General features: G+C 36.0%; 7 protein-coding genes and 1 long non-coding RNA gene across 11 annotated transcripts; 5 read left to right on the forward strand and 3 right to left on the reverse strand.

Moving 5' to 3' along the window:
* The first annotated feature begins 551 nt into the window (after nucleotides 1-551).
* Nucleotides 552-26,033, forward strand: LOC121413380 (cytoplasmic tRNA 2-thiolation protein 1-like). Its single transcript, XM_041606173.1, has 11 exons — nucleotides 552-643; nucleotides 17,709-17,832; nucleotides 18,657-18,775; nucleotides 19,486-19,542; nucleotides 20,073-20,130; nucleotides 20,607-20,726; nucleotides 21,257-21,306; nucleotides 21,747-21,936; nucleotides 22,756-22,903; nucleotides 23,855-23,891; nucleotides 25,311-26,033. Exons 1-11 carry the CDS (start codon nucleotides 587-589, stop codon nucleotides 25,455-25,457), a joined length of 1,107 nt encoding a protein of 368 aa, XP_041462107.1. The 5' UTR covers nucleotides 552-586; the 3' UTR covers nucleotides 25,458-26,033.
* An 11,021-nt stretch (nucleotides 26,034-37,054) lies between these two features.
* Nucleotides 37,055-70,846, reverse strand: LOC121413381. 2 transcript variants are annotated; one of them, XM_041606175.1, is made up of 13 exons: nucleotides 70,713-70,846; nucleotides 60,764-60,815; nucleotides 50,731-51,029; nucleotides 49,903-50,062; nucleotides 48,801-48,966; nucleotides 47,226-47,389; nucleotides 45,778-45,854; nucleotides 44,586-44,686; nucleotides 44,098-44,208; nucleotides 41,902-42,019; nucleotides 39,749-39,895; nucleotides 38,320-38,406; nucleotides 37,055-37,266 (listed from the first exon to the last, which is right to left on the reverse strand). In XM_041606175.1, the coding sequence occupies exons 3-13, from the start codon at nucleotides 50,930-50,932 to the stop codon at nucleotides 37,124-37,126; spliced, it is 1,476 nt and encodes a 491-aa protein (XP_041462109.1). In that variant the 5' UTR covers nucleotides 50,933-51,029; nucleotides 60,764-60,815; nucleotides 70,713-70,846; the 3' UTR covers nucleotides 37,055-37,123. The 2 variants fall into 2 exon arrangements, with proteins under 2 accessions (XP_041462109.1, XP_041462108.1); XM_041606174.1 differs by lacking the exon at nucleotides 70,713-70,846 and adding an exon at nucleotides 70,591-70,705.
* Nucleotides 51,520-53,827, forward strand: LOC121413382. Its single transcript, XR_005969738.1, has 2 exons — nucleotides 51,520-53,036; nucleotides 53,649-53,827. It is a non-coding gene; the product is annotated as an uncharacterized LOC121413382 (long non-coding RNA).
* A 3,963-nt stretch (nucleotides 70,847-74,809) lies between the features above and the next one.
* LOC121413383 lies at nucleotides 74,810-78,828 on the forward strand. Its single transcript, XM_041606176.1, has 2 exons — nucleotides 74,810-74,913; nucleotides 75,949-78,828. The coding sequence occupies exon 2, from the start codon at nucleotides 75,981-75,983 to the stop codon at nucleotides 77,613-77,615; it is 1,635 nt and encodes a 544-aa protein (XP_041462110.1). The 5' UTR covers nucleotides 74,810-74,913; nucleotides 75,949-75,980; the 3' UTR covers nucleotides 77,616-78,828.
* A 3,208-nt stretch (nucleotides 78,829-82,036) lies between these two features.
* LOC121412482 lies at nucleotides 82,037-83,654 on the forward strand. The gene has a single exon (XM_041605294.1). The coding sequence runs from the start codon at nucleotides 82,059-82,061 to the stop codon at nucleotides 83,652-83,654; it is 1,596 nt and encodes a 531-aa protein (XP_041461228.1). The 5' UTR covers nucleotides 82,037-82,058.
* Nucleotides 83,655-91,747: 8,093 nt separating this feature from the next.
* Nucleotides 91,748-100,896, reverse strand: LOC121413384 (gastrula zinc finger protein XlCGF58.1-like). 3 transcript variants are annotated; one of them, XM_041606178.1, is made up of 5 exons: nucleotides 100,775-100,896; nucleotides 98,412-98,537; nucleotides 97,114-97,206; nucleotides 96,426-96,560; nucleotides 91,748-95,357 (listed from the first exon to the last, which is right to left on the reverse strand). In XM_041606178.1, exons 1-5 carry the CDS (start codon nucleotides 100,794-100,796, stop codon nucleotides 93,268-93,270), a joined length of 2,466 nt encoding a protein of 821 aa, XP_041462112.1. In that variant the 5' UTR covers nucleotides 100,797-100,896; the 3' UTR covers nucleotides 91,748-93,267. The 3 variants fall into 3 exon arrangements, with proteins under 3 accessions (XP_041462112.1, XP_041462113.1, XP_041462114.1); XM_041606179.1 differs by lacking the exon at nucleotides 96,426-96,560; XM_041606180.1 differs by lacking the exons at nucleotides 96,426-96,560; nucleotides 97,114-97,206; nucleotides 98,412-98,537; nucleotides 100,775-100,896 and adding an exon at nucleotides 96,350-96,408.
* A 12,981-nt stretch (nucleotides 100,897-113,877) lies between these two features.
* On the forward strand, nucleotides 113,878-131,926 carry LOC121413385 (charged multivesicular body protein 1b-1-like). Its single transcript, XM_041606181.1, has 5 exons — nucleotides 113,878-114,076; nucleotides 120,822-120,928; nucleotides 127,495-127,710; nucleotides 129,230-129,381; nucleotides 131,749-131,926. Exons 1-5 carry the CDS (start codon nucleotides 114,061-114,063, stop codon nucleotides 131,861-131,863), a joined length of 606 nt encoding a protein of 201 aa, XP_041462115.1. The 5' UTR covers nucleotides 113,878-114,060; the 3' UTR covers nucleotides 131,864-131,926.
* A 7,551-nt stretch (nucleotides 131,927-139,477) lies between these two features.
* Nucleotides 139,478-199,578, reverse strand: LOC121413386 (prickle planar cell polarity protein 3-B-like). The gene is made up of 10 exons (XM_041606182.1): nucleotides 199,453-199,578; nucleotides 192,923-193,008; nucleotides 181,503-181,683; nucleotides 180,241-180,477; nucleotides 179,502-179,720; nucleotides 154,671-154,871; nucleotides 153,826-154,012; nucleotides 145,327-145,496; nucleotides 143,899-144,085; nucleotides 139,478-143,276 (listed from the first exon to the last, which is right to left on the reverse strand). The coding sequence occupies exons 1-10, from the start codon at nucleotides 199,561-199,563 to the stop codon at nucleotides 143,128-143,130; spliced, it is 1,728 nt and encodes a 575-aa protein (XP_041462116.1). The 5' UTR covers nucleotides 199,564-199,578; the 3' UTR covers nucleotides 139,478-143,127.
* Between the last annotated feature and the right edge of the window lie 88,780 nt (nucleotides 199,579-288,358).

The raw sequence follows: 288,358 nt of genomic DNA on the forward strand, positions 1-288,358 counted from the left end.
TAAAATTCTTTTTCTTCCGTCTCCTTCTTTTCTTCTTCTTCTTCGTTATATTCTTGTATATATCATCTATATATCTTCTTTATTGGTAATAGTAAATTCTTATTTTTTTTTCATTTTTAATATGTAAATAGTATAATTGTACCCGTTATCTTAATTCTGTATATTGAGGACCCCACTGGAAATAAGCTTTCGAGCTTTCGTGGTTCATCCCCTCAAATCTTTGTCTCACGCAACTATCACAGCCTATCCCCTTATACATTGTACACAATGTCTGTGATCTCACTCAGATTCACAGAAAATCTCACGCATTATAGCTAGTCTTTGAACTTGGCATCTCTGCTGTGCAAGCACGTTGTTTTTATGCTACTGTTACCTGTATATATGTTATGGTGACTTGCCAAATAAAATCAATCAATCAATAAATAAAAAAAATGGCGTGTGGGTGCCTATCATAGAGATGTATACTAATTATTAAGTATATATCTCTATGGCCGGTGCCTATGCGTTCTCAACTAAAATTTGCGTAAGCTTCTTGATGAAAGACTATCAATATATCGTGAAACATCGTGTCTCGAGTCGGTCAAACATGCCTGTCGCGTGCCGTAAATGTGGGGGTCCTGCCATACTAAAGAGGCCGAAAACTGTAAGTTTCATGAGTTTTGTTCTTATTTTGTAATTTGGTTCATATTTTTAAGTACGATGCATGCTGTTCAATGGTTGATTCTTGTCATTTCTCAAAGTAGTTACTCCCGACCGGCCCACTCGGGATCTCATTGTGATTGTTGCCGCGTGCGAAGTTTATTCACATAACACCGAATGCGCATATCACGACCTCGTGTTGCACTGATTGGAATTGCCCATGGGCCAAATCGCCGGATATAACACATAAATTGTGCAAGATGGATTCGCATCGAGTTCTCCAGTCTCTCTCCGCCACGGCCACGGGCAGGCTGCCGATCGAGTGGCCAGGCCCATGGCCCATGCCATCACCACACCCAAAGGTTCATTACATGTCGCCGCGCAAAGAAAAATCCACTCATTCAATTAACAAGGTTCGATATAACCTTGTTCTTATCTTAGTTTCAAAAACTTTCATCTCCATCATGTCCATGTGTGGCAAGGTTGACAAAACTTTGGCTTATTTTCCCCTTTTTTTAGTTTTTCTCTTGGACAAACGCTTAATTTTTTTACACCGTCCGTTTCCATTACAGGAATACTGCTTTTCATTACATAACTTGGCTCTTAAGTAAATTTGATTCTTTAAATTATTTTTTTCTTTATTAAAAATAGATCTCGTGCTTGAAAAATGAAAATTTTCTTGCTATATTACTTAGTTCCACCAATAGAGGGCATACACGGAGGCAGCGTAGCTCAGTCGGTTAGAGCACATGTTTCGGATAAGATAGTAGATCTCAACGTGAGGGGTTTGAGTCCCGCTCATGACGAAACGCGTCTAACAAAAAAATCTGATGCTATAGCGTTGTGTGTTATCGTGCCTCACCACTGTATTCAGTGCAGGTGTGAATGCAGTTGGAAAACACTCCGTCCATCGGAAAGGACGCAAATGTTGGTCCCATGTATAGGAGAGTCATAACCTATGCACGTTAAAACCAATACACTATTCGTCAAAGAGTAGGGTGTTCTTGGTGTATTGCACCTGCCGGTCCCGGTAAGTCAAGTCAATCTTGACGTTCATATGCCATAATAATCAATATAAATAATGATTGTGGGCATTAACGGAAAGACAAGACACAAAAATATGCCCAAAATTCAAGTTTTTGAGTGCTCTGGTCAATACAAAAATTATTCTAAGTTACCAATGAAAATTGAATTGCAACTGTATAGTAATTACTAATTTTGGCCACAAAAATGATCTTATTTTAATGATTTTTTTAAAGTGTGTGCTCTATACAGCATTGGCATACCATATAGTCCTACCTGTAGATTCCCCACAGGCAGGATGGTTGCAGTGAACCGGTGGAAAAATCAAGCCATAGAAGCCGTGTGTTGTGGACACCAGAAGTGGGATCCCAGCACGCGACCCACTAGTTAGAAAATGCACTGTTGGGCCTGTTGCATTAAAGGGTCTTTTGTAGAACCATTCTATGTAAGAACGAGATATACATATAGCTCAACTGTTTCACAAAGCCGATTTGGGCGATATGAAGGATGGTCCTTGGAAAGACACCTCCAGACATGTCCTATGTAGGCATGATCTTTGCACACCGCCCTACACTGTCGGCATTAAGAGAAAATGCGTTACGGCAAGCCACACTGACATATCACCTTTAAACATTTTGGGGGGTCATTTGATTGCACTCTGATGCATTTATCTGGGATGGCGCCAGGTATTTTTATATTGGGACTGTCATCAATTTCACGGGTAATCTATTAATAGGCCCATATTTTTGTTAAAAATATGTTTTTTATTTTCTCACATTTTCTCCCTCTTCCCCACCCTTTTCCAGTTGTTTTTTCTACCAAACTTGAAATGGGCAGCAATCTCTCTGCCCCCTCATGCGTTATCATTAGATAAACAACATGAAAACAAATTTTTCAAAAAGAAATTTTGTATACCGGTAGTAAAGAAAACATTTTTATAATGTTCAGCAAAAAAAAAACAAAGAAAAAAACGTGATATCGATACAAAACTAAGATGTTACTTAACATGCTAAATCATTTATCTATTTTTATTTCATTTTCATAATCAGTATTTTTTTGCTGAGATTACTTTCAATCAATGAAAATTGTTGGATTTCTGCTAACTTAATTGAGATGATGAATGAAGCAATACACAATCTGCGGTAACAAAATAGCTAATTAGAATATACATTAGGTCTATATAGCTTACGAATCCATCACAGTCATAACAAATGAAGATAAGTTGTAGAAAAGGTTGAAGAGTCCATACGAAAAGGCGCGTTTTAAATAGCTGGGTAAGAATCAGAATATTGAACGAATACAATGTCGAATTTACTTATTTACATGTACATCAATTTTTATGTTGGACAAGGGCCTCTTTCATTGAAATATCAATGAAAGGTGTCTCTGAAAGGGCACTGTGTTCTAGTCTTCTAGATAAAGGGAAATAATGAAGATTTCGATTTTATGGATCTTTGATTTTTTTTCTTTTTTTTGCCTCATTAAGTAAGTTCCATACATCAATTCTACAATCAGTAATACATAAAAAATTATTTAATCTCCATTTATTGAAATATATGATTTTATGAAAAGTCATCGTTTTTAAATAAAAGGTTCAGGTGATGATGAAGACTAAATATTTTCTGATAATATCAATATCAAATGATGTCGCGGACTTGGAAGACAAGATGCATGTAGCCATCGTGAAACGGAAAGCGCTGATTTGTCGCCAATCTTCCTATCTCGGAAGAATGGTCCTAGGACGTTCCTACGTACATGTATCACTCTTCTCGTCATGCAACAGGCCCCTGGGCTCCACCCACGAAGCGGGCCGGAGCTCCCTGGTTTACCTTGAATTGAGACTCTGAGTAACGTTAGAGGGCTACATACAGGACTCGGGGGAATATTTTTTGGGGGGGGCTTCATTTTTAATTCTTAGCTCATCCGGCCCGTGGCGTGTCGTCCGTCATCCGTCCACAATTTCGAAATACTACTACATGTACTTTGCCATTTCAAGTCCGATTTCAATTCTGTTTGCTTTATATGATAGCACTAGGTGGGGCATTCAAATATTCTACACAGAATTTTGAAATTCATTAAATATGCTAATTTATGCGCATTTTTCAAACTTCACAAAAAATGCTACTTCTTTATTTGTTGACCGATTTTGATTTTTTTGCTTCCATCTGGTAGAGCTTCATGAGGTTCACCAAAATTTTACACAGAATTTTGAAATTTTGACTTGAACAATTTTTATGCTAATTTAATATGCAAAATTAATTTATGCATATTTTTAAAAATTCACATAAAATGCTTCTTCTTTATTTGTTGACCGATTTTGAATTTTTTGCTTCCATCTGGTATAGCTTCATGAGTTTCACCAATCTTCTACACAGAATTTTGAAATTTTGACCAGAACAATTTTTGTCTCACCTGCATAGCAAAGTGAGACTATAGGCGCCGCTTTTCCGACGGCGGCGGCGGCGGCGGCGTCAACATCAAATCTTAACCTGAGGTTAAGTTTTTGAAATGACATAATAACTTAGAAAGTATATGGACCTAGTTCATGAAACTTGGCCATAAGGTTAATCAAGTATTAATGAACATCCTATTAGAGTTTCATGTCACATGACCAAGGTCAAAGGTCATTTAGGGTCAATGAACTTAGACCATGTTGGAGGAATCAACATCAAAATCTTAACCTGAGGTTAAGTTTTTGAAATGTCATCATAACTTAGAAAATATATGGACCTAGTTCATGAAACTTGGACATAAGGTTAATCAAGTATCACTGAACATCCTGCATGAGTTTCATGTCACATGACCAAGGTCAAAGGTCATTTAGGGTCAATGAACTTTGGCCAAATGGGGGGTATCTGTTGAATTCCCATCATAACTTTGAATATTTATGGATCTGATTCATGAAACTTGGACATAATAGTAATCAAGCATCACTGAACATTTTGTGCAAGTTTCAGGTCTCATGATTAAGGTCAAAGGTCATTTAAGGTCAATGAACTTTGGCCGAATCAGGGGTATCTGTTGAATTACCATCATAACTTTGAAAGTTTATTGGTCTAGTTCGTTAAACTTGGACATTAGAGTAATCAAGTATCACTGAACATCCTGTGCGCATTTCAGGTCACATGACCAAAGTCAAAGGTCAATGAACTTTGGCCGAATTGGGTGTATCTGTTGAATTACCATCATAACTTAAAAATTTTATGGATCTGATTCATGAAACTTGTACATAAGAGTAATCAAGTATCACTGAACATCCTGTGCGAGTTTCAGGTCACATGATCAAGGTCAACGGTCATTTAAGGTCAATGAACTTTGGCCATGTTGGGGTTTTTTGTTGAATAACCATCATATCTCTGTAAGTTTATTGGTCTAGTTCATAAAAAGTGGACATAAGAGTAACCATGTATCACTGAACATCTTGTGCGAGTTAAATAGAGTAGTTTTCAAAGTCAGCACTGCTGCTATATTGAACCGCGTGATGCAGGTGAGACGGCCAGAGGCATTCCACTTGTTTATGCTAATTTATGCAAAATTAATTTATGCATACATAGTATATTTAAAAATTCACATAAAATGCTTCTTCTTCTTTATTTCTTGACCGATTTTGAATTTTTTGCTTCCATCTGGTAGAGCTTCATGAGGTTCACCAATCTTCTACACAGAATTTTGAAATTTTGACCAGTATTTTGAGGAATACCTGTTCACTTTATGTATCATTACCAGGCCTGTGAAATCTCCGCCATTTAGCGGAAATCCGCTATTTTCATTTTTAAGACCGATTTCAATTTCCCCTTTTTTCCTGTGTTCCATTTCCATTTTTTCTTAGTCAAAATTCCGCTATTTTATCCAAAACGGCTGGAAAACAAGTCTGGGTAAATCGATGCGAGCAGAATGTGTGTGTGTTTTGAATATACACGTTACGGGGCCTTGTATTTTGCCTTCGCAAAGTTTCGAATGAAACTGCTGCAGATCACACCGTTGCCGTTGTTGGCATACAAGCGCAAAGCAGCGGCTCAAATCGCGATATTTTGCGACTGGTAAATACGTCTGTAAGGATGATGACGTCATCCAAGATGGCAACTTACATTGAAAAACGAAAGGATCGAAGATGACGATGTTTCGATCATTATTTCAAAGGAATTAGCGGTAACTGCGGTCTAAGGTACGATATTTCTGAATTTTAAACATTTTTTCGTAAATATGGATGTGATTTCTTTTTCATAATGTGACATTTTACGTACAAAAAAACGATCGGAAAATCGGGTTTCCACTGTTAGATCTAACGTTACTGCTAAAATACGTTGTCTGTACGTACGGGCCTCCGAGCCAATGCAGTTCAGCGGAACAACCAAAATACAGAGACTGAAGCTTTTGGTCTAGAATCTAGAACACGCCGTGAATCGTGATGGGCAAATGCAGTGGCATGGCGATTGTACATGTAAATAGTAAGGTAAATTTTCAGATTTTTCCGCTATTTTTTTAAACCCCACTCACAGGCCTGCATTACTTTAATAAAATTGTTTAATGTTGTATGATTTTTTAAGTTATTTTTTAGCTACATGTAGATCAGTCCTCGCCCTCTTTAATTTCTCTTTAAATCTCAATTTTAATGGGATTTGGAGAAACAATGCATCAGAATGAATATTAACTTCAATAACCTTTAAAGGGATTTGCAGCCTATCTCGAAGATGAATTAAACTTGGGTGCACATTATGCATCTAATTACATTTATACTATACCTAGGCTTACATTTTGTACCTATGATCACTGTCACAGTGGAATTAGAATTGCATTTAATTGTGCGTATTCTAAAATGATACAGATTAAGAGAGAGGTAAAATAGAGTATTAAAAAGAACATGCTTTTTGTGCCATTGGTGGTGAATTGTGGTGAATGATAGTGTAAGATGATTTTTAGATAAAAATCATTTATTAACAAATTAACATTTAACAAATACTAAAATTCAATACGTGATTATGAATAATTATTATAATAATACTAATTGTTTATAATCACGTATTAAATTTTAGTATTTGTTAAATGATAATTTTTATCTATAAATTGTTCTTCAAAATGGCATTTTGTAACATCGCGAATGGTAGCTACATGTACATCATAACGAAGCGGTTCAAGGGTCAGACCTACATGTATCGTATTTGATTTGTTGACAAACGGATTGAGGGATCTACACGAGATTGGTCTGGTAAGAAACTTTCAATTTTTCACCTTTACATTAACCAATTTTTGAAACCTTCATACGCATTAGGCGTAGGAAGGTGTAAAAATAAATTAAAAAAACACCATTTACGTGATTTTTATCTTTAAAGATGGATTTCCTCGGGAAATCCATCTTTGTTTTGGTCAGTCTTTTATGCATCTATGTAGTCTATGGGAAGAGTGTCAAGACTCCATGATGAAGAAGTATTTGTCAAAATATTTTAAAAGACATCATCATGGAGTCCTCAAGACTAGGTTCATTACATGCCGCTGCGCACATGAAAAATCAATCCATAGAAGTCATGTGAACACCAGAAGTGGGGTCGCAGCACGCTCAACCCACTAGTTAGACATCCACTGCCAAACGCGGTTCATGACTGTGAGTGAGCCTCGTCATAGATCCTCAGGAGATTTTGTTCAATTAATTTCTTCAGTATTTTCTGGTTTAGTCAAGATTACAATTCTCAAGTTTGAGAGCAGGAGAAGAACCTGTTTTGACAGGGTATTTCATCTATTCTGTATACGCGTAGTTAATTTAGCACCACCGGTGAGTTGACTTATGAGCTTTTGTATGTTTTGGAAGTAACAAATTATAATGTACACTGTATGTGAAATAAACAATACGGACTTCTGATGAAGGATACTTAATTATAGTAAATGTATGATTCTTTAAGACCTATTTATAAAGTATTTGAGTAAAGCCTTTAATAAAATTGTTTGATTTTTATCCTTATTGTTGTTCAAGAATAAGCATTTCAAGAGATTGTATATTTATAGGGAGTCATTGTACACAGAGCTTTGAGGACTTTGTGATGATATTTTTTTAATATTTTGACATATATACCAAAGCTGCCAACGAATATGTTTTAACGTTATTAGTATGTCTTGTCAGAATCAAAAGTGACAAAATATTAATTAAAGGTCAAGTCCACCTCAGAAAAAAATGTTGATTTGAATCAATAGAGAAAAATCAGACAAGCACAATGCTCAAAATTTCATCAAAATCGGATGTAAAATAAGAAAGTTATGACATTTCAAAGTTTCGCTTATTTTTAACAAAATAGTTATGAACGAGCCAGTTACATCCAAATGAGAGAGTTGATGATGTAACTCACTATTTCTTTTGTTTTTGTCTCACCTGCATAGCAGAGTGAGACTATAGGCGCCGCTTTTCCGACAGCGGCGGCGGCGGCGTCAACATCAAATCTTAACCTGAGGTTAAGTTTTTGAAATGACATCATAACTTAAAAAAAGTATATGGACCTATTTCATAAAACTTGGCCATAAGGTTAATCAAGTATTACTGAACATCCTATTAGAGTTTCATGTCACATGATCAAGGTCAAAGGTCATTTAGGGTCAATGAACTTAGACCATGTTGGGGGAATCAACATCAAAATCTTAACCTGAGGTTAAGTTTTGAAATGTCATCATAACTTAGAAAATACATGTATATGGACCTAGTTCATTAAACTTGGACATAAGGTCAATCATGTATCACCAAACATCCTGCGTGAGTTTCATGTCACATGACAAAGGTCATTTAGGGTCAATGAACTTTGGCCGATTTGGGGGTATCTGTTAAATTACAATCAAAACTTTAAAAGTTTTTGGATCTGATTCATGAAACTTGGACATAATAGTAATCAAGTATCACTGAACATCCTGTGCAAGTTTCAGGTCACATGATCAAGGTCAAAGGTCATTTAGGGTCAATGAACTTAGGCCGAATTGGGGGTATTTGTTGAATTACCATCATAACTTTGAAAGTATGTTGGTCTAGTTCATAAATCTTGGACATAAGAGTAATCAAGTATCAATGAACATCCTGTGCGCATTTTAGGTCACATGACCAAGGTCAAAGGTCATGTGAGGTCAATGAACGTTGGCCACATTGGGGATATTTGTTGAATTACCATCCTATCTCTGTAAGTGTATTGGTCTACATGTAGTTCATAAAACGTGGAAATAAGAGTAACCAAGTGTCACTGAACATCTTGTGCGAGTTATAGTAGTTTTCAAAGTCAGCAATGCTGCTATGTTGAATCGCGTGATGCAGGTGAGACGGCCAGAGGCATTCCACTTGTTTATTGTTTGAATCATACAATATTTCAATTTTTACGAATTTGATGATTAGGACCTCCTTGCCTGAAGCACAAAATGTTAAAATAATGGAATTCCACGTTTTCAGGGAGGAATGAAACTTCATTTCACATGAGAATGAGGAGAAAATCAAAATATTTCATATAATAAAATACAAAAGAAATACATGTAGTGAGTGAGTAATGTCATCACTTCCCTCATTTGCATACCAACCGAGATGTGCATATAACTGTTTTGTGAAATGAAGCGAAACTTCAAAATGTCATAACTTTTTTATTTTACATCTGATTTTTATGAAATTTTCAGTGTTATGCTTGTTGAATTTTTTTCTTTTTATTCAAATCAAGTTTTTTTGGGGGTGGACTTGTCCTTTAATATTGCAAAATATGTTTTTGTTATATTTGATTGGCATGCTTTGTATGTGGAATTTATCATTTTTTTACAAAAAATATGTTTTTTCCTTCAAAATATGATTTTAATTATGGATCAGTACATGTTTTTTGGTCAAGAGAGGTAGGCAGGTCTGATATGCTTATTCATCATGAAGCCTTGAAATCCTTGCCATAGGCATATATACGAGACTTGTCAACAAAGATGGATTTCCCTAGGAAGTCCATAATTGAAGATAGAAATCATGTACGATATTTGTTTGATTTTATTTATCTACTTATATGCCTAATGCGTATGAAGGTGCAAACAAAACACTAGTAAAAATGTGAAAAATGAGAGGTTTCTTAACAGACCGATCTCGTTTTAGATCCCTTGATCCATTCGTAAACACAGCACATACAATAGGCTTGACCCTTGAACTGCTTCGTTATGACATACATGTAGCTCTTCGATATTAAGCAATGTTACAAAATTCCGTTTTGAAGAACAATTAAAGATAGAAATTTTTTTATTTAACAAATACATTTAAAATTTAAAACTTGATTATAAATAATAATCAAGTTTCAAATTTTATTATTTGTATCTATAAATCTATAAATATGGCATTTTAAACCAGGCTTCAAATTAATGGTAATGAAATATGATATAAACATTTCTTTCCATGGTCATGTAATGTATGTAAAGTGATATTATGATTGTGAGAAGAGTTTCTGCAATGATGTTAGAGAATTAATCGTGACATTTTTTTATGCAAGTGCAGAGCACTATATCCCGATGGTCAACATTCAGAATGGTTCAAACAAAAGAATCCTTTAATTTTAACATAACCTCGAACTGTTCATGAGGAGATTTATACATCATTTGGGGGGGGGGGGGAGAAAATGTGTGTTGAATGGGCTGTTGAATTTGAGACATCATGACTTTTTAATGTCAAATATATATCAGCTGATTTTTAATGAAATTGTCAGTGTGTACATTGAAATACATGTCTTGTTAAATATATCTTAGTCTTTATATCAAAATATTACTGGATATTGAGGATGATTTGGGCTTTATTGTTTATTTATTGTGTTCACTAATGGATGTCATATCAGCAACCATGCTATCAATACAACTACATCCCCACCAGTGCTCTCTAAATTTGTACTCCTTCAGGCTAAACATCTGTGTCAGAACTTCACTATTAAAATGCAATAGAACTATGCTTTAGTTCCAAAAAGTACACAATAGGTGGTTTCAGACCGCCTCGAAGTTCGCCAGTTCCAGGTATTCTCTGATCGGGAAATTTACCCCGATCAGAAAATACCAGGTATTTTGGTAATGTGAAAGCAAACTACGCGTAATATCCCCGAAAGAAAATACCCGCTAAATAGTAGGTACTTGGCGAAATTACGAGAACTTTCGTGGGGATTTTTCCAAGGTCGCAGGTATTTTGGCGATGTGAAAGCAAATTACGGGAACTTTTATCCCAGCGTGTCGTTGGGCGCGGCGGCGTGGGTGGCTGCTGGGCTAGGGATTTTGAATCTCCCGCCTTGCCTGCTTATCAGACCACACTGCGCACGCTCGTAACTTCGGGAACTTATCCCGGAGGATGTGTTTCGGGGCGGTGTGAATGCAGGAATAATTAACGGGTATTTTTTAGCCTTAAAAAGTTCTCGTAATTTAACGGGGATTCTTGTGATTGAGGCGGTTTGAAATCACCTAATGATTTCATTTCTTGAACAATAGGGATTAGACAGAAGCACTCGTAGCCTTTCAGAAGCTCAAGAAAGTGTAGCAAGCACCAGCAAAGTAGCCCTCCACCCTTAAGACGGTCCAACATTTGCAAACACGGCCGTAGCGCATCCCCCTTTCCTCCCCCATCAGTAAACACCGACACACGCCCCCTGAAAGGCCTGACATGGCGCTCTAATACCATAACAGCTGGTGGATGTGTACACCCGCAGAATGGCTACTGGCCCTTGAGCAAATAATTAGGGGCAAATTCGGGAGGACTTAAATCACAATTCGTTTGTTGTTAGCTATGAGATGACAGATGATGGAAGGTTACACCTCCCTCTATCATTTCAGTATTTGATGACCATGTTCATACTCTTATATACACTGCAAAAACTGGTGTTCATTTAACACCAGCCCGGAATCTACATGTACATGTACATCTGTCCACACCAGAGAAGTACTGAAATCACACCAGTTTGGAATCAAACCGATGCTGTTTTAAAGGAAACCAAAACCCAAGAAGAGAAGCAATCTTATTGGAAAGAGTAAAATGAGAGGAACAAGTAAAAAAAAAGTTTCATCAAAATCGGTTATGAAATAAGCAAGTTATGGGCGATTAAAAAGTCTTGTTGTACTTAATATGTGGATCCTCAAATTGGCAAACGTGCTTCAAAATGGCTGATTTTGTGGACAACTCTCCATTTGTTTTGTACACATATTTTCAGATTTTCCCCTTTATTTTTACATATTTCACATTATCTCCTCCTGACCTTGACATATATGGTGTGGATTATATTTTCCTATGACATATGTAGTGCTCAGAAGGAGGCAAGATGCAATTTGAAAGATAAGGAGGAAAATCTGAAAATTTGTGTACAAAACAAATGGAGAGTTGTCCACAAAATCAGTCATTTTGAAGCACTTTTGCCAATTTGAGGATGCCCATAGAAAGTCCAAATAGAGTTTTCAAACTCCCATAACTTGCTTATTTTATAACCGATTTTGATGAAACTTGTTTTAAATTGTTCCTCTCATTTTACTCTTTCCAATAAGATTACTTCTCTTCTTACATGTAGGTTTTGGTTTCCTTTAATACGAATTGGTGTTGTATATAAAACACATATCTGGTGTTAGACCAAAACCAAACTGGTGTTGTTTAACACATCACTGGTGTGGACACTGGACAGATATAGATTCCGGGTTGGTGTTAAATCAACACCAGAGTTTTTGCAGTGTACAATCCCATATAATTCCTGTATACTATAGTGAGGAAACTAGAAATAAAGTACTGCAAGGTGTTTTTGTTTGAGATTGCTTGTTACGTTTTCCACTTTCATTGATTGTGCATATTCTTGGTAATATCAGATCTAGATTAAATCCACTTTTTTTCTCACTAAATCATTCAAATTGGTCTACAATGTACTGTACATGTATATACTGTATTTTGACAATTTTTCATGGGACTCCAATCCCCAAATAGCATAATACATGTATGTACAAGTAGGCTTACAATGGAAGAGACTGGCAAAATATGTAATGTGTTTACACCGTACATGTATGTACTAGTAGTTTGTGCAGTGAGAATACATTACTGTTGAAAAAGAAAGTATCTTGAATACTGTGGAAATATTTTATCAATTTATCTGTTTTTTTCTTTTAATTTTATATTTGCAGACCTTAAGTTGAAATGGTAATTGTGAGTGAGAGTTTTTATTCCTTTATCATTTTATGTTTTCGTCATATGAAATACATGTACCTCTTGCCAATTTGTTTAATGTTTCCCGTTAATTTGTTGATTATTTCTGATTTTATTATAGTTGAATACTACAATGGCATACACACTTTTCATTTCCTAGACAAACAATTCACTTGATTAAAGTTAATAATTCTTTCTAGAATTCCACTACACAATTAGTTTCAATACAATACTTTATCCGTTATATTTATTTTGTAATTATCTATGTTTACTGTTTGAATATTCTCTTGTAATGCATCGCAATTCGGCCTTAGCCGCGATGATGTCTTGATTTTATTAATAAACCGTTTATCTGTCTATCTATCTAGAGTTAGAGAGTCAGAGAATGAGTGGGGAAGAAAACCTATTTGTGAGGGAGAGAATTGGGTTGAAGGGGGAGGAGAGAGGTGTAAAGAGGAAAAGAAACGGCAGAACATTTTGAAAGATGAAGATGATGTGTGCCTTCACGGAAAGAATTAAAAGCATTCATTGATATTACATATCGGGGCCCTGTTGCTTAAAAATTACTATTGTGTTAACTTTGGCATGCATTGATAACTTGCATGGAATCCTTGATTCTAATTGGCTGTTGATAGCGTTACCATGGTAGTTACCATTGGACAGCAAAGTTACCATAAACGTTAATGTAACAGGGCCCGGAGGGATGCATGAAGGAAAGGAAAGAAGACAACGAGTGAAGTGATGGAGAGAGAGAGAAAGAGGTGGGCTTGGTGAAGAAGGGGGGGGGGGGTGTTCAAGCAGATGGGATGGGGAGATCTCAATTTTCTCCCAACTTGAGATGAAGCGATGTTGACTCACCCCACACACACGCTCCAATGGGCATATCTTGACGTGTGTCAACATATGTGCATGATTTGTTTATGGTTATGGTCTATACAAATGTAACAGCAGGACATCATCTCTCTTGATTGATTCTCTTTTGAGATTATAAAGACAAAATATTGGAGTTGGCCCCTTGATGTGCTACCTTGCCCTGTCAGTCATCAAGCAAAGTCTCCACAACTTTTCATACTGATGAAGGGTGAGGGGTTACATGTAGGCCTTTGATATGATTTGAATTTCTGGGAGTATATTACCAAGGAGCTTCTTGATATTACTGATGTGTCATTCTTCTCTTCATTCTATAATCTTTTCTTGTTTTTTTTTCTTGCAGATATCTCTTTGCCCTCCATTTCTACTACATAGAAATGTATGTTCTTCACATCTCATTTCTTCTACCCATACATGTACATCACTATTGTCTGTGTATAGCATCCAATTTCTCTTCTATTTCTGAATAGATCTCTCCTTATTTTCTATTTCTGACAAGAAAGTTTCTTTCCTTGCTGATTTCCTTTGCTCATAAAAAAGGAAAACAAAATCTTAAAGAATTTCATTCTCTTAGGCCCAACTTGACATGTACATGTAAATGTACGTCCACTATTAAGAGTACAGTAGACTGATGCTTTTGGTCTACCTTTATACATGTAGATGGACAATCAAATCAACCTGTGCAACCAGCCTCAACAAAATAAAAGTCAGATTTGAAACTATACAGTTTAGGTCTGTAATCATGAATGTGCATTTACATGTACATGTAGCGCCTTGGAATAATGAGCAATACACATGTACACACTGCCTGTAGAAAAACTCCTTTTCTCTTATATACATGTAGTGATAGGGTGGAATATGCTCACTATCAAATTCAAAATCATGCAATGCCAGTGTGATATTGTCAAGACATAAGGCGGTTTCAAACCGCCTCGATCACAAGAATCCCCGTTAAATTACGGGAACTGTTTTCGGCTAAAAAATACCCGTTAATTATTCCTGCATTCACACCGCCCCGAAACACATCCTTCGGGATAAGTTCCCGAAGTTACGAGCATGCGCATTATGGTCTGATAAGCAGGCAAGGCGCGAAATTCAAAATCACTAGCCCAGCAGCCACCCACGCCGCCGCGCCCAACGACACGCTGGGCTAAAAGTTCCCGTAATTTGCTTTCACATCGCCAAAATACCTGCGACCTTGGAAAAATCCCCACGAAAGTTCTCGTAATTTCGCCAAGTACATGTACCTACTATTTAGCGGGTATTTTCTTTCGGGGAAATTACGCGTAGTTTGCTTTCACATTACCAAAATACCTGGTATTTTCTGATCGGGGTAAATTTCCCGATCAGAGAATACCTGGAACTGGCGAACTTCGAGGCGGTCTGAGACCACCTATATTGAACTTCCAGTATTCACTGAGACTGCCCTCAAGATAAAGTGAGTGGATGCAGTGCAGTTCTTAACGAGAATCAAATCTAGACGAGAAAAGCTAGGCCCTAATGGTCGCCAACGGCAGTTATAGAACTCCTCTCCTGTTACATGTCTGTCTAACTGCTATTGTATGAGTATCGAATATTGCCACCAGATTTCTGGCAGGCGACCATGCTGGTAGATGGTTCTGAATGGACCCCTGTTCACATGTTAAAGATAATCTTAGAAAGAAAACAGTGACTGAACTGGGAAGGGTTGTAGTGCCAATTTGATCATGGGGGGGGGGGTATTTTTGTGAAAACTATTCTGTTAATGACAACTTTATAAAGGTTTTTCCTGTCAGCATTTCAAGACATGATAAAGTATGAAGCAAATCCAAATTGTGAATATTTACACAAGTGTAATAAGAAAAATATCTGTAATGTTATATGCAATACAACAGTTCTGATCGGCTAAACTGCAGTACTTTACACATTCCAAAGGCTTTTTAACACAAATTTCACCAATGATCACACATTTCAATTTGTATATTTTAGTGAACAAAATAATGAAATCAATCGTAAAATTAAAGCCAAACTCTACTATGAAAGCCTTGTGCCATCTTTTGAAAGGACACACCTATGATTTCAAGTTTTATTACACCAGGGATGGAGAAAAGTTGAATTTAAAGAAAAAGAAAATCATTTGTTGTACTTTCTACATTGTAAAAGTATTAATATGGGAAGGGTTGATATTCTAGGGGTTTTGGAGGCCATTAATGGATATGAATAGACCACCAGATTGGAAGCCGGTTGTGCCACAGGTCCGGGGGTGGGTGTCCATATGGATAGGGTGATGTTGACGCCCGTCAGGGGGGAAACACGGGTGGAGGAAGGAAAGCGTGTCTCTCCCTAAATTAAAAACTATTTTCATTGTCATGGATGATCAGAGGCCCAGCTAATTTTAAGTTTGGTTTCCGGCTTTTGAGGGTAAAAATTGATCGTTGCTGTTCTCGGCTAGTTTTGGTGAAAAATTTCCATTGTATTGAGCCCAATGGTACTTTACTATGGCTGTCTCTATAAAGCTTTACTATAGAAGTCTATAAAGCGCTCTAGAGTATATGCAGCATAATTACCCTGGCTTTAGCAGTGCAGCTGTTACGCACTAAAATCTAATCTAAAAAGATTAGAATCGTTTATAGAATATCTTAAAATTGCTTCATTCATTTTTGGGGATGGAAACACAGCTTTCAAGTGCTAGGTGCTCTAAGGAACTGGATGATATATTGACTGCATATATCAGACGAATATACCCGTAAGGCTCCTACTATACAGGCTTCAAATTATTGACAAGTGTAGATCAAATTTTACAGGCTAAAGAGGTTCCAATCAGTCTTCTACAAAAGGAACGGAAGAGAGGGGAAAGAGAAACAAATATGGCACCCAGCAATTGAATGAAAATACCAAATTAGTCAATTTGCTATCCTTCCATTTTGAATGCCGGGAGCCACGATTCCTTTAGCCTATTGTTGGGGGTGAATGGAGTAGGAATGTTGACATACGGTGTGGTAGTTTGGGGAATTGAGTTAGAAGTGGGTTCAGAGTAAACAGTTTGCTGGGTTGCCCCTGGTTGGCTGATCGATGCTTATTTCATATTTTGGAACACATTTCTCCTAATCATTCATTTAATTTTCATTATGTTTTTTTTGTGTGTATTTTGGGAGGGGCAGACATTTCCTGTGGACCTCTTTTTTCCCTCTTTTTTTATCCTTGAGCAAATCTTCTTTTTTTGTTTAGAGTTATTATGGGCAATTGAAAATGTTATTTACAGTAACACTGTATGTTTGATATACATACATGTATGTTTGATAGGAGTTAAATTTCCTTTCATTTGGCTGTCAGTAGCATGATTTTTTACATATACGGTACTTTTTATATGTATGATCATCATCCTGTGCATCTAGATACAAAAATATTTCTCTTAACACATAAAGATACATAATTTCTTATCAAAAGTTTAAAATTTATCCCATTTTGCTCTTCAAATGGGCAGCAATCATTAATTTTCTTTTTATTTTCATTAAAAAAGAAATTGATATGGATGTGACACGGGTCACAATTAATGATGAGATACACTTACTGAAAAATGGCAAGTTTGCATTTTAAACAATGATTTTGTTATTTTCATTGCGTTGCCATTGCCAATTTTAAGTGTGTAATGATTAGCTGAAGTTCAACAGCTTTTATTCAGGAATAGCATTATTTTTCTCTTGAGCTTTATCCATATTCCATTTGTAAAATTTTGCAAGCATTCAGGATTACCGGTAATGAGAAACTTCAAAAGTGTTTGCTTTAATAGGACACACTGAGCCTGTGCGTTAGGTTATGTTTTTCATAGGGAGAAGAGTCCCACCAAGGAATAAACAATTTCCAATCCAGATGCCCGCTTTCCAATTTTGCAGAAGTTTTTTTTTTAATTTTAATCTTTGGGGCCCTACATGCTGTCATTGCATGTGATAACATTTCAAGAGTAAACCATGAACACTTTCAATTTCATAAAGCATCACGACATCCTTCACGAATCAATCAGCATATCAAATTTCGTGATCAATGTTTTTCTTTGCTTTTCTTTTTCCAGGGAGATGCTTTGTGCAAGGATTGTTTTTACGCTGCCTTTGAGAGTGAGATCCATCACACCATTACAACAGGGAAGCTATTCACCAGAGGGGAAAGAGTAGCTGTCGGAGCATCGGGAGGCAAAGGTAGTAACTATTAATGGATCATTCTTTTTTCACTATTCAGTCTGGCTTTTTTGCCATTTTCTTTTTTTTTTAAATTCCATTTTTCACTAAAGATCAAATACCTGACTGGTTGATAATGCGCTTTGTATCACAAGTTTTCTCAGACTGCATCTTTATCTCAAAAGGTTTAAGCAGAGCTGCCAAGTAGTACGGATTTTCATAAGAATACTACTGATGGTTTCATGCAAAATACTGATTTCTAAAGTTTCTGTTTTATGTGTTATGGTATTTCATTGAAAATACTGATGTCATCATCAAAATACTGATTTTCAGCTTTAAAAATACTGAAATGTTCTTTTTCAGGTTTGTCAGCTCTGTTTAAGCATGTCTGATGCCATTATTATATATTTGTGTTTTCATGGTATCATATATCTTTTATCACTGTTAAAAATACCCATGATAAATGCAGGAAATGGTTCTGTTTGGTTTCTTTAAATAGTTCATTGGTTTCTAGGCTTTTTGTGACATTCTATCAATACACAATTATCCCATAAACCTAGACAATGTTCTTCTATTGATGTGTTTCAGAAAATGCTTAAATCTCATTTGTTTTAACATGTTTAATATATTGCAAGTAACGTTTCATTTTGTGTAGTTTTGTTTTGAAATTTCACCGATTGCATTTGTTTTGTCATATGTACAGCACTTCGTAACTTTTGAAAAAGCGCTTTGATCAGACGTAATTATTATTATTATGTACATAATTTATTTTTACTGTAATTTCAAGTATGCTCACAAAGTAAAGTAGATATTAATCATTCATTGTATTTTTTATTTGTGATCAGATTCCACAGTATTAGCTTACGTGTTGAAGCTACTCAATGAAAGATATGACTACGGTCTTGATCTGGTTCTACTCTCTGTTGATGAAGGAATTACAGGATACAGAGATGACTCACTGGAGGTAATAAAATCTTACCCATTCTGGTAAATGAAAGAGTCCAAAGTTACATTATGCTATGTTGTGGTTGGCATAAACCACATCCTGAATGGGGAGGGTTGAAAGAATTGTTCAGCTACGATGAATTCAATGGTTTCTCTCTTACCCATGGTTTAATGAAAGTGTTCAAAGTTGTGCTTTGTAGTAGCTGGCCTGTACTGCTTCATGAATCTTTATTTTATTGATATATTCTGGAATTTCATATTATCTATTAGGGTTAAAATAACTGCTTTACCTGAGAGCCATGTATGTATATAGCAGGGGTGTGAGAGTTCAGATTTATATCTGATTTCAGATTTTTTTTGTTTTGATGTTCAACTTAATTTCAGCTTGTATTTGGCTTTCCTCTGTACAAAAAGTATGGGAGCTTTTTCTATTTCAGACTTTTTCAATACTCTTCAGCTTTTTCAGATCTTTTTATTTGTGATCACTCACACCCCTGGTTTATAGATCTAACTTAGAAATAAATTGATTAGTTTACATTAACAATATTTTATTCACCAAACTCCTTTGTTTTTGTCATTTGAAACGGTTTATTTTCTGATAATAATAATTGTTATAATGATAATGATACAGTATTTACAGTTTTTAAGCGCTTTACAATTATATTTATCAATTTCATAATTGATTTCTAACAATTTTGTTCCTTCCTTCATCATTCATTATTTCTTCAGACTGTGAAAAGGAACCAACAACAGTATGATTTACCCTTGAAGATTGTCTCGTATGAGGTAAGAGGATGGGGATATCAACAAAATATAAGGTCTGGTGTCTCTACTTTCTGTCTCCCATCCCACAAGGTATCATGTTTTATCTACTGATAATCTTCAATCAGATCAATAGTTGAAGTTATATTTCTTTTTAATTTTTTAAAGCCTAATTAGGTTGGGCTTTATGAGCTACATGCTGTTCGGGAGAGGATGGTGGTGGGGGGGGGCAAGATCTCATCCTTCTTGGATATCTTGGCCACTCACTGATCATGCTATCACATTGAATATATGTATGCACATCACCGGCGATGTCATCTACCTAATTCTATAATTAGATATTACAAATGAATCATTAGGTATGGATTACGCCTAGTTATGTACAAGTACATGTCACACTTTTATTACTAAACAACGCGAAAACTATTTTTTATGAATACTCAGTGTTGTCTTTTGGATGATTTACATTAACAATCATGTGCAGTTTTTAATTTATTATTTGTCATATTTCCACTGTAGTCCCATCCCACTGATCTGTTATATCTCTATTACAGGAGTTATATGGCTGGACAATGGATGCGATTGTAAAGCAGATTGGTTTAAAAAATAATTGTGAGTTTTTCTGAATAATTTATTTTTGCGAACTATTATTAGTTTGACCATTGTTGCCTCTTAGAAAGTTACCAACAGTAGAAGAAAAAATTCTTTTTCAAATATTTCTATCATTTTTTTTCAGTTCCATATTTAATAAATAATTTGTCTCTTATGAAAATGTCAGTATAATAATATTCACTATGTAAAGGATGTCAAATATGTTTTAAAATATTCTGGGTTTCTTTTTTTATTATTATTTAAAGTTTGGCAGGTGTGTATCTTGTAAGATTAATAAGTTTTCCTGAATTGTTTCTATTTATGTCTGTGGTCTATATTATGGTTGTTCCACTTTATATGTTTGTCATTTTGCCTCCAACGAAGATTCTGCTAGGATCGAAAGCTTAGGCCCCTTTTGACTCTCTAATTTACTCCATTGGCTCTTTTTTTAGATAAGCAGTTTTCAGCAGCTTCTTTTTGCCATTGTTTCTATTTAGGTACATTCTGTGGTGTGTTCAGACGGCAGGCGTTAGACCGAGGCGCAATGCTTGTAAATGCAGACAAGATCGTCACAGGACACAATGCTGATGATATTGCTGAAACAGTTCTCATGAACAGTAAGTTAATTCATGTCGAGAAACACCACTTTGGACAGCTGAACGCCTTTCATAAACAGTGTTATAGCTACAGTGGACAGCAGTGGTCATGCCCAACTGGCACAGAAGATTTCTAACCACCGCTCATGAAAAACACTGCTTCCATCCACCTCTAGTTTCAAATGAAATGTGTTTCAAAATTTTACTCCTTGCAAATAGGAATTGCACTTCATTTCTATCTTTAATTTTGTTTTATTTGCATAATTTACATTACACATTCTTATATTTGATAAATATTAGTTTAATTTCAAAGATTTGCCAATTTTAGATTGTTATTACATTGATGTAATAATTAACACTCTATAATGGGACTAGCTAGAACTCCGTTCAGAGATTATGATAAAATTGCTTGTAAGCTCAACACAATTTATTGCATCCAACCGAGCCCTTATATTTATGGGGGAATGAGTATGAAGGTATGAAGCATGATATAAGAAGCTGTTATCATTGGAGCAAAATTCACCATGATCATCTAATTATTTTTTTTTCAGTACTGAGAGGTGATATTGCAAGGCTTAGGAGATGTACAGATATAATAACAGTAAGTATGATGCAATATAGTCCTTTGCAATAATCTTTCCTCCACGAGTTCATGAATTGGTTCCTTGGGGTCAATTTCTGGGATATTGTAATATATTATTTATCAATATGTCTTAATGAGCCAGACTGAATCTGGCTGCAGTAAGAAATACGAAAGAGGAACAGCACACATGGTCAGAAGGATTTTTTTAAAAAGAAAATGCAAATGTTTTGTTAGAATTGTAGTTTTGAATAGATTTTGCTTAAACCTGAAAATAAGGGCAAATATTTGTAAGCTGCTCATGGCAAAGTGTGGGTGAGATTGCCAAGTATTGGCAAGTTTGAGGAAAACAATAGATATACATGTCTGAGATGTTATGTGTAATCGGTGCTTTAAATTTGTTACTTTGCGCCAAATCTCCTGGATTCCTGAGGAATCTTTTTTTTTCAATCCCCATACAGGGTGGAGAAGGAGCATTGCCACGGTGTAAACCATTCAAATACACCTATGAGAAAGAGATTGTGATGTATGCATACTTCAAGAAGCTGGATTATTTCTCTACGGAGTGTATCTACTCTCCCAATGCTTACCGAGGCTATGCTAGGGCGTACCTGAAAGACCTGGAGAAGATCAGGTCCACATCCATCATTGGTGAGTTCTCTTGTCTGATCTGGGTAAAATGGTGCCTAGAACAAGAGCTGGAATCATGCCACTTCCTTGACTGATTGATTTTAAGTTGTTCATCAAATTAATCATTGTGGTTTTTGTTATTTTAGAAAATAATTAACCATTGTTAAAATATCTATTTTATTGTTCGAAAATAAAATCTGAGGCTGGAAGAGCGTCCGATTTCCCGGTTGTGAATTGGACACTCTACCAACTGAGCCAACACATTGATTTGTTTGCACCCTATTGATATTTATGTACGATGCACATGAACCCCCCCCCCCCTCCACGGTCAAATGCAATTTTGTATTTATCCTGACAGGCAGAGATAGTATTTTTCTACTCCCTACTTGGGATGTCAATGTGAGGTATATCATGTTTCTTATTTCTTAATTGCTATCCATGGACTTTTCACTGATCCCAATTTGCTATTTACATTATCCTGGTACAGAGAAGATGCTCATATTGGAACTTCAATTACTATTCCTTTCAATGATAAATTCATTTTGTTCTAGACTCTCTCATTAAAAAAAAATGCAAGACTGATGATGTTTCAAATTTTGCATTCCATAGTCATTGAAACATTTCCTCATTCTTGGAACAAAATTGTGAAATGTATCTTATATTATTTCTATAAATGTAATACATGAGAAATGTTTGTAATAAAATTTTCATCAACCTTGATTGTTATATTTCATCTGATCACGGGTTCATGTCATTAAGTATACTATCAACAATATCAGGAAGTCCATTCTCAACCATGTTCAAAATGACAACATTTAATTCTCTTTGTGATACATCTAGATATCATTCATTCTGGAGAGAGTCTATCCATCAAAAAGGATGTTAAAATGCCTACTCAAGGAACCTGCTCAAGATGTGCTTACATCTCCAGCCAACCGGTTTGTAAGGCTTGTACACTCTTAGAAGGACTCAATAAAGGCCTGCCAAAGTAAGTACTTCTGGAAATAATAAGGATATTCATCTCATGTTGATCAATCACACTAGAGTTCTACTTATGGTTTATGTTATTACATAATATTACAAATAATGGATATTTATGAGTGCAGTGGATCATATCATTTTTCACTGAATGAAGTATTATGTAGATAGCACAAATGAAAAATATATTATTTGTTTTATATGACTCCTAAAAAAGATCATTGTCATTTGACAAACATGAATTTGAATGCAAAATTGCACGCAGCTGAGCAAGGGTGGTCTGTTGGTTTCTGCATACATACATGTTACAGGAATACATGTTGAGGTTTTACTTGTAGTGTCATTGGTCTGGGAGATTGTGCAGTGGAAAAATTACATAGATCCAAAATTGCATGAGGAATGGATAAAAAATTGCAGGAATGATGACATCATTGTGAAGGGACTGAATGACTTAACCCTATCTAGGCTGGGGGAGGGGGCTTGAACTTGAAAGCCTTAACTTGAAATCACAAAATTGTGATTTGATATCACAATTTTTTCATGTAGACTTGCTTAGAACACCACAAAGAGTTTTAGGCAAAAATTAGAAAATTTGGAGCTTTATTTATGGAGTTAGAGGAAAAAGTATGATTTTGCATACGAATTATGCATAAATTAGCATAATTTCTTAATAACAATTTGCATGAAATAAATTACTATACAATTTTGTAGATTATGTCCCAGACAATCTGCGTGCCAATTTTCGGCGCGATCGCGCGGTCAACGGCCGAGATCTCAAGGGGGGCCTGGGAGGCCCCCGGCCACATGTACTCCCAAAATACCCCGGCCTAGATAGGGTTAATACACAAGTTCTCTCGCCATTCAGGTTTGTAAATTTATATATTTGATACAAGATAAAAGTCACTATATTGCAAAAGCTATCTCTCTTTCTTTCTGCGTATCTTTTCATCTCTCTCTTTAGGCTTGGAATCGGTAAACCACACAAGGCGAGACAGAGAGTAAGTTTGAATTGATTTATATGCAACACATGTATTTTCCTGTAATTAATTTGTATCGAATAATAATAATAAAATACAGTTCTTGTATAGCGCATATCACAATTATGAATAATACCTCTATGCTCTTCCATAGGACTTGGATATTATTACCCCAGCTGTAGCTTGGCAGCTGCAAATACTTAGATTACAGCGCACATGCATTTCAAGGACTAAATTCCTGCCAGGTACCCATTCACCTCACCTGGGTTGAGTGCAGCACAGTGTGGATAAATTTCTTGCCAAAGGAAATTACGCCATGGCAGAGATTTGAACCCACGACCCTCGTTTGCTGCTTGATTTTATATTCTTTTGTTATTTGGTGAACCTGGGCCTTGCCAAATTATTATACACATCCTTTCTTAGCAAGCCTATGGATGGTGACACATTTGCTTCTTCAATGATTGCTCTGGGCTTTATTTTATCTGAGATGTAGGGTTAGAGCTAGGGTTGCAATAGCATTTTATGTTAGCTTAAAGATAAATTACAGTTGTGGTAACGATCTCCAAGTGACTTTTTACAAAATCCAATGTAATGACCATCCCAGTGTCTGTTTATATGAATAAAAAATATGTGCCGAAGGATTCTGGAAGAAATTGTGTAATTGCTGAGAAATAAACAAAATAAGGGCGGATTAACGCACTTCCGTCGGGTCTTTATTCCAGCAATTTAATATACACTGTCCCACGTGTGCCTATCTGTGTTTGCGAACTTCAATGTGATTGTTTTTCAGCTTAGATTTTATGATTTCACAAAGTTCAGTTTATGTAACTACCAGATTTAGATCAACGATGATATACTTAACCTTGGTTTACAGACTTTCTCATGAAATTGGTGTTTTACTGCAACTACTGTAATTTAGCGTTAAGGATTTGGTTTAGGATAGGGTATGCTGCTTAATCTGGGGTTGAAGCTAGTCATTTAATTAGTGTATTGAATTTATAGCAGGGCAATTGTTTTGCTGGAGTAAATATGATGGAACCCCATGGCCCGTATTCTGAAGTCGGGTTTAACTTAAACTCAGGTTTAAAGTTGTGGTTTAAGTATGGATAGTCAATCGTTACATAAATCACTAACAGTAGAGATACATGTACATGTATCATGTTTCAGCTCATTTGGCTCTTAAATCATTCATAATTGTCTAGGAAGTATAAGTATGTGATTGTCTTCATCATTGATGAATCAGGATAGAGCACAGTAAACATAAGAACCATAGAATTTAATAAAATTTTTGACACTTTTTGGCTTCCCATAGTTTTAGCACAAAGTTAGACCATGGTCTAAGTTAAACCCGACTTCAGAATACTGGCCTATGGAAACGTAAGTTCTAATCTATGTACCAATCTCTCACTCTGAATGATTTCTTGTTCTTTTTATAAATAGTTGGATGCTGTTGATCACAAGGCATCAGGAGGCTCATCAAAGCCCTCTTCATCCCACCTACCAATGTCTTCATCTTTATCGGTAGCAACATCATCGTCGTCATTATCATCAAATACTGCTGAAGTGAAGCAGGTTGTCGACTTCTGACAGGCTCAGGTTCTAATCATCATAATAGAAATATATATTTTTTTAATGTATCGGGACTGAGTGGCTGCATACGTGGGTTGAGACCAAATACGAATCATTTGTGGTGCCTTTAAGAGAATTGTATCCTCCTGTTTCCAGTGAGGGCTCTTTATTGAATTAAGGTAAACTGGGCTTTTATTTAAACAATGAAATAGATAATAATGTTGCTAGTACTTAGCAGGAATATTTCTTTTACATGCTTGTAAAGATTTCTCTAGCTATGATTTCTCCCACTATCTGAAGAAAAGTTAAATAAAAGTTGATATAAAAATGAATGCCTTATTTTTCTGGTAAGAAAAATTGTAAATGTATAATATCCTCTTTGACAACAATCGTACAAAACTGTATATTCTATTTTTTTTAATTTGCAACCCGCCATTTGTTGAGCTGAATGGTATTCTGAGGCTCAATGTTGATTACGCCGCTACCAAAGAAGTAGGGGCTCTGGTCTCGCTTTGCTGGAGGCAAGACAAAAACACAAGCAGTACAGAGTGAACTTGAAACAACTTTTGTTACATGCATTTCACATGTGGGGGGGGGGAAAAAGAGAATAGTTGGGGGGGAAAAAAGAAATTGAAAAAAAGAATAAAGAAGAATACAATCTGTAGCATCCGTTTTTATGGAATCTCACAAAATAATAAATAGAAAAAGTTGAGAATTTATTCTCCATTAAAACCTTCTGTTGCAAGATGTGTCATTGAAATTTTGTTTGATAGCAAAAGAAGAATTGTAAAGCATCACACTCTCAGGGATAAGTGCTAACTTTTATTTTTTTAAATCAAATCTCTTGAAATAATGAAGAGAAAAAAAGTTGTAAAGTTTATTCTCCATCAATCCCAACCGTTGTAGTAAGTGGTGTTTTATTTTGTATGATGACAAAAGAAAAAAGTGTGTCCCATCAGATGGGTGCTATTTATTCTTCATTATGCCTCAAAATTAATTTCTTCTTGGCCTTAAGAACCAGCTGAGGGTAAGATGAGTTTAAATTTATCCTCTGGGTATTGTGCAGACCATTCCTTCATTAGAATTTCAAAGTTTTCTCGGTCCAACTTAGAGTACCTACAGACAAAAGGAATGTCGTACTGCAAGATCCATGGACGAGGATTTTTCACCAGATCTCCCGTTGTGGGGGTTTATACATGTATATTAGTGGTGTAGATGTTTTAGTAGGTAAAATTTTTCAGATGTATGTACGCTTTATGGTCAAGTATTGTAGTTCTTACGAACACTATCTTTTTATCAATTCACATTGTAGTGTTGGTGCCATGAACTGCCATCCCTTCAAAGCAAACAAAGCTCGCAACATCTTTTTCATTAAGTTTCTTGCAATTTTTTTTTACGTACACTTTGTTGTGACTTGTTGAGTTTGGGTATTGAGGGTAATTCATTTTTCGTTTCCACACGTCATAAAACAAATTGAGTGTGACATCCCCTCTATTCAATCGAACTGTCTTTAAGAGGTGAACGAAAGGTTCACTATTATAGGTTGAAAAACTTGCGTATTTTAATCCAAAATTTTATCCTATCCCTACCTGGAATCTTGCAAACTCCCGTGGAGCTTTGTCATTAATCATTGGATTAATTCTCTTATGAAATTTGAGCTGGTGTCCTCTGGGCTTCAATTCTGGAAGGTTTTCAGAATATTTAAGTGTCTCGTCGAACATTTTACAGTGAAGGCACGGCCGATAGTAGTTTGGATCTTCATTGCTGTGAAGAATAAAACTGTTGGCTGTAAGTTTGTCTCTTAAGAAGGAACATACTCCGTAGCCATGGTCCTTGACAGTTATAACTCTTGTCAAAGAGGTATACGAGCCACATCAATTCCGGCAGTAACTGCAGAATATGATTACACCCGGTGGGAAACGTCCTAACTGCTACTTCTAGGACTTCACCTCTTAAAAGGCAATCTGCATGCATTTGAATTCAGCTTGTACATCTTTGTCCCCAATATGCTTGTCAGCATAAACAAGGCCTTGAGATTCAACTTCTTTTGGATTTGCCCCTGCGGCCTTCCGAAATTGAGAAATCTCTTTAAGCGTGGCAATTTGAGTGTGCCGTAGCTTCTGACAGTCTTCTTGGGGTAGAGTGTAATTCACTCCCGAAAGGGATATAGGAGCCGTAAGGCACTCTCTAACCCCTGACGACCATTCTCTTTTACTATGGGATCTCTTGACCGGACAGTCAAACCCTCAATTGAAGAGGAATCATTCTAGGTTGAAGGACGTATCGGTATTTTAATCCGAAATTTTCTCCTAACCCCACCTGGAATCTTGCATTATCCTGTGGAGCTTTGCCATTAATCTTTGGATTGATTCTCGTATGAAATTTGGGCTGGTAATTAGTGCCCCCTGTGGGCGATAATTCATGAAAAAGGTATTCAGAACAGCTCGGCATGTCCTTGAACATTTAACAGTTAAAACACGGCCGATAGTAGTTTGGATCTTCATTGCTGTGAAGAGTAAAATTGATGGCTGTGAGTTTGTCTCTAAAGTAGAAAAATGTTCCATAACCAATTCTTGAAATGTATATTGTCCAAGAGGCAAGCCTTCCTTCTGCAGTTAAGTATGGAGAAAGAAAAATAGGGGTATAGATATTGTTACCAATACAACGGCATTCCCCTTAGTCACACTTACCAAATGCCGGATCATCAATAATCCTCATCAGACTTGGTCCACATTAAAGCACACATTTCCTAGGTGTTTAGTAGCATATGTACGATTATGTACATTTTGTATACATGTTAAGATCCATTCCATTGCCTGTCTCTTAGTCTGCAGATACGTACTTGTCACAGATGTCGATTTATGTCGATGTGACTCACCTATCTTTGTTCTCCATGATTCCTCATCCCTTGTTTGTACTCTTCCGCCTTCCTCCTAACCCGCTCAGTTGTCTCGTTCATTCTCGTAGAAGTGCATAATGCATAATTGAAAACAATATTAATTGCTACATCTTGTGAGTAAAAAGATGATTTGATAGCCTCACTTATGTGGTTTGTATTGGCGCTTGAAATAACAAAGCCTATTGAAATTGAAGTCTTATTTCAAATGACCAGAACTTTGCAATTCGACCAAAAAAGATCAGTATGGGATCCAGTTGACTGAGTGCTACTAGATAAGGACACAAGTAATAATATTGAGACCAGTAAACAAACTCCAGTAGACTAATATCAATTAAGACCACTTCAATTTCGAGTTAGTAATTCACGATCAGTTTGACAAAAGGAATTTCAACATGTAACTTTTTAAATGGACTGGTCTAGCTTAGTTCATCCAGTCTAAGTTCATATGGACTGATATTCGCGCAGTATTGAACCAGTAAAACAAGTAACCAATGTTGCAATTTCCAGATCGAGTTACCAGTTGAAATTCTACTGGTCAGACTGGTCCAGTTTAAACTGGTTCTTTGTGATTTATTACTTTCTCCAATATTTTGTGATGGAGGGCAAAGCACGTGCTCTTTCCAAATCCTGTCGGAAGAATTACCATGCTGTCTTTTCCAATTTGGGCCTCTTCCAGTGCCCTTTTTTGGGGCACCTTTAGTTTTATTCTGAATTCTTCTTCAATTTCCTCCATATTTGCAACGCGATCTACGTCTCTGACATCGATGTGGACTCAATATTGACCTAGATTCTAACTTATTACATCTCTAATTTAAGTTGAAATCTCTAAGTTGAAATTCTAAGTTGAAATTCTACTGGTCAGACTGGTCCAGTTTAAACTGGTTCTTCTTTGTGATTTATTACTTTCTCCAATATTTTGTGATGGAGGGCAAAGCACGTGCTCTTTCCAAATCCTGTCGGAAGAATTACCATGCTGTCTTTTCCAATTTGGGCCTCTTCCAGTGCCCTTTTTTGGGGCACCTTTAGTTTTATTCTGAATTCTTCTTCAATTTCCTCCATATTTGCAACGCGATCTACGTCTCTGACGTCGATGTCGACTCAATATTGACCTAGATTCTAACTTATTACATCTCTAATTTTAAAAAAAATGTATTTTGTAAACGCAGTCATGTTTGTCCATATATAGATTGAGATAAATATAATTTTGATGAAATTAATTCTTCTTTAAATAATGTATTTTTTTTCTATGTTAAATGCAAGCAAGAATGATATCCATTACTGAAATACCTAAATCGCGATTTATTTGAAAAGCAAGTTCGTTATTCGCCCGAAGTTTTCTTATCTCTTCTTGTAATGCATATTCATTAAACCTTAACAGTGACGACATCTTATAAATATTCATGTCGCGCATGCGCATACATGTTTTTTCATTTACTTCAAGATGGCGATTTGTGCAAAATCTGAAAATTGATCCTGTATTGTACGATTCCATCGAATTTTCGTAATGTTAAGGAGAACGTATCTTGAATCCAACTTGGTTCAGAGTCAAGATAAATGTTCATGAAAACCCAAAACAATAGTTACCAAAGCAATAGTTACCAAAGCTTTGTCATCTTGCTGGTTGCTGCCACCGGCGTGGACCGTCATCCCCTTGACTCTGGAGAATTTGATGCTCCGGTTCTGGCTGAAAGCCCTCCTCCCATTCACAATGAGAAACAGCTGATCGTTCTCACGAATAAGCCACCACGTCATGTTGACTGTGGTAGATCTTTCCACTATCGTGCCTTCGTGTGCGGTTTGCTGGGTTAGGGAATGGAGAAAACAGATACCTACAATCTTGTGATATTTCCTGTTTGCATAGGAGGCCTCTTTGCACATTCTACACGTCTCTTCTTTACTGGTATGAAGTCGTCTCTTCAAAAAGATAATGAAAAACGGCTCATTTATTGTCCAACATGATCCTCATCCACTTTGCTATTAATTCAGAATGCCATTTCTCAAGTATGAGAGAGTTGTTGTCAGTATTTTTGGTGTATTGTTTTGGAGGAAGGTGGGGGGGGGGGGGTATGTGCTACATTCACATTAAGTAGCGATTGGTTCGACATCACAGATCTTGGTCACGTGGCCAATAAAGGGATTTCCATAGTGACCTTGACATTCAAATGCCCATAAATTTGTAGTGATCAAATTTCACTCTTATTTTTTTTCTGCTTTCATACAAGCAAGTTCACCTTGAGAGTTTCATTCTCCTGTAAGAGAACCTTCATTTACATTTAAATGCATATGAAAACTGAATTCAATAGGAAAACACATTTAGTGATCCACCAACTTTTTTTTAGATTACTTCAGGTGACGGTAACCATTCTTCCTCTTCCTCATGTATTCTCTTTCTCTCGCGCTTGTAATATAGAATGAAACTGACGAGCCAACTCTGTCCTTCATTCTCTTTGAAGAGAACCTTTTTTAAACTCATGATGAAAACAGATTTATTTAGGAATGTTACAAAAAACCATTTGATCTTCTAGGCATTAGGTCCGTAACTAATTGGTCAAGTAGGCATTTGGTCCACAGCCATTTTGGTCTACCAGAAATGTAACAAAAACATATGATCTACTAGGCATTTATAACTAATTGACTTTGTTCTGAAAGCAATTGGTTGGATGCACAGGGTGTCTTAGCGATTGGAAAATTTAAAACCTAACCCCCCCCAACAAAAAATAAATAAATATTAAGTAGAACATTTGTTTGTGAGGTGGTATGACAGTGACCAGCTGCATAATCTCCTTCTTGTCCTCAGAGATGCCACAGGCTGATGCCATTCTTGGAACTGAATCCACTGTGTTTTCCCCATATGTGATCAACTTAGTGATCTCTTTGCTGGCAGATTTTCAAAGAAAATTTACCTCCTCGAACTCTTCCTGATCTTCATGTGAAGATTTTTTGTAGAGACTGTCATTTCCTATCAGGAATTCTTCCACCCTCTCTTCTCTCAATCGGACCATCGTATTTTTCTGAGACTTGGCATCAAAGTGGTACATGTCGGTGTGGTCCAGTACTATGCACTCAATTCCCTTGATCTCGTCCTGGTAGTCATGGAAATCATTTATAGCGGTCTTTGAGTTCAATTTCATTGCAATATTGCCATGAATGCTGTCTGCTGCCATAAATGTATGCCCAGGTTCGAGGTACTTGATCATTCACAATTCTGGTCATTGCTGAGAAGAGAGTCCAGTTTTTATTTTGGGCCATACAGTTGTCAGCATAGATCTTGATCTCTTCCTTGTCTTTATTCGCTCGTACAAAGTGCAGGTAAGCACTAGCGATATGAACGACATCCTGCCGGCTTCACCTTCATGCCAGAGAACACATAGGGAAAGTGGGGTAATCCCACCTTTCTTTTTTTACCACATAAGTTCATTACTAAGCATGTATATGCTGACCTATGGGTATCATTGTAAAGAGTATTCATCATGGTAGTTAGTAACACTGTATTAGTAACTTCAAGGTCAAGGATATGGAATTATAAACAAAAAGAGAAAATGGCGGCGTCCGGGATTACCCCGAGATCAGGGGGTAATGCCGGACATATATAAAAGACTCGATCTGTACGTGTATCAATATACAGTTGTATTTAATATTAGAAAAGTGCTTTTTTGGAAGGTGAAGCAAATGTTTCATTAAACAAGACAATCTTGCTGGCGAAATAGTGCTCCTTGGTGGGAAGTTTTGGCATAGATATTGCCTTCTGCATGTCAGCGGTAACAACCAAGACGTTGTTTGTTTGATCCATGAGGGCTGTGTCTCTGTGAATGGCATCCCGTGCCTTTGCAGCTCGCACCTTGTGGGGGGCATAATTTCTGCATTCTTCACAGTTACAGTCTTTGCAATTGTGTTCTTCATCATTAATACATGTTTGTTTGTGTGTAGTAGGCATACCTGACATAGGTCCATTTCAGGCTGGTTGAAGGATATGTTCTGCTCTTTGAATATTCTAAAGTATGTGGAATAGGAACATTCCTTTCCTGGTTGAGACGAAAAATGCTGATGAATATATTTGACAGAAAGTCCAGCCGGGAGATGCCTGCTGAAAGGGGCATGCTCCCTCTCATAGTGAGATACTTGTGGCCTAAAAGCATTGATGTGCTTGATAATGTCTGCCTTGAATTCATCTGTACTAGTTTGAAGGTACATGTACATGCTTCTTCCTTTGATCTCCAGTAGTTCCCACTGCTGCATTGCCTGAAGGCACAGAGAATTTTTTTGTTTAGAGCAAAGTATACTACTTTTGGAGAAAAGTAACCCAAAGTACTCAGAAAATACTTTTGGCAAACTTGGATAGCCCCAAACTTCAAGCTGCAGGCTAGGTTGGGCACAGGACTTTGATATACCTTTCTTCCTAATTAAATTACACATCGATCCCCCACCTTTCGATCTGGCAATAGGATGTATGCGCACATAGACCCTTTTGCCTGATTAAATGAACACATCTCCATAATTTACCGGTAATCTGGCAAAAGGGTCTATGTGCAGATAAACCCCTTTGCCAGATTACTAACACTTTTTATAGTGCAGATAGACCCTTCTGCCAGATAAGATACCAGTAAAATGATGGAATGATTGAATACAGTATGTAATTGTAAAAATCAAGCGTACTATTAATCGCTAACTTTTTTGTGATGGGAGCCATGTCGGGGTGGGAAACAATTTATTGTATTTTAATTCCCAGGCAACATGGCCTTGTAAAGTGTTATTGTTTAAATACCTTATTGAAATAGTAATAATAGGCCAGTGAAAGATGTTACTTAGGAAAGAAATAGTTTATATTTTTTCAAACAGACAGAAGAAAGCAAAAAACGCATAATTAATGTTTTTAAAGAAGCAATGTACTGCATAGATTTTATTATGTATAAATTGGAATAGGAAAGGCAAGCAGTAGAAAAACAGTGAAAAAGAAAAAATATTCTATTTCAGATCTGTACAAATGCAGGTATGCAGCCACTCACTCTTATGAACAAACATTTGGTTTACAAGTACATTTTTGTTATGCTATATAATGTACATTTGAATATGCTATTTATTGAATACAGTGTACTGTGCACAATGAAGAAATTAAATACAGATGAATTTACATTATGTGTTCTGTTTTTGGTATTTTGTGAGCTTACAATATTTTAGTACATGGACTTGTTGTTCTGAAGGGGAAATTTACCCTGAATAAAAGTTTGTGCTAAAAAAAAAGAAAAATAATTTAAAATAAAGAAATCAAAATTTGAATCAGGAAACTTGGCAGCCCTGTATTAACAAATACACATGGTGTTGATTTAACACCAGCCCTGAATCTATGTATGTCCACACCAGAGAAGTGCTAACACCAGATAGGTGTTTATACAACACCAATTAGTATTAAAACAGCATGGGTTTGATTCCAAACTGGTGTTGTTTCAATACTTCTCTGGTGTGGACATATATAGATTCCGGGCTGGTGTTAAATAAACACCGGAGTTTTTGCAGTGTACATATTAGGGCATTTTAGCAATCACTTCACGGATGCTTTCTATAACACATAGAATCTTTTGTCAAAAGCCCTTCATATACAAAGCAGCATTTGTTAGAAATCAGTGGATCATAGCAGCAGTGACGTCCTAGATTCTGGACATACAACATATTTGCAATAAGCCAGTTCGTAGTTCCACTCTGCGCATGATCAGAGGAAGGTCATTTGTACTTAAGTGACATGGTGGTTTAAAATTTAATGAGATACGCACCAACTTCGATGTCTTGATTATTCATATATTCTTTTGAATTGTGTTTTTCATTCACATCCACATAAAAAACATGCGTCCACGAATGACTGGTATATTTCAGTTTGCCAAGTACATTGTACAACATCCTCTAATATGCATTCAAAGTAGAAATGCAACAAATACCTTCATAGAGTGTTCATTGATGTGCTATTCTTGTCACCTGGTCTGTTCAATTTCTTCATCCCACTATGTAAGGCATCCTTACATAATATCTTGCTTTGAAATCTGCCTATCTCAATGAAAGAAATGAAAGATCATTTGACCAAAATTGTCCATGAAATAACTACGAACTGGTCTATTTCTTGTCCAGTCCAAATCTCAAGATGATGTGCTGTCCCAGTCCAACTTTCGACAAGGACCTCAAATCTGTCCTTTGTGATTTGATGGCACTTTCAATAGATTCTGGATGTTGCTGAAAGTGTGTGTGAAGTGGCTGCTATAAATACGCTATTGTTTCTTTAGCACGTAAAACTGGAGAGAACTTGCATTTTGTACTGAATACTTTGATCTACAAGGTGACTTCAAGATGAAGTTTAGATGAATCACACAATACTAATGAGATTGCTCAAAATGAGAATAAAATACAGTTGGAATGAATTAACACGACTCTTGACAAATAATAAATACATCTGACATAAATAGAATATTAAAAAAGGAAATAAATATTCAAAAAAGAAATTAAATAAGTTGCGTAGGTACTGTACATGTATATTCATTTGCTATGTTTGCAACTCTTAAGTGATACAAAGATTTGAGATGGATTTCATTTCCACACTGAAATTTTGAAGAAAAATTAGCTTAATTAAACATTCGCTGATGTGGTTTACGATACACCATGTGGAGTGTTATAGAAACAGTGGATAGAAGAGAAGAAATGGATAGGCGAGAAAGTGGAGATTTGAGAGTAGAGTATTCTTCCTTGAATGTAGTCCTGAAAAGGACTAAACCAGAAGAGAATGATGAGTTGAGAACAGCTTGAGTAGTAGAGCTGATGAGATGCTGGCTTGAGTCGGCGAGTAGAGATGATGAGTAGTAGAGAGACTCGACATTTCGGACAGGTTGACTGTCTGTCTTCAGGGGTCTTCTTCTATCCACTGTTTCTATAACACTCCACACGGTGTACCTTAAACCACATCAGCAATTGTACATGCCACCATGCAAACCTTCAAACAACATCTTAATTAAACATGTTTGAGATGATCAATGAGTTCAAAATTGAGTAGTTTGCAAGAAGGTAAAAAAAAATTGATTCCATCTACTCATAATAATATTGAGAATAAACTATTTTTTTCATACCCTTGTTCAATATTTGAATAACACAATTTATAATATTCTGAAAAATGCAATTAAACCGTCCTTCATTTCCTTTCTGGAAGTAAAATATATGCCAACATAGAAATTAAGAAATTCCCAAGTAAGACAGGTTCGCAATACGTGTACCTTGTAATGTATAAAAATGAACATCTCAAAGGGTTCTCCAAAGTCTCCTCAAACCTGTTCTTTACTGTGATTTTGTGAACACTGATCGGTGTATCTTTGTCATCTAGGCTCATAATGTACATATCTACCGTAGAAAAATAATTTATTAAAATCTTATTCATACCTATATCTCGCAGTGTTCCATTATCACCCAAATAAAATGTGAGATAATTCACAACACACATACATGTATTCAGTTTGTTTTATGTAAGCTCTCATGCTAAAATACCCCGATAAATGGTAATTTTCAGACACTACAGGCAATTCTATGCCACAAAAAATAAAAATTCTTATCATCCCCCAAAAGCCCATTATACTACCTAGTATGGTTGAAGGCACCAAAACCACACCCTTTAATTCTTTCTCATTTCTTATTAAAATGCATGAAAAAAATGACTCTGCCCTAATTCATGAATCTTATTTTTGTTTTGATAATGTGAGTTTGTGACGTATAAAAAGCATCCATGTACATGTGCTTATCTGAAGACATTCTTCAAGGACATCAATCATTCAGCATGTCCACTTCTCATTCTTGAGTCAAAAACTCAAAAAGAAAACAAATCCCCAATCTGAATATAGAGTTAATAAATTATACTATTGAGACATTCTATATTCAGTCATGGTAATTTCTCTTTGGTTTTGCATCCCCCCCCCCAAAAAAAAATATATATTTGTATATATATATATATATATATATATATACATATATATATATACATATATATATATATGTATATATGTATATATATATGGAGGGAGGGAGGAAAGACAGTACTAGAAATTTATTAAAAACTATGAAAATAGATTGATACATTCTCTACCTCATATAGATAATGATAATCAAGATATTATTACCAGAGAAGAGAAATTACTTGAAAATATGAGTTATTACATAAATATGTTTATTACACAGGTAAAGAATATCAGTTTATGAATACACACTCATATTTTATACATTTCATTGAAATCATATATTTGAACTATATTTCAGAATCAATGTAAAGGAAGCAACATATATATATATGAAATAAGTTTTGTAGTTTGATCATGGGATAATTTTGTTATTTAATTAGAGATTTGTCTTAAGATCTTACAATGAAGACAACGGAAATTACTAACACTGTAAGACTTTCATAGCACACCATTCTTTTCCATTTTTAAAATATTTCATATCAAAATGTATTAAATAAAACTTGACCTTTTGCATGAGGAAAAAATTAGAAAAACTAATAGAAAATGTACAAAAATATGACTTTGTCACAACTTGAGCATACACTATGCAAGCACATGTACAATTTACACAATGTAAAATATATGTGTATATGGGAACCTGGCAGGATCAATTCTTTGAATGTACCAAGAGTCGTCGAAAAAAACTGGTAGCTCAAGCTAGGGTTATAATTGCAGCACTTTGTATCCTCAGGCAGAGAGTGCTATATAAATCCAGTTATTTTCATTAAATATATTTCGCTGATTGAAATTATAAAAAGAGAAGTTAATAATCATAAAACAGGCCTGGGTATGTTGACCTGTATGTCGGGATACGAGTTGCATAAGCTGAGTAGTCTGCTGCCCTCTATGGTAAGAACTAGCGTATCTCCTTGTGCAGTGAGTTTGATCTCTTTGAGTTGTGCTTCAGGAAGATCTATCAAGACAAAATATGGAAGGAATACATTAAACATGAAAAAGCAAGTACATAGGACAGAGGAATTCAGATAAGATTATGTCAGAGCAAAGGTGACAAGATGATTTTGAAGATGATTGTGATGGTGATGATGAAGGTGATAATGATAAAATGATGATGGTGAAGATGGTGATGGTGATGATGGTGATGATGATGGTGATGATGATGGTGATGATAAATGATGATGGTGATGATGATGGTGATGATGATGATGGTGATGATGATGATGGTGATGATGATGGTGATGATGATGGTGATGATGGTGATGATGATGGTGGTGATGATGATGGTGATGATGATGATGATAATGACAATGATGATGCTGGCTGATGGTGATATGATGATGGTGATGATAGTGATGATGATGATAATGATAGTGATGATTGATGATGATGATAAAATGATGATGATAATGAAGATGATGATGATGATGATGGTGATGGTGATGATGATGATGCTGGCCGATGGTGATGATGATGATGTTGATGATGATGGTGGTGGTGATAACACTAATACATATTTGATATTGCTGAAAGTTGTGGTCACTGTAACGATGTAAATGCAAATCAGCTTGTGTGTCTGTTTATATTCTGTCTTACAAAAAAGATTGTGAAAAATATTCAATACCCCTTCAATTTTCTAATATCATTTTTCTTTATCTTTTTTTGTATGTATTGGGGAAAAGGTGCCGTGGCACATCGGATATGTGTTGGGACTTTGAACCACAAGGTCCAGGGTTCAAAACCCACTGCAGCACCTCCATCCTTTGGCAAGGCATTTATCTGTTTTACCACACAGGTGTAGTAAATGGGTATCCGATCAGAAGAAATTCCTTGAATGCTTTCATGCCCGAAAAGAGTAGCCGAGCTAAAGCCAGGCAAATAATATGCAGCACTTAAACTTTGTATTTAATGCTATGTTACATATCACCATAATTTAAGCACACAGTGGCAGGGCTATACACAGACAAGCCATGTGGTGTATTGCACAAATAAACAGGTGGGATGTACTTACAAATAATACTCTTTTCCTCAAAGGTGAAATTGTCCACACCAGGAATAAACATTTCTCCTTTTAGTGGCATCAGGAACACATCATTCTCTGCAAAAGACAAGACCGTCAAAATGATTTTTCACTTTAGATAACCTTCAAGTGAGAGGCCAAATAATTTACCAATTCAAAAGAAAACATAATATCAGTGAAACATGGTATCAGTGAAACAAAGCTTAGCAGTGTTTTTTTTTCATAGGCCCGTATTCTGAAGTCAGGTTTAACTTAGACCGTAAACTAACTCTGCTAAAATTATGGGAAGCCGAAAGTGTCAACATTTTTATCATGTTGTATGTTTCTTGTATTTACTGTACTCTTTCCCGATTCATTGATGGTGAAGACAATCATCTATTTATACTTCCTAGACAATTATGAATGATTTGAGAGCCAAATAAGCTGAAATATGTTATCTCTACTGTTAGTGATTTATGTAACAATTGGCTATCCATCCTTAAACCACAACTTTAAACCTGAGTTTAAGTTAAACCCGACTTCAGAGAACCGGCCATTGTGTTTAGACATGGTGAGACATATCATCCAAATAAATCAATCCTAATAAAAGTACAAAACATGGTGATTGATCTGCATGTATAGGCATTGCTATCAAATACCAACTTTATGTACAGCTGATCAATTTAAGCCCCGCCCATTATGCAACCATAGAGTTATATACACATATGCATACAACGTACATTGTGTATCAAGGCCAAGGCCGGGTGGGATTAAAATCTTCGGACCTCTTTCAGGATGGTGTTTAAATGTGAACTCATTTTAAAAAGCGTATCAGGTATCTAAAAATAATTGTTATCTTGTCACTTTGTAATTACTTGAGCATTCAAGTTATCCGAAGTGTCTAATCGAGATCTGCCGAAAATTCGAACAGTGTAAATTTTGCTAATCGATTAGCAACCGGCAGTGAGCCATTCGTTCAATCGATGTTTACTCCCAGGCCTACCGCCCATCGATTCGTAAAGTTTTGGTACTATTTACGGCTCGGGGTAGTATCCCCTGCTTGTGGTGTCAGATGTCATGGATCACCTGTTCAGATTATTATTATGATGCACAACGCATGTAGAGCGTTGTGGCCCAGTGGATTAGTCTTCAGACTTTGAAACAGAGGGTCGTGAGTTCGAATCCCAGCCATGGCGTAATTTCCTTCAGCAAGAAACTGATCCACAATGTGCTGCACTCGACCCAGGTGAGGTAAATGGGTACCGGTAGGAAGTAATTCCTCAAGAAGCTGTGTGCGCTGTGAATGCCTAGCTTAGCCGGGTAATATAGGAGCACCTTGAGCACCTAACAAGGTGGATATGTGCGCAATATAAATACCCTATATTATTATTATTATTATTATCATTATTAATATTATGACGCATATAAATCTAATTAATACCGGAGATGAAATTTGAAGCAGTGGTTCCCTGTATAGATTTGTATGCTGATGATCCTTGGATGGCATTCTTCTGATTCTGTTTGTTTATCTGCTCAGCTTTCTTGGCTTGGAGAGCCTTCTTCATCTTGGCTGGGTTCCCAGAACCATCTGAAAAAAGATTTCAGTAAAATAAGGAAATTTGTTTGACAAATGTCTGTCTTATCTGCACATAGTTCAATTTTCATATGTATGGTTTTTTTTGTATTTTTGTTGTATGGTCTCCAAGGATAACAGTATACCAATTACTGATGGAGCCATCCTACTAAAAGAAGACTGATAACTAAATAAAACAATAAATAAATAAGTAAATATTAAAGTAAAGTAAGGCAAGTAAGGCAAGTAAGAGAATCAGTAAGTAAAAAAAAGGCAAGTAAGTAAAGTAAGTAAGGCAAGTAAGTAAATCAGTAAGTAAAGTAAGGCAAGTAAGTAAATCAGTAAGTAAGTAAAGTAGGGCAAGTAAGTAAAGTAAGGCAAGTAAGTAAATCAGTAAGAAAGTAAAGTAAGGCAAGTAAGTAAATCAGTAAGTAAAGTAAGGCAAGTAAGTAAAGTAAGGTAAGTAAATCAGCAAGTAAGTAAATCAGTAAATCAATGAATAAATCTCCCTACATGAATGAGATAAGAATCAATCTATCCTACAATGCATCATTATTCATTATGTGAATCTTTACTTGTATGTCTACGATTTTGAAATGGTTTTATTTTCATCTAGGTTGATCCCTGGCTCCTTTTTCATAAAGACAATTTCTCTTAAAGATCCAGACCGGACCCAAAATTGAAAATGACAAATTATATACCAATCGAAAGCTTATAAGCTACTAAATACAGCAAGGTATGCTTTATGCATTTTCACCGCTTCCCAGCTGAGTATTTTGCTTAAGAATATTCCAATTATCGGGCTTCGAACCCTGTTCAGAAAATAGGCTTTATTGTGCTTTTCACCTGCCTCGAGACCGTGACGTCACGTTGTGTAAGAAGCCTCATGATTCCATAGGTTTGTACACAGAAAAACTGGGTGATTTTTTTGCTTTCCAGGTAACGCATTTCATTCTCTTCACTTCTATCACAGAGGGATATCACATACATTTTTCCCACAAGCTTGAATTTATGAAATCTACAGTTTTGAACTAGTTTTTGCCATATTTTATTTCCTGCTTATTTGGCGCAGATTTTAATTCTATCTACATTTAGATTATGTATAACGACTTTTCCTGACATAGCAATTTAGGCCCAATAAGAGCCAAACAAAGAAATCACAAAAAGGTAGTGAATAGTTGTAAGTTTACATCAATTTCAACAGTGAATAATTTTGAGTGCCATTTTCATCCGAAAACGGAAAAAAAATGGATTCATAACATGGAAATGGAAGAAAATACCCAATGCTTTTGTACACAAACCTATGGAATCACAACCCTCCAGACACAACGTGCTCAATCGAAGCGTAATGTGGAGGAGCAGTTTCTTTGATTTTTATCTAATATTTTTTAACTATTGGAAGGAGATATATGTAATATTTTTGGTATATTTGTATTGTATGAATCATTACCTTTATTTTGATATATGATTGTTTGTACACCGGTCAGGGTCTTTAAACAAGTATACTATCTACCAATCAAATTGAATGATTTCAGTAGCTTTCAACTGATGATGATGATTATGACAAAGGTGATGATGATGATATGATGATGGTGGTGATGATCATGATGATGGTGATGACAATGATGATAATGACGATGGGTGCCCTATGTAATTTCATCATTAAGTGGAGCGTTGTGGCCCACTGGATTAGTCTTCTGACTTTGAAACAGAGGGTTGTGGGTTCGTATCCTAGCCATGGCATAATTTCCTTCAGCAAGAAATTTATCCACATTGTGCTGCACTCAACCCAGGTGAGGTGAATGGGTACCTGGCAGGATTAATTCCTTGAATGCATGAGCCCTGAAAGGCAGCTCGAGCTAAAGCCGGGGTAATAACATTGTGCCGCGGAATAGAATACTTCTAGATACATGGCACTATATAAATGCCTATTATTATTATTATCATTATTATTATTATTATTAAAGTACACAAGTAGAGCATCAAATTCTCATACCCCTGGGTGGGGTGAGGCAACTTACTGATGATAACAGCTTTATCATCATATGCTTCAGCGCTGAAAAACATGGCCAGATTATAGACAAAAACCAGTGAAGCCCTTGAAAACATCTCTGATCTTGATAAGGTATTGATGAGCACCTACAAAGAGTTGAGATGAAGAAAATAAGCATGATTAAATTCATTTCACTTAATTCTTCCACAAATAAGTATTTCTCTAAAAAAATGAAAAAAAAGGCAAAACTGGCAAAAGAAATGAATGCAATAAATCTATTAAAATGAAGTAAAAGATATAGATTCAGAGGAAATATTCCATAATTCATTTAAAGGAGCATTTAAATTTCCATTTGCATGCACCATACATCACAGAGACTTGTTGATCAGATTTACATTCATCGGATGCATCCTAATGTAGTACAAAATCATTAACATGATTGTGTGAGTTGAATACCATTAGCATTGGCACTAGTTTAAGATTGAGTTTTTACAGACGTCTTATCAATCAGATATATGATTATTTACCATCCGCAAGACGTGACCATGAGGAAGTGTCACAAAGATTTAAGTGTGAGTGTGTGACTTACAAGTCCCATTGAAATTCCCAGTGGTATATGGTATAAATCATGCTAAGAACACACATGCTATTGCATATTAATCAATAAGATCGTGTGTTACACATCAAGTGCACATTTGAGTATGACTCTAAAGGGGTGTTGCAAGAAAATATTTGCAATCAATTGCAAATATTCTTTAGCAATTTTACAATGCATAGAATAATAAAGCAGTAGCAAATGAGATTACACTCCTTGTTTTAAGAAGCAGATAAGCAATCAATCACAAGTTTACAATTATAAGAGATATGATCAATACAGGCACCAAAAATGGACTTGCAACTGATCGCAAATTTCTTGCAATGCCCCATTATTCAACAATTACTCTTTGTGAAACACCTCCAATGGTTTAAACCATCGATTCATAACTTCCCCAAACATGCATGCCACAATATCCACTTAAAGAACACTTTGGCCCGAATTCACAAAGGTGGTTTTGAAAACCACCGGTTGAATCTATGGTTTATGCAGATTTCCTGTATTAATTACGCTTAATTTGGCACGTATCGGGCGCGTGTATAAAATATTCCAATGCTAATGCGCGTTTTTGTCATAGTACGCGAAATTGACGCCTGTTACCATGGTAAGATACGCTACTTCATTCATGAGTCCACTGTTTGAAGAGTGGACTCATGAATAAAATAGCATGGATAACCACGGCAACCGGCGTCAATTTGGCGCACTTTGACAAAAGCATGAATCAGCATTGGACATGTTTTATACACGCGCCCGATACGTGCTAAATTAAGCGTAATTTATACAGGGAATCTGCATAAACCATGGACTCAACGGTGCGTTTTCAAAACCACCTTTGTGAATTCCGGCCAATAAGTTACAATTTCCGAGAAACCAACTGTTGGAAATAAGGATTAGGGATGATTTGAAACTAACAACAGACTATGTGCAAAGAGCACTTGACTCTGCTGGCCGGTGATGCTACATGTAGATGCAATCTGAGACTTATTTTGGCAGATTAGAATGATGATAGTAAGGATGGGACTCTGGTCTTTTTCAGGAGCCTTCCGATGGAATAAGCCAGTTCGTAGTTCCTTTCTGCGCATGATCAAAATATTCTACGCATGATCAGAGGAAGGTCATTTTTACTAAAATGACATGGTGGTTTAAAATCTAATGAGATAAGCACCAACTTTGATGTCTTAATTATTCATATATTCTTTTGAATAGTGGTATTCATTTTCATGTACATCCAAAAAAAACAAAAATGCGTCCACTCACGACTGGTATTTCACAGTTTGCCAAGTACATTGTGCAACTTACTATGATATGCATTCAAAGTAGGAATGCAACAATTACCTTTATAAAGTTTTCATTGGTGTGCTATTCTAGTCACCTGGTCTATTCAATTTCCTCATCCTGCTATGTAAGGCAAGCTTACGTAATATCTTACTTTGAAATCTGCCTATCATAATGAAAAGAAATGAAAGGTCATTTGACCAAAATTGTCCAGAAGCAACTACGAACTGGTCTATCAAGACAGTTGGCATCTCTGCAATTTACCCCTAGATGTGAAGCTTTCTACTAGCTCTATGACTTTAATGGGATAGAGCTGTACATTGATAGAAATGAGGAGTGTATAAACATACTTACAGGTAGGAGTATTTCAGCTTTCATTCTGTCAGATAACCGATTGTGTTGGTTTGTTCTTGTTTCCCAAACCTTGGCTCGCTTCTCAAAGTCATGTCCTGCTTCGACCTTGAACTTTATACAAAGACAACAATAAAATCACATTTATGACCAATCACCCTGATACCAAGGGTCATGGAAGAAATCGAGGCAATTGCTGAGAAATCAGCAAAACAAGACATTGGGTCTTTTTCTAACCAATAACAATACACTGTCCCACATAAGCTCTGTATTGGCACTCTTCAGTGTGACTGTTATTCAGCTAAGATTTCATGATTTCACAAAACATTTTGAAACTACATTTTCATTAAAATATTTATTTTGGGGGTTATACAATAGCAAGCTTCCTTTCACATTGCTGATGAAATTCAAACATGGCTCATTTACATACACTACATGTATAATGAGTAATCATAAAACGATAATTGTCAAAACTACAGTTAAAAACTCACTTTATTGGTGATATTTTGAATGGTAGATTTCTTAATCCTGATGGCTTGGCAAGGGCCTACAGCACGGACAGAGCATGTGTTGTCAATATTGGCGAAGAGACCTACGGGTGATGGACAACAGAACGAGAGAAAAAGCGAGAAAGGGTTAATACGTGCAGCAAAATTGTTTAAAAATGTAGATTGTACTTGGACATATATTTCAGTTGAAGGATCAAATAGATGCCTGCAGAAATTGGGAAAAATAAACTTGACAAAGAGATAGAGGTATCAGCTCATCAATATATTTGGATGAATCGACTACAGTAATGCGATCCAATCAAAAGCAAAGCAATAATCCATGTCATTAAAACAGCAACACTTAAACCAGGGTTGTCATCCAGGCCTTTTTTTATGACCAGTTCAAGGGGATGAAAACTAGCAAGATTTCAGGGCTTAAAGATAAATTCCAGTTCTGGTGACGATCTCAAAATGACTTTTTACAGAATCTAATATAATGACCACCCAAGTGTCTGTTTGTATGAATAAAAAATATGTGCCAAAGGATTCTGGAAGAAATTGTGTAATTGCTGAGAAATAAGCAAAATAAGCATGGATTCGGTCACTTCCGTCGGGTCTTTATTCCAGCAATAATAATACACTGTCCCATGTGTTGGCGATCTTCAGTGTGATCGTATTTCAGCTTAGATTTTATGATTTCACATAGTTCAGATTATGTAACTGTACCAGATCTAGATCCAAGATGATATAGTCATACTTAACCTTGGTTTTACAGACTTTCTCACGAAATTAGTGTTTTACTGCAACTACTATCATTTAGCTTTAAATAAAAAAATGTAATTTTCATAAATCATATTCTTTGTCAGAAGGAAAAGAAGTACCAGTTGAAATACAGCATGGAGAGTTGGTGTTGAATATCAACCGGTGTGGTAGTACAACACTGACTGCTATATATACATAATTTCAATTACATTCACATAATTTCAACTTTAACTCATGTCTGATCAACAGAAAGAGTTATGTGATCAATTTGTAAAGAAACAAATTCAGAATTATCATATTTATGCATATGCATGATTGACACTTGTTCATGATGAAATAGAAATTGTTAAGTTTGTTGTTATAAAGAGAAAGGGAAACAATGGGACGGCTGAACTTCAAATTAAAGTGAATTAGGACAATTGTTTATGGTTACCTTCTTCTCCAATCCAAAATGGCCACCTTTCAACATCAATGACTGTGATGGATTCTTTTTCTCTTCTGACCTCCACTCTGTCAAATAAATTATCCAAATCAAATTCTTATACAGTGTGTCCCAGAAAAAAAACCTAGACAATTGTTGATGATCTATCATAATTTGATTATCTATCATAACATCACTAATGAAATAGACTGACCAACTTTTGTAAAATTACATTGTAAGAGTCTGCTTTTCCATCTGGTATAACTCAATGAGACAATGATAGGTTCTTGTATCATTTACTTGTGATTAGAGAATGAGAAATCCTCAATAATTCAGTTTCGTATTTTTGTTGGGACACACTGTATGATATAAGACTCAATTAGGCATCAATATTAAACTCTGGAGTTGAATAGGTATCAATAGTCTTCCAATTCCTGAAGGGGATTATAACTGTTACTGTGAAGTAATTCAAGCAAGAAATTCTACAGAGTGTCCCAGAAGAAAGGAATCTACTACGGTATACCCAGTTGTTTTATTCACAGACATATGGATAACTACATTTCAATTACATCTACCTACATAAATGCCTATTATTATTATTATACAAGTTAATGAGCAAGAAGAGTTTGAAATCTTTATGCGTAAGCAACGTTGCACAGAAAAATTGATTAATGATACCACAACAGTATTTATTCCATGATAAGATCATCAGCAATTCTTTTTTTATTCTTTGTTAAATATTTTTCACTCATCTCTACATAAGAGTATATTCAGATTCACACATTAGTTTCTTCTAATGATATTCATGGTTTTTAATCTGCCATGCCTAAATGATTTTGTGGTCTAAAATCATAGAAGGGAATCTACAATTACAGTAAGTGCCAAATTCAAACACAAAACACATCTGACACGATGGTTGAAAATTATAGGAACCTAAAGGCTATCGCACACTTTACGACTGGTCCGTGATCCGATTTTGGAGCAAATCGCACTTTGCTCATTTTCTGAAAATGTTAATGAAAATTAACTTGAGGTTCAAAATAAGAATACTAATATGAAATTTTTGATGCTTGCAAGCCTTTAATATACAGTAAAAGTCAAATTGATATCATATCATAGCCCATCGTACCATTGCTATGACGCCATTTCGACTAGACATTAAATTCACTTTTATTTAAATAAGGATGATAGCATAGTCACAGATTTAAACATAGGTATTTGTACGATGATTTAGAACATTACACAGTAAGAAATTTCAAGTAAGTCTCAATATTAGCATCAAAGTCTACTATGTTTTATTCCAAAGTCGGTTTGCAGACCAATCGCAAAGTGTGCGGCGGACTTCAGAAACCTTGGAGCATCCATCATAGGCCCAGAGAATGCACTCCAAATATAATCCAAATATGACTGAAATTTACTATTTTTTTCAAATTTACTTTTCAAATAAGATTGTGACTTACTTTCCTCTTGTGACGATGACAATCTCTTCTGATTTATCTTCCTCCATGACCATCATTGTCATATCTGGGATGAGTAAGACTGGATACGGAATACCAATATCATCCTTGCATTGTTTGACTAGTGATGAACATGCATCGCCCTTCCATTTGCTAAACAGTGGTATCTGAATGAAGGAAAAATAAGTCAATAACATATTCAATTCAATTTATTTTTCATTCTTCAACATAATTCAAATAATTACAAGATAGATTAATTCAATTTGAATAACAGCATGAAGAAAATTCAACATTGAATAAATGATATACATATTCAATGAGTGATTCAAATATAAATTATTACATGCATGTCAAACTTAAATCAATATAAGCAATATAATTAAATCAATATAATCATATAATCATGAGAAGAATGGAGGGGTCCACTGAAAAGCAAAGCTTGTAAAATGTGGACCCCTCAAAAAGTTAGGATAGAAAGAATACTGGAATATACGCAAAGGAATACATGAAGATATTAACGAAAGGGGCAAAAAAAAAATCTTATAAACAGAATTGAAAAATTCAGAGACAAAAGACAATAACCCGACATAACACAGGTACATGAGGGTGGACAATGAATGCCTAGAATATAGATAGAAGTATAGAGATAGGGAGAGGGATGCAAAGCTAAAAACATATATCATCAGCATTCATCTAAATGTCATATTAGTCAGTTTTGCTGGGGAAATCGATTTGAGATTTTAGCAGAAAATGAATGTACAAGACCTACTTTATACATAGTTTAATTTCTAGGCAGTTATATATTGTAGTTTTTGAGATATGTGGAGATTTTCAAGGCAATGCCGCACAAATTTTTGATAAAATGCACAAATCCATTTGGAGACATGTACTGTACAAAAACAAACAAGAACAGCATATTTTCACTTAATATGCACATACACGGTTACAAACTGTAGCTGCAATACATTGACATTGCACATGAAAAAGAGAAACAACGGTTTGCCGATTGCGCGTATTGAAAAATGCAATCAGCATTACTGCTTCCCTATTCCCCGACACATCATTTCATGCAAGACTTGCGCATAAGTTCCGGGCAATCAATCGCAAAAAGTTTTGGGCATGTTCCAAACTTTTCAGTGGGCTTATCAGACTTGCATGGACTCCTACAGGCAACTGCCTGCCAGATACGGATGAGACCATGTAAAAGCAGGTAACCTACAGGCAACCAGCGGTTAGCATAAGTAGTCACCCATGAGTTACATGCAAGGCTTGCATAGTACGAAGAGACAGGGCCTTTTACCCTTTGCTTGCTGATGTTGCAATTTTTGCACATTCATACAATTAAATTCAACAATCGTAATAATTAGCTTTCTCCCCTACCTTCAAATTAGATAAGCTAATAAAAGGCAACAGTTCTAGGATAACATATATGAAATAATAATCAGTATCAATGGTGCAATATGCATATCTTGAATTAAAGAAACTAACGTGGAAACAATTGTCATTATTATCCAAAAAAAAATCAATTCAGCATGCAAAGAGTTAATAAGGTTTGATGAAGGGATATTGAATTGTTACCCTTTCCAGCGTGGTTAGACAGATCCTGTTCATGAGTTGTGCCTGGTCTAGCTTTCCGCTGGTATCAAAGTAACGTTGTCTGACGTAGTAGTCCATCAGGTCTGTTGATACCACCTCACCGGTTGCCTTCCGAAGGTTCTCTTCTTTCAGTAAGAGGAACTGAGCTCTGATAACAAGGAGGGGAAACATACTGTAGTAGCTATCATGAGTGATGTCTTAAAGGTTGACAATTAGAAGGATGTGTCATTTTAGCAACAGAAATATCACATACTTCTAAAAACCATAAAATCTGAACTCAACTCAACCTTTTATTGCCTGTATAAAAGCATATGACATTTTACCACATCTCATTACCCTTTGGAACTTGATTTCTTTCAACCCCTTTCAAAATATGAGAAATAACAACAAGACACAATATTTTAAAAAAGATCATAAGAAACTAGAAAAGATATTAAAAATAGTCACTAGGTCAATGATATTTTGTGCATTGTATCATATCGCGCTGCCTTGCTCGTTTTTAATAATCTCTAGGACAAGGAAACTTCCTGGGAGGTGTTAGCTAGGCAAGTTATAACTCTGAATTTTTCCACTCTTAATGATTGAAAATGTAATACACTGTAGATAATCAAATTATGAAATACAATATACAGTGTATTATACAAAACTTTCTTGGAATACAGGTAAAGCCAGCCACATGTTCTTTCAGACCTGTCAACCTCTGGGAATAAAAAACTGTATTCTGTGATAAAAAAATGTATTTTTCCCCAAGAAAATGCTTGGCGCACTCGCTCACTACGGCGCTCCAGCTGCATGCAAGCTAAAATGCGCACGGCTCTTGCATAAACATTGAAACATGTGTTTATCTCACCCTGGTTTTAACAAAATGATTGAAAAAAACAAGTTACCTGAAATTATATTGATCTAATAACCATATTTGTGTACATTTTTTTCAAAAAAACATATTTTTGGAAGAAAAACGTACTGCTGCATTTTGTTGCAAAAACGTACTGGTTGGCAGGTCTGTTCTGTTGTCAGCAATTATGTCGACTTTCATCATTCCCTTCAAACCTCCATCTCCCATAATAGTGGTTTTACTACTTACTGAGCTGATGATTGAGCAGTCGCAGTGACAGGAACATAGAAGAGGGTTGATATCTCTCCAAAGAACTCACCAGGAGAGAGAATGGCTACAGGTTCATTGCTTACTGATAGGACTTTTACTTGACCTTTGACCAGGATGTAGATGCCCTTGGCTCGACCACCTGAAAAAATTACAAGAAATAATGTAAAATAGTGAGTGAGGACATTTTGTACTTTATCACATGTACATGACTTGTTGCATAATTGGGATCTTTTTAGTTTAAAAGGGAGCATAGTAAAACAAGGTGCCGGCATTAAAAAAAAGTTGAAAAAGTTCAATATGCAGTTAATAGTGAAGCGATTATCATGGGTATGAGGGATCTAGACATGTTCTGATTGGTCTACAGTACTGTCTTTCAAACTCTCTCTCTCTACTATAAGGTGTGGTGATTCTGTGTCTACTGTTTTCATTATCAAAATCTAACTTAAACTTTGTCTGATCTGTTTGATAAGAAATAAGTAGTTTATCCAAGTGACCGACAGTTTATCAAAGGAGACCAACTGGTTATTATACGAAATGGTGAGTGGACGAAATGGCAATTAGACAATGTGGATATTGGACGAACTCAAGGTAGACCAAATGAAAGTATAAAACAAGTTGGTGATTTTACGAATTGGCATTGGACCAAATGAAAATGAACCCCAAAGACCTACCAAGCCTAAATTCTACTCCGTCTGTTTACCTTTAGTCAAGATATTGATAGGATCATGGTACCCACATACTTTCTCCACTCCCTGGGGAATAGTTTGTCAAGACCTACCAGGCCTATTTTTCACACCGTCTGTTTACCTTTTGTCAAGATATTGATAGGGTCATGGTACTCTAATCTCTCCACCATTCTAGCAGCAGCAGCTACCATCTCAGCATTGATGGTTCCTGGAGGGAACGGGAGGCTGTAAAGACATCTCTGTAGGAAGCGTCTCTCATCCTTGTTCAGGTTCAGTCCTGCTTGATCACCCTGGGTCTTGTTCTTGCTGGTACCTCCCCCCATCGCTGCTGCCGCTGGGACTGTCTGTAAGGTATTGGCTCTGGCTGGTTTGGGTGGGGGTGTTGTGTCCTCAAGATAGACAGGCTTTTACTCTGTTAGGCTGTAATTGAGGTAATGGTAATGGTTTATTATTGAAAATTCATTCACAGCCAAAGGCTGAATTGCAGAATATTTTACAAAACAAGTACAAGAATATATGATAATCAAATGCATTATGATAATCAAATGCATAATGACACAATGCTTAAGAAATTAAAATATTTAAGGGTAGTGGGGGGATGGACTCGTACAAACTGCCTCCGGGTATCACACACTTTGTAAAATACTTTGTGAACAGATACGTACATGTAGTAGCTTGTATGGCTGTATAAAGATATTAAAGGCATACACTGCACATCTTCATGTACATGGGGGTGGTCGATTATTGCTAGCCGGAATACCAACAGTTGTAGATACCTACATGTAACAATAAACTATTAAAAAAACCTGTATAAACTGTAAAACAGTTACAATTTCTTTAGCTATTAAAGCTGGTCACGTTGAGCAGGTGTGAATTTATAGGGAAGGAGTGAGAGCCAAGTTAGTCACATAAGGGTCATTCCATGGGGTTGGGGCAAAAATTGTGACATCAGGGTCAAAAAATAGAAATGTAATAAATGAAATGTTTTATTTCTTATATGTTTCATGGGACAATCCTTCAGCTAAATCCACTTACAGGCATTTCATACCACCCTGCATATTGGAGTAAACTGAGAAATAAGATTTGACAAAATACCACCGTTACATGGACATCATTTATCATCCTTACTAAGACTATGCTCTCCCACTGTCAAAATAAAGGGGTTGATCTCCATTACTCTTGATAAATATTTTGCTAACAACATTGTTAGTCACTTTATTCCACACTTTTCAACATGGCATATATATTTTGAAAGATTTAGCATCAATAAATGGAACTTGATGCTCTGTGTGTATACCAGTGCCATGTTCTGTGTCGTTCTTTTTTCTCACCAGTCTAGAAAATTGAATTTATGATGGCATATAGAACTAAATAGTTGAGAGAAGTCATGCCTCAACAGAATGGAATATTCTCTTTGGAAAAACTAAACTACTCTTTCTGGCATAACCTTCTATTTTTAGTGTTACCACCGTTACATGGACATCATGTCTCAGTAACAGAGGTATACTTAGAAGCAATGTTAAGTTAATGTCCATTAATGGCCATTACACACCAAATTCCACTTCATGCCTTAGAATATTTGCACAAGATCAATTGATTACACTAAAGAAAAACATTTTGCATGTCAAATTCTTTGCAAATAAAAGCAAATTAAATTAGAGTTTAAACAAGGAAAAATGTACAAAATTATTGACAAATTATATTTAAAATCATACTACGATAATCCTCAAGTTTCCACTTCCGTCTACCTCTGGAAACATTTACGTTTCTGCCTAAAGGGAAAAAACAAAACAGTGCTATCTTATGATCTCCAATTCTTTTTACTTTAAAATAACTCCTTCAAGATATTACTTTCAAATGTACATACCACCGTTACATGGACATCATGTCTCAGTAACAGAGGTATACTTTGAAGCATTGCTAAGTTAAGGTCCATTAATGGCCATTAAACACCAAATTCCACTTCATGCCTTAGAATATTTGCACAAGATCAATTGATTATACTAAAAAACATTTTTCATGTCAAATTCTTTGCAAATAAAAGCAATTTAAATTAGAGTTTAAACAAGGAAAAATGTACAAAATTATTGATAAATTTATATTTAAAATAATACTAAGGTAATCCTCAAGGTTCCACTTCCGTCTATCTCTGGAAACAAATGTTTCTGTCTAAAGGGGAAAAAAAAAGAGTGCTAGCTTATGATCTCCAAATCTTTATTACTTTAAAATATCTCCTTCACGATATTACTTTCAAATGTACATACCTCCGTTACATGGACATCATGTCCTTGTAATGATCATATTGAATAGTATTACATGTACTTGCCATTCTTTTAGTATCAACACACTAATGCGAGTTAACTCATCTTACTCAAGTGTAGAAATACAACATCTACAGGCAAGCTTCTAAAATGCATCAATGAACAGGTAAAATGTTTTTTTTTTATTCATACATGTACACGATTATAATTTTGATACCTTTGATACAATACTCGGGTGAAAAAGATGTAGGGAAAAGGTACTAGTTTAGTTCTTCTAAGCTACATGTATGGTTTTTCAAGACAAAACAACACAAAGTTGGCATGCAATTCATGGACAATGCATTAATACTTACACATATAACTTGTTCAATTTGTTTACTCTAACTTATTTTACCTCAGTTACATGTACATGGTAATGTAGTTCTAAGTGACATTAATTAAAATATAATCATGTCATCACTGGAATAAATGCATTGGATAAAACAGTAAGTTCCAGCATGCCAAAAGGACAATTGTAAAGTACTTAGTGGACAAATTGAATAAAAAAAAACTTACATCTGTTGTTTGAACATAGAGTCGTGAACAAGAAAGTAAAATGTACTATTTCTACTAAGCTATTCTAATAAATGTTCAAGAATAACACTGCAAACTACAATCTTTTCCTTTGGTTAAAAACTCTATGGTAAACTTCTTACTGGCAAATGCAAAAAAAAAGTATTACACTGTACACTAAACCTGACAATAAGAAATAACATGCAATATTTCTCTCTGCATTCAGGTTACAAGTTTATGAACTTCAAGATGATCGGTGACCCAATGACAACTGTGTGGAAGAGGACTCTGTCAATGTCACAAAATAGATAGAGGTAGAATTGTGCCTCGCCATCAGGCCAGGAGTACAGGTCACCAGATTGACACTTCATGTACTGAAGATATACATTTTTACCTTCAACAGAGGCTACCTCTAGTTATTTGAGAAAAATAGTATTTGGAAGTTTGACTGTTTTTTTACACTAAATTATTACATTTTAATCAACAAAACTTGCTGGATTGTTTCCACGATATTTTATATTATTATATGAAATCATTTACTCATGTACATGTCTTGACATTTTCTCATTAAAGTAAGGGGGTGGATTACTAGGGCAATGACAAGGAATCTGATCTGTTCTTGCAAAATACACCCTCACTTTGTATTTTTTTCATAGCAATTAGAATTCATCATTTCCTACATGTAGTTCATAAATTAAATATAAAGTTATGTTTTATACAAGGTTTTTGTATTTGCTTTCTTGTGTTCTACTTTGTTTTCACAATACAATTACTTGCCCATTACCGGTACCTTTTCATAAATTATCTTTACTTTAATTTCGTTTCTCAATGGATGAATTTAATCTAATTTTATTCTGCATTATAATCTAGGGTGGTTATCTCGACAATTCCATTTAGTTTTGTATGACCATCCTATTTAATTTTCAACTATGAAGTTTAATTGTTCAAGCAATTACATGATATATTTGTTTTATTGGAATTAAATGAATTAATGGAATTCAAATGTGCAATTTACCTTCTGATACAGCAAATAAACTCTTGTGAAACAAACTCGATTGTGTCACTTTTTCTTTTCTTCGCTTGTACATGTTTTTAAAATGTCGTTATATTGCAATAAAAAAAAATCACATTGAAAACAATCACAAAGGCTCTTGCTTTCTGATAAAACAAATACCCACCCCCTCTCCTAACAATTGAATAAATATAAATTAAAATAAGATTGAAAAAATCCTTAACTGAATATATAGAAATAAAAAAATACAATTGAAAAAACGGAGAAAGAAATGAGGGAAAAAGAATGAGTGCTGAAAAGTATACCAACATTCAACAAGATGAAAAGTTTGGGGAAGGTTAAGCCTATAGCTAAGAATTACTAGTAATTGAATTATTCCCATGCTTCATCATACACAAAGCCCATCTACTATGTGTAGGGGGGGGGGTAGTAACAGAAAAATTATTTTGCCCCTCCCCCCTCCTTTCGGGCTGGGATCAGCTGACAAGCAAAAAAAAAAAAAAATTTTTTTTTTTTGGGGGGGTCTGCCTCCCCCGTGGCGCCGCCACTGGTTCGAAATTCTCATTTTTTTTTGCAAATTCAAATTTGATCATCAGGTCTTTGATACCCATATTACCTAGAATCAGTAGGAGCCAATTTAAACAAGGAGAAATTTTGTACCAAATTTGAGATGTCACCGTCATGATCATCAGTGAAAGAGCTGTTTCTGAGTATCCATTGGCCTATTGAATCAACATATTTTTGTGTAAAAAAATCAACTAAATTACGATTGAATCATGTCAGCTACCATTCAAAACATGTTTGCACGGAATCACATTAATAAAAGCATTATTTTCTTTGGAACCATTCAGCAAATCTGGAACAAACACGGCAATGTCTCAATCACATATTTCACTTACACGAGAAGCTACATGTGGGACCGAAGTGAAAGATGATGGAAAATTAGCGAGATTTTTCAAACTTAAAAACACTTTCTGCATGGTAATACAGTTCCACATTTTAAAGATAAGGTTTAACTAGTTTCAAAATACGAGTATCGGGATAAATCTCCGTACTTACGTCGCTTTGAAAGGGAAAACATCGTGGATATCCAATCCACCGTTACAAAGACATTGCAGGAATATTCCCAATTGCAATGCTTCAAAACGCCCGCTATCATAGCTGTTCATGTGCATGTGGATTTCGGCTAACAACCTCTGATCTCTCCCCTAACTGGATATGCGGGGAGGGTCCTTTGTTTGAAGCCCGCGATTTCTATTGTCCGCCATACCAGTTCCCCCAAAAGGAACGCGATCGCTCCATTAGCATGTGCATTGTGAGCGATATGCTAGCTGTCTGCACACTGAAGCACTCATTGCTTTTTATACAAAACTTCATATATTTAAGGTGCCAGAATTCGCAATTTTCTTGAAACCATGGTACTTTCCCAGTATACAATTCGGAAACATAATTTTGAAGGGGTTGGTGTTTTTCTCACCTACGCCGGAAGAATGGATGAAATCCTTGACTTGTCTAGGGGTATTTTGGAGGTTTTCTAAATAACCATCTTAGGATCGATATGGCGAGGACTTTCTAGGTTATGAAGGCTTATAACACTGGGCTTGAACAAGTCCACCCAACAAAAAATTGATTTGAATAAAAAGAAAAAAATTCAACAAGCATAACCCTGAAAATTTCATCAAAATCGGATGTAATATGAAAGTTATGGCATTTTAAAGTTTCGCTTCATTTCACAAAACAGTTATATGCACATCTCGGTTGGTATTCCATTATTTTAACATTTTGTGCTTCCGGCAAGGAGGTCCAAAACGCCAAAACGTCAAATTCGTAAAAATTGAAATATTGTATAATTCAAACTATAAAACACAAAAGAAATAGTGAGTAAAATCATTGACTCTCTCATTTGGATGTAACTGGCTCGTTCATATCATTTTTTTTAAAATAGGCGAAACTTTGAAATGTCATAACTTTTTATTTTACATCCGATTTTAATGAAATTTTCAGCATTGTGCTTGTCTGATTTTTCTCTATTGATTAAAATCAACATTTTCTGAGGTGGACTTGACCTTCTCTCTCTCTCTCTTTCTTTCTGTCACATCGATCGACCCTCTTCAATTATCCTCTACCCAGTTTGTTTACATGTAGCTGTAGGCAGCGGAAGCGGGGGGGGGGGGGTCCTGGTCCCCTAAATTTTAGGTGGGGGACAGATCGACCCCCAAAAATTTATGTTGACAACTTTTTTTTTGTTCTTTTTGCTTGTCAATTTTTTTCCTGCATACCCCCTAAATTCAGATGGACCCCCTAAAATCGTTGTGGTCCGCCCTGAAATTCTGGTTGATAACCCTTTTTGATACTTGTCAGATTATTTCTTTTGTTTTGCATCCCTTCCTAAATTTTGGGTTGATAACTTTTTTTGCTTGTCAGATTATTTTCATTGCGTCACCCCCTAAATTTCTGGTTGATAACCCCCCCCCCTTTTTTTTTTGCTCCACCGAGACATTTTTTCTTGGCATTCGGCATCTCAAAATAAGTTCTGTGAAATTTCTAAAGTCTATAAATCCGTCTCTGTATAGCTTAATGTCTTTTTTACGTACTTAAAAAAAGAGTTCTTGGAAAAAATAATTTGATCTATTGTTGACAGAGAAATATCACAAATTCACATGCCACAAGTTACATAAGCCCCCTAAAGTCCTAGTCCTATACCATACATGTACCTATAGCTTGTAAATTTTATTGTCCTTTCACAAATAAAAGATAAATAATTTTCAGAATACCTTGTAGATCCAGTCCTTGTCCCAAAAATCAGTCTATTTCGGTCAGGATCTATGCTTTGCAAAAAAATATTTTTGTTTAACTCCTCCGAAACGGCAGATTTTCAGTCTTAACTAAGTTTCACAACATGCTGGTCAGTATTTTCGTGTCTCATGATTGATAAACTCATAAAACTTGGTGAAATTTGTGAATATTAATAAACTGAATATTTATTTGAATCATGGTTTGAATTCATCACGCTTCCAGAGAAATCACAACAATCGATAACCCCCCCCCCCCCCCCGGAGTTTTAAAGTTTTGGAAACTTGCTCTGGTAATTTAGAATTACCACACATGTATTTGAGCACATGGGACTACATAAAGTCTACAACTATGCAGTTCACCAGCTTGTCTTATCTGTGAAAAGTAATCCCATTTTCTCTGTTTCCACGGTCGTCACAATAAGTGCAATTATACGTGGCACAGGACGACCTCTTAAACTTTGTATCAGGTATAAATTCACATTGAAAAATGCTGTTATAAGAGTTGATTTGGTAAGTAAAATTAAGAATTGACACTATTGCCGTGTACCAGACTCTACTCCGATTTTGGCTTTTTTGGGGGAACTCGGCGTGCGGAGGTACCAACTTCCGGTGCTTCAACACGGAATAGGCCAATCAGCGTTATTGTTCCCATCCAGGTAGGGGAGAGATCAGTGCTAACAACCCGTCCGTCTGATACATCGACGGTCTCTTCTCCGGTGTCTCCTTCTTACATACGCGATGAAATGTGATCCACCGTTACAAATTTGGCCCGGACATCGCCCAAAACATCGGCGACTCTCGATTAATTTAGATGACATTACCATAGGTTTTCAAAGCTAATCTTTTGATTAACAGTTGCTTACTGCCTGCCCTTTATTTCTGACACATAATTTTGGAAAAAATGATTTCTGATTTTTAGATATTAACCACATTACCGCCGTTACAGAAAAAATAAACGAGGACATCGCATGTAACGGTGGTATGCCGATTTGTAGGAATGATTTATGATATGAGGTCTCTTTTCATTTGCTATCCCATTACTGTTTTGTTATTAAACAAATGTTGCTTTATCAATCATGGCCATTTGAATTTGACTAAGTCTATCTTTTGATTAGATATCTTCAACTGAAAATGACCATTTTGGATGTCACACTTGGTACCCCAAAAAAGAGTCTGGACATCATCATTTAAAGTCTCACCATCAATAATACTTGCAGTTCAACATTTTTATTTCTGCATCAAGTAATTGCTTACATAACTGCCTTCCAACAAAACCACATTGCAACATCAAAACACCAAACACATTTTCAGGATAAAGCTAACAGTTCATAAGGAACACAAAAAAGTGCTGTTGCCCCAACCCCGTGGAATGACCCATAAAGAACTGTTCGGGAAAAGCTATGCAAAAATAACACTATGAATATATCAGGAACAATTTAGTGGCAGCTCCAATGCAGAGCGAGCGCACACTTCACAACAAATCAATTTTGCTCAAGATTGATGCTGAGAGTCTTTTGCAAAATAATGCATGCAGAGTTTAATGACTTTGCTAGCTTGAAATAAGTCCGTACCCATTTGATACAAGTTTTCAGAAAATTTGTGCTGGATAGCGCATCCAATTTTAACCCAAGAGCCAGGTGGAAAAGTTATATTTAGTTCTGTTGATAAGGGAACAATTAAGAATTTAGATGGGGAAAGTGTAATTAGCTTCTTAAAAAAATTGCTCCGTTATCTATCTGAAATGTAAGACTTATGTTGACTCTAGTAAAATATTATGGTATTTTGACTATTGATATTTGACCATAGGGCAATAATAATAATAATAATAATAGAAAAGCTTTTGTATAGCGCATTACATGTACACCTTACAAAGGTCTCAATGCGCTTTAGAAAAAAGAAAGATGAGGGGTAAACTGCTGGTAATGCTTTGTTAGTATTCTTTTCAGTTAAATAAATATGTTTTCAATGTAGTTTTAAATTGCCCAATAGTGTCCACTTGCCTTGAATTTTGTGGGGTGCTATTCCAGAGTTCCGGCGCAGCATGCGCAAACCCCCGTTCACCATGAAACTTTGTCTTAAAAATCGGTACGTTATATAAATCCTTATGAAGTGATCTAAGATTTCGAACAGGTTCATATTTTACAAGTAACTCTGACAGATAAGATGGAGCCATTTGTCGAAAACACTGAAAAGAGAGTAGTAAGATCTTGAACTTAATAAGGGCATGCTCTGTTGCTAAATACATGTACACTTATCCACAGAAGTATGTACTTGAATGTTGCAATTTGATATTATCAGTTGTGAACTTATCATAACAGAAACGTGAATGCCTTGTAAATTATACAGGTATGTAATCATTGAAGTCTGAACAAGAAATAAATGGCCAAACACCTCATCACTACAAAGTTGTTTTCCTTTAATGGCATTTATTTCAAAAGCAGAATAAAAAATCCAAAGTTGTAGCCATCTTGTTATACTTGACATGTATCATTCTGCTATGCTAAATGCATGTAATAGTGGAGTGCAGCTTGGTGGAGTGAATTCAAGGGAGATGAATTATGTCTGTACAAGCATGTACAACCTAAGAAATTTTAGTCTTGCTTCCCTAGCATTCCACAACACTTGTACTGTTTTCATAACACCAAATTATGTTAACCTCTACACTGACCCTCACTCAGAATCCAACTGACTTGAAAATACACTCAAAACCCTCAGCCAAACAAAGACTACACTGAAAGCCCCAAGCAGTCACTTTCATTGTTATAATAACAGTTAAGTCATTCACACCTGCCCAATTAAAAAAAATACATAAACTCACCCCACGGTCAATTTTGCACAAATTTGCAGTTTCAGACAAACATCCATAGCTAATAATGGAACCAGTTAATAATGTTCTCCCATTTACAAGCCAGCAACAAAACTCTCCTCTGATTACTATACTACAGAAGTCAAAAGTATATAAATATTTATGCATCAGAACAAAATTATCCTAATGAACCTGCTTTATATATTTGTTTGTATTTTATCATATTAATGATTATTATGATTATTACTATGTTATTATTATTGCTAATAACAGTTTTTCTTCAGTACCAGTACTAAAATGTTGGGTTTTTTCCTCTTCTCACTGCAAAAATAAAAACAACATCTCCATAAAATATCTCTTGGTTTGAAAACTATCCTACATGTATAAAGTCAGCAAGTAATTTTATTTCATGCAAATTATGATCTGGCTGAAAACCTCCATGAACAAAAAATACAATTTGAAAGAAGCAGGTGTGAAAGCACTAGTGTAGCAGAAAATGTGCAAAAAATACAATGCTGCTGTGATTTTGAGCTAACAAGGTCTAAAGGATAAAGGAGTGGAAAAGGCAATTTGGTATCCACAATCACTACTTTGGATTTAAAACCCTTTCAGACAGAGTCACTCAACTGAAGCCTATAATGAGAGTTTGAACAATACTGCACAATATACAAACTATAAGTGTACAGCACATATAGGATTTAATACCAGCAAGTTCCAATTATATTTACCTCACTCATGCAGAATATATCTTCATCTTGAGAGGGAAAACTGCATCCAGCTCTGAAATGAATAAAACACAGAATGTTCAAGATAAAATGAGGAAATGAAATCAGACAGAAACTTTGGGCAATTTCATAACAACAGTAAGGTGTGATGCATCAATAGCTGCCCAGAAAACCAAACAAAATCAAGTCTAACTTCCTCCAGTTAAAGGGGTACTTTGGGCTGAAATATTCTAAATAAAATCACTGAGCAAAGTGCTGAGCATTTAAAATCTGATAACTAATGAACTAAAAATGAATTGAATTTTAATTTTGACAGTAATTTTGTGAAACAAGGAGTTTCACGAACCATGAATCTCGCCTGATTTACAATCAACAAAACATGCAAAATGAGCTTTGACTACAAGATGGCGTTTGATGTAATATACCGGTAAATATTTATAGGTATAAATGTGAAAATACCTCACAATCAATGGTTCAAAGTTTCAAAAAAATTCACATAAGAATGAGAAAAAAAGTACAAGTTCAAAATAACATGATCTTTTTTTCAACTGAAAACCTGTGAAAACTGAAAAACAAAAAGTAAGATTAAAATAAATGGATTGGATAGCAAAATGAGAGCATGCATACAATTTATGCATAGTGATTTATGAGGATTAAATTGTGCATGTACATGTAGGAGAAATGAGAGCAAGTTTAAAAAAAATTAAAAAAATTATGCACATGCCCTCAAATCATTTGACTTTTTGGTCTCTAGATGAAATTTGCCTCATCTTCCTCACCCTAAAATGGTGGATATGCACACAAGCTTCAGTATGACATCCTTACCCAAAATCTGGCAACTTTTATTGTGCATACAAAAACAACAAAAGGAAAAAAAACATAGAAAAGCAATACAGGTCTGTTCGTCTACATTACCCAAAATCTAATACACTGTAGATTACTTATCCATACTGTACACTGTTATTTTATTTTGTTATTGAACTTGTTTTGTGATATGTGTATGAGATGGTTATACTTAATAAAAACATTAAAAAAAACTAGAATTTAATTCGTCATGCGGACGAATTAGGTGGTCTGTCATGATTTTTCATTCAGAGTCGGCTAATGTATAAAATGAATCATTTAGATATGATTGATAATCTTGATTCTAGACATCCTAAGAATAAATTTTGACCATTGCTCAATGTGATTATTAATGTTTCCCATAGACTTTACACGTAAGCAATTTTGAGAATTACAATTCCAATATTGCAAGTGAAAAACGGGCATGATCCCGGCATCTGATCAAAAAGTGGAGGGCACATTACCGAAAGCCCAGAATCTCAGCTATAACATATTAAAAGCTCCGGCAAAACTGACAAGAAGAAATGGAGATATGGCTCACGAAATAGAGGAATGTCGAATCTAGTTTTGAGAAAAAGTCATGTCCCATAGAGATTACACACAAAATACATGTGATATGAAAAAAACAATTATAATCTGTTTTATCTTGCTAAATTTTAACTTTCATACCTTTTAATTATCATAAAGGATCATGTAAGAGGTGGCAAAAAGAAAAAAAAAGTGAAAAAAAATTCATCTTGTTCACCCCAGGAGTCGAACCTCCGCCCTCGAGAAAGCAAGTCAAATGCGTTATCCATTGAGCCACGATATTCCCCATAGAGATTACACGTAAGCAATTTTGAGAATTACAATTCCAATTTTGCAAGTGAAATACGGGCATGATCCCGGCATCTGATCAAAAAATGAAGGCCACACTTCCGATAGCCCAGAATCTCAGCTACAACATGTTAAAAGCTCAAGGAAAGCTGACAAGAAAAAATGGAGGTATGGCTCACGAAATAGAGGAATGTCGAATCTAGTTTTGGGAAAAAGTCATGTCCCATAGAGATTACACGCAAAATGAGGAAAAATGACATGCCTCTTTTCATCGCTGTTTTACGCAATGATGCGTTTCTCAAAACGAATATTCATGTTAACTGAGGAGAAAGAGTACATTATAAACTACATCATATTGAAATCTGGGCGAAAAATGATCTATATTCGAGAAGTTACAGCCAAATTTGCATAAATTTGATGACGTCATTTTTGAAAAAAATGAAATTTTTAGTTTGGGCGCCTATTTGATGACGTCACGATATAATTTAGGGACAATGGTGACATGAAATCAAATCTACAACTCATACTCTATCGATATATGAAAAAAAAATTGGGGGTCAATGGACTTTTTAAAGAGCTACAGTGAATTTACAATAGGCATGTTTTTGCCCATATATGGCCTATAGTGAGAGCTCGCGCGCACACGTGCTGCAAACTTTAATGGGTGTTAATTTCTATATTAATGGTTGTAGAAGGTTGATCAAGGTATCAAATTGCTCAGAATTTTATTAGCAATGCAATGATATTAAAAGAAACGGTTTTCTGCGTTGTGTTAAGGTGTAACTCGCGGAAACGCGCGCGCATACGTGCGCGCGCGCAAATTTTTGAAATGCTTAAAATGACCTGAAACGTACCCAAAAAATTTTATAGGTCATTTGGACGATTTTTTTACCTTTGACGCGCGCGTACGCGCGCGTCATGACCTCTACATGACCTTTGATGACATTGACAGTTGACCTTTGACATGAAGTTAATGTCATGTAAATATTGTAAATTTTTGATAATTGATAATGAAGATATGATCAAATGAAGAATTTTACAAAATGGCGCGTAGATGACGTCATCATGACCATATGACCTTGAAAAGCTTATTTTGCCGTCTCTATGATAGATTCTATATATGACGAAAAAATCAGCAAAATTGATTCAGCCAATTTCGAGAAAAGTTGGCGACAAACATAGGTGCCAAGAATAAAGAAAGAAATAAAGAAATAAAGAAAGAAAATTCTGACGAAAACAATAGGTGATCTGTCGTAGACAGACCACCTAACTAGAATTTAATTCGTCATGCGGACGAATTAGGTGGTCTGTCATGATTTGTCATTCAGTGCCGTCTGATGTATGAAATAAATCATTTAGATATCATTGATAATCTTGATCGTAGACATCCTAAGAATAAGTTTTGACCATTACTAAATGTGATTATTGATGTGGTGATGACAATCGTCAGACATACATCTTCAAACAGATACATACAAGATAGATGATTATACCTCACGGATCAACACGGCAATGCCGGCATGATCCGGGGAGGTCCGGGATAGTTTTGCCCCAGATGACTGTGAACACGGCATCAACACGGCAGCTTCACACGGATCTACACGGATCATGCCGGCAGAGCACGTCGTCAACACGGACCAATACGTCAGCAACACGGACCTACACGTCAGCTACACGGACCACCACGTCAGCAACACGGACCTACACGTCAGCAATACGGACGAACACGTCAAATGCGTTATCCATTGAGCTAGCATATTCCCCATAGAAATTACACGTAAGCAAATTTGAGAATTACAAATCCAATTTTGCAAGCGATAAACGGGCATGATCTCGGCATCAAATCGAAAAATGAAGGCACAGGTGTGAAAGCTAAGAATCTCAGCTACAGCATACTAAAAGCTCAGGGAACACTGACAAGAAACAATGGAGATATGGCTCACGAAATAGAGGAATGTCGAATCTAGTTTTGAGAAAAGGTCATGTCCCATAGAGATTACACGCAAAACACATGTGATATGAAAAAAACAATTATAATCTGTTTTATCTTGCTAAATTTTAACTTTTATACCTTTTAATTATCATAAAGGATCATGTAAGAAGCGGCAAAAAGAAAAAAAAAGTGAAAAAAAAAATCGTCTTGTTCACCCCCGGACTCGAACCCGCGCCCTTTAGAAAGCAGTCAAAGCCACGATATTCCCCATAGAGAATACACGTAAGCAATTTTGAGAATTACAAGTCCAATTTTGCAAGCGAAATACAGGCATGATCCTGGCATCTGATCAAAAAATGGTGGGCACACTTGCGAAAGCTTAGAATCTCAGCTACAACATACTAAAAGCTTAAAGAAAACTGACAAGAAAAAATGGAGATATGGCTCACGAAATAGAGGAATGTCGAATCTAGTTTTGAGAAAAGGTCATGTCCCATAGAGATTACACGCAAAATACATGTGATATGAAAAAAAGTAATTATAATCTGTTTTATCTTGCTAAATTTAAACTTTTATACCTTTAAATTATCATAAAGGATCATGTAAGAAGTGGCAAAAAGAAAAAAAAAGTGAAAAAAAATTCATCTTGTCCACCCCAGGACTCGAACCCGCGCCCTTTAAGAAGCAGTCAAAGCCACGATATTCCCCATAGAGAATACACGTAAGCAATTTTGAGAATTACAAGTCCAATTTTGCAAGTGAAATACGGGCATGATCTCGGCATCTGATCAAAAAATGAAGGGCACACTGGCGAAAGCTTAGAATCTCAGCTACAACATACTAAAAGCTTAAAGAAAACTGACAAGAAAAAATGGAGATATGGCTCACGAAATAGAGGAATGTCGAATCTGGTTTTGAGAAAAAGTCATGTCCCATAGAGATTACACGCAAAATGAGGAAAAATGACATGCCTCTTTTCATCGCTGTTTTACGCAATAATGCGTTTCTCAAAACGAATATTCATGTTGACTGAGGAAAAAGAGTACATTCTAAACCACAACATATCGAAATCTGGGCGAAAAACGATCTATATTCGAGAAGTTACAACCAAATTTGCATAAATTTGATGACGTCATTTTTGAAAAAATGAAATTTTTAGTTTAGGCTCTATTTTGATGACGTCATGATATAATTTAGGGACAATGGTGACATGAAATCAAATCTACAACTCATACTCTATCGATATATGAAAAAAAAATTGGGGGTCAATGGACTATTTAAAGAGCTACAGTGAATTTGCAATAGGCATGTTTTTGCCCATATATGGCCTATAGTGAGAGCTCGCGCGCACACGTGCTGCAAACTTTAACGGGTGTTAATTTCGTTATTAATGGTCGTAGAAGGTTGATCAAGGTATCAAATTGTTAAGAATTTTATTATCAATGCAATGATGTAAAAAAAACGGTGTTTCTGAGTTGCGTTAAGGTGTTACGCGCGGAAACGCGCACGCATGTGTGCGCGCGCGCAAATTTTTGAAATGCTTAGAATGACCTAAAACGTACTCTTGTTCGGTCAAAAAGTGATTTTGAGGATTTTTAAATTTTGACGCGCGCGTACGCGCGCGTCATGACCTCCAGGTGACCTTTGATGACATGACCTGATGACCCTTGACCTGAAATTGATGTGATGTAAATTTGATTGATTTTTGATAATTGATAATGGAGATGTGATTGATAATGTGATTTTACAAAATGGCGCCTAGATGACGTCATCATGACGTGATGACCTTGAAAAGCTTATTTTGACGTGTCCATGACAGGTCCTATAGATGACATGAAATTCACTGAAATTGATCAAGTCTATTTTGAGATAACTTGGCGACAAGAAAAATCCGTAAAAATAAATAAATAAAAATAATAATAAGAAAATTCTGACGAAATTAAAAGGTGATCTGTCATAAATGACAGACCACCTAAAAAAATTGATTGTGCATAAGCAATGTACATTGTAGATGTATATATGCCAGTCCTGAAAATGTTTAGTATTCTTTAGATTGCCCCCCCCAAAAAAAAAAAAATTGAAAGATGAAGGTTCGATGTCACTTTCCAAACACAGAATGAGAATCGTAGATTATATATTGTTATCACAGCTAGTTCTTAAAAGGGAAAAGATTATACTTTATTTCACTGGACAAATAAATTCATGCTCCTGTATTGCTCTTTCTTGTCCTTTAAAGGTCAAGTCCACCTCAGAAAAATGTTGATTTAAATAAAGAGAGAAAAATCAGACAAGCACAATGCTGAAAATTTCATCAAAATCGGATGTAAAATAAGAAAGTTATGACATTTCAAAGTTTCGCTTATTTTTAACAAAATAGTTATATGAACGAGCCAGTTACATCCAAATGATAGAGTCGATGACATCACTCACTCACTATTTCTTTTATTTTTCATTGTTTGAATTATAAAATATTTCAATTTTTACGAATTTGATGATTAGGACCTCACTGCCTGAAGCACAAAATGCTGAAATAATGGAATGCCACGTGTTCAGGGAGGAATGAAACTTCATTTCACATGACAATGACGAGAAAATAAAAATATTTCATATAATAAAATACAAAAGAAATAGTGAGTGATGTCATCAACTCTCTCATTTGGATGTAACTGGCTCATTCATATAACTATTTTGTAGAAAATAAGCGAAACTTTAAAATGCCATATATGTAACTTTCTTATTACATCCGATTTTGATGAAATTTTCAGTGTTATGCTTGTTGAATTTTTCTCTTTTTATTCAAATCAAATTTTTGTTGGGGTGGACTTGTCCTTTAACATCATAAGTCATGTTTATTGTGTGGGTTAAGTCTGTCATCACCCCACATGTTATATCAGCACAAGCTTGCAACAAATCAATATTTTTTCAACCTACTCTGGATTTTAGTTTGACTGAAAACAAAAGCCTACTGGAATTGTACTAAATGTATATGCCTTATAAGGCACTACATGTTTAGGTAGCGTAAGAAATCCAAATAATTTCCTTGACATGATCCACACCAGAGCAGGTTTCACTTTCGGAAAACACAGCTAATTCTTAGTTTTCTCTTTAATAACTCTGTGCATTTTGTATGCAATGTTGAAGATGAATGGAAATTTAATAAACCAAAAATTATTTTATTCTCTGAACTCAATTTATTCTTTGAACTCAATACACTATTATAACTGCGGGCCTACCAGTACCATCTATGAAATAATTACAAATATCAAATTTAATATGGTCTACTCTCAGTGCTAATATCACAGGAAGCCAAAAATGTCAACATTGTGGTTAAATCCTGTATATCTCAGGTTTGGTGTGTTGTTTTCCATTAAAAGTGAATAAAAGTAAAGATAATTATTTCAGTAGAAAATAAGGTGGTAAATTGAACCTGTCCTGTCAGAGATTGGTGTCACAATTGGCTGTCCAGAGTGAAACCACAACTTTTATAGACCAGGGGCCCGTCTTACAAAGTTGCGATTAATCCGATCAATCGCAACTATGGAAAGCCAGCAAAGTCAACATATGAAATGCATGTTTGTTCAAAAAAAAATTCTAGATATGAATGCATAAATATCCATAAAGTCATAGACAATTTTGTGTGTTTTCCTTTGTTTACAAAGGACATTTTGCAAATATCCTGTAGAAAAAATTATGACACTGATGGATTTTCATAGAATTACGTCTGATTGGATCAATCGTAACTCTAAAGACAGGGCTCAGTTCTTATAACAAACCTCAGTGCAGAATATGGCCCATGAAGAGCTGAGTTGAAATCATTGACTGTAGAAGGGATGTTCGGTACAGAATGATTGGATTCATTCATTTTAGAGTTTATTTGATTTTACTGTATTTTTACACTAACTACACATGTACATGTACTGTGTACAAAAAAAGAAAACTATCAGAAATAATGTTGTCAACATGCTGATTCTTTTATTTCATAAAAAGAGACAGCAGTTAAACCTATTGCCTCAAAGAAGACTCAGAGTTTAGTCTTTAATGCTTGTACTTTTCTAAAGATGTGTCTCATCTGATCCACTGTGATAGCAAAAATTGAAGAAAAAAATCCATACACATTCTATGTGAATAACTTATTTCAGAAGACCTTTTAATATGAAACTCTGAAATATCCAAATGACTTAAAAAAAACTTGCAAAAGATCTCACAATTATGTCTATTCATATACAAATTATTTGTGGCTATCTCTTTCAGGATATTGCTTTTACGCCGGTGGTACTTTGCCCGAATGGGAAATAAAAAAATTCTTAGAGAACTTGTACAGATATTCAACATAATACAAAGTTCATGAATGGTGACCAATTGAATTGAGTACACAAGGGAAGTTTGCACAAATTCCCAACGAATTGTTAAATAAGACAGTCAATATTGATTTTGCAGATTACAGAGAACAGAACTGGGGATGAAATGTACTTTTTTTATACTATTTTGAATCTAGACAACTGGTGTAACTGCCGCCAGTACCAACATTATTATTAAGAATGGATAATGATGAACTTCAAATGAAGAAGACATTTTGGGGAAAGTTCAAGGGACATATCCCCTCAGATGTCAAGAATGTGATTTACAGATAATTAAAAAAAAACAATTGTGATGATATCATAGCTAAAAGCAAAACTCAAATTATGCAAATTCAAGCAAGCATCTGTCTTCATTTACATTATCTAAAATAGCACCTTATCTGACTTGCGACAAAAAACTCATCTACATGTAAAATCATCTGAATTTATTTTTGATCTAGACCCGAGTTCCTCTGTGCATAGACCCTAGATGGTCTGGTTCAATTTGCAATTGGTATTACAGAGCCAGCTCACTGAATATGTAAATCATGTGATTTATCAAGTGATTGGTTTACTTAAACCTGGTAAGGGAAACCAGTTCAGTCCCATCCATTCATTTCAACGTGATGCAAACTCTTCTGACAAACAAGTTCTGGTGATCTCTTGATCTAGATAACATGATAGAATTGGTTTGGAATAGATCTAGTATTTAGCGTTTATGTCTATACCCATGAGTGCACCATACAACTAAGGCTTACCTTCACTTCAGAATCCAATGTCATAAATCGCTCGTGTGTGATGCCTCGTTCTAACATTACACCAGTTAGTATCCATGCTCTCTCTCTCATAATCGATGACACTGGATTGTAAAGTTACTCAGACTACAATTACAAGACTGCAGTTACAAGTACTAGAGTCTAGTCTACACTACTCTAGATCGATCTTAAAGATGCCAGTTGTAGACTTTGTAGCAATGATTTCAAAATGAGTTCGTACAGAATCCAATGAAATGACCACCAAAGTGTATGTTGCTTGTATATATAAAAAATATGTGCCAAAGCCCAAAGGATTCTGGAAGAAGTTGTGTAATTGCTGAGAAATTAGCAAATAAGCATTGGATTTGGGTCAAGAGTCTTGCCGACATTCAAAGCAATAATTAATACACTGTCTGTAGCTGTCCCACATGTGTGTATCTTATGTGTCGGTGATCTTCAGTGTGAACATTTTTCAGTGTAGATTTCAAGATTTCTCAAAGTTCAGTTTATGTAACAGTAACTGTACCAGATCTAGATCCACAATGATATACCGGTAGCAATACTAAAACTTAACCTTGGTTAGTTGGTTTTAGTACTGACTTTCTCGTGAAACCAGTGTTTACTGCAGAGATGCCAAGTTCAAAGACCAGCTATGCGTGAGATTTTCTGTGAATCTGAGTAAGATCACCGACATTGTGTACAATGTATATGGGGATAGGCTCTGATCATTGCGTGAGACAGAGATTTGAGGGGATGAACGAGTCAAGAGTCCAAAATGCTTGAGTCTCACGCATAATGCGTGAGACTTGGTAGCTCTGTTACTGCAACATGATTTATCTTTAATCTTTAATTTATTTTGAAGACAATATCACCAATATCATTACAATATCTATCTATTCTGCTACATTTATCATGATAAAATTTTGCCAACGATGCAACCTGAAATCCTACCCAATTAAAATCCAAGAATCAGTCACTGAACCGAGTGCAGAGTTCTACCACTATCGCATCGTCGCTCTCCCGTGAACTACCGGGGGCGAATCGCTCTGCCATGTCATCTCCGCAAATTACCACATTAGAATCTCAAGACAAACTGTTAATATTATAACCAAAAACAAGGAATTTTAAGATTGTCAAGAAACTTACCAAATAAAAAATTTATAGTAATCATACTAGAATTGGTACAATATCGTGGTTTCCTCTCTATGATAATGCGGGAGATAAAATCAATCGGAGAATTCCAGTAATATATTGAAAGATGTACGTACCGGTACGGCATGAGCGAATCTTGAGTTGGCTATGACGAGTGGCCAGTTTCCGAACCGGTCGCTAGCGATAGCAGCGCAGCTCTAGCCCTGCGCCACTGTATCGGCACTGTATCTTTGACCCCAGTCTTAATTGCACTCGCTGGTGGTGGCGCAAGGACCACGCCCTTCAGGCTTGTTATCATTCCTTTACTCTATTTTACGGTGACCTCCCCATTCTCCAAAATGCGGATGTTTTGTATTCGTCATCAAATTTGTCCATTGATCGATTAAATTGAAGGCACAGCCTATATATATAATCGTTCGTGGACGGGGGGTGGGGGGGAGGGGCAAAACCGACAAGGGATCATTGGCATTTGGCTGAGGCCTTTCCCGGGGCCTTTCAAATGGCTTTTAGTAAAGGCATTGGGTGCACTGCGTGAAAAAGCAGTGCATAGCTGTCTTTTAAAACCCGAAGAGGGTTAATGATTATATATAATTGTAAAGGTTTAAGCCCGGGGGGGCCACTTCCATTCACGAGTGGATACCATGCGCGACCATGGGGTCTCGAAAAGCACCCTAAACACGTAATTTTCATATTCTGAAAATGCACCCCTTAACAAGATTGGCGTGTGAAACCCTACCCTTAACAAGTATTGGAAACAAAACGATACTCTTGGCAAATATTCTCTGAAATGATCCCCTAAACAAGTACAGGAATGTTTTATTGTTACGGGTCCTTTGGTTGTCGGCTATTTTACCTTATTTGGTTTAGTACGACCCCACCTTCTACACCTCGCGCAAATAGGACTCTAAACACGTAATGTTTGGGCAAAAAGGACATCCTTTATAAAACATTCTAATTTTGTTTTATCATCCCCGCAAATTCGACCCTAAACACGTAATTTTCCTAGCGAAATAGATACCCTTTTTTCATAATTTTTGTGTTTTTGACACCCTTTTCACGTTACGTACGTAACGTGCCCTATCGTGAAAAGGACATCCTTTTTACGTGTTTTTTGGTCGCGCATGGTATCCACTCGTCAATGTAAGTGGCCCCCCGGGGTTTAAGTAGGCTCCCTATTTGATTTTTTTTCTATCGAGCTTTGAAGTTCACCCAATTAAAATTAGGTCTCGAGAAATATGCAATAAAAAGAATTTGATATTATTAGCCCATGCATGCGAGATCACAACGTTGAGTTTATAACCTCTATCAAAACCCAGTAGGCCTAAATTTCATCAAATTTTACATTATAGATAATAATATGAACATTTGCAATGCGCCGGTATCCAACATTAAAATATGCTCATGGCGCAATAAAGAAAAAGGCCTATTTCATAGGCCTACTTAACAAAAATATATTTCAAAAGTTTGAAATAACAAATTTAAGAAGTACAGTGCTGCACTAGGCTTTATACCTCGGTCACATTTGTTCTCTACGGCGGCCGTACGGCGAGTCGAAAGCAGCCGTTTTAACATTTTTTTTGTATATAGGTGGTTTGAATAAAAATGAATAATTACGGCTGTTTTCAACTCGCCGTACTTCCGCCGTAGGGCAAATGTGACCGAGGTATTATTCATCAAAACCCATATCTTTTCACCAAAGACAGCATGGTTGTAGAGAAAGGTATACTTAAGACTAGCATTAAACACTATTATATGAGCAAAATGTGATTTAAAGAAAAAAGAAACAGCCAAAAGACTATGTATCAACGTGAGGATCAAAAAATCCACACCATACTATCCCATTTATTCAAACTCGAGGCCCGGGGGGGGGGGCACTTCCATTCACGAGTGGATACCATGCGCGACCATGGGGTCTCGAAAAGCACCCTAAACACGTAATTTCCATATTCTGTAAATGCACCCCTTAACAAGTATTGGCGTGTGAAACCCTATCCTTAACAAGTATAGGAAAAAAATCGATACTCTTGGCAAATATTCCTGAAATGAACCCCTAAACAATTACAGGAATGTTTTATTGTTACGCAGGGGCCGCTGAACGGTTTTCAAAGTGGGGAGGCTGAGCCAAAAGTGGGGGGGGGGGCTGACCATGCTAAAAATCACAATCGTATGGTAATTTTTGCGTTTTTGTACACGGTTTTGGAAAAAAAGTGGGGGGGGCTGAAGCCCCCCAGCCCCCCCCCCCGGTTCCGCGGCCCCTGCTACGGGTCCTTCGGTCGTCGGCCTTACCTTATTTGGTTTAGTACGACCCCATGCACCTTCTACATGTACACCTTGCGCAAATCGGACTCTAAACACGAAGTATTGGAGCAAAAAGGACATCCTTTATAAAACATTTTAATTTTGTTTTATCATCCCCGTAAATTCGACCCTTAACACGTAATTTTCCTAGCGAAATAGATACCCTTTTTTCATAATTTTCGTGTTTTGACACCCTTATCACGTTACGTACGTAACGTGCCCTATCGTGAAAAAGACATCCTTTTTACGTGTTTTTTTTGGTCGCGCATGGTATCCACTCGTCAATGTAAGTGCCCCCCCCCCGGGACTAGAGGTCATATTCGTCATTAATATGTATCACTGCCGGCAAAGTAAAGCAGGACCTATTCTGAAGATGTACAGGCGTTTCATGTAATTAATATATTATTTACTTATTTGATTTTCAATAGCTTCAATTTGGTACCAAATAGCCCTATCTTATTCTTATTCCGTAAAAAAGGGAAGAGTCATAATTAAGAGGAATGTTAAAAAGTGGGCGTGGCATATGATGCCAATTTAAAAAATGCTTTAAAAAATGCTAAGGTGGCATCTGTCAGATTCTGAAATACACACCATCAACTACAATTTTCAGAGGGAGCACAATACGTTATGTTTGCTTCAAAAACATGATATATGTTGTATTACCTTATTGTGCCCCATTTGACCTTTATTAACTGATCTGGTGGAGGAGCCGTGGTGTAGTGGTTCTGACTCTCGCCTTGTAAACAGAGGGTGGTGTGTTCGAATCCCACCGCGGTCTGGCGTCCTTTGGTAAGGCGTTAATCCACACTTTGCCACTCTCGACCCAGGTGCTAAATGGGTACCCGGTATGATGTGAAAGTCATTGTAGCTTGTCCAGTACTGTGTGCGCCTCACAGGCGACTGACTGGAACCCAGGGAGTGGAGGATGTGCACACATTGTGTGCGGGAATGACTGATTGAATCCGATGACCGGGGTAATAATATATCTGTAAAGCGCTTAGACACGTCGTTCCGATGTATTAAGGGCTATATAAAAGCGGATTATTATTATTATTATTATCTAGATGAGTCTTGCATGGTGCCATGCGCGATCCATATATTATTTGCATTCGAATTTTCATCGACTTTAATTTGATATCAAACATGGTATGTTGATTCTGTAAAAGAGACAAATCATATTTAAAAGGATTGTGAAAAATTGTGCATGGCATAAGCCACCTATGACGACTTATAGGGTGCCCAGATGGAACCTTCCGAATTATTAAAGGAAAGACCCTACCACTCTGAGCAAAAAAATTATATATAACCAACATAACGTTGTGGTTCTACTGTTTAGTGACAGAACCACTACAAGGGGTGCCGAATACTTATCATTGGGGTTCCCCTGATAGGCCAATTATAGTAATAATTTTGAACTTTCTTTTTTTTTAAAGTTATTTACAGAAGACGCAGTTTCGAATCCCGTCTCCCTTGAATAACTTCCTTTTCTCATCACAATACACAGGCTTGGAAAAAAACTACCGCTCTTAATTATTGCACGGAGAATAACATAAACCAATAACGTACGCAGGATTTTTAGGGGGGGGGGTTCAAGCTAAATGAAATGTTGATAACCCCCCCCCCCGCAAAATTAGGGTTTTCACCACCAGTTTAGGTCGTTTCCTACCCAAAACAAATTGACGAGCAAAAAAATGGTCTTCATCACAATTTTTTTTTTGTGGGGATTCCCCCCAAAATAGGGGGATAAATTATTAGGGGGGTTGGGCTATCAAAAAAATTAAGGGAGGTTTGAACCCTTTAACCACCCCCCCCCTGCGTACGCTACTGACATAAACACTGCCAACTTGTGGTGTAGGCCTACCCTGGACTAAGCTTCCGACACACATCGCTAATGAGTCATCAACTAAAATTAACATTTTTCTAGAACAACCTCACTGTTCTGTGCATACCCCATGACATATTGAAGCGTGATATATGTGATAAAGCTTTTCTGAATTGTTAGCCTTTGCCATATTGGTGGTAAGTAGTCTTCTATTATTTTCCTAAACGATAGGCTATACTGGGTCAATATATCAGTGATCAACAGTTTACCTTATGTTGATAAGTTTACCTTATAAATGTTGATCAACAGTTTACCGAGTGTATGAAGTCTAAGATTTCATTTGATACTGTTGGTGTAGTCTAAGATTTCATTTAACACTACCTTGTATTTTTTGTTGAAAAGTGACTTCCGCTAACTTTTATCGACCTGGAGTACGTTTCATGAAACGACTTTTGGGACGTTTTATCATACAAATCCTATTTTACCGACAATAACCATAGTAATAGTGCTTTTCTGCCAATCAAAATCAGGAAAATTTGTCACGTCTGACAAGATGTCGGACAAAAGTGTTGATGAAAATCTCCCCAGGGGGTTGACACTTGACGGTTGTATCTTTTCTGTTGCCCCAACCTTCTAAGTATGAATAAGGAATGCTTTCTTTTGCAATTATTGGTCAAAATCATATTGTACAGAATCAACTGACATGATACTCTTTATTATGTGTTTTTTTCGGGGGGGGGGACTATGTGCTAATAGTAAGTGCGATAGGTCTTGCTGCCATATCAATGTCTAAATGGTGACGGGTTTGTCAGCAAAGCAAGTTCAACCAGAATTTAAGTCATGCTCATCATGGAAGGATATCTGCTTCATTGAATTCCTATGAGACCCCACACATGACGTATATCCATTTTTGGGGGGTGGGGTTGGCCAGACGAATACATTTTACGACAAGAACCCTTATGCTGGTATGCACTCCATTGAAGCCAAAGTCACCGGAGATTACAATCATCCGGTGTTTGTTTATACACCTGACTATATTTAAAGATCCTTGAAATTGACTTTCTAAATTTGGTGAATTATTGGCTTCCCTTTCATTTGCGCTCTCCTTTTTTTGTACGAGTTATCTTGGCAGTCTCCTTTATGCTGAATATTTGTAGCCAGTTATTCTGGTAGGTTACTCAGTGGAAGCCATTACGGTCTAACGTTTCATTCACTTCATTTCATCTCTACAGATCCGATTGTAGACCTGGTCACAACCAACAGAATGGCATCAGGCTTTTCTGCTTCATCGGATGATACACGGTGTGAGGGTTGCTTCACTGAGGACACAGCTCATGTTTCCTACCGAGTCCTAGTGAGACAGAAACTCTGCGATGGATGTGCCATAGATAAAGAAAGTTCTATTGCAGCAGAATGGTTCTGTCAGAAACACGTCATGGACAAGGCGAAGATCTTCTGCTTGACTCACGATGCCCCTATCTGTGAGGCGTGTGCGATCACTACACACAGCAAATCAACATGCACCCTTGGTGACGTTGATGACACTCTGAAGGAACGAAAAGAGGACCTGGCTCGGTTGATCGAGATGAGTAAAGAGAACGAAGAAACGTTTAACAATCAGGTGAATTCGGTCGAGGAGGAGGTTGAGGGTCTGGAACAGCATTTTGCAATGGAGGAGGAGAAACTGCGACTAGCCTATGAGAGAGAAGAAAAGAAACTCAAAGACGCATTCGGAGATCGTCAGCGGAAGCTGAAGGACGTATCCGCTAGACTTCGTGAAATGACTGGGTATATAAAAGGCCAACCTGATAAGAAATGCAAAGAACTTGTAGAGATGCGGGCACGGGCCGAGGAATTGCTAACAAGCAAGAGCGATTTGATGAAAGAGTTCCGGGACGTCAGTTCATCTCTGACATGTTTAACAGCCCAGGCTAACACCGAAATTGACATGAAAGTTGTGATGAAAAAGGTCACTGGGGTGGCCCAGAAAGTGTCCTTTGCAAAAAGCGACAACCAACAAATCGGAACCATTGATGTTCCAGTCGAAACCTGGGTCCAGAACGATGAATACAATCCTGAAATCGGAAAGATCTCCTACATGATGGGCGCTATCGCTGGCACTGAAATAGTCATCAAAGACACTGAAAAACACGCTATCTATGTCCTTAATATCGAGACCAAAATCAAGAAGAAAGTGATTAAAGGCAACAGTCCATACGATTTGTGGCGATGTGTGCCACTGAGAGACACTGCTCGTAGAATCGTTTGTGGGTCTAACGAAGGTGAGGTGGTCATTTGTGATCGTTCTTGGAAACCGCTCATCGTCATTACCGTAGATGAAGAAGAAAAGAAGAGTGTAGGCGGTGAGAAGTGTTCTGTATGCGTTGCTGTAAACAAAGATGGTCTGATCCTCGCCAACGCAGTCGGATCTGGAACGATCGGGATCTATAGCCCCGAAGATGGTAAAGCGGTTGGATCCATTGACATTGGGACTCCGATATACGACATTTGTGCTCTCTCATCGGGACACATCGTCGTCCTCAACGAGTGTATCGAAGGCATTGATACCTCAGTCTTGGACGACTCTGGTAAGATCCTTGCTTCAAAGCACTGTCACGGAGAAGGAATCAAGAGTCTAGTTGTAGACCGCGGACATGACCTGATCTACCTGCTCTCTTGGGACAGACACCATTTAGATTACAAGGTCTCAGTCTTGTCAACTTCTGCTGAGTTTGTTGCAGAACGAGTAGCTGTGTGTGAGCCATCGTTTTACAGTCCAAGTTGTGCCATTCCTAGACCTGATAGAATGGTCATCTACACCGATGGGAAGGTACTCTCCTTCCGTAAGACAAACAGGGGACTCCATCAACTTCTTGCTGAGATTAAACTTAAAGAATAAATATGAGCACCAGTGTTATGTGTTAATTAATATTTCGTTCTTTTTAATGCAATCATGTATGAATAGTGGATATAAAGCGGACATTAACAAAAAGACGTTAACATGCTTTAATGTTGAATGTGAAGTCTATCCTTGAATATTTTTCGATTAGTTTGATTGTAGGGAAGAGGTTTATCGTGGCGATGGATGAAGTTGAAGAGTATAATAAGTAGTCATACGTTGTTCAACCGTCGTTCTACGCTTGAACATCGTGAGACAATAATCAACTGATTAAACTTCATCTTCAATTCGATTATAATTATGTTCAAGAATACACTTTAACAAACTGTACCCAGTAGATATGTGGATGAAATTTATACGTACCATATTTTAGACTTTGTGAGACGCTGTCTCATGATATACGCCATCTTCAAATAGATATTTCTCCTGTGATTAGATTTTTAAGCATTATTTAGAAGCAACTTGGAACTTATATAGTTTTATATTCATTTTCTGGTTAATTTTTCCCACTCAGATAGTGTACTTCTTAAATTACACAATTCATTTATCTTCAAGTTTACATTGTGATTTGTACACAATGTTAATTCCATCGTTTTGTATCTTGATTATTGTGAGGTAAATAGGTTTTTTTGTCGAAGATCTATAAAGTACTTTAGAGATGTTGTGATAGAGTTGGATAGTTTCACTTCTGAATGAATATGTAACAATACATATAAACAAATACATTTGTATTATCTTTTGTATAAAACTATCACAGACTATTATTGGTGAATCCACTTTTACTAATGACGTCATCATTTTTATTATCATCATCATCATCATTATACAATTTAATACTATCAGCGTACGTATTGCAATTACTTTTTTAACGAGTATTAAATGTCAGACTAATCTTAGTTTTCATCCATCCCTTTCCTCCAAACATTCGATTGCCCCTAACTCCCCCCTCTCTCTCTCTGTCTTCTCTCCTTTCTTCTCCTTCCCTCTCTTTCTCCCTCTCTATCTGTCCCTCTCTCTTTATCGTCTTCTCTATCACTGATTTATCAATTCTTTTCTCAAACAGTAACGGGCCTATATATGTTTTAATAGGTTCATTCACTTGCGAATATTTTTTATTCTTACTTTTTTTGTAATGAAAAATGAAAAATATAGTTTATCATTATAAACGCTTTGTAAAACAGATCCAAATTCTCTCTCAATTCCGTTTCTACATGTACATGTATATCATTCATATTCCGTATGTTGTATTATGCATTCAATTGTAGATATGTTCTTCCATAAAACTCATTTTGCACAATATTGGAATAGCGACTCATACACCATCTTACCTATGACATCATGTAGATTTCTCGACAATATAGCTCGTACACTGTTAAAAAAACCCTGATTTTACAGAAAAAAGAAGATTTTGCAGAAAGCAGTAACAGAATCATTCTGTAAGTTCATAAAACAGAGATTTTCTGCAATTTAACAAAACAGGTCTGTTTAAAAAGGGAAAAAGAATGATTTATTTAAGGAAATTTATAAGATTCCATACACCAAATACCAATTTCCTGTAAGATTACGCAATATGGTAGATTACAGGTGTTCTCGAGACTCTACTGCTGGAACTTCTTTTATTTTAAGGATAAATTTTCTAGCAGTGTATGTTTTATAATCACAACCACATCCCGAAACCAGATGCTATTTCAGTAAGAATATGTTAACCGGTAACTACATTCGTATAATCATGGGAACTTATTTCTATCGTATGATATAAACATCGATATTCGTGATCACAGGATAGGATGTGGTCCAAACAATGTACCTATTGTCATGACTACCATATAACATAATTATACTGCTAAATTAAAGTCGACACTTCTTGAAAAATAAATTGATTTCATGACGGGGTATTCTGTTTTCACGAGTGTGTATCATCAAAGTCTAGATGATGTTTTACATAGCTGTTCGTAAATTACGACATATGATGCCATATTTTAGTGCAAGACAGAACCACTAACGTGGATGAAGCGTATTATTGCAAACAACTTTATGAAACTGTCCCAGGCTTAATAACTTTATACATTCATTATACTACGCACGCCCCTCCCCCCTCCCCCGAAGCTTATATATTGAAACAAAATTCACTTTTTGTGTTAGTGAGCATGCAGTACGTACACGACAGCACGAAGGATTAAGAGTTATCCTTTAACCATAATTGCATGATGATTACTAAGGTCATGAAGATAATTAGAAACAATGCATCTTCCGCTGTAAGAGGAACAGGGACTTCTTGATCCAGGTAAACCATCTACGCATGCGTAATCTGACATCACCTTCTAAATAAAACTTCGAAAGTTCAAAACAAATGCCAGCTCATTTTTCTCATCGCACTGTGTTGGTAAATATGGTCATGATTCCTGCGATTCTGGTGTCAAATTCTAAATAAACCTCGAAAGTTCAATATTTAAAAAAAAAATTGCATGAAACATGCAACAGCAACCAACATGCAATAGCAACCATTTTGGATAAAATCCTGCAGATTGGAAGATTTGCACCAAAAAGCTCGTGAAAGGAAGATAAAATAGGCGCAATATGTCCCGAATTGCAAAGCAATGTTTCATCCTTTGTGCCCTTCTTTACAGAGGCGCACTATAAGTAAAGGAATGCACCCCTATGAATTTTCATCTAGTAGGAAATGAGGAGAAATACAGGAAACAAGAGGGGGAAAAGAGAGAATAGAAGAATGAAGAGCAGTAACACGCTGGTCATGTAACTTAATAGCACTACTGGTAATCAGTTGAAAAAGTAAGTCGCCTTGTCTACCTCCCTATACCCTGTCGCCGACTCCGGCCTTCTTTGAAATTATTTGATTTAAATTAATCTTTTATTACACAGGCTTATAAGCACAACTTTCATCCTGCTTGGTAGGTCGACTAGGATATGTCTCAAAATAGAGGATTACGATGACCCGTGGATAATTGTGATTTTTTTTACCATTGTCTACCGTCCATTAATTTAATGGTGTTTTTCATTCAGTAAATTCTCTAACTGCTTAGTGCATTTTCATTTCACAATCGGTATTAGGTGGGGTTTGACTTTGGATGGGGCATCCGCAAAACTACGAAATTAAATAACACATAATAACAAAGAAGAATATCGCCACCTACGGGTGATAAAAGAATGAAATATTTTACAAAGATTGCACCCCAAATTTTTTTCCATGTATTTTTCAATACTTATATATCAGCAGATAGAGCATACGTCATTAGCTGACATAGTCACCAAAGGCAACAGAGTTACCAGGTAACATACTACCTAAGTGTGCCAAGAGGTGAGTTTTGTTATTGAGCGTTTAACCTGGAGATAAATATAAATTGATTGATTTATCAATAGATGGATCCTTCACTTTCTAGAGAGTAACTTTATGATAAATAAAATAAGCATCATTTTTTCTTAAGTAATGTACATGCTAAGTACCAGTCAGATATCTCATAAACAGAAAAGAAAGAAAGAAATGATGATGGAGATGGTGGTGAAGATAGTGATGATTAAGGTGATCAAGGTGGAAGTAAAGATAAACATGACGATGATGGTGTTGACGGTGATGTTGATTGTAATAATGATGATGATGGTGGTGGAGATGATGATGGTGATGATAATATGCTACTGCTGAGTGCTGATTATGTTGATGATTATGATTGCAATATTACTCTCTAAAAAAAGGAACAGCTAATTAAGCTCTTAAGGAGCGTGTATAGGGCGGCACTTCGCAGTGCTGATTTTCCTCGTTCAAATTTGAACTAGACAAATCAGCACTCCGAAGTGCACACACGCTCCTTAAGAGCTAAATTAGCTCTTTATGTTTTTTGACAAGTGTACTTATGATAGTAGCAATGGTGATGGGAATATATTATTGTGGTGCTAATAGTAATGATTTAAAGACAACAGAGGGGGTGGGGGCTCTGTCCCCCAAAGGAGTTAGGAAAAGGACAAGGAAAAGGGACATTTATGATACTATTTGTTGATTATGTCGAAATCTATCACATAATTATATTTTCATTTACAAAGGCCCAGTTTCGTTCCCAACTTTTTAGAAATAATCTCTATCCCACAAATGCTTTGTTGAGCCCCTCATACTTCAAAAGTTTAGGTACATTTTGCCATGCACTGCTGATGTTTTATGTTGATTATATTGACAGTATCAACATGATCAAGGGTTTTGAATGGTACGAAAGATGAAATAGAATCCATATTCTGCTTATTTGAAGAAGCTAAAAGGTTCTTTAAAAAGAGGTATGAGGTTCCACTCAGCTCATTTTTATTCTATGAGTGTAGATAATCATGTCAGTGATAATTATAACCAAGAGGAAATTTTTTAAAGAACTTTAAAAAATATTCTATAAAATTCTTTTTTACAGCAACCTTTGAGAAACAAGCCTTGTGATCTTTTAAAATATTATGGCATCTGGATTTTCAACGGACAGTAGAAATAAATGTGAAGGTTGTCAGTCCTACGGCAAAGCCCATGTCAGCTACAGAATGGAAGTCAGGCAACAGCTATGTGACGAATGCGCAAAGTTACAGGGTCATCTGATCAAGGAAGATGACGAGAGACACTGGTGTTGTGCCAAGCATCCACAGGAAATCGCTAAGGTGTTCTGCATAACCCATGATGTCTTTGTCTGCGAGCCATGTTCCTCGACAGAACATGAGAAGGGGTGTACTTTGCAGAACACTGTCGATACGATGGAGGTCCGGAAAGAAGAGCTGAACTTCCTGGTAGAAGAAGGACGGAAGCGGGAAGGTGAGATGCTGAAAAGAAGCAGAATCATCAAAGACCACGTCACAAAAATAAAGGCACATTATGCCCAGGAGGAGAGGCGGCTTAAGAAGGCATATGGTGATGAGATAAAGAAAGTTACGGATAGATTTGGAGTGCTTATGAGGGAACTGAGAGAAGGATCCATAATCGTTCGGGAGAAAGTGGACAAGCAGATTGAGGGTGCAGAGAAGGTTTGCAAAGATATGTCTGAAATACACACAAAGGCGGAAGAACTGATGAATAGTGATGAACTTTCTGCAATTGAGTTCACCAACTTTACCCAACAATGTTGCAGTATGTTCGAGGGGGATATTGATATCAGTGTATCCGACCATGCTTTGAAAATTGCTGAGATGGTGAAATTCGAGAGAGAAGAAGGTGGGAAAATAGGACAAATAAAGATGCCTGTAGAGAGGTGGGAACTGGAGCGGACATTCCGTGCGGGACAGAAGGGTATTTCATGTATGATTGGATCAAGCAGCAACGATGACGTGGTCATCAAGAATAACTACGATTCTTCTATTCGATTGCTAAACTTTCAAGATGGCAGAGGTAAGAAAGTCATTGAAAGTAAGAACTCTCATGATTTGTGGAAGTGCAGCTTTCTTGAGGATGGTCGAATCGTAGGAGGCTCTTGCGATGGAGACGTCGTTATCTTCGACCAGACATGGAAGCATATCAAGACAATCAGTGTTGTTCTCTCACCAAGTGCTCGGGTATCAGTATCTGTTGATGAAGACAGGAATGTACTCGCCTCTGCCCTTGGACAGTCTATGATTTACATCATCGACCCAGATAAAGGAGAGGTCGTGGGGTCACTAAACATCAGCAACAAAGCGATCTACGAGGTTCAAGCGATAGGAAACAAGATTGCCATTCGTACAAGGTGTTCCAAAGGACAAGACGTCTGTGTTCTTGGTTCTGATGGTGTGGTCCTTTCCACCATCCACCTCCACACTAAGGACATGAGAAGTATGGTTGTAGACAGTTCAGGGGACGCCCTCTACGTCATGTATCAGGCTTCTCCTCTTACATGCGCCATTGATGTAATGCCATTCGGTCGAGCTGCTGGAGCAAGGAAGATAATTGACTGTTCGTCGACTCCACTTAGTCCAAGTTTTGTTCTTGCAAGCCCGTCTCAGATTGTGCTACACAATGACGGAAAGGTTCTCATTTACAAGAAAACGGATCACGGTTTGAGTGAACTCTTAAATGATTTTACATCAAGCTAAAATACTTTTAAATCCCCTTTTGAAGAAGAAGTTGCGAACTTAATGCTTCATTCCAGAGATCCTATAAGGTTTACTTTGGTATACATGGTATTAATAAAAGTCTCTAGCCGTCTCTACATTTATGTGTGTATGCTTATATTATCAAATCATATTACCATCCAATAGCATAATAGACATAGTTATAATCTTCTTAAGGATTATCTTCCTGCTCTCGGTGCTCTTTAGGAAATTTTAAAGCAAATATATAGCAATTACTAGTATATTATGTATGCGTAATATTATTATCATTTTTAACACGTGCTCACGTTGGTAGGCCTATCAATAATGCATGAAGCATTTTCATTTTGTCGATGCAAGAGAAAAGAGCAGTGTATATAAAATGCATTGGTAAAGGGCTGTGCCGGGAATCGAACCCCGGACTTTCATGGTGTAGTCGGGCGCCTTACCCAACTCGGCCACAGCAACTCGCCAGAAGAGATCGATATTGCCCGTTATTTTTTACTTAACAGTTTACATTTGCAAATTATCCTGTTACGGAGGTTAAGCAATATTAACAAAAACAAAACTTGAACAGAAACTACCCTTTTAGCTTGGCAATGCATCCTACGAATTCCACATAATAAGAGATAAATTTGGCATGTTTATTAAGTTATCAGATATCGATTATCGATGTGTAGAATTAAAACAATGATATCAAGCATCTCAAGTTATTATCATTATTATATTATTACAATTACACAATTACTAATGAGTTTATCAATTTATCTTCAAAATAAAATGAATAAAAGAGGAGTAGGCCACTGCCGAGTGATCGAATTGATGACGCATGCTTGAATGTACGCAATTTCTCGATGTTTGGGCAAGTTTACAATTGAGATGAGAAATATTCCCATTTCGGCTTTCCATATTTTGAGTCAATTGAATGCCAACTTTCGTCATTCTCTACAGTGCGTTTAAAAAAAGTTTACACTTTGAAAAAGCCCCGGGAATTCAAAAATATACAACATGTGGGTATTTTTTTCACATATAATTATTGGTTTGGGTCTCATCTATCCAATGGAAGTAAAAATTTTGACAGAATGTTACACTTGAGTGAGCACTGTCCATTTTTGTAAAGCTCGCAGAAATCTGTTTGCGCAGAAATGCTCGTTTTCATGCTGTGTCAAGGGGAAAGGTCGAAATCATACTTACCCTCCGAAACATTTCCCTTGCACCTTTAGTCTATTGAAATAAAACGGATACATTCAAGCATTTTGTAACAATTTTGCTACCCAAATTGAAATTTCAACACTTAGTAAGCACAACCTTTACCTTTTTGTACCAGCTGGATCTGAGGACATAACTGAATCTGAACAAAAGTCTATATCAGACATCTCCAGCATTTTTTCAGTTTTTATCATTTAAATTGTGTTTACACTTCATTTTTCATTTAATACTTATTTCTCCACACTTTTTCCAAGCTTGACAATTATTAACAAAATGAAAATCAATCCTAAGCCATTTCATGTAAATCACAGTTCATTGTAAAGCAAATATCGTCACGATGGCCTCGGTGTGTTGGGAGTGGGGTGGGGCGCAATGCACTCTTCGAAGTGTTTTGGGCAAGGAAACGAGTTTAAAAAGGTAAAATATACCTTCAAATCAATTTTACTAGCTACACTTCAAGTGTTCTTCGTGATTAAGGTCTATTTTTATTCGCATAACTATTTCCAAGTTCTGCGCAAATCATTTTTCACTAACTTTTCAAACGCAAGTGGTGCTCACTCAAGCGGAAATATTTTTCGACAGTTATATCGTCATTTCTTTAAATGGATCTGTACCAATATAAAAATGTGGAAAAATCTTGTAGATACTACAAATGTGTAATTTTACAGGATTTTTTCTAAGTGTAAACTTTTTTTTTGATACGCACTGTATTTGGGACGTCTTCATGCTTAAAAGCCGGGGTCCTTGGATTTTTTTTCCTGACAAAGGAGATTACTGCAGCTCATCGGTTCAAAAATTTGTGTAGCGTGTATGTTAGTTCTGATATTCACTGATTATTATTAACCACAATATACCTACCATGTAAGGAAAAAATACTGAAATTGTATATCGGTATGTTTAGTTTCTTTAGCTATTTTGTTTGGTAGAGTAAACCTCTGTTAAGGATAATGATATCTATGTTTCATTATTCACTCATAGAAATGAACTAGATATGCGTAGATATGACCAATTACATATTCGAGGTTCATTTCTAACGTACTATGATTATATCAATTGTGATACCGTTGATTTTCTGTTAAAAACCTTTTGTGTATTATGAAAATAAGCTGCAGGCCTTTATGTGTATTTGAGCATTTATCTTTAGCGATATAAGATTCTTTTAGGTGTGATATCTTGCTTATCTATATTTAAAAAAATATGTCAATGTGGGTTAAGAACATGTATTTCGTAAACGAAATAACGATGTATTTTGTCATTGACGTTTATTCAATAAATTTATTTTTTTAATCTATTCCTTTCTGTTAATTTCTTTCTTTCTTTCAGTTTATATAAAGCGCGTAGAGACATATTATTATTACAGTTAAAGGCACTCAAAAGAAAACCTTAGTATAATCTTAATTATTCATAAAATTTATTAATAATCAGAGCAAATTGTGCATCATTACATGTGGCATATATGTACACGATACTTGTAGATTATATGTAGCCTATAGTGCGTCCCCCAAAATGACCCTCTGATATACGGCTAAATTACTTCCAAAAAAAAAATTATTCTCAATGAAATGTATGAAATTAGAAAGCTCATCTCTTATTCTAACTTCTATAAAAGTTTCATTGGTCTCGCTTCAGTGGTTTTGAATACACAGTCTATTATTTAACAGTGGTGCTTTTCAGCCCATTCAAAGTTTGCATGCATGCAGCACTGCTGTGTGTTCTGCATTTTGTAGCAAATCAACCCTTTTTGACCATTCTGACCAAGGAATTCCCTGATCTAACCAGGCTCATCAAATCACAACCTTGAACATGTTCAGAAGGGCAAAGTTCATTTCATGTTTGATAACGGGAGAGTGCACAATGGTTGAGACAACGGGTCATGTCTGTTTCATGCCTATATACTGCATTTTTTGTTTTCATTATATTTTTAGTTAATAAGCTACTAAGGTCAAGTTAATTCCATGCAACTTTTTTTAAAGAAAAGAAAGTCAAAATTTTCTCTGCTAAAGTTCCTTTCCACAAAGGGTGATTTACTTGTGGATTCTGCTTTATTTTTCAGCTTATTTTACTCATTCATCATTCACATTTTCTTTCAGGTTGCTACACTGATTCCTCGTATCAATCATCAAACACACTTTTCTTTGTGTTTCCTGTCCTTCTGAACATGCCCAAGTTTATGATTTGATGAGCCTGGATATAATTAGAGAATGTCCCTACTCAGGTCCTGGATGTAAAAATGCGGGTTAACATGCCATAGACAATGCAGAAATGCATCAATGCTGCAAACTTGGAATGGGCTCAAATGCACAACTGTTACATAACTGAGGGTGTATTCAAAACCACTGAAGCACGACCAATGAAATTTTCATAGAAGTTAGATCATGAAATGAACTTTCTAATCATTCGTTTGAGAATACTACCACATTTTAGAATTAATTCAGCCCTATGTCAAAGGGAAATTTTTTGGGGACGCGCTGTATAATATTGTAAAAACATTAGTACGTAATGCATATAGACATTTTTTTTCTATCATATAGACATGATAGAGTAGACACGATACCTTACATATAAATCTGTTTTGATTGTTGTCATAGAGCCAAGTAGGGAAAGTGAAAAATGTTGTCCTAAAGATCAGAGTGGGTTCCGACAGACTTGCCAGAAACTTCCTCGGTATTTCCTCATATCAAGTATCATACATTACGAACAATGTAATCTCTCATAATATTACATGTTACACCTTTTCCTTCCCTTTATACCAGCTACCATTCTACTGCAGCATATAAACAGGATGAACCACAATCATAGTTTAACCAAGGGTTGAAGAGTTAGTATCCGGAGGAGGGGTGGGCGTGTAATAGGTGGTGGACCGACCTGATGTGGTTACGGATTTTTTTTTTTCAAAAACACAAGTATGTGAGGTATGGCTTTGTGACTGTACTTTTCATATCTTCGTACATTTCATGTTCATGCTCCACACATGGCCTCTTATTCATACCAAACAGACATGGTTCTTCATCGTCATAAACAAATACGTCAGATGTCAAGATACTACAATCCCCAATGCATTGAAACACCTTACCATATTCACAAACCCTATATCCACACAAATCTCTTACCCCCATGCACATCACCGCCACCCACACACACATGGGGCCTGTTGCATAAAACTTTTTACCTAAGAAAACTCTGGTAAAAACTGAAAACTAAGGTTAGTCTGATTTCTGCCAATGACTTTAACACAGGGCAAAAACTCCGGTAAAAACAACCTGAGTTTTCTCAGGTAAAAGGTTTTATGCAACGGGCCAATGGTGTGCCCTAACACGCCTTCACCAACCTATGTCTATACACTCCACAACCCCAAACACTTCACCCATCTTCCCTCACCTTAGCACAGCAACAAACTTCTCCATCTTCCAAACAGACCACCCTTAAATACCTATATGTAGCTCTAAAATTTCAATGTATTTCAAATGCAAGATAATACAAAATTAAATCAACCCCCTCCCCTCACACACACACACAAACACGCTTACTTAAATCCCCTCCAACTTTTTTTTTTTAAAAAAACCTTTAAACCATTCAAAAACTCTACTCACCCTCCCATATCCCAAACCACAGATACACTTCACCCACCCTTCCACACGTACACTTCACACATTCTCCCACACATAAACTCCACCCTCCCACATAATAACCCACACATAAACTTCACCCACCTTCCCACACAGTAACCCCCACACATACACTTAACCCACCCTCCACACATACACTTCACACATTCTTCCACACATAAACTTCACCCACCTTCCCACACAGTAACCCCCACACATACACTTAACCCACCCTCCACACATACACTTCACCCACACTTCCACACAAAACCCACCGTGCCCCACAGACACTTCTTCCATACTCCCACACTTTAACTCACACATACACTTGGGCCGCGAATGATTTTTTTTCAAATAAACCATTTTTATTCTATTCTGTTCTAACCCACACATACACTTCACCCACCCTCCACACAAACACTTCACCCACACTCCCACACATCAACCCACCGTGCCCCACAGACACTTCTTCACCCGTCCTCCCACACTTAAACTCACAAATACACTTCACCCACCCTCCACACATTATCCCCCACATAAACTTCGCCCACCCTCACCACACATTAACCCCCACACATACACTTCACCCTCACTCCCACACATCAACCCACCGTGCCCTGCACAGACACTTCATCCATCCTCCCACACTCTAACCGACACATACACTTTACCCACCCTTCCTCACATACACTTCACACATTCTCCCACACATAAACTCCACCAACCCTCCCACATGATAACCCACACATAAACTTCACCCACCTTCCCACACAGTAACCCCCACACATACAGTTAACCCACCCTCCACACAAACACTGCACCTACACTCCCACACATAAACCCACCGTGCCCCACAAAGACACTTCTTCCATCCTCCCACACATTAACCCACACATACACTTCACCCACCCTTCCACACGTACACTTCACACATTCTCCCACACATATACAATCCATCCACCCTCCCACATAATAACCCACACATAAACTTTACCCACTTCCCACACAGAAAACCCCACACATACACTTAACCCACCCTCCACACATACACTTCACCCACACATCAACCCACCGTGCCCCACAGGCACTTCATCCATCCTCCCACACTATAACTCACATATACATTTTACACACCCTCCAAACATTATCCCCCACATAAACTTCACCCACCTCACACACATTAACCCCCACACATACACTTAACCCACCCTTCCACACATACACTTCACACACCATCCACACATTATCCCCCACATAAACTTAACCCACCCTCCAACACTCTAACCCACACATACACTTCACACACCCTCCACACATTAACCCACACATAAACTTCACACATCAACCCACCGTGCCCCACACAGACACTTCATTCACCCTCCCACACACACACACACTTCACCCACCCTCCCAAACAGTAACCCCCACACATACACTTAACCCACCCTCCACACACACACTTCACCCATCCTCCCACACATACACTCCACCCACCCTCCCACACAAAAAATATCACTAACCTTGTACTGAATCACCCAAATACATCTTCCAGCCCAATTCTGGTCTTAAAATTTAGATAACAATAATATAACATTCGAATTGAAATGTCACTCATCAAATAAAGCAAACCCAAATGCGGCATTACCGTATCTATTCACATGGCTCACAAAACGCATCGATGGTTGATAAACAGAAGGCTTCGATGACAAAAAACATTGATTTTGAGAGTGATATTCAATCAACGATGACCAAGAAGGTTGTATGCAGAATGATGGCTTCCTGTCAGTAAATAAACTTAAAGGTCAAGTCCACCCCAGAAAAATGTTGATTGAATAGGTAGAAAAATATCAAGCAAGCATAACACTGAAAATTTTATCAAAATCAGATGTAAAATAAGAAAGACATGACATTTAAAGTTTCGCTTATTTTTCACAAAACAGTGAAATAGCATATAAGTAAGTCGATGATGCCCCTCACTCACTATTTCTTTTGTTTTTTATTGTTTGAATTGTACAATATTTCGTTGTTGTTTTTACAGATTTGACAATAAGGACCAACTTCACAGAACCATATAGTATTAAACAATGCTAATTCCATAACATCAGGGAGGAGTTAACTTTTTTCACTTGACAATGAGAAAATTTGAATATCATATTTCATATAATAAAATTCAAAAGAAATAGAGTGGATGACGCCATCAGTCTCCCCATTCGCATCCCAATCAGGATGTGCATATAACTGTTTTGTAAAATTAAGCGAAAATTTCAAATGACATTCTTACTTTATATCCGATTTTGATGAAATTTTCAGTGTTATGTTTGTTGGATTTTTCCCTTTTTATTCAAATGATTTTTTGTTGGGGGTGGACTTGTCCTTTAATGATGTTCCTCTTAGAAATGATAATTTGATTTTAAAGGCTATGGTAAAGTTTAAACCTACTAGTTGTTAGGAAATTCACATCCCCTCCCAAAATAAATATTTCAGTCCTTCTAATACATGCAGCACAGAAACACAACACACTGAGGGAATGCAACAAATTGAAAAGGAATTCAAGGTTCTAGATCTTGCTGTGGATCAACTAAGTAATTTATTTAAAAAGAGAAAACCAATGGTAGTTAAATACAAATTTATAAAAGAAAAATTAAAAGGTTTTTTTTCATAATGTAACAATAAATAACTGAAGTGGGATAATTTGCACATCAATGATGTGGAGCTCATCTGGCATCTCGCAACTATATTTAACACAATTTTAATATCAGCCCAGTTGACACTGTAATGAATTATATTGGTGACATAAATTGAGGAAACAGAATTGATATTGATGAAGAAATGACATAGAACAAGTATTTTTGTGATTTATGAATAAATTTGGTATAAATAAGCATGATTTTCTGGCCAAATTTTTCTCAATTCTGTGTAGAACCTTGGCTCATGTAGCTCTCAGGTGGAACCAAATAAAGTAAAAATCAGTCAACAAATAAGTATTTCAGTGAAATTTGAAATCTATGCATAAATTAGCATATTTAATTAGTTTCAAAGTCTGTGCTAAAATTTCATATCCCCACAAAGAGCTTTCAAATAAAGGGAACAAAATTATATTCATCAACAAATGAAGGAGAAAAAGTATTTTTTGGGGGGATTTTTAATTATCAATACATTTTGCATAAATAATTTTCTAGTCAAAATTTCAAAATTCTGTGTGAAAATTTGGGGAACCTAGTGTAGCTCTACCACATGGATGAAAAAAAGTCAACAAATAAAGAAGCATTTTTGTGATAATTAACAGTTTTGCATAGACTAGCATAAATAATTTTCTACTCAAAATTTCAAAACCTGTGCAGAAGTTAGGTTAACCTCATGAAGCTCTACCAGATAAAAGAGAAAAAAAAAAAATCGGTCAACAAATAAAGAAGCAACTTACGTGAATTTTTAAAATACGCACAAATTAATTAGCATAAAAATTGTTTCTAGACAAACTTTCAAAATTCTGTGCAGAAGTTTGGTGAACACATGAGGCTCTACCAAATGGGTGCAAAAAAAAGCATTTTTTTTTTAAATGTGCATAAATTAGCATGTTTAATGAGTTTCAAAATTCAGTATAGAAGTTTTGAATCCTCTGCCTAATGCTAAAAAAGCAAACAGAATTAAAATCAGACTTGAAATGATAAAGAATAAGCAGTTTTAAATTCAGTGAACATATAAAGAAGATGTGATTTATGAATTTTGCATAATTAGCATAACTAATTTTCTACTCAAAAGCTCAAAATTCTGTGTACAAATTTGGTGGACCTCATGAAGATCTACCAGATGGAAGATAAAAAAGATAAAAATCAGTCAACAAATATAGAAGAAGAATCATTTTATGTCAATTTTTTAAAATAAGCATAAATTAGCATCAAATTGTTCTAGAAAAATGTCAAAATTCAGTGTAAAAGTTTGGTGAACCTCATGAAGCTCTACCAGATGGTAGTAAAAATAAATCCAAATCGGCCAAGAAATAAACAAGAGGAAGCATTTCTTGTGAATATTGAAAGTTGAGCATAAATTGGCAAATTCAATGACTTTCAAACTTCTGTTTAAAAGTTTTGAATCCCCACCTAGTGATATCATACAAAGCAAACAGAATTAAAATCGGACTTGAAATGGCGAAGTAGTAGCATTTTGAAATTGTGGATGGACGAAAGACGACATGCCATGGCATAAGCTCATCTTGCTCTTAGGGCTGGATAAGCTAAAAATGATCTGGCAATAGTCAGAGAAGTAGGAGTGCAATTTTATGTATTGAAAAATAATCTAGAATAACTTTTGTGAGGATATAATGAAATAGTTACAGGACCAGACTTTCAATTTATTCTTTTAAATTTATTCATAAATTTCTTAAAAATATCTACCAATACCAATCACATTTGCACCTGTGCAAGGGCTATTGATATAGTCGATAGTAGCCTTACAATAGCATATTTTCAAAATCAGGAACATGGTCACATTTGGTCTTAGGAAAAAAACTGAAGTCACAAAAAATATGTTATTCTATTTTCTGCAATTTTCAAAATTATGGATATGTAGGTAACACAGGATTGGTGGTATGATAGTAGATAGGATAGATTTTGTACTTGTGCAATTGAGGAATACTGCAACAAAAACAAAAATGCATATCAGGGTAGTACGCCAATGAAATAAAATGGAATTAACATCTTTTTTTAATATAAATATTGATTGGAATAATGGACTATGTATTTTTTTTCATGAATAATTCCCCTCTCAATATTCCACATTACCAAGTTCTACTATTGATCAGTCTATCAGTGTTTAGTGTGCCGTCGCAGGTGTTTAGCAAGGCTTGATTTAAATGAAAATCTCTGATCACATTTTGAGCAAGGATAAGGTTTCTCCCCGGAGTGCACAACCATGTGCTGAGTAAGGTAGTCCTTGGTATAAAATCTCTTACCACAATCAGGACATAAGAAACCCTTTTGACCAGTGTGCCTTTGGAAATGCCTCACAAGATAAGACTTAATCGGAAATTGTTTATCACACTTGGAGCACTTATAAGGCTTTTCTTTGGAGTGTAGTTGAATATGCCTTTTGTAATTACCTGCATCGGCAAACACTTTCTTACATTCTTCACACTGAAACGGTTTTTCTCCTGTGTGAACAAGCATGTGTTCTTCCAAGGAAAGTTTGCAAGAAAATCTTGCATTGCACAAAGAACAACAATAGGGCTTTTCACCTTTATGAGTCATTATGTGACTTTTCAGCTGACTGTTTGCTCTAAATCTCTTGCCACAGAATGAACATAAGTAAGGCTTTAAACCAGAGTGTGACATCATATGATACTCAAGGCCATGTTTTGAAGCAAAATGTTTACTACACTTTTGACATGAATATTGTTTTTCATTTGAGTGCGTTTTCATGTGACGCATCAGTTGATACTGTGTCGCAAATTTTTTGTCACACAATGTACAAGGATAATGTTTTTCACCTGAATGCACATGCATATGAACATTGAGATTCCTTGAATTGGGAAAACTTTTCTTACACACATTACACACATAAGGTTTTTCACCCGAGTGCGTTTTCACGTGACGCGTCAGTTGATACTGTGTTGCAAATTTTTTGTCACACAAGGTACAAAGATAAGGTTTTTCATCTGAATGCATATGCATATGAACATTGAGATTCCTTGAATTGGCAAAACCTTTCTTACACAAACTACACACATAAGGTTTTTTACCCGAGTGTGTTTGTAAATGTCTATTTAGTCGAGCTTTGGTTGGAAATTTTTTGTCACACAATGTACAAGGATAAGGTTTCTCCCCAGAGTGCACAAACATGTGCTGAGTAAGGTAGTCATTGGTATAAAATCTCTTACCACATTCAGGACATAAGAAACCCTTTTGACCAGTGTGCCTTTGGAAATGCTTTATAAGAGAAGACTTCATGTCAAATTGTTTATCACACTTGGAGCACTTATAGGGCTTTTCTTCGGCATGTAGACGAATATGCCTTTTGTAATTGTCAGCAACGGCAAACACTTTCTTACACTCTTCACACTGAAATGGTTTTTCTCCTGTGTGAACAAGCATGTGTTCTTCCAAGGAAAGTTTGCAAGAAAATCTTGCATTGCACAAAGAACAACAATAGGGCTTTTCACCTTTATGAGTCATTATGTGACTTTTCAGCTGACTGTTTGCTCTAAATCTCTTGCCACAGAATGAACATAAGTAAGGCTTTAAACCAGAGTGTGACATCATATGATACTCAAGGCCATGTTTTGAAGCAAAGTGTTTACTACACTTTTGACATGAATATTGTTTTTCATTCGAGTGCGTTTTCATGTGACGCATCAGTTGATACTGTGTTGCAAATTTTTTGTCACACAATGTACAAGGATAAGATTTTTCACCTGAATGCGTATGCATATGAACATCAAGATTCCTTGAATTGGGAAAACCTTTCTTACACACACTACACACATAAGGTTTTTCACCAGAGTGTGTTTGTATATGTCTATTTAGTTGAGTTTTTGTTGGAAATTTTTTGTCACACAATGTACAAGGATAAGGTTTTTCACCTGAATGCGTATGCATATGAACATCAAGTTTCCTTGAATTGGGAAAACCTTTCTTACACACATTACACACATAAGGTTTTACATTATATGTTTCATCACAAGAAATTGACTTCTCAAAATCTGTAACCGTTTCTGCATCAATTCCCATGGGTCCTTTCTTACTTTGAATGCTTTCCAGGACATTGTCACCCTTGGATTCATATCTACTTTTCCCAAGGGTGTAAGTGGTTATCTTGTTTTCCATATCTGTGAGAGGACTGGAACCCTGGGCCATATCATCCAAACTTTGAGGCATGTTACTGGAACTGCAGCTAAAATCTACATATGGACACACAAAAAATACAAAAAACAAATTGTATTCAAAACTTATCAAGTATCCTACTAGAAAATAATACATAAATGAATGTATATTTCATACAAACAATAAAATAATTTGCAAAATTTTCACATACTTTCAGATTTCGAAAAGTAATTTCAAACATGACTTTTTCAGCCAGAAATGTTTTGCACCTTTATTAGAATACCTGAAGAATAGAACATTACAGTAATCCGGATTCTAAAAAAGAAAATCACCATGTCTAAAAATTTCAGTATTTGCTCTTTAATAGGATTCTAGTCTCAATATTACAGATATTGGTCAAGAAATATGATTGACCTTTAACTAAATGGGATCTGACAGATAGCCTGTTAAAATTCTTCATCTCATAAAATCATTTAAAGTTAAGCATTATTTCATATACACAAATCTATTAATTTCATTACCATTTTCTGAGATTGAGGTTCCTATTTAATTTTTTTCTTAAGACTTGTGATTTTCTTTTTGAAATTCAGATGCCCACCGTCCTGACAAAATGACTTTTGGGGTATCCTTTCTTCACATTGCTTTTACTCTCTCATGCATGAAAAAGAAAATTTATATTTTATTGTTCGAATCAGACATGAAATGAAATACTCTGAAAATTTGCTTTGCCCAATCAATCATAGGCCCGGCAGCCACCGTGCCGCGCCAGATCAACGAGGCTCTATCCCTTCAATTGTTGAACGCCAAAAAGGGTAGCAGTATTTCCAATCTTCTAATGTCTTTTGGTCTGAAGTGTTCAGGGTTTGAACTCCCAACCTCCCAGTGGTGGGACGGACACTCTACCAACTAAGCCAACACACTGGTTAACGAATGAGGAATCTCCTGTGTCATACCAGCTGGAAGAGAAGACTCTATACATTACAATGACAGGTAATTGTCTATTGTATTTGTGATTTAATTTATGATAAATTTTCAATAATTGTGATATTAATTTTTTTATGGGACTTACTCCATATCGCATGGAAGAGGAAGGAGATGAATGTTTATTCAATATCTAACTTGTGTGCTACAGAAATGCTCCTTACCTTGATCTGTTGATAGTGTTGTAGTATGGCAGGGAGGCGTTTCTTCCGAGTCTTTTTCGATGAAGTTGGACAAGGTATTGAAAATACTCCCCAGTAGAAGCTCACTACATGCATCTCTGCTCACTTCACATTGTTCTAAGGAATTGGAAACAAGGGAGAACTATACTTGGATGTCTGATACTATTAATTCAAGATCAGTATCATTTAAACTACACATAACTTTGCCAAAGCAAAATCTTTGGGAAAAAAATGAATGACTTTAATTCAAATGGAAGGAGTATAAAAAAATCTGTTGACACATAACTTCACAGCTCATCGATAATGGGTTAAACCAACTTGACACCCCCCCCCCCCCACCCGTGTAGCAAAAAGCTAGATTCGCCACTGATGATGGCTTTGTGCATAAGCATGTCTCACCCCTGCAAATCAATCCATGTGTCGTAAAAGTTTGCAAAACACTCTGTTGATCTGAGAGGATGCCATGTTGGTCCCGTATGTGTATAGGAAATTCCAATCTATTCATCCTAAAACTAATGTGCTATTCTTCAGAGAGTCAAGTGTTCACCCAATGTATTGCACCAGCCAATTCCCTAATGCTACTGTACTGAAGTGCAAGAACTCTCAAAATTCAGAGGCAGTGTGGCTTGAAGAATTTGTGCTTTGTAAGACATTTTGTTGTTTTATCTACCTTCATCTGTTTCTTCTTGCTTGATGAAGAATATTTGTGGTCCATTCTTGCTTGACAGTGACAGTTTTTCCAAGATGCTCTTAGAACTTTGATCTAGAAAAACAAAATAAACAAAATACCAAAGTCAATCAATGCATTTTACTTTTCTTCTGACTGAGGTGCAAAAGAGCAGGGGTTTTATATTCCAGTGAACCAGGTTCAATTCCCAATCGGTGTGCTAGTGCCCTTTGGTAAGGCAGCAATCCTCATTACCAGGTGGCTTGGAGAGGACTGTAAGCCCTCGATCCTCTGCATATTTTGTTTACATTCTTCTTTCTGTAATCCATACGCAGTACTATCATTCATTTCTTATCTCTCTCATTTATCCTCTCTCCTCCCAGTTCCTCTTGGTCTTGATTTGTCGCATAACTTTTGTATATCTTGAATGTTTTATGATTTATTTTCATGATTTCTCCTGTTGGCAATCTTGTTATTTATTATTACCTTTATATTTTAATTTTTTTTCCTAATCTGTCATAATTTGAGGGGCTCACAATATATACAAGGTTTGCTTTTGAGAGGCATCCTCCATTTTAGCAAATGAATAAATTTTATATACCATATGATCCTTTTTCACATATTTTGTATGTAATTTTCTTATGTCTCTTTTAAGTCGATTTAATGATCTGGCATATTGTTTGTGGCACTTGCTTCTTATGATTGTATTTACTTTGTTTATATTTTGCAGAAAAAGAAATAAATGAAATATGGCATACTGATCAATTTCAAAATGTCACATTAGCAAAAAACAAACAAACAGATCCAAATTATCAAAACTTTGTAATTTCACAGATTATATTGCCACTTTGAAGGCAGAATTTGTTATTTACATGTAATACCCAGGAGCAATTGTAGCCAACAGCATCCTTATTTTATAATGGAAGACGTGAACAATGCCTTGCAGCATTTTCACTGGCAGACAGAAGTATTTTGTCCTTGTGAATAGATAGTATTTGGTACTTCATACTTTATAAAAGCATAGCCAAATTTTAATCCATATTGAAGATTATGAGATTACCAACCTATAATCTGAATGAACCAAACATTTGCCCCTATGCTTTTTGCTCATCCCCAATTCCTCCTAATAAGTCATCCTTAGAAAAAAAAAGTGTTCGTGTGGAGCCCTGGATTAGGATAAGGAATAGGGTGAGGATTAATAGATTACAGGTAGATTTAATACTAGGTGGGCTTCATGCACGTACTCTCTTAAGTAGGAGAAATTGTCATATGTAATCAATTGTCATGCAACAATGATTTACCTTGATGTGCTGATGAGGCATCAGGTTGGAGAGAAGAATAATCCTCCAGCTGTATTAGTTTAGTGGAGGCTTCTGTCAAGCTTTGCTTGTCTGGTGGATGCTGCATGAGCTTAGAGTAACTTTGGTCTGGAAGAAAGTAGAAGGAAACCTTTATATTACAAGTGACCCATGACACCAGGAATATACATCTGGGGGCCCTTTATTTTGAGAAAAGAGGGTTACCCTCACGATATCAAGGTGACATAAAAGACTAAAAATTTCAATTTCTAATCTAATAATTTAAAACTTGATTATAAATAATTACTATTTTAATATTATTTTTAATATTTGTAATCAAGTTTCAAATTTAATCATTTTGTTAAATAAAAATTTTTATCTATAAATTGTTCTTCAAAATGGCATTTTGTAACATTGCTTATCGAAGCTACGTCAAAACAAAGCGGGTTAAGGGTCAAGCCTACATATGTGCGGTGTTTACGGAATGGATCGAGGGATCTACAGGAGATCTGTCTGATAAGAAACTTCTCATTTTTCACATTTTTAGCAACTATTTTTTGCACCTTCATGCGCATTAATCATATTAAGGTGTATAGATAAATGAAATAAAACAAATTTATGTGATTTCTATCTTCAACAATGGATTTCCTAAGGAAATCAATCCTTGTTGACAAGGCCTGCTTTAATGTCTATGGCAAGGGTTTCAAAACTTCGTAATGAAGAAGTATATGTCAAAATATTAAAAAATATCATCATGAAGTCCTCAAAGTTATAGGTACCCCATGTCTGCCAACCCATTCACTTTGCACACAATTCTGGGATTTTCGAAAGGCTGCATTTGAGGCTGTCACATGAAATGCCAAAATTTCATCATTTTTCCAGCATTATCCTGGTTGAAGTCACCACTCCATTTACTGTCGTTTATTTCGTCAGCGGCAGTGACTTCTTTCAACTCCCATTGGCATTGACTTTTTAACCCGGGGGGGGGGGGGCACTCAGTATATAGTGCATAGTGGGTATGTGCCACGGAGGGGGACCCTCATTTTTACACTCAAATTTCCGTTCCAAGGCATAGCATTTTTGCCTTATTGAGAAAAAGAACAAAGAAAGCCGCTCCAAGGCATAGCTTTTTCTTCTTATCGAGAAAAAAGAAATCCGCTCCAAAGCTTCGCATTTTTTTTCGTTACGCAGTTCCGATCGCATTGGTCTGCTACAATGAGCTGCAATTTGGGTGAAAAGCGGCTACAATGAGCTGCAATTTTGGTGAAAAGCGGCCGCAGAGCTCATCCTGACTGACGAAGGCCGCGCTAGCTGCATCATGCACGTATGACCATTCCATAGGCATAGGGATGTGTACGCACTCACACGCTGGCGATCCGTTCCAAGTTTTTGTCTCGCCCGGGACACACCCTCACCATTTTTTGGGTCGAATGCCTCCCCCCCTGGGCTTTGTATATACACAACTAGACCAAAAGCTTCGGTCTCTGTTATGTTGGTTGTTCAGCTGAACTCCGTTGGCTTCACTCACCAAATACAGAGACCGAAGTTCTAGCTCGATCTGTACAGGGGACTCAATGGCCCTATGTTTATGTACTTAAGATCGGACAAAACGGGAAGTGAATTTGCGTGACAGCCGAGGTACATCACTGTTTTTGTTCCTTTTAACTTGATTTTTCTCCGTTTTTTTTGGCAATTAATGCCAAGAGGAATATTAATTTGAATTTTTTTTTCATTTTTTTATTCATTAAAGACAAAAATTGAAGCTAAGAAGAGCCCCGACGGGGGGATTTTGCATTGCAAGTCCCCTAATGGTGGCTGCACGATAGCGAGCCGTCTGTGTACGAGGAGAAATTTAATAAAAAATGTTTAAAAACTCCTCGAAACAGACGGCTGCCAGCTTTCTAATAGTACACAACGAGCCCACAGGCCACACACACCGACACACACAAGAAGAGAGGACTTATTTCAGGATAAGGCCATTTTTCCAGCGTTTCGAGTTGGATTTTTTTAATGAAAATCTTTCTATGACTATGAGACTATTCATTGCATGTGCATGATGTGTAAAGTCTGTGTTCGTTGCATATCTTCTTACTTTAATCGCGCACATACGCAAGAGCGAAGGGGAACTTACCATACGCCACTATAAGCAAATGGGACTTGGCCTACCGCCATTATAGCTGACCCGTATGCTGCCTCTACTTTCGACCGGAACTCCGGCATAGGCCCTGGCAAGATACGCTGTGATTTTTAAGTTCAGCTAGGCCTACACCTAACACGCCATGCAAGACCATCAATTTAATTTTAACTCAAGAAATAGACATTAAAACCAACTTCAGTTCATTGAGTAGTCATGCAAACTTACTCACCTGCAATATCCCTTGAATTCATGGCTTCCTGTCATTCCTGAAGGACCACTTTCCCGAAAAAAAACTTTCGACGCTCGCTAAGACAGTCTAAGACAACATGCAGTGCTAGTGAGAAGCCGCAGCTAGGGGCCGATTGCACGAAAGGGTCTTTGCAAGGACCGTCGACGCTTTCGTGTCGCCCATCTTTTATGATGCGCAATGTGAAAAGCATATTAAATAAATCATCTGCAAACATATTTCATTCGTCCGTTAAATTAAGCAAAATATTTGTTTATAAAATGATGTGATTTATCATGAAATTGTATAAAATTTGATTTAAAAGCAAACTAACGAATCTTATTCTTTATCATAAATTTCAGAAACACCCCGCCCATAGCGTATCATAAAAGATGGGCGACACGAAAGACGGTCCTTGGAAAGACCCTTTCGTGCAATCGGCCCCTGATCTCCAAAAAATCAAGTACATGTAGTTCTTACAATCTCCCGCATATTGCAATATTCTTATGAGAAACTAAATCATCATTATGTTCTACCCATAGAGATGTATACTAATTATATCTATGGTTCTACCCTATCATGTGAACATAAAATCAGGTATAACTTCAGTTAAAGAAATCTACCTGTCTTCAATTTTTGAATAAAAAGGGTGATTTTTCTTTACCACTAATTTATCGTGTAATTTATTCATGTTTTATGTGAATTTCAAATTTTGCAAAATAGGTAAGATTTACAAGAAAACCATCTTGTGCAATATTCTTCTGTGAAACTAAATTTTCATGATACCCTAGCTACCATTTGAACTATTAACGTTTAATACCTATCTTCACATTTTTAAAAAATATTCTTTTCCAAAAATTTCTTTGTGGATCTAAACCCCTTTTGCAACCAAAGTTAAATGGGTCTAACCCCTTTGGGAAAAAAAGTGAATATTCTTTGCCATTTTTGTTCACTCTTTAAAAAGTCAATGGGAAGTCTACAACGTACTGTCTATAATATACATCGAAACAAAAATAAATTTGATGAAAAATGGATCTAACTCCTTTTGCAACTGAACTTTTCATTGAATCAACGAACGTGAACGTAGAGGGTGTCAACACTTTGTTTGCAGTCAATCACCCAACAAAAAATGGGTGATGGGGGGGGGGCGGGGGGGGCGGTCGCCCCCCCCCCCAAAAAAAAAGTCCCCAAAAAAAAGAAAAAAAGAAAAAGAGAAGAGAAAAGGAAAGAGAAGAAAGGTAGCTTTTTTTTTCCTTTTTATTTATTTTTTGTCTAAAAAAGAGAAACTCCTTCATTCTCGCTCTTATTTTTACATGAATTTTGCTTCCGCGCTGCGCGCGGTTAAATGACAATATTGAAGTTCTCCATTGTTTCCCCCACCCTTTCTCTAACCCTATTTTCCACCTCAGCTATATGTGTTTCTTGCCAGTTAAAGTTCAAATGTATATAGGGCATGGATTTAAAGTAAGGTTTAGGCCGAAGTATATGAAGTTATCCTTTTTTTTATTGGTCACGCAACTTCTGGTCGGGTCAGCACCGGGCGGGTAAAATCTTTATATCACTTTCTGCCGTCACCTCCATAAAGTCAACTTCTCCTGCTTTTCAGCTCATTACTAAACAACCATAATTTTGGGGCAAACAGGTTCCTAATTTAAAAAGAGAAAGGTATAAAATCAAATTCTTTTAAATTTCATGTCATTTCCCTGCAAATTCATCTCCTGTCCTGTTTTTCGCCCTCAGTTTTAAATTTTGAATGACACTTACGTTTCTTTGATTCAAAATGAAGCGCTTCAGGATAAGTCAAAGAAATTAGGCATCTTTTTTATATAATTTCAATAAATCACAGAAGTTTCAACTTTTTGTGCACTATTTTCCTTGTAATGAAGTTCAATAATCGTAGAAAATCAATTGAAATAGAGCCGACGGGGTACAAGATACCTGCATTTGATGAAACGTCCACCCTTTGAAATTTCAGAGTTTCATTGTTCTGCGCGGGAAGGAATATCTTCCTCCCGACAAATACATTTCTTCTCTTCTGTTTTGCGAGTTAAAGATATGCGCTGTCGCTAAATTGCTCGTAATCAATTCTGATCTTTCCAAGAGAAGTATTCAATATATCTTTGAGAATACCCTTTTCTCGGGACCCTTTCCATGGAAAAAATGATAAAACGCTTTAGCTTCCGCGCTTCGCGCGGGGTTATTAGTATTTAAATTTCCTCCATTGTATTCCTTTTTCGTGCGTTCACAATCACTTTGAAAACAAGGTTCAAAATCGTCAACTTAATTTGAGCTTATATAGGTACTAGAGACAAGAGATGGCTCCTTTTCATTTTAATTTATGAATCACCAAAAACTTCGCGCCTTGCGCGGGAGGGGGAAACTCCCCCTCCCTGCACCCACCCCCTAGGGAGCGCTCTTCGCGTGCTCTGTAAGTGTTGGCACGCTTTGCGTGCATTTACCGCCCCCTCCAAAATGAAATCCCGGCCACGCGGTTGGGGGGGGGGGTGATTTCAAGTACATTTGCGGTGGAATGTGACATTTTACCGTCTAACTCCAGACCATTCTGGAATCTTGCTTATACCTTTAATAATGGGGAAAAAGAAGCGGAGAGAGGTCCTTCATCCTGGAAATTCAATAAAAGTATATCATTAAGGCGGATCCCCTATTGGCGGAGCAAAAAAAAGGAAAAAAGGGAAAAGAAAGGGGGGAAAGAGGGAAAAGAGAGGAGAAAAAAGAAAAAGGCGGAAGACGAGTGTACGAAATTAGATGAGGGCGAGACTTGGAAAATAAAAAACTAAAAAGAGAAAAAACAATCTTTCATGTCACTATATAAATTTTCGCTCGCGCTTCGCGCTCTCATTGCCTGTTAGGTGACTTACATATCTTGCTCAATACGGAGCTTAAAATATCAAGTTTGGGAACAACTTCAAAACATATTTCAGCTCGGAAATCGAACTTTCATTATTTTGTTTGATTTACAAATTTATTTTTAAAAAGTGCTGAGTAAAAATGTCACCTTTAAGGTATGAATACTCACATTTTCTACTCGCTATGCACGCTCGCAAAATTTTATTTGTCAGGTACTGGTACCTATTATTTTCGTGTATTCCATAAAGTTCTCCAAACATCCCCTTGATTCAGGGCTGATTGTCAAAATGTATCAGCTAGCACTGCACGCTCACATTTTGATGAGTGAGCTATGCATATCTTAATAATGATTCTAGGACATCTACCCCCCGGACATCTACCCCCCGGACATCTACCCCCCGGACATCCACCCCCGGACATCCACCCCCCGGACATCTACCCCCCGGACACCTCCCCCCGGACACCTCCCCCTGGACATCTACCCCCCGGACATCTACCCCCGGACATCCACCCCCCGGACATCTACCCCCCGGACATCTACCCCCTGGACATCCACCCCCGGACATCCACCCCCTTAGGACAAGTACCCCCTAGGACAAGTACCCTCTAGGACATCTACCCCCGGACATCTACCCCCTCATCTTTAAATTGATTTTGAATTGATAAGATAAACATTTTTTCTCGTCTGTGAGCGATCATAACGAACGAGCAATTTGACAAAAAAAATGACAGGGGGTAGATGTCCGGGGGGTGGATGTCTGGGGGGTAGATGTCTGGGGGGTAGCTGTCCTAGAGGGTACTTGTCCTAAGGGGGTGGATGTCCGGGGGGTAGATGTCCGGGGGGTGGATGTCCGGGGGGTGGATGTCCGGGGGTAGATATCCGGGGGGTAGATGTCCGGGGGGTAGATGTCCGGGGGTAGATGTCCGGGGTGGATGTCCGGGGGGTGGATGTCCTAGAGGGTACTTGTCCTAGGAGGTACTTGTCCTAAGGGGGTGGATGTCCGAAGGGGGTGGATGTCCGGGGGGTAGATGTCCAGGGGGTAGATGTCCGGATACGCTTAATAATAATTCATGACAGATTATAAAAAAATTTCGGCTCGCGATTTGCGCTCTTATTAATTGTTAAAAATATAACTAATGCATCCTATGTACACTTGCTTCCCTCAAATTAATTGTTGCAAGCTTCAGTTCATATGTTTCTTTTTTTATATTCTTAACTGACCTGGATTGAGGTGAAGGGGTGTGGGAAGAAGGCCTGTGGGCCATGGTAATTTAGTTTAACTTTTCCAAACCCAGGCAGCCACTTCATCTCTATTCCAGCTCCTTTGTACTATGTCACATGTCCTATTGTTTGTGTGATTTGTATTGTTCTATAAAGTATTTTTAATTGCCGAATAAAATAATAATAATAATAATTACCAAGTTCTTGAATTGTCCAGTTTTTCAGGCCATAATATTAACAGATTTCGGGCTAAGCTAGGCTTAATTAATGAGACATTGATTTAATAAGGACATTGTCCCTTCTTTTCAGAATGGAATATCGACAAGTTTCATTTCAAGCTTATAGGAAGAGAAATAGGAAGATAGTCTTCATTTTATATCATGCATGACATAATGTCCCAGTCCTATGTCAAATCAGAAAGTAATCATAATGAAAAATATCAGGGCCCTGTTGCATAAAACTTTTGCCAGACTTTTTTTTGCCGAAGTTTCCAGATTTTTGCCGTAAAAAAACTCCGGCAAAGGTTTTATGCAACGGGGCCCAGGTCTTTATTAAGTGCGATTTACATCCACCTCACAATTTTCCTACAAAGTGCTTAAAATATAGAGCTTAAATTGATACCCTTTTCAGATTCCGGAATATCAAAGATTGCAAGCTCGCCGCACTTCGCACTCGCTTTATTGATTTTCACGATGAAACATGTATTTAAAATGCCCATATTCTATAGGTCTAAATCTGAAACACGCACACGCATGTTTATTCAGATACGTAGCTTTTTATCTATTTAAAACATCCAGTTTAAGATTAGAATATCAAAAAAAAAATCTGCTCTTGCTTTGCGCTCGCATTACTAATGTAGGAAGATCCCAAATTATACTCATCCTTTTCATGATTTATGAAAAGAGTGTCACATTTTTAAACCAAACTTTCGCGCTCCCATCAATATTGTTTAGTTATATACCAATCATAACAAAAAGTGTTAAGAATTTTCAATCTTTAGGTAGAAATGTCAAAAATTTTCAGCTCGCGCTTCGTTCTCGCATTATTATTTTGATTGTTGAAATAGTAACGTCGTCATGGCCAACTGCAAGCAGTTCAACAGGTACCTTTTTGATCAGTTTAAAAGTATATTGCAAATTCCATATAGTTGCATTCACATCTTGTTCAGGATCACCAATATTGACCAGAATGTTCAAATTTTAGGACAAAATTCATAAATAAAAAAAAATAGCTCGCACTATTTCAATGATAAGGACTATGAGATTACCATATATTTGTGTTGAATTACGAGAATAAAGCTGAGAAGTGACTACTCGGACTACAAGCAGCCGATCGGGGAAAATATGGTTGAAAAAATTCCATCTCCAGCCTCCCCCCCCCCTATTGGCTAGGCTGGATCCGTCCCTGGTATGATTAAGAAAATGTTTCTGCTACTAGTATATGGAAAATTAGTTGAAAAAAGCAATTTAATTACTTATTGCTTTTATTGGGGTTTTATCAAATTAAAGATTAGAGAGTATACTCAAAATATTCTAAAGAAAAGAAAAAGAAAGAAATAAGAAAAAGCTGACTTTAGAGTCAGAACAGCAAAGTGCTGTGCGCAATAACACCGATGTTTTGTGGAAAATTTTGGACAAAAAGAGGACTCCTTAATAAGACGTTATTTGACGTTGGCCTTGATGGTCTCTGTAACGTGCCGCCTGGAGTGAAAAGGGGGAAAAGAATCCTGCATTACAAACTCGTGCTATCAAATAAACGTAATCTGCAGAAAATCAGCACTCGTACGGTGCAATCACTATACGTACAAGCACTGTATTATTCGCACATCAGTTTTACAGTGTTATGCATTTTGTTCATGAATCAATAATAAATTAACATGTTCACGTAATAACAAAGATATGAACACGTTTTAAATGTGACGATCGCAGATCGAGATAATATAGGCCCAGAATACCGGACAAAGACTGACAATTAAATTACACATAAAGCATTTTAACTTTGAATAAAATTAATATGTTTAAGAAAAAGTATAGCTTTTATTATATATTTTCTGATAAATATTCATTACAAATTGTTTTGAGAAATTTCTGGAGTGAAATTTCAGTTATATCACATTATTCTAATAATGAAAAGGATTCAAAGGAAGATTAAGTTACTGTATAATTTATAAAGGCAACCAGTATTAAAAAAATGGAGTTAGGTGATTTCTAAAACATAGGCCTATATCAATAATACTTTCTTGAAATCATGTGCATGAAAACGAACTTACATGTATCTCTGCTATCGATCGGTATGCAGAATGGCGGTCACAGCATCCAATTTTGGTGATTTTATGGCCTGAAAATCACCTCGGGATTTTGTTTATTTATTTTATTTCATTTCCAGGTACACATACTCATAACAATAGTCAAATTCATTACATTGAAAACAATCATCATACAACATCCAATATAAAATATCAAATAAAGAAAAAAACACTAAAAAAAGGAAAGAACACCGGTTAATGCCTGGGGATTATAAAAAGAAATGAAGTTTCTGTTAAAAGACTCTCATTGGCTGGTGCTAAAAAGAACACTAACATTAAAATACAGTTCAACAAATAAAAATGACAGTTGAAGACATAATTTGCTAGTGTTTCGGAATTACGAACATTCGGAATTGCGAACCTAATTCGGAATTACGAAGTGTAACCGTTAAAATCACTCACAATTTCCCGGTTCCCCAAATTGTAAGAGTTGATGAACCACCCATTTGTTTTGGTTGCATAAATTAGGCGGTATACCATGGCCTATTCAATTCAACTGTTCCCAAGTAGACATGATTATATCATGTAAAAAATATTAATTACCCGTATACTCACTTCATGGGCTGTCTTCATTATCTTGATATATTCGAAGTTGCTCAATTCGAAAATGAAACAATAAGGAATAATTGAAATATAAAACATGAAAACAGGTTATTGTATTTCAGAAAATGGTACGGTAAAAGAATAGTGAAAGTACGCCATTTAACCGAAAATGGATCATGGAAAAACTCTGAAAGTATTATTACAGACCGACCATCGATGAATTCTCTTTGTACCTTATTTCAATGTGCTAAATATGCTGGGGGCATAGGGAAAAGTGCCCTTTTTTTAAAGGGCACTTAAGACAATAAACAACCTAGGCCCAGGTTAATACTGAACTAACAAAGGTTTGTAAACACTGGCGTAAATCCGTGTTGATGGGTGGGGGGGGATGACTGAAATATTTTGACATTTTTTGCAATCATGTATTTAGATATGCAAGGAATTGTCATTGATATGTCAACAGTGGTGTACCGTGGGTCACGGCATTATGGGGGCACCAGAAAATTTTTTAATCACTGAGTGAGCGCGCGAAGGGCGCTCATTTGACAGTTATATTTACCTATTTGAGAAATTTTAAGGACAATTTCATTAAACGGATATGTATCTCACTGATCAAACAATGCGAGCGCGAAGCGCGAGCTGAATTTTTTTATATTCACACCTAAAAATGGACATTATAATCAAATCTGTGTAATCACGATAGGTAACTGTCTTGCTAAATAAAGCGAGCGCGAAGCGCGAGCTGAAATTTTCGCATATTTCGACCCCAAACACCGAGATTATAAGGAATATATTTCAGGAATCCATTAAGAGTATGCATATCTCACCATAGTCATCTAATGCGAGTGCCAAGCGCTTGCTGATTTTATTAGAATTACATCTGAACACATGAAACACTTTTTGTAGTCATTACAATCATAATTATCATACGCATCTCACTAATCAAATATTGCGAGCGCGAAGCGCGAGCTGAAAATTTTTGATATTCAGATCAGAAGAAGGGACATTTTAAGGACTGATTTTAGGAATTCATGAAGAGCAGACATATCTCACCAATCCACTAATGCGAACGTAATCACGGACAGGAAATGTTTCATATATACGAAGACCTAAACATGGGGCAATCACTTTAGTCATAAAAAGAAGCATATGTCTGTCACTACATATAACAATGATAACTCAAGTGCTAGAAAATATATTTGGTTTGTATTGACTTGAAAACGGGATGTTTTAGTACTTCAGGATTATATATCTCGTTAAATAGACAATGCGAGCACTAGGAACAATGAAGACGTAGGCCCTGGGCAAATTATGTTTCATAAAGTTATGATAAAAATGTTTCTTATGTAATGTAACATAATTATAATATAATATAGTAATGAATAATATTTTCTTCTTTCCCACTACGTTTCTCTTCCTTTCTCCCTCTTTTCTCCTTTTCCCCTTTTTTGGGGTCAGCCGATGGAGAGGGGGGGGGGGGGGTATGTGCCCCCCGTAGTTACGACAATGTATGTCAACATGGCAAATACCCCTCCAATATTATTATTTTTCTTACCCCATGATGGTTCAATGGTTTTATTAGAGATTACATTAAGAGATTACATTGACCATCTTAATCCCTTCCCAAAAACCCCAACATTGATGAATTGGAAGAAACGATGGTTTCTCTTCAATGTTATAATAAGGACATAAGTATTTCATTTGGAAATGGTGAACTGGCTCTTTATTTGCATTTTATGATTCAATAATATTGTTTTATTTGTTAAGCGGTATTTTAGGAAGAATTTTTACCAATAAAGCAACTATCTCTTGTGATTTTTTTTCATTTCTTTCGTAAAAAGTGGGAGGGGATGTTTGTACAGGTCATCCCCCCTCCTCGAAAAATGGGGGGATATATCCCCCCATCCCCCCGGGATTTACGCCAGTGACCCTAAACAAGTATTTCGTTCTAAAATTGCACCCTTTAATAAGTAGGCTATTAACGTGTGAAACCGCGTACCCTTGAGTATTGGAAACAAAAACGTCGGCTTTATAGGTTGACAAAAAGTCTTCTTTTCTTACTTATGAAGGGAAATTCAAAGTTAAAAGAAGTTTAAAATGAAAAAAAAAGTAACCCAAGCTTGACAAATTTTTTGGCGACGGTTTCCCCCCCCCCCCCCGTGGAAAATCCTAGGTACGCCACTGAATTTACCACAATTATGTTTTGTTTTAAAATGGTCACTTTCTTGTCTCAACCCTTACGCCATGCAGTGCGCGTATTCCTTTGTATTTACACTCAGTACCGACAGACACGGATCAAAGAAGAAAAAAGGCTGCAGGCTCAGTTTGATGCCACAGGGACCCGGGGGGGGGGCACTTCCATTCACAAGTGGATACCATGCGCGACCATGGGGTCTCGAAAAGCACCCTAAACACGTAATTTCCATATTCTGAAAATGCACCCCTTAACAAGTATTGGCGTGTGAAACCCTACCCTTAACAAGTATTGGAAACCCGGGGGGGGGGGGCACTTCCATTCACGAGTGGATACCATGCGCGACCAAGGGGTCTCGAAAAGCACCCTAAACACGTAATTTCCATATTCTGAAAATGCACCCCTTAACAAGTATTGGCGTGTGAAACCCTACCCTTAACAAGTATTGGAAACCCGGGGGGGGGGGGCACTTCCATTCACGAGTGGATACCATGCGCGACCAAGGGGTCTCGAAAAGCACCCTAAACACGTAATTTCCATATTCTGAATATGAACCCCTTAACAAGTATTGGCGTGTGAAACCCTACCCTTAACAAGTATTGGAAAAAAAAAACGATACTCTTGGCAAATATTCCCTGAAATGAACCCCTAAACAAGTACAGGAATGTTTTATTGTTACGGTTCCTTCGGTCGTCGGCTTTACCTTATTTGGTTTACGACCCCACTTCTACACCTCGCGCAAATCGGAATCTAAACACGAAGTGTTGGGGCAAAAATGACACCCTTTATAAAACATTTTAATTTTGTTTTATCATCCCCGCAAATTAGACCCTAAACACGTAATTTTCCTAGCGAAATAGATACCCTTTTTTCATTATTTTTGTGTTTTTGGCACCCTTATCACGTTACGTACGTAACGTGCCCTATCGTGAAAAAGACATCATTTTTACGTGTTTTTTTGGTCGCACATGGTATCCACTCGTCAATGTAAGTGGCCCCTCCGGGATTGGAAACAAAACGATACTCTTGGCAAATATTCCCTGAAATGAACCCCTAAACAAGTACAGGAATGTTTTATTGTTACGGGTCCTTCGCTTTACCTTATTTGGTTTAGTACGACCCCACCTTCTACACCTCGCGCAAATCGGACTCTAAACACGAAGTGTTGGGGCAAAAAGGACATCCTTTAAAAACATTTGAATTTTGTTTTATCATCCCCGCAAATTCGACCCTAAACACGTAATTTTCCTAGCGAAATAGATACCCCTTTTCCATTATTTTTGTGTTTTTGACACCCTTATCACGTTACGTACGTAACGTGTGCCCTATCGTGAAAAAGACATCCTTTTTACGTGTTTTTTTGGTAGCGCATGGTATCCACTCGTCAATGTAAGTGGCCCCTCCGGGCACAGGGACCGGGATAAAATGTGTCAGACATAGGTTTCATTTAATATTTCTTGCAGATTGTAGCCAAAAGATCACTACCCTATCTGGTTTGATACAACAGTATACTTTTGTAATGATATATTACTTTCCTTGTCTCTGGTCGGGTATTATGCCAATTTTTAAGTATTACAATATTATTTGAAATTACTAGACTGGCCGCAAGCGGCCACATCTGTCACATAACACCACTAACTGATAAATTTCCTCAAACTCATTTTTTTTTGTAATGTGGAAGTGTGTGCCAAATTTATAAAATGATGACGTAACCCAGGACCAAAATCCAGTTAAAACCAATTAGAGCAAAACCAATTGAAACCAGTTGGCCAACTGGTTTCAATAGGGAAATTGGAACAACTGGTTCCAATTGAAAACCAGTTGCCAATTGGTTCCAGTTAAAACCAATTGGGCAACTGGAACCAGTTGGCAATTGGTTTCCAATTGGTTCCAGTTGTTCCAATTTCCCTATATGAAACCAGTTGAATCCAATTGGAGGTAACTGGTTTCAATTGGTTCCAGTTGAAACCAATTGGAGGCAACTGGTTTCAACTGGAACCAGTTGAAACCAATTGATTTCCAACTGGATCCAATTGGAACTTCCAGTTGGAATGAACTTAATTAGTTACAAATTAATTAACACTTGCACTAACTATTGCTCATGTCAACACAGAAGCAGTGTTATGCCTGTATATACCAATGTAAAGGGCATTGATAAAATGCAGACTTTCATATGTACATATTTATATGGAAGATCTTCAAATATATGTATTTTTATTTGATGCAATTTGGTAACAGTTAGTGGTGTACTAATTATCTTTTAATCTATTCTAATTATAATCTATAACATTTATGAACATGGTTTTCACTGCTAAGTATTCCAAACACTTATCTTAAAAAAGTGTGGTACTTCAAATTAACAAAATTCAACAGATATATTGTAAATTATGATGAATCTCATAAAAACATTAATTTGTGCACACTGGCAGAAAATATGCAAATTAACTGGTTTCAATTGGATCCAGTTGGGTAACTGGAAAATTTCCAATTGGAAACCAATTGGAAATCATTTCCAGTTACCCAACTGGATCCAGTTAGGATTTCCAGTTACCAAACTGGTTCCAGTTTTATTTACAGTTACCCAACTGGTTCCAATTAGAATTCATTTCCAGTTACCCATCTTTCCAGTTAGAAGTCATCTCCAGTTACCCGATTGGTTCCATTTAGGATTTCCAGTTACCCAACTGGTTCCAGTTAGAAATCATTTCCAGTTGGAAGTCATTTCCAGTTACCCAACTGGTTCCAGTTAGGTGAAGTTCCAGTTGCCCAACTGGTTCCAGTTAGGATTTCCAGTTACCCAACTGGTTCCAGTTAGAAATTCCAGTTGCCCAACTGGTTCCAGTTAGGATTTCCAGTTGCCCAACTGGTTCCAGTTAGGATTTCCAGTTGCCCAACTGGTTCCAGTTAGGATTTCCAGTTACCCAACTGGTTCTAATTAGGATTTCCAGTTGCCCAACTGGTTCCAGTTAGGATTTCCAGTTGCCCAACTGGTTCCAGTTAGGATTTCCAGTTACCCAACTGGTTCCAGTTAGGATTTCCAGTTGCCCAACTGGTTCCAGTTAGGATTTCCAGTTTCCCAACTGGTTCCAGTTAGGATTTCCAGTTACCCAACTGGTTCCAGTAAGGATTTCCAGTTGCCCAACTGGTTTCAACTGGAAATTGTTAAATTCCAGTTAAAACCAATTGAAACCAGTTGAAACCAATTGAAACCAATTGAAACCAGTTGGAAATCCAACTGGTTTCAATTGGATTTTGGTCCTGGGAAACTTGTCAAATTCCTAGAGTTATTTTGCCCCTTCGTGACATGATACGGCTTTGAAATACATTTCGTCATGTGCTTCATGTAATCCAAATTATTTTGTGATAAAATGAAATTTGAAATATTCTCAATGGCAATGATCAATTTTCGGCACAAATCACGTTTCATTTTAACCTTGAAACTGGCTACACATGGCCTTCAAAGGCAGTGGCAGTGGCGTAACTACGCCGGGGAGGCATGCATGCATGCAGGCATGTGCCCCCTGCAATCCACCTTGCAAAAAAAAAAACAACGGGGGGGGGGGTGGGATAAAAAAAAGAAAGAGGAACGTAGGGAGGGGGGGAGAAGAAATTTTTTTATCAAATCTCATTTTAACAGATGAGTTGTGGGGAAAAATAAACAAAGTTGGTAGTTGTGTTTGGCAGTCATATTTATTTTTAGCAATTTGTTCACTGGTTATAAACTATTACCAAGCTGTTGTTATTTATTGTAAATGTCTGAATAAATAGTCAAACATTGTTTTTTCACCTACATATATTTTTGTATGTCTGAATAATCTACGTCTATATTTAGCTTCACTGTTTATGAGTGTATAGATTTTAAAAAAAATGAAATTCGAAGAGTAAAGCTGGAGTGAGGTTTCTTATCTATCACTTTTTTTTATTTGAACGAATAGAACAAGCCTACACTAGGAAGTGAAAAAGTCGTAAACATCGATCTAGAGCGAGAGCCAGCCAACGAGGAATCATTTTCATGTGATCTTACTACATTATAGTCTTCGTTGATTTTTCACTTCTTGACTGAGACTTTGGACAAAAGTTATACCTTTCATTTCATCAGGTCAAGGAGATCAGACGTTTACTGTATTCTTGCCTTCAAGTTCCACGAGATCGCAAAGATGAGCAATTTAGAAAGTATCCTTTTCAGATCCTGTCTACCGTCGAGTTCACGAAAAAAAGGCAAACTCAGCTCAGCTCCATACGATAATCGGTGTGTGCAATTTAGTATACGTGCAGACGAATGTAGGTTTTCACGTTTAGATGCAAGATGTTTGCCTACCTTGACTGAGGCTTGAGCTTTATTCGAGTAAATGTCAATGGAATCGCAAGGGAGCTGCATTATTACAATAAGTATTGCGAGAGAAGAGTGAAGGATGGATGGTCTGTGGTATTTAAACAGAGCTACCAAGTCTCACGCATTGTGCGTGAGACTCACGCAGTATGGCAGTGTATCCTATTGCCGGACACCTTTATTTCAGTGCTTTAAAAATGACAACTAGAGGAAATACAATGAAGAAAAATTATACCTTGCTATTCCAAATATTCTGAAAATTATGAATATGAAGAAAATATTTTATATTTTCCAACCGTTTTCTTTGCACCGCACTTGCCGCATACCCCTCCGCGAAAAACAATTATTTTCGTGCGTGACAAATTACATCATAATTCCGGACGGGCGCCGGACGGGTAAAAATATTCTTGATTATAAGATGTAAGAAAGAGTTGGTGTGATTTTTTTCATGATATATCATCTCATGAGTAAATTCTAAGTTTTGTTTGCTTTCTTATATCGATTTTGAGCAGATCTTTGTAATAAATTGGTGTTTGCTAACGAATTAAATTTTTGAAAAAAAAAAATTGATCGCGTGTTCGATATGGCACTTTCCAGTAGTAATGCTCGTTCATATCGTGACCCTCAGTCAAGTTCTATCGATGCACAGACGATCGTTGACGGCTCTCTATCTACCTCGCGCACGGACGGCCGGAGTACATACCTTGCATTGAGAACTAGCCGTCGACGACCTGATCGATGGAGCGGACGAGATTGAAATTCGGCGAATCAGGCCCGAAATTAGGTCCCTATTGCCATCAGAAAATAGATCAATTGAATCATTTGTTAATGCAAAACCATGTTATATGATATTTTAAGCATTTTCTGTCATTTTAGAGAAAATAAGGTAAAAGTTGGATTTTTTCTCCTTGTTTTTTGCAAACTTGTTCTTTGAATTGATCTGTAACATTGAACTGCGGAAGTCTTACGGTACGAAATTGATTTCGTACGCAGTAATATGCGCGTCCGGAAATATGATAGTGTCCGGTGATACAATACATGACTATACGCATTCAGGGTCTGTCTCACGATCTCACGCATGGCACCCATTTTTCTCACGCATCGGGACCCGACAGAAAAAAAAGAGAGAAAAAGTAGCATTATTCGCCAGATTATACGACTGGCCGACCGCCTTCGCGTCTAGCCCAGCATGCGAGACGAATCAAAAGTGCAGTCAGCGCACAGCTAGTACGTGATACGATGAATAGCGTGCGTGCATCGCATGGTTTTGAAGCCCATATCTCATGCGCGCGCGCGTTACGCGCGCACCTTTTCGCAACGTACGAGTGTAAGTACTGGCTGCGCTCGCACAGAGACGTCGAGTCATGAAAATCTCACGCATTACATTTTTTTTAACTTGGCATCTCTGTTTAAATATAAATGTTGACAGCTGTTCCATGTTTTGACTAGTCTTCGGCTTGTTGGCAGAAATTCAGATTCAGAAACAGGTGAGGAATATTCACAATTGCAAGGCCCCGGCCCAGGCCAGGCAGCAGGGCAGGGCCCACTCACACATATTGCGAGGTTAGTATACTATACTAACCTTGCACCACTTGTTCACTGCAACCATCCTGCCTGTGGGGAATCTACAGGTAGGACTATTGTATGCCAATGGCAATGCTGTACATAGCACACACTTTGAAAAATCATTAAAATATCACTTTTGTGACCAAAAATGACTGATTTCCATACAGTTTCAATTTATTTTTCATTAGTAATTTGGGAATAATTTTTGTATTCACCAGAACGCTCAAAAAACTTGAATTTTGGGCATATTTTTGTGTACGCCCTCTATTGGTGGAAAGTAATATGGCAAGAAAATTTTCATTTTTTAAAGTAGAAATATATTGAAAATCGTAAAACTGGAGAATCATATATCACAATAAAGGAGAAAATAAGGAGAACACGATGGTGTACATCATTTATCATGGAGACGGATGAAACTCAGTTAATTGATAGTTTAAAGTTCTCTCTCTGAATGCTTCAAACACGCAGAATTACGTCCGCGAAATTGGGGATTTTTTTTATGACGTCACTGTCTGTACGAGAGGCGTGATTGGCTCTCCCACGTGAAGCTCCACTTGCATGCAAAACCTGTTGCAAGGGTACATTTTCTCCACATTGTCACTGAATACTTCGATCCCGAAATGATCGAAAGAAAACCCAGAATTTTATCTAGATTTGGATTTTCAAATTGATGATTTTGAGATGAAGAGAATGATGATGAAGTGAAACAACACAGTGACGTAGTTGGAGGTAAATTGGGGGAATTACGCCGATGATGATGATGATGAAAATTCAACTTGCAACACAATCACAAGTAAAGTCATGTACATACCGATTCGCTACCAATTCATGCTGCTGGAAGTGCTAGCTACACCGCGCGGGCCAAATTGAATTCATGCTGAACATGAATAACCACATCCAGATCGACAGTCTATCATAAGAAGGAAAATGATATAACTGTACTTACAAACAAGTGAATAATCCGAACCTGAAGGCAAATCAACTCAACGAATAGTACCAGACGATATGGCATATGCACTGACGATAAACTTCATGTGGCTGGATAGACTATCACTCGTTCTGTTAGATGTAACTTTTATCTCATTAATTTGACAAAATTACGAAACTCGGGGAATTATTATTCTATATAAAAATATAGTAACATCTCTTATCATTTTTTGAATTATGATAAAACCTGTTTTGAAGGAAAACGTTGAGGTAAATTAAAATTAGATGTAAAAGATCATCCCATCATGCGTAGCATTATGTGATCGTAAACAAACCATCACAACAACACATGCCGTATTGTTTGCTCGCCTTGGCTGAGACTGAGAGAATAGATCTATGCACGTGTTGCACAGCTCTCAATCAGCAAGGAAGGAATACGTGCATGTTTGCGATGGTTTGTTTGCAATGACATACAAGCTACGCATGTTGGGGGGGGGATTTAAAAGTAATTTTAGTTTATCTCAACATTTTCCTTCAAAAGAGGTTTTATCGTAATACAAAAAATAATAAGAGATGTTACTATATTTTTATATATATAAATAATTCCCCGAGTTTCGTAATTTTGTCAAATTAATGAGTTACAAATTACATCTAACAGAACGAGTGACAATCTATCCCAGCCACATGAAGTTTATCGTCGGTGCATATCGTCTGCTGCTATTCGTTGAGTTGATTTGCTTTCAGGTTAATTCGGATTATTCACTTGTTTGTAAGTACAGTTATATCATTATTTTCCTTCTTATGATAGACTCTCTCTGGATGTGGTTATTCATTTTCATGGATTTAATTTGGCCCGCGCGGTGTACGTATATATAGCTACCACTTGTAGCAGCAGCTGCATGAGTTGGTAGCGAATCGGCATGTACATGACTTTACTTGTGATCGTCAGGCAAGTTGAATTTTCATCATAATCATCGGCATTGTTCCCCCATTATTTACCTCCAACTACCTCACTGTGTTGTTCATTTCATCATCATTCTCTTCATCTTTAAAATCATCAATTTGAAAATCCAAATCTAGATAAAATTCTGGGTTTTCTTTCATTTCGTGATAGAAGTATTCAGTGACAGTGTGGAGAAAACGTACCCACGCAACAGGTTTTGCATGCAAGTGGAGCTTCACGTGGGAGAGCCAATCACGCCTCTCGTACAGACAGTGACGTCATCAAATTCCAGTCAATTCAGAGACCGATGCGAGGCATATTTCGGAGGGGCATTTTAGCGTTTTTTAATCGGCGATTTTCACCTTTTTGTATTATTTTCGGTATTTTTGAATGACCCACTGATGATCCCCACATCATTACCTTTCCATTGATATATAATAAGCCCACATTCATAATCAATATATTTCTCCTTTAATCTCTATATTTCATGAAGAAAAAAATAATTTAAAGAATTAAATTTACATACATGTAAGAGCCAAGTTATATGATGAATACCTGTAAATGAAAACTGACAGTGTAAGAAAATCCAAAATTTGTCCCATATAAAAAGAGAAATTAAGCCAAACACTGCCACCATTATTTTGCCACACATAGAGATATAACTGAGAACAAGGTTATATAATAACCTTGTTCATTGAATGAGTGCCTTGCACTACGACTACGAACGTGCTTATGCAACAGATTTTAGAGTTGTCGGATAACTTCGCTTCATGACGCGAATAATGTTAGCCGAAACTCATTCCGCTACTCACCAGGGTCTTTTCTGGTCAAAAGCGTTCCATTTTCAATTTTACAAATATGTTCTATGTATAAAGCATATAAAAAAGAGACAAATTGCTAACCTTAGCCTGGAAAATTGCTTCGCATGTCTCTTCCACAAAAATAAAAGGTCATTAATGGCGCTAATATAATTCACAACCTTAATTCAGCTTGTCATAATTTTTAAACCTAGATTCTTGATTCATTGTATGCGCAATTCCAATGATTGTTTGATAAAATATAGACACCAATAAATGCAATAACTTAAAAAACGTACCTTTCATATTACTTTTGCTGATGATGACAATACTTTTTTGAAAACATTCAAAGCAATGACAAATTAAACAAAGAATATAGAAAATTCTATGTACCTTAAATGAAGCGCCGCAAGTGCTACCGTTCGTTTGTCAATTAACGTTCCACCAAGTAAAAAGATTGGACACTTTGCCGACTTCGTGTAACGCTCTGCATCAATTTACGTGTAAAATAGTTTTAGTGCCTAGTCTTTCCCTTGTGTCTTTAATATGAAGATAAAATCGCGCACCCTCTTTAGCTCATTAGACGAAAAATTTGGGAAATCGTACATTTTGTAAGCTCGCTCCGTAGTTTGTCAACAAGAAAAAAAATAAACGCTTAAATGAGGTTATTTGAGGGTTATTCATCGTAGGGGGAATTGACTTCACATCGTTCGGTAAGTTTCGTAGGACTTGATTCTATAAATCCTGTTATGAAATTTGCGGGAGTTTGTTGCAATTTTGCATTTCTCTTGTTTTGGACATATTATTCTACCTCTACGAGTTAAATGTCTAACCTACACTTATACTGAGTCATGCATGTCCGAATTTCAGTGGCATTGCTGCAGAGGTCGTTTTGAAATCTGCCGTTAGAAAACGTGCATTAAATAATGATGAGAAAAAATAGATGAAAAGCAAACAGTCTCTGTTCGTCTTGAATGATCGTAATTTCTTATACTCACCGTACTCTCATCTCTAATGAAATGCATGAGATAAAGAAGGGAGATTGTGAACAAGCAGTGTGTACATTGCGATTTATAATGACATGTATACTATACGGGGCACGACACTGGCACTGGACTGGTCCGACAGTCCCAGACCAGTAAAAATTGCTGTCGTGCCAGTAACTTTTCAGAAATAACAAGGTTTACTGGTCCAACATGACTAGTAAAAAATATATCAAGCTGATACAAATATTTTCTTGTCTTTTGTAAATTATAAAAATGACTCGCATGAATTACATGCATGTTTTGTGTGTGTAGGCTACTGTTTGTATACCTGTTGTTTTTTTGTTGGGGGCAATAAAAACAATAAATGACAGCAAAATAAACTTTTTTTATGGTGTTATGGTCTTTTTTATGGTTTTCTTTATTTTGGGGGGCCAGTAAATCTAGGTTTGGACCAGTAAAAAAATTTAAAAATTGGGTATCTACTGGTCCGACATGAACAGGTTGGACCAGTAGAAAAAAAGGGTTAGTGTGGAGCCCTGACTATACAGACATATTTTCATGTAGGCATGCAAATGCTACTCATTTTTAATTTCATTTGTAGTTTTCACTGTTATGTAGGTCAATAGTATAAGTATCATAGTGTTCCCACCTGAAGATTTACTTTAAAAAGTGGAAGTCAGATTAAAGGGGAAGTTCACCCTGAGAAAAAGTTTATTGTAAAAATAGCAGAAAAAATAATAAAAAATATTGCCGAAGGTTTGAGATAAATTCATCAAATAATTAAAAAGTTATTAGAATATCAATTATTTGATTTGTGACATCATATGCGAGCAGCATTCCTACATAGCAAATGGTAAAAAATCGATGAGATGTCATTTTTTCAGAAAATTGAGAATGGTTTTCACTGTACCTTTTGTATATCAATAGACAAATCATTTCACACCCGATCATGAATAGAAAACAAAATTAATTTATCAGGAACCATAAAAAAATTGAAATTCATGCATTTTATATTACATAACACATGGGGCAGCTGCTCGTTTATGACTTCACAAATCCAAAACTTTGAACTCTAATAAATTTTTTACTCTTAAACAGATATTCCTCAAACCTTCACCAATATTTTTTACTATTTTTTCTGCTATTTTTACAACAAAGTTTTCTTCAGGGTGAACTTCCCCTTTAAAAGTTCGATGTGATGGCCTGGAAACCTTCACAATCATATCAGGAGGAGAGACTCTCGGGTCACATTTATTCAGCTCTTTTAGCCTTCCAAGCACAGGTGTTGCCAAACAATGATAATCAATGAGATTTTAGAGTACATGTGATGCAGATATGAATGGTTTTCTTAACCAGAACTTGTTTTCAGAACAACTCTTCAATTTGAGGTTTGCAGCCAAGCAGTTGGAGAGATCATCTAAGAAATGTGAGAAAGAAGAGAAAGCCGAGAAAGCCGAGAAGCTGAAATTAAAAAAGGTAAGTTGTAATTTGTAAATTAAGCAGGAGGTGTGCATGTAGACAGGAGTCGAAACAAGGGGGGGGGGCCACTTACTTTGACGAGTGGATACCATGCGCGACCCCAAAAACATGTACATGTAAAAAGGATGTCATTTTCAAGATAGGGCATGTTACGTATGTAATGTGATAAGGGTGTCAAAAACACAAAAATAATGAAAAAAGGGTATCTATTGCGGGGATGATAAATCAAAATTAAAATGTTTTATAAAGGATGTCCATTTTGCCCTTACACTACGTGTTTAGAGTCCGATTTGCACGAGGTGTGGAAGGTGGGGTGCATTTTCAGAATATGGAACATACGTGTTTAGGGTGCTCTTCGAGACCCCATGGTCGCGCATGGTATCCACTCGTCAATGGAAGTGGGCCCCCCCCCCCCCCGGGGTAGAAACAATGCCATGACAAGGTGATCGTCAAATTTGTGGAAAAATTACAATATGGGGCATTTTTCTCTTCCGTCTATGCCTGTATTAATCATGTACATCCAGAGGAAAATGCGTAATATGTTCAGAAGTACTAAGACAGATTATTGAATTAAATCAATGATACATCAATGCCTGCAATTTCTTTTCCTTTGGTCCACTTTCCAATAGCCATTGCAAGATGGCTAGATATAAAGGTTTACTTGACTTTGCAGTGCATCATGGGGCATTATGCTGAAACTATGGCCCGAGTTCAAAGGTGGTGGTTTGAATCTGTGTTTTCACACCATGATTTGTACAGACTTGCACTTTATTGTGCTCATTTCAGCACACCTGTATTCTGAGAGCGTCAAGTAATGAGTGCACATACCGTCGCACGCACCACGGACCGTCCTCTCTGCGCACTTCGATGCGAAAGTTAAGCGCACTGTATCTATTCCACGAACCGTCCTCTCTGTTACGTTGCCCACTGTGGCGTAAATAATTAACTTCAAGAAAATATAAAGATACGGGATGAAACTTTGGAACCTGAACTTTTTAACGAAAACACTGGTAAATAATTTGCTCTCCTTGTACATATAGGTGCACTTATTGCTGGTTTAAAAAAAACTTTTCTGTAAATGCGTTTTCTGCAAAAGTAACTTTCGCATCGAAGTGCGCAGAGGGGACGGTTCGTGGTGTGTGCGACGATAGTTCATGAAACAGACATAAGGGTTAATATCAAGTATGTTTTGCACATGTCTTACATGTAGGTCATATGATTATGGTCATGTTGGGTCAAAGGACAGTACTTCATTATCATATGAGTGTTTTTCTTTTGTGAATAATTATGCAATAGCTGATTTAATAAAAGTCAGCACTGTTGCTATATTGAATCGCGTAATGCAGGCGACACTGCCAGAGGCGTTCCACTTGTTTTGTCATAGTTGATACTGGATATGCTAGTGCATTTGGGCAGTTCCACGGTTACGGAGTGACATTCAGAAACAACTTTTTTGCATTTAAACAAAGATATCAACCATATTTGAATAGTTATTTGGAAAGAAATGGTATCTGACAGTAGTTACTGAAACCCACTTTTCAAAATGATAAAATTCATTATTTTGATCCACTGAATTAATGAGATATGAATATTCATAAATCATGGTTACGGAGTGACGCAAAATGGACATGCATATTTGAGGAGAAAACATATTGCTCAAACTCTGAATTTTGAATTGCTATCATACTTTTGATTTATTGATTGGATTCTATGTTGTTCTAGCTTTAATATGCTGCATTACATTAAAAAATTGGTGTATTATTTCATTACTTACAACTTAAAATGTAAACCCATACCCGATGACATGAGAAATATCCACTAACTGGCAACATAAAATGAACTTATATTTTAAAACTTTTGTTTGATATGATGTAAAATGATGACCTTCAGATTATCCAAAAGAAAATTTTACATAACAAGCAATAGATTTCTGTTAAATTGAAATTAAGTAAAAAAAACAATATATGTAGTCCCATGTATAGAATTTCTTGTATAGTTCGGATTCTCCTATAAGGAGATGCATAAGGGAAAAAAATGTGACTAATTATGTTCCCCTTTTGTATTTATGAAATTCCATGAGTATTGATAGAAAAATTTGATCCAGATTTGAAATACACTGTAGAGCCAATATAATTGTTAGGAAAATTGAATTGAATTGAATTGAAAAGGTTTTATTCAAAATCATTGCACGTTGCAGCCAAAAGGCTGAATTGTGTACAATTTACAGGTATATACATGTATAAATAGGTGATTTAAAAACATCAAAACTTGAAATGATTAAGAGAATATAATGCAACTTAACAAAATAACAACTAGAAGACTGAAAGGTGGTGGTGGAAGAATGCTCATTGACAAACATCGCCACTCAAATTCAAACAATAAAAACATAGATTTAAGCAAGTAACAAAAGAACTAAAGACAGGAGGGTGTCTGGGGACGAGCGAGCAGTCAAGTTCAATGCACAGCTCCAGCCAGGGAATGCCAATCCCTCAACAACACCATTCAACCTGGGCAATGGAATTGGTTATTCAAATCCATCGCTCAGGCGGAACTTAGGGTCAGCTAACCTCACTGGAGCTATGCATTAATAGGGCCGACAAACAATCTCTTACAAAAAGAAAAAAAAAAAAAAACATTCACATTCACATTCACAACACACTCCTCATTCATCCAACAACCATAAGCACGTTAAATCAAACAACTGCACCCACCAACCCAGCAGTCACCCCTGACACCTTGCACTCATTAAGCATACAAATAAAAAAAAAAAAAGAAGAACCAAGGGGGGGGGGGTGAGCGGTCGCCCGTCCCAGGAAACCGTCCTGCTCAATCCTGAGAACGATTACTTAAAATTTGAAGAATGACGCAGTTTGTAAAATAACACATCTTCCACCACATGAGAAATCTTAATAAAAATGAGTAAAATATTGGCATAAAAAACATTGTTTCCCTTTAGTTGTTACAATGTGAAATACATGCATTAAAATCATGACTAATAAAAACCTGTAAACCTATTCAATTGTGTTTGAGTTTAAAAAGTTCTAAAAATTGTAAAATTTCCATCTGAAGCTTGTGAGCTAATAATAACAACAAATTAGTATTAGGCGAGATATATTAGCAAAACACAACTTGCACAGTAGATGTTTGTAGACCTATGTATATCAACCGGGTAACTAGCTATATCAAGGAACACAAACTTATTTCAAGTTAGCGTTTAATAAATTTATAAAGTAAGGTAATGGGCTGTTTTGGAAACGTTTGGTTTTACAATGAAACTGACGATATTTAAGTCTTTTCCTCAATGAGTAATCAACATCGTTGTTCATAGGTAGCCAATGGTTACAAAGTGGGCTGTTGGCAAGGGATACAGCAAAGTTCATACACAATTGTTTTCGTCTTTCAGATAAAGATTGTAAAGAACACACTTCTAAAGCATCGGTATAATTAGTGTATTTTTCACCGAGCATAATTTTGCATGCTCTTGACTGAATACGTTCTAAACAGGAAACTTGGTTTTGTGTTAGGTTTCCGTTAAAAACTGGTACTCCATAATCCAAAATTGGCCTAATGTAACCCTTATATACTGTTATTAAATCGCAAAGTGGTAATTTATACGTTTTGAGACAACGAAGCATATAGAGCTTTTTATTACTACGACATAAAAGGTCTGATATATGACTTTCCCATTTCAAGTCAGACTGAACAATTATACCTAGTATTTTAGCTTTTTGCACTGTTCTCAAGCATTCATTTCCAATAAAAATACGATTTTGATCAACAATATTTCTAGAGAAAATTATATGCATGCACTGACATTTAGATGGATTAAGTGTCATATTATTGCTAACGGACCACTGGTCGAATTCACAGAGCACGTTTGGTAATTTGGATGGTTGAAATTGTTTGCGACTTTCAACTAGTGTGAGGTCATCAACATATTTAAAATATGGAACTTGAGATTTTATACATGCATCATTTATCATTATTAGAAAGAGAATAGGCCCAAGTTTTGTACCTTGAGCTACACCTGCATGTGATGCTGACCAATCTGAAAACTGACCAAGGTATTTGACTCGTTGTTGTCGATTTTCGAGGAAGTCCAAAATCCAAGAAATAAGACATGGTCTAACTTCGAGGTTAAGTAATTTTTTTGCAAGGATATTGTGATCAATTCTGTCGAAAGCTTTTGAGAAGTCTGTAAATATGAGAGTTGATATAGATTGGGATTTTTCAGCATTTTCATACAATTGGTGAAGCAATCGAACTAGGTAATGATTTGTTGATAGGCCTTTTCGGTTTCCAAATTGGTTAACATCAATGTGATCGGATATATCTTCTATTAACCATTTACATATGAACGATTCTGCTATTTTTGCAAAATAGCTAGTTAATGCTATTGGTCTTAAGTTCTGCACTGTTACTGGTAAACATTTAGGAATGGGTATAATCTCGGAGCGTTTCCACTGACATGGTACAACAGACTGGTAAAAGGAATTGTTCAAGATATCAGTTAGTGGCGAACACAATTCCAAAGCAAACTCACGAATGATTCTGACTGGTAAGTCTTCACTAATACCAGATTTTTGTTGGTTCAAAGTTTTCAATTGTTTATATACTTCATAAGGTTGTACAATAGGGCAGGTTTTCTGGGATGGTAAGTAAACAGGTAATTCATTTCTATTTAAACTTTGTAGATCACTTGCCACGTTCAAGAAATGCTGATTAATATAATTAGCAACGTTTTTATCATGATTAGAATCCCTTGGGTCTATATTCGGAATATGGATTGGGCTATGTTTTTTGTGAGTATTTGTTAGAATCCGAATCTGTTTGTACCATGCTGCTGGATTACTAGTTTTTAAATTTCTAACTCTGGTATTATAATATGCAACTTTCCTTAGTCTGATTAAGCGTATGACTTTGTTTCTTAAGTAACGCCACAGACTTTGGGAGTTGTTACTGAAAGCTTGCTGTCTTTGATGTATAACATCTTTGACTTCCGCATTGATCCAAGGCTTATCTCTACAATGCATTCGAATCTCTTTTGTCGGAATGTGAATATCTAAGTGAGTCATCATAGTATCCAATAACATTTGACACTTCAAAGATGGATCATCTTCTCTATACATTTCTTCCCAAGTAAACTTAGTTAACCAAGTACCAAAAGCTCTTTTGCCACTGTCAGGAATCGGGCGAACAATTCTTTTCTTAACTCGATTAATACGATGAGACTTTTGTTTGGGTATCCAAAGGATACAATTATGATCGCTCATGCCAACAGGGGCTAATATTTTGGTTTCTTGGTACAATTGGTCTATAGTAGTTACAATCATATCAAGAATATTGCCCTCTCGGGTTGGTTGAGTAACAATTTGTTTAAATTTGTCATTTTCAAGTAAGAAATTAATATCTAAATCATTGAAATCACCTACTACTGAGATCCCAGATTCTGGATAACGAACTTTTGCTTGGAATTGCCCATTTATTACATATACATATTACTTAGTGAGATGCACAGGGATGTACAATACTGTATATTGTATTCACCAATTGATTCAAATATCTCCTCTGCACATGACCTCTTAACCATGAATCTATGTCATTGCTTAATGCTCTGTAGTGAAACCCGGGGGGGGGGGGGGGGGGGGGGGGCCACTTCCATTCACGAGTGGATACCATGCGCGACCATGGGGTCTCGAAAAGCACCCTAAACACGTAATTTCCATATTCTGAAAATGCACCCCTTAACAAGTATTGGCGTGTGAAACCCTACCCTTAACAAGTATTGGAAACAAAACGATACTCTTGGCAAATATTTCCTGAAATGAACCCCTAAACAAGTAAAGGAATTTTTTTATTGTTACGGGTCCTGTGGTTGTCGGTTTTACCTTATTTGGTTTAGTACGACCCCACCTTCTACACCTCGCGCAAATAGGACTCTAAACACGTAGTGTTGGGGCAAAAAGGACATCCTTTATAAAACATTTTAATTTTGTTTTATCATCCCCGCAAATTCGACCCTAAATACGTAATTTTACTAGCGAAATAGATACCCTTTTTTCATTATTTTTGTGTTTTTGACACCCTTATCACGTTACGTACGTAACGTGCCGTATCGTGAAAAGGACATCCTTTTTACGTGTTTTTTTGGTCGCGAATGGTATCCACTCGTCAATGTAAGTGGCCCCCCCGGGAGTGAAACAGTCCTTTGGTAAACTTTATTCATTACGTAACAGTTACTTTTATAAACAAAAGCCTTTGTACGTGTAACAATATTATGAACCTTGTCAAAAGTCTGTGCCATGTTTTTAGCAGGAATAAGGGAGCTGTGAATCTCCCATGTCTGTGATTAAATGTGAGAATTAGTAATTACATGTACACACCACTTGCAGGTTCCCTGCGGGAATGATGTACATGTACATGTAGTGCTGACTTTTGACAAGGTATCCAAGCCTTTTGGAAGTGTGCATGCAATCTCTTCATAAGATACTCAAGGAAAACATGCAGTATTTGAATTATTTCTAAAATCAGATTAAACAAACTTGATTTTTAATCGTTGATAGGCTATACAGAAGGGCAATGTTGACGGCGCCAGGATACACGCTGAGAACGCAATCAGACAAAAGAATCAGGCCTTGAACTTTCTTAGGATGTCTTCAAGAGTTGATGCAGTATCTCAGAGGGTCCAGTCAGCCGTTACTATGAAAAAGGTCACTTCATCAATGTCGGGGGTGGTCAAGTCTATGGATTCTGCATTGAAGTCAATGAATCTTGAAAAGGTAATAAATTATGAGTCCCTCCAGCCCAATCAGGTAATTTTACTCATACCAAAACTGACTCAGATTAAAGTGATTGGTTAACATTAGTTTGACTTTTAAAAAATCTGAGCTAGAAGGTCACACTTGTTACCTGTGTCTGTGATATGTTACAAAAATGAAGCCCAGAAAAAATTGCGTTCGAAAATAATTATTTAGTGCTTCAAAAATTGAAATATAAAGTGACCGAAAACACCATCTTAATTTCATTCTATACACCTATGTGTACTATTTAGGCATCTATAAGACATCTATTTAAAAAATCAGGGTTTGTAGTTTCAGCTTTTCATTCTCAATAATGGTTGTTTTCAGGGTTTATTAGTTCTAATACATGCACTTGTACACATGTTTCATATTGGTTTGAGAATTTTTTATATCGGCTGCTCACAAAGTTAAACAATACCTTTAAGTTCTATTTTGTAGAATCAACAATGATTGGCCCATTTTATCTCCCACTTGCTTGAATTTGATTTTGACGTGGAAGAAAAAAAAACATCTTAGTTCATGGTTCTCCTTTACATCTGACTTGCTGAATATACATGTATGACCTCTAAATCTTATTTTGTTAAAGTGTACCTGAATTTTGTCTATTAAGCTTTATAAGTGGATTGCGTATATCCAAGGTTCAGCCTGAGGGATTTTGAAGGGTAAACTAAAGACATGAGTTTAAAACTGTTGCAGTTACTCTGTACTGTAGATAATTAACCTTACCATTTTACAATGATAGTATGTTTGTTATATATCTCTAGATTCAATTGTATTATACCCTTGTACTCTGTGAACTAAACATATGGCTTATCAGAATTGACCCCTTTTTTCCAGCTTCCTAAATGGCATAGTTTCACAAAAGTTTAACTGTTTGTTTGTGAGGATTTCTTCTAACAAGCCATGTATGTGCTTCTTTAAAAATCCTCTCACCAGTTATTAACATTACTGTGACAATGGGTATCATTTGAAAAGCTTTTTATGAAGTGGAAATAACAAAATGAAAATCATTAATCGGGTTATGTTTCATACTCAATAGTTATTGAGGGTGTATTCTGTAGCTACTACTTGTTAAGGGTAGGGTTTCACGCTACTTGTTAAGAAATGCATTTTCAGATCATTCAAATATATGTTTGAAGTGCTTTTTCAAAGCCCGTGGTTCCCGGGGTCATGTTTATTACTTTCCTGTCTGTATCGCGTACTTCGCACACAATAAGTCACATGTTAGTGAAGTTGGTAATTAGTAGTTTATTTCTATTTTTGTCATTATGGAACAGGATGGCAAGATTCAGCTCAGACACGTTGCAATTACCCTTATCCCTCAACTTTGCATGATTATCCATCCTCATCATCCATCCTCCACCCAAGCCTCATACTCTCCTCCCCCAGTCTTGGTTTTTCTATGTCCTCCTTGAATTTAAAGCTCCCTGTACATGCGTGACTCTTGAAAACTCTAAACTTTTTCATTGACGTAGAATTTCTTGTCTGTGTGTTGTAGGTCAGTGCGTTGATGGAGAAGTTTGAAAAGCAGTTTGAAGACCTGGACGTGCAGACACAAGTTATGGATGAATCTATGGCTGGTAGTACAACTCTCAATACCCCCCAGGCTGATGTAGATAGTCTTATGGCACAGGTAGCAGATGAACACGGGTGAGTAGTGTATAATAGAACAGATATTACCTACCTAGAGTTGCACGCTTCGGGCAAAATATAATCCGGAGGGGCAAATATAGCTTCGGAGGGGAGTTGAAATGTTATTTATTAAAATGATAGACCAGGCAATATCTGTTATATTACATAGTCCATGTGGATTCACCAACCTGGCTCCAACCTGAAATTATTGCTACAGCTCTGATCCATCTACATGTACGTCATAATATAATATTTTTTAAAAATACATCGCGTTCTTAATGCGCGTTCTGAATGCAATCGACGTGTTAACACTAGCGCGTACATCAAATAGACTACCTGATTACGCAACTTGTAAGCATGTGAGTGATGTCACCTTAGTGAATATAATTGACAATACAACGCAGTTATATTCACTGAGGTGAACGTCAAAACCCAGAATATAACAAATTTGATCCTTGCAGCTATGGTCATGTGATGGCGTTTTGACCTATCACTGATTAGAATCTACATAACCTATGTAATATTAATCCTTATTGTACAGACCTCCTCTTATCCCTCTTTAGGCTCCCCCCCAAAAATGAAGCAGAGTTGGTGAGATATAAAAAATAAATCTACCAGTGAACTTGCCCAAGTGGAATCTATTGGAACTAAAGGAATCTTTTCAGTTTGGATGCAATGCAATAGAAGATGCAAATAACACGTTTTGCCTATTCTGATCCGAAAAAAAATGTGTTGACATGGTTGATAATATTCAACTTATAGAAGGTCAACTATATTGCAGAGTCTACAGTATTTTGTCTTTTGTATGTGGTGGGGACTTATCATAGAGCCAATTGTGCAGAAAATGATTTTAAATTGAGAATGATGGTCAGTCATACACAAGTGTCCTCTTGTCATGAGATGGGTAATGTTATACCCTCCCATTTTTATTAAAACAGAAATAGAAATCAAGAAATAGGGATGACAATTATAATTTTTTTGGGTCAAATTTGGATGAAAATAACAGGTTAATATTAGGGTTGGTCAAGGTATGACAAATCAACCTATAATCCTCAATTTAATAAGGATGTAGTATCCTGATATGAATTAGAAGAATATTGTTCATAAGAATTTTTATTACTGATTTTCATTAAACAAGGTGAAGAATACACAATGTCTTTACTGTTGCCCAGAGGCATGCTAGCCCTCATAGAAAAAAATCATTGAGAATATAGGGGAAGGCGGGGTAAGTTGTGACAGTTTTTGCTTTTTGCATGTTAGAATTGATATGATTAATAATCTTGTCGAAATAAGTACCTTGCCTTGAAATTTAATTCTTCTGAAATATTTTCCACCTATATATAACTTTCTATCCCCACACTGAAAGTCATCGTGACCTTTGAAAAAAACGATGTCAAATGGCTCAACTTGCCCCATATATGGGGTAAGTTTGAGCCACCTTCTGGGGTAAGTTGAGCCACAAAAAAACTATGTACAAAATGTATGGGGGAGAACCAGCATGTCAATTTTTTGTTTAAAGTCTTTTCACTTGCTAATTCTCTATAAATACTAACATCCTGTAAAAGGAAAAGAGCAGTCATGTAAACTTGCTCCTTTCAGCCTGCATTTCAATCGATTTTTATGTCTTGTTTGTTTTTTAAGATACATTACCATATGAATTACCATGGCTCAACTTGCCCCATGCTGTGTGGCTCAACTTACCCCAGTCCGAACTTAGTGCGATAATTTCATATCCACACATTTATTATGCATCCATCATATAAAAGACTATGACAAGAATGAAGATCCATACCTGGACTAATAATGTTGTTATCATGTCTTTATTATATTTAAAGACGTGTGTGTTTATAAAGCACTTATCTATTTCACACCCTTTTTTACTTTTTTGGCTGAAATTCATATTTTTCCCTCTAAAAAACTACTTTTTGTTTCAAAGTTGGAAACAATGTGGTGGGGTAAGGGGTGATGCTATGGGTCATCAATACATGACACCACCACAATGTCTGACTCATTCATTATTGGCCTGGGGCTGGTGGCTCAACTTGCCCCTATGCTCAACTTACCCCGCCTTCCCCTACTGTCCAATTCCATTGGCAAATAGAATGATTATTATTATTATTTGTTTGGCATCACCTTTGCCTGAGAGTCGAAAAGCGAACTGAATTACTATGAAGAAAATAAAGTAAGTCTAAAGAAGTTAACCGTGTGCAATTAAATCCAGTTATTGAGACTTGATAGGAAAATCTGTCCAAATTTCAAATAAAACAATAAAGTCACTCTGTCTGTGATGACCCAGTTAACAATCTTCTTGATTTCTCTTTTTCTTCACCATCTATCCTGCCTCTGTTTTTCCTCTCTCTTCCATATCTTTTCTTCATGTATTAGATTGGAGTTAAACATGGAACTTCCCTCTGGTCAGACAGCAAGTATTGGTCAGTCAACAGCGGCCTCAGAACAAGATGAATTGTCAGCAAGGTTAGCGGAGCTCAGGAAAGTGTGATGATCGTACAGGAAATTCTACTCCATTCCTGTGAAATGTAATTATTTTGAGAATCATTCTAGACGTGACCATCTTTTTCTAGAAAGAATTATGGGGATTTGGTAATAGGCAGAGTAAGTGAAGCCCGCTGCACACTTAATGTTACAGCTGTCACTTATTGTTTGAGGATCAAAATGCAATTTGCAGTACAGCTAATTTTGGATGTTTAAAAAATTATCTGTAATGTGAGGTTCTAAAATAACATATTATAAACTGAAACATAGCTTTTTTTGAGCTGCAATCCTTTTGTATGCGTAATGACCATCTTAACTTCAAATATATGTATGTCCAATCAAATGAAGTATTGTGTTTCGATTTAAAGGTCAAGTCCACCTCAGAAAAATGTTGATTTGAATCAATAGAGAAAAATCAGAAAAGCACAATGCTGAAAATTTCATCAAAATTGGATGTAAAATAAGAAAGTTATGACATTTCAAAGTTTCGCTTATTTTCAACAAAATAGTTATATGAACGAGCCAGTTACATCCAAATGAGAGAGTCGATGATGTCATTCACTCACTATTTCTTTTGTTTTTTATTGTTTAGATTATACAATATTTCAATTTTTACGAATTTGACGATTAAGACCTCCTTGCCTGAAGCACAAAATGTTAAAATAATGGAATTCCATATGTTCAGGGAGGAATGAAACTTCATTTCACATGACAATGATGAGAAAATATAAATATTTCATATAATAAATTACAAAAGAAATAGTGAGTGAGTGGATGTCATCAACTCTCTCATTTGGATGTAACTGGCTCGTTCATATAAATATTTTGTTGAAAATAAGTGAAACTTTAAAATGCCATAACTTTCTTATTTTACATCCGATTTTGATGAAATTTTCAGTGTTATGCCTGTTGAATTTTTCTCTTTATTCAAATCAAGTTTTTGTTGGGGTGGACTTGTCCTTTAACTATAAATCATAGCTGATCACAGGTGGCTACTCAGACTATCAAAGTAGAAATTAACTTGATTTAACTTGATAATCGCTCATATTATTCATGGATTTTAACTTGATAACTTGGAATGTTATATATTTTTTTATGTTCATATTTAGTAAGTTGTAAGAATTAAATCAGATTGCAGAAAGATGGTTTAATGTACGATGGGCTTTAGGGTTATATACATGTAACTGAGAGCAGTGTCATGTATAATAATCATCATCCATGATCTCTTTGCTTGTATTAAAAAAGATACATGATTTAATTGGCTATTTACCATTTGACTACCACAGAGTATTGTATGAATCATTAGTTATTTCTGTGATTGTTTGCTCTCGGCCAATTGGATTCAATGATTTTAATAGCTTTTAACAAAATGATGATCTCCCTCTCAATAGAAATTATGTGTACGAACTGAATATGGAGAAGACCTGGGGAGCGTTTCATTAAAGTTGTCAGCACTGACAAGTTGGCTTTCTCTGATAGTGTTACCATAGTAACAGTCAGAGGCAAGTGTCTCACAGCCAATTAAAACCAAGGATTTTACTGAAATTGTCAGCACCGACAATATAGTCAGTGCTGACAACTTTCATGAAACACCCCCCGTTTGAAGTTGGCTAAGAATGTCTCAGTGTGATATGCACAGGAACTTTAAGACAATTTGTTCTCTTAATAGTTACCACCCACTAAATACACGTGACCAGCCACCCCAAAAATAAACCAACAATGAGTCTCCAGGGAAGGTTCTCTGTAAATAGCCAAAATAATCATTTGGTCTTAAAAAAGCAAAGAGTTAGCCTACCTGAAAGAGTAATTCCTCTTCTATATTATGTCAAAATTTCAAGTTGTAAAGTTGAATAGAAACAAAGACAGAAGGGTTTCTTTGACACATTTTTTTTGGACTGCCTGGAAGTTTCACTGAAATTGCAGTGTATACATCTCATGCTCGTTTTTTCCTTAAGTGAATTTCATCTACATTTAATCAAATACTTGTATGGATTATTGTAAATCAATTCTGACAAGTAATATATATCATGTTAAAGCTTAGAATGTGCCTTTTCAAACTCAATGTTAATCTCAAAATTCATTTTTGGGTGACTTATTGTTGGTTTTCGGATGGCAGGACACATATAGCCTTTAGCCTCTTTTGAAGAAATGAATATGATATCCCTTCCTGGAAATCACAAAATGCACCATAGACAAAAGACTGCTCCTGAAGAGTATAGAATGAACATTTCCTCCGAATTTCAGGTAGGCTCTAACCATAGTTGCTTGAGTTTTTTTTATATATTTTTTTTAACTTTCATTTAGATGAATGAACATATATATTGTTTATATAAATACAACATATTTTTGCGAGTTGTCTTTTCTAGAATGCTTGTAAATGTTTGTTTCATATTAACTCAGCTTTTTTGGAAATTTTTTTAAAAAAATGTGAAGTTGCAAGTATAGAGTGCTAAAATGCAATGTCGTCTTTTTTAATTTTGTGTTTCAGTATTCTCAGGAGCATATTTTGGTATACAATGGTAAAAACGCGAACATGCCAATTTTAACATGAATAGCTTCATAGTGGTCGAGGGTATTGATATTCAACTAGCTTTATTCTCAGACCCCCAATGATCTGACCCCAACAGAATTTGAGCGGGTGGGTGGGGGGATACGTTATGTTTTCATTGTGTTCCAATGAGACATGGTTCCAAATACACAGAAGTGTAGAAAAATAGATTAAAAAAAAGTTAATATAAATTATGTTCTTTTGTGACATCATTGCTTAGTACTCTAGACAGTTTCTCATTCTAAGGAAACTATAGCAACTAGATATGGTTACCAACAAATATACTAGTTCTCCTGTTAATTGGTTTTTTTCTTTAGTATATATAGTATATATTTTTCAAGATATATTTATATTTAGATTTAAATATAACTGAATAATATGGTATTCTTCAGATACAATGTGGATACTTTCATTAGATTAGATCTGGAATGCTGAAAAGGCAAATCCACATTGATATTTGCATGAATTTTCATTTGAAAATAACGCCCCCCCCAAAAAAAAAAAAAATTATAATGACATTAATGTCGGAAAACCAGTGTGTAGATGTTTATTATTATATAAGCAACGATTTAAGAGGTATTTCAGTGTTCTTGTTTCCTTATGTGTATGTATAGATATATTTATGTCTGTGATATAAAGATTATAATTTTGAAAGCTTATCAGTCTCTAGACAGCTGAAATACATCAGTTTAGAGGAGTTTCTAAACATTTGTTTTTACTTTTAAGAGAAGGTGTAGTGAAGCCAGATGTGTTCTTATGGGACAGTCAACAAAACAGAGACAAGAGCTTTACATGTAGGTTTAAAGGACAAATCCACCCCAACAAAAACTTGATTTGAATAAAAAGAGAAAAATTCAACAAGCATAACACTGAAAATTTCATCAAAATCGGATGTAAAATAAGAAAGTTATGACATTTTAAAATTTCGCTTCATTTCACAAAACAAGTTATATGAACAAGCCAGTTACATCCAAATGAGAGAGTCGATGATGTCACTATTTCTTTTGTTTTTTATTGTTTGAAATATGAAATATTTTGATTTTCTCGTCATTGTCATGTGAATTGAAGTTTGATTCCTCCCTGAACATGTGGAATTCCATTATCTTAACATTTTGTGCTTCAGGCAAAGAGGTCCTTATCATCAAATTCGTAAAAATTGAAATATTGTATAATTCAAACAATAAAAAAAAAATAGTGAGTGAGTGACATCATCGACTCTCTCATTTTGATGTAACTGGCTCGTTCATATAACTATTTGTTAAATAGCGAAACTTTGAAAAGTCATAACTTTCTTATTTTACATCTGATTTTGATGAAATCTTCAGCATTGTGTTTGATTTTTCTCCATTAATTCAAATCAACATTTTTCTGAAGTGGACTTGACCTTTAAGTAATCTTGTGAATATTTTCAAGTGTATCAAGGCTGTTTCAGTTGTTGTTAAAATATTAATTGTGCAGCACATTGTTTTTGTGATAAATGTGATAATTCTAAATTCTACAAGTGATTAGATTTATATACTTTGCAGATGCTTAACATATATTCCTATAACCCTTTGAGTATGAATGTGTTGAATCTTAACCATTGGAGTCTGGCTGGTTTTGCTGAAACATTCATTTTTCTTATATCCCTGCATGCAAGTATGCAGGCCCAGTCTTAAATGGGTTATGTATTTTTCTTATTAGCAGGTTTCTAGCAATAGATGTACTGTATATGTTTTTTTTTAATATTATATATTTGTGTTTGTTAACTCCTTTGTAACTTTTGATGAAAAAAAATGTCTCTGCAGGGGAACAAAGCCTTATATCTCAACAAAAGAAGGTCAAAAGGGAAAAATATGAAACATGCCTGCCATGTTTAATTTATCCAATGAGAGAGTTTGCTTTCCTGGGGAATCCTAGTGGAATCATTTATGCAGATACAGACAAGCTAAGAGACAATAAAGTCTTCATGACCTGTTGGGTGTTTCATAAAGCTGTTCGTAAAATTACATACGACTGGAACATGTTCTTGGGTCAAATCAATGCTATATGGATATTGCATAGCTCAAGAAAGGATCACCAGTCTCGCGTAAAGTCATTCATATCTTACAAACAGCTTTATGAAACACCCACCTGGTGGGTGTTTCATAAAGAGAAGTTTCATAAAGCTGTTCGTAAGTTAAAGGATAACAAAACCCAAGAAGATAAGTAATCTTATTGGAAAGAGTAAAATGAGAGGAACAATTCAAAAAAAGTTTCATCAAAATCGGTTATGAAATAAGCAAGTTATGGGAGTTTGAAAACTCTTGTTGTACTTTCTATGGGCATCCTCAAATTGGCAAACGTGCATCAAAATGGCTGATTTTGTGGACAACTCTCAATTTGTTTTATACTCAAATTTTCAGATTTTCCTCATTATCTTACAAATTGCATCTTGCCTCTTTCTGAGCACAACATATGTCATGGGAAAATATAATCCACACCATATATGTCATGGTCAGGAGATAATGTGAAATATGTTAATTAAAGGGGAAAATCTGAAAATATGTGTACAAAACAAATGGAGAGTTGTCCACAAAATCAGCCATTTTGAAGCACATTTGCCAATTTGGGGATCCACATAGTAAGTACAACAAGACTTTTTAATCGTCCATAACATTTCATAACCGATTTTTATGAAACTTTTTTTAAATTGTTCCTCTCATTTTACTCTTTCCAATAAGATTGCTTCTCTTCTTGGGTTTTGGTTTCCTTTAAGAGCGACTTTAAAAAACGACTGGTGATCCTCTCTTGTGGAAAATGGTATATCCATTGGCGATTGATAAGCCCGTAAGAAAGGGACACCAGTCGTTCTTGACTTACGAACAGCTTGCCGCCCCCCGGTGGCTTTCATAGACAGATTTCCATAATACAGTGAAACTTGTATATAATACTACCAAGGGGAGATAAGAGATGTGGACTATTTTGTATGTGGTTTTTATGTGCAGGTTCCATGAATATTATGTTTAAATACGAAATACAGTAATTATCGAAAGACAAATTGTGATTATTATTGAAAATCGGCCCCTATTTAAGCCGGCTTGACTGTATAAGGCTTGGTTTAAACTGGACTGTGTGGGTGTTTCATAAAGCTGTTTGTTAAGATCAACTGGTGAACATTTCTTACGCGTTAATTAATCATCAATGAACATATCAATACTACAGGAAAGGATCACCAGTTGCTCTTAAAGTCACTCTTAACTTACAAACAGCTTTATGAAACGGCCCCAGTAAACATAACTTTATTATCTAATCATCAAAAAATTGATATACGAGATACGAGGCCTTGCCAGTCCAGCCATAGTATGCTTGTATGTTATTGAAGTAATATTGATTATAGTTTGTAAATAGTGATGAAATAAATATTTACATGTAAAACATCAGAATAATCTTGTCTTATGTTAGAATGGCGAGTCTACCTTGTAATAAGTTTGATTGACCCATAATATGAACCCCCGTTTAATTTAATTCATTTAAAGCTGTGTTGAATTATGTGTAGTTAAAGGGGAATGAAACCTTTGGAACAAATAGGCTTGTGTAGAAACAGAAAAATCAAAGAATAAGAATAAAGAAAGTTTGAGAAAAATCTGACAAATAGTGAGAAAGTTATGAGCATTTGAATATTGCAATCACTAATGCAATGGAGATCCTCATATTGGCAATGCGACAAGGATGTGTGATGTCACTGATGAACAACTTTCCCTTTGGTGGACAATAAAATACCCTCAAAATGTCTCTTTTTGCTTGTTCTTATGATGATACAAACTCTTTATCCATGATGTATTCTTAAAAAATATGTATTACATGCCCTCATGTAGACAGAACACATGATTTATGGATAGATGTGATAAAAGAGGCAATTCTAGTGAAATATATACTACAGTAATGGGGAGAGTTGTTCACAAGTGACATCACACATCTTTGTCGCATTGCCAATTTGCTATCTCCATAGCATTAGTGATCACAATATTCAAATGCTCATAACTTTCTCATTATTTGTCCGATTTTTCTCAAACTTTCGTTGATCTGTTTCTTTGATTTTTCTGTTTTCACACAAGCTATCTTGTTCCAATGGTTTTATTCTCCTTTAAGTATAACACAATCTAAGACTGTAGAGCTGCAAGCAGCACATTTGGCACACTCTGAGGAACAAAAAATCCACTTATTCAAGAGTGAAGATATAACAGTGTAAATTAAGGAAATATGCAAATGTGGACAAGTCTTTACGTATCTGGTCTCCCATAGTTTTAGCAGTCTTAAACTTTAATTGGTTTTTGGATTACAGGTTACTGGAATTAAATGGAAACATCTGAACAGGGACTTCATCATCGCACCATGATATCATTTCTATCACCACTATCATCATTACCAGCACCTTCATCATCATTACCATCATCTTCACCATCTTCACCATCGTCATCACCATCATCATCACCATCATCATCATTACCATCATCACTATCATCATCACAGAGCTGCCAAGTAGTATGGATTTTCAGTATTTAGTACTGAAAAATGAGAAGAATACTCATGGTTTCATGCAAAATACTGATTTCTACAATTTCAGTTTTATGTGTTGTCCTACGGTATTTCTTTGAAAATACTGATTTCCTTGCCAAAATACTGATTTTCAGCCTCGAAAATACTGAAATGTTCTTTTTCAGGTTGGCAGCTCTGTCATCATCACCAGCACCTTCATCATCATCATCATCACCATCATCATTATCATCATCACCATCATCATTATCATCATCACCATCATTATCATCATCACCATCATCATTATCATCATCACCATCATCATTATACTTTCAATGTATATTGTACTTCTTCTGGGGATATCAAGATTACTTAGCCTTCACACAAAATAACTTTATTTTCTGTTTGGAAAAGGATTCCAAATTAATTAATTGGCCATTTTTAAAATGATATCTGTCATAGATGTAGCTTTCAGCAGATGACCTCCAATAGAATTCACATGCCAGCATATATCACTCACACAGACATGAAAGTAAAACTAGAACGATACACAATAACCATGACAACACCTATTGATTAGATTAAAACTGTCTGGAAGAGAATTTTAATGCACACTATACATATCTAGGAAGAATAAAACTCATAGTTTACCTAAACAATACCAGTCATTTTAATTTATCAGAAACTAACCCATCAATGTATGTATCTTATTTACGAGCCCAACATTGATTTAGAGAAGGAAAATGATATCGATAATAAATAATTCAACAAGAGTTTTTTCATTGATATATCATCTGAACTTACAAGATACATGAAACTGCTCATTCATGCAATATTGCTAAGTTTACACTACTAACTTGTTTCATACTTTCATACTATCTAGCAAATAATGAGATTCATTTGTATGCGAGTTATTTGAAAGAAAATATCAATTTGTTAATTATAAACTGAAATGTTGATCTCTTAGAAAGTTTTAAATGACAGAAAGGATCACAGAGATTCTATTATTTTATCAGGTAATTTTCATGAGATGTTGTAATTTTCTACTCCATTTAAAGCTGCAGGAGTACATCAGTTGGAAAGTATATGACCATTATTATACAAATACAAAGGTAATTTAGAAGAAGGGAACATCTTATTTTACAAGAAATGATTGGTCATATCCACAATAGCTAATGAAAGACTACTAAATTAATACCACACTACATAATTGTATTGGAAAATTGAATCAGAATAAACTTGAAATAATTTATTAAAATGAGAAAAAAAGTAAATCTACTTTTGATTGTCAAGCCTTACTCTCTTGAATAGTCTGATGTTTAATACATGATTTCATTTCCATCACAATGAAGGTTGTATATAAATTTTCATTTATAATCATAAGACTTGAATATTGCTATGAAGTTATGCAATGAAGACCAGATATGTAGAAAAGACAAAATTTATTTTACCTTCTCAAAATTAAGTCAAATTGTATACATTTACACCAAGTATGATTTCACAATGAGAAAAACTTTTTTTTCAGAGTATTTCAGAAGGAAGATTATAACTGCAACATTGAGAAAATGACTAAAAGTTGACAGTGTCAATTGGCTGTATGCCTTTTTGAAAGAAATGACTATTATCTCTCCTGACTTAATCTACTTTCAATAAGATCCTTTAACAGTATTCAGAATCTTAAGTTAAACCATCATTGACATTCCTAATAAAAAATACAATGACAAGCATATCATTCTTACCAGATATTCACTCTCCTATTATCACAATTTTCTTTTCCCAGACTTTTGACATACATGTATTTCTGATAAAACTCGCTGATTATTGTACCTTTGCCTATATTACAAGCAACAATCAATCTACATTCTCCACTCATATCGTCTTCCAGAATATTGATATTATTGCTTCATTATACACTATCAGGAATCAGAAATGATCATATCTATCGCTATAAGCAAATTCTGTTATTGTAACATTTGATACAATGATGTTGCTTTACTGTAATAAATACTGTAACATCATAAAACCCACTTCTGATAACACAAGTACTTCAGTCATACCAACAAAACTGACTCCAGACCGATCAAAGTAATTACATTATTTTAAATGGCATACCATCGAGCGGTTTGGAGTCAGAATTATTGGTGAGACTGCAGCGAGACTTGGTTCAGTGATATTCCTTGCTGCACAATTTTATTCTTCAGAAATAAAATATAAGAATAAAACGTAAAATTATAGTTTTATTTTTAATGAAGAAAAAAAAACTCTTGAAAATAAGCAAGTGGACAAATAAAATTCCTTTTGCACAATTTACTGTGAAGTGTTGATTTGTATATAGCTACATAAATTGTAAGAGATCACCCAAAATCAGATGACTTGTTCTTTACCAGTGGTGTGAGTGACATTACTTGTCTAATAAACTAAACATATCTTATTTACAATTTCATTGATGGAAAGAAAAAATGTATGATTTTATCTAAAAGTATATAAAAATCTAATTGAAATATCAAAGAGTTGAAGATTAAGATATTTCTCTGTACATGAAGAAGTTCATTTTATCAGTTTTAAATTAGATAAAAAGATGACAAGTTTATTACAATGCCTGTTATGTAATTGTTTGATAGTGTCAGGCAAGAAGTTATGAAAGAAAAGCTTGCTGTAATGTCAGGCAAAACTTGGCTTATTCTTTGCCACTACATGCAAGTCTTATGCATTCATTATAATGCTGCTATGCAGAGTGTCAGTATAATAACCGACAACATTAAAATGAAATATAATATACAAAGTCTAGTTATCTACAATATTGTTTTTTGCACTTCACGATCAAAACAAAAAAAAGGTTTAATTCATAAAAACATAAACATACTACAAATTAAATTGCAACATTTAGTAAGCAATAGTAATAATAAATTAATCAAAATGTACATTTCCTTCATTCAACATACACTATCAACAAAAATCACTGCATATTTTTAGCCAGATATATCAGAATACATGATTTGTTCTCTGCATACCCCTTTGCATTTTTTATTCAAAAAGAGAAATCACTTCACTGGGTGCATTATCAAAAATTTATTGTACCCCTACATTAAGCAGATATTATGCAATGAATTAACAGTAATAAATACTATATTTAAAAGTATTTTCCTTCAAATCATATGCATACTTTATTCTATTTTTTCATGATTTATTATTTTTTTATAAATACAACAATCTAGTAAATAGTACTTGTGTTATTGACATAAAAAAGTCCAACAAGACAGTACTGCCAAGGCATGTTTTCATTTTTTCTTTGCTCTATTACAGACACAGTCACATAAGTTCAATTGATTAAATAATAAATAAATAGATTTAAAGATGAATTATTTCAATTTTGTCCAAGATAAAGAGACTGTCAGTAATAACTACAATATTAAGTTTGATAGTACTATAGATAGAGTCAATATTTCAATATATATATTTTTGTCAGGTATGCTAGTTTATCATTCCTACCTAAAAACAAGATGTGTATCATAAATCATAAGCATGCAAACATCAGCTCAATTGAAAAGAAATTTCAAATCCAATAATTGCATCAGCCACCGCCTACCTTATCTCCATGCATTACTTTTCATATCCATCTCTCGTATTTTGTTGACATAATTGAATTATTAAAAAGGAATCAACCAAATTTTCATCACTTTAGAGGTAAAGCCACTCAGTATGAATTTCATTCATTTAATTTTCAAACCATACAAAAACTTTTGTTGGGGCAGAATGCATGTATTGCTTCTTGTTGTATTTTTTCAGTGTCTGGTGATGTTTGACAAAAACATCTGAAAATTCTACAGATCAATAAAGCAGTTATGTATATATTCACTGCTCATTCAAACTGAGTATTCTTCAAATGTATATTAAGCATGTACATGCATTGTTAGAGTAAATTGGATAGCTGGTTTAAAACCAATTCATGTTTCAACACTTTGGGTGGAAATTTTTTTTATCACAAACTTCAATGATTACAACAGAATTCAATCCACTGCCAGTCATTAAATTCTTGTCTGATATATGGTCCAAACAAAAGACGATGAAAATCGTGGCAGAAATGATAAACTAGCAATTAATATTCTGATTGACTTGCTACGTAATAAGGGTGGGGCCTAGAGGTTGGGTGTGGGTGGGAGGGATTGTACGGCAAGGGGTAGGGGAGGGGGGTAAGGTGGGCAGGGTTTTTAAGAAGTAGTACTTCTTTAGCCTTGTGCACAGTTAGGGCAAATAATATCTTCGCCTTCCGTCACAAAGCACTCGTTCACCAGTGAGACTTGACAACGTTTGCAGTTGAAGCATTTGTTGTGCCAATTTCTCTGCTCAAAACAGACGTATTTAGTTCCGCCTTGACCTGGGGGGAAAAAAAGAAATGAAACGAAAAATCAATATTACATTTGCTTGTGTGTAGAATGCCTCGATCAAGCTGGTATAATGAAGAAAAACATAAAGAGCATGATTTTTTTTTAAATATTTGCTCGTCTTTATCCCCTTCTGTCAATGTGTTAATGTATATCTGTCTGGATCTCCCTCTTTCAATCCACCTGACTAAGATGAAAAAGTATCATTATTAGTGATATTAACATTCCAGGGGGGGGGGTGGTAAAAAAACCCAGACATGTTACTACGTAGTGTCAATACTTGGCTCACACTTCTAATTAAGTAGCCTTTGAACCCTTTGAGTAATAACTGTCACAATTAAAACTAACTAAATATTGGGTTCATCCAATATCCAACAATCAATGGGTATCTCTGATTCTTCAGTGAAACCAAGCCAAGGTACTAGGGGTGTGAGTGGTCACAAATAAAAAGATCTGAAAAAAGCTGAGGAGTGGTGAAAAAGTCTGCAATAGAACGAGCTCCCATTCTTTTTGTACGGAGGAAAGCCAAAAAAGCTAAAATTAAGCTGAAAATCAAAACAAAAAAATCTGAAATCCGACAAAAATCTTAACTCTCCCACCCCTGTAGGTACTTACCAACAATGGGTTGCTTGCACTCCGAACACTTCCTGGCGTACCTCTCTCCGAAGCAATCAGCGCAGAGTCTCTTATCATCTCTGACAGTGAAGCGAGTATTGTACAGAGACTTGCCACACTCGGCGCAACCAAAGCATTCTCTGTGCCAAGGCTCATTCTTGTACTGAAGTCCACCGGTAGAGATGATCTATGAGAAGAAAAATACAAAATGGGATGATAATACCAAGATCAGACCTTGGATACACTGCTAATAATTAGGTGTTCCATACATGAAACACCAAGCTAATATATATGTTGAATTCTTGTTTTTGTTACAGTGAAACCCTTGGTCCTCACTTCAAAATCTTAAACAATTTGAGATGGGTCAATAATCTGTTCCAAATTCGTGTTGATTTGAAAGAAGAAGAATACACCCTTCCTGTTCAACTACTAGATGATGGGGAATTTATTTGCTCTTTAGTAAGGCATTGCCCCTCAATTAAAGATCCCTCTGTAGATCTGTCAGTCTGCTGGTTCATTATCTCTATTATGCTTTCTGAGAACTTGGGAAAAATCAATAACACTAATAATTTAAAACAAAAGAATCAGATACTAAAGTTCATGACAATGCCCCTATTCTCTATGATGAACAGCAAGGCAATTAATGCACAAGATAACGCTTCAAGCTCTGTTCTCTAACATTTGTATTAATCACATTCAAATTATATTTCTGTTGAGAAGTTTAAAAATCTAATCAACACCCTTCTTTCTAATTCTTGATTCTCTTTGCCCCAGTCTACAGAGTGAATTTGGCATTTTTAAAGTCACGCCATAGCTATTTGTATACCAGTAGCAGAATGTAGTTGAGGGCAAGGAAGACAGGTGGAGTCAATCGAATATATTCACTTAATGTATTCATGTATCCACTTAATAGCTCCTGGTATATACCTGTCTGCATGCTTGAGTACCCACCCTAGATTGTATTGTTCCATTGTGGTGGCACCGGGGGAGGGGGGTCACTCGACCCAAAAAGTGGTGGGGGTGTGCCGCAGGCGAGACAAAAAACGGGGGCCTTGGAGCGGGCTTATTGTAAAAATGAGGGCCCTCGGAACGGGCTTCGGAACTACAAATGTTTGTGAAAATGGGGGTCCTTGGAACGGATTGCCAGCGTGTGAGTGCGTATACTTCCGGGGGTGGCACTTTGTTTCATACAGTAGGTCAGTGGTTGGTGTAGGATTGTTGGTGCTCAAGCATGCAGACAGGGTATATTTAATTTTATTGATGTATGTACTACATTTATGTATTATTTTGATGTATTTATAGTTTGTGAATGATTATTATCATTTTTTTTTAAATGCATTTTTTGTTAAGAGTCTGAGGAAATTTTTTTGTGTTTTTATACATGAAAATAAAATGAAGTGAATAAAGCTAAAGATCACCCTCACGTACCTTGCCACATCCAGCGCACTTGGTACCGAAGGTCTCCTCGTAGCATGAACTGCAGTAGATGTTATCTTCCTTGGGTACGAAGCTCCCTCCTCCGATATGTTTATCACAAACCTTGCATCGGAAACACTTGTCATGCCATTCCTTGCCCTGGAAACCAAGCCGTTTCATTCCTAGCAAAAAACAATAAAATTGGATGGTATTTAGCGAAAAAGTATATGGCTTCCATTGAATATTAGATTTGAAATTTCAATGAAAAATGCGAGAAATCCAAAGAGATGCGCTCTCATCTGGTAAATTGCCAATTTGTCTACTGCCAACTTGTCCACTCATCACATGGTCTACCTTCATTTAGTCTAATGCATTCCATCCATCAACATTTCTTCTAGCAACCAGTTAGTCCAATAACCATTTGGTCCAATCATCACTTTATTTAGTCTATGACTATTTCGTATCATAACCAGTTAGTCTAATACAAATTTTATTTTCATCGTTTCACCCAAATAACATTTAGTCCGGCCAAGTAGACCAAATGGTACATGGACTAAATGGCCAAATCGGACCAACTGGTTATTAGACAAAAATGGTGAGTGGACGAAATGGCATTTAGACCATGTGGATAGTGGACAAACTGATGGTAGACCAAATGATAGTAGACAAGTTGGTAATTAGACGAATTGGCATTAGACCAATTGGAAATAAACCCTCTCATTCTATCAGGTGACGTTAATAGGTCTCTCAAATTATCATGGTTTGGACTACAAATAGAACTGAAATACAAGAAAATCCAGAAGCTGATCTGAGATATGGAGATGTGATATCAATACAGACGATGCGATGATGAAATGAACAGTCAAATAAAGAATAATACTCTCCTTTTCTCTTTGTCGGCATAAAACATGACTGTTTTTACATGTATTTCATCCATAAGTGCTTCAAAATCAATGAACAAGTCAGAGATTGATGCGAATCACTTGCATGTGTGGGTAACTCATGTTACTCATATTCCTATTAATGAATTTCATGGGAGCAAGGGGCCTGCATCAGAAGAACAAGCAGTTTTCAGGGGTGTGGCACACGGAGTTGGGTGTGACATAGAGTCACCCTTGAATGTCTTGTTACACGGTGAATAGAAGCCATCATCGTATTGATCAAGTCATGCTAAAAGGACACGCACTCGCTACAGCGTACTAATCAATAAGACTCTAAGTCATACTTTTTAAAAGCGGGCTCAGCAGTCAGTCAAAATAAGTTTCCATGGTAATTACTGAGCAGCAAATTTACCTTTGTCATTAGTCTACATGAAACAGACCCCTTGATTTCTCACATGATTCTCAACTATAGATTTAAATCTCTTGCTATGAAAATACATTTGAAAATACTAAATGGAAAATGAAATAGTGAAATGTAGATATAGTATCTCTTCAATTATCAAAACCAATGCAATCACAAACAGACATCTATCAAGTAACAACTTACTACTCCTCTATAATGAGAAACATATCTAGACATCTTGCAAAATTTAATTCACCTGTCTTTAAAAAAAACTTCACTAAAAATTTCAAATATTCACATGTACATTTTCTTCACTAATGTATCTGTCCTTCTTGTTTATTACATTGGCAGACTTTATAGTAGGCCAACATTTTGTCTATTGATCTGTGTGCAAAGAAAATTTCAAGTAGGACTTCAAAGTTAGGATAAATAAACAGACAGAAGGACGAATGGACTGACGGATTGAATGATAGATAAGTAGATCGATAGAGAGAGAGAGAGAGATGGGCATACCAAAAAGTGTGTTGCATCGGGTGAGTGTACCGCGAGTCCAACTCAACTATCTGTGCATGCACTTATCATCCGCAGCCTCTACCATATAACCATGTACATTAATCACAAAACACCCATAATTATCAGCTTTTAAAACACTCATATCTTCTTCAGTTTAACTTTATAAGAAACTCTGCTGTACAAGAACTGTTTGTTTCTAGTTTTCTGGCCAATTTTGTTTGAAAATAACCTGTTTATCGATGTTAACACAAGCCAAAACACCCTCCCTATACACACGTTTCTACAAATTTATTAATGTACAAAGATAAGACGTTTTTTGTGATTGGTTCGGAGTGTTTCTGAAAGCAAAAACCACTTAAAACGTTTCTTGAAAGAATACAAGTTCTAGTTTGGACCTTTCTATCCCGGCTTTTCATTGGCTCCACAGAATGATTCTGGCCAATATCCTCAATGTAGTTTATTATACATCTGGCTAAGAGCAGCCGAGAAAGAGAACCTCTCCTTGATGCCAATTTGAATTTCATGCAAATGTTTCAAAATAATGAACAATTAATTGCAAAAAGAAATTGTTCAATATCTTCATACATATGCTATATACAGTACTTTTGATATGTTTTTCATGACCGTTTTACTACTTAAATGAAAAATTCTGAAATAATATTATTAATCAGTACATGATTTATTCCTTGAAATTTAGAAAAATACCAATCTACATGTAGATTGTCCCAGCGCACACCTCGCGAGCATCGCACATGATGACCTTCAAGTACATGGATGCAACAAAGCAGGCGAAACCTATTGACATTAGATAAATAGATTAGATAGATAAATAGATAGATATAGAGGGAGAAAAAAACTGGAGAGAAAAATAGAGATAAAGAGAAGGGGCGGGAGAGGATTGAAAAGCAAAACAAAAAACAAAAAATAAATCAGGACAATGGGTTCTGTTATGATAAGATATTCTTTTCTGGGGAGGAGGGAGGGAAGGGGGTGTGTTTAATATTCAAAGGAAAAGTAAACATATAATTTGTATATAACAATTAATCCATAGGGAATGTAATACAACTTAGTCATTGTATGAGGGTAAGTGTGCATGTGCATGGTGCTGCGGCAAGCAAACCTATGAGTGAAAAAGATAATGAAACAGGAAAAATAAAAAATCCTTGATGTATTCAATAATTTTTAATTCACTACTCATTAAAATATATCCCATAAGCAAAATACAGCGCCAATTATCCCCATAATCCAAGGAAAAGCACCACCATCATCATTATCGTCATCATCATCATCAGTATTTCATTACGGTGGTTACTTTCAGTGTGAACTTTCTACCATGGGATATTGATACAATATTACACCTGTCCATCAGGCACTAATTTTACCACTGATAACGGAAGTGATATGACAATAGTTTTAATATTTAAGCCATGAAAACTCACTAGAGTTGGAATCCCTTCAACTCTGGTCAGCCACCCCACCTCCCCTCCCCTTAAAATAATTCACCACTAAAAAGTTTTGGGTAACAACTGAATCAATCTATTTAAGATAAAGAATGAACATAAATATCATAATTTGATTTATTTCCTAGTTGAAATACCCCTAAAAGAAAGTTGATGTCTAATCAGCAAAACCAGGCCAAAGTTACATTCATGTCAATTTTTTCTACACGTATGTCCTTTGAGAAAATGTGAAATGGTCAAATCGGATTTGACATTATTCAAGAGATGTTTGTAACCCAAAAGTGAGGTTTATCAGAGATAAAATAGGAAAAAACCTTAATGTTGTACTACTAACAATCCTTGATTAGAATCTGAATTAAAAAGGTCAAACATCATTAGTGTACGAATATAAGAAAAAAAGACCCAATACCATTCTAAACTTAACATTTTTCACTTTAATATTTATGATTTTAGTTAGGGGACATAAAAATGGTAGATCATAATTCAAGAAGCCAGGAAGAATGGTATGAAATATCCAATAAATGATTAATTGTTCTGCATGAGATATAATCATGGTTTTGATTGATAACAAGTGTACAGCACAAAACTTAGAATGAATTTTTATGAACAACTTTTCATACTTTCACAAAATCATGAACTTTTCAAGAATGGCAAAGTACTCTGAGTGACGAACTTGACCAAAATCTGAAAATGGAGTATTCAAAGATTGGAATGACAATGTATGGAATTTATCAAGACAAACATCTCTTCATGTTTAAACAATGGGAGAGAAAAAAGAGATAAATTGTAATGTGTAAGTTTTAACACACTAAACACAAAACAAAAATGAGGTATCAACATGCCTACAAAACCACCCAGAAATTGTTTTATAGTCAATAAAATAGGTTGGAGGGGAATTATAATTGAACTAGACATGCTAATATTATATTTTATGTTATTATTACTCTCTGATAATTTGGATAGGAAGATAGGAGGGTATATATAAAACATCCCCTAAACATTAATTTGTAAAGAACTGGATAGTTTACTTCTTTAATTGCATCTGATTTACTTCACATATTGCCCAGCAAGATGATGTAAATTTTCTTCCTTGACTAAAGCTGATTTGGCAATTGTGTTTAGCAGCAGTTAGATATCTTTAAGTCATTTTGAAATATGAAATATTGGATGAATTTATTTTAAAAAGATGTATACTCATGCATTAAGAAATACTTTCTTAACCTGCTTTGATGAAAAGTGTGATTACATCATTTGACAATCATTAAGAACTGATTGTCACATATATTTCACATATTGGTGATGATAGTTTATCAAAATAATTAAATACATGCTCCAATGTTTATCTCTACTTTGCAAAAGGGTCTGGAAATTGAATTTATAAACTTTTCTTTAAATTCTATTACAAAATTTAAAATGAAAAAAAAAAAACATAACGAAGGGGATTAAAACACACGCAAAAGTTAGTGCTTTCCTATGAGTTTCGCAAGGCGCAATGCAAAAATAGTGAAAAATCATGTTACCTTCGCCAGCCTGACCTAAACGAACAAAAATGACAGGTAATCTAGTCACACAGACATGTAACAATGACATTTTCTAGTGAGTGCATAAACAATAACAATGTGACAAAGTGAATGTGCATGACTATAAAAAGCAATGGTTATATGTTCTTGCATTTTTGACATAATAATAATATGCAACATTTATATAGCGCATAAAACAATGCTTCTAACTGCTGCATACTATTATGCTTTTAGCATGGTTATCCTGATCAGATGCATAAGCATTCAAGGAATTTCTTCCTACTGGGTAACCATTTACTACACCTGGGTAGAGAGTGGCAAATGTATATAACTGCCTTGCCAAAGGATGCGAGTGCTGCAATGGGATTTGAACCCTGGACCAGAGGCTTATCTACCAAGCCACAATCACTTCTATTATTATCATTATTGCATAAAGATCTCTAAATAAAGATCATTATACAATGTATCAGTGAATTAATCGTGTCAGAATTTCGTCCTACTGGGTAAATCATTCTTAGCTGGTAGTCAGTACATTAAAAAAACCTTGCTATTGCTTCAGTCACAACAATGGAAAAGACTCCAAACCGACCAATGATATGTCATTGAGAATAATGTAATAACTTTGATCAGACTGGAGTCAGTTTCACAGATGTGACTGGGGCTAATCAGTGAGGGTAAATGTTGATGATACTTTCTGATATAAATTAATACATTATCAGATTACATGATGTCATTAATTGTAATAATTCATCCATGAATATTAATAGATCACTCTGCTATGTAACATTGTAATTAAAAAAAAAATTGAGCAGTAAGCTAAAATATTGCAAGCTGGAAAATCAATTGCAGAGGGAAAAAAGGTTAAATATCTGTTAATCAAAGAACATATATACTAAATGTGCTTACTGTGTTAAGAATAAACAAGTAATTATTTCATTTGCTATAATGATCTTGTGAAATGGTATTATCAAAGCAACACGTCCATTAAATATTATAGCCAGTTAAGTGTATAGTTTAAGAAATGCAGAAGTAATGAGGCATCCGGAGAGAAAAAATTGTTGGAAATATATACATATAATTTTTTTATACCGAGGTTTTTTTACCTAACTGCTAAGAAAGCACAAATGTCTGTGAGCAAGCAACCAGGGGACCAACGGCTTAAGGTCCTCTCTGAGGGACTTGGGCACTAGCGCACCACGGGGGAATCGAACCCGGGTCACCGGAATCCAAAACCCCTGCTCTACCAACTGAGCTATCGCTTCTTTTTTTAAATTACAGATTGATTGACAATATAAAAGGTGATAGAAATCGTGCAAATCAAAATCTTCTTGAGGCAAGCTTCTCACAACTGTATCTCCCTAATGATACCTAAATAATCCCTAGGTACTGCCTAGGTGCCAAATTTTTTCACTGCAAGGGAAAATTACAACTGGTCAATCAAGGAATTTATATTGTTGGAATTCTATCATTATAAACCCTCTCACTTCACAGCAGACATGTTGAGATATACTTTGTCTGTTAACAATCTTCTGTGAAGCACCAGACAAGGTGGAAGATGCCTTCGTACCTCGCGCTTCACTACCTTTGAATTTTGGCTGTCACCTGAGAGGATAATATAACCAATTTAATATGGAGGATATACCCCGCTATGATCTCAACAACTCCCCCTAACAGTCATATGCCCACATGTCATCCCTACCCGTCAGTGTGTGCGTGGGATGGAGGGAGTCGTCTGGCTTCGCGTGATTCAAGGAATTCCTTGCATTCTCACCAAGTTTCTTTAGTCTTTCCCTCATCTGGTAAGAATGTTGTTGAACCCTAAACACATACTGACATACCATCTGTGATGATATTACCTTCTATTACTATCACGATACATCATCCACATTTCAACTGATTTGTTTGTATATTGACTCCCAAGAATGCTAGACTTAAAAAAAGATTTCTGTATTGTATTGACAGAAAAATATTTCCTATCTTTGAATATGAAAGAAAGAGGCATGTCTGATAGCAATTCAAATTGAATAAATTTGAAGATAAAATTATAAGCCCTAATTCCATATTTAACTCAAGGAGAATACTAGCATGTGAATTACTTTATCTATCAGGAGCATTAGTTTGTCACTTTAAATCCGATCACATACTCTGTCTTGTCTTGAACAAATGATCAAGTATTATCATTTGGGGGGGGGGTGTTATGGGGATGCATATTTTTTCATCATTAGAATTCAGTCCTTCAACTCAATGGGATTGGGAAAATTTGAAACATTTATTGCTGTTATGGCAGCTAAGATGTTAAATTACAAACATTATCCCACAGGAATCCTAAAAAAATATTTCAAAGATGTTATTCCATGGTACAAGATCTACATATTTAGGTAGAGAATGACAAATTATTAGTCGAGGATTGGTATAGGAAATGGTAGAGGATTGGTAGAGGACTGGTAGAGGATTGGTAGAGGGTTGGTAGGGGATTGGTAGAGGATTGGTAGGGGATTGGTAGAGGGTTGGTAGAGGGATTGGTAGGGGATTGGTAGGGGGTTGGTAGGGGATTGGTAGGGGATTGGTAGAGGATTGGTAGAGGGATGGTAGGGGATTGGTAGAGGGATGGTAGGGGATTGGTAGGGGATTGGTAGGGGATTGGTAGAGGGTTGGTAGAGGATTGGTAGAGGATTGGTAGAGGATTGGTAGGGGATTGGTAGGGGATTGGTAGGGGATTGGTAGAGGATTGGTAGAGGGTTGGTAGAGGGTTGGTAGAGGATTGGTAGAGGATTGGTAGAGGGTTGGTAGAGGATTGGTAGGGGATTGGTAGGGGATTGGTAGAGGGTTGGTAGAGGATTGGTAGAGGATTGGTAGGGGATTGGTAGGGGATTGGTAGAGGATTGGTAGAGGATTGGTAGGGATTGGTAGAGGGTTGGTAGAGGGTTGGTAGAGGGTTGGTAGAGGGTTGGTAGGGATTGGTAGGGGATTGGTAGAGGATTGGTAGAGGGTTGGTAGAGGATTGGTAGAGGATTGGTAGAGGGTTGGTAGAGGGTTGGTAGAGGATTGGTAGAGGATTGGTAGAGGATTGGTAGAGGATTGGTAGAGGATTGGTAGAGGGTTGGTAGAGGATTGGTAGAGGATTGGTAGAGGGTTGGTAGAGGATTGGTAGAGGGTTGGTTGAGAGTTTGGAGAGGGTTGGTAGGGGATTGGTCGGGGATTGGTAGAGGGTTGGTAGGGGATTGGTAGAGGGTTGGTTGAGGGTTGGGAGAGGGTTGGTAGGGGATTGGTAGGGGATTGGTAGAGGGTTGGAAGGGGATTGGTAGAGGGTAAGTTGAGGGTTGGGAGAGGGTAGGTAGGGGATTGGTAGAGGGTTGGTAGGGGATTGGAAGAGGTCTGGTAGAGGGTTGGTAGAAGATTGGTAGGGAATTGGTGGAGTAGGGGATTGGTAGGAGATTGGTGGAGGTTTTTGGTAGAGGGTTGGTAGAGGATTGGTGGGGAGATGATAGGTAATATGTACGGGGTTGGGATTGAAATATAGATGGGTGCATTGGTAGATTAAAGATTAGTCAATGACATTTATTCTGACACAAGTTTAGGAAAGAATTAGTCAGTTAATAGGCCCTTATTATTACACTGGTCTTGTTTACAGCAACATTATTATGTAGACTGCATTCATCAATGTCAGTAGATGATCCTTTGGTAATCTATAAAATATAAACAATATCCCAGAACCTTCTTGGATTAGAACATACCAGGCTTTATTAATTCTCCACATGCTTGACAGTTCTTTGCCAAGTTCTTCTCATAACATTGGAGGCAGCAGAGTTGTCCATCCCAGTTACCAAAGGCCTTGTCTGCAAGAGATGCCTTACACATAGAACATGTGTAGCGGGCTTCAAAGCATGTCTCGTGATAGTGCTTCGACTTGAAAATGAGATCCTATGGTAAAAAATATAATTAACAAAAGCCATCATAACTATTAAATGAATATACGATTAATAACATAAACAATTGGGGATATAATCATTAGATGGACTTCATCAACTTTACATTCTCATCTTATCCAATTAAAAACATGTCTTTTTTATCTCAATAATGACTGATTTCAAAATTCCTATTCCTGAATGGATGTGGCTGAGGACATTCCTAGTCTAATCAGAATTTCTTCCTTTTGATCTTATAATACCCCTTTTACAAACCCATCCTCCAATTATCCGCCTAAGAGTAATGCGGATAATTCAATAAAAATTGCATTCACAAACTCCGAAAATAATCCGCACTATATTTTACGAGCGCCCAACCTGAAAAAGGCGGATAATTGTCATGGCAACTGCACACAACCCCTCCGATGGGGTTGTGTTGGAAAAGGGTGACCTTGTGACCGCACCATGGCAATTATCCGCATTACTTTGGAAATGCGTTCAAAAAGGCAAAATCTGGTCCTGATGCCGCTATTATGCGGATAATTGCAGCATCAAAATAATGCGGATAACTCTGGTCCCGCTCCAAGTTTACGACCAAATTATGTGGATATTCTCCGCATAATTGGGTTTATGAAAGGGGTATAAAACGTAATTTGAATCGGAGATACTCTTACCTTACTATCGTGTCCAATCTTCTGGTTACATTCAGCGCATTCATTAGCAAAGCAGTTATCGTAGCAAGCCACACAGAATGGTTTCTCTTCTTTTAAGATGTAACTCTGGCCACTCAGTGCTTTGTCACACTGCTCACAGCAGAAATGACCACTATGAAAGTTTTCGTTCATGGCTCTTACGTATTCTCCGGTGAAAATCAGCTACAACGAAAGAAGAAAGAAATTCAAGTCATTATTTTGGCAAACATGTAATAAACGAGTGATATCTTAACAGTGTTAAACTCTCAACAAATGTATGTAAAATTGAATTGAATTGAATGGAAAAGGTTTATTGATGATTGTACTTTGCAGCCAAGAGGCTGAATTGTATATGATTTTCAGGCCACTCATAGTGGCTAAAAACATCAAACACGAAATAACTAATATATTGCAAGTAAATATAGGCTAATGAGTGAAAACGCATACTAAAAGGAAAAGGTTTAAGTAAAATTTAATGTACTTTGGAGTTTATTTTGATTTTATCAATTATCAATACCACCACCAGCAGTACCATATCTGTCACCTCCACAACCACTACTACCTACAGTACCATTACCACCACGACCTCCACCACATTACAACCATCAACACCCCTCTACTTCCACAATCCCATCCACCACCATCATCATCACCACCACCACTACCACCACCATCACCACCACCGCCAACACCACCATCATCACCACCATCATCATCACTATCATCATCATCATCACCACCACCACCATCATCATCATCACCACCACCATCATCATCACTATCAACATCACCACCACCACCATCATCACCATAATCATTATCATCATCACCATCATCACCACTACCACCAACACCATCACCATCATCATCATCATCATCATCATCATCATCATCATCATCATCACCATCATCATCATCATCATCATCACCACCACCACCACCACCACCATCATCATCATCACCATCACCACAGACACCACCACCACCACAACCATCACCATCATCATCACCATCAACATCATCATCATCATCACCACGACCACCACCATCATCATCATCATCATCATCATCACCACCACCATCACCACCACCAACACCACCATCATCATCATCACCAGGCTAACATCTTGCACATCACCAGGCTATCATCTTGCACATCACCATCTGGCAGCATACTAGTATATCGCTGTAGATTGAAAGACTAAAACAAGCACAAAGATATTCTGAAAATTAATGATTCACTAGAAATGAATATATATATGCTGCCAGATACTGCTGTGCAGCGTGCATATCAACAAACAATCATAGAGTTATATGAATAACAGTTGTAAAAACTTGATCAGCCTAAACACATACCCACACACAATGGTATGTTGAGATATAGATTTAAGTTGAGTTACGCTTCATGAAGTTATGTTATGAATGTTTGGAATTCAGCAGCATGCTTCTCCTTCAAAATTTCCCACACACTCATTAAAACCCCAATCAAATACGAATATGTCTGTTAGCTTACAATACGGGCCCAGCGTGTATACATTCATGTATGTTATGAAACGTGATGACAACATGACCTTAAAGCTCCCTGATACATATTGGTTAAGGTCATACCAAGTTTATTTCATTACACCTTTCCCCATCCTGGAGAAAAATAGGGTACTTGGTACGAAAAAAATCCTTCCCGTTATTACAGTTGTTGTAATAAAGCAAGGTTAATAACGTTGCTAACACTTAGAAACTGCAATTGATATGATAATGAGAGTATGTTCTCGTATAGTGCCACATCACATTACAATCTAATAATGACTTTATGCGATTCCATAGGATATTATTAACCTGGCATTAGCCTAGCAGCGTCTTTTTCGGCGCACAAGCACTTCAAGAAATGAATTTGTGTCAGGTACCCCTATACCTCACCTGGGTCAAGTGTGGAAAATGTAGAATACCTTGCCAAAGGACAGTTCTGTGGCAGGGAATTGGTACAATGCCTTAGTTTCAAAGTCTGAACCACAACACCTCTAATACGCAATTTTCAAATGAAAGTAATTGTTATCTTCATAATGAAAACAATGGAATATAAATTGAGATAAGCACAAAATAATCATCGACCAATATTACTTCAAAACAAGCTATTACCTACAATGAAATAATTATGTAATATTGACTGGCCTTGAGGGGAACATCAAATATATTGCCAGCAAAAGAATCATATTGGCCCGAGTTTTTAGACGAGGGCAATATGGGTCTTTTAAGGGCAATATATTTGATGTTCCCCAAAAGAAGAGCCAGTCAATATTTTTATTATCATCCAAATCAGATATCTAGAGCAAAAATCGTGATAATGGTGATATTTCTTTTTAAAATAGTTATATTGTGTCTTGTTAATATAAGGGTCTAGGCTCTGCACTTTACCATTATGATGTACTTGCAAGCACTTGGATCCAGTGATGTCTTTATTATGATGTATATTGTTGGCGCACAGGTCCTTATGAAGCGTATCTCTTTATACGCATCCTCAAATGCCCGGATGTGAGACCAGGGAAAATACAAAGGTATATTTTGCGTCGTCTCTGCATGCAAAGTAAATATGCGCATTGAGACCGAGGAAAATACAAATAATATACCTATCCCTTCCCGATATTTATGAATCTAGGGCAATACGGTTTTGTAAATGACCAGCTCAGATGTCTGATACGGGTGATAATAAGAAATATATATTGGGTGGTTAATAAGGAGTTTCTGCGCACTCAATTCTGTTTATAACTAAAAACCTGGCAAAATATAAAATGGGCACCTGTTGAGAAACGTATCTTAAAAAAAAAAAAAACTCACGAAGAGGAACAAGAAACGTGAAATAAATATCACGGAAGCTCCGCGCGACGGGATAATCTTACAACAATCTTAGATGAGAGAAAATAAGATTGAAATAAGGAAAGAATTGCACAATATAGTATCCAAACGGAAAACAGAATTGCAATTTTGAGAGTGTACTTAGCTTGCGACTGAACTTGACCGCAGGCGAAAGTAAAAGAGGAAATGGACGCCAATTTGCGCGATGATCTTGGGATAGTGCGTTGATAGGGAGATGCAGCGCGTGCGCAGGAAAAGTTGTGTACTCTATATTCGGCACGCAGGTTCATTGTAATGAACTAGCAAATCAAATGGGTATATCCCAGTTATTGATAGTAAATAAATAAAATGGGCAGAGTAAGAATTATGAATCAATTATTCAAAAAAAAGCTCATAAAGACTAATAAAAGGGAAGATGATTCAACCCTAAAGAGGCGGTGCTGCACCATCCTGAGTTTGCTCAATCTCAAGATTTTAGCCCGATCGGCCCTCTTCGCGATTAATCTCGAGATTCAAGAAACCCCGTCTCTACCATCGCAAAAAGAGCGATTCCTGCTCGACCTGGGCATCGATGTTTGATGGTTTGATGCTGTGAATAAATAATCCTGAGTGGGTCTGCACCTGCGAATTAGCGTGATAGTTCATAAAATAGCGCGCTATTTTGCAAATAATCCAAAATTGACTTGGGATTGCAATCTTGAGATTAATCCTACGAACTAGCGCGATAATTGCATCTCCATTATATATAATCTCGAGATTGTTCAGATCGGGATAATTTTACGGATCAGAAATAGCACACTAATTTGAAAAATCTGGATGGTGCAGACGGCCCTATAGAAGGCATGCTGAAAGCAAATTTATATCCAACTACTCATCAAGGTTCTCTCCCCTCTCACTAATTACTTTGACAACAGACGTGAGCAAAACATGTCATGGAGGGAAAGGCCTGCTACATGCCAACGTCTTCAAGAGTCGAGGCGGATGAAACAGTCCCATCCCCCTTGAGGGGGACAAATTACTATCATTCCCTATAATGGAGACAATTTTCTACTTCTGTTCATAATTCATGCCAAATTTCATTTACATTGCATGTTGAACAACTTACAGGGGCACTTTTTGCAATTTAATGGGCCCTTTTTCCACATCCAGGGGGGTGATTCACCCTACCCCCCCCCATGCGTTTTGTTCCCTTCTTCCTCTCTCTATTACTCCGAATGTCACAATCTTAATAGAGGATGATGGTGGGAAGGTTGCAGGAAGGGTCAGGTACCTTTGAAAATCCCTCCCTACATTCTAAAATACATTCTAATTTACCTGCTAAGTGATATAAGGGAATAGGGAGGGGTATGATGACAGGTATCTGAGCTCACCCCACCCCCACCTTTTCACCCATAGCAAAGTTCACCTTGGCAAAGGAATATCTTCAAGAGATCTGAAACATCTCATCATCATAACACTACTAGCACATCACTTTGTAACATATCTCTGCTAAAACATTGCCTTGCTTGTGAGAGGACTGCTGACATAGAATAAAAATTGATAAACAATTAGCGGCTAAGGGTTAGGAACTACTTTAATCCATGGAGTCTCCATACTTCTTCAAATGAAACGACCAACTGCATCTGAACAGAATTCATGAAGGTAAATATAGAATTTAAATTTGAGACACTTGTCTCTGAACATCTCACCTTTCTATTATCATCTGCTATTAATATTTATTTGGATGACATGCATCTCTTTGATATTTGATAAGCCATATTTGACAGAGCTCCCACTAGACGTACACATCCTATTATTGATGTTGACAGACGGATTTTGTCCTTGTTGCAAAATGGTCACTTAGAGACTACTGTAGGGATTAGGCCTATAATGCTGCTGCTATATCAGGTATGTTCTACGCAATGTCTTTGATCCACTATTGTTCATAGGTATAAACATGTCATTGGACTTTTGCTATTCACATTGATCAATGATCATTATTATTAAAATATCATCCTGAAATAAAGATAATTTGTAGGTTAATAAGTTTGGCTTCTTAATTATACTTGCTTATATAGCATCTAATTCCTCTTTATCAGAAGTCTCTCCAAAGGGCTCTATCATAAATGCAGCATAAATACCCTAGCTTGAGCCAAGCTCCTGTTAAATGCTCAGTGTTTGAAGGTACCCATTCACCTCACCTGGGTTGAGTGCAGCACAATGTGGAGCAATATCTTGCTGAAGGAACAACCAAAGACCACAATAGATGGAAGGGTGTCACTTTTAGCCCTTTCATATGTGGGGGGTGTTCACTGGTATCGTAATGCAGGAATTGGGTGTGGGGGCAATTTTTGCATTGCTTTTGCCCTAGGTTTTCTTAAACAGTCACTGTATGACAGAAATTGGTGAGACATTTATATTGGTAAGGTAAGCCTGCTAACTTCAAATCAATATTACAGATGCAGATGACAGGATAGAGAACCCACTTTGTATGAGTGATGTGATGGTGTCCTGATTTCTCTCAATTGATTTCATCTGACACTGGTTCATCCTACTGACGACCCATTCCTTCCCATCATCCTCTCATCTCAATACCATGCCAACTATGTCTACTAGACTCTCTAACCAGCAGTTTTAATGAATTATGTATTACTTGCACTGTCAGGGGCTTAATAATTGAGTGCAAATTCATTTTGTAATATTTTTTATTCGAAAAACGTAACTTTAGGGGATCTTGCATTCCAGTGCAAACAGTGTAGATATTTTATTTTGGGGGCATTCTATCTTGTAGTTGATCCTATTTATTTGTGTCTATCGAATTACAACGAATGAAAGTGAAAGACGAGATAAAAATTTTATGGTAGAGGCAAATTTGTAAGTGAAACTTGAGAATGCTCAGATATTTTTGACAAGTTTATGCATCAACAATCACGCAATTCAATATTTTCTTTTGTCAGCAGTCATTTATTGAGATGGTTTAATGACATTGTTGTATAGACTCCTTCCCCAGCCTCCTTGTACGATTTAACGTCACAATCAGGTTTGGGATATACGGATGTAAGCAATGCCAGCTAGACTTGTTACCCCAGTCACCGAGAGAGGAGACATCCCTGGGAGGCCAAAGACCATATATAGGCAGACAACAGACTGGTAGACTACTTAGCTAAGGGGGTCATGTACATGTAGATCAATGGTGGGTAGATGAACGTGAACGTATGGATTGATTAGCAGAAGGAAGAGTTGATTAACAGATGAATAAAGGACAGATAGAGATACGAGGATGGACGGATTTGTGTCAGAAGGCAGGTGGGTAGGTGGACGGAGACACAAACCGATAGCTGGGAGAATGAAGAGTAGGAAAGATGATAGATTAGCAGAGGGAAAGGTTGACCAGATGAATGAGCGACAGATGAGATAACGATGGATGGACAGATAGATGGACAGATCAATTGGTACTGTATAGAAGAAAAGAGATGACCTAATGGACAGAAAGATGGATGAATGGACTAATGAATGAATAGCAGGGTGGATGAATGGACGGATGGAAAGATCGACTGATGTTGTATAGAAGAAAAGAGAGGACCTAATGGGTAGACAGACAGAAGAGTGGACTAATGAATGAATAGCAGGGTGGATGAATGGATGGATGGAAAGATTGATTGATATTGTATAGAAGAAAAGAGATGACCTAATGGACAGAGAGATGGATGAATAGCATGGTGGATGAATAGAAGAATTGATTGATGAATGAAAAAGGATGGATGGATTGATGGTGAATGAAAAGATAGACCAGATAGAACAGAAAAGACGATTGATAGATGAATAAGCAAGGACATGGATGAATGGATGGAAGGAAAAAATGAAAGGACAAATGATTGAACGGACTGATCAATGAAAAGATATGTGAGATAACTGAACCTAAGGTAGATAAGATGATGGAGATAGAGATGGATAGAAGGTAAGAATGATGTACAGGTGGATTTATCTAATGATAGAGCAATGACAGGTGAATGTGATGAGTGACGGATATATGAATTCATTGAATAAAGGATGGGTATACATATAAATTCCAGGTAAGAAGCTTTGCCATTTTCCATTACTTCATAAATCTGAATACATCACTTAATATTTTAGAATGTTGGAAACAAAAATAAACAGTAAAAACCAAAATGTTCTTGCTACATGGAAGTGTGTGTGTGTGGGGGGGGGGGGTGAGTGACAAGAAATATCAGCAATGGAACAAGTATTTGATAGTAATGGAGGGGAGGGGTGACAAAAATCGGGATGTTTATCTTGATTGAAAAGCATTTCTATTTAGTGTGCAATGGACCTATTTGAAAGGAATATGAGGAGCATATGTGTACAGAATGCATACTTTTATTTCATTATATTTCATTGTCCGTCAAGCTCAACCTGATTTTGTCAGAAACATGCACATGAGAGTGATTTGAATACCGGGCACATCATAGACTAGATGATACCCTAATACTAGCGTAGTGACATATCTGACATACTACATCTCACAACTAGATTTCAATTCATATATCATCATCACCAAATGGACCGTTAAACTTTATTGTATACAGTCACTGCACAGGATCTGATCTGCATTCATCCTGCACCGACAAATCTTCCAGGAAGAACTAACTGTCAATAGGCGGTGCTGCACCAGCCCGAGTTTGCTCAATCTGAAGATTGTAGCCCGATCGGCCCTCCTCACGATTTATCTCGAGATTCAAGAAACCCCATCTAAACCAGCGCACGAAGAGCGAGGCATTGATGCATCATATAATGGTGTGATGCCGTGAACAGATAATCCTGAGTGCGTCTGCACCTGCAAATTAGCAGGTTAATTCATAAATAGCGCGGTGTTTTGGAAATAATCCAAAGTTGACTTGGGATTGCAATCTCGAGATAAATCCTGCGAACTATCCCAATAACTGTGTCTCCATTACAAATAATCTCAAGATTATGTTCAGATCGGGATAATTTATTTTGCCCAATCAGAAATAGCGTTCTAATTTGAAAACTCGGGCTGGTGCAGATGGCCCTAATGATGTTTAATTCATCCAGGGAGCTGCCTTCTTTTTCAGGATTACTGCAACAAATAATATGTCTAATAATCGATGAACTGTGGTTAATTTTATTTAGAGAACATCTTTTAAAAGTGAGGGATGCCAAGCAATGTGCACCCCCTTCATATTTTTAAGAACCACCCATTAAACATACATATCAGTACAGCAGGCCTACCAACCTGTAAACATACAAAATAGGAGTGATTCATTTACAAAATAGGAGTCACAGCATATTTCCCATAGATGACTGTACATAATATATGGACAAAAAAAAGGGGAATTTTCTTTCCCTATGATATAATGGATATTAAAAATTTCCAAAAAAGGAGTAACTCCTTTTAAAAAGGAGTAGTTGGCAGGCCTGGTACAGCTCAATCTAAGAAAATTGTCATAAATACACCCCTCTTGTTTCTAATTTGCTCTTTGCACCCCCCCCCCCCCCTCTAGTTCAAAATCCTGGATCTGCCACTGATAGATAGTCCTTCATCAACAGTTCTTACACTCATCAACGAAATATGATTTTGACAAAGTTACATCAGTTCCTTTAATTCAACTGCTCCAATGCAGATAACAATTTTATGAAGATAGATTTATGATCTATAGAGTGGGTGGAACATGAAAGATATGATTTACAGGATATGGCCTAGTCAGACTATAGGGTGTCTAAGAAAAATATAGGAATGTGGGTTATACAAGAGGAAAGTAATGTGGGAGTATGCCACAGTCTTAACTTTTACAAAAAACACATCAACATATATTATCTCTTAGCAATGAATAAAACAAATAGGAACAAATTAAATAACTTGTTTTCATTTCTGTTTCTTACACCAGAGGAAGTGAAAAATATTGTACCTAGAGAGTACTGACAAGATTTCAATATAATGATCCCCAATTCTGATATTAAGATCAAAGAAATTATATCATGAATGTTTTGTTATGTATATTTTGATGAAAAGGGTCAATAAAACATGAATTACAAAAAAAGAATGAAGAAATGAGAAAACTTTGAAAAGCTAAATATTTTTTTTAAAGAATTTTCTTGTAAAGAATTAGTTCAGCCCTAAAATGCAAACTGAACTGCAATAAATGACGCTTCCTACTTGCCATTGTTTAACTCTGTACATACTTCCATCCTAGGACCATAATAGAAATGCTATATGCTCGCAAAATACTAGATAACTTCAAAACCTGAAACCAAAAGTGATGTTTTCCGTTGAATATTTACCAAGTCGTAAAATGATCATGAGGTTCCCTGGATATAGAAACAATATCCTTATCAATTCTCTTTGTTTAGTTCAAATGATTAAATTCACATAAATATATTGTTTCAAACTAGTGCCAGTCTTTTTCATGCATTGCACTGACTCCATGTTGTTACAAAAAGCAAAAAATATTATGTGATAGTTTTTTAAAACTTTTATGTTTCTTTTTCAAATCTTCCAAGAGATTTCATGACAGCACAAGGAAAGTGAAAAACAACAGCTAGTGTGAAGAGATACTTATTAAAGAATTATTGTCGTAAATTTGTAAAATGAGAGATAATCAGGAATAAACAGTAAATGTGATTACTCTTGTCAAATGACACTAATTCACTTGTTTGTTTTGTTACTTTTCTGATAATATAGTAAGAGTAGAAGAAAATATGGCATTTAGACTTCTAGGGCTGAGATTCTGTATGCAAGTCACATAAATGGTAAAATAAGTAACTTAGTTGTAATATAGAAGAAACCTTTCCTTTCAAAACCTATACTACTTGAAAAAAAAGAAGAATAAACAAAGTAAGAACATCGGAAAGCAAATGGACAAGTGAGCATGCCAGTCATGTAAAGAAACAAGAGATAATATTAGGCGGAGGACTAACACAAGTGCTTAAAGCATTAGAATAATCCATAAATCACTTTATATTATGTAGGCCCTATATACATTTTCCCTAGTCAACAGCATCTAGGTCTCATTTCAGGTTTGTTTTAGTAACAATTACAAAATGTCTATTACAAATTTACCATCAGCCAATCACATAGAAGGATTTCAGTAGCTTGAAACTGTTATTGAATATTTGTTATTATTACCTAAATGAGGCATTTTGGAGACATGATATAAACGCGTATTTTGTCTGTCTAACTGATTAACTCAACATAAACTACGTCACAATGGCTCGGTCAGCGATCAGCTGAATGACGAGTGACCATAATATTCGTACACCCTCCTCCCCGAAAAGAGTAATTTTCCTACTGCACCAACGTACAATAATTAGCGGTCCATAATATCCGTATTCCAAGCTCATCAATCCCAAGCGCATTTGTGGATGCGTATAAAGAGATATGCTTCATAAGGATCAGCGCACCAACAATATATGTCATAATAAAGACAACGCTGGATCCGAGCGCTTGTAAGTACGTCATAATGGTAAAGTACAGAATTGACACTAGAGGCTTGACCAAGGTAAGTCCAACAATTTAGTTATATAATCTATCAATACGTTAATTTAATGTACCAGAAAGAGTTGAACAGGTAACAATAATAATATTGACCGGCGTTACTTTCGGAAGATACCAAAAATATTTCCCTCAATAGACCCATATTGCCCTCGTCTTCGACTCAGGGCAATATGAGATTAGTTTGGGAAATATATTTGGTATCTCCCTCAAGGCCAGTCAATATTATATAATTATATATCTTTCATGAAACAGGTCCCTGGTTTGCATGAGCACAAACAGAGGCCTATGTACTTTCTCTACTCCCTGGGGAGCATTCCCAATCTAGGCATACCTATTAACTTTCGCATGATATGCATCTGATCATCATATCTCTCCATCTTCTACTACACTGTTTTGGAGAATCACATCAGTCTATCATTACACACAGCAAGCTGAGAAACAGGAGATGTTGACACTGGGAGGTCATCTAAGGTCACTCTTTGTTTGTAAACAGAACCTCTACCCATGACTCACAATCCCATGACCTTGTTTGACCTTCTATGACCTTGAGAGACACAGGACCTGTCTGGGTCTACAGGCAGGGTGATCCCTAGTCTGATTCATCCAGACTCCACAAAAACTTTTATCCAAAGATCAATTTCTAAAATTCATTTGCATCTTATCTAAGATCCATTTCTATTGTCAACCCTTTTCCAAACAACAGTCAATCTCTCCTCTTACTTCTGACTTCCATTCCTCCATTCATTCTTTGTCTGTCCCATGCAGCCTCTCTCAATTTCACCCCTCTTTATCTCCCCCCTCTTTATCTCCCCCCCCCCCTTTTCTATATTAATCTCTCAAGTTTTTCCCTGACAAACATTAATGCCAAGATGCCTGTGTGAATGTCTGTTCATTTTATTTGTATGAATATCTTCAATCTTTCTTTCTTATTCCATGGAGGTGTTTTTACTACCATCAAATTCATTCTAACTAGGCCTATATCACGTCCGACATCTTTTTTCTCAACTCTTAACAAATTTAGAGATGTTTGATATAAATAAGCCAACTGCCACAACTTTTAACATCTCTTTTAATCCAAGATTTATGACAAAGTTCCCAACACTTGAAGGCTACAAAACATCACACAGGTTTGGAGCCAGGTACGAAGGGCCTGTGTATGAGAATAGAACCCCCATTATCCCTGCCACCTGATCCTTTGGAAAGGCATCATATGAGATGGGTTATCTATTTATAACTCTGTATGATCAAACATAGTTGGTCTACAGAGACATATAACAGGGTTGTGTAATGCAAGATGATAGGGGTTGATGCATTGAGTTTTATAATGTCACATGTAACTTGGGATATGGTCAAGTATTCATCATCATGTCCATGTCTTGTTCAGAAACTAATGGGCTCTTTGCAGATAAAAATAAGTGTAAATATTAAAATCTGAATGGTATGTGCATAAAAACACAAATAAGCAACAAATAAGAAACAAAACCCCCAGCCTTGATTAGTAATCATAGGATTAAAAGAGAGACAACATTAACAATAATACATCATTTGACAGGTCATGTATTGAAGGAAACATCAATTATTGAATCCTCATTTTGAATAATAAGGTTAAAATAATCAGAAAAATAAAGATTTATACTCCTTTATGACAGGTCATGTATTAAAGGAAACATCAATTACTGAATCCTCATTTTGAATAATAAGGTTAAAATAATAGGAAAAATAAAGATTTATACTCCTTTATGACAGGTCATGTATTAAAGGAAACATCAATTCTTGAATCCTCATTTTGAATAATAAGGTTAAAATAATAGGAAAAATAAAGATTTATACTCCTTTATTTAAAAAAAAACTCCATCCAGTGGAAGACCCTACTAGATTTAGAAAGAAATCAACTTAAGATCAAAGACAGGATGATTTACACAACGAAAATATAAAGCGAATCTTACTCAAATTATCTGTCCAAAATCCTGCAGTTAAATTCTCCACAGTTTATACAAACACTGCTATGACCAACCTTCCTTGGTATCACAAAACACATGAATGGAAGCAGTGACAAATAACTTTTCATTGATGGCAAAGAACAACAATCTTGAATGCAGATTAAGGACAATCAGAGCAACAATAAAAAGTCCTCCAAATATCAATGACTAGTTGTGGTTTCTCAAGCAAACTGGTTGTTATTGGAGGACTGATGATTAATAAACAAAACAGGACTTGCAGGGATAACTACCAGAGAGTATATAATGAGAGAGAGAGAGTAGGAGAGGGGAAGTGAGTGGGAGAAATGGAGACGTGGAAAGTCAGAAAGAGAGAGAAAGAGAAAAGATTTGTTTTATCAAGTTGTTGTAACAAAGCACAGGAAGGAAAATCTTCCTTTGATATCAATTTCATAGACTTTGAACCTTTGCAAAGTTTCTAGGAAGTTATGTGATTCACATGGTAAAGAATGTGATGGTAGACATATCTTTTTCTTTCATTCACGCGTGCACGCCCACACGGTGCAAGCTGACAGACAGGATAGGACGATAACCTATAAAATGATGCCACTATTTTTTCTCTGATGATGCAAGTCAAGTTAGTTTCTAAGACCAAAGCCTGGAAGAAAAAAATATTAGGGCAAGTAAACAAGCATAATCTTCAAATGGTGGGATAGCTAAAATTTACATTTGTTAATAATAGAGAATCTAATCTTGCTTTAAATACATATTTTGCATAGCATGGCTATCCTGATCATGAACGAATTCCTTCCTACTGTGTACCCATTTACTACACCTGCGTGAAAAGTGGCAAATGTATATAAATGCCTTGCCAAAGGATGTGAGTGCTGCGGTGGGATTTGAACCCCGGACCTTGTGGTTCAAAGACTTATCCACTGAACCACAACACCTCTACATATTGAATCGTATAGTGAAAATACTCTTGGAAAAAGAACATCAACAATTTCCATTAACCTGAAGGCCTTCCAAATCCAACTCTTCCAGTATTACAGATTAGATTTTTAAAAAAGGCATATTATTAAATAATATCAGAATTTTTAGTTACATTGATACTGAATAAAACTGCCCGTTGTAATTTATGATAACAGTATTATTCATTTTAAATGAACTACTTTATGAAAACTGAATGGATTACTGAGTTAATCATAAAAAATTAATCATCAATGATAAATAGGCCCAAATGGATCAATGATGAGACTCCGACTTACCCTCAACAGCAATGACACTTCAATAATTACCAAACAAAAGCAATAACCGCCAATTCTCTGTACATTAACAATGGCAATGGAGACAGTTTACATCCTTGTAAGGCAGACTATTCTCTATTGATTGAACTATATGACATTCACAGGCAAATTTTTATTGCCCTTCAAGATGATAGCTCGTCTCTCTCACCACAGACAATGTCTTGCCAATTTGAACATTCCGTCTCGGATAGGGATCAATCCATAAGATCCAGTGGAACTAATATTGCTGGATATCATACATTCCTACAGATATCATGAATACAGTCTACCAGTGCATGTATGCAGCCATACGAAAGCTGCGAGATGATGCGTTTTACAACACGTTATAGCGAAGTGACTGCCGAGTACAGAGTAAAGTGCACCTGTACTTTGGAAGTGTCTTACACTATTGGTTCCATCTCTCTTACATCCAGGCTACTTAGCAAAAGAACTATTCTGAAGGTTACATCCACATGGCGAAGACCTATATCTATTTCCATTTGTTTGGGTTCGAACACCTTCCAGAAATAGATCAGATTCTGCATTAAAGCTCCTGCTCGGAAACGAATACCCCCATTCCGCCATAACACCGTCCTTAGCCTATTTTCTTAGATCATCTGGCTAGTTGGCCTATATTGGAGATACTTTAGGTGTTTCTATTTCTGGCTGTGTATTCATTTTGACAGGGAATATCTAGTATTAACAATAATCCTGATAAAGCCAGCTTTACATTATATAATGGGTATTGAAGTCACAATATTCCTTTTCCTTGATAAGCGTTTAAACTGATTAGGCCTTTAAATCATTTTGTCTCCAAGAATAGAATGGGAGTATTTCCTGAACGTGTCAACATGACTTCACTTTACAAGAGTTTGATGTGAAACAATCTTCAATACAATTAAATTAATCATTATATTGATTTTATAGTCACTTTCTTTCTGAATAATATGTAGAAGTGCCTGTACTACATCACTGTAGGATTCAATTCCCTGTTTTCAGACAATTGTATCTATTGAAATTATTTCATCTAAAGTATACATCACTTAGCCTACAAAATTTGCGGAAAATATCCTATGTAACATATAAAGGCCTATTTCATTCATTCGAAGATAACTTTATGTGTCATTCAACATTCTTATTTTCAAATATAATCAATCTACTCGCACGTACATCTTTAAAAAATGTCATCCTTCAGTAAAAAAATGTTTCAATGTGGGCCTAAATTCTTAGTAATAATGAATTCTTCAAACTCTACACTGTAGCTTTGACATTCATTGACACATGAACAACAATGAAACTAGACACTGCCACAAAAGCTTTGTTGTAATGTTATACAAACATTGCATGTTCATGTAACAATGCCAAGTTAGCAATGCCAAGATGCATGCGACAATGACCACCACTGGTGGGAAGAAAACTTGATTCTTCTCTGATTTCAATTTTGTACAGTCTGATTCTCCTTTCAGTAATTAATTTACTTCTGGGCTCAGGATAAAGGTTTGCAATGAATTGCAAGTATGAAAGAACCGCTCTGATTGGTTCCCGGTAAATGTTTTGAACAATTTACGCATTCAACAATGATCTTGATTGGTCATTGACATTTAGCGATTGATTGCAACCTTTGAGTCCTGGGTCCTATAACACAAATGCTAGCGATTAATCCTACGCTTGATTTTCACGATTGATTGTACATTGTTTTCAATGGAATCAATCGTAGAAAAATTGTTCTACGATCATTGCTAAGTTTGTGTTACAGGCCCCTGGTCTCACTAAAAACAGTCTGAACCAAACATTGAAATTTTTGTTTTCAGTAATTCACAGTGGTTCTATGGCATTGCTCTGATAAAATCTAACTTCCAAAACTAAATAAACCCTAGCTAATCATTATCTTTACATTATTCTCAACCAAACATTCTATTAATATCCTAAGAACTCTAACCTTATGGCCTATGAGATATTAAGACCGGAACAAATGTTGCAGGAAGAAATACCATGTCACCTTCACAGCATTACCAGTTTGAAAGGAAGCCAACTATCAAGGTAATTGAAGGCCCAGATTAATAAATTATAATACCATAGGATTTGTATAGCGCACGTATTCACCTTGTTAGGTTCTCTAGGCGCTCCTATAACCTGGCTAAGCTTAGACCATGGACCTACTACTACCACCTCTTCCGGTGCTCACAGCTTTTTGAGGAATTACTTCATGTCGGTACCCATTTACCTCACCTGGGTTGAGTGCAGCACAATGTGGATAAGTTTCTTGCTGAAGGAAAATACGCCATGGCTGGGAATCGAACTGGCGTCCCTCAGATTGAAAGACAAGAGTGTTAACCACCAGACCACAGTACCCCCATATTAAGAACAACCCGTTTCAGTAATTCTCTTGTCAGTACCTGGTCCGGACCAAACCCATGCCTGGTGCTTCTCACAGCAGCGATATAATACTGCAGACTAATTTATGACTTGACGCGCCAAGTGCGGACCAGCAAATTACTGAAAGGGGTATGACAAAGGTTGCAATGTCAGTATTGTAGTAGTATCACCAGGGAAGAGTCGGGGGGGGTCACATGTATTGGGGGTACGGGGACGTGCCACTTTGATGACCCCCTTTTTCAGATCTAATCTTCAGTTCTCTAGATACTCCGAATGACAAAAGCTCAGTTCAGAAGCCGCCGAGCCCCGCTCGCAAGACCCCATTACGAGACATCTCAGTTCCCCTGCCCTGCCAAAATTGTCAAGTGCAAGCACCGCAAGCGAGAGATGCACTTCAGCTTTGTAACTCCCTACATATAACTAGTATCCGCTCCATGAATGGCTAGCGCATGCACAGAGCTATGGTGCACCGTTTATACCTATAGTGCAGTGATCATGTTCCGTAGACCCTGTTTTTCACACCGCGTGGTATATATTTAGTTCCCAAGACCCCGTACTTTACCCTTTTAGTCAGTTCCTTAGACCCCCATTTCACAGTTTGTGAGGCACACGCATCCAAAAAAATAGTTTGAGTGCCCCCCCCCCTCCGGGGAAGAGTAACCCTCACTTCACTGGTACAGGCATTTCTCACACACACTGTCTTCTATTCTGATTGATATGACTTCAAGCTACAAGGGGATGTGGTACGTGAGATGGGTCATCTTCTAATTCTTTAAGGTCACCTTTACAGGTCTCGTTTCACCATCACATCAGCAAAGATGCATGTAGGCCTACTTCAGACTCCACATACTCTCATTACATATACATCATAGTGTTACTATCAACTATTGTCTCCAGACCATCCTCTATCATCAATCAGACCACAATGGCGCATTATCATTCATACCTGTCATATAATAAATACCACTGGTAGGCAATACCCATTTAATAGGGCAACGCCTCACTAAGGACATTTAATCTTTAAATAAATCAGTTTGAATTGAATTTAAATTGATAAAACCAACGAGATGATAAAAATACACCAACTATGTGTCTTTGTGATAGTGAAATGGAAACTGTATGTTCCCAAGAGGCCGTCTATTTTGTTAAAGGGAAAGTTCACCCTGAAGAAAATTTTGTTGTAAAACTAGCAGAAAAAAATGATTAAAAAATATTGGTGAAGGTTTGAGGAAAATCCATTGCAGATTAAGAAAGTTATGAGAATTTTAAGTTTTGGATATGTAGTGTCACAAACGAGCAGCTTCCCAATATGTTACATAATTTAAATTGATAAAACCAACTAGATGATTGAAAAAAACACCAACTATGTGATAGTGAAATGGAAACTGTATGTTCCCAAGAGGCCGTCTATTTTGTTAAAGGGAAAGTTCACCCTGAAGAAAATTTTGTTGTAAAACTAGCAGAAAAAAATGATTAAAAAATATTGGTGAAGGTTTGAGGAAAATCCATTGCAGATTAAGAAAGTTATGAGAATTTTAAGTTTTGGATATGTAGTGTCACAAACGAGCAGCTTCCCAATATGTTACGTAATGTAAAATGCATAAATTTAATTCTTTTATGGCTTGTGATGACATATTTTTGTTTTCTTTTTAGAAACGGGTGTGAAATGATTTGTCTATTGATATACTGAAGGTACAGTAAAAACCATTTAAAACTTTCTTGGAAAATGACATTTCATTGATTTTTTTTGCCATACGATATGTAGGAAAGCTGCTCGCATATGATGTCACAAATCAAATAATTGAAATTCTAATAACTTTTTATTCTTTGATGGATTTTTCTCACACCTTTGGCAATATATTTTGTTAATTTTTCTAGTATTTTGCAATAAACTTTATGTCAGAGTGAACTTCCCCTTTAAGTTGCTGAAGTGGGCTAAGTGCTCCAAAAGCAATTCTCAACGCACTAATTGTTGTAGTTAATTAACTGGAAACGATGAGCCAGGCATGTGTTTGATATAGAGGATTGTAATTACCTTTGGTGTCTGGTATAAGATCACGCAGAATCTATTATAAAGGTCAACACCTCTATATTGAACGACCCAAGACACAGTTAGGCAATGGGTTCTACATGTAGTTGTCAATACCATGGAGCTAATACGTTAGTAGCGCCATGGTCTATCCATGGTTGGACTGACATACACAGAGAAAACAGGGACACTGTATTACTCTACATCAATATTCTGATAATCAAAGAGGGTAATGGAATAAATTGAAGGTTTAAATTTTTCTCTAAAGTGGTGGAGTGTGTGTGCGAGCGGGGGGGGGGGATGTGGCTAATATTACACAACTTTTTCATACACATAGCAATATACAAAGTAACAAGACCAGGATAACATTGGAAATTTGTTCGCCTGATATGTCAGCACCCGTCTCAGCTAAAGAAACAAGTCTTCTACTGCATGGGAAATATACATGAATTCATGCCCTTTAGATGGGGTAAAGGGGGGGGGGGGAGAAAGAAAAAAACTCTCAGATACAAAAATTACTGTACACATCACAAACATTCATGGCATAGATTTTCAAGAATGTTTGGTATGTTCGGTTCAGTCCAATAATAATTTACCTCAATTCAGTCAACTATAGGAATGAGGAGGGGGGAGTACCTATATATGTGGTGAGGACCGGTGGAGTCAAACCCAATGTGGCTAATATTCATTACCATCATGCTGGGTCGTTTAGAGTATTCACACCATGAGATGTTAATGGGGGATTTTTCTCACAATTCAACAACACATTCGTGTAGTCAGACAATTACCAATATAACCTAGCAGGTATGCTTGTATCATGGAGCTATCTGTTAATAGCTCTATGCTCGTATCATACAGAAAATAAAATCAACATGGACATACCTTGTTGAGCAAGTATGATATCACCACAGTAGAAAGAGAATATTGAGATAGGCCTTATATGTATTAGGGTTATTTAGCTGAAATAATACAGGTTGCACCTTCATCCCAATCAAATGAAACTGCGTAGTTGATTGATTATTATTGAAGTGGTTGTAATGTCTTAAGACTAAGACATGAACTAGTATTCAATTAGATCAATTGCACCCTTGGAGCTATATTAATCCTCGCCCGACGAGGCAGATAAGAATCGGGTAGTAAATTTATGAGTTCAAAGCATTGAAACGAACAAGATATGATAATATCAGTATAAATGATATAATATTATAATACAAATATACAGAAACTTTTGTAGCCGATGATAGCGCGATGTACGCAAATAAAATGATTTGCTGAGATTGCACTCACCAGAAATCACAAGAGTCTGGTATTGATCCCTGTGGTCTGAATATGACCCAAAAAATTAGTCCAAGGAAAGTTAGGATTGCCCAGCGAAGACAACTCACAAACTTGGCTGGTATTCAGGAAAGAGGATATCAAGGCGTTTTCTGAACTTTCCACTGTCTGTGGATGGATGGTAGGATGTGAAGGAGAGATGGTTGGTAGGACGTGAAGGAGAGATGGTTGGTAAATCGTTGGTAGATAGATAGGGACACCGGTCTTTCCTGGTTTCCAGTCCTATCACTACCTCCAAGAGATGACTTTATCATCAGATTCTTTGCACACCGCAACTCTCTCTCTTCTTTTCTTTTGTTTTTTAGCAGGTGTAAGAGAGGGATGACTCTCCTATCACACACTCCTTGGAGTATCCTTTTAGCACACGTGGGAGTATTGAGAGTGATTTATCTTGCAGTGGTGGTTAGGGGGATTGGATACCATCGCATACCCTTTGGTGTCGGGTGCAAAACAGGGACCTTTTGCTTGAGAAGAGGGAAGTGCAAGGTCCCATAGTCCTGCTTTCTAGACTCTGTTACTACGCATCATGAATGCTGGGATCCGTTCGAATGATTGGTTTTGATAATGGATAATTGAAACCAATGCCAAGGGTTGCGGATTCATGCTAAATCTGTCATTTTCTGCTCCTACATGCAGTGTAGTACACAAGCATGGGATTGGGATAGTGTTATAATGATGAGACTATAATGATTATGATAGCAGAGAAAATGATTCTGGAGGGTGGTGTGCAAAGTTGGTTGCCTCACACATCCACCGAGGTGCTCTAGTTCAAAGGCCTGGTTGAGAGCAGCGGCTCGCCTAGAATAAGTCTGTTCTATCTCGAGTTAATCAGGTTTGATTTGCTAATAAGTGCACTACATGAGAAGATTGGCTTTAGGCTTATAACAATGAGGGAATGTGATACATGTATGGTATCCTTAAGACTGGGGGTAAAAGAAAGGGAAAGAAAAATGAACATGGGGTTGAGAGGGAAGGAAGGGTAGGAGTGGAGAAGTGGTGGGGGTATCAAAAGAGGGATGGTAGAACAGGGGTGGAAGGAAGAAAGGTGGAAGGAGGGGAGAAGGAAAGAAGAGATGGATAGATAGAGAGATAAGGGGAGAGGTGCTGATGTAAAAAAAGAAAAGAAGAGAAACAAGAAAGAAATAACAGGTAGAAGATGACAGATGAGGAGAGATGGAGAAGGAAAAGGAACGAAAGAGAAAGAAGGAAGGAGGGATGGAAGGGGAGCAGATGAAGAGAGAGAGAGAGAGAGAAAGAGAGAAAGAAAGAAAGGAACGAAAGGAAGGAAGGAAGGAAGGAAGGAAGGAAGGAAGGAAGGAAAGAAAGAAAGAAAGAAAGAAAGAAAGAAAGAAAGAAAGAAAGAAAGAAAGAAAGAAAGAAAGAAAGAAAGAAAGAAAGAAAGAAAGAAAGAAGGAAAGAAGGAAAAAAGAAGGACAGAGAGACAGGGGGATGGGGGTGATGCAGGTACATCAACCCTTATGACTCATTGTGAGTAACTTGATTTTTTAAATAAGACACCAGTTATATAGCAATTACTTCATCCAAAAATTAGATTACCCACAAAGACAATCAAATGAAGACCCAGACAATAAGAAAATAAAACAGGATTAAATGATTTAGAGGCTCAAGCAAGTATAACCAAAAGTATACTTTATCTTAACATCTTGATGGAGAATTCTTCTTTGTAGTAAATACCCAAAACTTGAGAACCCATTTGATATTTCAATAGGGGTAAATTATTCCACTTCCTTTCAGTATGCAAAATCATAGCATAAACATTCAGAAGTTACATCGGATTTACTCTTTTCAATTTCAGCAGTTAACCTATCTACCAGTTTGTGAAGGGAGGGACTGAGATGTGAGGCGAAGAGATAACTGACCAATGACCAATTAGCCCCCTGCCATCCTTAGAGATCAATTTACCAAGTATTTGACCAGGCATGACATCACAGCTTTCTAATAGGGGTCAAGGTCATAACACGTGAGGAGACATGACAAGAGAGATGAATATCACCATGCTTGATGGTCATCAAACATAAATAATCAAAATATGTTTTAACAGCACCCAAGGAGAGGCTGTCTGGTTGATAAATTGCCATTTGGACTACACCCACTTTGTCTACTTTCCATCATATCACACATTGGCTAATCCCAGTAAATCTAAATCAAGTCCACAACTATTTGGTTTAATTGCCATCTTAGCCCATTTAGACTAAATCCTTCTTGTTTAATACAAACTTGTCTAACACCATTTAGTCTGCATAATTACATGAACTGTTTATGAACCCATATTTAATTTGACATAGTGCAAATAATAAGTCAACAAAGTTGAAATAAAGTGATCTGGCATTGGACCAACTAGTAATTAGACCAATTAAGTATTAGACAAATTGATGGTTGGTCCAATGATAATAAGACCAAATAAATATTACTGTTGACAAGCACATGATAGAATGCTGGCCAATCACATATTGAACTTCGCATTACTTATAATTTATTCATTTATCTATCCATATTTCTACATACATATGTATATCTAATCTTGACCTATATTATTTCTATTTTGAATATTCTTAATTGTTTGTGATATAAACGTACATTCAAAATGGACATGAAATGAATGAATAAAATAAAATACTTTCTGCATACTTCAATTGTTAATGGGCAATTAAACTCTAAAATATAACACAATTGACCCATTTATTATCTTTCTACATGTATTTGGCCATTAGTGACGTATAATTCTCCTGTGACATTTTGACTGATGCTATTTATGGATGATAGAGATGCTCCTAAGTAAGAGATGACGGCTTGGAATAGACAAGACACCAAACCTTCCCTGTGGGACTGTATATATCTTGTTCACACTATCAAGTAATATCCCTATTTATGAGTGATGACAGGTATCTTCAAGAAATGATGGACAATGGGAAGGGTCTCTACTTAGGATGATAGGGAAGCCATGTTTCAAGTGGATCGATTTACATTATCAGATGAAATATAAATAGGTCAAATTAAATGATTTATGTTGTGAAAATTGCAGCTTTAGTATGAAGTACATGAAATAGAATAAAAACTCTGCATCTTTAGAAGATAGAAATGATTGCTAAAATTCTTTATAATCAATATTATAGGCAAAATATTTAAGTAACTGATCATGATTATACATGACATTATGTTTATTCCTTTGTAATTGATGTCACTTTGATTGAAGTATTTATTTAACATCTAAAAACTAAAACAGTACACACCATTTTGCTAGGTGCTCAAGGCATTCCTGTATTACCCCAGCTAAGCTAGTCTACCGATTACTCTGATGCCAGATAGACATGATTAAAAAATCATTCCCAGATTCTTATATCAATGTACTAAAACAAAAATTAACAATTCAGAAACATGATTTATTTTCTTATCTGTAGGATATTAGTTTAAACGAAAAGCTTTTTCAACATCTTCAGTAGACGACCAAATCGTCAATAGCAAAAAGTAACAGCAGAGGACAAATTAATTTTCATAAAATCTACAGAATATCTAATAATGACTACATCCAAATGATTTTTTGAAAATATAGTGAAATTAGAGTGGCTTAAAGTATTTTTAAGTGAAAATTGAAATTTTGAAAGGGCTCTCTAAGGTTCACTTGTTTACAATGATTTTCAATCATTAATTCGAGGGGGTTTTGAAAGAGAGAGATAAGAGGGAGCGGGTTGTTTGTGGTTGTTTACTGCTGCAGTATAGGGTTGTGTGGGTGGTAGCAATTATAAGCCCACAAAGGTTCCCATTCCGACATCATCATATCCTCATCAACAGACTGAATACTAATTAACATCTAAATGTTTGGCCTCCTAAATAAACAGGCTAATTGATCTATCGTGGTGATGCGGTGGTTATTACTACTATTGCACAGTTTATATCAACCTCAGGAGCAGGTTTCGCCATTTACTATACCACACCTCTATAGCTTTGGGTAGAAAGGCATTAAAGTCTGTTTCTGTCAAGACAGCAATCAACTCATGAATCATTTTGATTCTTGTAACATTACTTTCACACTGAATTACCGGATTGAGAAAACTATCTTCGTGAGTGATAGACATTCAACATTTTTTTTTTTCATATATAAACCTCGTTAAGTTGCCCCCTTCCCCCACAATGTGGAACTGACCATGAAAATATTATACTCAAATTTGAAGGGTAAAACAAGATCCGGCTAAAAACTTCTTATTAATGTATATATAAAATCAGTGTCGAGGTGAGGGAACTCCAGACAATTTGTAATATGATGAAAATGAAGAAATGTCAGAGAGCAGGGGAATACATCGATTTAGAAGACCGCATAGTCTGTCGAGATGGCGTGATTGGTTCCTCCCCAAACACCTCTGCACTCATCATCATCATCATACCATCGAGACTCAACGCTCTAATTAACAGATTCAACAACAACATTCTTATAGCAGATGACACGTTGGGTTTCCCAGGAGACTGGTGGGAGGAAGTGTAAACAACAAAGAATATGAGAAAGTGCAAAAGATGCTCACTAAATTGACCTGGAAAGGTTAACCCTTGGTTAATAGTTCATGAAACCTTTATTACGTTTCTTATATCTTTGAAGTGATGAGACCCTCGGCTTTCTAATATGTATGTTCAGCTAAACTTCTTGAAGTAGGACTTTGCTGACTATAGAGGGCAGCATTGCAGAATAGCCAATCATCTACATGAACTTTACTGATTCAGTAGCGTTCAGTTTGCCTGGGTGACTAACTCATAATCCTCCGTCTCCTCTTACAACTCATCACGAATTACCCCATCATTACCACAAATGTACTTACCATCTTCGTTGTCATCCTCCTCCCCCTCGTCATTATCATCATTGTCATCATCATCATCAGCATCATCATCACCATCATCATCATCTTCATCATGATCACCACATCATCATCAACATCATCACCACCACCATCATCACCATTTTATTTATTATCACCATCATTACCATTATCATCATCATTATCATCATTATTATCATCATCATCAGCATCATCAGCAGCATCATCGTCACCATCATCATCACCATCATCATCTTCATCATGATCATCACTATCATCATCAACATCATCACCACCACCATCATCACCATCTTATTTATTATCACCATCATTACCATTATCATCATCATTATCATCATTATTATCATCATCATCATCATCATCGGCAGCATCATCGTCACCATCATCATCACCATCATCATCTTCATCATGATCATCACCATCATCATCAACATCATCACCACCACCATCATCACCATCTTATTTATCATCATCACCATCATTAGCTTGGAAAAAGCTTAATCATCATCATGATCATGCATCATAATCACCATTATCATTATCTTCCTAACCAGCACCAACATCATGATCACCATCATCATCAACACCACTACCACCACAACTCCACTATTATCTGCACTTTTTAGAAGCTCTTCACACCAAGACACAAGTGGTTGTGTGAACTTACCTCATCACATGAGGCACAGCGGGGCATTATGAGTTCTGCGTAGTGCCGTTCACAGTGGATCTGTCCATCCCTAAAGAAGTATCCAGTATCAACGAGCAGTTCTTCACATGTATTACAAGTGAAACAGAATGGATGCCAACATGAACCTTCTTCTTCCATCTTATCTACAAAGATACCAATTTCACCGGCTTCGATCTCTCCTCCACATTTAAAACATTCCTGGAAAGAAAGGAATTTGACATTGGAATCTAGAAAGTAACAAGTACTCAAAGAAATACCATTTAACAAACTAATGATATTAAGATACTTTAACTGATATTTATTTTCTGGCAGTTGTAAGAATTGTTGTATCCAACAGTTACCAGAATAACAGTGCTTCTATGACAATACCAAAGTAAGTTTATCAACTTTGAGAACTTGTTAGAAATCATTATGCTACTGAAATTCTCTCCAGGAGTTATTATAGTCCCACCCAATTCGAGACCACTTTGTGAAAAAAGATATGACAAACTTGATATGAAAAACTAACCGTTTTTCTCCCTTACTGGTCTTGCATAATTTTATACAGCAAGTTTGTAGAAACAGAACCTTTATTCATTAATTTTTTTTCTTTTTATGATCAGCAAGAATTCCTGGATTTCATGACAAAGCAATCTTCAATGGTTAACAATATCATAATTGATGATAATTGGTGTTATAAATCTCTAAATATTGGTAGTGCCTTAGAAATATGACTCACCATATCTTGAGGTAAATAGTCTTTAACTCTGCCGACCCCAAACGCCGTCTCGTCTCGTAGTTCTAGGAATTGAGTGTAGCTTTCATTGGTTGCAGCATCGCCCAGGAAGTGACAGAACTCCTCCGAGACATCTTGTTTAGGTATTTGTATAATCAGCTGCCGATCACGGTATTTCTCACCCGGGGTATGTAGTCTTGGAATTTGATTATTGGGTAACGAGTTCATAAATTCCTCAATCTATGGTTGAATAAACAAAATAAAACCAGACAAATTAGTTCAGTTCAGGTCAGTTCAGTTCTATGTCTTTATTTCCATATCAGTAAAAAATCGAATTCATATTTACAACACATAACATTATAAATTCATTTCTAGTCATTAAATATTTACATACATAAAGAGAGCAGAAAAAAATGCATTTCATAATTCATGTACAATAATATAGTAAATGAGGAAAAAGGGGGGAACTAAAAAGCGAACCTTGTGGGTTAAATGTTCCCCCCAGGAACAAAAAATTAGTAGATTGTGTACACAAAGAAGATGATAAAAAAGCGTTTAAACAGAGTAACAAGGCAAAAGCAAAAACAAAAACAAACACATCCACACCACACAGTCAATCACACAGGCATGGGGGGGGGGTATTTGTGCCTAGTCAATTGTGCCTGGAACAAGTTACTCTAAAATTTGTAAATGAAAATAAAGGTTTCAACATGAATATGTTCTTTTGATAACATAATTTTATGAAGAATTGTGTTGGTAGATGAAGGAAACCTAAATCCATTGGCAAAGCACCACATCCCATTCACAGTCCTGTCAAACGTGGTTGTTTAACCCCCTCCCCCCAAAAAAATGACTGAAAGATACAATGTGGGTTTGTGTTTTGCATTAAAATGTAATGTAAAGAGCAAAATGAAGTTATAAGAGATCAAGAAATTGGGGGTAGCAATGGCAAAGAGTTTGCGGAAGACGTGGAAAGGAAAGGTAAGGGGACAGGGGAATGAAAAATAAGAAAAGTCATCACCTGGCTGGTCAGAAGGGCATTAGGATTTACAACATACATCATTACCCGCTCCTATTGATTAGGCAGAAGGACGTTCTATCACATGCTCTGTACAGTTTGTGTAGTGCACAAATGAGCTTATGCCCTTATGCCGGCTACACAGGAACTGTAAAAAACCATGCATGGGAAACCTACTACCCTTCTGAAAACCAGGCAACAATATGATATTGGGGGGGGGGGGAAGTGGGAGAAGATGGCTACTTACTTTAGTAACAGATAGACCTTGCGGGACCCATGAGTATCCCAGAGCAAGGGCCTTCTCTTTTGTCCTTTGTAGCTGGGCATGGTCCTCGATTGGAAGATTTAATCTCTCAAAAACCGTTACAAGATTATCATGGATGATGTCATGATCTTCTCTACCACAATGACATGATGCACATGTACTCCTGGATGGGGTGAGGAAAGAAATTCAAAGATGATGAATTAAAACTGGTGAAAAAAAAGTAAAATGGCACCAAACCAGAGCATTAGAAAGTATGTCATTTTATTAATGATATCACCATTAAAAACATACATAATCTCCATGTTGAAGAAAACTTTTGATTTAAAAAAATGCACTTTTTGGTGTAAAACAGAAGTAAGAGAGAGGAGGAAGAAAAGATTAAAATGTGGTTGGCATAATATCTCTTATTTCGGAGGGGGGGGGGGGGGTTGAAAAGAGTAAATACGAATACATAGTTATCAATGAACAAATTGATTGATTAATAGGATTTAATTTTCAGTACAATTTATTCATTTCACACTTTAATTTGTCCTTTTGTATTTTATCCACATCTATAATATGAAAACAAACAACATGTGAAAGATATCATAACAATTATAACACCTTTAGAGAATATAATTTTATATCCTTCCTGGAAAATGAGATGAATGGAGACAGACCGATATACAGCACATCATGATGAATGTAACTTCAAGTATCTTTCAGCTAAATTTCAACACTGCCCTCTATAATTGAAACTTGTACAGTCACATGGCGTATCCTCAGATCCATGCCACATTCAAACATTCTGCAATAGCACGCTTTGGGGATTTTCTTTTTCTTGGGTTTTCATAATTTTCATTCAAATATTTGTGCTGAAAGGTCACTATATTTAGTGTATAATTTCCAATTATATTTATTGTATAACCAATCAATCATGGTCAAACACTAAATCTAATGACCCTTCATGACTGAATGCATACTCCTGTCTAGATCTATTCTGAAAATGTGAATGATATGTCAAATGGCTAACTGAATTATTCTACCTTATACCATCAAGGATTTATTAACCTACATAGAATCCATGCATGATTGTACTATTGGCATTGATAGAAGAGTTTTGTGTTCTGTTGATATTTTGTAGTTTTATCCAAGGATTCATTCTTGGTAAATGTAAGGAGTACAGTGGTATGTCATGAAATGATAGCCCAGCATTTGTATTTTTGTGATTTGTGTAAACAATAATAACAATGAAAATATTCTGCTTTCATATAGGGCTTATTTCATCAGAAAAATGTAAGCACTTTGCAGATATATTATTACCCCAATTAACTGATTCTGGCTTGTCAGCACACAATGTATGCACTTTCTCCACTCCCTGGGGAACATTTTAAACAAGAGCTTTCTAAACTTGATTTTTAAGTACTCATTGGCTTTTGCACGCAGATAGGATTCAACACCTCATTCCTGGAAGGAGAGCGGCGAATGTCAACTGATACCTTGACAAAGGATGCAAGGTTGAGCTGGGATTTGAACACACAATTCCAGCATTAGAAAATAGTTTGGATGCACCCTGGATAAACAATGAATGTATTAAAACACATTTACAAGACTTAATATCCATCCATGTCACGTCACGAAAGACAGCTCCAAAAACGACTGAAACATCATGCACAGCCGACACTAAATCCTCACAAAACACACATTTATGGTACTTGTGACATCATTATGACATCACAGCCCCGGAGAGTAAATAATAAGTGGGAAGCGGGAAACATCCCGCGGAGGACTTGATGAGCTTGTGTCTATAAAAACACTATCCATTAATATATAATACTCTTACACCATCAGGCACGTACAGGCAATAGTTGGGTTTTACAAGGGATTTTACTTGTCAGTCCTAGGAGATAGAAATATCTTTGAACCTATGCCTGCCTTTCTATTCAACCAATTAAAATTGGAATATCTAGTAGTAAGCAACTTGCTCAAATGACACTTGTCAGTCTGCTGTATTAGAAATACATACAACAAAATAATAGGCAATAAATTTGGATTTCACCTTCAGATATTTCTTCTTTTTTCATGAATGAACCAAGTTTTTAATTTTCATCATTATGGTCTTGAATATCCTTGATGTATTCTGTAGTATGATAATAATTGACAAATTAGTTGACTCTACAGAATCAGACATATGCCACAGTAAATTTAAAACCTGAATGAATTTCTCCTACATGAAAGATGCATGGATATTATTACATACAAGGATCACTCTTCAAAATTACTATAATTGACAGTAAGGTTGTAATTTACATGAAAATTTTAAGTATAAATCTCAAATTATTGGTCAGGGAGGTATCTTGAGTCTAAAATGATTCTTTTAATTCTCTTTAACTCATTGAGTGCTTCGTGCACGCTACGTATCCTACTATAACATGCCACACTCGTGCTCGCACGCCTACTATTGATTGCTTTGTGCTTGCATTGTTTCCTACCCTCGCCTGCTTCGTGCATGACTGTGCACATTCGGAATAACAATCATTGTTACGCCGTTTTGCATTGTATTGCGCATCGCATGCACGCCGTAATTAGCACTATTGTGTGCAGTGTGAACTCTGCTTTCTGACAGATAAACTTACTCACGTGGTTTACATTCGACTTTTTCGAGTATTTCTACATTTTTTACAAGATATGGCTCCGCCTCTGAGAAGAGACCTAGGTTTTTGATCCATACAAAACACTCCACAAAATGGAACTACTTGATACAACTCATATTTTAGCGGTAAAGATAATAACAAATCCATATTATGAGGACATCATTATAAGGGGTATGAAATTTCCTACAACTTTACTACACAATATTTTGTGGATAAACTAATCGTTAGAGAGTTACAAGCAATTGTAATCATGACTATTGGAAGGAGTGAATACGACTCGCGATCCCAAAATCAATGTGGCACAGGGGGGTTTTGTGGCTGGCACAGGGGATTAGCATCAGATTAGCACTTTGGCATTGGCTTAGTAGTGTGCGTGGCATGTTAAGAGTTAAATAAATAAAAAAGAAACAAAACATAGAAATAATTTATCTGGTTTCATATGCTATTTCCTTATTTTTTGTGTACTTATCTTTTTATATATCTTAGAGATAAGCCTGTGATAGCTATCTATTTTACTTTTTTAGTTTTAAGGCGACCGCACACCTTACGATTGGTCTGCGACTCAATTTTGGAAAAAACTTCAGTAGAATTTGATGCTAATATTGAGACTTGGAATATCTTACTGTGTAAGGGTTCGAAATCATTGTACGAATACCTATGTTCAAATCTGTGACTATGCTATCATCTTTCTTAAAATAAAAGCCAATTTAATATCCAGTCATAATGACGTCATAGCAGTCATACGATTGGCTACGATTTGAAACTAATTTGGCCTTTACTCCAAAATAAAGGCTTGCAATCTTTCAAACTGGTCATATTAGTATTATTTCAATTGATTTTAACCTCAAACAAAATGATATATGTTCCATTCACATTTAAAGAAAATAAACAACAGTCGTAAGGTGTGCGATGGCCTTTAGACATTTAAATAATGTAAAAACATTACCGACTGGTTCATGATGAGAATCTGCACATCAGAGGCCAACCAACCCATTTCCGAAGCACATTAGAGTAATAGAGAATCATTGCAAACAAGATTCATTGATGGTACACAATACACTTACTAGTGTCGCCTGAATTGAAATACATGGGTTGCTAATTGACCATGATCCATCATTCTCTCTTTCTCAGAACTCTGATTAAATCAATTCATCACATCTATCAATTTCAATATCCTACCGGTTCAAACCAATATTTACACTATTCATTTCAAAGCTGGCAACTAGAACATTGAACACATTCATCTACATTTGTCTTCATGATGGCAATAAAAAACTTAAGTTTACATTCAATTATTCAGTGTTGTGTACTTTTTCAAACTGTATATTACCCTAACTTTTTGTGTGAGGAGCATTCTGGGCATGGTTGTATTACCATATCAGTTTTTTATACCTTTAGTTCACCTAAGATTTGTCAAAAAAAAGGAAGTTATTTCTTTGGTTGTGGGCCGAAAACTAAGATGTGACAGTGAAATATTATATTTGATATTTGTTAATGCACTGTTATCTCAATACCATTGAAATGTTTTATGTTGGTAATAAATTTCTGAACAGTATTAAGATTATCATCATGCCAAAGTAATGTATTGCATTTTGATTTAACATTATTACACGACTTTAAAAAAGATGTATAATCAATTATCACTTTTAATGATTATGAAAAGAATTTTTTTATGAAAGCATACAATTTACAATGTGAATTCTAACAGATTCACAAATAAAGTCTGGTACAAAGATGCAATACAACACATATACTGTATCTGTCATCTCATCAACCCCAATGATGGCATGAAAAGATGATGAATTTCAAAATAAATATCTCAAGATTGCTCCGTTAGCAAGGTGGGTTGATTCTGATGACAGTGAAAATAGTATCTAGAAGAAGTTAATCCAATATAACATCCCTAAAATCTCTAAGGAATAAGAAATAAGGCAGCTTCACTCTCCATAAATTAATGTACAGGGTTGCTCATAAAAAGGCCCGTCAATTTTCAATACATTCTCATGAAACCTTACTAATTGTGACACGCCATTCCCAAACCAACAATAATTCACAAGGGAAGGTGCTACATAAATAGCCAAAATAGTAATTTGGTCTTCAAAAAGCAAAAACTAGAAGAAAAATGCTTATCTGAAAGAGTAGTTCCCCTCCTTCTTGACTCAAAATTTAGTGGAATGTGTGAATCTTTCACTAAGATTGCAGTGTGCACATTTCATGCTTGAGTGAGCCATGGACTTAAACTTTGATTTTTCCTTATGTTTTGAAGCTCAAGTTGATATTTTTGCATTCAGTAATGTACTTGTGTGGGTCATTGTTAAGCAATTTTGACAAGTTGATTCAATTCGAAACCAACCCTGAAAATTATTACATTAAAGAATAAAAAAAAATTCATGACACATATTCTACTAGCGTCCAGTTGAAAAGCCAACAAACTTGTGAGATTCGGCAAACCTCAAACGAAGTGGGTAACACCGACCTAATTCTTTTCTAGGTCCCCCTGGAAATCACTTCCCTCCAAAGCTCCCATCTACCAGTGAGGAGTTACAACAACTGCAACTTGGTTCAAATTAGCTTGATTAGTGTACATATGGGACTATGAGAGAACGACGACGGAAGGAAGTATGAAACCACCGGCTGGGTGAGATCAAAGAGAGGTACTCAATCATCTTCACTGCTTTCAAATGAAACCAGACAGAATTTGTTAGGAGACAGCCTCTGTAACAATGTGAATGAAATTGTAGAATGGAACTAATGTATATATCCTGAGCATTCATAGGACCCCTTTCACATTCATTTTCCCGATCTGAGCCATGCTGAACCAATCCATGCTGTACTGTCCAACTGGACCAGTCCTGAGTTATAAGAATGCATTCCTTTCAATTTAATATTTACAGCTTCAGCATGCTCGGTTGCTTTTTGATAGAGGAATACACAATTTCAGTACACGGCAAAGGTTTTTAGAAGTTGCAAGCCAAATGTTCTTTGCTCTCTTCGTAACAACTAAAGAGTAAAAATATCTCTACTGATGGGTACAGTAACCTACATTCATGACTTTTTGTTATTCGAAATAACTTCCTTCTTCATCAAACAGTCTTCGCAGGTTCATGAATATTCATGTCAATGATCTTTCATGTTTGCATCCATTTAACTTCAATTTGATTGATTGGATTCCTATCACATGACTCTTCGCAGTGACCGGGTGGTCCGTTACCATGGTGATGAGATGACCAAGATGGGAGGAGCGTCATCACCGTCATCCAATCTCAACAAATTACAAGGAGCAGGACATCTCCTGGATGAATCCCCTCTGGGATCACAATCAGGTCACCAGCTATGATTTCTTAGGAGGATAAAATGGGTTAATGATGTCAAACATGAGGTGATGTGGTTGAGCGTCTGAAGGCGACTGCACACCTTACGATTGGTCTGCGACCTGATTTCAGAATAAAATGTATTAGAATTTGATACTAATATTGAGACTTGAAATATCTTATTGTGTAATGTTCAAAATTATCGCACCAATACCTATGTTCAAATCTGTGACTATGCTATCATCCTTCTTGGAATAAAAGCAAATTTAATATCTAGTCATAATGACGTCATAGCAGTCGTACGATTGGCTACGATTTGAAACTAATTTGGCCTTTACTCCAATATAAAGGCTTGCAATCTTTCAAAATGTTTGTATTAGTATTCTTTCAATTAATTTTAACCTCAAATAAAATGATATGTTCCATTCACATTTTCAGAAAATAATTTTCCAAAATCGGAACGCAAACAGTCGTAAGGTGTGCGGTGGCCTTTGAAGGTAATGATGTATTTTGAACTTCATCTTCCGGAAAGAAGTAAATTCCCCTCTTAGAACTCTATTTTCAAATTACATGCATACCATGGAAGACCTTTGATATGACATTAATATTCACCCAAGTATATCAATATGGTCATTAGGTGGCTGAATTTTGCAAATTTTCTGATAATCATGATCATAATTATGCTCCTGTAACTGCAACCCCCCCCAAAAAAAATGGTGCAAGATGTAACGCCACAGACACTAGTTTTGACACCTGACAACAAGCACAAAGTGGTGTTGAAACTGTACTGTGATGGTGTTATACTATAGGCCTAAGTAACAATTTACTCTAGCACTTAAGGTGTCAAAATGTTAATTTGCCTCACGTAGCTGATATTTTGAAATTGTACTGCTGTTGATTCAACTCAGACACTGTATTGGTATTTGGTTTTCTAACCAACATGGGGCAATTTTAATGGTAGAACACCAAACCAGTTTACAAAGGAAACACACTTTGTGATGTATGTTCATAATCATTGTTTTATGCCTGGGTATAGATTAAAATGAAATGTTTGTTGAAGTAAAATAAAATGAAAAGGGATAAAAATGTACTACACTCGTTGCATTAAACACTTTTCATACTTTGAGTGACAAAAGGTTTTAGTGTAGTAACTATAATGACTTTGTTTGGCGAACATCTGTAACTTTTTGCAGTGACATTTCAATTCATCTGGACATTACTAGTATACATGTAGGTGCAGTTAATCAACACACAAAAAGTTAATCTAGAGTAGATATGAGATTACTGCTCAAACTGTAAGACAATTTTATGGAAAAATAATATATATTTTTTTACTGTTACAAACTTTCTCCCCTATTTCTGTCTTACTCCATCTCATTTATAATAGCGGCGTGAGAGGGACTGGTTATAAGTAAAAGATCTCTCTTTGCACCAACAGTCCCCTGTCTTTTCTTTCCTTCTTTCTTTCACTCTCTCTATCTCTCCTTCTATCACACATACACCCTCCTGCTCTGTTCCTCTTCTCCCTTTCTCTTTCGTTCCCCCTCTTCACTCTCTTTCTTCATCTCTCTCTAAATTAACCTTCCCGTATTTTTCTCCAGACTCTACTTTTGTTACTGCCCTGATCAATTTACATACAGGAATAAAGGAGAGACAATTATTGATATAAAATGCAGACTGAAATCTACGCCATTTCTGTTAAACTCACAAATAAATATTGACACAGAAATACCATCCTACTCTGAAGGTTATCTCAAATCCATACAACATATGAAATATAATTGTTATAGATGTTAAGAAGTATAAAGTACAGTTATGTGTTGTCAGAGACAGTTTGTATTTCAATGAAGGTGAAATATTATATCAGGCATTGCATTTCTAAAAATATATCTGCTTGTAATTCATATTCCCTCCTAAACATTTCATTCAAGCAAAATCAAAAAAAGAGCAAGACAGAGAGGAGAGGGGAAGAGAGAGGGGGGGGGGGGGGGGGGGGGGAGTGGGGGTTAAGGGCTGTGAACAGATAAAGATAGATTGATATACATATATTTCATTCAAGTTCCATTTGATAAAAATGACAAATAGCCAGCTCATTAATATTAGAGAAGAATTAAATACTATGAAAGAAATTTCTTTACAAAGATGTAAATTAGAAATATAAAATTTGAATAATTTTAACTATGAATTCTATTTATTTTTCATTTCACTATTAAAGATAAATTAAGTTGAGATGCTTAGTTTGATAAATTTATCATTAAAATAGATAAAACAAGCAAATACTCGCTCGAGAGAGCTAGGGCTGGTGACTCCACTTGATCTGCAACAAGTGAATTTCAAGAGTCTATTGATTTCACGAGTCTCATCAAATTCTCATTACTTCCCCAAAGTCTCACATTTCAATATTACAGGATCTAGAGAGCATTTTGAGAATTCAATAAAAATCTCATCGTTTATCCCATAATTGGGTAAATATTTGCAGCGGCATGACCCGCCAAAATGAGTTGTCACATCACATTGGTGAAACAGACATCAATTTTGATTGGGAGAGAAGCGCTCTTCCTCTCTACATGAGCGTCAACAAGAAAGGTCTCTACGAAGATTGATGCTTATCCTAAAGCTTAGACCAATGAACTCAAAAGGTTTCACTTTCTGCAACTTTGAAACATATTTCTTCCTTTTTTTAAGTCTAAAATCGAAATACCATTAATATTTAATTTAATGTTTTAATGTGATGTATATACAGGATGTTTTTTTCAAGGATGTGAATAATGTGAATATGAGATGAAATTAGAAGTACTGAATGGCCAATGGCAATTATCTTTAAAATATGAAAAATACATAATTTCTCTTTTCAATTCAAACTTGATCAACATGGTATACATTCTGAAAAAGATGAATCTTTCTTCATTGCTTTAATCATTTCTTTTTCATTTTTGTAAATTTCAAACTATCTACATCATCTTCCCATTGAAGTTACAATAATTTTAACTCTCGAATTAAACTAAATTCCTGAGGATTTATCATCAAAATTGAAATTATTTTTTTAAAGATTTACATGTAGATCCCAATCTAAATTGAAGAGTTCGACTGGTCGATACTTTCAACCAATCCTGAATGATTTCAAATTCATGAAAGTTAGAGAGCATATTAAGTAGCATCTTGTGAACCTGCCCCTTCTCTGCCAAAAAGAAATAGAATGACTTTGAGAAATAAGCACTTTATAAACATTGTATATTTTTATCATTGTAGAAGGATCAAAGGATCACATTCTACAAATGTAGAAGGATAGCCAGCATGTACCTTACATGTACACTGGGCCGACATCAAGAAAGAATGCATGAAAGTGAATCCACAATATTGTAAGAATAAATTACAACAAAATCAGATTAAATATGTTTAGGATCAATAGAATCTTGATAATCAACAATGATTTCAGGAAGAAGGGAAAAAATGTTAACAGTTTCTCTACATGAGCTAAAGAGCTATTTAATATTCTACACTTTAATATCACTCAATTTAGAAAGTAACAACATAAAATAAACATGGTGGGCGGACAGAAAACACTATTATTAAGACAAATTGCTTGGAAGGGAATATTACTTTTAAATGCAATCACAGACCAAACACAATCTTTGGTTGTTTTTTTTAAGAATTGAGGTATTGTTTTTACAATGTCAGGTGGGTGTTATAAAAAGGTGTTCATAAATTACAAGTGACTTTACAAATAAATGGTGAGCCTTTTTAGGAACTAAATCAACATCAATGAAAATCTTGTGTGTATCATTTACCAGGAGAAAAAATCACCAGTCATTCATAAAGTCGCTCAAACGATAAGAACAGCTTCATGAAACACCAAGCTGGGGGTGTTTCACAAAGATTTAAGTATGACTTAAGTCGCACTTAAATGTCAACGCATACGTGATATGCAACGCGCGATCTTATAGATACATACGCAGTAGTGCGCGTCCACATGACACGACCTGACCAATGTGGTCAAAGCTTTCATACCGTACGCAACTCGGTATTTAAGTGCAACTCTAAGTCATACATAAATCTTTGTGAAACACCCCCTGGATTATAAAGCAATGATATTGAAAGAGAGTAACACGTATACGAAAAATGCATGTTGTTGGTTGGCTTTATACTAAATACTGTTTAAAGTACATGTTTTTTTCTAAAAACAGAGACTTTATTCTAAGCTCGAAACAAAATTTAGTGACATGGTCTATCCTTTTTCCAAATAATGTAGAGAATTTATTCTAAGCTTATAATCTAGATCTGCTTTATTAGCATTCCATGTTTTGTAGAACTGGGGGGTGTTTCACAAAGATTTAAGTATGACTTAGAGTCGCACTTAAATGTCTAGTTGCGCGCAGTATAAAAGGCATGACAGCATTGGTCAGATCATGCCAAGAGGACGCGCACTACTGCGTATTGATCAATAAGATTGCGCGTTGCATATCATGTATGCGTCGACATTTAAGTGCGACCTAAGTCATACTTAAATCTTTGTGAAACACCCCCCAGGTCTACAGACGGATATGATGACCTTTGACCTGAGCATCTCACCTGGTGTCCCTGTACTTATAAGAACCCATCTGAGAAAGGAATGTAACCTAGAGGGTCTAGAACACGTTAAACTCTAGACAGGTATATAATCATTCATATCCATTCCATAACAGATATGTGAGCAAATTGTCTCTTGTACATGTAGGACTTTCAAAATTTTATATGAATTGAACTGAATTTATTAGAATGTAACTGGCATTCGCCAATATTTTGTTCAAAACAAGATGTACAAAATAATTAAAAAAAACAAATATACAACTCAAGGAATTTATGCAGATATTTGTTATGTCTTGTGGTTTGAAATTTGAGAATATGGCATGGAAGGACAAAAAACTGAAAACTGTTTCTCCCATTTGCTATACTCTAGTGTAATTCAAATTCAAAGCTAACCGTTTTGAATCTTTATCATTCGAGATTTAAAAAATAAATCCTTCGCTTTAAAAATAAATCCAATTTACAGCTGGTAACTATTCTCAGACGATCTGAATTCATTTTAAAGCTGTGAAGTTTAGAGTGAACCTGTTGGTTCAATTCTTTTGAATCATTCATGTTGATGGGTGGACATGACTGAGTGAATGAAGATAACATGGCTCTATAGTCTTGAGTTATATTGAAGGCTTTGAGTGGTGTTACACTCAAAGGAGCATTTGGTATTTCATATCACATTGTTTGTAAATTTAACAAGATATTATGTCGTTAAGTCTCTCCTTTGACTTAAGTTATGTTACAGTCATACTGACATAACCAACTCCAAATGGACAGATGATATGTCATTGAAAATAGCATTAGTCTTTGGTTGGTATGAAGTCAGAATTGTTGGTGTGATTCTAGCATTATTTTGCAATCTGTAGTTACTAATTAAATTCATTGATATTGCTAGAAGTCTTACCTCCATTTATGGGGCACAAATCCTAGGCACTTATCACCACAGCTCAAACATGGCTGCCCTTTATCTACCTCCTCAAAGGCTGAATTCTGAAAAGAAAACAAAAACAAAACCATAAAAACTAAAGATTAATAAGATCTTCCAAAAGAATTAAGACATGTATGACGACGATGATGCAGTCACTGCACAATGCTGACCAGGATGGTGATGATGATGACGATGATGATGATGATAGTGATGTCAATGATGATGATGGTGGTGATGGTGATGAAGGTGATTGTAATAATAGAGATAATGATGAAGCATCAGTGAAATATCATTTCAATTATAATACATTTAAAAACTGGTCCATCTCTGTTTTTCATGACAGAGCATTAAGGTTTATCTTGAATTCTTTTGATAGTACATACTCCTATATATTCCTTTATCATTAAAGATGGCACCGGGAGCCCTCCCTGTCCCCCTACCAAAGATTCCAAGACATAATCCCTCAGAGGATGACAGAAGACCACCATCATATTACCTGATGGCTACATACAGATCACCCAGCAAGATAAAATGGTTTTTCTGTTGGTGAATTTATTAAGAGCTAGAGATAGTACAACAAATAAAAACATGAAGACATCATTAAAAAGAAAGTACAAACAGTGAACAATGTACAGAAAAGTTATTGGTTAATCATGTAGTATATAAAACCATTGCTATCTACTGCTGATGTTAACTTATTATCAATACAAGTGAATTTTACTCAGTTGGTGTAGCAAAATGGTCTCTGAAAATAACCTACATTTATTATGTGTTTCCATACTGAAAAAGCTCAACTTACAGTATTATATCAGCAAAGAGGGAATGTGGCCAACCATATATTTCCCAAGACATATTATTAGCTGATGGCTACATGCAGATCACCCAGCAAGATAAAATGGTTTTTCTGTTGGTGAATTTATTAAGAGCTAGAGATAGTACAACAAATAAAAACATGAAGACATCATTAAAAAGAAAGTACAAACAGTGAACAATGTACAGAAAAGTTATTGGTTAATCATGTAGTATATAAAACCATTGCTATCTACTGCTGATGTTAACTTATTATCAATACAAGTGAATTTTACTCAGTTGGTGTAGCAAAATGGTCTCTGAAAATAACCTACATTTATTATGTGTTTCCATACTGAAAAAGCTCAACTTACAGTATTATATCAGCAAAGAGGGAATGTGGCCAACCATATATTTCCCAAGACATATTATTACATGAAAAGGAAATGCCAATGCTTAACACTTCAGATAGAATCAGGAAGTGATAAAAAGTATCCTTCAATAAATTAGGATCATGTTTGGGGGCTTCTATGGATGTCTCAGAAGGGTGACACGACATTTGCTCCTGCGACATTTGCCCCTGTGACAATTTCTCCTGCGACATTTGCTCCTGTGACATTTGCTCCTGCCACATTTTCTCTGGTGTTAATATCTCAGACGGCATAGGGTTAGAGTTAGGATTGTAAAAAGAGATGTTGGTTCAGAATAATGCAAAGATAAGGATTGGGGTTTGTTTAGTTTAGGAGGTAAGGTTTTATGTTTGACTTAATGTGCAGATTTTCCATCGGAGCAATTGTCGCCTGAGCATGGAACCCTCAGAAGAAAAACCCAATATTAAGGACATGACCTACTGCATTGGTTGCTTCCTGCCCCTATATTGCATTTGGAATCTAATAACCCAATCCTTGATTGATGTGATCTGATTGGTTCGGGGTAAGGGTAGTGATTCATGTCCCCTAATAATTGAATTAATCAATCTTTGAAATGATTATAGGGAATAGGACACTACATTCAAAGTACTGCAACATAATTGGACAGAATGTCACTGATGAACCATCACATGGATCAACACTGCAAAGTTATTGATAACCGTTGTGGCCCAGTGGATTAGTCTTCGGACTTTGAAAACGAGGGTCGTGGGTTCGAATCCCAGCCATTGCGTTATTTCCTTCAGCAAGAAACTGATCCACAATGTGCTACACTCAACCCAGGTGAGGTAAATGGGTACCGGTAGGAAGTAATTCCTCAAGAAGCTATGTGCGCTGTGAATGCCTAGCTTAGCCGGGTAATATAGGAGCGCCTTCAGCACTTAACAAGGTTGATATGTGCGCAATATAAATACCCTATATTATTATAACCTATATTCTTGTCTTCCATACACTGTAAAATCAGAGATTTTAGAAGTGTGTAGAGAGGAGTTCATCAAGCATTATGACATAATGGTAGATATTGAGATTATTTAGTGTATAAGACCCATGTACACCAGTGTTAAATTAATTGGTCAATGCCTACCAGTATATGTGTCGTATCAAATTTTCTTATTGTCATTAATTTTCAAAGTTTTCAAATTATGTGATGTACAAGTATTTTTAACATAATGTGTGTCGTTCTCTCTGATCATAGACCAGTGTTGTTCATCATCATATAAAACAAAATCAATATTTGGAATATGCAAGCAAAAACCCTTCCAGAAATAAGTAACTTGACAAAATAAAAAACAAAATCATTCATTCATTTGAGAAAATTTGTGGCATTGTTCATTTGAAAACATATAGTAGTATTGATTTGACAAAAATGTAAAAAAAATATTGATTTAACAAAAATACATGGAGATTTGAAAAAAAGTAAAAATATTAATTGGATAAAAATGCTAAACTGTTGATTTTAAAACAGTTACAGCAGCCCCATGCACCCATGGATTAATGACCTTGAAGAAGATATTTCTTACTCAGTTTTGAGTTGGTAATGCTGTAACTTATCTCAGAAGAAATCACATACAGATCAAATGTAACTGATAGACATAAATAGAAACTACACAGTCGGGTTCATCCGAAAGGCTATAAATATTAAGTAGCTATATCAGTCAATCATTATGGCAAGAAGTGTAGAAGGCTTTTCTCTTTAACATACAGGTAATGAAGTTATCTATGAAATGACAGGAATGACTTAGATAATTTAATACCTGCAAGGTATTTTTTACTTGGGGCAATTAATCATACGCAAACTTTACATTAATGTGCTATTATCTGGTAAGTAATACTGTAGTAATACTTTTCATTGGTATAATATACATACTGTAGCTGTGTAATTGTTTTTTTTTCAAAATCTAATCCAACGGTTAATTACATCAACTTCAGTAATTTAGTGTACACAAAACTCTTGAGGCTCAGCAACATACCGTTTTATTGTCATGTGAACATATCTATTATGGAAATGTATACCAGGCAATTGGCCATGACCATGGTCATACCTCTCATAGTTTCAACACAAAAAACCTCCTGGATTGTACAACCATGGACTACATATGGTGAACCTGATACAATTACCTGGTGACAACTATATCTACTTTGTTGATGACAGATCTGAACAAAATATCTTGAGGTTCATATTTCATCTTCGGTATACTCAAAGACAATTTGATTCTTATGTTGGTGGCACATGATTTTATTCAAATGGATTATCAAAATATCTATGACTAAATTAATGTCTTTAATTAATCAGTTCTGTGATACCTCTATCTCAAACTGCATTCTCTTAGAAAATGGAAGTTATGGCTTCTTGCACATTTTCATATTGTTTTATTTTTCTTCTTATAATGCAGATTTGTTGGGGCCTTTGTATTTGATAAATTACAAGAAAATGAAACTTATCACATGTATGTAGACCTGACTACAATTCCAAATAATTAGACCACAAATTTTCATCATACTCTTATGACCCTAAAGAAAATCAAAAGCTTCAAATACCAAGGAGACACAAACAGGACACTAATCTATGTAATGACAATGTCTTTGAGAAACCTTCTTGCAATGAAGATGATGATGGTGCAGGATAAAGCCTTGATAGACAGTAATGAGTTCTACAGGAGGAGACATTCTGATGTAAACTTGGATGTAAGCCTGGGGAGCGTTTCATGAAAGGACTTGTCGGACGTTTTATCCGACAAGTCCCATTTTATCCGACAGTTACCATGGTAACAGTGCCTTACAGCCAATCAGAGTCAGAGAAAGATGTCAGATCTGACAACTTGTCGGACAAAAATGTTGATGAAATACTCCCCTGGAGTGGTATCAAACCTATTTACTGTCATCATTCATCAAGCATACATGTGTTGCTAAGGATAGGCCTATTCTATACCTGCTACAACAGAATACTATTGAAGAAAGGAGTTGGGGGAAAACAAGGAGGAAAGAGAATAGGGAGGATGAAGATGATGTAGAGGAAGATGAGGAGAAATGGGTAGAGGAAGATGAGGAGAAAGGAGAGGAGGAGATGGTATATTGAAGTGGAGGAAGAGGAGTAATGGGAGCAAGAACAAATAGAAACTTTGAGGTGCTTGTGGATGGGAAAGAGTAAAGAGAGAGGAAAAGGTGGAGGGAGCATTATAGGTAATACATTAATGGAAGTAAATCTAAATAAATAACAGACTGGCTACCATTACTATCTTCTTACATACCAGACTAGGTATATTCTCATTTTCAAGTCCAAGCACTAGGATTCTCATCCATTTTAGGACATTCTGTTATTTCTGGTGTTCTGTTACATAGGACCAATGACCTTGGGGCGGAATACTGTCAAATATAAACACATCATGGATTTGTTTGACATAGAGTAAACATCATCATTATTCTCTGAGCATCCTGGGAGAGCCGACCTTTGACCTGACATTCAGAGTGACATTGAGATCTGTGTAACATGATGGTACCAGAGATCAAGACTAGCACACCCAGAGCAGGGCCATCGAACAGTTGTTGTGAAACCATCCATCTTTCAACAAAGTATCGATATTGAAACATTAAGATATGTTACTAGCAAATGGCAAAAAAGAAATCCAGCCTTGGAAGGACTGGGTGTCACAAAATACTTTTTCCCTCAAAATTCTCATATCTGTAAACCAATATACTAATTTGATGTATGGGGGGGGGGGGTATGTTTAAAAAAAGGTCAGTTTATAGGGACCTTGCTACTGGATTGGGGTCAGGTTGGCATGATATCTCTCAAAAGCAAGGCAACAAGAAAAAAGAAAGAAAAAGAAACCAGGGCAGCAGATGACCTTAAACTGTGATTATATATCTACATCTTACTCATTTTCTTTTATTCTTGGAATAGGCCTATCAAGTATCATCCCTGTTGAGAATGATAAAAGCTAGATTTGCAAACTTTTGGTCTCAGTCAACATGACATGAAAAACATGATTTCCCTTTTTCATCTAGGGTACATAAAAATATGTTATACATGAAAAGCAGAATTGTGAACTTTTAATCTTCTGTCGGACATGGCAGGGAAAAGGATTTTTCCTTTCATATAGATATAAAGAAAGATGAAATGTGAAAACTGGAAAAAGTAGAACTGTGAACTTGTGACCTTCTGTCGGACATGGTAGGAGGAAACATAATTGCCTGATTTCATGTTGCTAAAAAATGTGTGAGACAGGTGCAGCGGAGGATGAACACGGTGATGGCCCTCTTCCAATCCTAGTGATAAAAAACATGTTCCCTACTGACTCAATACTAATCACACAATTACCATGGTATAGACGACATGGGGAAGGACAAGGACTTGGATTTCATGATGACAGCCACAAAGTCAGTGTGATAGAGGCCAGCAGACGCTTCCAACATCACTATGAACATCGGAAAACATGAGGATAAAAACCTTCAGAGCTGAAAAGCGGTTACCGCATGAGATTTTACATCGTATTAGAGGCATTCTGGTTCCAAACTTAGTGATATCCATGATTGAATCATTTGTAAGGTGTAAAAAAGACATTAGAGATATCAGTTGGAAGTGATGTGGGTTAGTGCCCTCTGTTTCTAAAGAAGACAAATATTCCTTGAGCTTCAACCATACAGCTTGAATACTTGTTTTACTGTAAATATGAAACACATTACCTGTAAGAACTATCACAATGCTACAAATCATTTCTTAAAAAACACAAACTATTCCATCACCTACGAGTCACAAGGGCCCACTCTTTCAGTCATAAAAATACTTCATACCTGAAATACTGAAAGGGTATGACTCCTGAATAATAGTGGTTTAAAATCCTCACATCACATCTCACATACATATTTCACTATGCCACCTTTAATACAATCACATAATATTATAAAAAATCTTTATTTTCTAAAATATAACAATTTTTGGATGATATATCAATTTATATCTCTACAATTTATCCATTAATATCACCGAGATATCTCTATTAGGCATTTGAAAAAGTTGCGCCATTGTCTAGTGAATAATGGAGTGATCATTAAGTGTAATGAAAAGTTAATCAGCAACAAGTCTGGCAAGATGACCAGCTTTTTTGGTTTCGGTAACTTCCCTATACGGCAAAAAACTGATCATCATTTAGCCAGGGTAGGTAGGTAACCATTCCTTGAAGTGCTATACAAAAGCCAGGTTAGTAGATTTGGAGTGTCACATGAGCATGCATCAATACTGTAGAACAATAAGAAACCACAAATTCTTCAAGAATACAAAACAATAATTACCTGCCTCTTCTTTATGTTATGTGACAGAATGCTCTTGACACTGAAAGCTCGTCTCAATTTTCTAAACATCTTGGTATTGAAGATGAACACATCTGAACAATCACTTTTCATCTAGCAGTAGCATCCAAAAGTTTGATTGGTAAAACTTTATACCCATTGGGTTTGCTTTTCAGTTACAAATAAAACCATATGAACTGAAGTTTTGATACTGCTATAAGAAGATGGACAAAGACATCATACGGCTAATCCTTGAGTTATAACTCCAAGCGTCAAGAATTGATGGTTCTGAGAGAATTGATCCATAAATATGTAGCCAATGATCCAAAAGCAATAAAAGACTCTACAAGCACAAGATTGGAAGTTAATCGTCTTCCAAAAGTTCTGGCTGACGACACTGTAGCCTATACACAAAATACAAGTTTCAAGGCACATAAGCATCAGGGTTTGATAAAAACCTCTATACCATGACAAAGTTTTGGACCAGAGACGCACAGGTGACACTCCCTGGATATGTAGTTCAACTTGACGAGATGTAATAAAAGTTGAGAACTTGTTTACAACTTTCCCCAATGAGGAGGGAAAGAATACAAATCAGCACACACAATATATCCAGGGATCACCTTCACAAGACCGCTCCATCACTCAACCGAGGAAAGTTTGGAAGGCAAGTACACTTTCTCTCTATAACCCTGGAACCTATGAAAGAAAGAGAGAAGCAGAGAAAGAGAGAGAGACAGATAGACAGAGAGAGACAGAGAAACATAAGAAGCTTTCAGACTGACTCGATCCCCCAAATACACAGAGATTTAAGAGAACCCGTTCAGAACCCAAAATACCCAACAATGAACTTCCCCATTCGTACCCACCCGAACCGGACATTATAAGGTTTTCAAAGTAAATGAGCATCCGTAGAATGGTCTATGCAACAGATGGGGCACTAATTTGACATACAGGACCATACTCCAGAGTACTCTTGGGATGGGAAAGTGCTTGTTATCTGCCTTTACAATGCAAAAATATCCTTAACCTTGGAAAAATTCCTGCAAACTTCTCACAATTTGGAAAAGTACTTTTATTAGCAAGCATTTTCTTCCTTTCAAGGATATTATCACATGTCACTTAAAGAGAAATGCCAGTAGTTGCAGTAAACACTGATTTCATGAGAAAGTCTGTAAAACCAGGCTTAATTGTCAGTATATCATCGAGGATCTAGATCTGGTAAAGTTACATAAACTGAACTTTGTGAAATCTTGAAATCTACGCTGAAAAATGTTCACACTGAAGATCACCAACACAGATAGGCACACGTGGGACAGTGTATTATTATTGCTGGAATAAAGACCCGACGGAAGTGACCGAATCCGCGCTTATTTTGCTTATTTCTCAGCAATTACGCAATTTCTTCCAGAATCCTTTGGCACATATTTTTTATTCATACAAACAGACACTTGGGTGGTCATTATATTAGATTCTGTAAAAAGTCATTTTGAGATCGTTACCAATACTGGAAGTTATCTTTAATATCATACTACACAGCAGACTCACCTGGAATTCTCTGATTGGGGTAAATTTCAGGAACAAGGAATACCAGATATTTTCAGTTTAGGAAAGTTTAGTTGGTCTAGAAGTATCGAAAGAGAGAGAGAGAGAGCTCGCACAGTCTCTTTCCCTTCGGCATACCAACAAATCACCATAACGACCCCTCTAACTTGGCCTGGTCTTGGCAATGACTTGGCAGCCACACAGAGCTACATAAACCCGGTGGGAGAAGACTTATTTTGAGAACAACTTAAATTGGACAGCGAGTAGAACTCATGCAGACTGACACAAATTCTTTCTTTCCTCCTCCCCTTTACCCCCCCCCTCCTCCCCTCTCTTGACCCCATCCCTCTCTGAATCTGTTTCTCCATGTGTGCCTATCGTTTTTGGTCTCAATTTACTTTTTAAACCCCATTTGATGAGAAAAGAAGAAATAATGGGGACATTGTGGTCTAGTGGTAATGACTCTTGTCTTTCGATCTGAGTGACATAGGTTTGATTCCCAGCCATGCTGTGTTTCCCTTCAGCAAGAAAGTACCCACACTGTGCTGCACTCAACCCAGGTGAGGTGAATGGATACCAGTAGAAAGTAATTCCTCAAGAAGCTGTGAACACCATAATTGGTAGACTTCTTTAGCCGGGGTAATATAGGACTGCCTTGAGCACCTAACAAGGTGGATACATGCACTATACAAATCCTATATTATTAATTACTTTATTTTAATTACAAATCTTGAATCTATTCTTTATCATAAAGTAAAATTTAAATGTCATTAACAGTCAATGAATCATATTGGGTGAGGTAGCTCAGCTTAAATGTGTCAGTTGGATGACTTGTGAAGCACGGTCCATTTACCCCCATCCAATATCAATGACATACCTCATCGTCTCCTGAACATTATTAGTCCCATATGTTTGATACAGGGAATATAGGATGCAGTAGTCGATGACTTAATAAATGATAAAATGTCAAGGACCTGCAACCTTCTGACAGTCATCATCTTCGTTTCAATTACATCAGTTATGAGACAGATATCCTTCTAATTACTTCTACTCTATTTCATTCCAATCCTTGTATAATGTCTTTGAGGAGTGGGTGGGGTTCTCACTTCTTTCCCCCAGTTTTTCCTTGCTATCTTATGTCCTTTTCCACTATTAAACTCTGATTTTACCTAAGCTATATGAAAATTCTTCTTTACCAATTTAATAATTTAACGATTCATTAATAAATTGGGTCTTGCTTCTTTTCATACATTCTTTAGCTCATTTTTCACTTTGTTTGCTATTTGCTTTTATTTCTTGATACTTTATAGATGGATGAGCTATTTTTTCTATTGCTTCTATTTAAAGAAGAATGAAACCTTTGGAACAAGTAGGCTTGTATCAAAACAGAAAAATCAAAGAATAAGAACAAAGAAAATTTGAGAAAAATCGGACAAAATAATGAGAGAGTTATGAGCATTTTGATATTGCAATCACTAATGTTATGGAGATCCTCCCATTGGCAATGTGACAAGGATGTGTGATGTCACAGGTGAACAACTTTCCCTTTGATGGACTATAAAATACCCTAAAGATGTCTCTTTTTGCTTTTTCTTATATCCATGAAGTGTTCTTTAAAAATCTGTATTACATGCCCTCCTATAGAAAGAACACATAAAGAGGCAATTTAAGTGAAATATATACTGAAGTAATGGGGAGAGTTGTTCACAAGTGACATCACACGTCTTTGTCGCATTGCCACTTTGAGGATCTCCATAGCATTAGTGATCGCACTATTCCAATGCTCATAACTTTCTCATTATTTGTCCGATTTTTCTCAAACTTTTGTTGATCTGTGTCTATCATTTTTCTGTTTTCACACAAGCTATCTTGTTCAAAAGGTTTCCTTCTCTTTTAAGTTTCAGGCTTGTAGCATTTTCCAAAGATGTGAATAGAAGCCTCAAGCTCACATTCAGAAGAAGTGTTTAAGGTAAGTTTAGGAATAAGGACTGAGTGATGGAAAGAACTAGTTTAACTTTTGTTTGAATGGATGACAACACTCGATCATTACCTTGTATCTAATACAGTGAAAGATCAGATGATCCACTTTATTTTTCTTTTGAATTTCCTCACATCTGTAATGAATATTTCTTTCTTTGCACTTCTCAGTTATTTATGTAAATGGGGAGTCAATTTTGAAATTATTATTCCCAAGAAAGCACAAGCATGAACATGGGTGACCATTTCACTAGTCAGTGATTTTCACCGATTACTGTAATAAGCGACTGGATCCTTGTATTTGATTGGCTTATCAGAGCAAATTGGACAAAACTTTTCAAGAAAGCGTCCCTGACGTAGATCATGACAATGCAGACTATAGCCCCTACATGGAATGATTATTGAGAAAGATGATTAATTCTCAATCAATGTCCCCTCCTCCGAGCTTTCCCTTGAGCAAGACTTCATTCCTTCACTCATTTTGAAGGCGATTTCCGAGACAATTTCATGCTCAACAATGATCCACTCGACTATGAAATTGATAGTGCATTAGGGGACAATTATTCTGCTTGAATATGGTTTCTTCCAGATCAGAAGAAAAAGAAAATTGATCTTATTACTCAACGCAAGTCACATTTCATAGTCCATTATCTTGTTTAAATACAAATCAAAGATATTGTAAAGACGGTTTTCACGAATCTAAAAATAAAACAACCTAATATATTGTAAAATGAGAAAGAATATGTGGTACATGAAAAATGTGATTTAAAAATCAAATATAAAAGTAACATCTTGCTTTAAATTACAATGTACTTTTCTTGAATATTTAGACTTCTTACTTTACAACACATCCCACCACTCCTTAACTATATACCCCAACCTTGGTCACACTCTTCTCTTCCCTCTCTATTATGGAATCAAGAGTAGGATAGGGGAGTTTAAAGAGCTCCTACATAATATGAAACAACAAAAGAAACTTCAGAAAGGAGTACAGACATACGTCTTATAGTACCCTCAATTCGAACTGTCAATCTTTTCTCTATCACCCCTCGGCATTCAGTAAAGACTGTCTCATTCAAGTGCCTATTAAAGGTCTTCAACCTATTCTCTTTGTATTTACCCCATATATGAATACAAAGTAAAAGTAATACAAGGACCAAATCAATTCTGAATATTAAAAAAATGTATAATTTAAAGGATTATAAGTAAACTAACATACAGTACATGAAGTTAATATTTCTATACATACTTTGAAAGGCAATATACAGTGAAAAGTAAATATACATCTATTATCGAAAAGAAAGTACATCATTCATTTATCCAGATATTCTTTTAATTTCTATTCTCTTCAGTTAATTCACCTGAACCCTCAAACTAAATATACATATTAGAGAAACTAAGCCTTCCTCCCAAACATTCCGGAAACCATTTTTTTTCTTGATAATCTCTTAAGCTGTATTTTTCTGGAAAAGCTCTTCCCTCTTTTGTATAAAAGTACATTGACACAAAGGAAGTCTTTCCTCTTTGAAGTATTCATTCTCTTCATCAATCTCCAATCACTCTCACCATCTAAAATTAGCACTCTGGCACAGATTTCAACAAATAGCTGTCCTACATTTTCAAGACATTTACTCTCCGCTATTCCTGAGGACTTTTAAGCGACGGTGGAGGAGCCCGTTGTTGTGAGGTCGGTTGCCGCGGTGTCGTCGAGCGGCAAAGCGATGATGAATCATTGGGATGACGATACAAGCGATACCCAGAGGGTATCTACTCTTAGAAAGCATTGAAGAGTATCTAGGGAGGATGGTGTTTGCATGCAACGGGACCGCATCTTTGGTGTACGTGACTGGTAGAATAGAACACATTGATGTCCTCTGGTTTGGTGGGTTATGCATGGATGAATTCCACCCACTGCTGGTCAACGGGACGATCCTTGGTCTTTAAAAAGTTTGATTTTCATCAGCTTAATTTTGAAAATTGAAGAACTACTTGGAGAAGTGGTGCTATAGATTAGAAATCTTAGAAGAGAGATATGATAGTGATTATGATGTAAATAGAAGAGAGAGAGAGAGGGAGAGATGTTGGAGTATTGTACAGCACAAAAATACATCAGAGCAGTACCTACATGTGAAAAAATTGTATCCTAAAATATCTAGCTCTCTTCCATTTTTATTGGGAAAATTGATGAACCTCCTTCATTTACATTAACAAAGAAGTACTGTATCATGAAATATTTGTTTTAAATTCTCCTTTTATAAGAATGTCCATAGCTCTCATAAAACTGATTTTCATGATACTAACTTAACTTGAATATCTCAAATAATTGTTACAAAGTTTGGAATCTGTGGTGTTCATCTTCAAACTTTACACAAGCTTTTTTCTTAATGGCATACAGTGATATCCAGACATAATAAATATAACTATCTACCAATGGTAGAGGGCAGTATATCTCAACAAGCTTTGATCAGCAATGGAATACACATATTTATATGGAACAAATTAAACGATCTTGACATAACAAAATATGCTGGCTTGTCTTAATAGCTCTAAACACCGAGAAGATAATTTTACAGACAATATTACTAACTATTATCATTATTGAAATAATTGCCAATCGATAATAGATGGTAAAGGATAATGCATTAAAACAATAATAGATAAGGGCTGCCTTGTTTTGAAAAGTCTTAATGTTTTAATTGTGTTTTATGTATGTGACAGAATTTAAACTTGATGTTCAATCCATTTTTTTGCAATAGAGAAAGGTTACCAACCATAGTTTCATAGTTCAAAAATTGTTTAATCTATTTACTTTTTAATCAGAGATTACACTATTCGTGTTCTTAATTCATACCACAAAAGTTTATCATATGAATAATACTTTCATAGAAAACGTGAACACTCACACCACTTCAACGGTCCTATATAGCCACATCCTGGATGAATGCACAGACCACTCTCACCCTCCGCATCACAATGCGCAACATCCATGCATGCATAATAAAAGCATGAATTAGATGAAAGAATGAAAGGGCTCTCGACGCCCACCTCAAAACCCCTAACCACCTAGCATACCATCATCCAACCCACTTATCACCAATCAATGAATCTCTCATTATCAAAGAAAAATCAATCTTTAGATTTTCTCAATGGAATTCCCATCCTCACACTATGCTCTCTCCATCTTTCCCTCCCTCTATCATGTATTCCACAAGAAGCTTTTGGTCCATTTTTTCTGAAGTCAGGTTTAACTTAGACCATGCTCTACCTCTGTGCTAAAATTATGGACAGCCAAAAATGACACAATTTCCCTTACACTGTATGTTTCTTATCTTACTGTGCTCTTTCCTAACTCATTAATGGTGGAGAAAGCGATTTTATTTATCCTTCCAAAACAGTTAAGTATGATATGAGAGAAAAATGAGCTGATACATTTATATTATACTGTTAGAGATTTATGCCACTATTGGCTATCCATAGTTAAACCACTACTTTAAACCAAGGTTTGAATTAAACCCTAATTCAGAATATGGTCCATTTTGTCCCTTTTTCTTTGAGGAAGGGGGGGGGGGAGAGTCACATTACATGAGTAATGCTTTTGAGTGAATCCACTTTTCCACAGATACTCATATGGTTCTATTCATATTATCTATTGCAATTGTCTAAACAAAATTATGTCTGTTAATTTGAACCATTTAGGTTGTTGAATGTTTATACATTGAATGACATGATTAGGCCTGTTATATATCTGTTGGAAATTAACTTGAATTTGGAAATCTTATACTGACCCTCTGCATGGACAGAAGAACACCCCTCAACACGGAGCAGAATTCATTTGCATAAATAAAACAAAATAGTGGATTTAAATAATACATCTTTATAGCAAGACAGTGGGGATGTTTTCATAGCATGAGGAAAACAGAATTGCTTGTTGAATTAAAAAAAAAATCTCAATTGTGCTCTTATGTTCTCTGAACTGCATAGGTATCATAAGAATAAATAGATCTTTTCAATCATTCATTTAAAATTCCTCCATTCACCAATGACAGACTAGGATGAGGGACAACAAAGATCGTGAATCATTGACGGATTATTCAAAGGAAAAGTTCACCCTACACTTGTAAAAATAGCAGAAAAAATATTGGTGAAGGTTTTTCCATTAAAGATTAAGAAAGTCATTAGAATTTTAAGTTTCTGATTTGTGACGTCATAAATGAGCAGCTGCCACATATGTGGTGTAATATATAATGCATAAATTTCAATTTTTCTATGATTGACGACTTATTTTTTTTTTTTTTAGGAAAGGGTGTCAAAAGATTTGTCTATTAATATACTGATGGTGGAGTATAAACCATTTTCAATTTTCTGAGAAAATGACATTCCATTGATTTTTCCCATACGATATGTAGGAAAGCTGCTTGTGTATGATGTCACAAATCAAATAATCAAAATTCTAATAACTCTCTTTTATTTTTAATGGATTTTTCTCAAACCTTCAGCAATATTCTTTATTATTTTTTCTACCTTTTTTACAATAAACTTTTTGTCAGGGTTAACTTTCCCTTTAAACAAGTAAAAACTGTAAGAGCTTTAATGCATAATAATCAGAACAACAGCTTTCAAATTGGTTCTTGGTGCCTCTCTACTTTGCAAATAATGTAAATATTGTACATGTGTAGCATTAGCACTTCTCTAAGCAGATTTTCAGAAATAATCTCGTTTTAATTATGTCAGAGATCTCTCCCATCACCACCACCTGTTCTTCACATGATACCTTCTGATTAATGGATACCCTCGATGAGATGAGTTCAGAAAAACAAGGATCTCGTTACCAACGGTTACAAGAACCATCATGTGCAATTAAAGCAACCATAATATTTTCTGGCCTTTTATGTCTACTTTATCTCTTCTTGTTATTACCCTTTGCTACCATTATCAGTTCTTGAAATTGTCTCTTGTCTGTGGCAATAATGGTATAATCAACCTGTTGCCTTGGCAATGCTTCATGGTTGAAATGGTATGCAACAATCTCATCATTTATTCAATATATTAAGTTTCAATGAAAGTGATAAGTGGTGGGAAAGGAGTTTGTATTCAAACAGTTTTTGAAGCTCTTCATATCCCTGTAATTATACATGTTTTCCTGTTCATGAGAGCTGTTCAAATAGCTAGTCTACTGCCCTCATACATTAATGACAAGGCAATCTCATAGATAGGTTTTGGTTAGGGTTCCATGAGCCTAATTACAACTGGAAGGCTTAAGATATATTCGTTTGACCCAACCCTTTCGATTTTTTTAATTTGATATTGCTGATTGACAAAAGTGTATGAATATAATTGAAAATCTAACACTGATTCTAGAAATGGTAACTACTGAACTTCCTTTGCCCAAATTGGGAAGATATAAAATGACTTTGGAACTATTTTTTGACTGCCAGAAGAATTAGGGCTATAATACTGTTTCAGTTGATAAATTTGATCCTATCATAGTTATCTTCATAAATGGCAATTTATTTTTAAAATGAGCTGGCTACGATACCCTTCTCTGGTCAGATATGGAATGTCAGATATATATCCTATCCAATGGTAGTAAACATTTGACCCTCTAGTTTCATGTTTATTTTCATGAATTTGTCAAAGTGCCATTTTAACACACAAGTCTATGGGGAATGTTTTATGCACGTGAGACCTTAGCTATTACAATGTAATGAGCACGATAGTCTAGATCTGGATGTTAGTTGTTACTTGTTTAGAAACCCCTACATCAATCCTCTCTCTCAGAAGTGAAAAGAGAAAGGACTGATGATGTAGGGGTTTCCAAACAATTAGTAATTCTCTAATCTTTTAGTTCACCATACAACCTGTTTCACCATATTACCAACATCACACGAGTGTAAAGATTATCAAAAAGAACTTTAAAACCTAATGGAACCAGGAATTTTACTGAAATCAACCCAAAGAACAAGTTTTTATTAATATCAACATCAGAGATGATAACAATGATGAAGCATGGTGAAATTGGCAATCACTTCTTATCTAAAAAAAATTAATACAATTAAAATTGATATATTGCATGTTTGGGTTTACAATCCATTGTTCTTCATTCATTTGAATGAGTAGATTTAGACAGAGTTACTAGGCATAAACAACAATGAATTTCATGACACTAAGTATAGACATGTCATTCATAAAAACTTTAATCTGTACCGATAGAAAAAGCTGACAGGTATACATACTTATGATACTGTGAATGATAACATAATTCCATTTTTACTGGGATGACAAGACTAACCATCTTAAAATAAACAAGGGTAAGACATAAATTACGATAGTAAAGCTAGATGACAAACTATCAGTACTAGATTTTTATGCAATTTTTATTACCAGCATGCTCAAAGTTCAATACATAACATTTATGTGAACATTTATACACTAACTGAAATGAAGTGCTAATTTAGCACTTAAAGTGCTTGTATAGTGTCTGCACTACTGGTGCTAATTTTCTGTTCAAATTTAAACTAGAAAATCAGCACTGGTAGTGCAGTCCCTATACAAGCACTGGAAGTGCTAAATTAGCACTTCCTTTTACACAGTGTATGAAGACTGTTAAACAGCAGAAGGCTACCTCCTATGAAACGAGCAATGCACGCGTTTGAGAAGCTTCCATGATTACATACATTCAATTCAACATATGAAGATACACTTAAAACGGTGCTCAAGTTTGCACTTTAATCTATAAATAATCCAAGGAATAGATGACCACCTGTCTGGGTGAGAATCTGTGTGTGTTTATTACTCAAGCATACTTCTTCTCGTTCTACGGGTGTGTTCAGGTAATTTTCATAAAACATGAGTCAGAATCGTGAATATACAAATCATAACACAGAGACAAATCATGGTTTACTGTTGATGTGCTCGTGCCATCAGTATCACCACCATTATTGCTATTGTCATCATCAGACGCAACACTGGAATCATCATCATCTCCATCCTCCTCATTATCATCATTGTCATCATTATCATCATCATCATCCTAATGATTGTCGTCATCATCATCATCATCTTCCTCCTCCTCCTCATCATCATCATCATCACCACCACCACCACCACCACCATCATCATCACCATCACCACCATCAACATCATCATCATCGTCCTCCTCCTCCTCATCATCATCACCATCATCACCACCACCACCATCATCATCATCATCACGACCACCATCACCATTCACCACCACCACCACCACCACCATCATCATCATCATCATCACCTTCAAGCATCATCCCAATCACCTTCAAGCATCATCTTTTTTCTTTGTTAATGCTAATTTTAACTCTCATCAAGTTCAACCACTGTGCATTCTTACCATTGTAGGTCTATGATATCACAGTTTGACCCAGAGTTCATTTTGAATGGACAATCCACTAGCAGTCCACAGCAATGACATCTTACAATCATGATTGACATCTATGTCACATTCACCCAATTTTTCAAAACACTGCCGTTCAGCTTTTGAAGTTATCAGGGGTGTGAGTGGTCACAAATAAAAAGATCTGAAAAAAAGCTGAAGAGTATTAAAAAAGTCTGAAATAGAAAGAGCTCCCATACTTTTTGTACAGAGGAAAGCCAAATATAAGCTGAAATTCAGCTGAAAATCAAAACAAAATAATCTGAAATCAGATAAAAATCTGAACTCTCACACCCCTGAGTTATATCACTGTAATTTTATGACACAGCTACTGTTTCATCTAATCTCCTTTGAAAAATGTGTATATTGGTAAAAGAGTGATAACTGAACACGGTAAGTCTGTGACAGGTGCATATTATGTCACCCCCTTATATCTTCCTCTCCTCCTATGTTAAGATCTTATACAGATCAGGAGAGGTGATAACATTACAGATATCAAAATTCATATGGTCAGTGGTACATTAGTATCAGATTAAACAATATAGACATCTTCCCTGTGTACTGCTGACGTCAATAGTACCTTCCCCTGTATTCAAATCAAATAATTCTAGAGTGCAGTTTGGTTCTTCACATTTCAACAAAATTTAATAATCCTAGACTTTTCTCTCTCTATAGACCTTGCACTGTTATTTGTTGTTTTTAGATTTTTTAGGAAGATGAAAATCAAATTCAAATAATGAATTGTCTTATCATTGAGGATATCTATTTTTTTCAATGTTATAATAACTATATTTTTGGATTAGCATTAATCATACAATAGATTAAAGAGAATCGCCAGTAGTTGCAGTAAACACTGATTTCATGAGAAAGTCTGTAAAACCAGGCTTAATTTTCAGAATATCATCGAGGATCTAGATCTGGTACAGTTACATAAACTGAACTTTGTGAAATCTTGAAATCTACGCTGAAAAACATTCACACTGAAGATCACCAACACAGATAGGCACACGTGGGACAGTGTATTATTATTGCTGGAATAAAGACCCGACGGAAGTGACCGAATCTGCGCTTATTTTGCTTATTTCTCAGCAATTACACAATTTCTTCCAGAATCCTTTGGCAGATATTTTTTATTCATACAAACAGACACTTGGGTGGTCATTATATTACATTCTGTAAAAAGTCATTTTGAGATCGTTACCAAAACTGGAATTTATCTTTAAATTGTACCTTATTTTATGAAGTTTATTATTCTTAAAGTGTTATGCAATTTTGACGAAGCTACTTTTCCGTCAATCAAAATTTTACTTTCAATTTCACTTAAATCGGTACCTAATTAAATTATTTTACAGATCACTACCTTCATAATAATCAAATCAACACAGTAAACAAAACAAAAACATATTTCAATGAATTTAAAACTTAGTGTGAACTCGGCCATGCAGTGAGGTGTTTGACCATGTCATTTTCCATGCATTATTCCAATACTCTTGAGATGGTCTAGAGTTACTCCCAGAATATAAATGACCTTGGGGTTTATTGAAGACATCTCATGTTTCAACCCAAGATCAAGCTTTTACATCATTACTAAAGGTGGTTTCAAACCGCCTCAATCACAAGAATCCCTGTTAAATTACAAGAACTTTTTAGGCTGAAAAATACCCATTAATTATTCCTGCATTCACACCGTCCTGAAAGATACCCTTTCGGGATAAGTTCCTGAAGTTACGAGCATGCACAGTATGGTCTGATAAGCAGGCAAGGCGCAAGATTCAAAATCACTAGCCCAGCAGCCACCCACGGCGTCGCACCCAACGACACCCTGGGATAAAAAGTTCCCGTAATTTGCTTTCACATCGTCAAAATACCTGCGACCTTAGAAATATCCCCGCGAAAGTTCTCGTAATTTCGCCAAGTACCTACTATTTAGCGGGTATTTTCTTTCGGGATATTACGCGTAGTTTGCTTTCACATTACCAAAATACCTGGTATTTTCTGATCGAGGTAAATTCCCAATCAGAGAATACCTGGAACTGACGAACTTCGAGGCGGTCTGAAACCACCTAAAGATGGGGACTTATGAATCAGAATTTTATTTTAATCCTTATTGCTCATTCCATTAACAGGTTGACTGCCCCCAGTGGTGTAAAAACTTTGAAAATGATATATCATAGCTCATAAAAATGACTTAAGTCAAATTCATTAATTTAATCCATATGTGTTATGTATATCCAAATTTGTAAGAGAATCATTTTAAGTATAAGAAACATATGTTAGAAAGTCATTTTAAAAGTTATTTGGTCAACTTACCAAACAGAATAGGCATTTTAAAAAAACTTGACCTTAACAACTATTATTCCTATCTTTTTATACTTTTCAATGGAAATCAATCTATAAAGCTGGTATTGAATAAACTTTTTATCAAAGCTGTAATAATATGCTTTGTGCTTAAATGCAGAAGATATTAGGATGTTTGCCTGAAGTTGGTTAGAGAATGGGAAACAAACCCACATCCAAAGCAACATGGAAAAAATGTTCTGGGAGAAACGTGGCTCTGGTCTTTTGTCTCTACCATAACTGAAGATCAAGCATGTTGTGTTGTGTTTACTTATCAGCTTATGATTAAAAAATGAATTTTATCAACGTATTTAAATTAATTTTTCCTTTACATCGTATATTTGAGAAAAGTTATATAACTTGCTCAAGTAAGTTGCGATGTGATTACTTATCAGCTTATGATAATTTTTTTTTATCAAGGTATTTAAATTAATTTTTCATTTATATCGTACATTTGAGAATAGTTATATTACTTGCTCAACTCAGTGTTCAGGCCTGGTCACAACGCCAGAGCGTTGTTGGAGCGGTCGTGGAGTGGTAGGGAGAGAGGGTCGAATTTCGCTCACAAAATTGGGTTAAAAATCTATAAAAAAGAAAAAAACAATCGAAATCGAAAATGGTGAATGGTAGAGAGTGATTATGATTTTTTTCTCTCCGCTCCACGACCAGGCCTTTCAAAAAGAATCTCACAGCAGTTTGAAAAAATGTATTACATGCATTGTATAGATGGGGTGCTTCACTAACGTGACAAATTTTTTTCAAAGGTGACATAATTTAGAAAAAAAGGTGACAAAATAATTGTGGATATGCGGACAAAAACTAAATAAGCAACTACCTCCATCAGCTTATAACTTGTCAGGATTTGTTGCTTCATTACCTGTAATTTACCAGTATGATCAATCATTGATTGTTTTTGTGTTTAAATCTAAGGTTCTTTCTTGTTTGTCCATATAAAGCCACGGTAGCTGATTGTCCAGCGCAAGGTGGACCGTACAAGGAAAACGCTTCAAAGCAGTAATATCTGCTGACAGCTTAATTAACGGACAGAAGGTTCAACCGTATGACGTCATGCTAAGCCTTGAAAGAAGTAGACTGAAGTAAGCGACTAATTCCTTGCCACTCAACGAGTGATATATTACACTTCTCCATCTCGTAGGCTGGTAGATCTTCTTTTATCATCCTTTCTTTAATAAAGATGGTCCTGTTTCTATAAATAGATCAGGTTTAGATAAGGTAGGATGGTTAGCACTATTTTACTCGGAAGTGTGCCCAGGGAGATATTATTGCACGGTGTGGAGAACAAGTGTGTTAATGGAACAAGAGGGTAGGAGTCAATATAACAATTATTCCATACTTCAAATCATTAAAGTAGTGTAAATAATGTGCCCATGACGACAATTAACTGGACCATAAATACGAAATAAGCAATTTTCTTTACATGGTGAATTCTAAATATACATCTCCAATTCATATTTTACATTTCATGCATGGAAGCCGTCCGTGACCCAAATTGGCAATACATCCTTCGAGCCTGATTAGACCGAGATTTGATTGGTAAGGAAGTCAACTAGAAATAGGAAGTCATTTTAACAGACAAATCTGATCAAAAATAATATCACAAGACGTATGTTTATTATGTTCGCTTGGCTAGTGGTAAAGATATAATTCTACTTGCTCACTGAGATACTAATGGAGGATTAGAACTAATTACTACACTTTGTTTACCGAAAGATGAAATACTGCTACTTCTAAAGAAAAAAATAGTAATATTATATCAGGTGTTAACGTAATTAGTACATAGTAACACGATTGAAATGATTTAAATCAAATATCACTGTTTTTTTAGGTTTTACAATAAATTGTAATATTATGCCAATGAGAACTTTCAAATATGACCAATTCCCTTTAATTGCAAATAAAGCATATAAGATGCAATCTATTTTACGATCAATCAACTCTACAGACATGGTATGTCATAAACTTTAAAATGACATTAAGATTGATTGCATGATTTATAACCCAAGGCACTGGAATTATTTATTGATAATTTTGCAAATCTTTCTCAAATCATGTCTTTTCCAGCTGACGCGTACACGATCAAGATTAATGGTTCAACGGAATAATGAGCATTTAATGTTTGAGCAAGGCATGTTATTACTAATGATCTGATTATTCTCTCATCTCACTAACATCAAGATCTAATAAGCACAGATTACATTAATGTACTATTTATATTCTTCTCCTATCTCCCAATTTTGGAAGGTTAATATTTCAGTCATACAAAAATCTGCAGGAAAAGTGATATTGTATCAGTTAATATTCTATGCATCTAAAGTACTGTCTTATTTTTACCAAATTACTGTTTTCTAAAATACAAGAAGAATTGTAAGATTTTATTGAAATCATCTTCTTTTTCCAATCTTTCAAAAACTTGTGTATTTTTATTAATCCTAATGTATTATGTCTGTAAAACATCAACTGCTGATAGAAGAACCTTTAATAGGAACTAGTTTCCTCGTGGCTATCCCTGGCCACTGGTCTATGGGTCTTTCAAATTTCTTGTTATTTGTATTTTCTTGTACTCCTATTTGCCAGAAATGAAATAAATATAATACATAAATAAAATAAACCACTTTGATACCTGGCCCCCGTTGCATAAAAGTTATTGTAACTTTGCCATCCAACGGTAACTACCATGGTAACGATGATCAACAGCCCATCAGAATCAAGGATTCCATACAAGTTACAACTGGATGGCCAAGTTACCATAATAGTAACTTTGCCACCAACTTTGCTATCACAGATTCAAATTCTTATGTCCATATAGTATACCACACTCCTCACAAGAATAAACTTTGGATGACTGTATACTGCATCATGAAGGCATGTTATTAGGTCAACTGTTAGCCGGTGGTCAGTAGCCGGTGGTCATCATTGACTCCTCACCCTTCCAATTCAATTACATTGACATGACTAACACACATGACCTGGTATGGTTATGCCATGGAGGATCTAATACATCATTGATTAACTACAGGACACTAACTATAATTCTGTTCCAACTTCCAGTTATATGTAGGCCTATGTCAGGGTGATGATTAACTGGACAGAAAAGAATAAATCATTGGCCAACACCCTATAGTGAATTTATGAAAAGGTATTAAGATGATAAGGTACCAATATAGAATGATTTATTGTCAAAGCTTGAACTCTTTCATGAGTCTATCATAAAACACATGTTGGAAACATTCAATCGGAAATATATTTTCATATTGAAAAAAATTTATCTTGGTCCAATTGTTATTGATAATATTGTGATTTCATTTTTGACTGAGAAGCTACAAAACACAAAATTACAAAAAATAAAAGTATATAGATTCTCAACATATTTCGAAAGATTTTATTTCAATAAAAATCTCTCTCCAGCATGACATGGATCAAAGATTTCAGTTTACAAACGGTTCCATTATGTAATAAATGAATGAGTAAGATAAGCATTTGAATTGCATCTTTAAGAAGTATGAAGTGGAAAAAATAGTGATGGTGATAGTATGCGAACAACTGAAAGACACGTTATGTGTGTGATGGGTGTTAACAGATGTGTATTCAATCAGATATGATTATTTAAACCTAGGACCAATTTCACATCACTATCCTAAAAGACGTGACCAGCGCTTGAACCTCAAACCTCAGCATCAATCTGTAACTTCCCCATGTAGCTGGATAACAGGGGCATGCCACAGCGTCCAATTGTAACGCTTTGCTCTTCTGAAAGGATTCTATACCTGGCTATTTGATACCTACACCCTCCCCACTAGAGGGATGACCCGACATCCATTCAATGACTGAATAAAGTAGTCCCAAGAGAGAAAAGCTGTCTTATTATCTTCACCCAATTGAACTAGAAGAGATATCCTCAAAGATATAAGAGATTAGCTACCGATCCTATCAGTATGATATACAAAGACCTGTATCACACAATGTTTTATATTGCAATGTTTTATAGATTTAAATGGACGAATCTGTAAAAATAAGCAGAAATTACAAAAATCAACCACTGAGGAACAAAAATTAAGGGAATTTCTTTTCCAATGAAGAATTTTGACAAGATTTATTATAAAATACTTTTATATGATGATTATATGGTACTCATGTAGCGCATGATATTAAGAATCTTAATGTGTTTCACAAAATGAATAAGGTTTGTAGAAAAAAAATGTCATACATGTACGACATTATACAATTCCTTCTTTCTCTGTCAAGTTATCACAGAACAGGTATCTAGGGTTCACATGTGTTTTGTTCAAAAAGATAATGTCAGTCTAATAATAAAATGAGATGGAATTACCGGCCACCAGAATGGAAAGTATGGAGTTAGACCATGGTCTAAGTTTAACCTAACTTCAGAATACGCGCCTACAAATAGATATTAGTCTAAGAATATAAGAGGCATGACTTCTTCCAACAGAGAAATTTAGTATCGATGAGAGACAGAGTGAAAGAGTTAATGAAAGATGAAGAGGGCGAGAAATTGACAAGGTTGATGCAAGGTTAATCCCTCCTATGAATCAAAGAGGATGTTTTGGATAGTTTTGTTACCTTCTGTACTCACCGTCATCTTCATAACAAAGATTAATACCAAGTTTTGCATGCAGCTGTCAATCATCCACCAGCTACATGCACACAAACACAAAACACGTAAGCAGCGCTGCTTTGGCAACATGCACTGGTCTAAACATTTGCGGACGTCACTTCACTGCAGAAGGAGGCGGAGCCAACCCGCCAGGATCTTCGAATAGCAGCAGAAGCATATGAGAATCGTCAGAATTCGGGCATTCAGAATATGACATTTACACAAGCGTCGTATAGTGTAGGGGTCAATGGGCAGCTGGCGCCGCGTGCAGTGCGTACATATGTCCAACAATGAGTCCTGGGAGGGATTGCCTATAAAATGAAGGTGAAAAAAAATTAAATCCAATTAAATATTTTAACTTTTCATCTTCCACTATCTTGAATAATCAAAGTTTAAAAAGACAAGAGTGCAGTAGGTAAGTTCTATAGGAGAAAACAGACACATTTTCATCAAATAGAATTATAAAAAGATGTTGATAATAAGAACAGAAAGCTGGTACATTCAATATAGTGTCAGAGTCTAAGAGATCTAATGAAGATATTAAAGTATTATTCACTTTTGGTCTAAATTTCAGGGATTAAAAATGAATCTCAATCGGCTGTGATCAGTGTGGAGTTGAATTCTAGATTTAGATTTTTAAATTAAATATTAAAATCAAATTATTTCAGGTTTCAAAATAAATCTTCACAATTAACATTCAATCCATGGTTTGGCTGGCCACAAACCGCAATCAATCTGGCTTCATGTATAAAGAATTCACACGTCTTGGCTTGTTTGGGGAGATCCTTGTTCGTGCAAAGCTGTTTCTTGAAGCTCATTGTAAAACTCAATTTTTGATGATTTCTTTAAATGATTCAGAAATTTTGAGAGGAAAGACAATTAACAATGTTCCTTAGATATTGATACTGAACTATCTTTTTCATGTTATACATGTACCTACTTTCTTGAAATGAATAAATTTATGAACAAAAATAAATAAATAAATTCATCTTTATAGAAAATGATTCTTGCAAAGATAATATATTATGACCTTGAAATATGCAGCTTTCACGGTACCCCATGAAATAAAGTGAAAGGGGATTTCCATCTTGCCATAGAGAACAGTATAAACACATTGGTCATGGACGTGGGTGTGTTTAGAAGATACATGGATTGAGAGTGAAGTAGGTAGATTGACCTTGGAGAAACACTCTTGTAAAGTGGATAAGACCTGAAGGTTTATATCTCTTGTTAGTCCAACCCCCCGAGGGAACTAAGGTCTAATGCTTCCACCTGCAGGAAGGCATGAATGGATAGTCAGGGGTTATTTACCCGTGGTATGGTTAGAGGGGGTGCCTATCCTGGATTCCGGTAGATGATGTGTTCTTATACCATTGCTGTTATGAGGATGGAACCCCAAAAACTGGTGGATCCAGCCCCCCCCCTCCAAACTCCAAACAGGTGGAAACATAATAGCCACTGCATGGTATGTTTCTGTCCCGGGGGGCCACTTCTATTGACCAGTGGATACCATACCCACCAAGGAAACATGTAAAAAGGATCTCTTTTTCAAGAAACCTACATAACATAATAAGGGTGTTAAAAACACTACAATAATGAAAAAAGGGTATCTATTTTGCTAGGAAAGCTACGTGTTTACGCTCCAATTTGCGAGGGTGTAAAAGATGATAATATACTTTTATAAAGGATGTAGGTCCTACTTTTTACCAGCAATAGATCTACGTGTTTAGGGTCCTGCGGGAGATGGGCCAGGCGGTACGTATCCAGCTTCTCTGATGTAATTATAACTCAAATGTTAATACACATACCGGTACTAGAAAAAAAGATTGCTGCCAAAACTGGGGCTCATTATTGCTGTACTTGTTAAGGGGTGCATTTTCAGAACATGGAAAATATGTGTTTCGGGTGCTTTTCAGAACATGAAAAATTTGTGTTAAGGGGTGCATTTTCAGAACATGGAAAATATGTGTTTAGGGTACTTTTTGAAACGTTCACGCATGGATCCAATCCCCAATGGAAGTCCCCCCCCCCCCCCCCCGATTTCTGTCTTTGTTACTCAGGATGAGGAAGAGAAGTGTAATATAATAATAGTATTTTCTTATTTTCATCATTATGTCCTACCACTGGTTCATTTTTTGGAAAGTAAAAATAAATGATGAAAAAGGCAACACAACGATGAATATAACAACTAATCTTAAACCAATTTTAAATATTACCCATCAATATTTTCTGTACTAATACAGATATCTGCTCTTCTGAATATAGTTCATACATATCGCTCTTATATTTTGTGTATTCCATGCTAGATTCAATAGCATGCATAAGCAGTGCTGAAAAATTGGCATACCTCCTTGGTACAACATTAGGGGCGCATTCATGTTTTTATTTAAGCAGATTCCCCATTGATTTAATCCCAGTATGATCAAGGCCTTACAATCAGCATACATCATCAGAAATAAAAATTTTGCCTTCATGGTATTTCTAAAATCAAATCAATATCTAGACAATTAGATTATTGCTTCTCTGAGGGACGGTCATGGAGACTATTCAATGGTAATTATATCATTAATATTGCTAATATTAGCTACATAAACTATTGTAATGATTGCTTTTGATGTCATGGACTTCATGTTATTAGCCAGATGTTGTTGACATCAGCGGGAAGCAAGTTCATATGTAATGTATGTGAAGTCTTGTAATACCTTCATTATTAATTCCCAATCTTTATTTTCATCAAGCAAATATCAAAAAGCTTGTTTTGCCACTCATTATTTCTATGTCAACAAAAGTAAACCATTTTCATATTCTGAAAGGGTATTTATTTATTTTTATTTTTTTGCTACAATGTGTTTGGTCATCGTTTTGCCCATTGTACCAGTCAATCAAGCTTAAATTTCATAATTCAGCCACACCTGTGTTAAAAGTACAAGATGGGATTATAAAAAGACATTATATGTTACATTTTCTCTTTGGAGAGAAGCATTGACAATTGAAGAGTCATGCAGTGCAGTAGTTCACATGTACTAAAATACAGGATGTGGTGAATGGTCTTGAAACATTGGAGCTGGAACAATTTAACCATAAAAATATCAAAACTTTTACAAAAGCTATGTTAAAATTAATGAATAAAAGAAATAATTTTATCTTGATTCAGATTTAGAAAAGGATGAACTAAGAGTACAAAGAACTAGATTATCAAGATATTTTGCTTTAACTTATGAAAGTAGGATATAAAACAAATATACTCTGATTCACCATATGAAAAAAACAGATTTATAGAATGCCCTAATTAATCTTTGGTACCATGTTGGTATCTTTTCTTTTGAGAAAAATAAATATACTCATTACAGAGCAAGTCAATATATAGTAACCAATCTTTATTATTCTACCACATATTAATTTTGTGATGTCTATTTTTCAGTTGTGATACATCAAATCCGAATATAGAATATGGAATGAACTAGTCAAAATATAAAATGTGAATAGGGCTGTCACCTCAGTCCCACATGTGCTAATATCTGCAGGGATAATGCAGCTGATGGTAAGACTTTATATGACAAACAAGACTGGAGTGTGACAGATGAAAGGTGTAATAAATGACTCCATATCATCTCATACAAATCAAATCAGTTGAACTCCCTTGGCATACAGTGATGCAATTCAAGAGTCTCCTAACATCATTCTAATCAGGTGGGACTATAAACAAGGCAAGAGATTCTAAAATGAACTACTGCTTCACGTCTTCGCAAATGACAAAGCATTTTGGGAGTCTTGTACTTTTCTTAAGTCTGTACATGTAGATGAATCCCCTTTTTTCATATTGTCAAGTTTTTGGGAATCATTTGTTATAAAATTGACATGCACATCATTTTGTTATTCAAAATGTAGTTAATAAATATTTCATCATGCTCTGTGCATGATATCAAACACATCAAAGTGAATTATTTCAATTACACACAAAAACATCAGTGGATATGATTTTTAATAACAATTTTGTACATGGCAGGGGGGTCAAACCACAATATGAAATCATATTCATGTAGATACAAGTAGGCTTCTACACATATATTATTAAAAAAGGAAGGTTTTCATGGGTCTTTGAAAGAAATAATAATAATAACATTCCATTATTGTACAGCGCATATCACAAACGTTTCTATGCACGTAAAATGGACTTTGGATATTTTTACCCTTGCATAATCCCAAGAAGTTTTTTTTAACAACAATCATTTCATGGAATAGGCCTACTACCATGCAGTTTCAAGCATAAATCTATTGCACAACAATATTCTTTGCATATCGAATGGTATTGAGTAAACAAATTTGTGAATTCTAACTCAATAAAGAGACCAGCCAATACACTAAAATATACAATTTTACTGCATGCTACTATTTATATCCAGCAAAATTAAAACTGCTTAATCCCTTCCACCTCTGCCCATCCACTCACTAACATGAATTGCATCACTACACAGGCTCTCTTCACTGACTGTTTACATATAAATATTATCAAACATGATGTAAATATTTACAATGGTTTTAATGATGCTAAATTAGACCAAGGAGGTCTATGAACATAGTATGGGTTAAAGATCTATTATACCGCACTCCACATGAGCTCCATCTCTGGCTATACCCAGATGATGTAAACAATCTATTCTCGAGCCATTCTCCATGGATATGTTGAGAGTGGTCTTTGGGACGTGCTTCATGGTGTGCTTTGGTGATTATACCAAGGAACTGGGTCAGGACTACCCCCAGCTGGAGAGGGCATTACCCCTGAACTTCTCTCTTAATCTTTGATATCAGAAGCACACTGTTAAGGGTTCCATGATGTTACCTTAACCTACCTAACTCATTCACAATCTTGAAGCATATGTAAGTGTGTGCAGCGATTTGTAACCAAATGGAAAAGGCACTATAACCCGGGGGGGGGGGAGGCACTTACATTGATGAGTGGATACCATGCGCGACCAAAAAACATGTAAAAAGGATTTATTTTTCAAGATAGGACACATTACGTACGTAACGTAATAAGGGTGTCAAAAACACTAAAATAAAGAAAAAAGGGTAGGCCTTTCTATTTTCGATAGGAAAGCTACGTGTTTAGGGGTAAGTTTGCGAGGGTATAAAAAATCAAGACTAAAATGTTTTATGAAGGATGTACTTTTTGCCCCAAGAGTCAACACAACGTGTTTAGAGTACGATTTGCGCGAATGGGGCAGTATACTCAACCCAATGTTGTAGGTAAAGGTAAAACTGACGTCCGTGACATAACAATTTCACTTTACCCGTTTACTGGAAACTAGTTTAACGTGTAGTGAGAACGGTCGAAGCGGTCTTGGAAGCGATCTTCTAAACCAGTTTGGAAAACCACCTTGCGATGTAGTTTTCAAGATCGCTTTGCCTCGTTAAACTGGTTTTAGCATAAGTGAGGACACAACCATTCTTCGGGAAGCGATTTCCCTCATTTTGAGCACGCTACTCCACACGACAGGTGTAGAATGACCATGCTGCGGTTTCGAATTTCGCACAAAACGTGTCACCCCACTGAGAGCGTTTCCATAGCAACAAGAGCGCTTTACGTGAAGTGATTTTGAAAACCATTTTCGTGTGATCAAGTGGGAACGCTAGCAAAGCAATCTTCCAAACTGGTTTCCTGAATCGGCTTCCAGTAAACTAGTTTTAGAAAGCGTAATGAGAACAGCCTTTTACTCAACTACCACTTATATTCAAAACTACTGCGCACCTCCAACTGACCAACCCACAACTTTATTATCTATTAAACAGGTAGGTTTAGAGTAGGGGCTTGTCATGACAAACGGAGTTGGTATTATGAATGTAAGGGGGAGGCTTATTCCAAAGACAAGGGGCAAATGCAGAAAAAGAGCGGTCAGCATATTTTGTAGAGGTTCGAGGTCTGGGAGTTAATTTGTTCAGTACAATATTTGTTTTTTTAATTTTGTCATCATCACAAGTGCTTTAGTTGTGAGTTCATTGTGCAGGAATGGGAGAATTTTTCTATTGGCTTGTACACAGCAAAACGCTGGTGAAAATGTTTATACAACACTGTTTACTATATGAACCTTACATAAGTTTTTAAACAGTTTAAACAAGTATTTAAAAGTTTAAGTTTGAATAATACTGTATTCTCAATAAATTAAAACATGGTTGCTTAAACTGTTAAACAACTAATAAGGTTCATATAGCAAACAGCGTTGTATAACATCTTAAACAACATTTTTACTGTGGAACTGAGTAACTATTTCTGGTATGAGGTATGTGTGATTGTAGCTTGTCCAAGACTTTTTAACTTGTGTGTGCTTACGATGGCATGTGAAAGTGACTTATGGTAGCTTTCTCTAGGGAAAAGACCCTTTAAGATTAGATGAAGGTTAGAAGACAACTTGATGATGACAAGCCCTCCAGCCTACCAATACACAGCAGATGAAAAGTAGAGATTATTACAGTCTCGTTCCAGATGAGGAATTACATTATTTTGTATCCTCCAAAATCTAAATCTATAGTGATGAAGAGATCATGCTAAAACTAAATATTAATAATGGTGTAGATTTAAAGAGGGGAAAACACAATGTTTAGATTCCCATGGCGCTTGCCCAGCAAGTTGGATGGACTAATTAACCTATTTAGTGCAAAAGTTAAATATATTTACAATTTTGCACCATTTTTTTGAAATTCCGAGTTCAAGACTTGTGTGGGAATGACTTGCTGCTTCAATATTATTCATTTTCTTCATTTAGACTTTCTGTTCTTTGAAGTCTAATTACTTATTTTACAAATGCAAATACTAGCAATGCTCAATGGGATCCAGTATATGACTGCTACGGTACGTCAAAACAAAAAAAATCCAGAACCTGAAGCCGAGACTATACTTTGTCTGCTTGCGCATGTTAATCCATCCCTTCTACTATTACACCAATATTTATATTGCCTTCTGGCTCTCAATGCTCCTGGTTTAATTTATGTTAGAAAGCAACCACCCCATTGCTTGTTAGCGATACCTCAGGTTCATGGACTATAGAGGTTCAAAAAGACACTTAAAGACACTCCAGAGGAATCTGACTGTGAACTTCGAAGAATAAATAAACAATTCAAATACCTCTTTCAAAACTGAACATGGCAACTATTTTATTACAAATTCACATACTATTGGTGTCAGATGTAAGCTTAATGTAGGCCCATTATCAAATCATTATACCTTTGTATAAATGCATACATTTCAGCTATTTAGCTGCAGTATGTGTACATAAAATTACTTGAAATAAATAATCCATGAAATGAAATATTTCAATCATGACTTTCAATTCCATCTTTCTTCAGAGATTTGAACACAGTATTAGATATAACATCAGAAGATAACAATAAAATATCAGTAATTTGTGCATTCAAGCAATTCCTTCCCTATACACTATAAAAAACGAAGAGCTAATCAAGCTCTTAAAGAGCGTGTATAGTGACTGCACTTCGGAGTGCTGATTTGTTTTGTTCAAATTTGAATGAGAAAAATCAGCACTCCAAAGAGCAGTCACTATACACGCTCTTTAAGAGCTTGATTAGCTCTTAGTAGCTCTTCGTTTTTTAGAGTGTTCTGGCTACCATTCACTCCACCTGGGTAGAGAGTAGCAAATACAGATGAATGCTTGCCAACGGACTTGAGTACTGTGGTGGAATTTTAACCACAGACCTTGTCTCCTTAGCCACAACAATGACACCTTACTTAATACCTCAAAACATACTACACTATCAATGTCAGATGATCCATTATGTTGACTGTAGTATACTATATATCTAATAGCAGTGACAACGCCACAAGATGTTTGAGCTATTTTCCAGGAGCATTAATAATGAGAAAGAGACGAAGAGATACATCAATGCTCAGACCCTGACAATGGTTTGCTCATTAAGGGTAATTGTGAAGGTTTACAGATCTTGACTAGTCCTAACCTTGACCAAGAAACCTGACGGGGTCAATCGGCATTTAACATTCCATACTTAGGCATCCATGAGGGATGTATATGTGACAGAATCCTCAAGAAAAATATATACTCATCTTGAGTATTTCAGAGGCTTCTGAGGGAATTTCACACATCCTCTTCCCAAACAATTCTACTTTATCTCATTTGCAGATTTTAAGTGATTTGTAATGTCAGCATGCACATTGTTACCATGTACACTGTCAGAAAATTTATTCTTAAAATAAAAGAAGTTCCTACAGCAGAGTCTCGAGAACACTTGTAATCTTACCAGATTGCATAATCTTACAGGAAATTGGTATTTGGTGCGTAGAATCTTACAAATTTCCTTAAAGAAAACACCCTTTTAAACAGACCTGTTCTGTTAAATTGCAGAAAAAATTCCTGTTACTGCTTTATGCATTTCTTTTTCTTTTTTTAATAATAATAATACATTGTATTTTTTCTGTAAAATCATATTTTTTTAATAGTTTACCACATTGTTACCATGTATTGTGTGTGTAGCTTCACCTGAACCTTTCAGCCAGTTTATGATAAAGGCATAGCCCTGGGTAGATAAGGTTAACTTGAGTATATTTCAATTTGAATCCAGTTGAGACTTATGTATCTTACATTGTTATCTCGTTGTGCTGACTTGATTCTGAGGAAGTATGATTCATTGTCTATGTTTCTTATTCAAACCAGAAAATTATGTGTTATATAAATTATGTTCCCTCATATTAAAGGTACTGATAAAAATCTGCATAAAAAATAACCAGAAATGCGTACAAGAACATTTTTTTCTGATATTCAAGTTTTGCTCAAAAAGAATAAACACTTAAATAAAATACAGACACACAAAACACAGACAAGTTCCTCTCAAAAGAATCATCTTCTAAGTTCTAACTGTCAGAACATAAGTACAGATTTACAATTGTAATGGGTTATGCAGTTCCTCTTCAATGGAGACTGTTACTACATTAATATGAAACAAATGACTCACCTGATTCATCATGACCAAAGAAAGAAGAAATCAAGGAATATGGAAAGAAAAAAGAAAAGAGAAAACAACGTTCAACACACAATGCAATAATCTGCTATTGATGAGGTAATTCTTACTGGACAATTAATAACAATTTATGGGATGAGATAAGTGAGGATATCATCCCTAAAGGTAAAGCTACATCCCTAAAGGTAAAGTGCAACCGCGACCTCCAAAGCAGCTGGATTACAGGCGCCCTCTCTAGACTATATAGAAAGAGGCTTATACATCTTCAAATATATTCAATAAAAACAATGATTTAGTTTAATCAATTTTTAGTCAGTAATAAAATTAGATGTCCTTCCAAAAAAAAAAAGAAATGCTGAAAACAGTGCATTTTAAAGGTATTCAGCATAATCACACAACTAAAATTGAGGTCTCCATCATGTCTCTACAAAAGGTTCCTTAAATGGACTGAACAAGTATTGCATATCTGGATTGAACATGTATCGCATAGATTCCTCAGTTGACCTTTACTTCTTGGGGTCAAACACACCAATATGAACTGTGTGGTGTTTATAGGATTAAAAAGGCAAGAAAAGAGTGCCACCAAACAATCTCCTGAAATAAATATTCTGTCTTTTCATTCATGATTCCTATTTAGGATTCTAGCATGAAATTATTATTGAACACATTCTACTTAATCATAAAAAATATTATCATCAAGAATCCACTACCATGGGGCATTGGTGCATACATATATATATTTACAAATCCTCCTGAAATATACCCCTTTCCTGAAAGAATTTTGACAAATACTTGATTTCTTGGAGAAAAGAAAAACCACATATCTGAGTCATCCCAGTCATCAAACCATCACTGGATCACTGCGGTCATGATTTTGAACTTACTAGAGGATTAACAAAAATCAGGAGTCGCTCTGTAACAGCTGTTGATAATAAATCATGCCTTCGTTCGTAAGGTTTTAGGACGTAAAAACTCCCACACATCATAATATTTAGAAATCTTCCTGAAAACCGAGAATAAGGAGGATTAGATCATTGTGTATGTCTCGCAAAGATGACCCTGGTTTTCCAACGGCTTCACCTAATAAATCTAATATTAAAAAACACTTCATCTTGTGTGCATGATGACACACATTTTCTCTGATTAAAAAAAAAATGCCAATGACATGAAGACATATCATGGCAGAAAATTTGAACTAATAACTAAATTTATAGACAAAATGGCCACTTTCAATTGAAATCAATATTTCATCTGTTACAAGACTCTTCACTGTATGTATTCTTTAATGGTAATAAATACTAAATTATCATCATGGAATTTTTCAGGGATTAAAGGTTTGCTCACCTCCAGTGGCGGACCATGAGGGGCATTGGAGGGGCACAGCATTGTTCACAAACAATATAGTGCCCCTCCAATCATTGTCTCCTCCTGGTCACGGTCTCCCACTGCTCACATCCATACTGTATCTCACGTTATTTTATATGATTTGCATATTTAAACTGAACTAATACAATTTTATTTGCAGCACTCTTGACACATCTATAACAAGCTATTATCCCAGTAACAGACAAACTTCTCAGTGGGAAGAGGATACATGTTGAATAAAGGATATCATTCCCTGTTGATGGGGAAAGGGTGAACTGATTGTGAAATGAGGAGGAAGCAGTTTGATACCACTCAACCAGAGAAGCAATCATCCAGATACCAACGGGATGAGCTCAAACAATCCATCGGTAATTAGACTTTAATAATTCACATCTACTCCTACACAAATACCTGACCGTCGACCAATACACGAAAGTGAGCAAAAATACACCGTAAGTCGATTCCCAGGGGACCTATGGCTTCACATCTCATTAGAAACTCCCACCAAGAGATATACTGTCATACAAGAATCTTTGATCAGCCATAATCAAGAAGCACTCTAGAAAATGAAAGCAAGCACTGGCTTTATGCTCTAGCAGCTCGGGTTCTTCCAATCGAGCGGATACAATTTGACGATTGTGTATCCTCGTTTTGTTGGAGAGGAAAATAATTCATATTTAATGAGTCAATCAGCTGGATGGTATCTTGATTACGCCTCATCATCTCTATACATTGTATCTCACACCAAGTGATGATACTTGATGAGGATTTCAAACGCCTTCATATCACCTCAGTTCAATGACTTGGTAAACAGTGTAGAGAAGCTAGCAGGTTATAATAATGGCTGTACCATGTTGCAGAAGATCTCAAACTTACTCCTTTTATAGTTTTGAATTTATATGCCCCCCAAAAATTAAAAATTGAAAAAGAAAAAGTTAAATAAAATGCCTTCAACCCTTAAAAGAACATTTTAAAATCCAAATGAAAATAATCAAAATTAAAAGATACTTGTATGAAACAGATATTGAATGACAGGTGGTATCCAAAATTGAATAATTACAGGCAACATTCATTATGTGAAAGGTCAACATGAAGGTTTACAAAAAGGCTAATTCATAATTGCCCTTTCTTTTTTTTCTTTTTTTTTTGGGGGGGTGTCTTCTCAAGTATGAAACGATATGGTGTGATGAGGTTTGGGAAAAGATCATTTGCAGTGGTCAGACATAGTGACACACATCGCTCCATTTGCATGTATGGAAATAAACATGTATTACATTTTTCTTTCTCATTGATCATTATGTTTCTTTTGTTGACGAATTTTAAGTGATATTTTTTGGTTATGTTTTTAAATTCTGTTGTTGTTGGCCGAGCAGTTCTTGTAACTGAAAGGGCTACACTGTCAAAATAAAACGACAAATAAAAAATAAATAAAATGCATTATAATCTCAAAACTAGGCACATACAATATAAAGATATATATTTAAAGGCCTTGAGAAGGTCTTTGAAAGACTCAACAGAGATCCACTTTTTAACAGGAAGGCTTTTCCATTACATGGCGTACGTGCGAGCGACCCCCCCCCCTTTCCCAGTGAGGCACCCACTAGACAAGATCACACCGACCCACCCACCTTCCTTCCTTGCTAACATGAATCCTTTCCTAAAAGACTCAAGACGCTAGATATAAATCTTCAGCCGTCCTTTACATAAAGAAACGACCATGTATCTTATCGACAAGACACGGGTAGGGTGGCGGCGGAGGTGAGGGGGTTATCCCAAATATATCAGCACATTCTGTAAAATGTCATCGCACTTTTCGGGTGTAAGTAAAACCACTTGTGATGGTGGAATCAGACACCATTACATCACACAAAGATCAGAGTATAAGTGACATGTGACTATCAAGTACTCCATCTATACTCTGACCCCTACCTCCCCTTTCTCTACTTGACCAACCATCGGCTGGTAACAAACCTGACTTGATCAATGTCTTACAGGGGACACGCGTCAAATCTGACAGGTGTATCAACTAAAATGACTCCATCATTTGAAAAAATGGCATGACATCAGGAAAAACAATACTGAAAACAATACTAAAAATAATATTACTATTAGCACTTAAATATGCTAATACTAATACTTATAGTACTGAAAATGCACTAAATTGTGGTTCCCTTCAAAATTATCAGGTAGATATGGCACATACTTTTATTATGGTAATTAAAATGCCACATAATTATGGAAAGATAAGTATTTCTTTTAAATTACTTAGGTATATATACTTCTGCCAAGCCCTGCCCCCTTCCCCTCCCTCTCTTTCTATTTTTTTTCCAAAATAATGCAAAGTTGCAGTCAGAAGTAGATGTCCTTTTTTTAAAGAAAAATAATCATCCAAATCCAATTATTACAAATATTCCCAAAATATTTCTGTTCCTTCCTAACACCTCATTGAGTAGAATTATGATAAGATCTTTCAATTCAGATTTTCTTTTCACCTAACTTCTCCCTTAAATTAAACCAGTCATGTCTAAATAACACAGCAACGTAAATAGTCCTCCAATTGTAACCGAGACAGACTTTCCCATTATTTTCCCTTCTATTCAAGGCATAGAGCAAAGAAAAGAAGCAATTTCCCTCAAGTAGTTTCAAGAAAATTAGGGGAAATTGCACTTACACACTCTGATGGCAGCCCCCATGCCATTATGCTATATTAGGCTTGGAACCCTGTTAGTCAGTCCCACTCTATTGAATTACATGTAAGTCCTGATAAAGACTTTTTACAAACAAGATACTATCTATAGTAGATGTGAAGACACTGATTTAAGATGATTTATCTTGATGTCAACAAGAACCGTTCTCAATCTCTACCCCATTTTTATTGAAAATACAATAAACATTCACAGAATTAATAACTAAGCAGTCTGGGGGCTTAGATTTCAATTTTATGGCCCGTATTCTGAAGTCGGGTTTAAGTTAAACTCGGGTTTAAAGTTGTGGTTTAAGTATGGGAAGCCAAAAGTATCAATTTTTTTGTTAAGTTGTATGTTTCTTATGTTTACTGTGCTCTTTCCTTATTCATCCATGGTGAAGCCAATAATCTTTTTACACTTCCTACACAATTATGAATGATTTGAGAGCCAAATGAGCTGAAGTATGATATCTCTATTGGTAGTGATTTATGTAACAATTGGCTCGCCATACTTAAACCACAACTTTAAACCTGAATTTAAGTTAAACCCGACTTCAGAATACGGGCCATTATCTCCTATTAGTTTAAAAGGCAAAGGTGTTTTGCCCTTTGCCTTTTATTCCAACCCACCATCATTTACTGAAAGCACTATTTCTGAAAAGAAACTTGTAAGCCTACATAAAATTATAAAGGATTACATAATGGTGTGTTGGAATAGATGCAAAATAAAACACAGAACTTTTTAACTGCAATAGTCTACAAAAAAACACATTTTTAATCTCTAAAATCAGTACATCATAAAGAACAAAGGTCATATCTTTCATTAGTTCTTCATCTAAAGGTTATCGGGAGTCAAATAATATTTACTCCAACTGATCACCAGCACAGTCCTGAGAGCAACACTGTTGATATGAAACGTCATCATGATTTATGGGAAGAAAAAAACATAGGTGAAGGCATATAATATGGATGATAAACCAAGGCAGAAAGCAAGTGTGATCATTACTCTCTATACAACAGACTGATACTTTCATTCCAAAATATAAATTGACTTTTCCTATTGCAAAGTGCAAAATAATACACAGATAAAAAAAGAAATTACACAATCTGGGCATTACACTAGATAGTTAACTGGTTAATCAAACTAGTTAGACAAAAACAGTAATTAGACAAAATTGGTGTAGCTATGATGGTGCTACATGAGCTGAGAATCGGACCAAATGGATGGAAACCCTACAAGATGCTTCTGAAAGTGAAGTATATCATTTCATTTAAAAGTGATAATATGGTCTATTCATATCATGCAGCTACTATGATTGCATACACTCTACTGCGCCTGGTACTTGGTATCATATTCTTACCCCGGCTGTAGCTGAGCTGTCATATAGGCGCTAAAGCATTCAAGGAATAAATTCTTTCGGGTACCCATTCACCTCACCTGGGTCAAGTGCAGCACAATGTGGGTAAATTTCTTGCTGAATGAAAACATGCTATGACTGGGATCTAACCCCACGTCCCTCTGATTGAAAGATGAGAGTCGTAACCACTAAACCACTACGCCCCCACATTTCATTGCTGCAGAGGTACTGGAAACGGTCAGTTTTCTATATCCAGAGCTATACATTCATAAATATATGATCAATCATCATCGGGGCCAATGTCCAGAGCTATAAATTGACGTCCAATGATCCTTACCAAACAGAGGTTTATTGCTCTGCTAATAGTAGGTATGTCATAAACAATACGCTCTTCCCTCCCGTGTAAATCATACCAATCCATGACCAGGGATACAACACAGAAGTGCCATTAAAATAAACATCTCCAAGGACCCACTTTCACAAAACTTGGCAATGAATCATAGCTCAAATGCTATGACTGATTGCATTGACCAAAATGTACAATCGGACATGAAAATCAATTGTATGACCAGTCGCTAAGGTTTGTGTGTATGGGACCTTCAAAGCAAGTCTTTTAAGACCTTCAGTGGCTACTGAAAGAGGGATCAACTGTTTCAATGAATGAATAGACTATTACCTTCAATGGGTTGGCTCTATACCTTGTGTGCAAATAGTCACTTCATAATAGTTCGGAGTGATGTTATACCTGCCTTCAAATGTGCTTCTTATTGGAGCTAATTCTAATTCTAATATATCATTTGATTAATACTAACATAATGACAGGTTGAACTTGTTACACTGTGACATTTCACTTTGTATACTGTAAGATAATTTTGGGGGGGTCTTTTTCTTCTGAGTTAGATGATTGATATTAAACAAAAAAAAGAAAAGTGAATCTTTTCAATATATATGTATATTCTTAGATATTTACTGTTGTACTGTTAAAGCTGTTAACAATTAGCCAATAGAGCTTTTTCAATTTAAACTGTTTTGAATGTATCAAAGTCTTTTCTAAACGCCTTTCATTTTGAAGTATTATGTGAAAATATCAGGCAAAATTCAGGTCAAGTCCAATGTTGACGTTCATATGCCATAATAATCAATATAATCATTGTGGGCATTAACGGAAAGACAAGACAAGAAAAAAAAAACACTCTTTAGTAAATCAAGAGGGTTGTTCTATACACTATCAAATACTACAATATTATCACTGGCTATAAAGGAGGTTAGAAAAAAAACTGAATTAAAAATAAAATGGCAAAAAGAAAAGGTTATCGATTCAGTAAAAATATCAAAATCAGGAGAAACTAATTCCACTAATAAATCTGTTTATGTCTTCAATAATGGGCATAATGAATTGTCTAGCATGGATGATCTAAATCTAAAATTGACTTTATCAGGCAGCGGCATCAGATCAGAATAGTCATCTATCACTATCCAATTGACCCACATGGTCCAACAACACACTCCAGATTGGCGGCAGCCAGCCCTAGACAAATCGTTACTCAGCACTACTTGATAAGCTACTCTAAAGTTCACAAGATGTGAAGATGAAAAGATATTTGGAAGGGGGTTCTATCCCTGTGGGATGACCTTTCATTATCTTTCTCTCATCATTCATATTCATTGATCTTTTTAAGACATAAACAGATTTATTAGTGGAATTAGTTTCTCCTGATATTGATAGTTTTACTGAATCAATTACCTTTTCTTTTTTTTCGGGTCGTGTGGTCCAGTGGTTTAAGCATTGGACTCATAATCGCAAGGTTGTTAGTTCGAATCCCAACTCTGCCATTGTCTCCACTTTGATAAAAAGGCCCAAGAGTGATATCTGTCGTCTATTATGTCAGCCACTATGGCTGATTAACCTAGACGTAAAATGTTTCCAAGGTAATTGGTTATATACCAGCTTGACGTTTACCAGCAAAAAAAAATGCTGTCCTGCCAAGTTCCTACAGGAGTTACCACAAACAGAAACAGATATTTGAAGAATAATTAAATGTTTCTACAAATCAATCATACAAAATATATATTTAGTTTCTTGTACAGGAATTGTGATTTTAATCAACATGATCAAAGCATTCAGTTCCATTTTTCTCCATTGTAACTCTGATCCTGTTCAATTTTCATTCTGTAGAGTAAGCTACTTTATTAATAACTTTGTTAACTTCGTTGAGTTCTTATATTTTGTCGAGTAAGTTTGCTTTTACTTGAAAATCATGAAAGTAGTATAATTCTCATGTTTGATAATTATTTGTTATCTGTTTGTTGTGAATTTTGTATATCTCCAATACTTGACAAATAAATGGATTGATTGGACCATTTTAAACAATGTCTATTGGTTGAAATAAAAACATAAAATGAAACCAAAATGTACAGTTATTTCCGTATCTATCTATACTGTACAAAATATGTTTGAGGGGAAAGAAAGAAACAGAAATAAGAATTTTAGGCAAACTTTCATATTCAGAGCCACCAGAGTATTCTTTTCTCCTCCTTTCATCTTCCAAAGTTTAACATCATCATTGCTATCCCCAACACCAATGGCATATTCTTCTGCTCTCTCAATCTCTTTCTCACATCTCTTCTCCCGGATCAATCTTAAAATCATCTCCGGAGATCGCAACCCGTCTCCTTATATCCTCTTTCACACTTTATCTCCAATCTTTCCTGAATCACGCTCAAATTGACCAAGATTTCTCGGTTTCACAGTTCAACGTCTCATTGAACCTTGCACCCTCTCCCACCTTCCAATCCCCCCCTTCCCTGAGGAATTGAAAGCATCCCAACAAATTTCTCAGTCCCTCATATTCTCATCCTCAGATAAGATTGGAATGAAAAATTCACATCATCATGACCATGGAGGTTGGATGTGAACGAACTTTGCATTGCTATAACACTACATATCAGTTAATAACTGAAGCTCAAGTGTGAACGCCACCAGACCTTTCCCTCGTCCACCTCTCAGAGATCCATTCTAATCTACAACGACATACATCATGATTATTGACCAACCCCACAACACCGCGCACACTAGGTCCACTACCGACCAGAATGGTAAATACACCCCCATCCCTCTATCGTTTTTAGGTGACCGCTTTCCAATTTCATCACTTATCTCTCTCCTGTGGCAAAAGTTAGTTGTTTTCCTCAAACATGCCTTCAAGGTACCTCTTTCACCTGTATTTTGTACCCTTATAGTCAGAAGTGTATCTCATCGTTTACTTAAAATTTGTTTTGCCATGAAATAAAATCACAACACTTTTTGATATTTTTGATATTCCTCTGAAATTGTGATGCTCTTCATTTTAAACTAGCTTCCTCTCTTTCCATCTTTATTCAAGTTTATTTCATACTTTTTCTCTCTTCCCCCCTCCTTTCCCTCTTCTTCAACATTTATTTCATCACTACCACCACTGATCTCTTGTTCTTTCACTCATCTGCCAATCTATATGTTCTTCCATCTCTCGTTCAGCTATCACAACATCTATTTGTTCTTCCATCCATCTGATTTTGGCTGAACATGAGGAGGAATGCATCAGGAATGATTATCGTCCCGGTAACGATTCCTCCACCCTGTATCCATCTTAATCACCGAGATTGGAAGACTTTAATCAGCTGAAGAGAACAAACATCACACAGACAGATCCTTACCTCTCACACACTGGACCTAATTCATACAGATCCCTAAACCGAACTCAATTGGTGATATCCGCCCTGCCATCGATCGCATTCAATAAAAACGCTATTAAGCCTCCCAGCAAGGGTATGCTAGCCAATTTACTGAAATGAAAAATCGACTAAAGCTGCAAAGCTCCCAAAATGTCCTCCTGGTTTTCAATGTAACAATTTTCATTAAATGGAATTATTCTACCATACTTTGATAAGCTATAATGGCCTCATGAACAAAAGTAGAAGCACAATTTGCTCCACAGAATGAGAAAATGCACATGGAAAAGTCTTTCCTCTTTAGTTCTAATCATTATATCCATGTACGTTACCAAAATGCTTACTATACATTGTTTGATTGTATTGAAATATGTTTAAATAATATTTGTTCTCATGGCCATCTATATCAAAATCAGGCCAAAAAAAATAATAACTTCTGCAAGACTAATTTTACCCAATTGGTAAAGTTGGTGCAAGAAAGCCCTTGTCATCAAACTTATGCACATCAGAGAGAAATGCCCTTTTGCATTGTGCAAATTAGTGGTGTGAATAAGTGGTGCAAAGAGCTATTTTTGCTTGATGAGACAAATTCATTCTTGCCCCTAAGGACTATCATTACCACTCTGTCAGGCCTTTAAATAGCAATTTACTTATCTCATTGTTTGTTCTACCCCTTAAACAAAGAACACAATAACTATTAAGGTGTTTACTCCAAGTTTCACTACTTACTTTTTTTCTTGCTCTTGCTTCTCCCTTCCCACGATCTTTCTCCTCTTTATACCCATCCTTCTCTCTCCCTCTCATAAACATGCATGTCATCAAACGTCCTGCTTTCCCCCCCCCTCCTCCTCTCCCTCTCGTCTGTCTGACTGTATGTGTCTCTCTTTCTCTCTCTAGATGGTTTCAAACCGCCTCCATCACAAGAATCCCTGTTAAATTACGAGAACTTTTTCAGGCTAAAAAGTACCCATTAATTATTCCTGCATTCACACCTCCCGAAACATATTACCCTTCGGGATAAGTTCCTGAAGTTGCGAGCATGCGCAGTATGGTCCGATAAGCAGGCAAGGCGCGAGATTCAAAATCACTAGCCTAGCAGCCACCCACAGCGCCCGCGCCCAACGACATGCTGGGCTAAAAGTTCCCGTAAATTGCTTTCACATTGCGAAAATACCTGCGACCTTGGAAAAAATCCCCGCGAAAGTTCTCGTAATTTCACCAAGTACCTACTATTTAGCGGGTATTTTCTTTCGGGGAAATTACGCGTAGTTTGCTTTCACATTACAAAAATACCTGGTATTTTCTGATCGGGGTAAATTTTCTGATCAGAGAATACCTGGAACTGACGAACTTCGAAGCGGTCTGAAACCACCTTCTGTATCTTGTCTTCACCACTGATCATGGTTGGAGGTGGACAGAGCATAACAAACATACACGTGTGGTGTGAAAAATTGGTGTCTAAAAGAGGATCTACAGCACCGCAGTGGAACTTGTGGTCTGCAATCATGAAGTTTGGCCAGTCACTCCATCCATCATTCACAGTAGATGGGACTGAGGATAGACCAATTAAAGCCGCTTCTCTTGTCGATGGGTTGACTAGCTTCGATCCCCCTAATCTGAAGAGAGTTTACGGATCATCTCCCAACGAGACATAGGGGGATACCAGGGCTGAAGAGATCTACTCACATCCAAATAGCTTACAACATGCTCGCGCAGTGATGGCCTTCCGCATAATACAGTGGTATAGACACCCTACATTATCATATGCAGTAAATGTAAATTTATATTAAGTATGTATATATTTATTAATCATATCAGGAAATCAATTATATACTAAGCATTTAACTTCTCTGTGCAACCAGCCAACCATATTTACTTCAACAGATTGACCACCATGTGAATCTATAAAAAAAAAATAAAACTCATTGCCCAAAACAAAAATTTTAAGTGATTTTGCAGATAAAAAAGGACAATACAAATCAAAGAATTCTGTAGCCAGCAACGGAAAATCACTGAAAGTAAGCTCCTCTGATATATACAGTAGGTTAATACTGATTCCTAAACTAGAATAATGTTCAAACAGAATATCAGCTGTGAAATATCTTGCTCCACGTCTAAAGATTAATATTTTCACAGTGGAATGTGGTGATTGAATAAGATCAAGCATTTATTTATTTATTTATTCAATTAGTTATTCATTTATTTGTTTTCTTTATCTCAAGATTCTAGTTTGCATATAAATAAAATAACAAAAGTTAAGATCAAGTACTTTAGATAGCAGGCTTAAGAAAGTGAAGATAGTTTAAACAAGGTTAAAAGCCTTGCATCTTGAATGAGAAAACTTGTTCAATATTATTCTCGTATTTGTCTTTAATTTCTGAGTTTATTAATTCAGGTGAGCATGCGGTCAATGACAATGCAAGGGATTTCCCCTAATATCATTAATCAATCAATTTCTGATATACTTACAATGTTGGGTCGTATTCAATCCCCATGACAATCTGGCTATAGCTATATAAATCAAATTCCAAAGAACACTGAATATTTCAATGAAAACATTTATTGCACTCAGAATGATTACAAATATAAATTATTTAAGCAACTTCTGAATATAAAATGTGCAATTACTCAAACTGGAGTATCAGTCATTGATGATGGTAGATTTGCAAACGTCTGAAAACATATTACAGTCCTTAATGAATTTTAATATTGGGAATGGAATAAGCATTTATTCATAATGAAACAACATAAAATTCCCTGTAATGGTAGACTGGGTCAATCTTGCGGTTCAACCTCCCAAAATGTAACGACATATTTTCAACAGTTTCAAGTTTTAGTATTCAACATTAGGATAAGATGTTGAAAAACAAGACAAGTCAATCCTGCGGTTAAACCTCCCAAAATGCTGCAAGACAATTCAAGTTTTTAGTATTCTACATTAGAATAAAATGTTAAAAATACAGACAGTTTGCAAAAACTGTTAGTTTTCCAGATGTCATCCATGATGGGCCTATCACCTGAAAAGGCTATAGGCCCATATGTAATTAACTTACTACTCATCAAAAGGACATAGATTTGGTGTTTATTTTATGCGTTGTAGGGCCAAAGGATTTAAAAAGAAAATGATGCTTAAAATTGCCGCCATAGTCATCATCACAATTTTTTTACCTCATGAAAGCTTGTTTCTTTATTGAAAGAGAGGAGCAACACATCTTTTTGATGCAAAAACATATAGCTCTATGGATTTGTGAATTTCAGAAGGGCTTATAGTGTACGGATGCATGGAGCTAAAAGGGAGTTCTTGCATGATGAGCCAAATTAGGATGTGTTGCTAATGACCTTCCTGCAATAAATAAGGCCTACATAGACACCTTCTATGCACTTTGGAAGTTCATGATAACTTGAGATCATGAGTTGTTAGATAATTGGTCAGTTTTTAAATCGTTCTATGAATGATTTGTGTAGGTGGTAGGGCCGAGAAGAATAATTAAAATAGACCTGTACTTCAATCTGATATGAGTTTAACAATCATGTGCCCTTTATCAATGGATGAACAGTAATACCAAACACATGGGATATCATTTCATCTTGTAAAGGTTCATTAAGCAATTTCACCTGTGAGCAACCATTCAAGAAAACAACCCAATCCCTTGCTTAACCCATAGCAAGCCAATCCCCCTTTAAGGATATGATACAAGCTTCATCATGGTAGTTTGAGGGTTAACTTTCCTGTCTGTTCCTGAAATCTATCAGGTATATAAGAAGATAACGAGTACCGATGTCTGCATCCCTCTATGTACCTCCTCCTAATGTAGTCTACATGTTACGAATCAACCACAATAATAACAGACGTCACAAACTCACAATAAATGACCCGTAAGAGAAATGCAGGATACAAAAAAAGATTGCATGAAAGGGGGAAGGTGTATAAATACTTATAATCTCCATGATGTCAAAAACTTTGAACCAGCACAGCATTTGGATGATTTATTGAATTTGGTGCATGTATTTCAGTTATCATACCATATTATAGCTTTTATTTATAAATATCTTTGGAATTTATTTTGTAACATGCTCTCATCTATAATTACCTTGTAAGTGCAATATACCAACATCAATTAATTAATTGTTACTCCATATTATTTGACTATTTCATTTCACTTATGTAACTATGAAATTTATGTTAACATTGTTTTAACAAGGGAGTATTTTGGACAATAAACCGAAATGAAAACTCAACTTCAAAAAATAAATAGTAATACATTTTAATTGTGAATAATTATTGTGATCAAGCAAAGAGGCAAGTAGATGAATGGGAGAGAGGAGAAAAGAGAGAAGGGAGGGGATGGATAAACAGAAAGAGTGAAGTGCACAATATAGTTGTGCCCAAAATTTAGTGAACCCACTACAAAATGCACTCCTTCATGCTGAGTGTTCAATGTAGACAACACTATATTGTTCATCAAGCCCAGATAAACAAACTTTATTGAATGTAATATTTGATTACCTGACTTCACAATTAAATATATGGCACACTTTGAACACTTAAAATAAGTTCATTTTCTGTTGGGTTCACTAAATTTTGAGCACCAATTTAGATAGGAAACAGAGATAGAAACAGAAGAAAAAACGATGGAGAGAAGAAACAATGAGATGGAGATGATTTTGCGACTGATGAGAAATGCCGATATTCTACACACATGCAAACGATGCACATGGGACTAAAGAAACCCGCCCTTCCATGTAATGTTTCCTACAGGACAATGATAGTGTTTCATCATTAAACATTGATAGCCATTGAGGTCCCCATCCATTACTCCAATTAGCTTCAACTACATCACCATGCCTAGCAAAGCAGCAATAATAAGAGCATGTCCACACTGCCGCAAAAACATTATTCATGTTTCATTTTTACAATCCCAGAATGATATGTTTTCATCAGTTCTTGCTTGCTTACATCAGTTTTAAATATGCTCTTGTTGTTAATGGATGTCAGCCACTGAGAGCATCGTACAACAAAAGACAAATCCTGATTATGTTGAACAAATAACACTTCACTCAGAAAGTGTCTGAATGTAATATTTTCATGTCGGTGCAAATACGTCGGTGCAAAAAACACTTTTGCACACTGCAGTGGTGGAAAAACGCCTTTACATAATGCACTTGTGCTGGCTACTAAGTGCATTTTTGTGAGAATACATGGTGTTAAAAACATTCTTGCACCAACAAAACAAATTTTCCCCCATCTACCCTGGCCCTAACCCCTCCCTCCCCCTCTCTCTCTCTCATCCTCTCCTCCCTTTCTATAAATATCATCCCTTTCATCTTCTCTTTATCTCCCGTATTATTTCAGATAAAAATGGTCAGTACCCTTCTCATCCCCGGCTTTCAATCAACAATACCCAGCATGCCTCTCATATCATGTGCCGTCAGCATAATGTCTTTACCACATTTCTTCACACCTAAACAAGAGCTTGAAAGGAACACATGATTCCAATTACTATGTCATCATAATTACCATCATACCCGCATCATTTTCACATCAGTTTTGATTGATTTATGTGAAGTGGAGAGGTGTTACATGTGATTATCATCTGGGGTTATATCATTCTTACTGGGACATCTTACAGCAATCAGTAGCTATGGAACTGAAATCGTACAGTCCTACCATGGACCTTTCCCTCTTGATGAATCCATTGACAAAATAAGATATTCAAAGTAAGCCAAATCTTGTAAACCAAATATATTGATTGGGCTAACGAGGATCATTGTAAAAAAAGTTCATGAAAACTGGACAACAGTTTGGAGAAAATATAATTTGGGAAACCACTGTACATTCTTTACAGTTTAAGCTAGATGGTGCCAAGACCTGTTTTGTTTTATGAAGAGTAGTTTTATATTCAGATCAAACTTAGATTGTGATTGATTTATTTATAAAGATATGGCATGAGAATTTTAAATCAATTGCAATTTGATTTGGATTTGTATCTAATGCAAATCTTCACAAGGCGGGGCCCAAGACTTACCCCCCCCCTTTGCATATTAAAACAGATGAGACGGAGGGTGCCATCTTATACCGTGTTTACACTTAATCGGCTTTTGAATTGGCTCACGGTTCAGAACCGCGAGCCGATGCAGCATCGGCTTTTTCATAGCGTGTAAACGCGAGTAACTTGCATCGGCTCGCGGTTCAGAACAGGCAATTTGCACCACCAAAGTAGTAGGTTCTGAACCAAGAGCCAATGCAGAATCTGCTTTTTACTACGTGTAAACAGAAAGCCGATTCTGCATCGGCAATTTGTGCGCATTCCATTTACTTTACCATTGTGATGTAATTGTAAGCGCACTGATCCAGCGTTGTCTTTATTATGACGTATATCGTCGGTGTGTGTATCATATCTGAACCGCGAGCTGTTACAACATGTAAACGCAAACCAAAAGCCGATTCTGCATCGGCTTTTGGTTCTGAACCAAATGCCGATTAAGTGTAAACACGGTATAACTCACAAAAGCCGATTCTGCATCGGCTTTTGGTTCTGAACCAAATGCCGATTAAGTGTAAACACGGTATAACTCACAATGACCTTCATGTAGCCCCTGAAATTTTTGCTTCCTTGATCTTCAAGTCTTTAATACACAGTAAGACAAACAAAAATAGAAGCTGAGCGTTTTATGGGAAGTTTGGCATCCTTCCACGTTCGAACTTTTATAGCACCCAGACGATCATAAAACATACATGTGAATATTCTAATTGTTTTAATGTTTCAAGGAATATGTAATGTCAACCAGCCACAAATACTATTCATGAAAAGAGTACGCTTTAAAACTTTCAGAGTATAATAAAGAACACAAGTTAAGATCACTTCATTCATAGTTTAATAGAAAGCTAATTGGCAACAAATATTGAAAGATGCATTTCTACAGATTGTAACAGCCTTTTCCCCAGGAAAGGAAACAAAATAGTTGTAAATTAAAATCAATTCCTGACATGACTGATGATCACTGGAATCTACCCTGTGTTAAATTAAAATCATCTAGCCTTTTCTGAAATAAAAAGAGAGATTTTCTACAGAAACTTTTTTCAACTAATCCTTGTACGTAAAAATTGTATAAACATTTTCAAAAAAGCCAATATGAATACTCTTAATTCTGGTTTTCTATAGTTTTAATTGTATTCTGTCCTGGATGTGCTTCTGTCTTTCCATCTAATAATTAATTTCCCTAATTTTCTCAAGCAACAATTAAAGATTCAACGACTACAAAAAAAGAAATATTGATGTCCAGAATTTCCTCAACCAAACATGATCAAACCATAGGCCTATCATGAATAAAATATATGCGATTCTAAGCATATTCTATCAGCTTATCATTTAATCATTGATTCCACGCTTTAGACGGAAAAAGGCAATTTGCAGGAGGCCACATTAGCCATGGTTTTATGATTTTCATCGCCTGGAAAAGCACCACCCCCTCCCCCCCATGGAGTGCATTCACCCAACCAATGGTATACATCTTCTCACCTTATCAAAGTGAGAATCACTGCTAGCAATCCTCACTGTAAAGAGTAATTAGATCTTTAGAACAGTCGGGTAATGGAGGTCTAATGTCAGATAGGTAGGGTTTTCTTTCTCTATCTTCTTTCTCTTTGTTGGAAGACTAAAGAATGATCATACGCTTACTTGTACATAATGCATGCCATTTTTTCTGTTTCTTCAGATTTCTTGACAACAGTTCTTAAATGTAAGGATGATACAACTTTACAGTTTAATTTTATTCAGTATAAACTTCTGAGAAATAAAAGAGTCACACATTTTGCAGAAACACTCTAACAAGGAAAAAAAACATGTTTCTCCTATTCATCCTCCTCATAACTCCTCATCCCCCCCCCCCCTACACAAACTGTTACATTCCATGAATCTTCATAAACTAAGTGAGAATTGAACAGGTCTTTACATGTAACATCCACAAATCTAAAATGACAACTGTTTCATCTCTCGCCCTCTTTGATGATACCTTTTGTTTACACCAACGTCCCTTTCTCCCACACCGTTCTGCTTAATAAATTCTGAATGCGACTGCGTGCGTCACCAAATGTCTAATTTCTGTGGTATACAAACTAAAAATGGCTTCTAGTTCTATAGAAAAATAAGCAGAAATTACAAATAAATTACGTACAGCTTGTTCAGAGGGAAGGGGAGGTAAACCAGGGTTATGTGATCAATCTTCTTGCAAAAATACAGTATAATAAACAGTACAAAATGTTATACTTTCCTGACCGTAATTAATGTGGTAATTATTACAAAATACCAGACAGTCTTTGGGGGTTTTCAATCTGAATTTATTATAAATAGGCTTGAGATGGACAATCGTCAGAGGATGATAACTGAACAAGGTTACTTTAATTTTTACTAAGGGACAGTTCTTACTATCCACTAGGTGCTAACAGCAGTAGATATGAACCTACTATTGACCGTTCATGATGATACCCCGTGATATAATAACATTACAAATTAGAAAAGGCAATAGTTCCCTTGAAATATTAATTTCAGGATTTTCATGAAAGTTCAAATCAATGTGCTCTCATCAAATTGCATTCATTTTGTCAAAAGTTCTTTAAAACATAGCACAGTTTTGAAATAATTTGAAGAAAAGGGGCATAAAATTTGTTTTCAATTTAGGTCTGAACATCTGATCATACTAAACCATTAAACAAATCCACCTTAGCTCTCTCTCCCTTTCTCTCTTCCTCTCTATCGTTCTCTCCTTATCTCTTCCTCATGTCCACACTATCATAGATTGACCCTCATGCTCAAATGGACATCCTCCCGATGGCCGGAGGCTAATTGTCCCCTTACTGGGGCTAATATTGGATCTGACTATCACAACACAAGAATAAATAAGAACCCTTCCACATCATCATCATCAACATATCTCCGCCCGCCCCATGGGTACGTGATAATTATAGCATGTGTCCTTAACATCACCTGTGAGTGATTGGCTCAACCAAAGTCAACAAAACGTCCTTTGATTTCTATTTATTTTATCAATCGATCTATGAAATGAATGAATTGACTCGTAGGGTATGATGTAATGATGTGTAGAACAGTCAAACAGGAGATGACCTAATTTTTATAAATCTCCAATGCATCAAAATAAATTTTTCAAAGGAGAATTCAGGATTGAAAATAAAGCAGCTTTTTGTTCATCATACAGATGATATCTATGACGGTCACACTTTTGCTCCGGCAACAACTGCTCCAGGCTTTAAAGAGAAATGCCAGTAGCGGAAGTGACCGAATCCACGCTTATTTTGCTGATTTCTCAGCAATTACACAATTCCTTCCAGAATCCTTTGGCACATAATTTTTATTCATACAAACAGACACTTGGGTGGTCATTATATTAGATTTTGTAAGAAGTAATTTTGAGATCGTTACCAAAACTGGAATTTATCTTTAATTTGTCTAAAATATATAGGGTTAGGTTTTGGGTTGCAATAGGATTTATGTTGGGTTTAGGGTTAAGTTTTGGATAGGGTATATAGTGTTAAATCAAGGGTTGAAGTTGATTGTTCCATTAACATGAGGGATTTGCAGCGGAGCGATTGTCGCCAGGGCAAATGTCATGGAACCATCTATTACATTTAAAATATATCTCCCACAAATGTTAATTCTTATGTAATAAGATCTTATTCGTTTTGATTAAAATAGCCTTTTGAAACTTATCAAAAGGAGGACACCTCCGTGAACTAATATTTCTTTCACGTCTAGTGGTATGGTAGTTGTTGATATGCATTTCAAGCAACAGTACCATAAAAAAAATTGAAACATACAGGCAATACAATATCATTTTCTCTGGTTCACATCGTACATGTAATATTAGATATGAAAATAAAAAATATATCAAAATGAATACTTTATTCAATTTAAGTTTGAATATCAAGACTACAAGATGACATCATAAGGTGTAATATTAGCCTTGAGCATGGTGGTCAGCGATCTACTTTAAGATGGGCATGCAGGGGTCTTAACAGCTATGTCCACTTCAAGCCATACAAATGAATATTTATACCTAGCTTGTCAGTTAACAGTCAAAGTCCCTTCAACCATGCTTGACAACATGGAAATGTACTTTAAAGGTATAGATTCACTTTTTAAAAAGTTCCCCTTTGGAAATTAAGTAATATGAGAATGTCAAAACTGATGTAAAAGGCTGAACTCGAAGTGCACTGAGCAATGATATAACAAGAAAAAGTATTTAAAAATCAATGTGAATTCGTAATTGAAATAGTTAAGATAAGCTTTGTTTTTTATGTACAGCACATTAAACACTGCATCAAACTTCATCAAACACTTTATCGGTATCACATATTAGCATATCATTATCATACAAGAATAATAATAATTGATATATAAATTAACTCATTTAGCTGAAAATTAGTTAGGCTAAATAGTCAATACAAATAAGCATCAAATGTCGGATAAAAACAATTTTTTCTGTTTGGAAAAATACATGTTTACCAACAAGAAACGACGCTTAATCAGTTTGCTAATTAATTGGTATATATTTCAATTCAATTACACAACACTCTTTTTACCTGAATAATTTGAAACCTACATGTACTTTCTTATACTCATAAACCCTTAAGTTTTTTTTGTTAGATTCTGTAATTTTCTTTTAAATTATAATCGCTACAAAATTGCAAGAATTCATCTTTAAATACAAGTTGACATCCTCAGAGGCCATAACTTCCTGGACATGAATATGAAGGAAACATCTTTGATTACAGGAAACAGCCTTATAAACATTAACTCCTCGCCAAACAATAGGGAAACAAGTACATGAAACCACTGCTGAATTTATCACTGTTATATATATATCAAATGCATTAATAATAATAAAAATAGGCATTGATATAGCGTCATCTATCTAGAAATATTCTATTCCGAGGTGCGTTGTTATTATTATTATTACCCCGGCTTTAGCTCGAGCTGCCTTTCAGCGCTCTAGCATTCAAGGAATTAATCCTGCTGGGAACCCGTTCACCTCACCTGGGTCGAGTGCAGCACAATGTGGATAAATTTCTTGCTGAAGGAAATTACGCCATGGCTGGGATTTGAACCTATGTCCCTCTATTTCATAGTCAGATGACTAATCCACTGGGCCACAATGCTCCACATTAACTCTTTGAATTGTTTTTTAGGTAAATTCCTTGAGCACTGATTCCCTAACTGCTTGATTGAAACAAATAATTTTTTGTAAATCTAATCCATGAGTAGATGTTACTTAAAAACTCTAGTGAGATACAAGTGTTCCGTGTTTATTGAGTTTCTTTACAAGTTAAGGATCCTTGTAGCTCCACATCAGGGGGAAGGAGAAATTTGCATTTTGCAAAATCTGTAAATAGAGTCATTATTTTTTTGTAAAGCACACATGGTTTTGAACCAGTGTCTTTGGATTATAAAACTGTTGCTATATGTAAGTTCTACCACTTGATATTAGACATCCTCTGATATTCTAATAGGCCTACATGTGGAGCGTTGTGGCCCAATGGATTAGTCTTCGGACTTTGAAGCAGAGGGCCGTGGGTTCGAATCCCAGCCATGGCGTAATTTCCTTCAGCAAGAAACTGATCCACAATGTGCTGCACTCAACCCAGGTGAAGTAAATGGGTACCGGTAGGAAGTAATTCCTTAAAAAGCTGTGTGCGCTATGAACGCCTAGCTTAGCCGGATAATATAGGAGCGCCTTGAGCACCTAACAAGGTGGATATGTGTGCAATATAAATACCCTATATTTATATCATTATTATTATTATAACAATCTTATTGAAGCCACAAATATATTGCAATGCCTTTAGTAAAAATTACAAATTACAACATATCATACTTTTGTTCAATTCCAGCCAAACATCCATGTTACAAATTTTGCTTGAATCTACAACATGATGAAAAGATGACATGGTAATCTGAAAACATTCAGAAACAATGTCTTTATAAACACAATGAAAATTTTTGGATTATCATTCTTATCACTTTTCTGATGAAACCCTACAAACTTAGGTGAAAACTCTGTCAGGAACATGGTCTGAAACAATCAAACGAAGAGAAAATCAGCAAAATTACAAGATTATCTATAAGCACTCCAATACAATTTTTATTCATTAGTCTTATATTACAACCAATATAAAAATGCAAATCAATTACAAAACAGAGTCTATTATAATATGGTTATGACCGCAGTGAAGATGAAGCTCATGAAGATTAGACCTTTACATAAGATACATAGCAAAATCATTACAAAAACAAATAATGGAAATAAAGAATATCTGATAAAAGCAGTATAAATTTCCAGCTAATCGTTATCATATCACCATCCTGTTGAAACCCTCCAAACCACAAAATACCTCTGATAAACTCAGGGAGACTGAAGTCAGAGATCAGTTCCCTCCTCCTCTAGGGTCAATAGAAGTCACACCACCCCCAGCTGTGATTGGTTGGATTAATCTCATTTACAATACGATTCATGTTACAGGTCACTCCATTACATCCTACTGTGATACCAACCCTTCTTCCTGTTAAACCATGCTACATGATAGCTACAATGACCTAATTCATCTAAATGACCATTAATCAACACCATAAACAAGGATTATTAGAACAAATATTGATTCAGATGTTCCACTAATTGGGCCAGTGATAAGGCCCTGGTGAGATAATTTGTGAGTTATCAAAGATAATAGCCTGGGTCAGATATTACTGAAGATTCCGAACTCCATCATTTTCTGTGTCAAGATCTGTATATAGGGTGATATCACCATAGTATTCCTGGATGAACAGCACATTCTGAGGGCAGAATAATGCTATTTACTATTCCAACATAAACTGCAAAAACACCGGTGTTGATTTAACACCCGCCCTGAATCTATATATGTCCACACCAGAGAAGTGTTAAACAGCACCAGTTTGGTTTTGGTCTAACACCAGATAGGTGTTTATACAACACCAATTAGTATTAAAAACAGCATCGGTTTGATTCCAAACTGGTGTTGTTTCAATACACTGTAAAAACTCAGGTGTTGATTTAACACCAGTCCTGAATCTATTTATGTCCACACCAGAGAAGTGTTCAACAACACCAGTTTGATTTTGGTCTAACACCAGATAGGTGTTCATACAACACCAATTAGTATTAAAAACAGCATCGGTTTGATTCCAAACTGGTGTTGTTTCAATACTTCTTTGGTGTGGACATATATAGATTCTGGGCTGGCGTTAAATCAACACCTGAGTTTTTACAGTGTATATGTAATGGGGTGGTATTCTATTTACAAGTGTTCCCTGATGAATGGCACACTCTGGGGACAAAATAATGGTATTCACAACTCCAATATACATGTACTGGTTTGATATTGAACTATTGGTTACCTGGTGCGCAAGATAAGGGTAATCAATTTGTAGATGTTAAACACTGGCTGGTTGCAATTTCTCTGGGTTGTGAAAATTTGATAAACACCAACCAAACTATTCAAAAATTGAAAAAGAAATCTAAACCTTCAGGATTTAGAAATCAATATTAATATGAATTATTCCTACTTTGGATGTGGCCTATTCTTATAGACTGCTGTGAAAATAAGAAAATTTTGAGATAAATAATACACTGCAAAAACTCCGGTGTTGATTTAACACAAGCTCGGAATCTATATATGTCCACACCAGTTTGGAATCAAACAGATGCTGTTTTAATTCTAATTGGTGTTGTATAAACACCTATCTGGTGTTAGACCAAAAGGAAATTGGTGTTTTTTAACACTTCTCTGGTGTGGACAAATGTAGATTCCAGGCTGGTGTTAAATCAACACCAGAGTTTTTACAGTGTAATTATTATTTTTGACACAAGTTACACAGCTTACAGGTCTAAAATGATGAAAGATAGCACACTCTCCAAGATTCAGATGAATCCTCCATGAAATTGCTTACCTTCCTCATAATAATGGAAGACATTGTTATGTCTCTTCTTCCAAACATCAAATGTCCTCAGAACAATCCTTCCAAGCTGCTATCAAGTTTATAGTCTCCACTCTAATGAACAAGTCTCTAGTATGCGTCTTTTGTCTCAAAGAGAAAACCCACGCTTTAGGTAGAAATATTCAGTCAAAATAGAGTCAGACACCAAAGATTCCATGGGTCAAAAGAAATTTGCCTACCAGTGAATCATCCAATGTCCCAAGTTAGATCCACATAATCTCATTGAAAGCTGTCAAGATCTTGAAGTTTGGTGGGTCAAGTCTACTCGCTTATTCATCCTTGGAGTCCACATCCATGTTATAAATATATACTTTTAGGAAATGAAAGATAATAACAAAAGTTAATCAAATATAGCAGCATGAGATCAGAGTATAACCAAAACCTGCATGGAGTAAGAAGCTCTTGTAATGATAATCCGCAGGTAAAGATGCTCCATTTAACAGTTACCACTGATCGTTAGAGACATCGGTGACAGTTATACTTGGAAGATAAATGATTCCACCATTTATATCATGTCCACATCACAGCTTACTTGCAATCCTAATCAATAAAAGCTATAAATCTTTGAAAACATTAACATCCAGCATAAATTCTCGGCTAAGATGCCACGACTCCGGGAGATAAATCTTGGTTGGTGTTTGATGCGGTGACTCCAAGATGGATGTGTCTACGGGGATGGTATCGTAAAAAACTCCGACTGACTAGCTTTCACCTTGCATACCTGTCAAGTTTAAATGTGTTATTCTTTAGTTGGCAGGCAAATCCAGATGGGGGAATTCTGGTATTCTGAGCCCATCTCAAACCAAGGATGCCAGACTAACAAGAATCATCTGCTCTTTGCTATGTTCTTTAAGTCTGCTAAAAAGAAAACACTTTCAGATGATGTTGCGATATCTTAACATACCAAAGGCATTGAAAGTTGAAATGGAAGAACAGACAAAATTCATTACTCAGACACTTTTGAATATAAGTACTGCAAATTGCATTATGGATTACCCCCCCCCCCTCCCCCACCTAAATTTTGAAATATCAATTATACGGGCCTACCATAAAACAAAATAGGCTCTGTACATCATTTTTAGGCAAGACTCACAAAAAATGCAAGAACATATACATATTTAAATCAATAATACAAATAGCCATTCCATTTTTAATATTTAATAATAAAAGAGCAAAATAAATTGCCACACTCAAAAGGTAGAAGTGCCAGTAACTCCCACTTTTGGACCCGACACCACCACCACCAAAGGTCAATCAAGAAATTGTCATTCTCAACTGACCTGTCCAGCTTCTGTTACAATCATAATACAGATCTAGAAGTGATGATCTCATAAAATATTTTAAGTGAAAGATGATATTAAGACTATTCATCTTAACCCAATAAATGGGCATCACTCTGACCTAATTTGACGACCTTTGAATCAACAAACTAGACCACTCAAGGCACATTGCATTTGTTTCGAAACTAAGAATGCATAACAAAAACTTGACCTGACCAAGAAATTCCTGAGAATATTTTGTTTTCAAAATGAAAATTCATAAGATGTTTACACCTGAAATGAGAGGGGGGGGGGGAAGAATCAAATGAAATAGACCATCAACTTACATTTGTGAATAGAGCCTACACAAAAAGGATTTTACTTTGATACTCCTTACCCTCAAGGTTTGGTTCTCTTGGTTTCATGTTATCATGGTATCAAAATTGAATAAAATCACATAAGCCTATTATACCTAAACTTTACACCCTCCCAAAAGAGTCACCCCTCCCCCCCAAAAAAAAAATGCGCATCTAAACTTTCTAACATTGTTTATGACTCATGCACACAGTGATAATGATGGTAAGTTAGCCTTGTTTGTTCCTTCATATGAATTCAATTTTAAGGATTGGAAAAAAAATGAAATAAAGATATAGGGATTGGATTTCAATTGAAAAAGGTGGTCCGACTTATATGCTAAATGAGCCAACTAGGTACCAAGGGATGCGCCAGGGTATTGCAGGGGGCGGTGGGGGGACTGCACAATGGTGATGTCATTGTTTTTTTTTTCAAATTGAAGTCGTTACCATGTTAAGCAGGTCCTTCTTCGAGAACAGTTTTCGGAACTGAAGCGGCTACCCTGGGTAAAATATGACATTATATTATTAGGGCTACAGGCCCAGAACACTCTTTTTGTTATTATTCTTTCTTCTCTCTCCCATTTTCTTCCCCTGATAATCTTCTTAAAAAGATTAAAAATAAAAGTTACAAAAATGGGGTGCCCAATGGAACAGCTAAAGAAGTAAATAATTTCAAATAACAATATCAATATCAATAGAAAAGTCTAAAATCTGAAAAGTTCAATATGGGAGTATTAAGAATATGATGTAAGAATAAGCTGTGAATTGCTGAACTAATGATATCGTTGAAAATTCATCAACATTCAGCCAAAAAATAATTTTGGATAGTTTGTTACCCTGTGCTGCCTAAAAATAAAATAGATATTCAAACCAAGAAACTGGAACCACATCCTAAACAAACATCTCACAACATCCTGGCCTGTTTCCTAAATAGCAACAATCACACACTAGGAGCGTTCACACCGACCAGACAAGGAAAAATACCTGTAAACTATGTGAACTAGATCAGGACTGAAGAAAAACCTGTTTTTAGATCCCCCATGTATTACCAACCATACTAATTACATTTACATATCTACCAGGGATGCATAGCTCTAATACTGCACCTTCCTAATGAGATATAAAAAGAAATAACAATTTTCTTCGCATTGCAAATATCTACAAAAACTTGGATCATCCCTTACAAAAATGGCATAATTTGAAAAAAAAATACCTGTAATTTGCAGGAATTTGCTTTCTTAGATAGAAGTTCTTTCCTTCAGTAATGTCAATAGACTCAGCATTTTCTGTTTGGAGCACAACACAGAAAATCCTGGTCATTTTCCGTCCTGGGTCAAGTTTGAATACACCTACAGATGACGTTGTGAATTCCTTCCTAAATGCTAGAGGGAAGTTATTGTCAGGTTTGATATACTCTGTAATTGAGACGATAATATGGAATGGATTTTTGAGATCAAGTTTATGACCTATGTATTCTGATCCAGGGATATGCCGTCAGATGGTAGATATGGACTTAACCAGTCACGTCCATTCAATCATAGTCTAGTTAAGACAAAAACAGAACAATGTTATAGCAAATGCAATGTAAAATCACACAATGATTTTTTTTTATATAAATTCATGAAACAAAATCTTTAAAATATATTATTGGTTTGAAGAGATGAACTAAATTGATGGATTTACAACCACGTAATGAACCTTCCTAAAGGTTCTATAATATAATTTAGGAAATAGTGATTTCATATAACTACAGTTTATTAAAGATAAACATAGACCACTGATGTAATAAATACAATCTCAAATCATACAATAATGTTTTCAAGTTAAATAATGCAATATAAAACATTTTCATTTCCATTTATGCTCCATTTTATATTTTTAAGTATTTTTTTTTTTACGAAGGAAGAATGTTCATTTGTAAAATTGTATCAGATTTATAATACTTTGTATTATGTTTTGAATGGAAATGGAATAAAGAACTGAAATTGAATAGAATTACCCCCAGTGAACATCACTTATCTTTGGGGCGATTCCACACTAGAACTTCAAAAATATCATAAATTTCAACATGCTTTCAATAAGTCATAAGTAGTGTAATATTTTACTATGATACCTAAATTTTATGAAAATTATGAGTTTTAACCAAATGTGAAGACAGATATAGTTTTTTGGGGGGAGAACAATGGAATTTTAAATTTTCAATAATTTTGCTCATTGAATAGTCAAGTACAAATTCCACCTGAAACGATTATTTGCAAAGCAAGAGAAGATTGAAAATATTGCAGGTCAATAGAATAATATATCATTGATGGTTCCAAATAATATCTACAACATTTTCATGATCCATAATAGGGGCAGCCCTGATTTTTCCGAATCTATTTTTGGCAATGTCCCGTACGACACATGACAATGCAAAAGTTTTTCCTACAATTTTATTTTTGATGATGCAATTTCATAAAATGAGTTTCTCTTTGTTTGACCCATGGGTGATCGATTTATCCCATAAGGATCCAATTACTGCCCTTCATTTTTCAATTATTGTCCTATTAAAAAATGTCCCGTACGACACACAATATAATAATGCATCTAATTGCAGGATTTGGATTCAGAAACCATGAATAGTAGGCATATTTAAATTCATTTAATTGATTTAACATAAAGTGAACTGAAAAAGTACTTTGTTTATCTCCATAAAACATGAAATAGGTGATTCTAAACATTTTAATTGATTTCATGTAGGCTTATTCTTTTGTGAATCCCTTCAGCTAAACTGGTGATTTTCACTGATCAGAGCAGGTTAATTTCTTTTCATTGAGCATGAAAAGAAAACTTTTATAATTATTTCAACCTAGCCTGGAAGATGACTTCCTATTGCATGCTAATGTGGAATTATTATAAGATGTAAAAAAAAATACATATCAATCATCATGATCATCTATTTGGACTTCCCTTATTGAATATTGAAATATTGAATATTGAATATTGAAACTCCTTACGTTTTTCAAGTTGTAAAAAAAATCTTGAAAATAAGACAAACCATATGGTTTCATGAAATGCAGATGGGTTTGAAAAAGTAGAACCGCATTTCTTTAGACAAAAAAATTGTGACCAAAAAAGGAAAAAAAGTGACAGTTGTGACATATATCATGTAGATATACATTTTATATAAAAAATCATAACATCATGATCATTTTAGCCCCATAATTTACACAAAGTTTCATTCATTTATTGTTTAAATAGTGTTTGGAAATCATCAATTAGTTCCCTAAAATATAACTTCACACAAAACCTGAAGTTTTTCAGCTCGTAAAAATGCTGTGAACACTTGTACATTTCCCATCATGAAAAAAATTATAACATATTGCTCCCAATTGTATATATTGAGGTTACTTAATTGTATTGTCCTGAATGACTGCTTATTAAAAGATTATTCATAAATAAGCAAGAATTTAGGGGCAATGCTCCTTCTGATTGATAAAAAGTTCATGTTTATTTATTCAGGCTGCCCAGTACAACACGCAGTGCCTGAGTGTACAACACACAAGTGTCCCGTACGACACACAAGTGTCCCGTACGACACACAAGTGTCCTGTACGACACACAATTGTCCCGTACGACACATTATTTTGTTTATGATATATTGACAGAAATATTCACCTAATAGCGGTTTCTAACCTAATGAATGTCTTAGTTTGATGGGATTATCATTATCATCAGCCAAATAATGTGATTGAAGAAGTCAAAGTGACATAAAGTAAGAAAGTTTGGCTTCAATTTAGAGATGTCCCGTACGACACATTTTGAATGTCCCGTACGCCACAATGTTCTCGAAAATTATAATTTGCTTTATTTATTCATGAATGTTTATTTTGCTTTCTTTTGTAAATGTGTTTGTTCTTGGGTAATTGAGTGTCAATTTGAGTTCAGTTTCTATGAAATTTATCTGCCCAACTCACAGACTTTTGAGTACAAACTTGAGGTTTCTAAAAAAGCCACTTTTTCTGCGTCCGTACGACACATTACTATTTTTAATCTGTATTATACAGGATGTGAATTCAAGTCATGTTAAGTCTTGGTTTTTCTTACACTCTGGTAGTAGTTGATGACCACCTATAGTTACTGGAATATTTTTTGTTTTTTCTTGTCAAAAACTGTCAAATGTTCTCTAAATGTCCCGTACGACACGTATGGAATCACCCTTTGTCTGTTGAATGTATTGAATTTTCACATAAAAATATCTGAATCTGAGCCATAAACGTCTACCAAATAAAAGTAGCATGAATACAAACTGAAGGGTACATGGATTTTACAGTTAAAACAGAAGCCCTACATATTACACCCCAAACACATGTTATCAAGGAGATATTTCACTTTAATATTTCCATGATTCTACCAGTTCCAAATAAATTATGAGAAGCATAAATCTCTATTTAAAAATGGTTATAAAGATTTTCCTTTGCCTCATTGCTATTAAGGTAGTATTATAAGCATTGGTGCAAAAAATATGTATTTATGCGAGTTACTACTCATGCAAATGAATTTGTAGAATATATGAAAGCGCTCCAGATTAAATAATAGGGCATTTTCATGAAATCAATGAATAGATTTCAAGCATTTAGATCATGCATGAGTGCATGTAATTAACGTCATAATCTGCTGAGCAGCTTGTCATATACCCGGCCTTGATAATGGCATTTATTAGCAAGGACTCCTCCTTCCTTCCGTCTGGCTGGTTACAGATTTGAAAATAACATTTCATGTTGACGTCTGTTAAGCATACCCTGAGGGAATAATGTAAGAGTGTTGATTCAGTATACAGCTGGTATCACTCCCCACTAACCTGTGATAACACACTCAGTTCATGTTCAATTAATGTAACATTGATCCTATCTATGATTGATAACATCATTCATCAGCTGTACATTTTCAATATTGGACCATGGAGTTACCTTCATGATTGGATTAAAGGCAAAAGAAAGTAGTTGCAGAAAACATGTTTTTCATGAGTAAAGTCTTCAAGATTGAGGTTATTTGTTACCATATTATCATAGATCTAGGTCTGGCACATTGATGTAAATTTATCTGTGTGAAATCGTTAAATTTTAGCTGAAAAACGATAATTCTGATGATCACTAATGCAGAAAAGCATATGTTGGACAGTCTTATTAATATTGCTTGGAAAAATACCTGATATTTGGTGGAATTCCATGCTTATTTTGCTCATTCTCAGCAACTACTTATTTTCTTCCAGAGTTATTTGGTACATATCATATGTTTTTAATTTCTAGATACAAGCACTTGGGTGGTAAATAATTAGATTCTGTTCTGACCCATTTTGAGTCAAAATAACCATTCGGAGGGGGGGGGTGATAGTTGATGACCAAAAGGAAGGATGTCTGCCACAAAGTTCTGCGATGTTCACATCTCTTAGTTTTGTCATCCTTACACCATTTTTTAATTAAATTCTGAGCTAAAAACCCTCTCTTTCCTGATCAAACCTCCATCAGAAAAATAGGGACTGTATTTGGTTGTGATTGTGTTATTTCCCACCACATTGACATAAATTTGCTAAACACAACTTAATGAGCTATGTTGTATATAGAAAATGTTTCTACCTATTGCCAGAGTTTAATTGGCCCTTGCAAGTACACTAGCTGGAATCAGGTTTAGAAAATAAAAATTCAATTCTACAAGTAAAGAAACAAATAGTTATGAAAAATGATTAAAGCCAATTTTCCACCGATAGCTGGAATCAGTTTTAGAAAATAAAAATTCAATTCATATGCAAAGAAACAAATAGTTATGAAATCACGAAAGCCAATTTTCCACCAATAGACTTCCAGACAGTAAACCTGAACAGATAAGATGGGAGATCCAACTTTATGAAAAAAGATGCAATAGAGATTGTTTAGCCTCTGTTTGGAAGAAATTATGATGAATTGTTCAACACCGAGATCCGATCACTCCACTAAGCCAAGACGACATGAAAACCCAGCTGCATTGATTAACCTATAGCTCAACATTTGTGCTCATTAATAACCATTCTGATTCATAAAATAGAGTAGATCACATAGCTCAAAACATGAATGATAAAAGACCACACGACCTACGACATTTTCTCCGGGGAATCTATTTTTTTATCTCGAGGATGAAAACCAACAGGGAATGCTGGGTAAATATCTCTGCATCGGCTGTGCCTGTCAGGTATGGTTGAAATCAATTCTTAGGGTAGCGATCAATTGCCTTGTAGTAGAAATAAATCGTATATAATATATATTGCATTACTAGGAAAGCTGAATTGATATGACAGTTATTCAATGAATTACGTGGGGAGAAGAAAGGATAAGCTGGGCTGATTTTCAGGTCTTCTCGCATTATCATAGCAATATTTCATATACAGTTCTTGCATTTTGTCCTAAAAGTTGTTGAATAACTTTACATCAATTCTGAATAACGTAGATAGAATATACACTTACCTGCATATTAAATAATGGTAGGAGGGGGTCACAATCAGCATATGAAAGAGAGAGAGAGAGAAAAAGAGAAAATTAGGAATTAGATATGTCAATCACTATCATAACTCAATGCTATGCATGTTTTTATAATACCCCTACAGTGAATAGAATAATATTAATTAATGAATTAATCATTGACAACTTCATATGATTCACCAAATATTAAATGTTGAGGTAGTTTCTTGTTAATACATGCAATCTTCATCATAAATGTATATTTGGTGTACATCTCAGCACAAAAGATCACTGTCCAATGAATCAATAAAAATAATATTTAATTTAAACTTCAACATCATATTCTACTTGTTTAGTACATGAATTGCATTCTTTATAAAATATAAAATTTGTTTACAATGGGGGAAAAATCATATTAATTTCAATTTGACCTCAAACTGAACATCTGAAATATTTGAAAACATCATTCAATTGACCACTAAAATGAAATATAGCATCCATTGGTGGCAGAAGCCCAAAAAATTTAGGAGGTCCACCTGAAATTTAGGGATGGACACAGGTAAATTATTGGACAAGCAAAAAAAAGAAAAGAAAAAAAGGTTATCAACAACAGAAAATTTACGGTGGAGTCCATCCCCCCTCCTCAAATTTAGGGGTGACAGGACCTCCCCCCCCCCCATTCCGCCGCCTATGATAGCAACCATGTCAAAGTACAGAATCATGAAAACGGGCAATACAGCCCACATGATAGCAATCAATCCAAATTTCTTTATCCCTCTATAACTCAAAATAATGAGTTCATTTATTGCTGAAGCTTAGCACAACACTTCATCTCCCTTGCATTACAGATGTATAAACCTCTAATGAATACATGAAACAAATTCTTTTCTAAATTGGACCTGACTTGTCCTCTGTGAAGCTCTTTTTTATTTCACCTCCGAGTCTGCTCATTTAAATGACATTCTTTCCTCTGGTTGATCTTAATTGAAGTTGACAAACAATAAAAATTATGTTTCTGTATTTGGAAAGCCAGAGATCTTAGAGGCGGAAGGATGATTTGATGGGAGGAAGAAATGGATGTGGCCTTGACTTCAACATCTTCTGAGCAAATGTAAATGAGTGAATTCTTACTCAATTTTCCACTTGGCAAGAGCAAGAAGTGAGATGATTGAACCAGTCTTTTCAGAGAGAAATTTAAAAAAAAGATATGTGTAGCTCTTCCTAGGAATGAAAACAATCCAATCTTTTGAGAACAAATATTAACTTCACGAAAAATAAAACAGTGTTGTTAGTCTTTATTTTAAGGAAAATTTATTTTTAAAACATAGGCAAAGTTCATCGATAAACATTTCTTTCTCCATTTGGAGTAAAAATGTAATAAAGGCCCACAGATCTTATTCACTGTAAAAACTTTACGAGGCAGCGTAGCTCAGTCGATAAGAGCACATGTTTTGGATAAGATTGTAGATCTCAACGTGAGGAGTTCGAGTCTCGAACGTGAGGAGTTCGAGTCTCGCTCATACTGAAACAAAAATCTGATGCTATAGCCTTGTGTGTTAGCGTGCCTCACCACTGCATTCAGTGCAAGTGTGAATGCAGGTAGAAATACTATGTCCATCAGAAATGATGCAAATGTTGGTCCCGTGTATAGAAGAAACACAACCTATGCACTTTAAAACCAATACACTATTTGTCAAAGAGCAGGGTGTTCACCCGGTGTATTGCACCTGCCGGTCCCGGTATTAAAGTCAAGTCAATCTTGACGTTCATATGCCATAATAATCAATATAATGATTTTGGGCATTAACGATTGAACATATCACTAAAGAGTGTATAAATGTAAAAACCAAAGATGTTGTAATAACACCCTTAGGTGTTAAACTAACACTGTCAATTTAACACCAGTGTAAAATCACTGGTGTGCTTCTCTATGTACACCATTTAACACCATAGTTTTGGATATGTTTGAATGTAATAACCAAGAGAAAGTTTGTATAGACCTCTGTGTAAAACAATTGTGTACGGTATGTCAATACAATTCTAAGAATAGAAACATGATCAGTTTCAAATCAAGAAATTATTTAATATGCCAGGCATAAACTTGACTTCCCAGAAATTTGAATAAGAACAAATACGAGGCTAAATTTTATTAGTGTTCATAAGAATTCAATAAATGGAAAGGGCTCCACTAAATTGGTCCAGGATTACTCCGGCAACTTAACGATATAAAATATGAGGGAGCTTAATTGCATTGTTTTTTGTTGATGAAATGCAGAATCTTAAAGCAGTGAATTGAATCAAATGAGGTTCCCTTGACAGGCTATATTAAGAAATGGTGGAATTAGGTTTGAAGTTATTGGAATTACTTGGAATTGTAAAATGGTGTACAAAGTAACCTTCCATTCACCATTCACTTATATTCAATAAGCCATATCAATGTATTAAGACCAAACTGATCTAATGAAATTTGAAAACATTTGCATCTTAAAAATTCAAAACAAGTGAAACACTCCTTTTTAACAAGGTAATGTTGACATTTTCTTGATTGATTAATCATGGAATAATTTTACAAGATTGAATTCCTATCAATAATGCATACACTCCAATGACACATAGGGTGAAAATGGACTCAAAAAGTGAAAACGGTGTCTTTCCATTTAAATTTTAAGGGAAGATTAACCCGTTTCCACCCTTCTTTTTTTTCTGGCGTGTACCTTAAAAACAACTTTGAAATCAACCATAAAAAAAAAAGAAAAAAAGAAATACAACTTTTAATAACCAGTTTAAGCAGGGAGTTAGAACCAACAGCTCCCTAAAATAGCAACTTTCTTTAACTCAATGTATATTGGAAGCATATTTTCCCCGTGACAAATTAAACATAGCAGTCATAATTTGCTTTATAGTTACTCTCTCTAAACACATAATAAACATCCAAACAAGTCAATTCTGGAATTCTACATTGCTCTTAATAAGCTGCCCCCATTCTATATCTCTTTATTGATATGTTTACCACAAAAGGAAATTGTTGAACATATTTGACCTTTTGTGTAAGAAAATCCAAGTATTCTCTGGTTCAGGGCAAAAAGGTGCTCTGTTCAATCAATGGCAGCATAACCCTTCTACCACTGAGTCAATGGCCTGGTTGATGTCAGTTTTGTATTTTCTTAATACTGCCCTTGACACTTCAGACTAAGTTTACATAAAGTTTACGACAAATTTGCATTCATTTTAAATGACTGTGTTTGCCACAGAGCTCTGTAGGCTTAGCGCATGAAGGTACTTGGTGCAATCAATGGCAGCAAAATCCTTCTTCTAGGAAGTTCACAATTTTGTTGTTGTTTTCTCCCATTGCCCTTGACACTTAAGACTAAATTCACCTCAATTTCAAATGACTATGTTTACTCCTACCCATCCCAAAGGTTCTCCTCATATGGTGGAGGTCTCCTTCAAGTGTTTCTGATTATATTTAATGTCATCCTGATACAGCCCCCTCTTGATGTAATCACTAGGGATTTCATAATGCATTCCGTAACGTTCATCTAAACAACCTCAAGTGACGAAAACGGCGTCTTAAGAAACGATCCGACCGGAAAGGTTACTTTGGGGTCATTGTCAAGATAGTGCATCGTCTGGAAGATGCTTGTATACCATGTAGTGATTGATTGATTAATAAAAATGATCTTAAGCCCTTCTTTATCGGAATTAGAAATGCCTGTAGGGTTGAAAAATGAAACCGTGGAAAACAAAAGGCCTGTAAAATAACACACATACAAACTCTTTATATGAAATAACAGATATGCATGCATACATAATGAAGCTATGAGAGAAGCCTTCTTTAACCTTCATTATACGAATGTTAACTGGAAATGAGACAAATACTAAATGCACTCAATAACAATTAGAACATTATAGGATGAAACCATACAGAAAGTAGACCACATGTGTGTAGACCAAACAATAATTAACACATCAACCAAAACGCAAAAGATTTCAATGACACAATGAAGGTTTACCATGGACTATACACTGTAAAAACTGTGGTGTTAAAACTGACACCAATTGGTGTTAATAGATGACCACACCCTTAGGTGTTAAAATAACACCCTAGAGATTGAACATAACACCAAAGAGTGTAAATGTAACAACCATAGGTGTTGTAATAACACCTATAGGTGTAAAACTAACACCACCAATTTAACACTGGTGTAAAATAACTAGTGTGGTCCTCTATGTACACCGGATAACGCCACAGTTTTTGCTGTGTATGCAGGTTTGTGTGTGTACATGTAATTGTGCTTACATTTCATTGCATAGAATAAGAAAAGTACAATTATAAATGTGCACTTTTAGGAAAGGATACCCAATAAACGTGTGATAATGCAAGAAATCTGCACAATCCATGGTTTTGTACCAAGGTAAAATAGAAACCTCACTTTGAGACTACAGGCCATTGTAGTATAAGTCTTCAGCTGTAGTTCTGCTTAACTTGGTTTGCCATGCGTTTCAGATAACCAACCAAGGCGTGACCATTACTACGTCCATATCTACTTAAGATCATCCAGGTCTGACCACTCAATGTCACTTCAACAGACAGGTGGTCAGTGCTTGACCATTAATTACTGGTCACCAGTGGACCATTAAGAATTGGTACATGGTTAATCATTGAACACAGGTCCAGGATTGGGTATTAATTGGCTGACACAGAATGATCTAGGTTCCATCTATAGGCTTGATAAATGATGGTTCAGTTGCTGTAGTAATGGGCACTGGTTGACCATTAATCATTGGTCCAAGGTTTGAGATTTGCAGAGATATTTTGATCAAACATGGTTTGTTCACTTAAAAAAACAAAGTTTGTGTGTTATAATTAACATCCCCTCTCTTTTGGGCTTTGGATATAGTCTGGATTTGTCGTAAAATCGGCACAAATATTCACAATACCATAATGATAATAATATTCCGCATTTATAAAGCGCTTAATACATCAGAAAGACGTGTCTAAGCACTTTACAGATATATTATTACCCCGGTCATCGGATCCTTGCATGCTCGCATACAATGTATGCACCTTCTCCACTTCCTGGGGAGCATTCCAACAAGAGTTCCAAGACTCATAGGCTTTCGCATCCTTCCAGGTACCCATTTAACACCTTGGTGGAGAGTGGCAAAGTGTGGATTAACGCCTTGCCAAAGGACGCTAGGCCTTGGTGGGCTACGAACACACAACCCTCTGATTACAAGGCAAGAGCAATATTTATGTTTTGTGTGATGGAGTAAGTATTCAGGAAGACAAACCTATTTTGAGTTTGCAATCATTACTTTTCTTCCACACATATTTTTTTCTAAAATTAATTACAATCAAATTTATCACCTTTAATCAGCTGAGACCTAAAGCATCAAATAAAAAAATGTATTGTATGAAATATCAATGTTTTATGTCAATATTGGACAATACTTTTGTAGGTAAAAGCCTAAAAGGTACACGTTTGTGAATCCATAGCCCTGTACAGCCAATGGACAAAGCATGAAGGACAATGGCCTTTGCAAAGGTCATCACACTTGTGGCCAAAACCAGAAGTCGGCCATGCCCATTAGACATGCCTGGCATGTTGAAGCACGGAGCAAGAATGAAACGAGAGTTATGACTGCACCCTTAACAAACAGAGCTCTAAATATTGAAACAATTCCTGTCTATTGGGTTACTGTGGCCTCTATAATGTGCTAAAATTGTCAGGTAGTGGCTAGGCCCATGAGGGCACAGCGTGGTACCAAGAGGTAAGCACCGGGAATACGATGGGCAATGGTATGGAGGTGTAAATGAATCAATAGGGGGTCGACTGATAGAAGGAACTGTGAGGGATGAAGAGGTAATACAAGGTGATGATCGATTAACAATATACATGATATATGAGATTAATAATAATTATACTTGCTTATATAGTGCTTAATGCTTACTTTGTCAGAAGTCTCTAAGCACTCTACAGTATATGCAGCATAATTACCCTGGCTTCAGCAGTGCAGCTTTTACGCGCGCTGCGTTTCAAGGAATAAATTCCTGCCAGGTACCCATTTACCTCACCTGGGTTGAGTGCAGCACATTGTGGATCAATTTCTTGCTGAAGGAAATTGCGCCATGGTTGGGATTCAAACCCACGACCCTCTGTTTCAGAGTCCGGAGACTAATCCACTGGGCCACAACGCTCCATGATGTTGTGTCGTTTAAGAATGAGAATGATTAGGGCGTTGGGGATTAGGAATCATTGTACAGAGGTGTGATCTTTGATTTGGGGGAGGTCGATTAAAACATGGACCTAAAAGCAGGTAAGATGAACTTATGAAGAGTTGCAAATACTGAACATTTGTTGTCTATTGAAATTATTCATATGAGGTGTGAGTGAACCTATTTCATCACTTGCACTGGTCCAAACTGACCAATGATTTGATACTGATAAAGTTATATACTCAACAGCTTACTGAGTTTCTATACAGTATAACATTCCCTATAGATCTGTACATTTCATGGATAACATGTAAATGGCAATTTTTAGGAAAACTTCAAGGTACATATCCTTTACCACTCATGCTCTTGCTACGGTCACACCTACATAACTGACTCCACACAAACAATAACTGCCACATTGTTGTAAACCAAATCATCGCACGCACCACAAACCGTCCTCTCTGCCCACTTCGATGCGAAAGTTAAGCGCACTGTATCTATTCCACGAACCGTCCTCTCTGTTACGTTGCCCACTGTGGCGTAAATAATTAACTTCAAGAAAATATAAAGATACAGGATGAAACTTTGGAACCTGAACTTTTTAACGAAGACACTGGTAAAAAATTTGCTCTCCTCGTAGGTGCACTTATTGCTGGTTAAAAAAAAACCTTTTCTTCAAATGCGTTTTCTGCAAAAGTAACTTTTGCATAGAAGTGCGCAGAGAGGACGGTTCGTGGTGCGTGCAATGAAATGACTCCTGGGCTCACTGAACTCCCATAGACTAAGACGGGGGTCAGCACATTCCAATAGTCAATGGCTTAAATAAAACATGTTTCATGTCTTGAGTCTACTGGAAAAGAAACATTTGAGTCACACCTTCATGTTCTCCAGCGTGAATGCGTAACGATAATAGGCCCCTAGTGAGTGGCTTGCAAGATGTATCGCAAAGTCGTACAGAAAGGTACATGTAGGTGTCCGTAACATAGGGAATAATGTTCCTGGCATAACATACATTCTTCATGACTTCTGATTAAAACATCTTTTTTAATAAAGCAGGTGTTGACGAATTCTGTCTCCTCAACAATCAATTTGAAAAGTCAAATTATTCCCCGTAACAACATAAACCAACACATATTGAATACCATTCTAGAATAACATGAAATGAATCTTTAATGAGCAATCATGTGCCACAACTACGTGTGTACCATAAAGAGATATATACATGAAATATTCATCACTAACAGTATATTTTTGTGCATGGTTTGCCAAAGTCTTATATTAAAGTTTAAAGGAAACCAAAACCCAAAAAGAGAAGCAATCTTATTGGAAAGAGTAAAATGAGAGGAACAATTTCAAAAAAGTTTCATCAAAATCGGTTATGAAATAAGCAAGTTATGGATGATTAAAGTCTTGTTGTACTTACTATGTGGACCCGCAAATTGGCAAACGTGCTTCAAAATGGTTGATTTTCTGGACAACTCGCCATTTGTTTTGTACACATATTTTCAGATTTTCTCCTTTATTTTACATATTTCACATTATCTCCTCCTGACCTTGACATATGGTGTGGATTATATTTTCCCATGACATATGTTGTGCTCAGGAGGCAATATGCAATTAGAAAGATGAGGAAAATCTGGAAATTTGTGTACAAAACAAATGGAGAGTTGTCCACAAAATCAGCCATTTTGAAGCACGTTTGCCAATTTGAGGATGCCCATAGAAAGTACAAGAGATTTCAAACTCCCATAACTTGCTTATTTCATAACCGATTTTAATGAAACTTTTTTTTAATTGTGCCTCTCATTTTACTCCTTTCCAATAAGATTACTTCTCTTCTTGGGTTTTGGTTTACTTTAATTGTGTAATTGTCAATAAATTCTTAATTATGGAGCCTGCTGCCTGGGAGATACAATAGAGTTAGACTTTGTTTTAAACCTTCTATAAAGAGGGTAGGACAATTACTCTAAATCCAAAATAAATATCATTCTTGGTACAGTGCTGTGGAAAAACATCTTTTTATATACTGTATATAAATAAACCAACAGACATCAAAACGGTTTGCGCGAGTTGATTATTAAGATATCCAAATTAGGATACCTCATATATCTATTTCCGAAAGACAAATCCACTTTTATACCTCTCTTATTTTAAAAATAAATGACAGATGATTTTGTTATGTACTGTCACTGTATATATATATATGTATATATAGGCTCCAACCAAAGTTATTTTGGTGGTCTCCAATGGTTCAGCTATATGAGGATTCCATGGTTACATGACGATGTCAGATCTTTGCCCGCTTGACCCAGACGACAGAGCATTTTAAATGTCTTGGCCACTTACCAGTTACTTTGGGATATGACACTGTAATTAAATTGACCATGAAATAAAACCTTGGCTTTCTAGCATGGACAAGGGCCGGCCACTTACTCAATCTAGGAATGAAATTGATAGGATTTGTCCGTGAACCAGGTATTGTCTGGAAGACATATTCGGGGTTGGCTATAAGATGATGAATTGTGAGGGATGAAACGGAGACAGGAACATGGTTGGGGTTAAATTTGAAAATATTCATAAAATGAATGGAGGATTTGGGTTTTCTTCAAAGTTTAAACAAGAATGAGAAAAAAAGGCAAGACAATAGATGATAGGATAGCAGAATGGACGAGATTGATTGCGATGTGTGAGAGAAAAAGAAAACAAAAATAATACACTCTAAAATTATCTGATCTAATACGAATCCAGATTGGCTGTAAGTAATGACCCTGCAATCCTTTGAATTGTTGTTAATCCTAAAGATTTATTTTGAGTCTGAAATGACTTTAATTCAAATATTGACAAATTTAAACTGATGTCAGGTTTCATCAATGATGGCTTCAAATGCCAAATTTTATGTTAATCATTACTTAGGATGTGCATCGCCATTTGCAGATCTGGAACATTGACATGTATGGCTTTCAAGCTCTGTTGGTTCACTCATTTCAATTGCGAGCATATTCCTAGAACAAAAATTAAAATTTCAATTGAGATATTAAAGTTCAACTTCTGCAATTTTGTTATGATAATTCTCATGACTACAATGACTTAATTTCTTCTACATAACATGCTTCTTTGGAAAGCAACAAAATCACATCCAACAAGTTTTCAACCCTTTGAAAACATGTTATGCAGGAAAAAGTCCCCCCCCCCCTCCCCCCGTCGCCATATACATAAATGAATGAAATTCTAATATATGAATGAGTGCTTTCACTAATGTAAGGTTTCATTGACTGTTCCTACTGTGATTAAATGTATATGAATGATATGAGATTTATTGAATAATCATTGAATGAAATGTCCTGACGGCACATCCTTTCACCATCTTCTAAGTGAAATCCACTTTGTAAATTTACGGCATCATTTTATTTCTGGGCTCCTGTATTTCCTGACTGAATAAAGCTTCCATATCCACCCGTCAAATCAAAATGGATCAGCAATAGTACAGTGACTTCTCATAAATTTGACAAAATTCCCACCATTTATAATCGAGGGGAAAATAAACAAGAGAAAAGTGGATGATAGACGCTTTTGCATCGGTGAAGAATATTTGTCAGAAGGATCAGCATATTATCCTAGCATGGATTACTAAAATAATATTGCTCTTGCCATGAAAATGGGTGTCTTCAAAATATCCATAATAATCGTGTTCAGTATTTAATGTCTGATTCAGAATCATATTCTTCTTCTTTCTATGCATCTTTCTCTAACCTTTTCTCTCCCTCTCTCTCTCTCTCCCTCTCTCTACCCCTTCACTTTCTCTCTATGTCTACCTATGTCTTTCTATTTCTGTTTAGTTTCTACCTCCTGATTTTTATGTTACTAGTTATTTGATAACTCAAGTTAATTTATTTTTATTGCACAACAGTAAATATAATATTTCTATTGACAGAGCCAATACATAATACTACACACCCTACAATAAAGATAAAATATCTATACATATTTATCCAAATAATATGTTAAATTTGGCCTTGCTGTAGGAGAATTGCTGCTATAAATTTCCACCCACGTCATTGCTCTCCGTTCCCCCCTCTGACTCCAGCCCTTCCGCGCTGGAAGCAAGGAAACATAATCTTGTTAGACGTTAATGCCAACGATACTGGGGGAAATCAGTGGGGCTGCTGACATCAAACTTAAGGCATGGGACTGCACTATTGGATTTAGATTTGTGCTCAAAATAACATTACCAAGTCGCATTCATCATTTTCTCTGTAGATTTTTTATCCTTCAAACAGAGAGACTCTAGCTGTGATGATTACCTCGATTGGTTCAGTAGAGATCAGAGCCGCGGTGTAACTTCATCGTCCGAAGATCTTATCTGCGTTAGAATCATATTTCTGCACTCCGCTCAAACTAGACCTCCACCCCTCAATCTCCCATTCACTGGCTAATATTACATTGCATAATGCAAGAACATACAATACACTTTGACTAGTCTACCTTTCCAGACTTTCTATGTCTCAAGGAAGAGGCAACCCTGCACAGATACGTAAGGTACAGAGGAGAGAATAAAAAGAAAATAGGTATGAAACTAGTTAAGGTAATCTCATACCTGACTGCAAGAGATCATGTCATAAATATATCTATCAAATTAAGTCAATTAAACATCTAATGAATGTATACCAGTTCATTATTTTCTGGTGACTTTTGAGTAAAGTAATTCAATTGTTCACATACATGAATCCACCATCACTGCCCAGATGCAATGCTATGGACACTTAATGCTGGTTGGTACTTGCAAAGCTGATCACTTTATACAGGAGTCCAATAAACAGTGATTTGGTTACTTTTCAAACTATATACACTTGCAGAAAAACAATGTTTGTGTTCTTTGTATTTGAACCATTAGATAATATTTCTATTGATATTGGTACATCCCAAGTCTTACCATCCACTTCAATTAAGAGTCTTGGTGTATATTTGGGTAGTAACATGTCTATGACACAGCAAATTGATTTTTTATGTAAATCTGTTAGGTTTCAATTAAGAAATATATGTCGCATACGAAAGTACATAACAGTAGACGCATGTCATCATGCGGTACGTAGTCATGTACTATCTCGGATCGATTATTGTAATGCACTCCTTACAGAAGTTCCCCAAATTCATGTAAGGCGACTACAGAGTCTGCAAAACTGGGCAGCACGTATTATTCACAAAGTTGACTGTAGACATGATGCTATTCCATTAATAAGGGCATTACACTGGCTACCAGTTAAACAAAGAATATTATTTAAGATTCTTTTGTATGTATATAAATCATTTCATGATCATGTACCAATGTATATCAAGGGGGCACTTCAGGTTCATACTCCTAAACGAGAAGGTTTGCGGTCTAGTGGAGATCATCTTCGACTAACCTATCAGACAACCCGGAGTAAGGCTGGTGAACGTAGTTTTACTGTTGCTGCGGCAAAAGAATGGAACAAGCTTCCCATGACATTAAGATCTGAAACTTCTCTTCATAGATTTAAGAAACAGTTGAAAACATACTTGTATCCAGGATAGATGTAGCTTTTTAAGTATTTGTAAAGTGATCTACAGTGTACTATGTATAGCGTTCCTAAATGCCTTATTATTATTACAGAACCTCTTTTTGCTGACATATACGTCACCAGCAAATGAAACAAGTTTGTGAGATTTGTGGTGCCATCCAGGGGGCAAATTATCCTCTCCCATGCACAGCATACTATATACAAATTTCAAAACTTAAGGCAAAAATTCAATAATTTTTTTTCATGATTGATAGAAATCAATGTATGGAGTAATGCTAGCAGTAACAGTACACGATTTTGCTAAAGATTCACTCATTAATTACTCACAGTAAAGGCATATACATTCAAGGTATACATACCATCCCTGCATATGGCTACATTTAAAAAAAATAATGGCATTATTCATGACTGTACTACAATCAAACACAAATAAATAGCAAAAACTACACTGTATGCCAATATTATCTGTGTATACTTCCTGAAAAAAGCCTCCATTTCTTGATGTTATAAGCTGATGTAATCTTTATAAGATGAGTACATACTAAGTATTTCAGTCTTACTGTTATGTAGTATGTCTTTAACTTCCTGTTATCCTTTCAGTCATTCACCAAAACTTGTTTACAAACTCCACCAATGTCATCAAAGAATCCCAAAACCCCCAATACCATTTAACTGCTAAACCTTGACCATAAAGACCAACTCATACTTCCAGCCCCTTGCACAGAGTATCACCACACCCCTTATACCAGAGAAAGTTTGATAGACAGTTAATGGTATACCGATCAGATCAAGTTTAGATCACTCCCACCTTAAATAGTTACACCCCCAAAACAAATGATATATAAATAAGACTTCTTAATTATTAGAGAGATAGAATACAAGAGAATACCCACACTGATCCTGACTGACTTCAAGACTAAGACGTCCATCGAATACTATTTAACTTCACTCCGAATCTCAATCTGATACTTCTAATTATTTTATATTCTTCATCTCCTATTATTTGAATCTTTATGTATTTCAAATTGTAAACTGTAACTGATGATTAAATACCTAGTGATTTTGAACTGTATAATAAGTTTCTCCAAAGTTTCCTCATTACGCTTCCCTTCTTACATAATCACCGATCCCAACACAACATTAGTGCCTTGGGGATTAACTCTTGCTGGAGAGTTTTCAGCAAAACATTACTGCCGGAATTCTGACCAAAACAGGGTCTATACATATTAATACAAGGACAACGGACAAGTCTTTTCCTTTTTATTAACAACAAAAATGAATTACAAAAATGAAAACTGATTTCGATCTATTCATAATCATATGGTAACAAATATACACTTATTTTTGGAGATGTACACATACATTTTCATGTCCATTCGACAGCACTTTTAGAAGGCGGTAAATACCTGAGCGTCAAAGACAGATCAATAATGTAATCTAATAACCACTTTTCTCTTCAAGGATATCTTACAATTTTTTAATGGACCATTTCCTTGTAATGACATCATCTTAGTGTAAGGCCAGCAAGTTGAAGAGAATAATTGAAACACAACCCCACTTCCTTCTAAATTCCATTACAAATTGTGATCTAATTTAAGGCCATTAAGTATCTGTACCACTGAAGGACTAGTGATGAAATAAAATGTTTTCTTCTTCTGGGTGCAGATCTAGTTGTGACAATATAGACAGTGCATAATCAAAAAGGAGTGACACTGCTCAATAGGGCGTGTTCACATCTTAAAACAAACATTTCAGACAAAACAATTTTGGAATGCCCTTTTGTACTCCGATACAAATACATTTATATGTTTGGTGTACTGTACTGTAGGGAGGCATACCCGCGATGTTACAGGATTAAAAATGAAGTGTGAATAACATAGGATTCAAAATGTGGTGTGAAGTTTCCCTCCAATGTTTATGTACACTGAGACTTCAGGTTGTGTGAATGAAAGCTATTATAGGATTAAATATAAGGTATGAATGTTCCCTGCCATTCTCAATGAAATGCACATTGATATCGTAAATGGCGGGGAACGAGAGATGTTGCATTTTCAAGTGGCACACTATATATTATTGTATTCAGTGTGAATGTTCCTTATGCAATGTAAATTGAGACTGTATGCGATGTGAATAGGAATTATCAAAGGATTAAATATTAAGTGTGAATGTAACTCTCTGATGTCCAATCCAATATAAAGCTGAGATAGTAGATGGTCTGAGATGAGAGGATTACCTCAGGCAAGAAACCTAGATGAGATCTGATAAGCTTTCACAGAGTCCAACTGTACTTTAAGATCTGTTCACACTCATCAATATATACCGTAGCTCTGCTTTGCTCTCACTCTTTCATGCCATTTAGGTTGACCAGGGGACTATCCCAGAAAACGTTGCATTTTGAATAACAAACCAATCACAAGTCTCAAATGCCTGCTCCTGATTGGTTGATTATCAAGACTTGTTTGAAATTTGGGAGTTGCTTTTGATTGCAGCTCATTCTTCAGTGGACCCAAGCTTTGCTTTCCCTTTTTCATGAGCTGTTATAAGCTTCTAAAATCATTGCATATGATTGGCTAATAGCTCAGAATGATCAGTGAAGATCATTATTTGTTTTATCTGAACATCTTTTCAGTGATTTTCACTGACCGATTGTCTTCACATTGAAATCACTGACTAATCATTATCATGAAATGGTCCCCTGTAATACTAAAATACTAATAAAAAAATATAGATTCCATACATCTTGGTGATTTCACATCGTATTCTCACTTACATTTTTTGATATTTCTTGACAATAAAGCAAATGCAAACGAGTACAGTTTAGAATAAGACTAAGCACAAAATCCAGCAAGAATGCCAAGTTCGATACATAAAAACAGCCCTTAAAATATCTGAGAAGATATTAATGAAGCCCTGTACACCAATCATAAATAATGCTGTATTTGATTTTTTTAAAACAAGTTCACAGTATTCTTTCCGCATAAATTTTATTGCCTCAAGACAACTCTCATTTCCTTTTATTATGCTACACATCTGAACCTTTCATATATCTCCAATGTCCGAGCTTCTCTGTAAAAACTGCGGTCTTAAAACTGACACCAATTGGTGTTAATAGAGGACCCCCTGAGGTGTTAAAATTACACCCTAGAGATTAAACGTAACACCAAAGAGTGTAAATGTAACAACAAAAGGTGTTGTAATAACTAGAGGTGTAAAACTAACACCACCAATTTAACACTGGTGTAAAATAACTGGTGTGGTCCTCTATGTACACCAGTTAACACCACAGTTTTAGCTGTGTTTGGTCAAAATAATTTTATGCAACTTTCTAAGTTGCTGAATTATATATCACAAATATGAGAACAATTAAGTTCAGAACTAATCCTCATCTACATCCTTCTTTCTAATCAGAAAACTATCAGATATTTTTCATGAAAGAATCAAAACTGTATCTTTTACAAGCAGTCAAAAAAAAAATGAATGGCTTGAATTGAAGGAGGGGGCATGGTTAATAAACACTCCCACACCATTTGACATGGAAATGGTCCCGAAAATTAGAAGTGACAATTTCATAAACATCGGCAGTTGAGAAAATCCTGTGTGTGCGAGCCGTCCATCTTGATAATGACCAGTCGTCTATTCCAGTCCAGCAGTGATTGCACGATGTTTGGCAGTTAGAATTGAAATGTTTATATTCATAATCAAGATTTGTACAATCCTAGCAGAATGATGATGGTACAAGCCAATCACATCTCGGGTTTTCAAATCCTTCATTTATGCACTGTAGAAACAACATCCATCATAATTTGGAACGGCTACCAATCTTATCAAGCCCTGACTAGCAAAGCTCTGAAAAACATTTCTTGAATATTTCATACTTCTTTTGTCACTTATAATATCATATGAAATTATTGCCCTAGAATACAAATTTCTCAGAAAGATTTGAATCTGTTGTTACATCTTGATTAATCAGATGCAATTCTACAATGCTTGCTTACTGACATCATCTACATATTTCAACTTCACAGAATGCACATAAGTCTATCAAAATAGTGAATTATGAAGGGTTTGAAATTAATTCAAGGAAACAAGTCACACTCTCATTTATATCCATTGATGTCAACCTTATTCTTTCTCGTTCTCTATTTCATTTCTTTTCATTCTAAACCTTCCTCTATTCTCTAACTTTGTCCTCCTTTTCACCTCAAATGTATGAAGATCTCTCCTAACACCCTCTCCTTGTCTATCTTTATTTTCTTTCCTAACCTCAAGCCACCCCCTCTCCCCTTCCCTCTGTCGGTCAGTCCATCTGTCTGTCGTTCTTTCTCCACATATCTCTCTTCCTCTTCATCTTCCATCCTCTCCTCCACCCTATTTCCATTTTACATTCCTTCTCTCAGAACATTATTTATATTCTTATCTCTCTCTCTCTCTCTTTCTCCCCATCTGTCTTTCCCTGTCTCTCCGCATATCTCTCCCTTTCTCTTCCACTATGTCTCTCTTTTCTTCTACCTCTCTCTCTCTCTCTCCCACGCATCTTGGTCCAACCAAGCATAGCGAAGGGACCATCTGGTCACTAAACACTCACACGACACCCTCTCCATGACGATCAATGGAAGCCCAAGAACCGCAATTAAGCCATCTCCTTCCAACCCCCATCGCCACGGCGACAATAAACGTGCTCCTCCTGCCCCTCTTAGCAGCGCATTAGAGGTGAAGGAGAAAGAAGAGGCGGTGAAGGGGAGGATATGTGGAGCAATAATCCCTCTTTCTAGAACATGAAGGTAGTGATAGCACATGGGAGAGTTGGTAGTAGAATAACATCCAATTAGAAATCAGGTCAACCATTCTAGAGACATTGATAAATGTGTTTACATCTCTCATCACTGTCTGGTTGGTTGGTTGGGCTTGTTAATCTCACCAATATACATGCAGGTCTCTTATTAGTCATCATTTGTTGTTCTTAATGATACTACCTCATACCAATCTAATAGCAATACTGTGTCTGAGGGGGAGTAATAGATTTTCTATTAAAGAAATTATTACATCCTTATGAAAGTGAATATGATTTCCAATGGAAATTGACAAGAATCTGATAGGGAATTATTCATTTTTTCCATGAATAGAAATTCTAACATCTATTTACGTGACCCTCTCACAAGGAATCTCTTCAAATCTGATTAGACCGTGTTTTTTTAGAATGTATTAGAAGCAGGGATGATGGGATAGCATCTGCTTTTCTTGAAAAAAAAAACAGGATGCCGTTGGGGGTGTTCATTGTAGCGAAAAGGGGTTTGTTAATTTTCCTTTTTCTAATAGGTTCACATCTCACTTAGATATTGGATCGGATTTTTCAAGCGAGGGGTATTGATATGTTGTCCTTTTAACAGTCATGTTGGAATATCTGAGAAGTGAAGTTAAATTAAGGTTACAGATGATGGTAACTAATCTCAAATGTCTTAATACTTTCTTTCAATGATAAAAATTTATTAATAAGAAATCATCAAGAAAGATATGCAGCTATAAGTCAAGCAGAATATATTCTGCTTGATAAAATAAGACCTCTACAAATTACAAATTTCATTGATTCTAGATGAATCCAGGTCGGCCATAAATAGCTACCAGCCGAATACTGGATTGGTTGAAACCTGTAAAGATTTTAGTTGCTAGGCTAGGAAAGTTGTGTGTATCTCTTTTTCTCCTCCATCTCTTTCTCATCCTCCTACTTCCTTCATTTCTCCTCATTTCCCTCTGTCACCTTCTCCTACTCATTCTTCCTCTACCTTTTCCCATTCACCTCCTTCTTCTCCTACTCCTGCTTTCCTTTTCAATCTATTTCCATCTCCTAATCCCTGCCCATGGAGTTGCTAAGCTTGGACACTAGCAGGTTTATCTCTTCTTCATCTCCTCCTTCCTCTCCTCTTCCTTCTAACCCTTCTTCCTTCCTTCCTTTTCCATCTATTTCCATCTCCTAATCCCTGCCCATGGAGTTGCTAAGCTTGGACACTAGCAGGTTTATCTCTTCTTCTTCTCCTCCTTCCTCTCCTCTTCCTTCTACCCCTTCTTCCTTCCTTTTCCACCTATTTCCATATAATCCCTGCCCATGGATTTGCTAAGCTTCTTCATGAGCATGTATCTCTTCTTCTCCTCCTCCTCCTTCTCCTCTTCTACCTTCTCCTAACCCTTCTTCCTTCCTTCCTTTCCACCTATTTCCATCCCCTAATACCTACCTATGGAGTTGCTAAGCTTGACACTAGCATGTATCTCTTCTTCTCCTCCTCCTTCTCCTAACCCCTCTTCCTTCTCCTAACCCTTCTTCCTGTTTCTTCCTTCTTTCCTTCTATTTCCATCCCCTAATCCCTGCCCATGGAATTGCTAAGCTTGTCCACGAACATGTATCTCTTCTTCTCCTCCTCCTTCCTCTCCTCTTCCTTCTCCTATTCCTTCTTCCTGCTTCTTCCTTCCTTCGTTTTCCACCTACTTTCATTCCCTAATCCCTGCCCATGGAATTGCTAAGCTTGGACACTAGCGTGTATCTCTTCTTGAGAAGCCCCAAACCAATTAAGAGAGGAGCGAAAGAGAGATCTGGTCAAATATTTGAGAAGGTGTTTGTAAGAGACCTGTTAGAAAGACAGGTGATGGAGAGGAATTTGATCTCTGTTGAATTGATGTCTTCAGTTGTCATGGAGGTCAGCTCATGGCGGACATCTTGGAAAACATCATCAGGATCTTGTGGCTAGCTAATCCATAATCACGAACCGAAATGTACACCTTGAAAGTTTGAACATAAGTCGTTACTTTGATATAGAGTCTAGAGGAAGCAATGTTGGTCATGGCTGTGATGGACAGATTGGTGAAGGGATATCTTTAATTTGTCATCATTGCAAATACACTTGAAATTGTAAGCTTGATAGCCAATATGTCAGAGGTGTAGTGTTTGGTAGGGTTGCACAAAATTATACATGTATATACTCATATGTGATAACGTAAAATTACCATTACTATGCATGAAAGAATCCAGGAACTTCCTTGATTGACCCTGTAAAAATGAAACAGGTGGAATTTGAAAAAACATTTTGTAGACCCAAGTTGAACTGTTCCAGAAATAATTGCAAAACTCTGACTAGCCATAGAAATATGGCCAAGCAAAAAATAAAAATGATAGAGATATCCCGCCTGCTCTTATTCTCTCTCTCCCTCTCTCTCTTATTCTTTATCACTTCTTCCCCTCTCTCTCTCTCTCTCCACTTCTTTCTATGTGTCTTGAATTCTCCCCTACTTTCAAGCTCATCAAATATTTGAGATGGTGTCATTCGAAATCTCTTCTTCTGCTTGGATCAACCTGCAAGGGACCAAATGACAAACATTCTACAAGAACCAAAATCTAAATGTACTTGATTTTATCAATCCACACTGGGTGATTGCAGAGACCCTAAGACGTGCACATCCCAGATGACTAGTTACTATTTCTGTGTTTTTTTTATATTTAGAATCATAAAAAATAATTTTTTTGTTTCAGCCCGACCAGTACCTTTGATTATTAAGAAGACATTGGTCCTTTACATTCAACCTTACTATATTCCTAAAACATTACAATTTATATACTTGCATGATGTTGTATAACACAGTAAAGATCCCTTATAAAATGGCACTGCCCATACACTGTATATCATATAATACATTCACACCATTCATGCTATTATGTTTCATCTTTGCCTCGTATACAAATTACATCCTGCCAATGGCACAAGTACATCATTACTATGTGCCATGGACCTGGGTTGAACGTGAAACTTTTTCTTATTAGTACAGATGGAGAATTTTTAAAAATGATGATTCCCATATCTCGCTGTTTTTATGAACAATCAACCTTTATTAATCTCCATACCCCCACAAAAATCCCGAAGCCATCTGATTAAACAATTTTTAATACACAAAAAATTGTCTTGATATGCACTATACATCCATGACATTGATCAAATTTCCTGTTAATAATAGGTTTACATCTAATGCAGATATTAAAGCTTGTAAAATTAATTCTGCGGTGAACTTTACAACATCAATTTAAAGGCCTGTAGAGATTAGCATCAATAGGTGGTTTCAAACCGCCTCGATCACAAGAATCCCCGTTAAATTACAAGAACTTTTTCAGGCTGAAAAATACCCATTAATTATTCCTGCATTCACACCGCCCTGAAACATATCCTTCGGGGTAAGTTCCTGAAGTTACGAGCATGCTCAGTATGGTCTGATAAGCAGGCAAGGCGCGAGACTCAAAATCACTAGCCCAGCAGCCACCCACGGTGCCGCACCCAACGACACGCTGAGCTAAAAGTTCCTGTAATTTGCTTTCACATCGCCAAAATACCTGCGACCTTGGAAAAATCCCCGCGAAAGTTCTCGTAATTTCGCCAAGTACCTACTATTTAGCGGGTATTTTCTTTCGGGGAAATTACGCGTAGTTTGCTTTCACATTACCAAAATACCTGGTATTTTCTGATCGGGGTAAATTTCCCGATCAGAGAATACCTGGAACTGACGAACTTCGAGGTGGTCTGAAACCACCTAATATGGGTACATTGTTTTGATGAAATTGCAGATAATGGATGACCCTATGGCATGTATAACAAGGATTTGGATTGCCCTTGAAAATAGCTTATGTGAATTTCCCTTTCCAATATGAGGGACTTAAAGACCTACACGGTGTGATTAATATGGGCTTAGGTAATAGCAATAAACAGGATTTAGTATGATTCTATTCATCTGTGATCCTCTGGTTAATTTAAGCCCCAGAGTTCGAAATCATTACACAAATGGATTGCATTAACCATCTAAAATTATATACTACAAATTGAGCTCTCTCTCTCTTTAACTCTCTCGTTTTTCCTTCCTCTCCTCCTCCTCTTCCTCTTCTTCTTCTCCTCCTCCTCCCTCTCCTGCTCCTCTTCCTCTTATTTTCTTCTCTTCTTCTTCTTCTTTTTTCTCTTCTTCTTCTCTTCTTCTTCTTCTTCTCCTTTTCTTCACCTTCTTCTTTTCTTCTCGTCCTTTTCTTCTTATTCTTCTTCTCCTTCTTCTTTTCTTCCTCCTTCTCCTCCTTCCTTCTTTCTCTTATTCTTCTTCTTTTCCTTCCTTCCTGCTTTCTCTTCTTCATCTTCTTTTCCTTTCTACTTTATCTCTCACGTCATATTTTCCTGAGATAACAATATGCACAAGTAAAACAAAATGCTTAATCTTAGCACAACAAACGGACAATAAAAATCTCATTTGGATCTTTTTTTTCAAATTGAAGCTACGAATGTTCTCTCAAAAACAAAGCCTGAGATTGCACGTAGGCCACAAATAGTTTATGACATTTTAGATTGAAAATCCCTCGTCCTGTATCAGGCTCTCATGGAGTCATTACAAAACCCTCAACTGTTTGCGCTTTCTAACAAATTTGTTCCTCCAATTTAGCCCAATCAAAGAGAAATGTGCTCCTCTCCGAGCAGAGTGCACGATGAGGGCATGAGAATGGAGAACCCACTTTTAGCAATACTTACATGGATATCAATCAATGGGACTGGGACAGGGGATTCAGGTTATACTTTCTCCTCTTTGAATATCTCTGGTATAGTCAGTTAGTAAATCTTTTATATCAAGTGAAGTACCCCAACCCAAATACACTCACACAATAAAAGAAGGGATTTGACTATAACCTATACTACACATATTTATCTAGTAAAATAATCAACACATAAACCTATGCATGGGACTACACATCAAAAAAGGGGGAATTCACAACTGATTGTGATTTCCTCAACCTTATTATTTTGGGAATATCCCTATAACAGTTCCATTTAAAAGATTAGTAAAAATACATTGAATAGTTGTAGCAAATTATACATTGTTGTAAAGTTAAGAATATACTATTTAAAAAACAGTAAAAATACACAGAAATATATCTTCAAAGGGAAAGTTCACCCTGAAGAAAACTTTGTTGTAAAAATAGCAGAAAAACTAATAAAAAATATTGGTGAAGGTTTGAGGAAAATCTGTTAAAAAGTAAGAGTTATTAGAGTTCAAAATTTTGGATTTGTGACGTCATAAACGAGCAGCTGCCCCATGTGTTATGTAATATAAAATGTATGAATTTCAAATTTTGTATGGTTCCTGATGACTTAATTTTGTTTTCTTTTCATGATCTGGTGTGAAATGATTTGTCTATTGATATACAAAAGTTACAGTGAAAACCATTTTCAATTTTCTGAGAAAATGACATTTCATTGATTTTTTACCATTCGTTATGTAGGAATGCTGCTCGCATATGACGTCACAAATCAAATAATTGAAATTCTAATAACTTTTTAATTATTTGATGAATTTTTCTCAAACCTTTGGCAATATTTTTTATTATTTTTCTGCTATTTTTACAATAAACTTTTTGTCAGGGTGAACTTCCCCTTTAATGCAACTCATCGCTCACCTTGTGTGAGAGGGTTAAATTTCACAGTTTTTCAATGAATACATTGGCTGATATTGGTATTGAAGATTTAATTAAGGTCAGTGAATACAAGATTTACATATACAATAAATTTTTTTAAATTCTTTCTTAGCGCCTTGAAACTTTTGTATGAAGCGCTCTATAAATTTTGTATATTTTTATTATCATTAGGATATGAAGTAAGTTGTCCCAATGAGTCTCTTTAAACTGAGACATGATCTCTGTTTTTCTCATCAGATTTGCAATGAATGCTGTAACATAATTTCTCTCATTACCAAAACTGCAAGCGATAGTTGGAAAGCAATATCTGGAATATTACTGCTCGTTAGAAACCCCTAATTAGATCAGTTGTGAAGGGGGTGGGGCGTAGATGATAGATCGGATCATTAGAGTGTAACATTCAGTGCTTAGGTCTTTTTTAGTTCTCTCTCTACATTCTATGACTTAGGAAGAATGTTCTGTCAAAACATGTCTCAATGAATAGTTGAATCCACATTTAGTTCACACTCAATCACTTTCTAGATGTTTTTTTTTGGGGGGGTCCACTAAATTATTTCTTGGTGTAGTTTCTCCAAACTGTTGAACTCACTTGTGGGTCGATAAAGAAATAAAAGACGAAACCACAAGCTTCAAAATTGCTCAATTGCCAATCATGTTTGTGATAAAGTTAGAATCTGCAGTGGCAGTAGAAAGAATTTGAAAGTGTGGGGGCTGACCATGCATTAAATCAAAATCAGACTGTAAGTTTAAAAAAAGTGTTTGTAGAAAATTTTGGGAAAAATGGGGGGTAGCCCCACATTTGGTTCATACAGCATTCAATAACTTTTCAGATTTTTTCAGGGGGGTCCACCAAATTATTTCTTTGTGTACTTTCTCTAAATTGTTGAACTCCCTGTGGGTTGACAGAGAATCATAATAGATGAAAGATGAGACCCAAGCTTCAAAATCACAAAATTACCAATCATGTCTGTGATAAAAGTTATAATCAAGTGCAGTGGAAATATTTTATAAGAGGGGGGGGCTGACCATTCCAAAAATTATATGGTCTATTTTCTTTTTAAGTTTTCATGGATGGTTTTGGAAAAAAAAGTGGTTGGAAGCCCCCCTGAAAATAAAGCAATAATTTTTTGGGGAGGGGGTAATCTGGGATTCACTGTATATAATTTAATAGATTCACATCTACTCTAGATATGGTTGAGAATGAGCAAATAAGATGAAAATGTGATGGCAAAGACCACATGTAAATTACAAAAAAAATATATTGTTCCTTCAATACTACACCTGCCAGTTAGCAATACAGATATCACATAATACACAGTAAAAACTATACACATACAATGCTGTTTACTATATGAACCTTATAGTAATTGTTTAAACAGTTTAAACAAGTGTTCAAATCTTAAGCAACAAAGTTTAATTTTCAATATCTAATCTTTAATAAAGTAAACATGATTGTTTAAACGGTTAAACAAATGTTGTAAAAGGTTCATATAGTAACTAAGTAAATAGCATTGTATAGAATTTAAACAGCATTTTTACTGTGTAAAATCTGTGCTTAACATGTTGTGTCATTGTTACTAGATCTCCTGACAACGAAACCTCATTCCCGTATAAACATCCCTCATTTACACCAAACTGTTGTCAACTGAAGAATCAATCCAAATCAATAACTGTTAAAGGTCAAAAGGAAACAAGTGGTGCCCTGTGTTTCAAGCCAATGTTTTCTTTTGCACATGAGTTCGGATGATCAAGGCATGAGGGGGAAAGTGTCAAAGAAAAGGACTCTGGGATTATTAATTTTAGATAGCAGGTAAATATTCATACATTTACATGTACATTTACATTCACAAGAAAATAACAGGCCTTAATTTTTTTTATATTTGGGGGCAAGATCACATTTTCATTGCGCATATTTCTATGTTACAGCACAAATGGAGGGCAGAAAAGATGACAGAAAATATCCAGAGTCAATGAGAGAGGTATTGAGGTCGATCAATAGGACATCCAAGGCCATTCCATTGGTGGACTTGGATTAATTTAAGCCATGCAATAGGTAGAGGAATATGAAAAAAATTAATTTAAATCGAATCAAAACATATTTAAAGCAAAAATTGAATGGTTGTCTTGAATTAGCTGTTCTTTATTGTGAGATAAGTTAGTCTTGAGATTGTGTTTGAAAGGCATATTAGGCTTTATACAGTAAAAACAGTGGATGAAATGTTATAAATGTTAATTTATGAGCCTTATAGTAGTTTTTAACTGTTTTAAAAATGTTGAATTTTCAATACTTTATTCTCAATAAATTAAACATGGTTGTTAAACCTGTTTAACAACTAATGTAAGTTTCATATACTAAACAGAATTGTATAAAATTTCAAATTGTGTTTTACTGTGTATGAAGCTTAAATGTGAAAGTGATTTACTATCTAAAAAGTCTCTGGCCATTCCTATCTAATAAAAAGATGGTAATTCTGATTGAATATTTACCTAAATATCTTAATTTGAAAAAAAAAACTAACTGCTTTAAAAGTAACTATTCTGCAAAGTAAATCACTATGTCGTTGACCAAACTAATATCGTAAAATAGGTAAATTGGACACCTTTAAAAGGTGGTATGCTTGTGTTTTTGGGTCTCCTAGATGTATTGCTCCACCCTCAATACTTCATTAAGAAACAACCATGATTTATGTCAACATAAAGTCACTGTGAGTCTGCAAAGCAAGACTATATTAGCCTGCGGGTGGGACTAAATTTGGAAAATTTAATTTTGGTGTTGAGTATGTTGTTGAGTCGGCTACATCTGGACATAAAGGATACGGATCGTTGAAGCGAGCGAGGGAGCTCTCCGTCGTTGGTCCCCTCGGGGGGTCCCGTATCAAATAAAGAAAATTAAACATGGTCCAAATTGTGTTTATTATTGGCACACGGGGTTGAGACAATAGCTTATTTAGCAAGTCATCTTCAAACGTATTCTTTATAGATAATTATGTCTCTTTTACTTGCTTGAGGGAATCAAAAACTGGAACTAGAACTGAAATCAACAACCTTCCATCTGCCTTTTTCCTTTCTGTATCCTGTTTTCAAAATATCCTTTTCGCTTTTTTGTTCTTACACTTCATTTTATTGTTTCTTTCTTTCTCTCTCTCTCTCTCACAAAGTAAAATAATATTTAGAAATATAGGACACATCACATTTAGAGCATTACCTACATAACAATATTACAGGGGCCGTAAAAGCCGGGGGAGGGGTTTCAGCCCCCCACATTTTTCCAAAACCGTGCACAAAAACGTTAAAATAACCATATGATTGTGATTTTTTGCATGGTCAGCCCCCCCCCACTTTGAAAACCGTTCCGCGGCCCCTGATATTATTCACACACTTTTTACATCCATGTTCACATACCAATTGAAAAATTGAAGTTGTTCCTAAAAAGCAGTCCATAATTTAATATAATAGTTTCCCTTTTTTGAGGGTAGAGTACAAGTACCTTTGGTCTGCTATATGATGACATGAAAAGCACTTGGATTAAAGCTTGCAGCTGTAATTTGTCATTGGAATCCTCACTCTGACAGCTAAAAGCACCGCCGTCTCCTCAATGTGATAACCAACATGTGGTCATCACAATTCTCAATTGAATGCCCAATCAGAGAAACAAAAGAAAAATTGTAATAATTATGATAGTAGTATAGGTCTTCTACAGCACATGTTCCCATCAAGTATAAAAGCTCCAAAATAATTACAAAAATGTCCGAGGGTGTATCATGATTATAATGCCCCTCTGAAGGATAATAAAAATTCATTGCATTAGTGTTTGTATTGTTTGTATAAAATGTATGTGTTTTCACTTTTCTTACAGCTAACAAATGGCAAAGAAACATTTTCAAAAAGTAATAATGAAAATAATAATGTCTACAAGACAAATAAAATCTCAATACTATACAAGTAGGTTTCAACAAAATAAATCACACAATAAATCTGTACACTAAAAAATTTACACCGTAAAACATCAGATTTGGGATATTTGACAAGATTTCTTGCTTTCCTCCTTGTTGCTGGGTTTAGGTGATTAAAGAGTTTCATTTCTTCCATGTAACATGGCAATAAAAGGTATAAACTTTGACGAACAAGGACTAGGCAAAGATTGTGATCGATTGTTGGTCACGATTGATCAAACATTCATCAAAACATGAATGTATATTCAATAGAGTAGCAATGTCAGCAGAAAAAAAATGTCACTTCTTTTGCAGTTTATACAGGTTACCACATGAATTGAATATTGTTTCTATAATTATGGAATTTAACTGAAAATTTCTCTGTTTGAGGTAATGACACCACTCTAGTGTCTGGTCAGGTCTGAGAGGCTCTATTTTGAAGAGGACATGACAGGAAGTACATCATCATGAATCAATCAATCAAACATAGTGCAATGCATGATGGGAACTACCGTGTACATACTAGGGAAGTGGAAAGACGGCAAACAAAGAAACTAAGAATAGAACCAATTTGCAAAGACAGCATGTGAATTGCATACACCTCCTGACCTCAAAACATCAGAAATGAAATGCTTATTCTGGGTCGATTGAATGTTCAAGATAACATTTAATGGTTAATAATCATTGCGTCTAGTGTACAATCACACTTTTCATCAAGATCTTGGAAATGTGCGAATGATCATGATCAAGATCCTTTTTATGAGACAACTAGAATTTGACGAGCTTCAAAAATATGTCCAAGTGCTTTGCTTTGACTTCCCACTAGAAAGATATCTGGGTTTTGTGATATGGGTCAAACCCTAAAAAGAATCAGATATTTTGTGATACACAGGTATGAAAACAGTCTTTTGCACCTGTAATCCAAGCTACATTGTACATAATAATAATATATAGCATTTATGAGGTGATGATTATCTTGTTACCTATTCAATGGTCCACTATACATGTGTATTTCCTCTCCCATATAAACTTCAGCTCCTAAAGGCGCTTGGTACATTCAAGAAATTAATCCTGCCGGGTACTCCTGCACTTCACTTGGGTTGAGTGCAGCAAAATGAGGGTAAATTTCTTGCAGAGGGAAAATCACCCCATGGCTCAGATTTGCACACAGGTCTGAAGTCCCTCTGACTGAAAGATGAGAGTCAGAACCACTAAACCATGATGCCCCCATTGGGAAGTTACAAAGTAAAATTGCAGGTTCAAGCTCTGGGGCCCGTTGCAGAAAGAGTTGCAATCAAACGCATCTCTAAAAATCATGCGCAACTTGATTTTCAACCAATCAACAGCGCGCATTTTGGACTTGCGATTGATTTTTTTGACTTGCGTTTAAACGCAACTCTTTCTGCAACGGGCCCCTGGTCACGTCTCCTGTATGTTGATGAACGGCCACTGAATATATGTCTTATCTGAATGATACAATTATGAACAAAATTACACACTATCTCTCTCTCTTTCTCTCCCTCCTTTCTAACTCATTTTCTTCCACAAAACTCAAATATATCCATCCTACATTCATATATAGGACTAAGTAAGAGGTTAATGTCCCTCAATAAACCCACTTCTCCTTATCGATTCCTTCCTCTGCCCATCTACCAATAGAACAAATTAGAATAATTTCATTACCGCAAGCTCCTTTCATCCAAGTACCCTTGCATCAGCTCATTCTCCTTTAGTATACAATACCAATTAGGTCTGATTAAACCTGATTAAGACTAATGCATACAAATGTGAACAGTGATCAGAATAAATGTACATCCTTTCAAAGGCATTGTTAACCCATTGACAGTCAAATCCTTTTTAGTCCTGTTTGCTTTGTACAGGAGCCGTCTGGTTCTGGGAGGCAACGGCTTACTTTCACAAAGATTTGATGTGCATCATGTATGCAGACGATCTCGCTCAGCCCAAACTCCATGCAAACATGAGGATATCAAAAGGGTACAATAATATTGATTCTTCCTGGTATAAATATATTGAAAGGAGGGGGGACAAAAACATTAAGAATGAGAATTCCTTTAATGTGATGAATTCTCATACATTGATATGACAATCATCCATGATAATCATCTTCTTTCATATTCATCATCATCATCTTCTATCATCATCACCATCATCTAGCAGAAATGACAATAAGAACTCATTAACACTAACTTGAATGTATCCCGTGAAAACTGTGAAGAAGATATAAAATTGTGAATATTAACTGAACCAAGTGTGATGGCTGTTATAATGTCCAATGTATAATACAGGCTCTTTGAATATATATTTATAACCAAGTTTCCAGCCTATACAACCCTTTCTTCAATTGGCAACTCACATAGTTGTAACATTGATCATCAAGCCCTTGTGTACATACATTACGACAACCTAAATTTGATTTGATTTATATTCTCCATTACGCCAGGGAGTCAAATATGTTTTCACAAATGATATTGATGTGGTATAATTGTTTGATTTCTTCCCATAGCTGGACATCCTTCTAACATCACAGACCCACACACAGCGGGGGTAATCGGCAAACGTTCCAGAGAAGAATTTTGACGACTTTATCACAAAAGGGAGGATCGGGTTTCGCCAGGCATGCTCCTACTCTTGAATAAATATTGTGAATGATTGCGATTTTGTTCTGAAACTCGAACGCATGGGTAAATATGTGATGGTAAAAGGGCTCAAAATGGTCTGAAGTTCTCGCCAATGTATTCAGGGAAGGGCACGTATTTAAATGTTAAGGGCAACGTTTACAAGTTTAGGAAGACATGTCAGCAAGAGAAACAAGCTGCACTTTTTTCCCACATGACATATTGTAGTTTACATTTCACTCTTGTTTTATTTCAGCTAATATCTGTTACATTGATCTGATTATCAACTTATTTTTATTAGGGTCCCGTCTTACAAAAAGTTACAACGGATCCGATCAATCTCAATTCTATGGAAATCCATCAATGCCATAATATTCTCTAACGAGAAATATGAACAATGCCCTTTGTATAAACAAAGAGAAGCACAGTGAATTTTCAAGAAAACAATTAATGTATGAATATACATCATAGTTAGAAAATATTTTTAACAAACATGCATAATAGATGTTGACACTGTTGGCTTTCCATAGTTGTGATTGATTGGATCAATCACAACTCTTTGTAAGGACGGGGACCCTAGTGTGCCCTTTAGAAAAATAAACAAATAATTTTGTAATAATTTGAGTGACATATACGCAGATGGAGTTTAACATCTTCTGTTAAAATGTTATTTCACAATTTGCAACTTGCAAATTGTGAAATTCATGTTTGACTTGCAGCAAGTCAAACATGAATTTAAACAAAATTTTAAGTTACACTGGATCTGTGAAACAGGACATTGGGTTTATTTTTACCAAGATGTTCGGTAATTGGCCATAAAAAGTCAGACAATAAACCAATAAACTGTAATTAGTTAATAATTGTTTTTTAACTGTTAAATTCAGAAGAAAAATAATAATGTAAGCGAAACTCATTGCAACATGACAATATGAAGCATGACAAATAGCAGCCTCTCCCTGGCAGTAGCTACAGTGGTCTATGACACAGTTTATTTCTATCGCCTTCATCAGGAGGCTATCATTAATAACACCTGTACCCTCATAATTAAATGAAATTAGAGAAATGAAAGTGAAATGTGGCAATCCCATTCGGCTGGCCGCTCTCTTTCTCCTTCTTGTGGACAGTGATAATAGAAAATACTTAGGCCGTGTTTATGCTTCCACTTTTCAGGCCAGAATCAGCGTTTCCAAACGTGATCAGTCCAAAACACGGTCGCGTCCATGCTTAATTTCATTTAAACACTGTTTCAAAACGCCGATCGTAAACTCACAAAAAGGTGCATTTGTAAACGTCGTTTGACCAGAATCAGGCTTTCTGGGGGATTATAAACAGAATGACGATCGTAAACGTGTTTAAATGACGTCATTTCATACTTGCTTCCGGTTAGATGAAAATCCGCAGGCAAATACATCTTATTTCATGTAATAACAGCACTCAGAAAAAATTTTCAAAAAAAAAGGTGCGCCCAATTTGACCTTGCTTTCCTGCTCAATGAAAATTATGATGCGTAGCCAGCTGAAGATCGTGATTTCGCCTCTGAAAAGTTAAGCATGAACAGCACTCCCAGAACCACGTTTAAGATTGGCGTTTTGAATCGTTGTTTGAAAACGCTGATTCTGTCCTCGCAATGGAAGCATAAACACACCCTTAGAGAGTTGGGTGTCACCATCTAGCTCATGGATATACAATGACTATATATAGATAGATACAAAAGAAATGTCTATAGGATGATTTAATGTAAACCATGATAGAAGAGAGGATGAGAGGAAGGAGATGAATATAGAAGAGGAATCATAAACATTCCGATGCATGGGAATAGGGTAAACAGAGGTGCTATGGGGATATTGGGAGCGGTATAGATGCAGAAATGAAAATAATTTTATTAAAGAGAAAAAAGATGGATGCCGATCATGAGATGTTGTTTATGAAATGTGAAATTTGGAAAGAATTGTGTAACAAAGTCATATATTGAGAAATCATACAAAAATATAAGTTG

The sequence above is a fragment of the Lytechinus variegatus genome, chromosome 4 (genome assembly GCF_018143015.1).
Source record: "Lytechinus variegatus isolate NC3 chromosome 4, Lvar_3.0, whole genome shotgun sequence".
Classification (NCBI taxonomy): Eukaryota; Metazoa; Echinodermata; class Echinoidea; order Temnopleuroida; family Toxopneustidae; genus Lytechinus; species Lytechinus variegatus.

What these genes read in the sequence shown, in the direction of transcription:
- LOC121413380 (XM_041606173.1), top strand. Translation starts at nt 587, where the DNA reads ATGCCTGTCGCGTGCCGTAAATGTGGGGGTCCTGCCATACTAAAGAGG. An exon ending in CAGGTCCACATCCATCATTG is followed by an intron (nt 21,937 to 22,755) that starts GTGAGTTCTCTT and finishes TGATACATCTAG; the next exon opens with ATATCATTCATTCTGGAGAG. An exon ending in CACACAAGGCGAGACAGAGA is followed by an intron (nt 23,892 to 25,310) that starts GTAAGTTTGAAT and finishes TTTTATAAATAG; the next exon opens with TTGGATGCTGTTGATCACAA.
- LOC121413381 (XM_041606175.1), bottom strand. Translation starts at nt 50,932, where the DNA reads ATGGGGGGAGGTACCAGCAAGAACAAGACCCAGGGTGATCAAGCAGGA. An exon ending in GTCTAACCACGCTGGAAAGG is followed by an intron (nt 47,390 to 48,800) that starts GTAACAATTCAA and finishes TCCTTCATTCAG; the next exon opens with ATACCACTGTTTAGCAAATG. An exon ending in TGATAAAGCTGTTATCATCA is followed by an intron (nt 39,896 to 41,901) that starts GTAAGTTGCCTC and finishes ATCTTTTTTCAG; the next exon opens with ATGGTTCTGGGAACCCAGCC.
- LOC121413383 (XM_041606176.1), top strand. Translation starts at nt 75,981, where the DNA reads ATGGCATCAGGCTTTTCTGCTTCATCGGATGATACACGGTGTGAGGGT.
- LOC121412482 (XM_041605294.1), top strand. Translation starts at nt 82,059, where the DNA reads ATGGCATCTGGATTTTCAACGGACAGTAGAAATAAATGTGAAGGTTGT.
- LOC121413384 (XM_041606178.1), bottom strand. Translation starts at nt 100,796, where the DNA reads ATGAATTCAAGGGATATTGCAG. An exon ending in TGCCTCATCAGCACATCAAG is followed by an intron (nt 97,207 to 98,411) that starts GTAAATCATTGT and finishes TTGTTTTTCTAG; the next exon opens with ATCAAAGTTCTAAGAGCATC. An exon ending in GCAAGAAGAAACAGATGAAG is followed by an intron (nt 96,561 to 97,113) that starts GTAGATAAAACA and finishes CCAATTCCTTAG; the next exon opens with AACAATGTGAAGTGAGCAGA.
- LOC121413385 (XM_041606181.1), top strand. An exon ending in AGAAGCTGAAATTAAAAAAG is followed by an intron (nt 120,929 to 127,494) that starts GTAAGTTGTAAT and finishes AATCGTTGATAG; the next exon opens with GCTATACAGAAGGGCAATGT. An exon ending in AGTCAATGAATCTTGAAAAG is followed by an intron (nt 127,711 to 129,229) that starts GTAATAAATTAT and finishes TGTGTGTTGTAG; the next exon opens with GTCAGTGCGTTGATGGAGAA.
- LOC121413386 (XM_041606182.1), bottom strand. Translation starts at nt 199,563, where the DNA reads ATGAAAAGTGATTGTTCAGATGTGTTCATCTTCAATACCAAGATGTTT. An exon ending in TTTGTGCCCCATAAATGGAG is followed by an intron (nt 181,684 to 192,922) that starts GTAAGACTTCTA and finishes CACCCCATCCAG; the next exon opens with GAGTACATGTGCATCATGTC. An exon ending in GTGCAAGCAACCCATTGTTG is followed by an intron (nt 143,277 to 143,898) that starts GTAAGTACCTAC and finishes TTTTCCCCCCAG; the next exon opens with GTCAAGGCGGAACTAAATAC.